At 49.3% G+C, this 288,358-nt stretch overlaps 1 protein-coding gene across 1 annotated transcript; it reads right to left on the bottom strand.

The window, feature by feature from the left end:
• Positions 1-121,419: 121,419 nt before the first annotated feature.
• LOC144766832 (uncharacterized) lies at positions 121,420-266,957 on the bottom strand. Its single transcript, XM_078650552.1, has 7 exons — positions 265,998-266,957; positions 203,028-203,475; positions 154,914-155,046; positions 153,830-154,012; positions 133,579-133,746; positions 133,369-133,455; positions 121,420-123,129 (listed from the first exon to the last, which is right to left on the bottom strand). Exons 1-7 carry the CDS (start codon positions 266,794-266,796, stop codon positions 122,989-122,991), a joined length of 1,959 nt encoding a protein of 652 aa, XP_078506678.1. The 5' UTR covers positions 266,797-266,957; the 3' UTR covers positions 121,420-122,988.
• Positions 266,958-288,358: the final 21,401 nt, after the last annotated feature.

Genomic DNA, 288,358 nt, shown 5'->3' with positions numbered 1-288,358 from the left:
CCAGAGTGGCATTTTGGTCATACCACCGTTTCATTTCTTCTTGGCTGGCTTCGAGGTTTGCCTCGGCCAGCTCTCGGAACTTCCTCGTCTGGTTCCGGAGGGCCAAAATGTATCGAAACGCATCGGGAGGGGGCTCTGGGGCCGCCGTCTCCCACCCTTCCTTGACCAGGGTGAGGGGTCCCCGGACGGGGTGCCCGTAGAGCAGCTCGAAGGGGCTGAACCCCAGGGATTTCTGGGGGACTTCGCGGTACGCGAAGAGGAGACAGGGAAGGAGGACGTCCCACTTACGCCTCAGGGGCGCTTCGAGTCCCATGATCATTCCCTTGAGGGTCCGGTTGAAGCGTTCCACCAGACCGTTACCCTGGGGGTGGTATGGGGTGGTGAACTTGGGCCAGGTTCAGGAGAAAGCCGCGGAAGCGTAGGGGGACCACCAGCACTCGGCCGGACCCTAGCTCGGCGGACTTTTGCTCGCTGTATAATAGGCCATTTTCCCAATAGATAAAGTGGGAGCCGGACTGGTCACCGGCGGCCTGGGCGGCGGCCTGCTGCCGCGGCCCCACCAGGGATGGACAGGATGTCTGCTCTAGGCAGAACTCTTCTAGGGACGGTCCCCCTTCCTGGCGCCATTGGGCCAGCTCAGGAAGGTCGTCCAAGCTCGGGGTCAGTCTGACGTCGGGGCCGCGGGGCCCTGCGTCGGGGGGAAGCTCTCCCCGGGGAAAAGCTCAGGGGTCTCAAAGGGTTCAGGGACCTCGGGGTCCTCGGGGGTCACCGGTGCTGCCTCTAAGGTTGCCTCTTCGTGGGTGGCCCTTCGGGCGGTCATCGACCGGGTATTCACACAGGCCCACTCGGGTAGGCCCACCATCTCTAAGTGGGTCCTTTTCTCAACCCGCTGCCATGGGGAGCTCTCTAGATCGTTGCCGAGCAGGCAGTCCACAGGCAGGTCGGAGCGGACCGCCACTCGTAACTCTCCAGAGATGCCCCCCCACTCGAACGGGACTTGAGCTATCCGGCAGGTGCGGACGGAGTTATCGGCTGCGATCACCCTGCAGGAGATGTGGGGAACAATCTGGGCTTCGGTGACGAGGTGCCGTTTGACGGCGGTGATACTGGCCCCAGTGTCTCGGAGCGCCCCTATGTGATGGCCATTGACAGTCACCTGCTGCCGGTACTTCTCTGTGTTGTCGGGTAGGGGAGCTCCGGGGACCATCTCCCTATCACCCAGGGTGATAGGGAGATGGTCCCCGGACCATCAAACACCATTTGGTGTTTAATCCCGTTGACGGGATATGGAGATCTTTGCAGAATTGCTTGAGCTCACGGTGTGAATAGTCTCCCAGAAGCTCCATCTGGAAGGTGGTCTTGTCGGTCGTGACGCTCATGGCTGCTCTTTTTTCGGGTAGTTTGTCAGTACTGTACGATCCCTAGACGTAGGTTCTTATCGCGACGCTGCCACCAATGTTAGAGGGGGCAATCTCCGAGGGCCAGGTTGTGCTCACCCAGACACCCCAAGATCCACCTCTCCCACAGAACTTGCCGAGTCTTGATTGTGAGGTCCTCACCGGGGAGGACTTTGGGTCAGGGATCGTACACACTGAGCTCACACCACACTACGAACAGACACTACACCGTTGGATTTTAGGAACAAGTTCTTTATATAAGCAAATAACGAAGGAAGCACTCTTATATACACAGTGGCCACAGGACCACAAAGTCTCTGAGGATTCGGGAAGAGGGAAGCGGGACAGTCTTTTAGTCTCTGGGTCAGTACGAGGCGTACCCTACGCACAGCTCTCAATCCTCGAGCCGGGGGGTACGGGATGGTGGTCGTACTGGTTGCCTCACCTTCGTCGAGTCGGCTCGGTCATGATGGTGGTCTCGATGGTCCAGCCGGACCAGAGTACTCCTCGAGCCACGACGAGGTCAGCAGGGCTCGATCGGGAGAGGTTCGTGAGAGCCGCGACAGCGTCAGCAGGGCTCGGATGGTCCTAGAGGTCGAGCCGCGACAGCGTCAGCAGGGCTCCGCTGGTCTTAGAGGTCGAGCCGCGACAGCGTCAGCAGGGCTCCGATGGTCTTAGAGGTCGAGCCGCGACAGCGTCAGCAGGGCTCCGGTGGTCCTAGAGATCGAGCCGCGACAGCGTCAGCAGGGCTCCGATGGTTCAGTTCCTTAAGGCGAAGAAGAAGCCGCGACAGCGTCAGCAGGGCTCAGAGGTTCCGGATGAGTCTTCTTAGGGTCAGCCGCGATCAGATCAGCAGGCTTCAGGTCCAAGATACAACTGCCCGCTAGTTGTCAGGTGGGCCCAGTTATAGTCCTTCTACTCTTTGATCTCCGGACCCTCGCAGGCAGAGGTCTGCGGCCCTGGGGGCTGGTCGTTGGCGAGGTCCGGCGGTTGGCTCTTTGATCCCTTTGAAAGATGGGTCCGGGAATTCCCAGACGCCCAGCGGGTCTGGAGCCAGCCCTCGGGGAGGCCAGAGGGGTGATTGAACCTGGCCCACAGGGGAGGGCCAAAGGTGTGACAGAAACCAGCCCCTCAGGGGAGGCCGGAGGTGCCATCGAAACTCCCTGGCTTATCTCACTCGGGAGCCCTTTACCCCCCAGCCGGGACTGGCGCGCCTTTGGAGTCTGGGTTTCGCTGGGGCCGGGGTCACGCTAGGCCTAGGGAGACAGGGATGTCAGGAAGGGAATATGGCGTCCGGGCCTTGTGGGGCATGTATGGTTAGGCGCTCGGAGCCGGGCGAGGAGCGGGAAAGGCAGGCCTGGTCAAGGTTCTCGGGGGATCTAGGCGTCACTGGGTAGGACGACCAGGCTCGGGTTGCAGGCTACACTAACGGGGTGGCCGCGCAGGGGACTCGGGGTACAGGCCTACGCTCACAGGGTGTGGAGGGACAGAGGTGAACCACGCCACGAGGCCGGGTCCAACACGAACGGTGTGGTGTCTGTTCGTAAGTGTGGTGTGAGCTCAGTGTGTACGATCCTAGACTCGAAGTCCTCCCCGGTGGGGACCTCACGATAAAGACTCAGCAAGATCTATGGGAGAGGTAGGTCGTGGGGTGGTCGGGTGCGCACAACCTGGCCCTCTGAGATCGCCCCTTCTAACAGCTTGCCCCCCTGGGCCCTGCCCAGCCCCTGGATCCCTGGATGCTGGAGGAATTGCCTGGATCGGAGCTACTGTGCTCCATCTTGATGCCCCAGGACTTCTTTAGACCCTTCTTGCTGTAGGGGTCGTTTTCTGCTCTGGGGCCTGCGGTTTTAGTTGTGCCCCCTGCGCCTCGTGGCGCTTTATTTGCCATGTGTGGGCAGAGCGCTGTTGCTTTCCCTCGGGGGAAGCGCTTCTGCCCTTGATTCACTTATTTAATTAATTACGGGTGCCACCCCGTTTATGGCGTCCTTAGTGGGTGCCCACCCCGCTTCTATGGTTGTTTTTCTCACCGAGGGTGCCCACCCCTCGGTGCTGCCCCCGAGATGCTGCCGCCACCGCCCGTGGCCTGCCTGACTGTGGGCGTGGCGGCAGGACGGAAGTGACGCGTGCTGCCCGGAAGTGCTTTTTCCAAGCAAGGAGGTCGGGAGCCCACCCCGCCTCCTCGACCCCGAGAGAAGGAGACTCCTCCCGCGGCCCAAGGCTCCCGTGAGCTGTGGAGAGCCTCGGGGCCGCCAGGAAGGAAGGAGCCGGCAGAGAAAACTGGCCGGATGCTACCCGGGGCTCCCGTGAGCTGTTGGGAGCCCCGGTGGTCCAGCGGAGAGCAGGAGTCCCCGAGAGGAGGAGAGGACCCCTCCGCTGGAACCGCCGCATCGAGAGGAGGCAGCGGGACACTGCTGCTCCGCCGAAGGCAGCCCAGACCAAGAGGAGGAGCCCCCACCCGAAGAAAGGAAGCCCGGTGAGTGAATAGGGCTGGGGGGTGCTCCGTAGGGGCCAATGCTGGTGCCGGAGGATGGCACAATGGCTGGGGTGCGTTTAGGGCGGCCCCGGATGGCAGCGGGCCGCCCCAACGAGCCGTTAACCCTTCATGGCCCCAACAGTGGCGCATGTTTTCAGTCAGAGCCCTGTGGGGTTACAACCCAGGCCATATTTGTTTAAGGAACCTGCGGGCTCCCACGAGGCCCCACTGATCCTTGGAGTCCCCACGAGGGACTTGGGACACGTCATGTTTAGAGCCTCGATGGCTCCCATGCCCCACAGATGTTTTTGTCCCAGGGCCCCCGTGGGCCCCACAGTGCTTGGGGTATGTCTCTTCCTAGAGCCTAGAGGGCTCCAACGTTTTGCGCCACAGGTGTTCAGAGCCTAGAGGGCTCCCCACTTGGCGCAGTCTTTGTCCTGAGGGGCTAGCGAGAACCCCTGTCGCAGTTTTGAGTTTCCAGCTGCCCAGCAAGTAGTGGACAGCTACACCGTTTAGGTTTTACTTTTTAGGGACATATACTCTGGACTTTAGGAGTGAGACGCACTCCTTCATCCCTACCCTGGCCTTCCCCAGCTGCGCAGCACTTAGTGCCAGCTGCAGCGTTTAGTCCCTATTCTGTCCCTGTCCCCAGCTGCCCAGCAAGTAGTGGGCAGCTGCTACATTTAGGTTTTCGCGCAGTGGCGCAACCTGGACTTTGATGTCAGTTCTGTGCTAATTTAATTACTGCGCAATGGTTCCTGCACCTCTGAATATGTTGTTTATGCGTCATGTGCTTTCCTTCCCTACACCTCTGAATGTTTATGCATCATGTGTGAGGTTCCTATGCTTATACCCCTAAATGTATGGTGATACGTAGGTGGTTGTTTTTCCCCTAGTACAGGTGTTGCTAGTGAGGTCCTGGTTCCCTGCATGACATTCTCCTAAGGAGGTTAGGGTTGAGTAGGTGGTACTTACCGGTTGCCAGTGATTACTGGTTGTGTACTTTGTGTTCTATTTTGTGCTAAAGTCATTATTATTCCTACAAGTGCTACTTCTAACAGTATTTCTAATTCTAAAAGTGCTGATTCCTGACAGTGGTCAAGGTGGCCCTGTCTTGTACATATCCCCTGTAAATTCTGCCCGTGCCTGTTGGCACATTGTAAAGTGTGTGTTATTATCTAATGTGTTTTGGTGTAATAAAAAGGCTATTTTTATATATAACCTTGTGTGGAGTTTCCTTTGTGGTGGGCCTTGGGTGTTGTTGCTGGGGGTACGTGCGCAAACACTTAACTCACATTGCCTCCGAGTTTAGCCTTACTGCTCGTGCTACGCTTCCAAGGGGGTGAGCAGGGGTTATCTTGACATGTAACTCCCTTGCCCTGACGTGGAAGTGGTGGTCTCTGACTGACTTTGGCGCAAGCCCTGGCCAGCCAGGGATCCCATTTCTAACATTGGCGGCAGCGAAAGGGATCCGGAATTGTGTTTGCGCTGTACCACAGTAGCAGCTAGCTGCACCACAAAACTCTGCATTTTAGATAAATCACGTTGTGGGGATTATTGTTTTAAGTTTGCTGAAAATTTAATTTCTGTGGAAGTGTGTTTCTTGTGCACTGTGAGTTAGGTGTCCCTAGCTCGGGAGGGTAGATCATCCCCCTAAGTCACAGCTTTCCAAACTTTCCACGTTGGTGACACACCTTTTTCGACAATCTTCATCTTGTGACACGGTAATCCGAGCGAGCGCAGCGAGCGAGCCGAACCTCCTACAGGGGTTCTCTCTCCTCTCTGTCTCCCTCTCACTCCTCTCCCTCTCACTCCTCTCCCTCTCCCTCCTCTCCCTCTCTCTCCTCTCCATCTCCCTCTCACTCCTCATCCCTCTCCCTCCTCTCCCTCTCTCACTCCTCTCCCTCTCTCCCTCCTCTTCCTCTCCCTCCTCTCCCTCTCTCACTCCTCTCCCTCTCCCTCCTCTCCATCTCCGTTTCCCTCTCACTCCTCTTCCTCTCCCTCCTCTCCCTCCTCTCCCTCCTCTTCCTCTCTCCCTCCTCTCCCTCCCTCTCCCTCTCCCTCTCCCTCCTCTCCCTCTCCCTCTCACTCCTCTTCCTCTCCCTCCTCTCCCTCTGTCTCCTCTCCCTCTCCCTCCTCTCCCTCTCTCTCCCTTCTCTCCCTCCTCTTCCTCTCCCTCTCTCCCTCCTCTTCCTCTCTCTCCCTCCTCTCCATCTCACCCCTCTCCCTCTCCCTCCTCTCCCTCGCTCTCCTCTCCATCTCCCTCTCACTCCTCTCCCTCCTCTCCCTCTCTCGCTCCTCTCCCTCGCTCCCTCCTCTTCCTCTCCCTCATCTCCGTCTCTCACTCCTCTCCCTCTCCCTCCGCTCCCTCTCCGTCTCCCTTTCACTCCTCTTCCTTTTCCACCTCTCCCTCTCCCTCTCTCCCTCCTCTCCCTCCTCTCGCCCCCTCTCGCTCTCCCTCCTCTCCCTCTCCCTCTCACTCCTCTTCCTCTCCCTCCTCTCCCTCTGTCTCCTCTCCCTCTCCCTCCTCTCCCTCTCTCTCCCTCCTCTCTGTCTCACTCCTCTCCCTCTCCCTCCTCTTCCTCTCCCTCTTCCTCCTCTCCCTCCTCTCCTTCTCTCTCCTCTCCGTCTCCCTCTCCCCTCCTCTACCTCTCTCTCCACTCCATCTCCCTCTCCCTCCTCTCTGTCTCCCTCCTCTCCCTCTCCCTCCTCTCCCTCTCTTGCTCCTCTCCCTCTCTCCCTCCTCTCCCTCTCTCCCTCCTCTCCCTCTCTCACTCCTCTCCCTCCTCTCCCTCTCTCTCCTCTCCATCTCCCTCTCACTCCTCTCCCTCCTCTCCCTCCTCTCCCTCTCTCCCTCCTCTACCCCTCTCCCTACTCTTCCTCTCCCTCCTCTCTCACTCCTCTCCCTCTCCATCTCCCTCTCACTCCCCTTCCTCTTCCTCTCCCTCCTCTCCCTCCCTCTCTCTTCCTCTCTCTCCCTCTTCTCCCTCCTCTCCCTCCTCTCCCTCCCTCTCCCTCCTCTCCCTCTCCCTCTCACTCCTCTCCCTCTCACACCTCTTCCTCTCCCTCCTCTCCCTCTGTCTCCTCTCCCTCTCCCTCCCCTCCCTCTCTCTCCCTTCTCTCCCTCCTCTTCCTCTCCCTCTCTCTCTCTCCCTCCTCTCCCTCTCACTCCTCTCCCTCCACTCCCTCTCCCTCCTCTCCCTCTCACTCCTCTCCCTCTTCCTCTCCCTCCTCTCCCTCTCTCTCCCTCCTCTCCGTCTCACTCCTCTCCCTCCCCCTCTTGTAGTACTTAAAATTCTGGACTCGTGTTATAAACTTTGTCGTAGCATGACGATTTTGGTATCAAAAGACCGAGAATGACAAGTACACTGTGTATGAGCATTTTCGTCATCTTCGAGTAACGATTTCACCCTGAAATCGTAGTTTTCGTCCTGAACCCTTGGGTTCCATTTTGTGTACGGCGGCCATTTTGTGAGTTGCCCTCACATAGGCCAATGATTAAGGCCAAACACGATTCTGAAGGACACGTACACCTTTGCTGACTTCTCTGCGACCTGGGCAAGCTGACTCCACTGCCCAAGGCTAAACCTGTTTGGTCAGTTCCCCTCCCAGTGGCCGAGCAAGATAGCATCAAGGCATAGCCTACCATAAACCTTTTCATCGCACACACACCCTGCCTAATCTTGTACACACCTGTCCCTGTTTCTTTCTTTACGACTTGCTTTACGAGGAGGAGGTGCCCGTTTTTATTGGGGGTCCGTCGATATCTGATGAGAAAACTGGGCCTTGCCGGATAATTTATTGTGGGCTGAACAAACTGAAATATGGACTTGTCATCATGACTCTGCTTTTCCTTTGTAATGAAAACATGTGAATGGTCAACTGAAATTTAAAGAATGTTTGCCTAAAGCATAATATTTTGTATAAAAAGAGAAGGCTGGCTTTGTAAGATTGAGCAGTCTCCTGAGACTATACACCGTGTTGTACTTCTAGGACGCCTGTTACTTGGTTGCAGCCAATAAATTCGATCTTTGACTTCACCTAGAAGACTCTGAGTTTCTGTGTCTGAATCAGGAAGTACCCGAAGTCTTAGGGTGTACCCTGACACCGCTGGGTTCCGAAAAAACCCAGTACTTCATCTGGCGCCCAACGTGGGGTGATACCAATGGTACCGGTCCAAGCCAGAGTTTCGTGAGGAGCTTCGTGTGAAAATTCTGGAGGAAGGCCGCCACTTCATCGACCCCTGTATGTCGACGTGGTCTGAAAGTCTTTGCTGCGAGGTTCCCCGCTTCCCGACGGCTACGAAGGACTGCTAACCCTGGCTATCGCCCTGATTTGGACCCTTGACGATTGGTAGAGCGAAACGATAGACGAGTCTTCTGGTGACGTCATCGATACTTCAGTTAAGTATAAGTGGAGCGTCTCCCAGTCCTTAGTTTGGTTCTTAGTTTGGGTATCCCCTTGGGATCTTTGATTTGGAACTTGCAAGTACCAAAGCCAAGGGACTCATGTATTCACGAGAATATCGTATTTGATAATCCTTTGAAGTTTGAAGCTAGGCTAGAGAGCGAAAATGCCTGGTCTTAGCAGACTTGGAAATTTGTTTTGTCTTGGTTGTAATAATAGGGATTCCCGATTGGAGGACTCGTGTCCGGTTGCTCCGATTGGAACTCCAACGTATGAACTGTACGTGAAACATGGAGTAGGCCCCATCACATACAATGAAGTATGGATCAAATACACCAGAAAGGATGGTGTTTTAAAATGGCCCCAATATGGTAGCTTTGACACGGAAGTTTTAGATAACCTCGAGGTCAAACTTTTAAAGAAGAAAGCCCGGCCGGCAATGTTTGACTCTTTCCGCCTATGGCGTAAGGAAGCCAAACAGAAGGAAATTAAATTAGCGAAGAAAAATAAGAGAGAAAGGGGTCTCTCGATAATGCAAGCTGCTATGCAGTTTAAAGATAACGAAGAAGAACAGATGAGTGAGCAGTTGCACAGGCAACGTAAAATGGTAATCGATAAATGTTATCCAGTTTTGCCGCCTCTTCAACAAGATGCAGCAAAAGACCTTGAAAAGGACCCCCTAATGTCACATTTGTTGAGTTCGCCACCCCCTTATGCACAGAATGCTACGGCACCTCCGCAACCTTTAGTTGCTCAACCTTTGGTTGTTTTGCCTCCTGCTCCTCCAGAGCCACCAACTGTTCTTCAGTTGGTTCCTATTCCTCCGGTGCAGCCTCCTAAAGGGCCACCGACTTTGACATCTGCTCTGCCTTTACTTCCTACGACTTTGACTGCTATATCGACTACCACTCCTGGTATTCCTTCTGACACAGCATCGGTGTCTGCCTTGCCTCACTCTGCTTTTCGCCTGTCCTTTCATCGACTTCTCCCTCTGTTCGCCAGAGAATGACTAGCACTGTTGCTAGCCTTCTATATCCTCTCTTTGGAGCGACGAGTCCGACTCCTTTTTCAGAACGTAAACAGTTACGTAGCCAACTGCCTGATTCTAGGGAGAAGGAAACGTTGAATTATTTGGCACATAAATGGGTTACCGACCCGACAAAATATGAGCTAAAATCTGTTATGGATGTCTTCCATCAGTGGGAAGCACCAAAGCAGAGATACGTTTTTGAGAAAATGTGTACTTTCCATTCTGAGGATTTAGAGGAAAATGATTTGTGCCATGTACGGTTCGAGTTTGGGAAAGGCGCAATTGTGGGTTCAGATGTTAAGAAAGCAGTTGCGACGTTGTTGTCCCTTAGGACTGAAGGTGTTTCTAGGTCGTTGTTTGAGTCTGATTCCTCTGTTAAGAAGAAGGGAAGACAATATCCCATGAGAGAAGTTCCTCCGGTATGTAAGGATGCCGTTGCGGCTGACGTAGGCAATAATATTGACGCTGTTACAGCACACTTTCAGCGTGTCTGGGTACATGTTCCATGGAAGCGAGCTGAAGTCTTGGCCCTTAAACAGACATTGCCTGATCCCCGTAAGAATCCTGCAGGGTATTACAAGGAGTTATCGCAGACTGCAGGTTCATGCATCATGAATTTAGCTGATATAGACATGTTGTTTGGGAATGTTGTTCCACAGCCTTTATGGGGAAAGATTCGTCATGCAGACCATGATCAGGAGTTGGGTGACACATGGGCTAATATTACTGCTGCAGATGGCCGACAAGTTGGTGGTGCTAAACCCGAGCCTTTAGTAGCAGAGCTCCCTGGTAGGATCATTAATTACATGAAAACTTTAATGCCTGCGATGTGTGTAAATTGGGATAAATTGTCTGCATGTAAGCAGAAGAAAGATGAAACGGTGTCAGATTTCTTCACCAGGTTTGAAGAGACGTTTGTCGACCACAGTGGTCAAGATATGAGTACAGAAGGTGGTCAACGGTTGTTCGTTGATAAGTTTGTTCACAATTTGTTACCCGAGTTGTGTAAGAAGTTAAAAGATTCGGGGCGTGGCCAAGATGGCGGCGGAGTAGGACGTGTTGTGTGTCCCCTCCGGCGCCCGGCCCTGCATAGCCTTGTTTAGCGACGGCACCTGGAGTCTCTCTGGGCGGGAAACTGCTTCTCAACTCCCCCGAAGTGGGGACCAGCGCTGGGGCGACTCTTGAGATCCCCGGTCCCGGGAGACGCGACCCCGAGGCGACAGTGCTGCCTGATACCCGGGGCCTGCACGGCGCTCCGGTCTGGGGCCTCGCCTGAGGCGAGAGACGGCTCGGCGCGGCTCGGTGGCCGGAGAGAGCAGTGAGAGCCTGCGCTGCCCGGCCGACGCCTTCCAATCCCCCGAGTCGCGGGCGGCCGCCTGCCTGGCGCCGGACTTGGAGCCTCGGGAGGAGGCGGGGCCTGTGGCCGCGGCGGCCTGAGTGAGGGCAGCCGGCGGACTAATCGAGGCCGGGGATCGAGGCCTAGTTCGGGAGGCGGTCGGCGCTGTTCCTGGGGCCCGGCCTTTGTTCTGTGGCTGATCCGTTGCAGCAGCAAGGGCGGACCTGCCGCCCCCGTGAGAGGAGGTGCTGCGGACGGCGGCGGAGTGGGGGACAGCCTTCCTTAGCGCCGGGTGTCTCCGTGCTCCGGCGGGAGCGGATTGGAAGGGGGAGCAACTGTGCGCGCAGCCCAGGGAGAGTTACGGTTGAGCTGCTTGCCCAGCGCCCGCAGCATTCCCGCAGTGGCCGCTCGGAATAGCGGAGTGTTCGTCTGGAGGTGGGCCTACCTGGCGGCCGGATCCCCGGAGGCGAAGCAGACCCGGTGAGCAGCTTGTGGAGGGCGGCCGGTCTTGGAGTCAGAGCGGGGTGCCATGGGGTGGGGACGCTGACTGTCCGGTGAGGTCGTGGGCCTAGCAGGCCTGCATTGCTGGGGGCCGGCTCCCCTGGCGCCACCTCCCGTCTCCCCCCTGTGGACACCCTTGGGGCGCTGGACATTGCGACTGCCTCTGGTTCTTGGAGCATTGAGAGGCAGCTGGTGAGCCTGTGGTTTCCTTTGCCTGCCCTCCATTCCTCTGCGGGACGCTCTTCCGACTCCTGGGGGCAAGGACCTGGAGCAGTGATGGCCAATAATCCCCGCAAGGTGAAGGCTGGGAAAGAGGGGACTACCAGGAGCTCTCAGTCCCCGGCCTCCCCGGGCCAGAGTTCGTCATCGGGGAGATCTGTTGATGAGGCCCCGGCAACTAAGGCCTTCATGAAGGAACTCTTTTCCTCCATCAAAGACGATATATCAGAGCTTCGCGCCCAGCTTACGTCGGATCTTCGCGAGGTGCGGCGGGATGTCGACGGCATCGGGGAAAGGGTGGCCACCCTGGAAGATCACGACCTCAGCACAGCCAATGATGTACACTTGCTGCAGCAGGACGTGCTCCGCCTGATGGAGCAGAATATGGACCTGCAGGCCCATGCTGAAGACCTGGAGAATCGCTCCCGCCGGAACAACATTCGCATTAGGGCGGTCCCCTGGGAAGGTGAGGCGGGAGATCTCCGAGGATATGTGCAAGCTCTCTTCCTTCAGATTCTGGATGAGGAGGACGTACAGGAGATCAGAATGGATCGGGTTCATAGAGTGGGCTTGCCCAGGCGGAATCGAGGTCCCCCCCCTGATATCCTGGTGTGTGTCCACGATTTCCAGGTCATGGAAAGGATTCTGTGGAAGGCGCGTGATATCCCCTCCCTGCAATTTAGAGATCATCGACCTCAGCTGTACCAGGACCTAGCCGCGACGACGCTCCAGAAGAGGCGCGAGTTCCGTCCCATCACTACCTACCTCCGAGAGCACAATGTCTCCTACTCCTGGGGCCACCCTTTCTGAATTATCTTCCGGTGGCAGAACAGGCTGGCACAGATTCGTTCCCTCCGGGAACCAAAGGAACTGTTGGGGATTGGGGAGGAGACCTCGACACCCGAACGTCGGAGCCCCTCACCGCGGAGAAGGCGCCGTTCCTCGTCCTGGCACAGGGCGGGCCCGGAGAATCGCAGGAGGCCCGACCGCACAACTAGCCTTCAAGAGCGGGGGAATGCAGTGGCCTCTGTGGCCTCCGCCACGCTTCCGCCGTCACAACAGAGCTCTGGGCGGCCTGATCTTCGTTCCGCATGCCTTGGTGCCGGAGGGGCACGCACTTGCAGGTAACGGGGCTATGAATGTACTTTCCGAGAAGACACCCCAGTCTTTGGCCCTGGGAGACTCGTTCTTGGGTCTCCAACTGCGCCCCTTGGGAGACTTTCTTCGGGGTCTGTCCGCCTTGGGACTCGCTTTGTTTGTGTTTTAGGTTGTTGGGGGGAAGATGGGGGGGCGGGATGGGGAGGGATGGGGTGCTGTTGGGTGGAGGGGGGCGGGGGGTTGGGGGGGGGGAGGGGTGGTGACGACGAGTGGTTGGTTGTGCGTGTGAGGACTGGTCTGCTGGCCCGCTACTATTGGTTGTGGAGGGCGCTTGTCCTTCTATGCTGGGCCTTGGGGGCTGGTTGTTGGTCTGAGAACATGAGCTGGGAGTGGTACGGGGGGAGCCAGTGCTGGGAGGAAAGGAGAGATTTCCCGGGCCTGGAGTTGTCTGGAGAGGGGGACTCCAGGGAGGGGGGGGCTGCTGGATTTAGCTGCTGGAGAGCTGGGGGGCCTGATCTACTCACATGCCTATTAGCTTGGGTACTTGGAATGTGAAGGGCCTTAACTCTCCACAGAAGCGCCTGAAGTTGTGGAAATACCTTTTGGATCACCACTTAGACGTGGTGGGGCTCCAGGAGACCCACCTGGCCCGTAGATATGAGCTCCGGCTCCGACATAAGCAGTTTCCCCTCATATACAGATCTTCCGCTTCTACCAAGCACAGAGGGGTGGCTCTTTTATTCAGGTCTTCCATTCAATTCCAGCCTCTGGGAGTGAATAGCGATAAGGAGGGCAGGTGGTTGATGGTTAAAGGGATGCTTCAGGGGCGCCTGTGTACGTTTGTGGTAGTGTATGTGCCGAATGCCCAGCAGAATAACTTTCTTCAGGGACTGTTGGATGCCGTGGGGGCCTTCGTCGAGGGTCACCTGGTGGTTATGGGGGACTTTAATATGGTGTGGGATCAGGCTGTGGACAGCTCCCGTGCCCAGAGGACGGACTCTGGTGTCTTTTCCACTGTCACTAAACGAAGGATGGAGGAGCTGGGCCTTCTAGATGGATGGCGTGAAGTGAACACACAGTCCAGGGACTATACGTTTTTTTCTCATGTGCACCACACCTACTCACGCATTGACTATGTTTTTGTGAGTCAGGCCCTCAGGGGAGATGTCCGGGCTTCTACGATTTTTCCTCTCTCTGTCTCAGATCATGGCCTCTTGACACTCCAGCTTCAGTGGTCAGTGAGGGGGGATGGGTATCGGAAGTGGTACTTTCCGGCAGCTCTGGTGCGTGATGATGCATCCTGTAAGGAACTTAGGAAAGCTATCAGGGAGTTCTTAACGCTTAACCCGAGCTCGGACACCTCGGTATTTAACACCTGGGATGCTTGTAAGGCCTCGCTGAGGGGCACCTGCATAGGGCTTAACGCGGCTCTTAATCGCCTGCGTAGGGTAGAGCGGGAGGCCTTGGAGGTTGAGCTTGAGAAACTTGAGCGGGCCCACAAACTAAACCCTTCTCGCATGACACTCCGACCTCTGTCGGCTATTAGGGGGAAGTTGAAGGCACATTACACCAACCGCTCTGAACTAACCCTCCTGCGTTTGCGCCGGGGGTCGTATGCTCAGGGGAACAAAGTGGGCCGCCATTTGGCACGCCAGCTCCGAGAAAAGAGGGAGAGGGAATATATAGGGGGGATCCGGGATTCAGGAGGCACGATTCATCATCGGGATGGGGACAAGGCGGATATTTTTGGACGATTCTACGAGACGCTTTATAAAGGTGATTCTCTAGACACGGAGGAGCAAGACACCTTTTTGTCTGGCCTCCCCCTCCCACAGGTCTCTGCCGTTAGCAATGACCAACTGACTGCCCCCTTTACTAGGGAGGAAGTCTTGGTGGCGATCAAGGCCCTGAAACCCAATAAAGCCCCTGGGCCTGATGGGTATACAGCTTATTTTTATCAATCGTTTGCCTCGGAACTTGTCGATTGCCTAGTCTCCCTTTTCAATAGCATGGCAACAGCCGGGGAGACCACGGGCACTATGGCTGAGGCCCTGATATCTGTGATCCCCAAACAGGGGAAGGATCCCTCCAGCTGTACCTCGTACCGCCCTATAGCCTTATTGAATGTGGATGCCAAACTGTACTCTCTCTCGTCGCCCGCCGGCTGCAAGATTTGATGCCGGCCATTATACACCCGGACCAGTCAGGCTTCATTAAAGGGCGGCAGACTCATGACAACTTACGGAGAGTGATTCACCTGATTGAGAAGGCCTCTAGGTTCCGGATTCCTGCTGTACTGGTGGGTTTAGATGCGGAAAAGGCCTTTGACCGGGTCGATTGGGGCTTTCTGTTCCGCACCCTGACTGCTTTTGGATTCTCCCCCAATTCCTTACGATGCTTCAGGTAAATTTCCATCGACCGACCTCGAGGGTATTGGTTAACGGACATAGGTCAGCTGCGTTCCCCCATACAAGAGGTACGAGACAGGGGTGTCCTCTCTCCCCTCTTCTCTTTGCCTTGAGTATTGAGCCTCTGGCGCTGGCGATTCGGGAGAATGACCACATCAAGGGCATACCCTTCACGGGGGAGCAACATAAAATATCTCTCTTTGCAGACGATGTCCTGCTGTCTTTAGGTGACCCCGCTCGATCCCTACCATCTGTCCACGAGGAGCTATCCCGGTTCGAAGCAGTGGCAGGATTCTGAGTTAACTTTGATAAGTCGCAGGTTCTGAATTTGACCCTCCCGTCAGCTGAGGTGGATCGGCTACGCGTGCTGACGACTCTGTCTTGGACCCCCTCATCCTTAATGTACCTGGGGGTACGCCTCACGCCAACTGTGGGCTCCCCCTTTGCGGCAAACTTCCCCCCCCTGTTGGCTTCGGTGCGCCATGACCTTGACCGGTGGAAGCCAAAATACCTTTCGTGGCTCGGCCGGATACATGCGCTTAAAATGGTCCTCCTCCCCAGGTTCCTTTACCTTTTCCAGGCCCTACCTATCCCTTTAGACACGGACTTCTTCCGCCGCCTGAAGACGATGATGCTGAAGTTTGTTTGGCAGGGGGGCCGGGCTCGGATACCCTTTACGACACTTCGTCGGCCGAGGGTGGAGGGGGGAGTCGGACTCCCGGACATGCTGCTGTACTACAAGGCCGCACAGTTGCGGGTGATAGTGGAGTGGACCCAACAGCTTTCGGAGAAGCACTGGCTACATATGGACCGGGCAGTGGCGGGTAGATCGATCTGGGACCTGGTCTGGAAGCCTAAGGTAGATCGGCCGAAGAATGCTTACATCAGCACTCCCACTAGCACGGTTCTAAAGGTGTGGGATACGATCACTGGTGACGATCGATGGACCACCTTCCCCTCTCCCTTCACCCCCATCCACTTTAATCCGGCCTTCCCGCCGGCTGCTCAGGAGGGTCCCTACCGCCAGTGGCGTGAGGGTGGATGTCGGGCACTTACGCACTTGTTTCATGGGAACGTGCCCCTCACCTTCCACAATTGTATGCGTGATTATGGTCTGTTACCTACAGAATGCTACCGCCATGCCCAGCTCCTTCACTGGGCGACCTCGGAGGGGGTTCGTGGGGCTGCTACTCGTCCACTCTCTCTCTTTGAATCCTTCTTGCTTCGCACTTCGACGATGAGGGGAGCGATTTCGTTTTTATACAGCCTGCTCCTGCGCACGGTGATTGCCCCTTGCCCTCGATATATGGGGCGGTGGGAGAGCATTCTGGAGCGGGACATTTCTGATACGGAATGGAAACACCTCTGGAGGGATGTGGCAGCGCACAACCATTCTGTGAGCCTTCGGGAAGCCCACCTGAAAACAATGTATGACTGGTACCTGTACCCCTCCAGGCTCCATCGCATTTTTCCTACGTCATCGGATCGATGTTGGAGAGGGTGTGGCCTGCTGGGCGACTTCCAACATATTTGGTGGGATTGCCCGATCATCCGCCCCTTCTGGTCGGAGATACTCTCCCACATCAAGGAGATATTGGGGTACCCGATCTCGGACTCGATGGCTCATGTCCTGCTGGGTCTTCGAGACCCATTGTTGGAACACCAGACTAAGGCTGATAAGCGTATTCAGTGGCTGTGCCTCGGGGCGGCTAAGCTCACCCTGGCAGCGGCGTGGAAAAAGCCGCAAGCACCGGCTGTATCACTGTGGCACTCGAGGTTGTGGGGCCTTCTGAGCATGGAGAGAATGTCGGACATCTTCCTGGGGGACTTTAAGAATTTCCACTTTCGATGGGGTCCACTAGTTCGCTTTTTGTCATCTGGCCTACCGTCGGCGGTATGCCCGCCCACGCTACGAGCCTTGCATTTGTTTCAAGTATGATTGGTTTGTGTGTCCTCCCTCCGGGATATGGTGGGAGCGTGGCTATGTCGTCACCACCGGGGAAGGGTGGGGGGTGGGGGGAGAACCAGTTGGGGTTTTGTTACTATTCATTGTTGCGGCTCTGCTTAGCTTGGGGCCTGGGAAATTCTATGGCTACGGGTACCTTTCTATTATTGCTCCTGGACAGTATTTCTGTGGACAATTGAGAAGACACGAGCGTTGTGTCTGACCTTCCCTGATGAAGCGTGTATTATTGTGGATTGCTTTCAGCTTTTTCATTTACAGCATATTACACTCCCCTGTTTGGGATTTGTGGCTGGGTTGTCGCCTATTCTTTTCCTTTTCCCCCTTTCCTCCCTTCCCTCTTTCCTTTGAACAAATACAATAAAAATATGTTTTACAAAAAAAATTCAAAGAGTTCTTGGGCCGTTTCCTCTTCAGCACAGATATTGGCTACTGCACAGTATTATGAAAATCGAGATATGGATGAGAATGATAGAGCAGAGAAGAAAACTAGAGAGGTAAAGACGAAGGTACTTTTACAGCAAGCGTATCCGCCAAGTTGTGGTCAAAATGGTGGTGGTCAGAATAACTATCAGCAACCTTAACAGTATCAGAGGAACTCGCAAAGAGTCGAGTATACTCAACCACGTGTTCCTGTAGGTCCCAATCAATGTTCGTACTGTAAAGAAGAGGGTCATTTCAAGTATAGTTGCCCTATTTTGATACAGCGCGCAAATGGTGTTTCTGGCACGAGAGGTCGAGGTGTTCAGCAAGCACCTAGACATAGAGGACGTGGAAACGTCCCCCAGAACGCACGTTCCCTTCTGCCTCAAAATTCAATGAATAGTTTTGATCAGCAGAATACCGCGTCTGGTAGGACGGCTCAGTACTATGCTGATGACTACTATGCAGAAGATGAGAATATGGAAGGTAATGGTTGCTAGGACAGCCGTAGACAAAGAGAGGGAGTTGTTTCAGTTCCAGTAGATCAGAGTGGACCTTATGTTGAGGTGATTACATCAGGTGTGTCAGAGCCTTTTCTGTTGGATACTGGTGCTACAAAGAGTTCTATTATGCACTCAAAACTCCCTGGCGCACCTTTGTCTGGCAAAATGAATGTTTCAGTAGGTTTTTCTGGCGCCCCGGTTAGGAACCCGATTTCTAGTCCTATGCCCCTTTCTGTTGGTCCTTGTGAATTAGAAGCACCCCTTATTCTAACGACAGGTTGTGGTGAAAACTTGCTGGGATTGGACCTGTTGAAAAGATTGTATGCGACTTTATATTGTTTTCCTTCAGGAGTACAACTTACACTAGGTAAGAAAGTGGTTTCCTCAATGTATTTGTCGAAGGACAAACTTCCGACTGAGTTGTCATTTCTTCCTGATATTCTTTGGGCTACTGGTCCTAATGATGTGGGTCTTTTGGAAATACCGCCATATGTTGTGACATTGAAAGCCAATGTTAAAATGCCACGCATTCCCCAATACAAGATTTCTAGTGAAGGTGAAAAAGCGTTGCTAGCAATCGTCTACGATTTAATTGAAAAAGACGTGATTGAAGAGACAAGAGGCAACGTTTGCAATAGTCCTGTTCTGCCTGTTTTGAAAACATACTGATCCTTCCCAGCCACCTGTTTACAGGTTGTGATTGATCTTAGAGAGGTCAATAAGATAGTTGTACCACAATTTCCAGTTGTTCCTGATATCACTGCATTATTGACCATGATTCCAGCTTCTGCCACATGGTTCTCGGTGATTGACTTTAAGAATGCTTTCTTCAGCATCCCGATTGCCGAGGAGAGTAGGGATATTTTCGGCTTCAGTTTAGGAGGACGAAGCTTCCGCTTCAAACGCGCTCCCCAGGGCTTCTGTGAAAGTCCATCGATATATAGTCAGGCTCTAAAAACACAGCTTGATACGATTGTTTTACCTGATGGTGCTACCCTTGTCCAGTACGTCGACGATTTACTTGTCGCTGCAGATACTGAGGAAATATGTAAAGAAGCCACGTTATCTTTGTTGCGTCATCTGTGTGATTTGCATCACAAAGTGTCCCTTTCCAAATTGCTATATTGTCGACAAGAAGTGACCTACCCAGGTCATCTCTTATCGAAGGAGGGAAGGAAACTGACCCCAGAAAGAATTCAGGCAAAAGCGAAAGTGAGTGTGCCAAGAACACAGAGAGAAGTGCGTGCTTTCTTGGGTATTACATCATATTGCAGACAATGGATACCAAATTTTTCGTTATTGGCCAAACCTTTGGTAGCGTTAACCTGTAAAGATACACCGAATCCCATTCCATGGTCTGAAGATTGTCAGAAAAGTTTTTCTGAATTACGCAATGCATTATGTTCGGCTCCTGTGTTGGGTACCCCCGACTACAGTAAGCCCTTTACATTGTATGTGCATGAGAAAGAAGGTTGTGCATTGTCAGTGTTGACACAGTTGTTCGGAGACAAGCAGCGTCCATGTGCATATTTTTCGTCGACTTTGGATCCGGTAGCTAAAGCATTGCCGAGTTGTTTAAGAGCAACAGCGGCAGCAGCTACTTCTATTCGACAGTCTGCTGGTTTGGTGATGAATAATACATTGATTGTGATGGTTCCGCATGCAGTAGACACGTTGTTAAACAGAACCAAGACACAGCACTTAACTAGTGCTCAGTTGTCAGGTTACGAGTTGACACTGTTAGCGAGTCATGTGCACATAAAAAGATGCAACACGCTTAACCCAGCTACGTTGTTGCCGATTGTAGCAGAGTTAGATGCTTCTGAACAGCATGGCTGTTTTCTCAGAACAGAAGAAGAAACGAAAGGGAGAATAGGCCTCCAAGATACTCCTCTTGTGAAGTGTGATGGTACATTATGGGTGGATGGTTCATGCTTCAAGCTTCTGAATGGTGACACGACTGCAGCATATGCTGTCACGACTTTGCATACGACTGTTGAAACTGCACGTATTCCACATAATTCAGCTCAAGCAGCAGAATTGATTGCACTTATGAGAGCATGTGTGTTGTAGAAAGGAATGAAAGTGACCATATATACCGACAGCCAGTATGCATTTGGAGTGGCTCACAGTTTTGGACGATTGTGGAAAGAACGTGGGTTCCTGACTTCGCATGGAGCTAAGATACAGCATGGTTAGTTGGTGAATGAGCTTCTTGAGTCACTTACTTTGCCGTTGCAAGTTGCGATTGTAAAATGTAGCGCACACAAGAAGGTGACGGATGATGTTGGTCGTGGAAATGTATTTTGCCGACGAAGTTGCAAAAGAAACAGCAAGGAATGTGATGAGTCGAATGTATGTTGCAGGCCCAGCAAGATGGGTTGGTGACGTTGGAATGTGTGAAGACACGATAGAGAGTGTGAAATCGATTCAAGCTGAAGCTACGGAAAAAGAATTGAGTGTGTGGAGAGAAAGTACGGGTAAAATGGATGCCAATGGTTGTTGGGTTGAATTGTCAGAGCATCAGAGATGGTTGTTACCCAATGTGTATGTGCTTGCAGTGGTTACGATGGCCCATGGAATGGCTCATATCAGTGTGAAAGGGATTTGTAAGTTGTTGGCTCCGGTATGGCAAAATGTTGGAATTCCTAAGTGTGCAGAGAATGTTGTCAAGAATTGCATGGTGTGTCTGAAGTACAATCCTGGTAGGGGAACCCCAACTCCAGCTGGTCATTTTGCACCTCCCACGTATCCGTTCGAGGTTTTGCAGCTAGATTTCATCCACATGGAGAGGTGCAACAATTTAAAATTCGTACTCGTTGTTGTTTGTGCCTTTTCAAGATGGATAGAAGCATATCCCCTAAAGGACAACACTGCCTTATCCACAGCTAAAGCCCTTGTGAAAGAGTTCTTCCCTAGATTTGGAATGCCGAGAATGGTCTGGAGCGACAATGGGAGTGAATTTGTGGGTCGAGTGATGAAGAAAGTATGCGAAGGGCTAGGCATCCAACAGAAGTTCCACGCTGCAAATCACCCCCAATCAGCTGGACTAGTAGAATGCTACAATGGCACGTTAAAACTTAAACTGGCCAAAATTCAAGCATGCTCTGGTCTTAGATGGCCTGACGCTCTGCCTTTAGCACTCCTATCAACCAGAATGACTGTGCATTCGCGAGTGGGACTTAGTCCATATGAGATAGTATTCGGCCGCCCGGCCAACATATGTGGAGTGCCAAGGCCGACAAAATTCGGTGAAATCGAACACCCTGTTTTGCTTGACTATTTGTACGAATTTACGGCTAAATTGTGTGCTTTACACCAACAGGTTCACGATACTCTGCCTCAGGCCTCTGAAGATCCAGGTCATCACATTGGTCCTGGATCCTGGGTGCTGGTGAAAAATTTTCAGCGAACAAAGAACGACCAGCCCGGTGGACCGGCCCACACCTCGTCCTTCTGTCAACGAGATCAGCTGTTCGAGTGGAAGGAAAGAAGCGCTGGATCCACGGTGTACACTGCAAGAGGGTCCCTTTGCCTCTACCGTACGACCAGTGGGTCCAGGAGGGTTTCTGCCTTTCAGCAATGCACCTATAAAAGGAACACTTACTGAAAAAGAGAGTGACAATATTTTGCAACAGACTGTACCACCATCAATTCGATTGGACACGACAGAACATGAACTCCTTTTCCGAAACCAGACAATACCGGGAAAGAAAAGATATAATCTGAGGCCGAGAATTATGAACTAATAAAAATTGCCTTTTCTATTGCTATTTTTTTTTAAAGTGCAGCTCTCTCATCTGAAAAACTTTTATATTTTTTGTTTTTCGAACAACCATCCGGGTTCCGCTGTAGGGTCGCGTTTGCCCAAAGTCTTTAGGGTGCAGCTGAAGACGTTAGGTCGACAGTTCTGGTTGGTCTAAGGGAGTTGCCCTGGACTGACAGAAGCATTCCTTAGCATAGAACACCCTACCATCGCGAGCAGCATTTTAGAGAGGATGGAGTTTTTCGAGATGGAGAGGCCTGCCAAACCCATGAACTTTAAAACCAGAATATGTAGAATGATGACCAAGAAAAGTTTTTTGATACTATGTATTGTTATGTTGTTCAGTGTAATGATGTTTTTTATAGGATATGTTTTATTCTCTTTTCAAGTGACATTTGCACCCACTACATCACCCATACCTCCTCCTACTGTTTCCTCACATTCTTTTCAACCCCTTCCTGAACATGAATCCGCTAGGAGATTAGAGTTTATTAATAACTCCTTCGCTTATGCTTTTGCACCAACACCAACTAGTAATGAACACGACTAACTGTTGGGTGTGTGGTCTTATGGCTCACACAACGGATAAAGGTATCCCTTATCTGGTCCTGCCTTTCAGCCATAATGGTTCTGTGTGGGCATACAGAACAATGTTCATCTATGCACATGAAGCCTACCCCTACGTTCTGTAACAGACAATCCTAAGAATAGCGCTCTAGTTAAGGGTATAGTAGACATGATTAAGGAAGATATTTCCTACGAAACTATCCCGAGAGATGAGACGCTAGTATATATAGGATGGAACGTAACCGGATATGGAGCTACTCTGAGTGAGAAACAGCAAGCTAAGAGATCTTCCCCAATTTGGATTGTACCCCATCAGGGTCACTTATGTCTGCAAGGTAATGGCAAGAATCCCAGAGCTCAGCTAGGGAAGAGTATCTGTACTGAAACGTATGTATTTGCGTCTCAGACTTCCCCTTCATTCTTGGCAGCTAAGGGTTCCTATTTCATCTGCCATGATATATACATGGTTGGCCCCTGATTTTTCGGGCACATGCTTTGTTTCATTCCTGGTGCCTCCCACCCACACAGCTGCGGCAGATTACCATAAGACAAGGATAGTTAGAGGTGTCTTCAGTAAAGAAGACACTGCAGGACAAGAATTTGGGGACTTCGTAAAGGGTTTTCTGCCGTTCTGGGGACCAATGGTTAACAGCAGGAACATAAGGCAATTGACAAGGGTGGTTGAATCCACCGTAATTGAAACTGCTGGTGCCCTTAGTAACTTGACTGCTGAGCTCCAGTCGGATCGTCTTATGACCCTTCAGAACAGGGTCGCGTTAGACGTCATACTTGCAGACCGAGGTGGGGTATGTAAATTGAAACAATCGAGTTGCTGTGTTTTCATTCCAGATAACGCTCCAACAGTGTACCAGGCCATTTCCAAACTGCATAAGATTTCCGAATCTATTCATGTGGATAAAGAAGATTGGTCGTTGATGGGATGGTTCTGGGAACTGATATCCGCCTGGGGATGGAAAATTCTGATGGTCATTGGGATGATCTTAGCCATTCTTTTCCTGTTCTGTCTGTGCATACAGTGTGCTCCTGCAATATGTGGCCTCTGTGCTACATCATGTGTAAGGAAACATGTATCAAGAGACGAGCTAAGTAATAGGATGATGCTACAGCAACATCTCAACGACTTTAGGAATATAGACCTGGACTCAGATTAGCGTGAGTATAGGTTAAATTGCCTATGTAAGGGCAAAAGGAGGGGCTGTAGTACTTAAAATTCTGGACTCGTGTTATAAACTTTGTCGTAGCATGACAATTTTGGTATCAAAAGACCGAGAATGACAAGTACACTGTGTACGAGCATTTTCGTCATCTTCGAGTAACGATTTCACCCTGAAATTGTAGTTTTCGTCCTGAACCCTTGGGTTCCATTTTGTGTACGGCAGCCATTTTGTGAGTTGCCCTCACATAGGCCAAGGATTAAGGCCAAACACGATTCTGAAGGACACGTACACCTTTGCTGACTTCTCTGCAACCTGGGCAAGCTGACTCCACTGCCCAAGGCTAAACCTGTTTGGTCAGTTCCCCTCCCAGTGGCCGAGCAAGATAGCATCAAGGCACAGCCTACCATAAACCTTTTCATCGCACACACACCCTGCCTAATCTTGTACACACCTGTCCCTGTTTCTTTCTTTACGACTTGCTTTACGAGGAGGAGGTGCCCGTTTTTATTGGGGGTCCGTCGATATCTGATGAGAAAACTGGGCCTTGCCGGATAATTTATTGTGGGCTGAACAAACTGAAATATGGGCTTGTCATCATGACTCTGCTTTTCCTTTGTAATGAAAACATGTGAATGGTCAACTGAAATTTAAAGAATGTTTGCCTAAAGCATAATATTTTGTATAAAAAGAGAAGGCTGGCTTTGTAAGATTGAGCAGTCTCCTGAGAATATACACCGTGTTGTACTTCTAGGACGCCTGTTACTTGGTTGCAGCCAATAAATTCGATCTTTGACTTCACCTAGAAGACTCTGAGTTTCTGTGTCTGAATCAGGAAGTATCCGAAGTATTAGGGTGTACCCTGACACCGCTGGGTTCCGAAAAAACCCAGTACTTCACTCTCCCTCCTCTCCCTCTTCCTCTCCCTCTTCCTCTCCCTCCTCTCCTTCTCTCTCCTCTCTGTCTCCCTCTCACTCCTCTCCCTCTCCCCTCCTCTCCCTCTCCCTCCTCTCCATCCCCCTCTCACTTCTCTCCCTCTCCCTTCTCTCCCTCTCTCCCTCCTCTCCCTCTCTCCCTCCTCTCTGCCACATCTCTCTCTCCTCTTCCTCTCTCACTTCTCTCCCTCTCTCCCTCCTCTCCCTCTCTCCCTCCTCTCCCTCTCCGTCTCCCTCTCACTCCTCTTCCTCTCCCTCCTCTCCTTCTCCCTCTCTCCCTCCTCTCCCTCCTCTCCTTCCTCTCCCTCCTCTCCCTCTCTGTATCCCTCTCACTCCTCTTCCTCTCCCTCCTCTCCCTCTCCCTCTGTCTCCTCTCTCTCCCTTCTCTCCCTCCTCTTCCTCTCCCTCTCTCCCTCTCTCCCTCCTCTTCTTCTCCCTCTCTCCTTCGTCTCACTCCTCTCCCTCTCCTTCCTCTCCCTCTCCCTTCTCTCCCTCTCCCTCCTCTCCCTCTTCCTCTCCCTCTCTCTCCCTCCTCTACGTCTCACTCCTCTCCCTCTCCCTCCTCTCCCTCTTCCTCTCCCTCCCCTCCTTCTCTCCTCTCCCTCTCACCCCTCTCCCCTCCTCTCCCTCTCTCCTCTCCCTCTCTATCTTCTCCCTCTCTCTCCTCTCCCTCTCACTCCTCTCCCTCTCCCTCCTCTCCCTCTCCCTCCTCTCCCTCTCCCTCTCCCTCCTTTCCCTCTCTCCCTCCTCTCCCTCTCTCCCTCCTCTTCCTCTCCCTCCCACTCCCTGCTCTCCGTCTCACTCTCACTCCTCTTCCTCTCCCTCTCCCCCTCTCTCCCTCCTCTCCCTCCTCTCCCTCTCCCTGCAGTCTCTCTCCCCCTCTCTTTCTCTCTCTCTCTCTCTATGGCTCTCTCCCTCAGTATCTCTCTCGCCCTCTCTCTCCATCCTTCAGTCTCTCTCCACCTCTCTATCCCCCTCTCTATCCCCCCTCTCTATCCCTCCTCTCTCTTTATCTCTCTTTATCTCTCTCTCTCCATCCTTCAGTCTCTCTCCCTCTCTCTCTGTGTTTCTCTCCATCGATATGACTCTCGCCCCCCTCTCCCTCCTTCAGTATCTCTCTCTCTCTGTCTCTCCCCGCTCCCCACTTTGACTAGTTAATGCGTGCTAGGCTAGGTAGAGCATAGACAGCCGGCGCTTCAGCTCTCAATTTTACTTTAGGGTGACAGTGTGATTGCCTTTTTAATAATTCTCGTTTTCCATTTTATTTAACTTAATTTGTTTTCCCCTGTTTTTAGATGTCTGACACCCACTTACTCGCATCTTAATCGTTTGCTCACCGCTTTTGGCGGGTCCTTTCCCTTGTGTTCTCCATACCTGCGGCCATCTTGGGGGTAACACGGGACGCCCGGCGGCGCCATCTTGGTCAGCGGGATAGTGGTCCCTGGACACGCTAGCCATCTACTTAAGGTGGGCAGTCCTGGTGGTCAGCCTTGACTAGTTAATGGGTGCTACGGCTAGGTAGAGCATAGACAGCCCGCGCTTCAGCTCTTAATTTTTGGGTGACAGTGTGATTGCCTTTTTAATAATTCTCGTTTTCCATTTTATTTAACTTAATTTGTTTTCCCCTGTTTTTAGATGTCCGACACCCACTTACTCGCATCTTAATCGTTTGCTCACCGCTTTTGGCGGGTCCTTTCCCTTGCGTTCTCCATACCTGCAGCCATCTTGGGGGTAACACGGGACGCCCGGCGGCGCCATCTTGGTCAGCGGGCTAGTGGTCCCTGGACACGCTAGCCATCAACTTAAGGTGGCCATGGAAACGCGCAGCGTTTACGCGCAGCGGGAGCGCCGGTCGCGCGCCAGAGTCACGCCAGAGTCACGCCAGAGTCCAGCCCGTCTGTGCCCGTCAGCGCTAAGGACGGGATAATGGATGGTATCCAGGGGGAGATATGCAGTCCGGAGGCAGATATGCGCGCAACCTTCAAATATTCCATCCAGGATATGCATGCCTATAAACCATCTCAGCTACCCTGTCACTTCTCTTGCTCTCTGGAGGCTCTACAAATCTCTCCGTGCTGTGGCTGCTTTGTCAGACGGGGCAAGTTGTTGATAGGTGACCCCCTTAGATCTCCCCTTCCCGCTCCCCAACCTTGTACCACCAGTCACACGAGGGTAAGTGGCTTCCTCATCAATGCAAGATCTTTGGTGAAAAATAATATCGCTTTTAATGATTTTGTTTTTGGTGAGAAGGCCCACATGGGTATTTATAACTGAAACATGGGCCTCAGACTCTTCAGGCCCTGATCTGGTGGCTTCGATTCCGGAGGGATATGCGCTGGCCAGGCTGGATAGAGTTGGGCGCAGAGGAGGTGGTCTAGGGATTCTTTATAAGATTTCCCATACGTGTCGTACCTTGGAACTGTCTGGTCCCTCTGATACTTTCCAAGCTCTTCATTTTTCAATTGGTCTTCCCAGGGCCGCCCCTTTTGTGGGCGTATTGATCTATAGACCTCCGGGTCCTAGAACTGACTTTAGCCAGTCCCTGCTCAACATCTTGGAACCCTATTTTGGCTGTGCCCAACTGACGGTCCTGGGCGACCTAAATTTCCATTTGGATAATGTTACTTCCAGAGATTCTTTTACTCTCGATGACTCCCTGTCCGCCTATGGTCTCCAGCAGTTGGTTAAATTTCCCACTCACCAGGCGGGTCACACCCTGGATGGGGTCTTCTCGAACTATGGTCTTCCTATTCCATTGAGCTGGTCCGACCATTTGGCTGTCCCATTGGAATATCAGGCTTTTTCTAGCAATCTTAGGTGGACTGGTTCTAGTAAACTGGAACCTAGAAGAGATTTCAGGAAGATTAGCAATGCCTCTCTCGCCCCTCTGATTCAGATATCTGCCATTAGCTCAGCTAAATATGTCAATATAGCGGCTTCTGAATTAATGAATGCTGTTATGACAGCAGTAAATGTTTTAGCCCCTGTAACCTTGCGTTACTCTGCCCGGAAGAGACCATCAGCCCCGTGGTTCTCTGAGCCCTTAAGACTTCTGAGGCAGGGGTGCAGGAGGCAGGAAAGGCTATGGCGGGCGAGCTGGAACCCCCTAGAGAGGGAGAAACACAAATCCCTCCTTAGGGAGTATAAGGCGGAGGTCATTAAGGTGAAACAAGAATATTTCGCCCACCTAACGACTACTCTCACCTCCCCGAGAGACCTCTTCAAGGTAGTTGATTCCCTTTGTACATTACAGATGCCTGATCCTATAGTATGTTCACAAGACCTCTGTGATAATATCGCAGGATATTTTCATACGAAAATAGCAGACATCTACTCGGCCCTTGATTTACAAAAGGCCTTAATGCCCCCTCTCTCTTCTGGTCCTGCTCTCCGCCCCTTCGAAGTTGATGTCCCTGCCATCACTGTGAGCCTATCTGTGTTTCCACCGCTTTCTCTGCAGGAACTTGACTTGCTTTTAAGCAAGATGAGGTCAGGGTCTCCTTTAGATCCCTGTCCTCTTAAAGTTCTTAAGGAGTGCAGAGATACCCTGCTGCCCCAGCTCTTGGACATCATGAATAGAGCAATGAGGGATGGTATTTTTCCCAACCAGTGGAAGAGTGCTGTAGTCAAGCCCCTCCTCAAGAAGCCCACACTTGACCCGGAGGTACTCAAGAACTTCCGCCCTATTTCCCTGCTCCCAGCCCCTGCCAAGATGCTGGAGACTCACCTAAACAAGCATCTGGCGGCGTTCTTGGATTCCTCGGGTCAGTTAGATCAGTCCCAACACGGTTTCAGGAGAGCACACAGCACGGAGACGGCCCTGACGATAGTGCTTGACAACATCCGTACTGAGGTCGATCAGGGCCATACTTCCCTACTGATCTTATTAGATCTGACAGCCGCCTTCGATACCCTGTCTCCCTCGGTTTTAACATCTCGTTTGAGGGAGATAGGGGTAGAGGGCGTGGCTTTGAGCTTGCTGGCCTCTTTCCTGAATCAGAGGGAGCAGAGGGTTAAGCTGGGAGACTTTTTATCTCCTCCCACACCTGTTCAATGTGGGGTCCCACAAGGGTCAGCATTAAGTCCGACCCTGTTCAACATCTATGTGGCCCCACTTGCCAGGTTGGTGAGATCGTATGGGATGGAGGTAGTCTCCTATGTCGATGATACACAGATCTTGGTGTCCCTCTCTCGCTCAGTGCACGCTCCCATTCATAATTTTAGAAGTTGTATGGAGGCGGTTGCTGAGTGGATGATTAACAATTCACTCAAACTGAATGGGGAGAAGACCGAAGTTCTGGTCTTTGGTGGAAACACTAACATCTGGACGGCCGAATGGTGGCCTCCTTCATTGGGAGTCTGCCCTACATCTACAGATTCTGCTAAGAATCTGGGAGTAATTATTGACCTTGATCTCTCATTGGTACAGCAGGTCAATAGAACAGTCGCTACCTGTTGGGGCATTATTAAAATTCTTCGCAAAATCAAGCATTACTTGTCCCCGCAGGCTCGCAAGCAGGTCGTCGTTGCACTGGTTGCTTCGCGACTTGACTATTGTAATGCTCTTTATGCTGGTGCTAATAAAGGCCTTATGCAGCGTCTACAGACAGTCCAGAACGCGGCGGCCAAATTTGTACTGGAGGTTCCTAGACTATCCTCCGCCACGGCGGCCAGGAAAACATTACACTGGCTCCCTATTAAGTCTAGGATTGTTTTTAAGACACTCTGTGTGACCTATGGGGCGCTTACCGGTAATGGGGCTGAGGGGGTGAGGAAATTGTTGCATCCATATGTACCGGAGAGAGCTCTCCGTTCCTCAACCAAGAGTCTGCTGGTGGTCCCTCGCGCCCGTAGAACCAAATGGGGTGGGAAGGCGTTCTCAACAGTAGCCCCCAAACTGTGGAACAGCCTTCCGCTTGAAATTAAATTCCAACCGTCAGTTCAGAACTTTTGGAAAGCCCTAGAAACGTGGCTATTCTCCAAGGCGTATCCGTAGTGCTGGTTAACTGGTTATTTTTGATTTCCTTTTAGGCGCCTTGATGCCTTCGGGCTTAGCAGCGCGATATAAGACCTTTTTCATTTCATTTCATTTTCTCTCTCCCTCTCTATCACTCCCTCTATCTCCGCCCCCGCCCATATCTTTGTGGCACCCTTTCGCCGTTCCCCTTCTCTCAGGAACTTCTCGTGTGAGCCGCCCCTGGAAAAGCATTGCCTCTGCTGTTTGTGCATTACAGGGAGCAGTTGGTGGTGATATTATTATTAAATGCAACTACTGAGAAATAAATTCAACAAAATAGACAAATACAATGGTTTAATGTTTATAAATAAATGTGGAGGTCATAAGATAAAAAGCCCATGGACCTGAGGCTGGACAGAGTCCCCACTTCTTTGCTAACGCCTGAGTTTTCTAAGTAATTGTTAGAAATGGGATCCCTGGCTGGCCAGGGCTTGCGCCAAAGTCAGTCAGAGACCACCACTCCCAAGTCAGGGCAAGGGAGTTACATGCCAAGATAACCCCTGCTCACCCTCTAGGTAACGTGGCGCGAGCAGCAAGGCTAAACTTGGAGGCGATGTGAGTTAAGTATTTGCGCACGCACCCCAGCAACAACACCGAGGCCCACCACAAAGGAAACTCCACACAAGGTTATATGTAAAAATATACTAACAACAAAGGAGTGACTGGGATTTAAATCGTATCAAAAATCATAAGTGTGACGTTTTTCGGCCTGGTGTCGCAGATGTGGTCAATGTTCACACATACATGCTCGCACCAAGCAGGAGAAAAAGTGAGCTGTCTCCCTGTGTACGCCCGATGGCTCCCACTATGTGGAAGGAACCAAAAGGCCTGCAAGTCACCCTGTGCTCAAAACGAGGGAAGAACCTATATTATTAGAAGGACCCTCACTCACCACTAGTTGGTGACATGCTTCATCATTGGGTCCCCGCTGGGGTGACCGAATGTCGCCCCAGCGTGCTACGACGCCTGGTTACAGCGGAGCAGGATGTGGTGAGTGCAACAGTGCCGAAATTAGGAGGTGACTAATGGTGAAAGGGTGGGTGTATTAAAAAATGCACGGTTGTGCCATGACAAAAATCTTTAATACTGGCCAACCTGCATTGATTAAAAACAAGGTGGGCGGACTCCTCAGGTTCTGAATTAAGGAACCGGGATCCTGGTCAATATCAAACAGTGGTCAACATGTTTCTGCTGTCAGTTGCTTTTTGCTCAGCATTTGTCAGGACCTTAACCACTTAACTTAACCTATTCACTCGGCTGCTGTCTTCCGGAAGACAGCAGCCGAGTGATTAGGTACTGTGCGGGGAGCCGCGGAGGTGAAAATTCCTACCGCGTGAAGATTTCCCGCGCTGTCTTTCCCGACGGGGCATGACCTTGCCTCGTATGAGGTTTTTTACGTTTCACTACTGAATCTGTAGTGACTAAATCAAGAAAGTTTTTCTTGATCTTTATCACTGTAAATATTTTTCACATTACGAGCCTCCTGGGAGGGTGCACCTTAGCGCGCGCACACCACCGGAGGACTTTGGTTAAGGTCCTGACGAATGCTGAGCATAAAGCAACTGACAGCAGAAACATGTTGACCACTGTTTGATATTGACCAGGATCCCGGTTCCTTAATTCAAAACCTGAGGAGTCCGCCCACCTTGTTTTTAATCAATGCAGGTTGGCCAGTATTAAAGATTTTTGTCATGGCACAACCGTGCATTTTTTAATACACCCACTCTTTCACCATTAGTCACCTCCTAATTTCGGCACTGTTGCACTCACCACATCCTGCTCCGCTGTAACCAGGCGTCGTAGCACGCTGGGGCGACATTCGGTCACCCCAGCGGGGACCCAATGATGAAGCATGTCACCAACTAGTGGTGAGTGAGGGTCCTTCTAATAATACAGGTTCTTCCCTCGTTTTGAGCACAGGGTGACTTGCAGGCCTTTTGGTTCCTTCCACATAGTGTGAGCCATCGGGCGTACACAGGGAGACAGCTCACTTTTTCTCCTGCTTGGTGCGAGCATGTATGTGTGAACATTGACCACATCTGCGACACCAAGCCGAAAAACGTCACACTTATTATTTTTGATACGATTTAAATCCCAGTCACTCCTTTGTTGTTAGTATATAATTACTTGGGGTATAGGAGTGTCTACTCGTGCCCTTCCTCTCTTGTTGTTATTGATTGATATATGTAAAAATAGCCTTTGTATTGCACCAAAACACATTAGATAAAAACACACACTTTACAATGTGCCCACAGGCACGGGCAGAATTTACAGGGGATATGTACAAGACAGGGCCACCTAGACCACTGTCTGGAATCAGCACTTTTAGAACTTAGCACTAGGTAGAATTAGCGCTCAGAACATGGAATATAAATCACTGTAGCACAAATTAGAACATAAAGTACACAACCAGTAATCACTGGTAACCAGGACCTCACTAGCAACATCTGCACTAGGAGAAAAACAACCACCTAAGTATAACAATACATTCAGAGGTGTAAGAACAAGGCACATGACGCATAAAAACACATTCAGAGGTGCAGAAAATGAACAATTGCGCCAAACTCACATAAGTCACCACCTGTGACTGTCCCTGTGAGAAGTTGGCCTGATATATACTGTTCACTATTCTAGTGAACACTTTGTATCAGTCCAAACAACCCTTATTGATGTTTGGTTGTAAGTCAACCTGATAGACCAGCTATCCTAGTAGCATGGACACGTGCAGTCTTTAGGCTAAACTCTAGAGGGCATGTTAAGCCAGCTGTTTTACCATCACATTTACCCCTTGAACACCAAGTGAAAGGACACCACACAAGTTGTTATGAAAAATAAAGTATATTTATTTATAACAAGACTACCCTGGCTCTTTATGAGACAGGAGGCTAAGCACACAACAAAACTCTTAAAGAAATACTTAAAGTCGCACAATTTACACAAATGCCCGAGGGGCACGAAAAACCATATACTACAAAAGTGGAATGCGAAATACTAGCAGGTAAGTAACTATTCTCATAGGCTTTAGGATCGCTAGGACTGGACTACTGAACCTTTAGATTACAAGCAGGAGGCCTAGGGACGTCGTGTGCAGAGTGGGAACTCTCACGCGTAAGGCGGGAAAAAGTCTATGGAGGCTAGTAAAAGCAAAGTTAGTGTTTTCGGGTGAACCCGACTAGGTAGGTCAAAAACGAAAGTGGATCTAGACACTTAAAGAGTTGGTCTACGCTGGAGCACCGGAGTACTCGGTTTACCTAGCCCAGGGGCTGCGGCTGCATAGGGTTCAAATGTCGTCGGGTTTCTTCGTTGATGAACCAGGAGCCTGAAGGAAGAAATTGCTGGCAGGCGACCAGTGAAGAAGTTTGTGGGGATCCAAGCCTGGATCGGGGAAGAGGAAGACCTGTAAGCAGAGGGGACCAAGTTCTGAATCACTAGCCAGTGATTTAGGTGGGCACCAGAGTGGCACCGGACGAAGTCACCTCGACCAGGTGAGTGGGCGCTGCTGGGCTCTGCAGTCTCTCGGACCAGGAGGCGTTGTCGGCGACCAGGATGGAGGTGCGAGCTGTCCCACGAAGATATCTGCTGTCGACGTCGCTGGACCCAGGATTGGGGCAACAAGTCTTGGCAAATGCAAGCCCATGCGGTGGACTTAAAATGGCGTCTGGAGTGGACCAGGAGGGTCCGGGGTGCTCCTCTGTTGGAGGGAAGCAAGGGCCAGTCTGGAGCAACCAGACCAGCGGTGTTTGTCGTCGAAGTTCGTCGTCAGAGGGCCACTAGCCGACGGGCAAGTGACCTGGACAACGCGGTGAGCAGCAAAGAGCAGAAGGGCCCCACGCAGATCTCGTGGATGCAAGGGGGCTGAACTTCGGTGCTGGAGCTGCTCAGGGTCGGGGCTTCTCTTACCCCAAAGCACTCAGTCGAGGGTCGCTCGGTGGTCGTGCTGGGCAAGCGTCGTGCAGTCTTGAAGATGGCCGGTCCCTCGAGGTCTCGTCACACCCACGGGTCTCAGCTGGGCTGAAGATGCAGGTAGAGGTCAGAGGTGCCAGGGAAGCCGGTTCTCGTCGAGCTGGGCAGTCTTGATCCGGAGGAGAGACTTACAGCAGACCGCGATGCTTGGATGGTGCCTGCTGCTGCAGGGTGACTACTCCTTAGTCACAAGGGAGAAATCTTGAGAAGAGTCTTGAGTTCCTTTCGTGGAAAGTCGGTTCAGGATTCAAAGATGATCTGATTTGGAAGGGGGCCTGCTCCTACCTTTATCCTGCAAAAGGGGGCTGGCACGCGACTAAGTCCTGCCCTATGGGTGGGACTAGGAAGGGGGGTGGTTACACCCCTCTCCCATGCCAGGCTTTCCCCAGCTCAGGGGCTGGTGTGCCCCTGGAACTGGTTCAAGCCGGCATATGCACAGTGAGCACCGGGGTGCCACTTGCAGTCACCTTCCTCTAAAGCCCTGCCTACCTAGGATACACAAAATCCTGTCTGGGACGGTGCTGGCACCGCCCCTGGCAGGAAACCCTTTGTCCTTGCCTCCCGCGCTGGGAGGACTCCCAGCAGCAGGAGGGCAGACTTGTGTCTCGGTGGCAGCATCCATCTTGTGGAGCTGAGGCTATGTCTGACTTTAACCGGGGTTACAGGTTACCAACATGTCGTGTCCCTCTAGAAGGGTGGAATGCTAACCCCGTCGCCAGAATTGGCGAGAGGTTAGTATTCCAATTCGTATGACACCTTACTCGACATGTTTTGATAATGTTAAACCAAAGTTAGCATATGACCACGAGGTACATAATGCACTTAAGAGTATATGGTATAGCGTTATCATTGAACAGCTATTAGGACTTGGTTCCGCAAGCTGAAAACGGGCTCAGCTCATGCCAGAGCACCATTTCACATTATTCCAAGCACTCTGCCTTCAGGATTGTTAAGGCCTGCCATAGGAGTGACTGATAGGAATATATGTGTCCATTTTAGGTTTAGATATAGGAATACTATATCTAAAGCAAAGGGTGATTACACCACCTTGCCCCAGCTGTCAAGCAGCCAGTTGTGTCTGGTTTAGTTAGTCAACCCAGGGGTGGCATAATACATGCTGCAGCCCCTGGGAGACTTCTGGGTACACCTCTGCCCTGGTTACAGGGACACAAGAGAGGGCCCAGTGCCAATTCAGTACCTGGGTACAATTTGGAGTAGAGAGAACAGCTAGGCTGTGGGTCTGATTAGCAGGCCCACAGCCAGGGAAAGTCGTAAACCAGTGAAGCAAAAAGCAAAAATCTGGGTGATCATAGGATTGCAGACCCTACTGTCCTACAGTCCCTAGGCCAACTGGCCTTGTTGGGGCTAGGACACCCTATGTCCCAGTGTCAGGGTCCTAAACGTAGCAACTGCCCACGAAGTGCTGGGCAGTTGAAGTAGACAAGATGGGGCCACGTGGGAGCCTCCCAGGCTCTGGGCTACTGACTGTCCCCTGAGCCCCTCTGGACCCTAGAAATGATTGAGGCCCTCAATAGCCTCTCGGGGCTTTAACCAACCAAAATGGCCCCCTGAGCCTCTCTGGGCTCGAGCACAGATATGACCCGCACATTGGAGTCCCCCCTTTGGGGACTCGGGAATACTGGTGGCCCCCAAGAGCCTCGGGGGCTCGAGAATGAAAACGCCACCTTGAGCCTCTCTGGGCTCACCAATAAATATGCTGCTGTGCGTCCGAATCCCCTCCTCAGGGGACTCACAGAACAATGGGCGGTTTGAGCCTCTCGGGGCTCGCACACCAAAATGCCCCCGGAGCGTCGGAGTCCCCTCCCTGGGGACTCGAAATACTCAGATACCACCAGGAGCCTTGCAGGCTCTAACACCAATATGCCCCCTTTAAATGAGGCCGACCATCGACATCGCACCGGCAGGAGATGGGGGGCGGGCACGGATGGTGTGCCCCGACGCCCCCTTCACCACCCGGAATACAGAGGCCCCACTCACCGGCTTCTCCTGGGGTAAGAGGAAGTCTCCGCTGGACTCCCTCGGGAGCTCCTCCGGTCTAGGGGCGGCTGGTGCTCCTCTTGCCGGTCCCGTTCCTGAGCACTTCTCGGCTGCACTCTGGGGCTCTCCCTTGCTGTTGGGAGCCCCGGAGGAGGGACGGCAGCCTGGCTCCTCTTTTAGGCAGCGCGGGGCTCTCCTCAGACACCGGAGCCCCGCCTGCCTCTGCAGCCGCCCTGCTCCTCTCGCAGCACTTCCTGGTACCGGAGCGCGGGGTGGGCTCCTGTCGACTTCCGGTTGTCCCGCCTGTTCCGCCTGACTTCCGGGTCGCGCTGCAGCCAATAGCAGCGCGGCGCTGGACGAATGGACTTGGGACTTCCGGGTCGCCGTAGGCAGCGCGGCGGCCCGGCAGGGTTCCTGGGCTGCGGCGGTGATTTCAACACGGGGTGAGCTCCCGATAATTTAAATAAATCACGCAAATATGCGGCGTGGGCAGCCGCTAGAGCAGCAAAATGCAGGGTGGGCACCTGCCTTACAAAAGCGCTCCCAGGCGCTGCTGGACAATAAAGCGCTCTCAAGCGCTTGTGGGCACAAACTACAGTGCTCCCAGCGCTAGGACGAAATAAAGTGCTCTCAAGCGCTAGAGGCCCCAAATAAAGCGCTCCCAGGCGCTAGGGGCCAGCAAGCCCAACAAAAGTCCTCCAGGGATGTAGAAAGGCAGGGGGGGGCAGGCTGGGCCAGGGGCCAGCTCACTGGCCCTCCAGGCAGGGAGGCAGTCCAAGTGGCGGTTCCTCCTGGCACCAGCAGCAGCAGCAGCAGCAGCAGCCCCCCTCAAGTAGGATCAGGAAAAGAACAGTTTGTGTGGGGACACAGCCCCATTTTTATACACCACATTCCTTTGTCTGTAGGTGCAGGGTGGGGGAGAAACCAGTCGCAGCTGGTTTTGGAGCACCCTTGATGTGCTCATCACCTCTCTCTATTCACTGGCAGGGCTAGGGTCGTTAGACGCACCACAGGGGGCGGAGCCAGCATTGTGTGGGGAAAGCCCAGCCCCATCAGGAACCAGGTGCACTCCTCCCCAGCCATCAGCATGCTAATCTCACACTCACCACCGGGCAGACCCATCCAGACTTCCTGGAGCCTGGCATCCCAGCCAGCTCCAGCCAATCACACACCAGCACCTTCACAGCACACACATAGCCATGTCTAGAAGTGGCACTTCCCTACTAGACACATTCATGCCGCATACATCATCTCGCAGCATTCAATCACACGAGTCCACACATACCAGACTCGAGCCTGTACATCCCACGCATCAGGAACTACCAGGGACACATACATTCCCCATGCATTCCTAGTTGAGGGCATGCCTATCTCACCACATGCACTCAAAGTGCGCACGCACTTTCCACTGGGACACAGTGAAAGTGCGCAGAACCCAAAAATCACCATCACCAGGTCACCATTAAAAAGCAAAAAGTCTAGGGGTGAACCTGCCAGAAGGGCCAAGTCCAACACAACCCCCTTCCAGCCAAAACGCAGGGTAGACCAATCACCGCCGTGATGGACTTCCCTGCTTGGGGCGATAGAACACGGACGCGGGCCCGCAACTGCAGGGACACCCTCCTGTTCTACGCCACGGTGAACCCATGGGATTCCTTCTAAAACCACTGTCTGGACCAACTGGGCTACCCCACTGGTACTCCCGAGCTGTCCGCGGCCAGGACCAGGCCCTGGGCCACCCAGGTGCCACCGGTCCTTGCCTATTCACAGAGTGGGGGGTAGTAACCCCTGGCACATAGTAGCCACTTTCCACTCTTCCTGTCTGTAAGACAGGGCTAGACTGCCACTGGTTCTCCAGCCTAGGGTCTACAACCTCAGGCGGACCAGGAGTCTCAGGGAAGGCTCTCCTCCCCCTACCTCTTCTCCTAGGGTTCCTCCTCCTCCAGCAAGGGTTACACCTAGAACGCCATTCCAACCCAGGGTTTAACCCCTCAGGTTGCACCAGGGTCAGAGGTGGGCTCTCCCACCCTCTGCACCCCCTTCCAGAGTCCTGCTCCCTACCAACTGGGGCGGTACCTCTGGAAGAAGAACCGGTCAGGACACTGGTTACAGTTGTCCTACCCTTCAGGTCAGGCTGATCCTGAACCTGGCCTCCCAACCTCTGGTCTAAAACCTTTGGTAGAATAATTGCCTGGCACTCCAGGACTTCTGGGGATTCACACGCCATCCCCCTGAGGCTGACACATGACCCATGTGTCATGTGACTGTCTGTCTGGTGCAGATCTCCCGTCACCTGACAGTGCGCGAAGATCCCCCAGAACAGAAGTGGTGTCACCATGGTCACTACACGAGATCCTAGCCCAACTGGGTAGTCCCTGACCCACTAGTTCTTCCACTGGGGAACTCATCCCCCACTCACTCCTCACGCTGGACTCCTGTACCCTCCCTACCGGAGTGGTACTGCCAGACTCTAGAACCAAAGGAGCTCTGTTTACAGATGCTCCAGGTCCTCTACTCACTAGGAGATCTTCCTCAAATGGACTAACAGGACAGCCTAGGTCCCCAACCTGGTGTTCCCTACAGAAACCATCCAAGTCCTGAGGCAGGGCTTCGTGCGTCTGGGGACCCTCGGTCGCCCACTTACTCCTGCTCCACTGAGCCAGGCAGTAAGCCCCTACACCCTCCTCGGTATCCTTGGACCTAGCTGGGCTACACTGAGCCTCCTCCACCACGCTGGGCTGGAAGATACCTGAACCACTACTTTTGGAATCACTCACTAATGCCTCTAAAGAACCCCTGGCCCTTTCCCAGCGGTCTGCTTCATCTGCAAGCTCACATGCGTCAGACAATCCACACCCCAACAGGTGTGTGCGCAACCCTGGTGAACAACAACTGAGCAGGTGCTCTTTGACAATCAGATCAAATAAGGAGATAAAATCATCTTTCGTGTGAACCTGTACCCAAGCCCACAGTGTATCACAACATTCATCCTCAAAATCTACCCAAGACTGGTGAGACAGTTTCTTACTGTCCCTGAACTTCAACCTTAACTCCTCCTTTTGGGAAACAGGTACCAGACTGGGGGAACTGGGACTGGGATTTCCTACACTGAAATCTAAATAGCTGCCACCACTGGACTCAACCCTCCCTGGGGAGCCCAGAAAATTAAAACTGCGTGCAGGGGATAGTCTACCCTCCAGAGCTACTTTGCGTCTGGTGGAGGCCCTCTCAGCCTCCTCTATCCTTTCCTGCGCTAACACCCTCTGAGTCTCTAGTTGTTGCTTTCTAATGCCCAGCTGTGCCATAGCCTGGGCATGCTCTAACCTGAGCTTCTCTAAAGCCAGCTGGTGCTCCCTTTCTCTCCTCCTATCTTCCAGCTCCTCTGGGGACAGGGAAAGGGATGAGGCGCTGCCTCCTACGCTGGACCCAGCAAGGGACTCCCTATCTATGGGGTCCTCACTATCTGTGCTATCATTTTCTTCCTCCTCCTCAGACTCTTCAGGGCTCCCCTCAGACCCACCACCCTCATGGTGTGAGACCCGGGCCCTCTGCTCACTGTGCTCATGCTCCCAGTCCTCCTTCTGCCATTGGATTAGGTTACCCCTAAGTTGGCACTGGGTGTCTGACTCATTCACTGCAATGTCTCTCTCTTCGCAAAACTCTCTCAGTTCATGCATAAACAGACCCCAGACATTAAAAGCAGACTCCATCTTGGCAGGATGCTCACAGACACGTGCAACACAGGGAACTTAACTGTCAGAGCTGAAGCAAGAGTCCAAATTTACAAAGGTATTCAGCAAGCTCTCTACCCGAGAGAACTCACACTCACTTGTCTAGTGCCACACACCATTCATCCACACACAACCCTCCCCTCGGACTGGTAAGGCAGTTTCTACCACCCCTGATTCCTCAACCTGACCACACGTGACACAGGTACCAAACTCTGGGCGCAGGGCGGGGGACAAATGTACTTGACACAATTACACAATGATACCTTCAGGAGAAGAAAATAATGGAACTTCAAAAAAAACAATCCCCTAAAATGTAGTCATCTAAAATGCAGAGTTATGTAGTGTGGCCAGTTGCCACTGTGGTACAACGCAAACACAAATCCTTATCCTCACCGCTTGCCGCCAATGTTAGAAATGGGATCACTGGCTGGCCAGGGCTTGCGCCAAAGTCAATCAGAGACCACCACTCCCAAGTCAGGGCAAGGGAGTTACACGCCAAGATAACCCCTGCTCACCCTCTAGGTAACGTGGCGCGAGCAGCAAGGCTAAACTTGGAGGCGATGTGAGTTAAGTTTTTGCGCACGCACCCCAGCAACAACACCCAGGCCCACTGTTGGACTTGGCCCTTATGGCAGGTTCACCCCTAAACTTTTTGCTTGTAATGGTGACCTGGTGATGGTGATTTTTGGGTTCTGCGCACTTTCACTGTGTCCCAGTGGAAAGAGCGTGCGCACTTTGAGTGCATGTGGTGAGATAGGCCTGCCCTCCCATAGGAATGCATGGGGAATGGATGTGTCCCTGGTAGTTCCTGATGCGTGGGGTGTACAGGCTCGAGTCTGGTATGTGTGGACTCGTGTGATTGAATGCTGCGAGATGGTGTATGAGGCATGTATGTGTCTAGTGGGGACGTGCCACTTCTAGACATGGCTATGTGTGTGCTGTGAAGGTGCTGGCGTGTGATTGGCTGGAGCTGGCTGGCATGCCAGGCTCCAGGAAGGCTGGATGGGTCTGCCCGGTGGTGAGTGGGAGATTAGCATGCTGATGGCTGGGGAGGAGTGTACCTGTGTCCTGAATGAGGCTGGGTTTTCCCCTGACAATGCTGGCTCCGCCCCCTTGTGGTGCGTCTAACGACCCTAGCCCTGCCAGTGAATAGAGAGGGTGGTTGAGCCCATCAACAGTGCTCTCAGACCAGCTGCGACTGGTTCTGTCCCCACCCTGCACCTACAGACAAAGGATTTACTGTATAAAAATGGGGCTGTGTCCCCACAGAGGTTGTTCTCTTCCAGGATCCTGAGGGGGCTGCTGCTGTTGCTGGGTCAGAGGACCGCCACTTGGATTGTCTCCCTGCCTGGAGACCCAGTGAGCTGGCTCCGGGCCCAGCCTTGCCCCCCTACCTTGCTGAAGGACTCTGCCTGGACTTTGGGGGCCTGAACCTTCCCCTAGCGCTTGGGAGCGCTTGATTTCGGCCCCCAGCGCTTAATAGCGCTTTATTTGCTACTTTTGCGCAGGAGGCGCTTTAAAAATTCATCTAGCGCTTGGGAGCGCTTTTTGGTCCTCAGCCGGTGCCCACCCGGCATTTGCGCCGTTCATTGCCGATTTTACAGTCCCCTGGCAGGTGCCCACCCTGCCAAGGATCTTGCGCTGTACTCTGCCACTAGCGCTGTGGGAGCGCTTTATTTATCTTTAAGGCCGGTGCCCACCCGGCATTGCTGCTGAGATTGTCCCCGTTGCCGCCCGGCCGTGACTAGGAAGTCAGGCAGGCCGGGGGCGGGACTGCGGGACATCCCGTGACCTCATTCCCCGGGCCGCGCTCTGATTGGCTGCCGGCCCGGGACAGGAAGGAGGAAGCCGGAAGCGGCCGGGAGCCGACCCCGGGATCCCGTGCACGAAGAGGGAGAGCGGCGCCTGCCTTCTCAGGGCTCCCGGGACCAAGGGAGAGCCCCGGAGCCCAAGAGCCTCCGCAGCACAACCGGGAGCAGAGTGGAGCTCCCCGGTGTGGAGAGAGCCCCCGAGGAGCGGGAGCTGCAGCACCTTCCTGCAGAGACCCGGTGAGTGGGAGGCGTGAGGGTTCGGGAGGAGGGGGAGGCGTAGGGGCACATTGCCGGAGCCCGCACCCCCCCCAGTGCGAGGTCCAGGGTGTTCAGAAGCCCGAGGGGCCCTCCCTCAACACAGTGTTCCCCAGAGCGGGGCCCCTAGATCGCGGGGGCATATCTCCAGAGCCTGAGAGGCTCCATCCGGGGGCAGTGTTGCGTGCACCCACGAGAGGTTCTGGAGGGCCGCATGTGTTCCGAGCCCAGCGAGGCTCCAACAACGGGGCATTTCTTTACTTAGAGCCCAGTGGGGCTCAGGGGGCAAAGTGGTGACGAGCCATGGGAGGCCCGCGAGGGCATTTTGTTTCCTGCCCACAAGAGGCTCAAGGCGCCCGATCTGTTGTCAGAGCCACGGAGGCTCCAAGGGGCACATTCTTTACAAGCCCTGAGAGGTTCCTGAGTGCCCCCATTGCTGTGTTCTTGAGCCCTGAGAGAAGCTCAGCAGCACCCCATGTGTTTTAAGAGCCCAGAGAGGCTCAGGCGACCTGTTGGGTGTAGAGCCACGAGGGCTCTAGGGGCATCAGTTATTTTGAGCCTGAGAGGCTCCTGAGGGGCCAGTCCTTGGTTTAGAGCCCAGAGGGGCTCAGGGGACAGTCAGTTGGCCAGAGCCTGCGAGGATCCAGTGTTGGCCCAAGCCTTGTCTCACACAGCTGCCCAGCACTTCGTGGGCAGCTGCCACGTTTAGGCCCCCTGACACTGGGACACAGGGCGTCCTAGCCCCAACAAGGCCAGTTGGCCTAGGGACAGTCACAGGTGGTGACTAATGTGAGTTTGGCGCAATTGTTCATTTTCTGCACCTCTGAATGTGTTTTTATGCGCCATGTGCCTTGTTCTTACACCTCTGAATGTATTGTTGAGGCATCATGTGTTTTCCTTCCTTACACCTCTGAATGAATGTTATGCATTGCATCATGTGTTATGTTCTTACACCCCTACAGGTATTGTGACACTTAGGTGGTTGTTTTTCTCCTAGTGCAGGTGGTGCTAGTGAGGTCCTGGTTACCAGTGTTTACTGGTTGTGTACTACAGTGATTTTACATTCTATGTGCTATTTCTAAAAGTGTTACTTCTAAAAGTGCTGATTCCTGACAGTGGTCCAGGTGGCCCTGTCTTGTACATATCCCCTGTAAATTCTGCCCGTGCCTCTGGCAAATTGTAAAGTGTGTGTTTTTATCTAATGTGTTTTGGTGTAATACAAAGGCTATTTTTATATAACCTTGGGTGGAGTTTCCTTTATGGTGGGTCCTGGGTGTTGTTGCTGGGGTGCGTGCGCAAATACTTAACTCACATCGCCTCCAAGTTTAGCCTTGCTGCTCGCGCCACGTTACCTAGAGGGTGAGCAGGGGTTATCTTGGAGTGTAACTCCCTTGCCCTGACTTAGGAGTGGTGGTCTCTGACTGACTTTGGCGCAAGCCCTGGCCAGCCAGGGACCCCATTTCTAACATTGGCGGCAATCGGTGAGGATAAGGATTTGTGTTTGCGTTGTACCACAGTGGCAACTGGCCACACTACAAAACTCTTGCATTTTAGATGACCACATTTTAGGGGATTGTTTTTTTTTAAAGTTCATTATTTTCTTCTCCTGAAGGTTTCATTGTGCAATTGTGTCCAGTACATTTGTTCCCCCACCCTGCGCCCAGAGTCGGTACCTGTGTCACGTGTGGTCAGGTTGAGGAATCAGGGGTGGTAGAAACTGCCTTACCAGTCCGAGGGGAGGGTTGTGTGTGGATGAATGGTTTGTGGCACTAAGCAAGTGAGTGTGAGTTCTCTAGGGTAGAGAGCTTACTGAATTACCTTTGTCATTTGTAGTCTTGCTTCAGCTCTGACAGTTAAGTCCCCTGTGTTGCACGTGTCTGAGAGCATCCTGCCAGGATGGAGTCTGCTTTTAATGTCTGGGGTCTGTTTATGCATGAACTGAGAGAGTTTTGCGAAGAGAGAGACATTGCAGTGAATGAGTCAGACACCCAGTCCCAACTTAGGGGTAACCTAATTCAATGGCAGAAGGAGGACTGGGAGCGTGGGCACAGTGAGGAGAGGGCCCGGGTCTCACACCATGAGGGTGGTGGTTCTGAGGGGAGCCCTGAAGAGTCTGAGGAGGAGGGAGCAAATGATAGCACAGTGACGCCAGCAGATAGTGAGGACCCCATAGATAGGGAGTCCCTTGCTGGGTCCAGCGTAGGAGGCAGCGCCTCATCCCTTTTCCTGTCCCCAGAGGAGCTGGAAGATAGGAGGAGAGAAAGGGAGCACCAGCTGTCTTTAGAAAAGCTCAGGTTAGAGCATGCCCAGGCTATGGCACAGCTGGGCATTAGAAAGCAACAGCTAGAGACTCAGAGGGTCTTAGCGCAGGAAAGGATAGAGGAGGCTGAGAGGGCCTCCACCAGAGGCAAAGTAGCTCTGGAGGGTAGACTATCCCCTGCGCGCAGTTTTAATTTTCTGGACTTCCCAGGGAGGGTTGAGTCCAGTGGTGGCAGCTATTTAGATTTCAGTGTAGGAAATCCCAGTCCCAGTTCCCCCAGTCTGGTACCTGTTTCCCCAGAGGAGGAGTTAAGGGTGAAGTTCAGGGACAGTAGGAAACTGTCTCAACAGTCTTGGGAAGATTTTGAGGAAGAATGTTGTGGGACACTGTTTGATTGGGTAAAGGTTCACACGGAAGATGATTTTGACGTCTTGTTTGAGCTGATTGTCAAAGAGCACCTGCTCAGTTGTTGTTCACCAGGGTTGCGCCAACACCTGTTGGGGTGTGGATTGTCTGAGGCATGTGAGCTTGCAGATGAAGCAGACCGCTGGGAAAGGGCCAGAGGCTCTTTAGAGTCATTAGTGAGTGAATCCAACAGTAGTGGTACAGGTATCTTCCAGCCCAGCGTGGTGGAAGAGGCGCAGTGTAGCCCACCTCTGTCCCAGTATAGTGAGAAGGGTGGAGAGGCTGACTACCTGGCTCAGTGGAGCAGGAGTCAGTGGGTAGCTGAGAGTCCCCAGAAGCCTGAAGCCCTGTCTCAGAACCTGGGTGGTTTCTTGAGGGAACACCAGGTTGGGGACCTAGGCTGTCCTGTTAGTACACTTGAGGAGGATCTCCTAGTGAGTAGAGGACCTGGAGCGTCTGTAACCAGAGCTCCTGTGGTTCTAGAGTCTGGCAGTACCGCTCCGGTAGGGAGGGTACAGGAGTCCAGCGTGAGGAGTGATTGGGGGTTGAGTTTCCCAGTGGATGCACCAGTGGACCAGGGACTAGCCAGTTGGGCTAGATCTTCTTGGGGGGACCCGGGTGGTGCCACTTCTGGTCTGGGGGATCTCCGCGCACTGTCAGGTGGACAGGGGACGGGGGATCTGCGCCAGACAGACAGTCACCCGACACATGGGTCATGTGTCAGCCTCAGGGGGATGGCGGGTGAATCCCCAGAAGTCCTGGAGTGCCAGGCAATTGTTCCACCAAAGGTTTTAGACCAGAGGTTGGAAGGCCAGGTTCAGGATCAGCCTGACCTGAAGGGTAGGACGACTGTAACCAGTGTCCTGACCGGTTCTTCTTCCAGAGGAACCTCTCCAGTTGGGAGAGGGCAGACCTCTGGAAGGGGGTGCAGAGGGTGGGAGAGCCCGCCTCTGACCCCGGTGCAACCTGAGTGGATAAGCCCTGGGTTGGAATGGCATTCTAGGTGTACCCCTCGTCGGAGGTGGAGGAACCCTAGAAGAAGAGGTAGGGGGAGGAGAGCCTTCCCGAGACTCCTGATCCGCCTGAGGTTGTAGGCCCTAGGCTGGAGAACCAGTGGCAGTCTAGTCCTGTCTGCAAGTGGTGATTGGTCTGCCCTGCGTTTTGCCTGGAAGGGGGTTGTGTTGGACTTGGCCCTTCTGGCAGGTTCACCCCTGAACTTTTTGCCTGGTAATATTAAATAATTATGGTGATTCTGGGTTTATGCGCGCTTTCACTGTGTCTCAGTGGAAAGTGCGTGGGCACTCTGAGTGCATGTGGTGAGATCGGCCTGCCCTCCCATAGGAATAAATGGGGAATGTATGTGTCTCTGGTAGTTCCTGATGCGTGGGGTGTGCCGGCTCGAGTCTGGTATGTGCGGACTCGTGTGATTGAATGCTGCGAAATGATGTATGCGGCGTGTATGTGTCTAGTGTGGAAGTGCGACTTCTAGACATGGCTGTGCATGTGCTGTAAAGGTGCTGACGTGTGATTGGCTGGAGCTGGCTGTGGTGCCAGGCTCCATGAGTCATGATGGGTCTGCCCGGTGGTGAGTGTTGAGATTAGCATGTGTGATGTGAGGGAGTGGTGTACCTGGGTCCTGAATAGGGGTGGGCTTTCCCCACACAAAGCTGGCTCCGCCCCCTGTGGTGCGTCTAACGACCCTAACCCTGCCAGTGAATAGAGTGAGGGGCTGAGCACATCAAGAGTGCTCCCAAACCAGCTCCACCTGGTTTTTCAACCACCCTGCACCTTTAGACAAAGGATTTCTCTGTATAAAAGGAGGCTGTGACCTCTTGTCAAATGTTCTTGTTCCCAACTCGAATCTACCAGGGGCATGCTGCTGCTGGGGCCCAGAGGAAGGCTTGCCTCCCTGGGCCCTGCCCAGCCCCTGGATCCCTGGATGCTGGAGGAATTGCCTGGCTGGGAGCTACTGTGTTCCATCTTGATGCCCCAGGACTTCTTTAGACCCTTCTTGCTGTAAGGGTCGTTTTCTGCTCTGGGGCCTGCAGTTTTAGCTGTGCCCCCTGCGCCTCGTGGCGCTTTATTTGCCATGTGTGGGCAGAGCGCTGTTGTTTTCCCTCGGGGGAAGCGCTCCTGCCCTTGATTCACTTATTTAAATAATTACGGGTGACACCCCGTTTATGACGTCCTTAGCGGGTGCCCACCCCGCTTCTATGGTTGTTTTTCGCAGCGAGGGTGCCCACCCCTCGGTGCTGCCCCCGAGATGCCGCCGCCGCAGCCCATGGCCAGCCTGACTGTGGGCGGGACCGCGGGACGGAAGTGACGCATGCGGCCCGGAAGCGCTTTTTCCAAGCAAGGAGGTCGGGAGCCCACCCCGCCTCCTCGACCCCCAAGAGAAGAAGGAGACTCCTCCCGCGGCCCGGGGCTCCCGTGAGCTGTGGAGAGCCCCGGGGTTGCCAGGAAGGAAGGAGCCGGCAGAGAAAAATGGCCGGATGCTGCCTGGGGCTCCCGTGAGCTGTTGGGAGTCCCGGTGGTCCAGCGGAGAGCAGGAGTCCCCGAGAGGAGGAGGAGACCCCCCCTGCTGGAAACGCCACATCAAGAGGAGGCAGCGGGACGCTGCTGCTCAGCCGAAGGCAGCCCAGACCAAGAGGAGGAGCCCCCGCCCGAAGAAAGGAAGCCCGGTGAGTGAATAGGGCTGGGGGGGTCTCCGTAGGGGCCAATGTTGGTGCTAGAGGATGGTACAATGGCTGGGGTGCATTTAGGGCAGCCCCGGATGGCAGCGGGCCGCCCCAACGAGCCGTTAACCCTTCATGACCCCAACAGTGGGGCATGTTTTCAGTCAGAGCCCTGTGGGGCTTCAACCCAGGCCATATTTGTTTAAGGAACCTTCGGGCTCCCACGAGGCCCCATTGATCCTTGGAGTCCAAACGAGGGACTTGGGACATGTCATGTTTAGAGCCACGATGGCTCCCATGCCCCACAGATGTTTTTGTCCCAGGGCCCCCGTGGGCCCCACAGTGCTTGGGGCATGTCTCTTCCTAGAGCCTCGAGGCCTCCAACGTTTTTGCGCCACAGGTGTTCAGAGCCTAGAGGGCTCCCCACTTGGCGCAGTCTTTGGCCTGAGGGGCTAGCGAGAGCCCTTGTCGCAGTTTTGAGTTTCCAGCTGCCCTGTGTTGGACTTGGCCCTTCTGGCAGGTTCACCCCTAAACTTTTTGCTTTTAATGGTGACCTGGTGATGGTGATTTTTGGGTTCTGCGCACTTTCACTGTGTCCCAGTGGAAAGTGCGTGCGCACTTTGAGTGCATGTGGTGAGATAGGCCGCCCTCCCATAGGAATGCATGGGGAATGTGTGTGTCCCTGGTAGTTCCTGATGAGTGGGGTGTACAGGCTCGAGTCTGGTATGTGCGAACTCGTGAGAGTGAATGCTTTGCAATGATGTATGTAGCATGATTGTGTCTTGTGCGGAAGTGCCGCTTCTAGACATGGCTATGTGTGTGCTGTGAAGGTGCTGGCGTGTGATTGGCTGGAGCTGGCTGGCATGCCAGGCTCCAGGAAGTCTGGATGGGTCTGCCCGGTGGTAAGTGTGAGATCAGCATGCTGATGGCTGGGGAGGAGTGTACCTGTGTCCTGGATGAGGCTGGGTTTTCCCCACACAATGCTGGCTCCGCCCCCTGTGGTGCGACTGATGACCCTAGCCCTGCCAGTGAATGAAAAGGGTGATTGAGCACATCAAGAGTGCTCACCAACCAGCTGCGACTGGTTTCTCCCCTCACCCTGTGCCAGAACAAAGGAATGTGGTGTATAAAAAATGGGGCTGTGTCCCCACAGAAGTTGTTCTTTCCTGATCCTACTTGAGGGGGGCTGCTGCTGCTGGTGCCAGGAGGAACCGCCAATTGGACTGCCTCCCTGCCTGGAGGGCCAGTGAGTTGGCCCCTGGCCCAGCCTTGCCCCCCCCCTGCCTTCCTGCACTCCTGGAGGACTTTTGCTGTACTTGTGGGCCTCTAAGCGCCTGGAAGCGCTTTATTTGCTATTATAGCACTTGGGAGCGCTGTATCTCTCTGCCGGAGATCGAGTGCCCACCTCGATTTATTGTCCTTTTAAAAGAGCCAGAGCCCACTCGGCATTTGCTGCTTATCCCCCGCCTACGAGTGCCTGGAACGGGCCGCCGCGCTGCCCGCGCCGACCCGGAAGTGGTTGGCCGGCCGGCCAATCAGAGAGCGGGTCGACCGGAAGTCCCGCCCCGCAGCCGGCGTCCCTCCCCCGGGGCTCCCGAGGACGAGGGAGAACCCCGGAGCAGAGCGAGAAGGCCGCGACTGAAGGAGAGTCCCGAAGAGCGGGAGCTCTCCTCCTACAGCTGCCGTCAGACCCGGTGAGTGGGGCCCTAGTGAGCGTGGGAAGGAAGGAGGGCGTCGGGCACATTGCCGGTGCCCACCCCTCCCCTCCAGTACGAGTGTGAGAGCCCCGAGAGGCTCAGGGCATTCCATGCCTATTTAGAGCCCACGAGGCTCCAGGACCCCGCATTGTGAGTTGAGCCCAGAGAGGCTCTGAGGGTGCCATTTGCTTTGCGAGTCCCAAGAGGCTCGAGTGCCAGTTGTTCGTTGAGCCCTGAGAGAGGCTCTCCGCCCGCATTTTGGTGATTGGAGCCCCGAGGCTCCTGGGGGGCAAGTTGTATTTACGAGCCTGAGAGAGGCTCAGGAGGGCCAGCCTGGTTCTCGAGCCCAGAGAGGCTCATCGCCCACATTTGTCCACGAGCCCAGAGAGGCTCAGCAGTGCCACAGTTGTGGTTCTAGAGCCCTGAGAGGCTCAGAGGGGGCATTTGGTTGCGTGAAGAGCCCAGAGAGGTTCAGGGGGACATTTGATTTCTTCAGAGCCTGCGAGGCTCCCACGTTGGCCCCATCCTTTTCTTCAGCTGCCCAGCACTTCGTGGGTAGCTGCCACGTTTAGGCCCCTGACATTGGGACACAGAGCGTCCTAGCCCTAGAGAGGCCAGTTGGCCTAGGGACTGCCACAGGTGGTGGCTAATGTGATTTTTGCGCTATTGTTATTGCTACACCTCTGAATGTATTGTTGATGCATCATGTGTTTTCCTCCCTTACACCTCTGAATGTATGTTATGCATCATGTGTTATGTGCTTACACCCCTACAGGTATTGTGATACTTAGGTGGTTGTTTTTCTCCTAGTGCAGTGGTGCTAGTGAGGTCCTGGTTACCAGTAGTTACTGGTTGTGTGCTACAGTGATTTTACATTCTATGTTTTATATTCTAAGTGCTATTTCTAAAAGTGTTACTTCTAAAAGTGCTGATTCCTGACAGTAGTCCAGGTGGCCCTGTCTTGTATATATACCCTGTAAATTCTGCCCGTGCCTGTTGGCACATTGTAAAGTGTGTGTTTTTATCTAATGTGTTTTGGTGTAATACAAAGGCTATTTTTACGTATAACCTTGTGTGGAGTTTCCTTTGTGGTGGGTCCTGGGTGTTGTGGCTGGGGATGCGCAAATACTTAACTCACATCGCCTCCAAGTTTAGCCTTGCTGCTCGCGCCACGTTACCTAGAGGGTGAGCAGGGGTTATCTTGGCGTGTAACTCCCTTGCCTTGATTTAGGAGTGGTGGTCTCTGACTGACTTTGGCGAAAGCCCTGGCCAGCCAGGGGTCCCATTTCTAACATTGGCGGCAAGCGGTGAGGATCCGGATTTGTGTTTGCGTTGTACCACAGTGGCAACTGGCCGCACTACAAAACTCTGCATTTTAGATGACCACATTTTAGGGGATTATTGTTTTTTGAAGTTCCATATTTTCTTCTCCTGAAGGTATCATTGTGCAATTGTGTCTAGTACATTTGTCCCCCGCCCTGCGCCCAGAGTCGGTACCTGTGTCACGTGTGGTCAGGTTGAGGAATCAGGGGTGGTAGAAACTGCCTTACCAGTCCGAGGGGAGGGTTGTGTGTGGATGAATGGTGTGTGGCACTAGACAAGTGAGTGTGAGTTCTCTGGGGTAGAGAGGTTGCTGAATACCTTTGTAATTTTGTAGTCTTGCTTCAGCTCTGACAGTTAAGTCCCCTGTGTTGCACGTGTCTGTGAGCATCCTGCCAAGATGGAGTCTGCTTTTAATGTCTGGGGTCTGTTTATGCATGAACTGAGAGAGTTTTGCGAAGAGAGAGACATTGCAGTGAATGAGTCAGATACCCAGTCCCAACTTAGGGGTAACCTAATCCAATGGCAGAAGGAGGACTGGGAACGTGAGCACAGTGAGGAGAGGGCCCGGGTCTCACACCATGAGGGTGGTGGGTCTGAGGGGAGCCCTGAAGAGTCTGAGGAGGAGGAAGAAAATGATAGCACAGGGACGCCAGCAGATAGTGAGGACCCCATAGATAGGGAGTCCCTTGCTGGGTCCAGCGTGGGAGGCAGCGCCTCATCCCTTTCCCTGTCTCCAGAGGAGCTGGAATATAGGAGGAGAGAAAGGGAGCACCAGCTGGCTTTAGAAAAGCTCAGGTTAGAGCATGCCCAGGCTATGGCACATCTGGGCGTTAGAAAGCAACAGCTAGAGTCTCAGAGGGTCTTAGCGCAGGAAAGGATAGAGGAGGCTGAAAGGGCCTCCACCAGAGGCAAAGTAGCTCTGGAGGGTAGACTATCCCCTGCGCGCAGTTTTAATTTTCTGGACTCCCCAGGGCAGGTTGAGTCCAGTGGTGGCAGCTGTATAGATTTCAATGTAGGAAATCCCAGTCCCAGTTCCCCCAGTCTGGTACCTGTTTCCCAAGAGGAGGAGTTAAGGTTGAAGTTCAGGGACAGTAAGAAACTGTCTCACCAGTCTTGGGTAGATTTTGAGGATGAATGTTGTAATACACTGTGGGCTTGGGTACAGGTTCACACAAAAGATGATTTTAACGCCTTGTTTGATCTGATTGTCAAAGAGCACCTGCTCAGTCATTGTTCACCAGGGTTGCGCACACACCTGTTGGGGTGTGGATTGTCTGACGCATGTGAGCTTGCAGATGAAGCAGACCGCTGGGAAAGGGCCAGAGGTTCTTTAGAGTCATTAGTGGGTGATTCCAAAAGTAGTGGTTCAGGTATCTTCCAGCCCAGCGTGGTGGAAGAGGCTCAGTGTAGCCCAGCTAGGTCCCAGGATAGCGAGGAGGGTGTAGGGGCTTACTGCCTGGCTCAGTGGAGCAGGAGTAAATGGGCGACCGAGGGTCCCCAGACGCACGAAGCCCTTCCTCAGGACTTGGGTGGTTTCTTTAGGGAATACCAGGTTGGGGACCTAGGCTGTCCTGTTAGTCCATTTGAGGAGGATCTCCTAGTGTCTAGGGAACCTGGAGCATCTGTAACTAGAGCTCCAGGGGTTCCAGTGTCCGGCAGTGCTACTCCAGGAGGGAGTGCACAGAAGTCCGAAGTGAGGAGTGATTGGGGGATGAGTTTCCCAGTGGAAGAACCAGTGGGTCAGGGACTACCCAGTTGGGCTAGGTTCCCGTGTAGTGACCATGGTGACACCACTTCTGTTATGGGGGATCTTCGCGCCCTGTCAGGTGGACAGGGGACGGGAGATCTGCACCAGACAGACAGTCACACGACACATGGGTCATGTGTCAGCCTCCGGGGGATGGCGTGTGAATCCACAGAAGTCCTGGAGTGCCAGGCAATTGTTCCACCAAAGGTTTTAGACCAGAGGTTGGGAGGCCAGGTTCAGGATAAGTCTGACCTGAAGGGTAGGGCGACTGTAACCAGTGTCCTGACCGGTTCTTCTTCCAGGGGAACCTCTCCAGTTGGGAGAGGGCAGACCTCTGGTGTAGTATAGTTCCTATTATCCCAATAGGCTCTGCGCATTGGAATAATATCTTCAATAGTATAGACGTAGGACAGAGGTTAACTAGGTCTTCTACTGACGATATTAGACATAAGTTTTGTGTGCCAGCTAGCTCAGAGTTCACTAGAAACTTTCTCGACTAGGCGAGGAGGAGTTTAACCTCCCTGGATAGACAAGAAGGGATTTAGTTTCTGACAACCATAGAACATGACAACTTTGCTCTCCCTGATCAAGAGTATATCTCTAGAGTCGTGTGAAAACAAAAGACAGCTATTTTACTCAGTCAATACGTGCATACTTAGTTTCACCAGATTGTAGAGAAAAGAAGAGACGGGTGTGTTCAATAAAAGGTGTTATTTATTGATCAGTCTCTTTTCTCATACAAGAGAAATGAATCGCTACAATTGTAATACTTATAGTTAAGTAAAATGCATACAGTAAAAGCAGGATTATAAAATAATACTGTAAAAGCATTGATATGGTTTCTTAGCCATATGTTACTTTAAAATGGATAAAAGATATACATACATATATACATTGACTAATCGTACTCAACTGGTGCTTCTAACTACGCCTACCCCGGTGTACCTGACCTAAGCCTAATACATGGGAGGGAGTAAGTAAGTAGCAGTTTAAGTTAAGTTTGTTTTGCCAAGAGTCTGACTCAAGAATTCTCTGTAAGTGGTTAGTCAGTTCAGTACCTGGGATTTAGAAGGCAGGAGGGCTGGTATCTCTTTCTCAGGACTCGGTATCCCAGTTACCCGCGAGGGCAAGCTGGAAATGCTGGAGGCTGGATTCCTCGGCAAGAGGAAAGGCAGCGTTTTCCTCAGCGCGTCAAAAAGGGAGGGGCAGCGTCCGTGGGCTCTCGCATCAGCTGGGCTCTCCGGCAAGTAGTTGCTGCTCCAAGCTCATCACCACAGTGTCTTTACTTAGGGCAGCGTCGGTATATTTATACCTGAGAGGTGCCGGGTTTGACGTAAGGATGGACATAAGACGTCACTAAGGATGTCATTAAGAACTGGTCGTTCTTACATTCTTTACAGGAGTTCTCGAACGAAATCAAAACAATAGCAGTGGGGATTTCCCAGGTTTGCTCGAGGCTTGGTTTGTTTAGAGAACTCGGTGTGCTTTCTAGGGGGCTGGAGGAATAGTGCTTGCTTAATGTGACAGCATGCGCTATGACTAATTTATGAAACGGGTTTCTGTGCCGTTGTATGGATATTAGTGATTTATAACTGGACAAGGGTCAGAAATTGGAGTATCGATACAGGTCCTTAGATAAACACACTACACCCACTCCACGAATTCATGTCCATATTTACTAACCTAATCAATAGTAAACATAACTAATAGTGCATGTGTATACCGAACCACCCCAAAATACATTTTTTTTTTGCATTTGAAATAGGCATATTCGAAATACACTTAAATGAGTATAGGTACTGTATGCATTCAAGCAGTGTAATCATTCAAAAAAGGATGCACAATTTATCTCAGCATGAATTATTAGCGAAAATAACACATGAAATGGCTCTTAATAGAGAAGAAAAAGTGCGAGACCACTCCATCACATATAAACACAGTTACTTGTGAATACGCTAGAGGCTGAGGTAATGTATTGTCTCTAGAGTTCCTAAAAATAGAAGCTCTGTTCTCTAAGAATAGTTCTACTTTAAGCAGAAGATAAGTGCCAAACAAGTAAATATTTTGGATTTTGGTAAAAAAGTTTTCGTTTTCAGTGGAAGAAGGAAAAAAAATTCTCAGTAGCTTTGTTTTTAAAACCGAAGGCCAAATTCAGAGTTCAGGGAACGCTGTGTGCACGTTTGCTTAAAGTCACTCTCTCTGTTCTGGTGAAAACATCATTTCAGACAGACTTTCAAAAAAACAGTTTACTGCCTCAGGTGAAAGTTCGACCAAGTTGGAAAATGTCGCTACCATTCAGTCATGCGCATGTTCGCTTTCAGTGATGTTTTGATCAGCATTGCTTAAAGAAGGCCGTACCTGGTTGATGCTGCTTTCATCCTGTACTTCACTACCCTTCAATCGTAGTGGTGAAGTCTCCATGAATGCCGTCATCAGGATAGATAGCCGCTGGGGACAGCACAATGCATGAGCCTTTACCGGACCCAACAAAGTATCTGCATCCAATGGTACTTCTGATTGTAGTGTAAGACATGTGTCCAACACGCATTCCTCGCCGCATAGCATGCATCTCAATACAGGTAAGACACAATTCTGCCATATGGGTCTGAACGAAAGAAACCAGGTCATATTCAGATCTCTTAGCCGGGCTAATCCAAGGACTTTAGTTATGCGGTCCCGATAGCGCATAGCTAGGATCGTTTCTTCCATTGTTGCTGGAGTCTTGTCTGTGACATGATTTGCCATAACGAAGCAGGAGTAGCAAAAATAGGATGCCTGCTACGAGTCCCACAGGAGTGGAAGTCCGCCAAAGACAGAATGGACGAAATCTGGAAATATTCCCAGGACTGCTTTGAATGGAGTTAACAGTCCCGAAAAAACGGTCTTAAATACACTCGCGATACCATTTGTATCAGAAATATTTAAGATTTTGCTTAGCATTTCTGCGAAGTGTAGGGGGCAATTTGTTGATAACAATGCATGTATCTCTCCCGTTGTCCTTGCAACTTGGAGATCATACGTTTCTTTTGATGACGTCAAGTGAACTGGCGTCTGTAGGAGCACAGTCTTCATTCTGCTTAAAGTATCAATTCGAATAGAAGAGATTTTCAAACTGGGCCAAATTTTTCCCTCCCTGTCTGGAGTGTCATTCGGGAACAATACTCGCTCACAGCAAGTGACCATGGAGCTCACGCTTACTAGATAAGGTTTTCCTGGCAGTAAGCCACAACATCTGTGATCTACAATTAGAATGTAACTCCCGTTAGAAAGTCTTCTAAAGAATGGTTCTATTTTCGTTGCAGGTGTGCCGAGCTGGTGACATGAAAGGTTATTTGAAGTCCCCTCACAGGCCCCATGTAAACTTATACCCCGACATAGAAGTATACCACTTAGTGATTTTTTACAATTATTGCCACTAAGAAATACACTCTGTCCTGTATTACTATAACATGTGTGTGTGTAAGATAAGTTCCATGTTGACTTAATGTATCCTTTACCCAACCTTTCATACTGGCCTGCCTGTATATATTTCTGGCAGTATCGAAATTGAAAAGTCGTTATCGGAATAGTTATGATTCCATGTATTATCCATTCAATGACAGGTCGTTCTGACATTGTCAATGGTAATCTCTCAAGTTTTTCAATGCTCAGAATTGTATACTCTGCACCCTTTTGTGCCAGGCTGATTTGTGTATCAGTAAGGTTAAAGATACTGAATAATTACGTTGTGTTGATTAAACGCCAAGGCACGTAGCCTGAACGCAGATTTTGTAACGTCCAGCCAAGCTGTACAATGGAACGCAATTGGGACTGACCGTGTTGTAACATCAGTAAGTCTTGCTCTATTATATCGATTGCAGATGATACAATACTGTCCAGTGAATATATTCTGGAAAACAGAGTCATTAACCCATTGTTCACAACAGAAAGTGATTTTCTCTGCTGTTTCAATTTGAGTTACTTTCCAAGCTTCGTTGTAAGCTGCATATATAGAGGCCGCTATGAAACGTTTTTGACGCTGTTTGCGTGGTCCCATAATGAAATCACGCAAGTCAGCACCTTCTTTAAGTAAAGTCAAGTGTTGCTTAATTTCTGCCAGTGTGGATGTTCGTAGCCATTCGAGGCAGAGTTTTCCTACACTGTATGTAGTTACAATGCCTGGATGTTGTCGCTGGGAGTATCTAGGGTCTGGCCTGGTTAATGTGAACCCCTGTATCTTGTTCAGGAATCTATCTTGACAGTTATTTGTGTCTGTGGGCCAGATCAACCATTTTTTCCAATCAGGATGTGTTCTGTTTTGGTTTAAAATATGGGATACGTCTATCTCAACATCTGTAGTGCTATTACTGTTAGGTGTTGGCTTTGGAATAGACGGTTTGTTCAAGTCTTTAATTTTGGCTAGGCCAAGACAGGTTGTCTGTTGAATTGTGTCATTCAAGAATATAATTTGTTCTGGGATCATGCAGGCTCTAAACAATGATTCTATACCTTTGACCTGCCAATCTCTTGTACCCCAGATTGTTTTCGTTTCAATGTTATTGTTCCAGAAATCAAAACCGAATGTATTCATTTTGTCAAAAAATGATTCTGAATAGATTAATCTTGTATTAGTAAGCATGGTTTTCATTCCTGTCTTATTTAACAATTTGAAGTAAAACGTTTCTGCATCACTTGTGTTAACCTGAAAAATATGGAAATTTATCATAAAATGTTTTTGAACTGCCTTTTGGTGGAGTTGCACAATGTTCCCATTGGTTATAATTAAAAACATTTCTAGGTTGAGCAGATTTATGCAGATAATGGTTACCATAGTGGTTGTAACAGTACATCTGGTCATAATTAGATGAACCCTGTAAATAATCATGTTCTGTAAATTTAGCTGACATCAGTAGATCTGACATCATATCATTAATACTTTCAAAGTCCCAATCATCAGCGAATGTGCTTGATTTTACAAAGTCACTTAATGAAATCTTGAATTGATGAGGATACTTCAGGAGCTCAACCGGGCCATAGATTTCGTAATCAGTTTTGTCCCATGCTACCCCACCGGGTATAGGATTGGCTGTGAAGTTTACTGAAGAAAGTTCTCTTTTCTCGATGTGTGAAGACTTGTGTGGTTTTAGGACCAAGTTGATTTTCTGACTTGCTGTGTCCATTGTAACATATTTTCCCTCAATAAAATGTCCCAAGTATAGTACCATGATAAGCCAAAGTATGAGGACAAATACACCTAGTGCCACCCAGAATTCAATCCATGGAGAAATCAGATAGGTTTCTTTTAGTTGATGAAAGAGTTCCTTTGCTTTGTCTTTAAAAGTCTTTAATGCTGTCGACTGTTCCTCAGGTTCGCTCGGATCCTTGGAAAAATCATCGAAGTTGATGAAGTAGCCTGATGCTGTTCTGTCAATTGTTTCAATTGCTTCTGGATTCCTTTTTGTTTTTGGAATTTGCTTTGTTTCATTAGCATAGTCTGTGGTTACATCATTGTAGACTGGTGTTTCTTGATGCCTTATTGTGATTTGGGTTTCAAGAGGTTTAAGTTCCATGGCTTTGTTGCATAGTCCTTGTTGATTCACTGTAGGTTTATCAAATGTGATTAGTCTCTCAGTTTGAACCTCTGTGTTTGTAGCAAACGTTGGTGTTCTGCTACTTCTTGGGAGTCCACTTGGCCTACTACTTGTTATCGGCCACATGATTGTGGTTTAACCAGGTCGATGGATACAACTCGGTTCTCCTTTTTACCAGCAAGGGGAGGTAGTACAACTGATCTTGTTCCGTTGATAGCTAAGACAGGTACTGCCTTTCTGTGAGAAGGCCCAAATTCCTTCTTCACCGTTATTTTCTCCCTGACCAGATCCCCGATTTTTGGAATCCAGACAGGCCTTGCTGGGACAGGTGGTTTCTCTTCAGTGGTTGTTGGCTGTTGTTTAAACTTTATGTTGCTCAGGTCTTTTCTTGTTTCATTTAAGTCCTGTAAAATAGCCAAACGATCTTTGATATCAAAGCATTTTTCTTTAACCACTGAAGTGTAACTATCGAGGTCCTCGATTAACATTCTAGTCCCAAACAATAGTTCGTACGGACTGAGACCTCTCAGAGAATTTCTTGGCAGATTATTAAGACTACGTTGGATACTTATTAAATGTTTGACCCACCCAGCTCCCGAACCTAATACCTTAGCCGTTATAGATTGCTTTATGTCACGGTTTTTTCTTTCCACAATTCCGTTTCCCTCAGGATGAAAGGGACAAGAGTACCGCAATGGAATGCCCATGCTGGTCATGGCCTCCTTATAAGCTTGAGAGCTAAAAGCAGGACCCTGGTCAGAATGTAGCATGCCAATTGCGTATGTGCCGATAAAGACTCGCAAATCTTTTATAACAGTTCTGGCGTCAGCCGAGCGCTGGGGTCTACATTTTAAGTGAAGCTAGTCTCTATATGTTAATATGACGCATTTATTTATACTGGGTACTTTTATTGCTTAATTTCAATTTTGATCGAAACGCCATGGCAATACACCGTCTTCGTCGCCACTGCGATCTCTGTTGCAGTCTGGGCAGTTTTTTGCAAAACTGTGATGTTGCAGGCTCATTCCTGGCCACCAGTATATTGATTGTAATTCTTCTAGAGAATCTTTAAGCTTGAGGTGTCTAAGACCCTCACCCATATGTGCGTCTGCTATTAACAAGACTCTCCTGTTCGTGTTTGGAATTACTCTATCCCCCACTCTAGGGATTTGAGCAAAAGGAACGGAGTTTGCATCGATTATGTATGTATAATTGAGTGGATAGGTGATGGGTAGCGCTGAGCAGTTGCCTTTTGATGACGTTTTCACCGCCAGCATTGTTTCCCCGTCAACGTATTTTCCTGAACGCTTTTTTGTAGCTACGGGAGCCGATTTAGTTGCTTCCGCTTTGGCTGTCTCAGCCAATGAATTCCCTGCAGCGTGAACGCCATCACGCTGATGACTCAGTGAGTGCATCACGTGAGTCTTTGGTAGTTCTTTCTGTAAAAGAACTACTTGTTCCCAAAGCGATTTTTGCTTGATTGTGGCACCTGTGTCATCTTTGTAACTGTTTTGAATCCATTTCTGTAAATCGTTATTGTATGTTTTGACGTAGTAATACGAATCGCACACTATTAGTGTCGGGAATTTGCGATCGGCATTATCTAGCGCCATTTTTAACGCTATTATTTCAGTTTGTTGTTCTGAATTATTTTCTACCGAGTGTGATTTTGTTACCAGAGGTCTCAATTTACCTCCGGGCCACACGTTTTTTACAATCTCGCATGTGGCGTTATAGGCTAGTTTTCCCCAAACTGAGGGTTGAGCATGTCCGTCTGTATATATTACACAGGCGTATTGTCGTATGAGCAGAATGTCGATTGGCAGAGGGTATTCTCTTTCGTATTCTAGATTTTTTAATTTTTTCATTTCCGGGTCAAAATAGTATTTCACTTTGTCTGTAGCAAGAGAATTTTCCCATTGTATCCATTTTGGATTTAGTGCCACAGTAGGTAAATTACATGAGCTTGTTAATGCCTCAAAAGCTGATTCTGCTGTTCTGACTGTAATCCGTCTGCCGTCAGCTTGGTATCTTTCTCTTGCTACAGCTGTTTGAACCGCATGAACAATGTTTTCCTTAATGCTGAATTTTTTTCAGCTTCTGTGGACAAATGTGATTTGTATGCTATTGGTACCGTTTCTCCCTCATTAGAGGTCAGGTATGTGAATCCGCATCTTCCTGGGATGACCCGGATTACAAGGTTGCGTGTGTTATCGCGTGTTTGCAATTTTGTTTTAGTTAACATTTCTGTTTGCAATGATCTCAAAATCTCTGTGTGTTTTTGAGTCCAATTGATTCCTTTAAAATCTGGTTTTATTAGGTCATAGAGAGGTTTAACTCTCTCTGCATAATTTAGAATGTAAGTTCTTCCGAAATTCAGGAAACCTAGAATTGATTGTAAGTTTTTCAGCGTTCTTGGTGCTTGGATTACAGCGCATTTCTTTAAGAAATTGTCAGCCAGGCTTTTGCCTTCACTTGATAATTCATATCCTAAAAACAGGACAGTCAGATGGGCAATTCTTGACTTCTTGAAGTTGAATTTGTAACCCTCTGCTGCGAACCCAAGTATTATGGTGTTCACTCTTTTCAAGTGAGTATCCAAGTCATCATCTGTTAGATAGATGTCATCGACATAAGATAATGCCTCATCATCATACATTTGTAGTAACTCTGTTACTCTCGCTGAGAATTATCCTGGGCTGTTCTTGAACCCCTGTGGCAAACGACAGAAATTCGCTGCGAGCCATTTATTGAGAAAGCGGTCAAATATCTCCTTTCAGGTGCTATATTTTGACAAAAGCATCCATTAGAGATGTCTAATGTTGTTTTGCATTTTTTGCGCACTATGCTATTCATTAGTGCTGCAATGTGTGAGTTTTGTACTGCAAAAGTTTTGCAACATGAGTTTAGGTGTCTGTAGTCCAAAACTAGACGATATGAATCATCTGGTTTGGAGACAGGAAACAAAGGATTGTTCATTTGTGAGGTGCAAGTTTCAATCACCCCCTCGTATTCAAGTTGATCTAAGATCTCCCTGACCTGTTTTTTAGCTTCTTGCTTAATTGGGCACTGCCTCTGTGCAGTTGGTTGAGATTTTAACTGGATTTTGTGAGGAAAAGAGTCCTCATCCCATCCCACATGGTTTTTATATAATGCAGGAGCTTGGGCTACAGCCCACTTTCTTGCAAGTGTATATTGTTTATGAATTGGAATGTGATTTGAGAAGGCAGGCATAATCATTTCTTCGCCATGAGGGCACTCCCTGACAAACTCCGGAGGCCAGTCTTTTTCAGCTAAAAGGATGTCATAGCCTTTGGAGAGATTATCCCAAAATAGACCCCTTATTTTCCTAGTCTTATCTCACTCTATACGTAATGTTATTTCGTATATTTTATGAGGTTTGCTAACTCTGGTGTCTGCAGTTTCCACCTGAATGTATTCATTCGTGTCCACTGTCTCCAGATGATTCATCAGGATCTTGCGAGCTATGCTTACTTCTGCTGCGCTGTCTAGCATTGTCTGAGCCCACTCTCCGTTTTTCAGCTGTGTCCTCAGGATCCTCTGCATGTTTGATTACTTTAATACTGGCTACCTTCTTTTTTGGAAATTGTAATTTTTTACTTTGATGAGCAGGTTCTTTGTCTTTGGACTTGAAGTGCTCTTCCCTTTGTTCTGACCGTCCTCTTCTTTCCGATTTCTGCGAGGAAGTCTGAAAAGATCGAGAGGGACGCGTATCAATATCTTGATATCTATCAGGTTTTTTCAAATTATCCCTATTTCTAAGGTTGTATTTTTTCTCAGAGGGCTCCCTCTGGGGAGACTTGTGTCCTTGGTCCGGAGATCTTTCTCTCCGCCGAGGAGACCATCCTCTGGACTGGAATCTTTTTTCTTCGGGAGTGGATTGTTTATTTCCATCCCAGCTCTTTTTTGGAGTGTTCACATTATTTTTAATAAATACCTTTTCAGGATATTCAGTTAGTTGGGGTTTCACTGGTTTCCCACCCAAACTATCTCTTCCTAGTTCTTCATAGGATTTTTCTATGATTCTGGCAAGTTCAAATGGTTGTTCTGCTATATCTGTTTCTTTCAACTTCTGGCGGATCGCCACAGATGCTGCTTCTCCTTTTATGTTGGATAACAATAAAGCTGAGACCTGCTTGAAGTCTTTCAGTAATTTCATACCCAGAGTTAAAGCAGGCTCTGGACCGTATTCATTTTGAATCTGTTTTAGCACCTCTGGTATTACCGCCACCATGTGTTTTTGTGTAAATGGAAACAAAGACTGTGCCCCAAGTGTCACAGTCCTCCACATGTGGTACGATCCCCATTGGAAGACAGATAGTCAGAATTCTGTGTTTCTCAACAGGGGTAGTATCCGGAAATACTGCCTCTATTTGAGTAATTGTTTGTGCTAACCAGAATGGAATTTGTTCCCGTTTAATGGGTACTTTGCCTAGACAGGACTGTATGTTCTGTGGTGTGATTTTATTTGTGTTCCCCTGATGAGGGGTCAGCTGTGGAATTTTAATAGCTGGTTGGACTGTTGAAGTCCGCATTACATATTGGACTACTTGTCTGTGTATTGTAATCAGTTGTTTTAGCTGTGCTAAAAGTTCTGGTATTGACATTTTTTCAATGTCTGGATGTGGTGTGTATCCGGCTAGAACCGGCCACGTTGCTCCTGGTCTACCTAGTGGACCGAGCCTGGTGATGTGATCATTATGTTTTAGGGCACCTTTAAACCAGAGCAGATGCTCTTGGTATTTTAGTGGTATTTCCACCTCCTCGAAAGGAGTGTACTCATCCGGAGGTTCCTCTATTTTGTAATAGTGGAATTCCTTTGTGACAGCGTTTGCTGCTGGAAAGTTTATCCATGAATAGAACACCTCTGTCTGCCAATATTCATGTGCCTCAATTACGAATATGACTGTACCACTTCTAGATGTCAGTCCATTTTCTATAAGTTTTAAAGTTATAGTTTTTCTTATGTTGACCGGGATGAGTATTGCGTCCGGGTCTTGTTGTAGGAGACTTGTGTCATCCTTTAGGAGTTGAGCTGCTATTCTAGCCGCCTCACTTTCTCCTTCGCTGTCTGACATTTTACTGACAGGAAGGTTTTTTGTTTTTGTTTTTCTTGTAGATCAGGTTTTCAAGGAAACAAAGATTAGGTGCACAATATTTTGGAACACTGTATCCTTCAACGTTGAATAAACCAAAAACCATACATAGGAGTCTCCTCCTACTAAGTTTGGCGGATTTTTAACCTTTTACCCACTCCAGACGTCTTTGGAGTATTTATGGGAGAAAGGGTCTGTGTGAAAAAGCACGACTGAGTTACTCTAATGCTTTGCGTTAGATTTATCGCCTTACCAAACGTTGGGCGCCATGTAGTGTAGTTCCTATTATGCCAATAGGCTCTGCGCATTGGAATAATATCTTCAATAGTATAGACGTAGGACAGAGGTTAACTAGGTCTTCTACTGACGATATTAGACTTAAGTTTTGTGTGCCAGCTAGCTCAGAGTTCACTAGAAACTTTCTCGACTAGGCGAGGAGGAGTTTAACCTCCCTGGATAGACAAGAAGGGATTTACTTTCTGACAACCATAGAACATGACAACTTTGCTCTCCCTGATCAAGAGTATATCTCTAGAGTCGTGTGAAAACAAAAGACAGCTATTTTACTCAGTCAATACGTGCATACTTAGTTTCACCAGATTGTAGAGAAAAGAAGAGACGGGCGTGTTCTATAAAAGGTGTTATTTATTGATCAGTCCCTTTTCTCATACAAGAGAAATGAATCGCTACAATTGTAATACTTATAGTTAAGTAAAATGCATACAGTAAAAGCAGGATTATAAAATAATACTGTAAAAGCATTGATATGGTTTCTTAGCTATATGTTACTTTAAAATGGATAAAAGATATACATACATATATACATTGACTAATCGTACTCAACTGGTGCTTCTAACTACGCCTACCCCGGTGTACCTGACCTAAGCCTAATACATGGGAGGGAGTAAGTAAGTAGCAGTTTAAGTTAAGTTTGTTTTGCCAAGAGTCTGACTCAAGAATTCTCTGTAAGGGGTTAGTCAGTTCAGTGCCTGGGATTTAGAAGGCAGGAGGGCTGGTATCACTTTCTCAGGACTCGGTATCCCAGTTACCCGCGAGGGCAAGCTGGAAATGCTGGAGGCTGGATTCCTCGGCAAGAGGAAAGGCAGCGTTTTCCTCAGCGCGTCAAAAAGGGAGGGGCAGCGTCCGTGGGCTCTCGCATCAGCTTGGCTCTCCGGCAAGTAGTCGCTGCTCCAAGCTCATCACCACCGTGTCTTTACTTAGGGCAGCGTCGGTATATTTATACCTGAGAGGTGCCGGGTTTGACGTAAGGATGGACATAAGACGTCACTAAGGATGTCATTAAGAACTGGTCGTTCTTACATTCTTTACAGGAGTTCTCGAACGAAATCAAAACAATAGCAGCGGGGATTTCCCAGGTTTGCTGGAGGCTTGGTTTGTTTAGAGAACTCGGTGTGCTTTCTAGAGGGCTGGAGGAATAGTGCTTGCTTAATGTGACAGCATGCGCTATGACTAATTTATGAAACGGGTTTCTGTGCCGTTGTATGGATATTAGTGATTTATAACTGGACATGGGTCAGAAATTGGAGTATCGATACAGGTCCTTAGATAAACACACTACACTGGAAGGGGGTGCAGAGGGTGGGAGAGCCCACCTCTGACCCCGGTGCAACCTGAGGGGTTAAACCCTGGGTTGGAATGGCGTTCTAGGTGTACCCCTCGCAGGAGGTGGAGGAACCCTAGAAGAAGAGGTAGGGGGAGGAGAGCCTTCCCTGAGACTCCTGGTCAGCCTGAGGTTGTAGACCCTAGGCTGGAGAACCAGTGGCAGTCTAGTCCTGTCTTGCAGACAGGAAGAGTGGAAAATGGCTACTATGTGCCAGGGGTTACTACCTCCTGCTCTGTGAATAGGCAAGGACCAGTGGCACCTGGTTGGCCCAGGTCCTGGTCCTGGCCGCGGACAGCTTGGGAGTACCAGTGGGGTAGCCAGTTGTTCCAGACAGTGGTTTTGGAAGGAATCCCATGGGTTCACCGTGGCGTAGAACAGGAGGGTTTCCCTGCAGTTGCGGGCCCGCGTCTGTGTTCTATCGCCCCAAGCAGGGAAGTCCATCACGGTGGTCATTGTTCTCCCCTGCGTTTTGGCTGGAAGGGGGTTGTGTTGGACATGGCCCTTCTGGCAGATTCACCCCTAAACTTTTTGCTTTTAATGGTGACCTGGTGATGGTGATTTTTGGGTTCTGCGCACTTTCACTGTGTCCCAGTGGAAAGTGCGTGCGCACTTTGAGTGCATGTGGTGAGATAGGCCGCCCTCCCATAGGAATGCATGGGGAATGTGTGTGTCCCTGGTAGTTCCTGATGAGTGGGTTGTACAGGCTCGAGTCTGGTATGTGCGAACTCGTGAGAGTGAATGCTTCGCGATGATGTATGTAGCATGATTGTGTCTTGTGCGGAAGTGCCACTTCTAGACATGGCTATGTGTGTGCTGTGAAGGTGCTGGCGTGTGATTGGCTGGAGCTGGCTGGCATGCCAGGCTCCAGGAAGTCTGGATGGGTCTGCCCGGTGGTGAGTGTGAGATCAGCATGCTGATGGCTGGGGAGGAGTGTACCTGTGTCCTGAATGAGGCTGGGTTTTCCCCACACAATGCTGGCTCCGCCCCCTGGGGTGCGACTGATGACCCTAGCCCTGCCAGTGAATGAAAAGGGTGATTGAGCACATCAAGAGTGCTCACCAACCAGCTGTGACTGGTTTCTCCCCTCACCCTGTGCCAGAACAAAGGAATGTGGTGTATAAAAATGGGGCTGTGTCCCCACAGAAGTTGTTCTTTCCTGATCCTACTTGAGGGGGGCTGCTGCTGCTGGTGCCAGGAGGAACCGCCACTTGGACTGCCTCCCTGCCTGGAGGGCCAGTGAGCTGGCCCCTGGCCCAGCCTTGCCCCCCTGCCTTCTTGCACTCCTGGAGGACTTTTGCTGTACTTGTGGGCCTCTAAGTGCCTGGAAGCGCTTTATTTGCTATTATAGCGCTTGGGAGCGCTGTATCTCTCTGCGGGTGCCCACCCGGCATTTGGCCGCTTAGTTGCCGCCCTCGAGGGATTCCCTGGCGTGGGGATCCCCCTTTTTGCACATTTGCTGCGCGGGAGCCCACCCCGCTTATTTGCCGCTTGTTGCCGATTTTGAAGTCCCCTGGCAGGTGCCCACCCTGCCAGGGACATTGTCGCCGTACGATCGAGTGCCCACCTCGATTTATTGTCCTTTTAAAAGCCCACCCGGCATTTGCTGCTTATCCCCCGCCTACGAGTGCCTGGAACGGGCCGCCGCGCTGCCCGCGACGACCCGGAAGTGGTTGGCCGGCCGGCAAATCAGAGAGCGGGCCGACCGGAAGTCCCGCCCCGCAGCCGCCGTCCCTCCCCCGGGGCTCCCGAGGACGAGGGAGAACCCCGGAGCAGAGCGAGAAGGCCGCGACTGAAGGAGAGTCCCGAGGAGCGGGAGCTCTCCTCCTCCAGCTGCCGTCAGACCCAGTGAGTGGGGCCCTAGTGAGCGTGGGAAGGGAGGAGGGCGTCGGGGCACATTGCCGGTGCCCACCCCTCCCCTCCAGTACGAGTGTGAGAGCCCCGAGAGGCTCAGGGCATTCCTTGCCTATTTAGAGCCCACGAGGCTCCAGGACCCCGCATTGTGTGTTGAGCCCAGAGAGGCTCTGAGGGTGCCATTTGCTTTGCGAGTCCCAAGAGGCTCGAGTGCCATTTGTTCGTTGAGCCCTGAGAGAGGCTCTCCGCCCGCATTTTGGTGATTGGAGCCCCGAGGCTCCTGGGTGGCAAGTTGTATTTACGAGCCTGAGAGAGGCTCAGGAGGGCCAGCCTGGTTCTCGAGCCCAGAGAGGCTCATCGCCCACATTTGTCCACGAGCCCAGAGAGGCTCAGCAGTGCCACAGTTGTGGTTCTAGAGCCCTGAGAGGCTCAGAGGGGGCATTTGGTTGCGTGAAGAGCCCGGAGAGGCTCAGGGGGACATTTGATTTCTTCAGAGCCTGCGAGGCTCCCACGTTGGCCCCATCCTTTTCTTCAGCGGCCCAGCACTTCGTGGGCAGCTGCCACGTTTAGGCCCCTGACATTGGGACACAGGGCGTCCTAGCCCTAGAGAGGCCAGTTGGCCTAGGGACTGCCACAGGTGGTGGCTAATGTGATTTTTGCGCTATTGTTATTGCTACACCTCTGAATGTATTGTTGATGCATCATGTGTTTTCCTCCCTTACACCTCTGAATGTATGTTATGCATCATGTGTTATGTGCTTACACCCCTACAGGTATTGTGATACTTAGGTGGTTGTTTTTCTCCTAGTGCAGGTAATAATAATAATAATAATAATAATCCACATTTGTAAAGCGCACAATCACCCGTAAGGGTCTCTAGGCGCTGGGGGCCGTCGGAAAGATTAAGCAAGCTATTGCCCAGAGTCACATGGTGCTGGGCTAATCTGCCGCCGGCCCTGGGGATCGAACCGTGATCCCCAGATTCCGGAGTCAGTCGCCCTAGCCGCGGCGCCACACCTCTTCCCAGGTAGTGCTAGTGAGGTCCTGGTTACCAGTAGTTACTGGTTGTGTGCTACAGTGATTTTACATTCTATGTTTTATATTCTAAGTGCTATTTCTAAAAGTGTTACTTCTAAAAGTGCTGATTCCTGACAGTGGTCCAGGTGGCCCTGTCTTGTACATATCCCCTGTAAATTCTGCCTGTGCCTGTTGGCACATTGTAAAGTGTGTGTTTTTATCTAATGTGTTTTGGTGTGATACAAAGGCTATTTTTACATATAACCTTGTGTGGAGTTTCCTTTGTGGTGGGTCCTGGGTGTTGTTGCTGGGGTGCATGCGCAAATACTTAACTCACATCACCTCCAAGTTTAGCCTTGCTGCTCGCGCCACGTTACCTAGAGGGTGAGCAGGGGTTATCTTGGCGTGTAACTCCCTTGCCCTGACTTAGGAGTGGTGGTCTCTGACTGACTTTGGCGAAAGCCCTGGCCAGCCAGGGGTCCCATTTCTAACACCCAGCAAGTAGTGGGCAGCTGCACCGTTAAGGTTTTACTTTTTAGGGACATGTACTCTAGACTTTAGGAGTGAGACGCACTCCTTCATCCTTACCCTGGCCTGCCCCAGCTGCGCAGCACTTAGTGCCAGCTGCAGCGTTTAGGCCCTGTTCTGTCCCAGTCTCCAGCTGCCCAGCTGTTGGACCTGGCTTCGTGGCGTGGTTCCCCCCTGTTCCTCAGCACCCCATTAGCGTAGCCCTGCACCCAGAGTCCCCTGGTCATCCTGCTCCCTGTATGCCCAAACCCCGTAATCAACGACCAGCCCCGCATGTCCCATCCCGCTCCCGGCTCCGAGCACCCAGAACCTGCATGCCCCACAAGGCCCGGCAGCCATTTTCCTTCCCCGAGACCCCTGAGTCCCTGGGCCTAGCATGACCCCGGCCCCAGCGAAACTTAGACTCCAAGGCGCGCCAGCCCCGGCTGGGGGGTAAAGGGCTCCCCGAGTGAGTTAAGCCAGGGAGTTTCGATGGCACCTCCGGCCTCCCCTGAGCGACTGGTTTCTGTCATACCTTTGGCCCTCCCCTGTGGGCCAGTTTCGATTGCACCTCTGGCCTCCCCGAGTGCTGGCTCCAGACCCTGCTGGGCGTCTGGGAATTCCCGGACGCATCTTCAAAGGATCAAAGAGCCAACCGCCGGACCTCTCCAACAGCCAGCCCCCAAGGCCTGAGACCTCCGCCTGCGAGGGTCCGGACATCAAAGGGCCACTGGACTATATCAAGGCCCGCCCAACAACTAGCGGGCAGTTGTATCCTGGACAAGAAAGCCCTGCTGATCTGATCGCGGCTGACCCTTCGGAGAACTGAACCTGTGAATCCTTGAGCCCTGCTGACGCTGTCGCGCCTCCTTCTCGTAACACGGAACTTGACCATCGGCGCCCTGCTGACGCTGTCGCGGCTCATCCTTGCAAAGACCAACCTAAGACCTCCGAACCCTGCTGACGCTGTCGCGGCTCATCCTTGCAAAGACCGAACTAAGACCTCCGAGCCCTGCTGACGCTGTTGCGGCTCACCCTTTCCAAGACCGAACTAAGACCTCCGAGCCCTACTGACGCTGTCGCGGCTCCTCAAGAACACCTCCGGAGCGAGCCCTGCTGACCTCGTCGCGGCTCGAGGATTAGTCTGGTCCGGCTGGACCATCGACGCTACCAACACGACCTGAGTCGACTCGAAGTGAGTGAAGCAGCCAGTATGACCATCATCTCCTGTATTCCCCGGCTCGAGGATTGAAAGCTGTGCGCAGGGTACGCTTCGTACTGGCTTAAAGACTGAGACTGTCACGCTTCCCTCTTCTCGAATTCACAAAGACTTTCCGATCCCTCGATTGCTTGTAAATAAGAGTGCTAATTTCTTCTTACTGTTTGATAAAGAACTTGTTACTGAAAACCTACGGTGTGGTGTCCGTTCGTAAGTGTGGTGTGAGCTCAGTGCATACGATCCTAGACTCGAAGGCCCCCTCCGGTGGGGACCTCACGATAAGACTCGGCAATATCTGTGGGAGAGGTGGGTCCAGGGGTGGTCGGGTGAGCATAACCTGGCCCTCTGAGATCGCCCCTTCTAACACCAGCAAGTAGTGGGCAGCTGCTACTTTTAGGTTTTGGCGCAGTGGCGCAACCTGGACTTTGATGTAAGTTCTGTGCTAATGTAATTTCTGCGAAATGGTTCCTGCACCTCTGAATGTGTTGTTTATGCGTCATGTGCTTTCCTTCCCTACACCTCTGAATGTTTATGCATCATGTGTAAGGTTCCTATGCTTATACCCCTAAATGTATGGTGATAATTAGGTGGTTGTTTTTCCCCTAGTACAGGTGTTGCTAGTGAGGTCCTGGTTCCCTGCGTGACATTCTCCTAAGGTGGTTAGGGTTGCGTAGGTGGTACTTACCGGTTGCCAGTGATTACTGGTTGTGTGCTTTTTGTTCTATTTTGTGCTAAAGTAATTATTATTCCTACAAGTGCTACTTCTAACAGTATTTCTAATTCTAAAAGTGCTGATTTCTGACAGTGGTTGGGGTGGATCTGTCTTGTACATATCCCCTGTAAATTCTGCCCGTGCCTGTTGGCACATTGTAAAGTGTGTGTTATTATCTAATGTGTTTTGGTGTAATACAAAGGCTATTTTTATATATAACCTTGTGTGGAGTTTCCTTTGTGGTGGGCCTTGGGTGTTGTTGCTGGGGGTGCGTGCGCAAACACTTTACTCACATTGCCTCCGAGTTTAGCCTTACTGCTCGTGCTACACTTCCAAGGGGGTGAGCAGGGGTTATCTTGGCGTGTAACTCCCTTGCCCTGACGTGAAAGTATTGGTCTCTGACTGACTTTGGCGCAAGCCCTGGCCAGCCAGGGATCCCATTTATAATAACTCTGCATGCACTCAACATCAACACTCTGCATGCACTCAACACTCTGCATGCACTCAACACTCAACACTCTGCATGCACTCAACACTCTGCACTCTGCACTCAACACTCTGCACTCAACACTCTGCACTCTGCATGCACTCAACACTCTGCACTCAACGCTCTGCACTCAACACTCAACACTCTGCATGCACTCAATACTCTGCACTCAGCACTCTGCACTCTGCACTCAACACTCTGCACTAAACACTCTGCACTTTGCACTCTGCACTCAACACTCTGCATTCAACACTCTGCATTCAACACTCTGCACTCAACACTCTGCACTCAACACTCAACACTCTGCATGCACTCAACACTCTGCACTCTGCACTCAACACTCTGCACTCTGCACTCAACACTCTGCACTCAACACTCTGCACTCTGCACTCAACACTGCACTCAACACTCTGCACTCAACACTCTGCACTCTGCACTCAACACTCTGCACTCAACATTCTGCACTCAACACTCAGCACTCTGCACTCAGCACTCTGCACTCTGCACTCAACACTCTGCACTCTGCACTCAACACTCTGCACTCAACACTCTGCACTCAACACTCTGCATGCACTCAACACTCTTCACTCAACACTCTGCACTGTGCATGCACTCAACACCCTGCACTCAACACTCTGCACTCTGCATTTAACACTCTACACTCAACACTCTGTAATCAACACTCTGCACTCAACACTCTGCACTCAACACTCTGCATGCACTCAATACTCTGCACTCGGCACTCTGCACTCTGCACTCAACACTCTGCACTCAACACTCTGCACTCTGCACTCTGCACTCAACACTCTGCACTCAACACTCTGCCCTCAACACTCAACACTCTGCATGCACTCAACACTCAACACTCTGCACTCTGCACTCAACACTCTGCACTCTGCACTCTGCACTCAACACTCTGCACTCAACATTCTGCACTCTGCACTCAACACTCTGCACCCTGCACTCTGCACCCTGCACTCAACACTCTGCACTCAACACTCTGCACCCTGCACTCTGCACCCTGCACTCAACACTCTGCACTCAACACTCTGCACTCAACACTCTGCACTCAACACTCTGCATGCACTCAACACTCAACACTCTGCATGCACTCAACACTCTGCACTCAACACTCTGCCCACAACACTCTGCATTCTGCATGCACTCAGCACTCTGCACTCTGAATGCACTCAACACTCTGCACTCTGCACTCAACACTCTGCATCTGCACTCAACACTCTGCACTCTGCACTCAACACTCTGCACTCAACACTCTGCACTCTGCACTCTGCACTCAGCACTCTGCACTCAACACTCTGCATGCACTCAACACTCAGCACTCAACACTCTGAATGCACTCAACATTCAACACTCTGCATGCACTCAACACTCTGCACTCAACACTCTACACTCTGCACTCTGCACTCAACACTCAACACTGCACTTAACACTCTACACTCAACACTCTGCACTCACTAATCTGCATGCACTCAACACTCTGCATGCACTCACCACTCTGCACTCAACACTCTACACTATGCATGCACTCAACACTCTGCACTCTGCATGCACTCAACACTCTGCACTCAACACTGCACTCTGCATGCACTCAACACTCTGCACTCAACACTCTGCACTCAACACTGCACTCAACACTCTTGTTAGAAGGGGCGATCCCAGAGGGCCAGGCTATGTTCTCCCGACCACTCCGTGACCCACCTCTCCCACCAATAATGCAGAGTCTTAATGTGAAGTCCTCACCGGGGAGGACGTCGAGTCTAGGATCCTACACATTGAGCTCACACCCTTCTTACGAACGGACACCACACCGTAAATTTCAATAAGCAAGTTCTTTATCAAACAGTAAAAAGGAAATAGGAAATTATTTACAAGCGATCGAGTGATCGTAAAGTCTCAGGAATTCGGGAAGAGGGAAGCGGGATAGTCTCAGTCTGTAGGCCAGTACGAAGCGTACCCTGCGCTCAGCTCTCAATCCTCGAGCCGGGGGATACGGAAGATGATGATGATCGTACTGGCTGCTGCACTCACTTAGGGTCGAACCAGATCATGTTGGTAGCGTCGATAGTCCAGCCGGATCAGAGTACTCCTCGAGCCGCGACGAGGTCAGTATGGCTCAATCCGGGGGTCAGTTCTTAAAGAGCCGTGACCACGTCTGCAGGGCTCAGGGTGTTTCCACGAAGGTCTTTAGTGTTCCAGATCGAGCCGCGACAAGGTCAGCAGGGCTCCGATGTTCTAGTTCCGTCTTTCCAAGGATGAGCTGCAACAGCGTCAGCAGGGCTCCGATGTTCCAGTTCCGTCGTTACGAGGATGAGCCACGACAGCGTCAGCAGGGCTCCGATGTTCCAGTTCCGTCGTTACGAGGATGAGCCGCGACAGCGTCAGCAGGGCTCGATGAGTTCGAGGGTTCAGTTTTCCCCAAGGTTAAGCCGCGATCAGATCAGTAGGGCTTCCTTGTCCAGGATACAACTGCCAGCTAGTTGTTGGGCGGGCATTGATATAGTCCAGTGGCCCTTTGATGTCCGGACCCTCGCAGGCGGAGGTCTTTGGCCTTGGGGGCTGGTCGTTGGGGAGATCCGTCGGTTGGCCCTTTGATCCTTGTGAAGATGCGTCCGGGAGGTCCAAGACGCCCAGCAGGGTCTGGAGCCCGCTCTAGGGGAGGCCTAAGGTGTGATCGAAACCAGCCCACAGGAGAAGGCCAGAGGTGTGAGAGAAACCAGTCTCCCAGGGAGGCCGGAGGTGCCATCGAAACTCCTTGGTCTTATCTCACTCAGGGAGCCCTTTACCCCCAGCCGGGCATGGCGCATCTGAAGCCTAAGTTTTGCTGGGGGCCGGGGTCAGGCAGGGCCCAGGGAGTCAGGGACCTCGGGAAGAGAAAATGTCATTGGGGGCCCTGTGGGGTGATTCAGGTTTGGGGTGCCCGGGGCCGGGAAGGAGGCCGGGGGAATGCGGGGCTGGTCGTCGGTTGGTGGGGTCGTGTAGGGAGTTTGGGCAGACAGGGAACGGGACGACCAGGGGCTTCTGGGTGCAGAGCTAGGCTAACGGGGTGCTGAGGAACGGGGGGGAAGCTACGCCATGAGGCCAGGTCAACACGTGCCCCCCCAGCTGAAAGGCAGAGAACTGCCCATCCCCTTGGGGGTTCTCTTCACTGAGGCAGAAGAACCGGGACAGGCCGTCCGCGTTGGCGTGGTCAGCACCAGGCCGGTGCTCCACAGTGAAATCCATCCCCTGGAGGGAGATGGACCATCGCAACAGTTTGGGGTTCTCCCCTCTCATTTGCATTAGCCACCGGAGGGGTCGGTGGTCGGTTTGGACCCGGAAGTGAGCACCGAACAGATAGGGCCTCAGCTTCTTCAGGGCCCAAACCACCGCAAAGGCCTCCCGCTCGATGGTGCTCCACCTTTGCTCTTGAGGGAGTAGCCTCCGGCTAATAAATGCCATGGGCAGGTCCAGGCCCTTCTCGTTCATCTGTGACAGGACTGCTTCGATGCCGTGCTCGGACGCAAACTCTCGGGAGTAGTCGGGGGTCTGTAGTACGGGGGCAGTACACATGGCTTCTTTCAATGCTTCGAATGCTCCTTGGCAGGCGGGGGTCCAACTAACTTTCTTCGGCTGGTTTTTGGAGGTCCATTCCGTGAGGGGGATTACGATGCTGCCGTACCCTTTTAGGAATCTCCGGTAGTACCCCGTGAGCCCTAGAAACGCCCGCACTTCCGTCTGGGTGTGGGGGCCTCCCAGGCCACGATCGCATCAATCTTGGGCTGGAGGGGTGCCACTAGGCCGCTCCCGACCTGGAGCCCCAGGTAGACCACGGACCCTTGTCCGATTTGACATTTGCTGGCTTTGATGGTGAGACCCGCCCGCTGCAGGGCCCTCAACACCTCCCAGAGGTGTTGGAGGTGCTCAGTACTGTGATATCGTCAAGATACGCGGCGCTGAAGCCCTCCAACCCAGCCAGTACCTGGTTAACCAGCCTCTGGAAGGTAGCGGGGGCGTTTTTCATTCCGAAGGGCATCACCCGGAAATGGTAGTGGCCATCCGGGGTAGAGAAGGCAGATCTCTCTCTGGCCCTCTCTGTGAGAGCGATCTGCCAGTATCCGCAGGTCAAGTCAAAAGTGCTGAGATAGCGAGCAGACCCTAGGTGGTCAATGAGCTTGTCTGCTCGTGGAATGGGGTGAGCATCGGTTCTGGTGACTGCGTTGAGCCCGCGGTAGTCCACGCAGATCCTTACGAACGGACACCACACCGTAGATTTCAATAAGCAAGTTCTTTATCAAACAGTAAAAAGGAATCAGCACTCTTATTTACAAGCGATCGAGGAATCGTATAGTCTCAGGAATACGGGAAGAGGGAAGCGGGACAGTCTCAGTCTGTAGGCCAGTACGAAGCGTACCCTGCGCTCAGCTCTCAATCCTCGAGCCAGGGGATACGGAAGATGATGATCGTACTGGCTGCTGCACTCACTTTGGGTCGAACCAGATCGTGTTGGTAGCATCGATACTCCAGCCGGACCAGAGTACTCCTCGAGCTGCGACGAGGTCAGCAGGGCTCAATCCGGGGGTCAGTTCTTAAAGAGCCGCGACCACGTCTGCAGGGCTCAGGGTGTTTCCACGAAGGTCTTTAGTGTTCCAGATCGAGCCGCGACGAGGTCAGCAGGGCTCCGATGTTCTAGTTCCGTCTTTCCGAGGATGAGCCGCGACCGCGTCAGCAGGGCTCCGATGTTCCAGTTCCGTCGTTACGAGGATGAGCCGCGACAGTGTCAGCAGGGCTCCGATGTTCCAGTTCCGTCATAACGAGGATGAGCCGCGACAGCGTCAGCAGGGCTTGATGAGTTCGAGGGTTCAGTTTTCCCCAAGGTTAAGCCGCGATCAGATCAGCAGGGCTTTCTTGTCCAGGATACAACTGCCCGCTAGTTGCTGGGCGGGCATTGATATAGTCCAGTGGCCCTTTGATGTCCGGACCCTCGCAGGCGGAGGTCTTTGGCCTTGGGGGCTGGTCGTTGGGGAGATCCGTCGGTTGGCCCTTTGATCCTTGTGAAGATGCGTCCGGGAAGTCCCAGACGCCCAGCAGGGTCTGGAGCCCGCGCTCGGGGAGGCCAAAGGTGTGATCAAAACCAGCCCACAGGAGAAGGCCAGAGGTGTGAGAGAAACCAGTCTCCCAGGGAGGCCGGAGGTGCCATCAAAACTCCTTGGTCTTATCTCACTCAGGGAGCCCTTTACCCCCCAGCCGGGCATGGCGCGTCTGAAGTCTAAGTTTCGCTGGGGGCCGGGGTCAGGCAGGGCCCTGGGAGTCAGGGACCTCGGGAAGGGAAAATGGTGGTCGGGCCCTGTGGGGTGATGCAGGTTCGGGGTGCCCGGGGCCGCGAAGGAGGACTGGGGAATGCGGGGCTGGTCATCGGTTGGTGGGGTCGTGTAGGGAGTTTGGGCGACCAGGGGCTTCTGGGTGCAGAGCTAGGCTAACGGGGTGCTGAGGAACAGGGGGAAACCACACCACGAGTCCAGGTCCAACAACTCTGCACTCAACACTGCACTCTGCATGCACTAAACACTCTGCACTCAACACTCTGCACTCAACACTCTGCACTCAACACTCTGCACTCAACACTCTGCACTCAGCACTCTGCACTCAGCACTCTGCACTCAACTCTCTGCACTCAACACTCTGCACTCAACATTCTGCACTCAACACTCTGCATGTACTCAACACTCTGCATGCACTCAACACTCTGCATGCACTCAACACTCTGCATGCACTCAACACTCTGCAGTCAACACTCAACACTCTGCACTCAACACTCTGAATGCACCCAACACTCAACACTCTGCATGCACTCAACACTCTGCACTCAGCACTCTACACTCTGCACTCAACACTCAACACTGCACTCAACACTCTGCACTCAACACTCTGCACTCAACACTCAACACTTGGCATGCACTCAACACTCTGCACTCAACACTCTACACTCTGCACTCAACACTCAACACTGCACTCAACACTCTGCACTCAACACTCTGCATGCACTCCACACTCTGCATGCACTCAACACTCTGCATGCACTCAACACTCTGCACTCAACACTCTGCATGCACTCAACACTCAGCACTCTGCATGTACTCAACACTCTGCATGCATTCAACACTCTGCACTCTGCATGCACTCAAGCAGTCCAGGTCCAACAACTCTGCACTCAACACTGCACTCTGCATGCACTCAACACTCTGCACTCAACACTCTGCACTCAACACTCTGCACTCTGCACTCAACACTCTGCACTCAACACTCTGCACTCAGCACTCAGCACTCTGCACTCAACTCTCTGCACTCAACACTCTGCACTCAACATTCTGCACTCAACACTCTGCATGTACTCATCACTCTGCATGCACTCAACACTCAACACTCTGCATGCACTCAACACTCTGCATGCACTCAACACTCTGCATGCACTCAACACTCTGCAGTCAACACTCAACACTCTGCACTCAACACTCTGCACTCAACACTCTGAATGCACCCAACACTCAACACTCTGCATGCACACAACACTCTGCACTCAACACTCTACACTCTGCACTCAACACTCAACACTGCACTCAACACTCTGCACTCAACACTCTGCATGCACTCAACACTCTGCATGCACTCAACACTCTGCACTTAACACTCTACATGCACTCAACACTCAACACTCTGCATGTACTCAACACTCTGCATGCATTCAACACTCTGCACTCTGCATGCACTCAACACTCTGCACTCAACACTCTGCACTCTGCATGCACTCAACACTCTGCACTCAACACTCTGCACTCTGCACTCAACACTCTGCACTCAGTTCAGTTCAGTTAGCTTTTATTTCGACAATTAAAAATCATCATAAAAATACATAATATCATACATTTTGACAATACCCCTAAAACATCATTAAACTACATTTCTGAACTTTACAATAGTATTTAAAAACCAGTTAGATAAAATTAGATAAAATTGAGCCCCAGCAGCGGGACATATGGATCAGAAATAGCGGTGGGCATTAGTTTCAAATTCACAGTTAGATCAGTTTCTTGTGTTTCTCAGTCTAACCGCTATTTTTAAAAAACTTGAAATGGCACACAAGGTATACATATCATTTGCTTTCTGTAGGAATAACAGGGCAGCTTTCGTGTGACGTAATTTTTGTTTTCTCAGAATATTGACCAAGAATCGGCGCCTAGGCAATTGATAAAATGAACATAAAAGTACAAAATGAAGGGTGTCCTGCGGAGACCTATTGTCGCAGCCGCAGGCACCCTTCTGCTCAATCGTTGTGGTAAAACCAGAAGGATAGGCTAAAATGTTAGGTAAAAGATTGAGCCTAAAACGACACATTAAAAATCTTGCATGTTGGTTGTGCATCAAGAACAAATAAGGTTCCATTCCTACCCCATTGGCTACTAGACCATATGCCATTACTGTCGTCTTGGCCTTTGCCGCATTAGCTCTGGATGTTTCAAACTTATCTAGAAGCAATTTCTTTATGGTAGATTTACAATTAATCGTAATTTGCGACAAGTCAAAAAACAAGTGTGGCTGGTCAATATTTATCAAAGTATTTTTAACGTATCTTAGCCAGGGGATTTGCATCGCATTGTCCCTTTGCGGACAGTCTTTGGTGATTTCCCTTGTTAATTCAGCCTCTGGGTTAGTCCATATTCTGATCTAGGCCGTGATTGGCCTAATCCTCACTTGATCCGAGATGTATTGGATCCCCAGTTCTGAATGGGCGATATCAGCGGCAGTGGAAGGAGGGGTTTTAAGAATTCTCCGAAGAAACTTATCTTCTTCGATTTGCAGTTTTTTCGCATCCCTGAATCCCCACACCTCTGCACCATATAGTGCCTTTGGCATTGTAACTGATCTATACAGGGTCATTATTTGTTCAGGGCACCACCGGCCCAGTCTATGGGCAAAACTTAGGATAGCCCCATTTGAAGACACCAATTTAGAACAATGTTCCTCCAGTAGTGGTTTAAAATGCATATCGCCATCCAACAAGAGGCCCAGGTAGGGAAAGGTGTTAACTATTTCCAACTTGTGTGTCCCAATTTTAAACACCGGCTTCTTGGTTGGCTTCTTGCCGGCCATCATAACAAATGATTTTTTTAGGTTTACAGACAAATCCAAGTCGGCCATAAACTTCACAAACCCATTCACCAGATGTTGTAGGCTGTTCGGGGTACGTGCCAGGAGGACCGCGTCGTCCGCATATAACAATACTGGAATCTGACGCGGTCCTACTCTCGGGCAGTCCAGGGCAAGAGAAGTGAGGTTGCTTTCCAGGTCATTGATATATAATGAAAAAAGAAAAGGTGCAAGGATACATCCTTGCCTTACGCCTTTTGAACAGGGGAATGGTTCAGTTCGCCCCCCCTCGGAGCTGTAACGCTCCCTAGCCGAGGTGTTCCAATGGAGCTCTTTTAAGATATTTATGAGCTCCACCTCCATTCCCATGTTATACATCATAGCCCATAGTTTATTTCTGTTGACATTGTCAAAAGCAGCAGCCAAGTCCATAAATCCCATATATATCGTGCCACTACTAGCTTTAGTGTATTTACAGAGATACAGGTTCAAACACTGATCACTAGTAGATCTGCCCATTCTGAAGCCGTACTGTGTCTCCGCTATGGTGTGATGTTCCTCCGTCCAGACCATTAGTCGATTTAAAATCACCCGCCCTAGTATTTTCGCAGAGACATCAATTAAAGAAATCGGTCTGTAACATTTTGGATCTTCTCTGCTCCCTTTCTTAAAAATGGGTACGATCAGTGCGGTGTACCAAGAACGTGGTAGGCCTGACCTAATAGCTGCGTTAAGGACCATTGTTAAAATTGGTGCCCAGAGATCTATATTACTTCTGTAAAGGTCTGGGGGTGTACCGTCAGGTCCTGGTGCTTTATTGGGGGTAAGACCTAGGATCGCCGTTTTTAGCTCTTCCACTGTGAGAGTTACATCTGTGCTCCTGTCTCCCTCCCAGTCTCCCTCCTGCCTACCCGTGTTAGTGTTGTTGTACAGGCCCTCAAAGTGCGTAACCCAATCGTCTGGGAGGATTGTATACATGATGGCTGGAGCTGTATTGTCCTGGAAACAAGGTCTATTCACAATTCTCCAGAATTCCGAATAATCCCTCTTTTCCCCTGCCTCTCTTAAATCTGCCCAGACTTGTGCCTGCAGTGCTGCTTTCCTTGCCCTAACACAAGACTTGTAAATTTGCCTACAGTTTGCTACTAATGCCGTGTTCCTGGTTTGGATTTGAGAGCTTTTTTTAAATTCCTCAATGCTTTAGAACAGGTGGTGTCAAACCAACGCGGATGGTTTATTTTTGGCTTGGCAGAATCTTTCACTTCCAGTAGTTTATCTGCTAATTTTGTTAGGGCTTCAAACGCTGCTACTACCTCTGTGGCTTCTATTTGGGGGTTCAGGCATTGTTCTACATATTTCCCCCCTTTTTGGACTAGGACTTTATAAAGTTCCTGTGGCTTTATTTTAGTCCATTTTAATCGCCTCCCCTGGTCTACCAGCTGCAGCCTGTCCTCCATTTTTTAAAACTTTTTCCTGCAACCCATGTACCTTAGTCCTAGCACTAGTGTGTTATGGTCGCTAAAGGGGCTCCACTTTGTAATAACCTTTGTAATGCGGGGTGTCGCAAAAGCTGATATAAATATATAATCAATTATTGATGAGCACCCTCTGCCCTTAAATGTAGGGACAAGCGTACCCCCCTTCTCCTGTCCTGCCATATCCATAGTGTAGACTAATGAATAAGTGTCTATTATTGTAGATAGTCTTGTACCTTCCTGGGTGTGCTCAAAGTGCGGCCCCTTTTGGAGTGGGCAGGCGTCCCAATCTGGTAGTATAGTGGGGAGGTTTGGGCAAAGGTGGGAGTTAAAATCACCCATAAGTAATGTTATTGGGCTCCCCCCCTCTTTTCTCTGGTCAACCTTTTCACTTAATCTATTGTTTAGCTCTGATATAGCAGCGTTCTCCCCTTGTAAGGTCCCTGGATTATAGATGTTAAAAAGTTCTCATTTCAGTCCTCTGCTTTGGAGTGTTACTAGCTGAAGGGTATGTGATGTCCATAAAGGCACTGACCATTTCCCTTCTATGGTTAGGTCAGCGTAAATAGATAAACCTCCTTTCGCTCTCCCTGCTCTACTTTCCTGTGCTGGGACAGCAAAGCACTTATAGCCCTCTAGCTGATACAATGCCGGGTTCAGTGCCCATGTCTCTTGAAAGGCAAGTATCTGATAGCCTCCAAGTTCCTTCCTCCAATCTGGATTTTCAAATTTAGCGGCGAGCCCTGCTACATTCCAGGATATAATGTTTATCTTTCCCTCCATCTCTTCTTCTTCAATGGGATCCTGGGGCAGTGACCTACCCTCAATCACTTGACTGTTCCTTTCCCTATTTTTTCCTCTATCCCTAGGTGGGGAACAATGTATCTCAAAAGGAAGGGAGCAATCTACTTCAATAGGTGGGGTGCAATCTCTCTCCCTAGTTTTGGGGGGATCTGGAGCTTGCATTCCTTGTTCCTTACTATGCTCACTCGCTGCCAGCTCCTTGCTCAGGGCCCTGCTCCTCTTAACCAGTTCAGTCCTGGGTGGTGATGCTAGTCATTCATTATTGTCTAGGGTCAGTAAGGGGCTAAATCTGTTGGTCCACTGAGGGTATAGCTGGTGTGAGTAGTACTGGGTCGTGAACTCCTTGTGCCTAACCCAATGATCATCCACTATTCCTCCTCTGGTACCCTGTTTGGAATTTGGGGGGTATGTATCAAGTGTTCTAGGGTAGAAATAGCCTACTGGCATTGTCCTGATTGTGCTTGTGGAGTTTCTATTTTGATTGTCAAGAATGTATTGCACTAGGTTTGAGTTTTTAAAGTTTGCGATAATGCAGTTACCTTCTCTATCTTTTCTTCTCCTTCCTACCCAACTTACCCTTCTTACATTTAGGATTTCCCCCTGTTCGCCCCCCTGCAATGGTCTATGAATATTTAGCCAATTGACAATCTTGCCTTTAAGTTCCATCTGCGATTCTCTCTGTCCTATTCTCAGTTCAGGAACCCCCGTGAATAGGACTGCAAAAGTACTAGCTTCTGGCGGGAGGTTTACATATGGCAAGTGAGCTTGATGTCTATCATACTGCTCAACACCCGGTTGCGGATCAAACTGTTTGGAGCTAGCAGATAATTCTCTATTTGGGTGTCCAGGGTCTCCCTGTCCCGGTCCTTTAGCATTTTCCCTGGTTCCCTGATATTTCATACTGCCTTCCTGCCCCCTGTTAGCTGTTGGCGTTGGCTCGGCATGCACCTCAATGATGCTGCATTTTTCATTTGTCACACAATTGTTGTTAGCTTGGCGAGTTAGTTGGGGCGGAGCAGCGGTTTCAGCGTTAACATTCCCTTGTTGATTGATGGTTTGTGCCTCCTTGATCTTACCCTGCTTTGATATTTCATGCGCTATTTTATCAAGTCTACTGGTCAATGGTTTAATTTGGCTTATAATAAAGGATTCTAGATGCTTTTGGAGATCTATGATGATCTCATTCACCCATCCCGGAGGTATACAACGGCCTCTCGTTTCTGTTGTATAACCATCTTCTCCCCTATCTCCTGGTTTTTCACTCCTTGTGGATTTCCTCGGGTTTTGTGTCTGTGGGAGTTTCCGCCCCCCTTTTCTGCTTCTTTTGTTAGGTCTTACAGTTTCCCTTGCCTTGCTCAGTGGTACATCCTCTATCGCTATCTGGGCACATGGGACGTCATTGATGGAATCATTCTGCGTATCATTTATAGACAGTAAACTACCGTTACCATCCTCAGTTAGCGTGGGCGAGAGCGGCACAGTAGATAATGTCATAGATATACGTCTTTCTGTCCGTTCTATCTCGCCCACCACCTTTTGTAGCATTAAATCTATTGCAGTTGGAGTATTTTTGTGTGGTGCCGTGATAGTACTCCCTGTCCCTGGCTTTTTTGATGTCTGCGGTGTGTCTGGTTTGCTCTTCGTGGAACGAGTTTTAGGTTTTGTAGCCATGATGTTTATATGGTTTTTTAACTAATCGTTCCTCTTTGTACCCAGTCACCTTAATCAACTTTTGTGTAGTGCTATTCCCCACACTTGTGGGCTTTTAGTAGGCACACTTGTGTATCGTCCAATATTTGATAACCCCAATGTATCAGAAGCCGGAATAATTGTACCTTATCGTGCAGCCAAGATTGGTGGCCCGTCCCGTCCCTGGTCGTCCCCGGACGGCCACAGACGGCCCGCCCTCTGTCCGGGCTCCGCCCGGCGTCGCCCGCGCGCGTCCCGCGACGCGGAGGGAGTATCCTGTTTTTGTAGCGCCTCCGGGCGCGCAGAGTCAGGCAGCAGGAAGTGAGCGGAAGTGGGCGCAAGGCTCGCTGGGAGCTGTAGTCTCCAGCCGCAGGCCGCGAGATGGAGCTTTGCGGCGTGGCGAGACCACAGCGTTTGGGGCCCAGGAGTCACGAGCGCCTGTCCAGCAGGTAGGAGATCTTTCCTCGAATGCCAGTAATAGCCCCCCACTCTGCACTCTGCACTCAACACTCTGCACTCAACACTCTGCACTCAATACTCTGCATGCACTCAACACTCTGCATGCACTCAACACTCTGCATGCACTCAACACTCTGCATGCACTCAACACTCTGCATGCACTCAACACTCTGCATGAACTCAGCACTCTGCATGCACTCAACACTCTGCAGTCAACACTCAACACTCTGCACTCAACACTCTGCATGAACTCAACACTCTGCATGCACTCAACACTCTGCACTCAACACTCAACACTCTGCATGCATTCAACACTCTGCACTCAACTGTTAGAAGAGGCGATCCCAGAGGGCCAGGATATGCTCGCCCGACAACTTCGTGACCCACCTCTCCCAAGAGTACTGCCGAGTCTTAACGTGAGGTCCTCACCGGGGAGGACTTCGAGTCTAGGATCGTACACACTGAGCTCACACCACACTCATGAATGGACACCACACCGTGGATTTCAGTAAGCAAGTTCTTTATCACACAGTAGAGATTTAGGCAAAATGAACACGTATTTACAAGTGATCGAGGGATCGTAAAGTCTCAGTGGTAAGGAGGAGGGAAACAAGACAGTCTCAGTCTTGGAGCGTACCCTGCGCACAGCTCTCAATCTTCGAGCCGAGGGATACGGAATATGGCGATCGTACTGGCTGCTCCACTCACTTCTTCTTGAGCCGGGTCGTGTTGGTAGCGTCGATGGTCCAGCCGGACCAGAGTACTCCTCGAGCCACGACGAGGTCAGCAGGGCTCGATCCGGAGTGAACAGAGTGTCTGTCAGTTCTTGCGGAGCCGCAACCATGTCAGGAGGGCTCAGGGTGTTCAACGAATGTCCTTAGAGTTCAAGGATGAGCCGCGAAGAGTTCAGTAGGGCTCCGAGGTTTCAGTTCCTTCTTCACGAGGATGAGCCACGACGGCGTCAGCAGGGCTTGATAACTTCCAAGTTTCAGTCTTTTCCCCAAGGGTTGAGCCGCGATCAGATCAGCAGGGCTCTCTTGTCCAGGATACAACTGCCCGCTAGTGCTTGGACGGGCCTTGATATAGCGCAGTGGCCCTTTGATGTCCGGACCCTCGCAGGCGGAGATCTCATGCCTCGGGGCTGGTCGTCGGAGTGTTCTGTCAGTTGGCCCTTTGATCCTTTAGGAGATGTGTCCGGGAATTCCCAGACGCCCAGCAGGGTCTGGAGCCAGCTCTTGGGGAGGCCGAGGTGTGATCGAAACCGGCCCACAGGGGAAGGCCAGAGGTGTGAGAGAAACCAGGCCCCCAGGGGAGGCTGGAGGTGCATTTGAAACTCCTGGCTCTTATCTCACTCAGGAAGCCCTTTACCCCCCAGCCGGTCATGGCGTGCCTGAACCTAAGTTTAGCTGGGGCCGGGGTCAGGCAAGGCCTAGGGAGTCAGGGACCTCGGGAGGGGTAATGGTGGCCGGGGGCCCTGTTGGGTGATGCAGGTTCTGGGTGCCCGGTACCGGGAAGAGGGATGGCGGAATGCGGGGATGGTCGTCTGTTGGTAGGGTCGTGTAGGGAGCGGAGCGGGCACGGGACGGGACGACCAGGGGTTTCTGGGTGCAGGGCTAGGCTAACAGGGTGCTGAGGAATGGGGGGAACCACGCCACGAGGCCAGGTCCAACACGCATCCCCCCCAGGCTGAAAGGCAGAGAGAACTACCCATCCCCTTTGGGGTTCTCTTCACTGAGGCGGAAGAACCGGGACAGGCCGTCCGCGTTGGCGTGGTCAGCACCAGGCTGGTGCTCAACAGTGAAATCCATCCCCTGGAGGGAGATGGACCAATGCAACAGTTTGGGGTTCTCCCCTCTCATTTGCATTAGCCACCGGAGGGGTCGGTGGTCGGTCTGGACCCGGAAGTGAGTACCGAACAGGTAGGGCCTCTGCTTCTTCAAGGCCCAAACGACCGCGAAGGCCTCCCGCTCGATGGTGCTTCACCTTTGCTCTCGAGGGAGTAACCTCCGGTTATTGAAGGCCACTGGCTGGTCTAGGCCCTTTTCATTCATCTGAGACAGGACTGCTCCGATGCCATGCTCGGACGCGTCCATTTGGACCACGAACTCTCTGGAGTAGTCGGGGGCCTGCAGTACGGGGGCTGTGCACATAGCGACTTTCAATGCTTCAAACGCCTCCTGGCAGGCGGGGGTCCAGATAACTCTCTTTGGCTGCTTTTTAGAGGTCAATTCTGTGAGAGGGACTACGATGCTGCCATACCCCTTTATGAACCGGCGGTAGTACCCAGTGAGCCCCAGGAAAGCCCGCAATTCCGTCTGGGTCGTGGGGGCCTCCCAGGCAATGATCGCATCGATCTTGGGTTGGAGGGGGGCCACTAGGCCCCTCCCGACCTGGTGCCCCAGGTAGACCACTGACCCATGTCTGATCTGACATTTACTGGCTTTGATGGTGAGACCCGCTCGCCGCAGGGCCATCAACACCTCCCAGAGGTGTTGGAGGTGTTCGATCCAGTGGGCGAGGAATACCGCGATATCATCTAGATACGCGGTGCTGAATCCCTCCAACCCAGCCAGTACCTGGTTAACCAGCCTCTGGAAGGTGGCGGGGTCATTTTTCATTCCGAAGGGCATTACCCGGAAGTGGTAGTGGCCATCCGGGGTGGAGAAAGTGGATCTCTCCCTGGCCCCCTCCATGAGTGCGATTTGCCAGTACCCACAGGTCAAGTCGAAGGTGCTGAGATAGTGAGCAGACCCTAGGCAGTCAATTAGCTTGTCTGCTCGTGGAATGGGGTGAGCGTCGGTCCTGGTGACTGCATTGAGCCCACGGTAGTCCACACAGAATCTCAGCTCGGGAACAGCGCCGGGGGCAGCTGCCTTCGGAACCAGGACCACGGGGCTGGCCCATCGGCTGTCAGTGGCCTCGACCACTCCCAGGGCTAGCATCTTGGAGACTTCGGCCTTGATGCAGGCCCGGACTCTGTCAGGGATACGGTAGGCTCTGTGCCGTATCGGACGGCTGTCCCCGGTGTCCACATCGTGGACGCACCAACCGGTGACGCCGGGGACGAGGGAGAAAAGGTCAGAGAACTGTCCCAGTAACTGGCGACAGTCTTCGCGTTGCTCGGGGGTGAGGGAGGAGAGACTCACTCCCTCTATGGAGCCATCTTTTTCCTTCGGACACAGGAGATCGGGGAGAAGCTCCGTGTCCTCTTCCGCTCCGTCGTCGGTGGCGAGGAGCAAGCTCAACTCGGACCGCACGAAGTGGGGTTTGAGGCGGTTTACATGGAGGACCCTCAAGGGGTTCCGGGGAGACTGCACATCGATGAGATAGGTGACTTGGCTCTTGCGTTCCACCACTTTGAAGGGCCCGGTCCACTTGTCCTGAAGGGCACAAGGTTCCACCGGGGCCATCACCCAAACCTGCTGGCCGGGCTGAAACTCGACCAGAGTGGCATTCTGGTCATACCAACGTTTCATTTCTTCTTGGCTTGTCTCGAGGTTTGCCTCGGCAAGCTCCCGGAACCTCCGAGTCTGGTTCCGGAGGGCCAGAATGTATCGAAACACATCTGGGGGTGGATCCTGGGGTGCCGCTTCCCAACCCTCCTTGACCAGGCTGAGGGGTCCCCGGACGGGGTGCCCGTAGAGCAGCTCGAATGGGCTAAACCCCAAGGATTTCTGGGGGACTTCCTGGTAGGCGAACAGGAGGCAGGGTAGGAGGATGTCCCACTTGCGCCTCAGGGGCTCCTCAAGACCCATGATAATTCCCTTGAGGGTACGGTTTAATCGCTCAACCAGGCCGTTACCTTGGGGGTGCTATGGGGTGGTGAACTTGTACGTCACCCCACACTGTTGCCACAGGAACTTCATGTATTTGGAGATAAAGTTCGTTCCTCGGTCGCTCACCACTTCTCGCGGGAATCCCACCCGGGAGAAGATCCCAATGAGGGCCCGCCCCTCTACGGGGGCCGTCACCGTTCGGAGGGGAATGGCCTCGGGGTACCGGGTGGCATGATCCACCAGGACGAGGATGAACCGGTGGCCTAAGGAGGTCCAGGGGTCCAGGGGCCCACGATGTCTATTCCCACCCGTTCAAAGGGGGTACTGACAATGGGGAAGGGTTGGAGAGGAGCCTTGCGCTTCTCTCCGCTCTTCCCGCTGGCCTGGCACATGTGGCAGGACTTGCAGTGGGTCTCCACATCAGCGCGCATCCGGGGCCAATAAAAATGAGTGACCAGACGGTGATAGGTTTTGTCTTGTCCCAGGTGTCCCGCCAGGGGCACATCATGGGCTAGGTTTAGGAGGAAGCCGTGGAAATGTAGGGGTACCACCAGTACCCGGGCTGACCCTAGTTCGGCGGACTTCTGTTCACTATACAAGAGGCCATTTTCCAAGTAGACAAAGTGGGAGCCGGACTAGTCACCGGCAGCTTGGGCGGCGGCCTGCTGCCGCGGACCAACTAAAGAAGGACAGGAGGTCTGCTCTTGGCAGAATTCCCCTCGGGAATGTCCCCCTTCCTGGCGCCACTGGGCTAACTCCGGAAGGTCGTCCGAGTTCGGGGTCTCTTCGATGGGAGGGCCGAGGGGACCTGCGTCTGGGTCAATTTCTTCCCTGAGGGGTAGTTCGAGGACCTTGAGTCGCTCGCTGCCCTCTGGGTCGTCAGAGACCGGGTGGGGGGTCTCTGGTTCCACCCCACCGGGGGCGGACACTCTGGCGGTCATGGCTCGTGTGCTCACGCAGGCCCATTCGGGCAGGCCCACCATCTCTAGGTGAGTCCTGCGATCTAGCCCCTTCCACGGGAAGCTCTCCAGGTCGTTGCCCAGTAGACAGTCCACGGGCATGTTGGTGACGACAGCTACTCGCAAGTCCCCGGAGACTCCTCCCCACTCAAACGGGACCTGCGCTATTCGGCAGGTGCGGACGGAATTGTCGGCTGAGATCACCCTGCAGGAGGCGTGGGGTATTATTTGGTCTTCTGTGACGAGGTGACAGCGCACGGCGGTGATGCTGGCTCCTGTGTCCCGGAGGGCCCTTATGCGGTGTCCGTTGACTGTCACCTGTTGTCGGTACTTCTCAGTGTTGTCGGGCAGGGGGGCTCCTGGGACCATTTCTCTATCCCCAAGGTAGACTAATGACATGGCAGCTGGTTCCCACCCCTCTGTGTCCTCTATCTCTTCCTCTTCTAGGGCCACTGTGGCTAGCTGGCGCGCGAGTGGACTCGCAGCCACGGGTTTCTTGTTCAGGGGGCAATGGGCATCACTGGCATAATGCCCGGGTTGCTGACATCTGAAGCAGGCTATGCTGGCTCGGGGTCCCTGTCTGCCTGAGGGGGCCCTGCTCTAGTCACGGGAGGAGAGCTTCCTGACTGGTTTCGGGGGGCTATGCGGGGGCCCAGACTGGGACCCCCGCTGCCAACCTTGACCTCCCCCTCCTCTCTGGCGGGAAGATCCGTGTTCGTTTCGGCCATAGTCTCCCACGGGCCCCCTCGGGACTCGGGTGTTCACCCAACGATCTGCCACGACAGCAAGCTTCCGTGCGTCTGTTAATTTGCTGTCCAGAAGGTGCTGTCTCAGTTCCACAAAGCAGTTTGTGGATAGGTGTTCATAGGCGATGAGGTCGAAGAGTCCTTCAAAGGTGGTCACCTGGCTGCCCTTGATCCACCCTTCCAAGGCCCGGCTGTAGAAATTCACGTATTCCACCCATGGGGTGCCGGGGATCTCTTTGCAGTCTCAGAACCGCTGCCAATACATCTCCGGAGTGAGTCCATATCGGGACAGCAGAGCGTCCTTCATATGTGTGTAAGAGGTCATGACGGTGGAGGGCAGGTCCAGCATGGTGTCTCTTCCTTCACTGAGGAAGCGCCCCCACAACCCGGCCCCCCAATCCTTCTCGGGCACCCGGTGGGAGGTCATGGCGACCTCGTACGCCTTGAACCACTGCTGGATCTCGCCCCCCTTGTAGTACTCTTTTACTACATCCTTGGGGATGTGTACTTTGGCCTCCACCGGGGGAAGGGTTTCTCGGTTCCCCGGGGGTTGGGTGTCTTCACTTCTGGCTTTCAGTTCAAGTTCCTTCAAGCTGCGCTCATGCTCGAGCTGGAGTTTCTTCCCCTCATGCTCCCTCTGGAGCTTCTTTTCTTCTAGTTCCCCTTGTAACCGTAATTGTTCGATGGACAGCTTTTTCTTGGCCAGCTTAAGCTCTCCTTCTATCTTAAGGCGCGCTAGCTCTAGCTCGTGGGTTCGGGTTCGCTCTCGGTCTGTCATCTCCTCTGGTGACAGACCCCTTTCCGTGCTGGGACTCCGTGACAGGGAGTCTGTTCTCTCATCTTCCTGGGCGCTGGTTTCGGTCTGTGGCCCTCCCTCTCTGCCGTCTCCTTCTGGTGGGGGAGGGGGGCCCCGGACTCTACCCAGGCTGTCAGGGCTTTCTGGAAGTCTTCTTTGGTGCTTAAACCAGTGGTAGCGATGTTAAGGTCCTTGCAGAATTGTTTCAGTTCTCTACGGGTATAATCCTCCAAAAGGTCCTTTTGAAATGTGGGCTTCTCGCTTGTTCCGGTGGAACTCATGATTGTTTCTTTTCTTTCTGTTGTTCTTGTGTTCTTCATTCGGGTAGTGTGTCTGTCGTTTTACTGTACGATCTCTAGACGTAGGCTCTGATCCCATCGCTTGCCACCAATGTTAGAAGGAGCGATCCCAGAAGGCCAGGATATGCTCTCCCGACCACTCCGTGACCCACCTCTCCCAAGAGTACTGCCGAGTCTTTACGTGAGGTCCTCACCGGGGAGGACTTCAAGTCTAGGATCGTACACACTGAGCTCACACCACACTTATGAACGGACACCACACCGTGGATTTCAGTAAGCAAGTTCTTTATCACACAGTAGAGATTTAGGCAAAATGAACACGTATTTACAAGCGATCGAGGGATCGTAAAGTCTCAGTGGTAAGGAGGAGGGAAGCAGGACAGTCTCAGTCTTAGGCCAGTATGGAGTGTACCCTGCGCACAGCTCTCAATCCTCGAGCCGGGGGATACGGAAGATGGTGATTGTACTGGCTGCTCCACTCACTTTTTCTCGAGACGGGTCGTGTTGGCAGCGTCGATGGTCCAGCCGGACCAGAGTACTCCTCGAGCCGCGACGAGGTCAGCAGGGCTCGATCCAGAGTGAACAGATTGTCAGTCAGTTCTTGAGGAGCTGCGACCACGTCAGCAGGGCTCAGGGTGTTCAACGAATGTCCTTAGAGTTCAAGGATGAGCCGCGACGAGGTCAGCAGGGCTCCGAGGTTCCAGTTCCTTCTTCACGAGGATGAGCCGCGACGGCGTCAGCAGGGCTAGATAAGTTCTAAGTTTCAGTCTTTTCCCCAAGGGTTGAGCCGCGATCAGATCAGCAGGGCTCTCTTGTCCAGGATACAACTGCCCGCTAGTTCTTGGACGGGCCTTGATATAGCGCAGTGGCCCATTGATGTTCGGACCCTCGCAGGCGGAGATCTCATGCCTCGGGGCTGGTCGTCGGAGTGTTCTGTCGGTTGGCCCTTTGATCCTTTAGGAGATGTGTCCGGGAATTCCCAGACGCTCAGCAGGGTCTGGAGCCAGCTCTCTGGGAGGCCAGAGGTGTGATCGAAACCGGCGCACAGGGGAAGGCCAGAGGTGTGAGAGAAACCAGGCCCCCAGGGGAGTCCGGAGGTGCAATCGAAACTCCTGGCTCTTATCTCACTCAGGAAGCCCTTTACCCCCCAGCCGGTCATGGCGCGCCTGAACCTAAGTTTCGCTGGGGCCGGGGTCAGGCAAGGCCTAGGGAGTCAGGGACCTCGGGAGGGGTAATGGCGGCCGGGGGAGGGGTGGTGGAATGCGGGGATGGTCGTCTGTTGGTAGGGTTGTGTAGGGAGTGGGGCGGACAGGGGACGGGACCACCAGGGGTTTCTGGGTGCAGGGTTAGGCTAACGGGGTGCTGAGGGACGGGGGAACCACGCCACGAGGCCAGGTCCAACATCAACACTCTACACTCTCTGCATGCACTCAACACTCTGCACTCAACACTCTACACTCTGCACTCTGCACTCAACACTCTGCACTCAACACTCTACACTCTGCACTCAACACTCTGCACTCAACACTCTGCACTCAACACTCTGCACTCAACACTCTGCATGCACTCAACACTCTGCATGCTCTCACCTCTCTGCATGCACTCAACACTCTGCACTCTGCATGCACTCAACACTCTGCACTCAACACTCTGCACTCTGCACGCACTGAACACTCTGCACTCAACACTCTGCACTCTGCACTTAACACTCTGCACTCAACACTGCACTCAACACTCTGCACTCAACACTCTGCACTCTGCATGCACTCAACACTCTGCACTCAACACTATGCACTCAACACTCTGCACTCAGCACTCTGCACTCTGCACTCAACACTCTGCACTCAACACTCTGCACTCAACACTCTGCATGCACTCAACACTCTGCATGCACTCAACACTCTGCACTCAACACTCTGCATGCACTCAACACTCAAAACTCTGCATTCAACACTCTGCACTCAACACTCTGCACTCAGCACTCTGCACTCAACACTCTGCACTCAGCACTCTGCACTCTGCACTCAACACTCTGCACTCAACACTCTGCATGCACTCAACACTCAAAACTCTGCATTCAACACTCTGCACTCAACACTCTGCACTCAACACTCTGCACTCTGCACTCTATACTCTGCACTCTGCACTCTATACTCTGCACTCTGCACTCAACACTCTGCACTCAGCACTCTGCACTCTGCATGCACTCAACACTCTGCACTCAACACTCAGCATGCACTCAACACTCTGCACTCAACACTCTGCACTCAACACTCTGCACTCTGCACTCTATACTCTGCACTCTGCACTCTATACTCTGCACTCTGCACTCAACACTCTGCACTCAGCACTCTGCACTCTGCATGCACTCAACACTCTGCACTCAACACTCTGCTCTCTGCAGTCAACACTCTGCACTCAACACTCTGCACTCAACACGCTGCACTCAACACTCTGCACTCAACACTCTGCATGCACTCAACACTCTGCATGCTCTCACCTCTCTGCATGCACTCAACACTCTGCACTCTGCATGCACTCAACACTCTGCACTCAACACTCTGCACTCTGCACGCACTGAACACTCTGCACTCAACACTCTGCACTCTGCACTTAACACTCTGCACTCAACACTGCACTCAACACTCTGCACTCAACACTCTGCACTCTGCATGCACTCAACACTCTGCACTCAACACTATGCACTCAACACTCTGCACTCAACACTCTACACTCTGCACTCAACACTCTACACTCTGCATGCACTCTGCACGTAACACTCTGCACTCAACACTCTGCACTCAACACTCTGCACTCAACACTCTGCACTCAACACTCTGCACTCAACACTCTGCACTCTGCACTCAACACTCTGCACTCTGCATGAACTCAACACTCTGCACTCAACACTCTGCACTCAACACTCTGCACTCAACACTCTGCACTCAACACTCTGCACTCAACACTCTGCACTCAACACTCTGCACTCTGCACTCAACACTCTGCACTCTGCATGAACTCAACACTCTGCACTCAACACTCTGCACTCAACACTCTGCACTCAACACTCTGCACTCAACACTCTGCACTCAACACTCTGCACTCAACACTCTGCACTCTGCACTCAACACTCTGCACTCTGCATGAACTCAACACTCTGCACTCAACACTCTGCACTCAACACTCTGCACTCAACACTCTGCACTCAACACTCTGCACTCAACACTCTGCACTCAACACTCTGCACTCAACACTCTGCACTCAACACTCTGCACTCAACACTCTGCACTCAACACTCTGCACTCAACACTCTGCACTCAACACTCTGCACTCAAAACTCTGCACTCAAAACTCTGCACTCAAAACTCTGCACTCTGTACTCAACACTCTGCACTCAACACGCTGCACTCAACACTCTGCACTCAACACTCAGCATGCACTCAACACTCTGCACTCAACACTCTGCATGCACTCAACACTCAACACTCTGCATGCACTCAACACTCTACACTCTGCACTTAACACACTGCACTTAACACTCTGCACTCAACACTGCACTCAACACTCTGCACTCAACACGCTGCACTCAACACGCTGCATGCACTCAACACTCTGAATGCACTCAACACTCTGCACTCAACACTCTGCATGCACTCAACACTCTGCACTCAATACTCTACACTCTGCATGCACTCAACACTCTGCATGCACTCAACACTCTGCACTCTGCATGCACTCAACACTCTGCACTCAACACTCTGCACGCAACACTCTGCACGCAACACTCTGCACGCAACACTCAACACTCTGCACCCTGCACTCAACACTCTGCACTCACACTCTGCACTCTGCACTCAACACTCTGCACTCAACACTCTGCATGCACTCAACACTCTGCACTCTGCACTCAACACTCTGCACTCTGACTCAGCACTCTGCTCTCAGCACTCAATACTCTGCACTCAACACTCAACACTCTGCATGCACTCAACACTCTGCACTCTGCACTCAACATTCAACACTGCACTCAACACTCTGCACTCAACACTCTGCACTCTGCACTCAACACTCTGCATGCACTCAACACTCTGCACTCAACACTCTGCACTCAACATTCTGCACTCAACACTCTGCACTCAACTCTCTCAAAGCCGATAAGTGAAGTAATAGGGTTATCAAACATATCGGATTTATATCTGGTGCAGGTAATGCTTGTAATTTACAGCGGTCATCTCGGGGAGGTGGGGAATGGGCAGCATGTGAAAGGCAGAGGGAGGTAAAGAGAACAGGTCACACACTGGTCTCCAGGGCTTCCTCGAGGCTTTAACCATGCTCGAGGCTCGCCGTGCAAGCAGCGTAGAGGCTGCATTTCTCCTCCCAAGTATGGTTTCCAAAGCACCTTTCAGAGTGGATTTAGGTTTGTATAAAAAAAAAAAAAACGCCGGCGAGTGGTGCGCGCGGCGCACCACTGCCAGCATATGTCTTCAATCATCTCTGCCGTCACAGCCGAGATAATTGAAGATATATGGCCTTCTGGTGCGCGTAACAGACACCAATGGGCCATAGGCGGAGCTACTCGACCGCCTATGGCCTATTGCGTGTTCTCTTTCTAAACCACACGCACTCGAACACCAATGGCAATACACAAAAAAGCACGAGCAGCCTGGAATTCGTTGGTACATTTGTCGAAGCCCTGAGAATAGGACTCTGGGCCACGCCCACTGCTGACGCAGTGGGACGATAGGCCCGAGCTCTAATAACAAGTATAGTGAGACTCTCTTCCTGGTAGTTCTTACTCGCTTCGATCTCCGTAGTGCCTGGTAAATTCCCCATGACTAATCAGCAGGCTGGTCTTAAACAGATGTTGGCAGCTGGTATGATTTCCACACAACTGACAGTGAAGCATACCTCCTCGAATCAGGGTCTCCCAAAGGCTAGGCAGCGAGGCCCGACACTTGACCCAGGAGCTCAAACTCAAGCTCAAAGGAGCCTCAGATTTAGACACTTGTTACTTTTTGGCATTTAATAAAGTAGAATTATTGGTGGGGGCCTCAAAACCTGTAATTGGACCAGGGTCTCTTTGGATCCTGACAGGGCCTAGTCTGATAATGTCAGGTTTGTCCCACAAGATTCCTCAGCAGAGCATTACAGGACATGAGAATGCCAAAATATAAGGAGACTGAGATATACAAAAAACATTCCCTATTTTGATCTGTCAGAAGCTGCAGAGCTGATAGACCCCTCTAAAACACTTCCCCTCTCCTGTGCCCCAATAAAATCCCCTAAACAACTATAGTCAGGAAAGCTTCTGGAACCCTCCCAATGATGGTTCTGGAAATAGTAGCACCTCTTTTTGTGTATCTGAATAACTTTTAGGCCACACACGTCCTCTATAGCTAGGCTTTCCTGTTTTCAGTTTCTATTTTTGGTAAATTATGGTGTTTTTTTCCCATGTTTTCAAGTGATTTCAATACCTTAAAAAAACAGTGGTTATCAGTGGTTACACATTTTCGCGCCATTAAAAACAACAGAATCAGTCTTTATGGAACTTTTTGCTTATATTATTTCTTGCTTTCTGCACTGACAGGGCATAGTATATAGACAGTGTACGTACAGTGTATATGAGGTCCAAATACATTTTTACAAATCAAACTTATCGTAGTACACCAGACAATACTTCTTGAGTCAGTCTTTGGTCAGGCACGCTCACTCTTTCCTTCCCATGTAAACTTTTATCTGTGAAAAGGCCCTCTCAACATTGGCACTTGAGACAGGCAACACCAAAATAGCTAGTACAAAATGGGATAACTCTGACCACTGGCATAGCTTTCTATGCCAATACTGGTGCACCTGAAGATTGTGATTCTCTGCGACAGGTTCTGCAACATATGCGTTGAAATGGGCTCATATGCCCTCAGAGTTACTGAAGCGGTCAAAAATAAGGCAGCACTTTTGAAACTCCAGAGAAAATTTCCCTTTACAGAAAGGATCTATAACTTTTGCAGAGTACCACAGTGAGGCTTCATGGACTTCAAATGCCATGGTTGGTGAAGGGCTATTTCTCATGTATTATAAAATAAAAGTTCCTGAATTGCTCCTCAACATTTCTTTGCTTACCAAGTGGCAAACATTCTAACATGGAACATGTTGCAGTGCCAAAGTCACTAAAAGTATCGCCCAGCTTACTCTCAAGGAGATGTTTTACATCTACACGAATTATGGTGAACACTTGGTAGACAAGGGTGTTTTCAGACTCTAGTTTTTTTTATTATGTCCACTACAGTCATGCTTTCCTGTAAAAATCTAAAATTGCAGTAGAGTGTACTTTTTTCAAATCATCATCAACATGTGACCAAAGAACCTCACATTTCTTGCAGTTTGCATCATCACTAAGCAAAAGTTCTGTAAACGGTTGCCACATGGATAATATAGCATTCATGGCCTTTAGGACTGAGAACCACCAGCTAAGTGACACAGTTGGGGTGACTCTTTCTTTTGATGCTTCTTTCCGCGCATAACAAAACAATGCACCAGAATGGACTAAAAAGTCAATAGAATTCTTAATTAACTCTGAAGATTGTAAAGATGCTTTCAGCATAGCATCTAACAAGTGGCAAGGATCTCTTACAGGGAAGCATTTCAGCTCTGGTATCGATTTTGACAGGTCATCACACAACTTTTTCATATACGTAGCTGAATCACAGCAAAAACAAACAATATCACTCCAATCTTTGTTGAACTTGGTAAGAACTTTTTTGCAGCAGCATTCCAAGTGACACTGCATTCCATGTTTTCCAAAAGTCTGGTGTCATGTTTTTACCAGTATCCCAGATGCTTTGTGACTGCACTCACATATACCTGTCACTATACCTAGCACTGAATGTTTAAAGCCTAGAGTGTTTGGCAATTCACCTACTATCAATACTGACTCACTAGAAAAGGGGGCTGATGTATGAAGGGTTTTTACCCATTCTCTGTGGGTAAATGTGATTGTACATATTGGAATAGATTCTTATGAAACCTTCAGTGAAAGACTCAAACGTAGCCAAAAAATCAAATATGATTTAGATATTTCCTGATTCTCTACAGTTTATAAAATAAATGACCAACACCTAAAACATGCTTCTAACCCCTGTATCTTTAGACCAAAGACCACAAAACTGAAAAAGGAGGAAGAAACAATATTTTAGTGACATCCCTAAACAACAAAACTCAAGCAGAATAATGTTAGCCCAGTCTTTCTTACTGCTACCTTATATAACAAAGTTACATTGTATTGGCCAATTTAGGAAAAACATTAAATTACTCTTTCACTCTCCTTTTCCTTTCTTTGAATGGCATTTAGTTTGTAGTTGTGCAGGGTTCTTTTCAGTGGTTATATGTTTATACTGGTAAGGGCTATTTCACTTCCGGTGGGGTTTTATAAGTTATTATAGGTTTAAACCTAAAACCGGACAGACTAGCTATACCTAATCAGGGACACCCTTAAGCCTGTCTTATCTCTACTTGGTCTAACCGACTAGACCTGCAAGAAGCCTCAGGGCCGCTCTTGAAACGGGGGATGAAAAGCGGGTACTCATAGCTTTGCTTGCGCTCTCCCTGCTTCTAGGGACCTTCAGGGGCATCATTTATGCTTCCCTCAATCCACCTCTGAGGTATGGAAGGGATACAGGACCCTATTTACCCTACCACAAGCACAGGGGAAGGAGCAAGGGGCAGCAGTGCCCAGCGGAGGGAGGAATTAAGGACAGCATCGGTGAGGCCTCCCACATCGCAGGTAGTTTCGCCCTTTTTAGGTACGACGAAGATTGGACTTACTGCCTTAATCAGGATGCAACCGGCATACAGAAGTAAAGTCTAGCTGCAATTTAAGTAAACCAAGTAAAGTCTAGCTGCAATTTAAGTAAACCCCACACCCCCACTTCTAGGGGTAACCACAACATATCTAAATAGTCAATGGGATCCGAACTACAGAAACAGCAAAGTCTATTCAGAGCTTGGCCAACATAACATTTAATGTGAAGTCCTGAAACAGTAGTCTCTGTATAGGATTTGGGAACAGGAGGTGTTTGTAGGGAGTTTGGAAACAGGAAGTCTCCTGAGGTAAGTTTTGAACGGAGGTTGATGTTTGAGGCTTGGGAAAAGCTAGTCATTGTTGGGGCACGGTACAGGGAGTATATCTGAGGACTGGGGAATGAAAAATCTCTTTGTGGGCTTGGTTTGGGAGTAGGTTGTGGGTGGCACCGCCACAGGGCATGGGGAAGGGAAGTCATTGAAGAGTTTCGTCTATGCTTCTTCAAAATGGACTGCGTTCAATATCAATTCCTGATTCTGTGTATCTTCTGTATGTTGTATTTGAACAAAGGTCTGTATTGATCGGCCTGAAACAGAAAATGTTAGAAATAAACAAAATCGTGATTTATTTGTGTTGTACTTTTTTGGTTGAAGCCTACCAGACAGCACAATTGCTTGGTTGTGAAAAACTTTGTGCGAACATGTTGAAAGCTGTCCAAGGAGAGTTTTCCTCCCATTGCTTACCATCTGCTTTGCCTTTTCTCTTTCACTTTGCCTTGCTTCCTATTGGCTGATTTTATTTGTATTAGCATGTACAGCTTGTTTGCCCTTCTCATGGAGCCTAGCCTCTCATTCGTTACTTCTAATCTTTCAGGCCTACTGGCTTTCTGGGAACTATTTTTCATGAAGCCCTTCGTGATAGTGCATGTTTCCAGCTGTCTCTCGTGTGCTTCTCTCCCCCACCCATGCTTATCTTGTTAGCTCTCAGCAGTGCTCTTCTCTACCTTCCCACTCTCTGTGTTGCTCTGTCTTGCATATGTGCTTCTTCTTTTTCCTTTGTGTTGTTCAGCATTACCAAAAACCCTTGGCAAAGTCAACAGGTCACAAAGGAGAAAGCTAATGGCTTTGCCAATGCTTGTTTATAAGAAACTGGCAGCTTAGTTTGACCACCAGATATACTTTAACAGTAGATTAACATTGCAGTCATTCTCCCTGCCAAGTAACAGCTCTGTGTGACGGAACTGGTGTGTGTCGTTCCAGTTATGAATGTCACTTTCTGACTTTGTATTTATGTGATGATTCCGCAGAATCTGGGCAGCTGATTCAGGTGCCTGTAGCCATTTGGGTTAAGAACCAATATTCACTCCAAAGGGTTCATTCACTGGTGGCAGAACTCCAGAATTGGGCTGATCCTTCCATTACTCCTGAATGAGGAGCCGGCCATTGCGCTCCCCATGGGTGTCTGCCACCATGATTCTCATTGTTAATCCTGGCAAGCTGCACTAATGCTGAGTTAGCGCACCCTGGGTCATAGGGAAACTCAGAGGACCTCTACCCTAACCTCAATTTAAAGGTCTAAAACTCTGATGATGCCGTATTTGGACAACCAGAAAATTCCACACCTGGTGAAGTCCTTTAACATATGCGCAAGAACCACCCAGGATTCAGCAGCTGTTCGAACGAGCCCTCAGCATCCCCCCTCCCTTCCTGTGCTCCACTGCTGGAGATGCGCCATCTTCGGCATCCTACTCATGGGAGCTTGCACCATCTTCTTTGCTGCCAAAGTTAGAAGAGGATAATGAATAGTCACTCTGGATATAATTCTGATCATCTGGGACTTAGGAAACAGTAGGAAAACTTGGCTTTTACATTTGGTGATGAAGGACTTATTTATGGTTAGACGAAGCCCGTAAACCTGCAGCGGTCCTCTTACCCGGCCACAACCTCAGTTCCCCCTTTCTGTTTAGAGTCGGGGAAACTGTTGGCAAGGCCTTCCTGCTGGCTCTGCCTGAAAACAGAATCTGTACCTCTTTGAATTTTTGCTGAATTTTTATGTTCTTCATCGCTGTATTGCATATTCTCTCTTTATGCCCTTCCTAGATGAGTGTACGACCATGATAGTGCGTAAAGGTGGCTTTCAGTCCCTCAGGTCCACCCTGTTGTCCAAAATGACTGGGATCCTCAGGCCTCACTGTCACAGTTCTGATTACAAACCCAACTCCCTCCCACCCAGCCAGACCAGATATTAACCCACGACCTACGTCCTACAATTCCTTTCTCCTCTCCTCACTTACAGCCTGAGGTGAATCCACCACCTGCAGATACTTACCATACCTGCTCTCCCTCTTAAAAAAAAACAGATATTGTTTTCTCCACCCACTCACCTCCACCTTTGGCCGCCTGAGCGCCTTAACCCACTGACCAGCATGACCAGCCAAAACAATGTACAGCCAAAACAATGTACGATGGGATTCAAGAAACTGGAGTAAAGAAGATTTCTGGCAAGGAATGCGGCCATTGTGAACTTGAACTTGCCCCACCACACATACATCCTCTGACAGTGATGTCATTATTGCTAAAACTTTATTATATATATAATTTCAGTCATTCAAGTAGAGTGGCAGGTGGTGATCGATAGAAATGCCTTGGGGGCCTCGCTGGTCATTAAAAGGCTCAAGGTATCTAAAGGGAAAGCCAGAAAGGGTCCTCTCTATTGCTTCTGCCTTCAGTGGTCAACGCCTGGAGAAAAGATAATGAGAATATTGCGGGTTGGGGTAGGGTGTGAGGGGGACATCAGTCAGGCTCAGAGGGAAAAAAGAATCCTTTGTACTGCACTGTCTTTCCTTTCACTCTGTTTATCCTTCTGCAGCCTCAGTTCCATCTTTTCCTCGTGTCCAATTGCTCTTTACTGTTCTCACTTTTCCATTACTTTGTGCTGCTGTGCTTTTCTATAATTCTCTTCTTGTTCCTTTGTAGTTGTTTTCTAGATTTTTGATTTCTCTGACTGGTTATTTAATCGTTCTCTCCCTCTTACTTGGATCCTCCACCCTTTTTAATGATCTTTTTCTCAAGACAGTTATTCCTTTTGTTACTCTCATTTATATCTTTGTTTTCTTTCTTCTTTCTGTTCAATTGCTTTCATCTGTGTACACCCCACACTCTTAGTTTTTTTCTTTCCTCCATTCCTTTCATTGATTGTGTATTGCACCTCACTTTTAGTTTTTCTTCTTTTTTCTATTATATCTGCTTTTTAATTTCTATCAAAGAAACAGTGTTCCCTGGGTAGTGCCTTTTCTATTCAAATTCTTACAACCAATCACATCATTCAGTTCTGGTTTATTTCTATACCACAGTCAGTCTTACTCCCCCTGTATCGCCCTTATATACGTTAGTAGCCTCGCTGAGGTTTCCTGCATTAATGTTTGCAGATGATACTCTGCTTCTCTCAAAATCCCCTATGGGTATGCAGAGGGTTTTAAACCAGTTCATTAAATTCTGCAAACATAGACATTTAGTAGTCAACATTGACAAGACTAAGTATATGGTATTTAATGCCAATACTACCAATTGCCCTCACCCAATGATGGAAGGTAGACCGTTAGAAAGAGTCCCAACATTTGACTACTTAGGGTTGACTCTAACTGACAAAATGGGGTGGGGAGCACAAATGGCCAAGGCAAACTTAAAATTAGTACAGACAACCGGGGGAATTTTAAAAGTCCAAACAAATTGTGCGAATAAAACCAAAAGTGCCCCACTGGAAATCTTCAAAGTTCAAGCAAGATCTTCCTCCCTTTACGGGGCGGAACTTTGGAGACATGTTCCTTCCACCGACCTAACTATTACAGAAAACAACTTAATTAGGCAAATTCTAACCTTGCCCAGAAGCACCCCCCTAGTCCCACTCAGGCTAGACCTGAATATTAGGCCTATAGCCGAAGCTATTGCCTCACGCCCCCTTCTTTATTGGAGGAGGCTGTGGAGCACCCCGAGCTGAAAAGCTACAGAAGGGAATTGAAGGTGGTTCTAGCCTCACGAGGAGCGGGTAGAATTCCATGGTTAAGTTACGTAAGACAGTCTCTAGTCCAAATTGGTTATGAAAATCTCTGGCTAAATCCTGAGGTCACTTCTCTATCTATTTCAAAGAAAACACTTTCTGGTGCTGTGAAGGACTTTAGTCTCGGAAGGACCATTAGCTCAGTATCATCAACGAGTCTGACTGGTGCCTTCCTGAGCCATAAGTCCACATACAGCTTTGAACAAGAAATAGATGTAATTCAACCCACTTTGGCGAAGAAGCTGTACTTATAGTTTAGATTTGGAACACTGACCCTTTATTCTATGACAGGTAGGTGGACGGGGGGCCCAGTTCATCTATGCCCCGGCTGTAGAACTGAAAATGAAACCACTTTGCATGTTACTCTCTTCTGTCCAGCCTACTTACATATACGAAAAAAGTGGATAAAACAATTATGTAATAATATGGGTATAAGGGACTACCAAGTCTTCTTTAGGATCTTGAAGTCTGACACGAACCCTTTGATAGTGTCTGCTATAACTAAATTTCTGTTTTCTATGTGGTCTATTCGAAGGAAATTACTCAATTAATAGGGCACTTTATGTTTTTATCCGATGAGACGTGTGAACTATTTGGGATCAACAAATGCTGTCTTAATCTTTTTAAACAATATAATTTTAAAAATATTTAAATTTTTTAACGGTTTTAACAATTTGCCTTCTCCCCTCTGACTGCATATGATGTATGTTAATCTTTATATTCAAAAATGAACTGTGGAATAATGATAATGTATATTTTACGTACTTTTATGGTTAAAACTAACCGAAATAAAGTTTATTGAATGAATGAATATACGTTAGTTATCCACAATGTTTATTAAAAAGATATTTTAAAAAATGAAGGAGGATTTAAAGTGGTGTGTTCTTGAAAAAACTCTTATGTCTAGAAGAGGAGGTAACAAAGAACAAAAAAGGAAAACCCGAGAACAATTCTTCATGTGTAAATTTAAAAGTTATATTAATGGTCTGAACAATCGTGAGGAATGGGAGAGACTTTATAGATAAAACATCTAAAAAATGAAATAAAGGAACTTAAATGCTAAATAAAGTGAAAAGTAAAAACTGAAAGAAGGGTAGGCATTAAGGCACTAACTGGCGGCAGAAGCGATTGAAATCTTTATTCCCGCTATCGAACTTAGAGAGAACTGAAGGACCTTCGTTTAACCACAGATGCCATCTGCATTGTGTGGCAAAATTGCACCAATTATGTATAAGAGCATGAGCGGTAGAAATAGTTCGCGCAAGATAAGGTAATTAGGTGGAACAATAACTGGCTAAATACTTAACTTTGTAGCACATGATCAATGTAAATAGGAATAAGGTTATGTAATATGTGGTTTTTAACATTCAAAGATGGCGCCCATAGAAGACTGGGCTAGTAAAGTTCTCAGTTTAAAAGAAAAAAAATCACAGGCCCACAAATGGGTCACATGGTTACTCGGAAACATTTAAAAATACGGAAAAGAGATGAGGTATACTTCATCCTACACGAGAGGAAAGGCACAGCGGTTACGTGCGACACGGAAGTACTCCAGGTAAGCGATGGAGGGCAGAGTGGAACTTTGAATGGCATAACGTTAATTCCAAACTAAGTGTAAATAGGTCCACAACGCCTAAAAATGCAAATGTTTGACTAAGTAAGTTTTAAGGCATAGCAGGAAGATAGCGCGCTAATTAAAATAATATAATAAAGATACAGGGGCTCCGATGCAGCCATAGGTGAGCCGCACAGGTGTTTTGTTGATCACTAATGGGTGTTAAATGGAAAGGCAATGTGAGGCAAAACAGGATGAGGTAATTGTATTTTTCTCTTAAATAATTTGTTCTACCTGAAAAAAGAGCGTGGGGAATGACGAGACAGGAGGGCTTAATGGCCGATGTAATGACACCTAATGGACCGCTAATACGAAATAGACTAACTTGGTGGCTCCATGACTGCTCATAAAACTGAAATATAGAGAAAACGATAAAAAAACAAGAGGGAAATTAACCCATCATGTTTTAATAAGCACATCGGTACGGCAATGAGACGCCCAGGAAATCAGATGTAGGACATTTAATGGTGCTGCAACTGTTGTCTGTGGGCTAATAATAATAAAAATACAAACAAAGTTAAAACTGAAGGGTTGAATATATTAATTGTATTCATCCATTAATGAGGAATGGCCATTCTGTGTATGAATCACGATAGGGTAAATGTGTCCCAAGAGCGTCTTGTTTCCAGGAGTGAGGACTTTGTCCAATTTACCTGCCGTTTGGGAGTGCCTTGTGGATTGCTGCTAGCGGCGCCCGCTTCGTGGGTGCCGCGTCACTGCTTTGGCCGGGAGGAGATCCCTGTCCAGGTCTCGGTTGCTGCCTGTCACCTGGGGCTGAGAGGAGGCGGAGCGCGCTGTGGATGCTAGCAGGGACTCGTTGTTCCAGGAGTCCCTGCGAAGATTGTTAACACCTGCTCCAGCGCTCTGCACCCAGCCCCGCCCACCAGCACCTACACGCATCAAAAAGCTCTGACCTGCCCTTTTGCACTTGGGCGTCTTGTTTCCAGGAGTGAGGACTTTGTCCAATTTACCTGCCGTTTGGAAGAACCTTGTGGATTGCTGCTAGCCGCACCCGCTTCGCGGGTGCCCGTCGCTGCTTCGGCCGGGAGGAGATCCCTTTCCTGGGCTCGGTTGCTGCCTGTCACCTGGGGCTGAGAGGAGGCGGAGCGCGCTGTGGATGCTAGCAGGGACTCATTGTTCCAGGAGTCCCTGCACAGATTGTTAACACCTGCTTCAGCGCTCTGCACCCAGCCCCGCCCACCGGCACCTACACGCATCAAAAAGCTCTGACCTGCCCTTTTGCACTTGGGCGTCTTGTTTCCAGGAGTGAGGACTTTGTCCAATTTACCTGCCGTTTGGGAGAGCCTTGACGATTGCTGCTAGCCGCACCCAGCCCGCCCACCCGGCACCTACACGTGGTATATAGCAAGCCCAATCACCCTCTGTGCGGGAGCGTCCCGGGACAAGGGTGGGACCGTCCAAGGCCATCACAGGCCGGAGGCGGCCGGGCTGGGCCACCCCCCTTAAGCCACGGACCATAGTAAGGAGGGTTTGGTGATGTACATTCCACGTAGTGGTCTATAGTTCCCATTGTTTTAAGTACCATACTGTTTTGGTTACATCCTCTGTTTGTTGTGACCGGCATATCCGTGTTTTAACTGCTAGGATGTTACCTGCTGGGAAAGGGAAAAAAAGTGCGACGAGCTGCACAGGTGGGTCTATAACTAGGACTATGGTCGAATTTATAATTAGGGCTACTAATGTATTGGAACGCGAGATAGCCTACACTGAGAAGAGATTGTCATCCGATCCCTCTTTCTTTAAGCGCTCCTCGCTTGGAACCATCAGGGATGTAGTCACACCCGAACAGCCACGTCCTAATACCCTTCTGGTAGAAAATAGGATGAACTCTAGTAGATCAGCGGAGGCCATAGACCTATCTGACGATTGTTCAACAGTGGCAACCCCTACCACGAGTCCTGTACTTGGAATGGAAAACACATTTGTATAGCGCAGCAATCACTCCAAGGAGCATCTTGGAGCTTGGTGCCAACCTAGGTGGAGCATGTTGGCTGACTGATGTCGTTCGGAGGGTCCTGTACACTTTATACTAGGGTTTTATAGGCGGTGTCTGTAAGGGAGAAAACCCAGGTCTTCAGGGCTTTCCTGAAGGGCCTTTCTGTTGCAATTTGCCGAAGCTGTGGTGGCAGTTTGTTCCATGCCCTGAAACCAATGACAGCCAGGGATTTCCCACCCTTATTGGTGAGCCTGAATTTAGGTGTCACTAGTAGGTTTTGATTGGAGGACCTTAGGCTACCCGCGGGCAGATAGCGTCTGAAGCCATTTGACAAATACCTGGGCCCCTGTAAGTGAAAGGCTCTAAAAGTGATAACCAGGATTTTGAATAAAATACGCTTATGTATTGGTAACCAATGGAGGGCATTGAGTGCAGCCGAAGCAGATAACTTCCTAGGCCAGCCAAGGACCATCTGCAGTCTGTGGAGCACGAATTTATTTGCTCCTGCGTACAGGCTATTGCAGTAGTCCAGTCTAGATGTTATGAGTGCAACCACTACTGTTTTTCTTGCTGGGAGGGGGAGGAGGTCAAAAAACTTTCTGAGGGTTCTGATGATGTGAAAACAGGTGCCGGCCACGACCACTGCTTGTTGCTTAAATGACACAGCGTCATCGAACTTAATGCCTAAGTTACGGGCAGAGGAAATGGTGTTTGGGGGAGCTTCGGCATCTTCAGGCCACCACTGTTTTGGCGAGAAAAGATTTTGAGGACCGAAAGGCAGGATTTCGGTTTTCCCCGAGTTACATTTGAGGTGGTTGCACTTCATCCACTCGAAAGTAGCAGTGAGGCAGTTTTTGAGGTTTTCTTCAGCTCCAGGCAGCTCTCTGTCCAGCACCAGGATGAGCTGTGTATCGTCAGCGTATGATATTGTGCTGATCTGATAGGAGGAAATGAGCTCAATCAGGGGGACCATGTAGAGATTGAAAAGTATAGGGCTCAGACTGGATCCGTGAGGGACCCCTGCACTGATATATTTTTCCTCAGAGCTGAATTCCCCTAGTACAGTGATTTGTTGTCTTTGGCCAAGAACATTTTTGAACCATGTCAACACTACCTCTCTTATCCCTAAGTTAAATAGACGGTCAATCAGGATAGTGTGCGAGACCGTGTCGAAGGCCGCCGACAGATCAAGTAAGATCAGGACGGCCTTCTTCCCATGGTCCATGGCCTTTCGCAGGGTTTCTGCCGTGAATAGAAGGGCGGATTCGGTTGAGTGTTTGGCCCTGAAGCCAGATTGGTTGGCATGCAGGTTATTTTCTTCGAAAAATTTTGTGAGTTGTTTGTTGACAAATGCTTCAGTCAGTTTAAACAACAGAGGGAGCAGCGAGATGGGATGTAGGTTGGAGAGGATAGTCAGATCAGGCAGGGGTTTCTTTTGGAGGGGCTTGACGGCTGCTAGTTTCCATTCACTAGGGATTTCAGCCGAGGAGAGTGAGGAATTAATAATGCTGTTAATGATGGGGTTCACCTCGTTAACCAAGGCTTGTAAGAACGGAGGGGGGCAGGGGTCGAAAGGAGATCCGGATTTACTCGATAGAATGGCCTGATGAGACTCCTCTAAGGAGATGGGGTCAAATGCATTAAAGCAGGCCATATTGGTGTTTTACTTGATTGACTCCCTCCTTTCAGTTTCTGAGGCGGTCAGTATCGGTTTTGGAAAATCCTTGACGATGTCTATGATTTTCTTTTCAAAGTAGTTGGCAATGGAGTTACAGAGGGGCAAGGATGGTGGAATTTCCTGTGAGATGGCTCTGGGGTTGGTGAAGCTATTTACGATCTTAAAGATTTCTTTCTGTCCATTATCAAAAGAGGAAATCTTCAAGGAAATAGGCTTTTTTTGCCCACTTAATTGAAGCATGGTACTGCCTCCGGGCTGCTTTATAGATGTTACAATCGTTGGCCTCATAGTTTCTACGCCACCTTCGTTCCGGCGTTCTAACTTCGCCTAATTCCACTTTTAGTGCTTGTGAGAACCATGGAGCACTCTTTTTATTTTTCATGCCGCGTGAAGTGTTTTTTGAGCTCGTTGGATCTGATGGCTTGCTAAGTGACATGATCCATTCACAGAACAGCTGGTTGTCTGTGGAGGTGTGGCCAGCTAGTGTGGGTTTGCTCTCTGTTGCTTTCCCTAAGAGATCTGGCTGGGTAAGTAATTTTTTCCAGTCAGGTTTGAAGCTCCTGGTTATTTTCCTAGTGGTTTTCCTTGGAGCATTGTTTCCCAGTGACAGGTCAAATGGTACAAACTTATGATCTGACCAGGTTTGAATGCTAGGGGGTTTGATCGTTAGTGCGTCTGAGTTGGAGCAAATACAATCTAGTATGTGGCCTGCAGTATGAGTCGGTTCCTGCGTCATCAGTTTAAGGCCGAGGACGCTGATTAGGTCCTTCCGGGGAGTCTAGATGGAGATTGAGATCTCCAAGCAGCGTGAAGTGAGCAAATCTGAGCGTGAGCTCGCTCAGAACATAACCAATGCTTTCCAGGAAATCTTTGGGTTGGCCCGGGGGACGGTACACCAGGGCACCGGAGAACGTAAAGGAATCATGGATATTTAAACAGAAGGCCATGGCCTCTGCACCCCTGATATCAGGTAGCTCATAAGTGGTACATTTCATGGTGTCACGGTAGATGATGGCCAGCCCTCCTCCCCGTTTCTTCTGCCTATCTAGATGTTGAATTAAGAAGCCTTGAGGGAGGGCCACTGCTATATCCGGGGATTTGCCGTCCTTGACTGAGGGGTGTTGCTGCCCTTGAATTGCGGGTGTGCTCTGTTTGCCGAATTTGCTCCCAGGACCTTGCCTGCTACTCGCGGCCCCCGCTCTGCGGAGGCCGCTCGTGAGGGGGTGACTTTGCTGCTGATCGCAGGGGAGGCGGAGGAGACTTGACACCGGATCCCAGCGGGACTGCGAGGACCAGCGGGCAGTGCTTTGCTAATCTGCCGCAGCTGGTCCTCTTCCCGCCCCCACCTCCCGGCTCAACAAATCAGCTGTGGGCCCTCATTTCTTCGGATTTGCCATCCTTGACTGAGGGGTGTTGCTGCCCTTGAATTGCGGGTGTGCTCTGTTTGCTGAATTTGCGCCCAGGACCTTGCCTGCTTCTCGCGGCCCCCGCTCAGCGGGAGCCGCTCGTGAGGGGGTGACTTTGCTGCTGATCGCAGGGGAGGCGGAGGAGACTTGACACCGGATCCCAGCGGGACTGCGAGGACCAGCGGGCAGTGCGTTGCTAATCTGCCGCAGCTGGTCCTCTTCCCGCCCCCACCTCCCGGCTCAACAAATCAGCTGTGGGCCCTCATTTCTTCGGATTTGCCGTCCTTGACTGAAGGGTGTTGCTGCCCTTGAATTGCGGGTGTGCTCTGTTTACCGAATTTGCTCCCAGGACCTTGCCTGCTTCTCGCGGCCCCCGCTCAGCGGGAGCCGCTCGTGAGGGGTGACTTTGTTGCTGATCGCAGGGGAGGAGGAGGAGACTTGACACCGGATCCCAGCGGGACTGCGAGGACCAGCGGGCAGTGCGTTGCTAATCTGCCGCAGCTGGTCCTCTTCCCGCCCCCACCTCCCGGCTCAACAAATCAGCTGTGGGCCCTCATTTCTTCGGATTTGCCGTCCTTGACTGAGGGGTGTTGCTGCCCTTGAATTGCGGGTGTGCTCTGTTTGCCGAATTTGCTCCCAGGACCTTGCCTGCTTCTCGCGGCCCCCGCTCAGCGGGAGCCGCTTGTGTGGGGGTGACTTTGCTGCTGATCGCAGGGGAGGCGGAGGAGACTTGACACCGGATCTCAGCGGAACTGCGAGGACCAGCGGGCAGTGCGTTGGTAATCTGCAGCAGCTGGTCTTCTTCCCGCCCCCACCTCCCGGCTCAACAAATCAGCTGTGGGCCCTCATTTCTTCGGATTTGTCGTCCTTGACTGAGGGGTGTTGCTGCCCTTAAATTGCGGGTGTGCTCTGTTTGCCGAATGTGCTCCCAGGACCTTGACTGCTTCTCGCGGCCCCCGCTCCGCGGGAGCCGCTCGTGAGGGGGTGACTTTGCTGCTGATCGCAGGGGAGGCGGAGGAGACTTGACACCGGATCCCAGCGGGACTGCGAGGACCAGCGGGCAGTGCGTTGCTAATCTGCCGCAGCTGTTCCTCTTCCCGCCCCCATCTCCCGGCTCAACAAATCAGCTGTGGGCCCTCATTTCTTCGGATTTGCCATCCTTGACTGAGGGGTGTTGCTGCCCTTGAATTGCGGGTGTGCTCTGTTTGCCGAATTTGCTCCCAGGCCCTTGCCTGCTTCTCGTGGCCCCCGGTCCGTGGGAGCCGCTCGTGAGGGGGTGACTTTGCTGCTGATCGCAGGGAAGGCGGAGGAGACTTGACACCGGATCCCAGCGGGACTGCGAGGACCAGCGGGCAGTGCGTTGCTAATCTGCCGCGGCCGGTCCTCTTCCCTCCCCCACCTCCCGGCTCAACAAATCAGCTGTGGGCCCTCATTGCTTCAGATTTGCCGTCCTTGACTGAGGGGTGTTGCTGCCCTTGAATTTACGGGTGTGCTCTGTTTGTCGAATTTGCGCCCAGGACCTTGCCTGCTTCTCGCGGCTCCCGCTCCGCGGGAGCCGCTCGTGAGGGGGTGACTTTGCTGCTAAACGCAGGGGAGGCAGAGGAGACTTGACACCGGATCCCTGCGGGACTGCGAGGACCAGCGGGCAGTGCGTTGGTAATCTGCCGCAGCTGGTCCTCTTCCCGCCCCCACCTCCTGGCTCAACAAATCAGCTATGGGCCCTCATTTCTTCGGATTTGCCGTCCTTGACTGAGGGGTGTTGCTGCCCTTGAATTGCGGGTGTGCTCTGTTTGCCGAATTTTTTGCCCAGGACCTTGCCTGCTTCTCGCGGCCCCCGCTCAGCGGGTGCCGCTCGTGAGGGGGTGACTTTGCTGCTGATCGCAGGGGAGGCGGAGGAGACTTGACACCGGATCCCAGCGGGACTGCGAGGACCAGCGGGCAGTGCATTGCTAATCTGCCGCAGCTGGTCCTCTTCCCGCCCCCACCTCCCGGCTCAACAAATCAGCTGTGGGCCCTCATTTCTTCGGATTTGCTGTCCTTGACTGAGGGGTGTTGCTGCCCTTAAATTGCGGGTGTGCTCTGTTTGCCGAATGTGCTCCCAGGACCTTGCCTGCTTCTCGCGGCCCCCGCTCCGCAGGAGCCGCTCGTGAGGGGGTGACTTTTCTACTGATCGCAGGGGAGGCGGAGGAGACTTGACACCGGATCCCAGCGGGACTGCTAGGACCAGCAGGCAGTGCGTTGCTAATCTGCCGCAGGTGGTCCTCTTCCCGACCCCACTTCCCGGCTCAACAAATGAGCTGTGGGCCCTCATTTCTTCGGATTTGCCGTCCTTGACTGAGGGGTGTTGCTGCCCTTGAATTGCGGGTGTGCTCTGTTTGCCGAATTTGCGCCCAGGACCTTGCCTGCTTCTGGCGGCCCCTGCTTTGCGGGGGCCGCTCGTGAGGGTTTGACTTTGCTGCTGATCGCAGGGGAGGCGGAGGAGACTTGACACCGGATCCCAGCGGGACTGCGAGGACCAGCGGGCAGTGCGTTGCTAATCTGCCGCAGCTGGTCCTCTTCCCGACCCCACTTCCCGGCTCAACAAATGAGCTGTGGGCCCTCATTTCTTCGGATTTACCATCCTTGACTGAGGGGTGTTGCTGCCCTTGAATTGCGGGTGTGCTCTGTTTGCCGAATTTGCTCCCAGGACCTTGCATGCTTCTCACGGCCCCCGCTCAGCGGGGGCCACTCGTGACAGGGTGACTTTGCTGCTGATCGCAGGGGAGGCGGAGAAGACTTGACACCGGATCCCAGCGGGACTGCGAGGACCAGCGGGCAGTGCGTTGCTAATCTGCCGCAGCTGGTCCTCTTTCTGCCCCCACCTCCCGGCTCAACAAATCAGCTGTGGGCCCTCATTTCTTTGAATTTGCCGTCCTTGACTGAGGGGTGTTCCTGCCCTTGAATTGCGGGTGTGCTCTGTTTGCCGAAATTGCTCCCAGGACCTTGCCTGCTTCTCGCGGCCCCCGCTCAGCGGGAGCCGCTCGTGAGGGGGTGACTTTGCTGCTGATCACAGGGGAGGCGGAGGAGACTTGACACCGGATCCCAGCGGGACTGCGAGGACCAGCGGGCAGTGCGTTGCTAATCTGCCGCAGCTGGTCCTCTTCCCGCCCCCACCTCCCGGCTCAACAAATCAGCTGTGGGCCCTCATTTTTTCGGATTTGCCGTCATTGACTGAGGGGTGTTGCTGCCCTTGAATTGCGGGTGTGCTCTGTTTGCCGAATTTGCTCCCAGGACCTTGCCTGCTTCTCGCTGCCCCCGCTCAGCGGGAGCTGCTCGTGAGGGGGTGACTTTGCTGCTGATCGCAGGGGAGGCGGAGGAGACTTGACACCGGATCCCAGCGGGACTGCGAGGACCAGCGGGCAGTGCGTTGCTAATCTGCCGCAGCTGGTCCTCTTCCCGCCCCCACTTCCCGGCTCAACAAATCAGCTGTGGGCCCTCATTTCTTCGGATTTGCCATCCTTGACTGAGGGGTGTTGCTGCCCTTGAATTGCGGGTGTGCTCTGTTTGCCGAATTTGCTCCCAGGACCTTGCCTGCTTCTCGCGGCCCCCGCTCCGTGGGGGCCGCTCGTGAGGGGGTGACTTTGCTGCTGATCGCACGGGAGGCGGAGGAGACTTGACACCGGATCCCAGCGGGACTGCGAGGACCAGTGGGCCGTGCTTTGCTAATCTGCCGCAGCTGGTCCTCTTCCCGCCTCCACCTCCCGGCTCAAAAAATCAGCTGTGGGCCCTCATTTCTTCGGATTTGCCGTCCTTGACTGAGGGGTGTTGCTGCCCTTGAATTGCGGGTGTGCTCTGTTTGCCGAATTTGCTCCCAGGACCTTGCCTGCTTCTCGCGGCTCCCGCTCCGCGGGAGCAGCTCGTGAGGGGGTGACCTTGCTGCTGATCGCAGGGGAGGCGGAGGAGAATTGACACCGGATCCCAGCGGGACTGCGAGGACCAGCGGGCAGTTTGTTGGTAATCTGCCGCAGCTGGTCCTCTTCCCGCTCCCACCTCCCGGCTCAACAAATCAGCTGTGGGCCCTCATTTCTTCGGATTTGCCGTCCTTGACTGAGGGGTGTTGCTGCCCTTAAATTGCGGGTGTGCTCTGTTTGCCGAATGTGCTCCCAGGACCTTGCCTGCTTCTCGCGGCCCCCACTCCACGGGAGCCACTCGTGAGGGGGTGACTTTGCTCCTGATCGCAGGGGAGGCGGAGGAGACTTGACACCGGATCCCAGCGGGACTGCGAGGACCAGCGGGCAGTTTGTTGGTAATCTGCCGCAGCTGGTCCTCTTCCCGCTCCCACCTCCCGGCTCAACAAATCAGCTGTGGGCCCTCATTTCTTCGGATTTGCCGTCCTTGACTGAGGGGTGTTGCTGCCCTTAAATTGCGGGTGTGCTCTGTTTGCCGAATGTGCTCCCAGGACCTTGCCTGCTTCTCGCGGCCCCCACTCCACGGGAGCCACTCGTGAGGGGGTGACTTTGCTGCTGATCGCAGGGGAGGCGGAGGAGACTTGACCCAGGATCCCAGCGGGACTGCGAGAACCAGCGGCAGTGCGTTGCTAATCTGCCGCAGCTGGTCCTCTTCCCGCCCCCACCTCTCGGCTCAACAAATCAGCTGTGGGCCCTCATTTCTTTGGATTTGCCATCCTTGACTGAGGGGTGTTGCTGCCCTTGAATTGCGGGTGTGGTCTGTTTGCCGAATTTGCTCCCAGGACCTTGCCTGCTTCTCGCGGCTCCCGGTCCCCGGGAGCCGATCGTGAGGGGTGACTTTGCTGCTGATCACAGGGGAGGCGGAGGAGACTTGACACCGGATCCCAGCGGGACTGCGAGGAACAGCGGGCAGTGCATTGCTAATCTGCCGCAGCCGGACCTCTTCCCTCCCCCACCTCCGGCTCAACAAATCAGCTGTGGGCCCTCATGTCTTTGGATTTGCCGTCCTTGACTGAGGGGTGTTGCTGCCCTTGGATTGCGGGTGTGCTCTGTTTGCCGAATTTGCGCCCAGGACCTTGCCTGCTTCTCGCGGCCCCCGCTCCGCGGGAGCAGCTCGTGAGGGGGTGACCTTGCTGCTGATCGCAGGGGAGGCGGAGGAGAATTGACACCGGATCCCAGCGGGACTGCGAGGACCAGCGGGCAGTGCGTTGCTAATCTGCCGCAGCTGATCCTCTTCCCGCCCCCACTTCCCGGCTCAACAAATCAGCTGTGGGCCCTCATTTCTTCGGATTTGCCATCCTTGACTGAGGGGTGTTGCTGACCTTGAATTGCGGGTGTGCTCTGTTTGCCGAATTTGCTCCCAAGACCTTGCCTGCTTCTCGCGGCCCCCGCTCCGCGGGGGGCGCTCGTGAGGGGGTGACTTTGCTGCTGATCGCAGGGGAGGCAGAGGAGACTTGACACCGGATCCCAGCGGGACAGCGAGGACCAGTGGACAGTGCTTTGCTAATCTGCCGCAGCTGGTCCTCTTCCCGCCTCCACCTCCCGGCTCAACAAATCAGCTGTGGGCCCTCATTTCTTCGGATTTGCCATCCTTGACTGAGGGGTGTTGCTGCCCTTGAATTGCGGGTGTGCTCTGTTTGCCGAATTTGCTCCCAGGACCTTGCCTGCTTCTCGCGGTTTCCGCTCGGAGGGAGCCGCTAGTGAGGGGGTGACTTTGCTGCTGATCGCAGGGGAGGCGGAGGAGACATGACACCGGATCCCAGCGGGACTGCGAGGACCAGCGGGCAGTGCGTTGCTAACCTGCCGCAGCTGGTCCTCTTCCCGCCCCCACCTCCCGGCTCAACAAATCAGCTGTGGGCCCTCATTTTTTCGGATTTGCCGTCATTGACTGAGGGGTGTTGCTGCCCTTGAATTGCGGGTGTGCTCTGTTTGCCGAATTTGCTCCCAGGACCTTGCCTGCTTCTCGCTGCCCCCGCTCAGCGGGAGCTGCTCGTGAGGGGGTGACTTTGCTGCTGATCGCAGGGGAGGCGGAGGAGACTTGACACCGGATCCCAGCGGGACTGCGAGGACCAGCGGGCAGTGCGTTGCTAATCTGCCGCAGCTGGTCCTCTTCCCGCCCCCACTTCCCGGCTCAACAAATCAGCTGTGGGCCCTCATTTCTTCGGATTTGCCATCCTTGACTGAGGGGTGTTGCTGCCCTTGAATTGCGGGTGTGCTCTGTTTGCCGAATTTGCTCCCAGGACCTTGCCTGCTTCTCGCGGCCCCCGCTCCGTGGGGGCCGCTCGTGAGGGGGTGACTTTGCTGCTGATCGCATGGGAGGCGGAGGAGACTTGACACCGGATCCCAGCGGGACTGCGAGGACCAGTGGGCCGTGCTTTGCTAATCTGCCGCAGCTGGTCCTCTTCCCGCCTCCACCTCCCGGCTCAAAAAATCAGCTGTGGGCCCTCATTTCTTCGGATTTGCCGTCCTTGACTGAGGGGTGTTGCTGCCCTTGAATTGCGGGTGTGCTCTGTTTGCCGAATTTGCTCCCAGGACCTTGCCTGCTTCTCGCGGCTCCCGCTCCGCGGGAGCTACTCGTGAGGGGGTGACTTTGCTCCTGATCGCAGGGGAGGCGGAGGAGACTTGACACCGGATCCCAGCGGGACTGCGAGGACCAGCGGGCAGTTTGTTGGTAATCTGCCGCAGCTGGTCCTCTTCCCGCTCCCACCTCCCGGCTCAACAAATCAGCTGTGGGCCATCATTTCTTCGGATTTGCCGTCCTTGACTGAGGGGTGTTGCTGCCCTTAAATTGCGGGTGTGCTCTGTTTGCCGAATGTGCTCCCAGGACCTTGCCTGCTTCTCGCGGCCCCCACTCCACGGGAGCCACTCGTGAGGGGGTGACTTTGCTGCTGATCGCAGGGGAGGCGGAGGAGACTTGACCCAGGATCCCAGCGGGACTGCGAGAACCAGCGGCAGTGCGTTGCTAATCTGCCGCAGCTGGTCCTCTTCCCGCCCCCACCTCTCGGCTCAACAAATCAGCTGTGGGCCCTCATTTCTTTGGATTTGCCATCCTTGACTGAGGGGTGTTGCTGCCCTTGAATTGCGGGTGTGGTCTGTTTGCCGAATTTGCTCCCAGGACCTTGCCTGCTTCTCGCGGCTCCCGGTCCGCGGGAGCCGATCGTGAGGGGTGACTTTGCTGCTGATCACAGGGGAGGCGGAGGAGACTTGACACCGGATCCCAGCGGGACTGCGAGGAACAGCGGGCAGTGCATTGCTAATCTGCCGCAGCCGGACCTCTTCCCTCCCCCACCTCCGGCTCAACAAATCAGCTGTGGGCCCTCATGTCTTTGGATTTGCCGTCCTTGACTGAGGGGTGTTGCTGCCCTTGAATTGCGGGTGTGCTCTGTTTGCCGAATTTGCGCCCAGGACCTTGCCTGCTTCTCGCGGCCCCCGCTCCGCGGGAGCAGCTCGTGAGGGGGTGACCTTGCTGCTGATCGCAGGGGAGGCGGAGGAGAATTGACACCGGATCCCAGCGGGACTGCGAGGACCAGCGGGCAGTGCGTTGCTAATCTGCCGCAGCTGATCCTCTTCCCGCCCCCACTTCCCGGCTCAACAAATCAGCTGTGGGCCCTCATTTCTTCGGATTTGCCATCCTTGACTGAGGGGTGTTGCTGACCTTGAATTGCGGGTGTGCTCTGTTTGCCGAATTTGCTCCCAAGACCTTGCCTGCTTCTCGCGGCCCCCGCTCCGCGGGGGGCGCTCGTGAGGGGGTGACTTTGCTGCTGATCGCAGGGGAGGCAGAGGAGACTTGACACCGGATCCCAGCGGGACAGCGAGGACCAGTGGACAGTGCTTTGCTAATCTGCCGCAGCTGGTCCTCTTCCCGCCTCCACCTCCCGGCTCAACAAATCAGCTGTGGGCCCTCATTTCTTCGGATTTGCCATCCTTGACTGAGGGGTGTTGCTGCCCTTGAATTGCGGGTGTGCTCTGTTTGCCGAATTTGCTCCCAGGACCTTGCCTGCTTCTCGCGGTTTCCGCTCGGAGGGAGCCGCTAGTGAGGGGGTGACTTTGCTGCTGATCGCAGGGGAGGCGGAGGAGACATGACACCGGATCCCAGCGGGACTGCGAGGACCAGCGGGCAGTGCGTTGCTAACCTGCCGCAGCTGGTCCTCTTCCCGCCCCCACTTCCCGGCTCAACAAAACAGCTGTGGGCCCTAATTTCTTCGGATTTGCCATCCTTGACTGAGGGGTGTTGCTGCCCTTGAATTGCGGGTGTGCTCTGTTTGCCGAATTTGGTCCCAGGACCTTGCCTGCTCCTGGCGGCCCCCGCTCAGCGGGTGCCGCTCGTGAGGGGGTGACTTTGCTGCTGATCGCAGGGGAGGCGGAGGAGACGACACCGGATCCCAGCGGGACTGCGAGGACCAGCGGGCAGTGCGTTGCTATTCCGCCGCAGCTGGTCCGCTTCCCGCCCCCACCTCCCGGCTCAACAAATCAGCTGTGGGCCCTCATTTCTTTGGATTTGCCGTCCTTGACTGAGGGGTGTTGCTGCCCTTAAATTGCGGGTGTGCTCTGTTTGCCGAATTTGCTCCCAGGACCTTGCCTGCTTCTCGCGGCTTCCGCTCCGCGGGAGCTGCTCGTGAGGGGGTGACTTTGCTGCTGATCGCAGGGGAGGCGGAGGAGACTTGACACCAGATCCCAGCGGGACTGCTAGGACCAGCGGGCAGTGCGTTGCTAATCTGCCACAGCTGGTCCTCTTCCCGCCCCCACCTCCCGGCTCAACAAATCAGCTGTGGACCCTAATTTCTTCGGATTTGCCGTCCTTGACTGAGGGGTGTTGCTGCCCTTGAATTGCAGGTGTGCTCTGTTTGCCGAATTTGCGCCCAGGACCTTGCCTGCTTCTGGCGGCCCCTGCTCTGCGGGGGCCGCTCGTGTGGGGGTGACTTTGCTGCTGATCGCAGGGGAGGCGGAGGAGACTTGACATCGGATCCCAGCGGGACTGCGAGGACCGGCGGGCAGTGCGTTGCTAATCTGCCGCAGCTGGTCCTCTTCCCGCCCCCACTTCCCGGCTCAACAAATGAGCTGTGGGCCCTCATTTCTTCGGATTTGCCGTCCTTGACTGAGTGGTGTTGCTGCCCTTAAATTGCGGGTGTGCTGTGTTTGCCGAATGTGCTCCCAGGACCTTGCCTGCTTCTCGCGGCCCCCGCTCCGCGGGAGCCGCTCGTGAGGGGGTGACTTTGCTGCTGATCGCAGGGGAGGCGGAGGAGACTTGACACCAGATCCCAGCGGGACTGCTAGGACCAAAGGGCAGTGCGTTGCTAATCTGCCACAGCTGGTCCTCTTCCCGTCCCCACCTCCCGGCTCAACAAATCAGCTGTGGGATTCATTTCTTCGGATTTGCCGTCCTTGACTGAGGGGTGTTGCTGCCCTTGAATTGCGGGTGTGCTCTGTTTGCCGAATTTGCTCCCAGGACCTTGCCTGCTTCTCGCGGCCCCCGCTCCGCGGGAGCCGCTCGTGAGGGGGTGACTTTGCTGCTGATCGCAGGGGAGGCGGAGGAGACTTGACACCGGATCCCAGCGGGACTGCGAGGACCGGCGGGCAGTGCGTTGCTAATCTGCCGCAGCTGGTCCTCTTCCCGCCCCCACTTCCCGGCTCAACAAATGAGCTGTGGGCCCTCATTTCTTCGGATTTGCCGTCCTTGACTGAGGGGTGTTGCTGCCCTTAAATTGCGGGTGTGCTGTGTTTGCCGAATGTGCTCCCAGGACCTTGCCTGCTTCTCGCGGCCCCCGCTCCGCGGGAGCCGCTCGTGAGGGGGTGACTTTGCTGCTGATCGCAGGGGAGGCGGAGGAGACTTGACACCAGATCCCAGCGGGAATGCTAGGACCAAAGGGCAGTGCGTTGCTAATCTGCCACAGCTGGTCCTCTTCCCGTCCCCACCTCCCGGCTCAACAAATCAGCTGTGGGCCCTCATTTCTTCGGATTTGCCGTCCTTGACTGAGGGGTGTTGCTGCCCTTGAATTGCGGGTGTGCTCTGTTTGCCGAATTTGCTCCCAGGACCTTGCCTGCTTCTCGCGGCCCCCGCTCCGCGGGAGCCGCTCGTGAGGGGGTGACTTTGCTGCTGATCGCAGGGGAGGCGGAGGAGACTTGACACCGGATCCCAGCCGGACTGCGAGGACCAGCGGGCAGTGCGTTGCTAATCTGCCGCAGCTGGTCCTCTTCCCTCCCCCACCTCCAGGCTCAACAAATCAGCTGTGGGCCCTCATTTCTTTGGATTTGCCGTCCTTGACTGAGGGGTGTTGCTGCCCTTGAAATGCAGGTGTGCTCTGTTTGCCGAATTTGCGCCCAGGACCTTGCCTGCTTCTGGCGGCCCCTGCTCTGCGGGGGCCGCTCGTGTGGGGGTGACTTTGCTGCTGATCGCAGGGGAGGCGGAGGAGACTTGACACCGGATCCCAGCGGGACTGCGAGGACCAGCGGGCAGTGCATTGCTAATCTGCCACAGCTGGTCCTCTTCCCGCCCCCACCTCCCGGCTCAACAAATCAGCTGTGGGCCCTCATTTCTTCGGATTTGCCGTCCTTGACTGAGGGGTGTTGCTGCCCTTAAATTGCGGGTGTGCTCTGTTTGCCGAATTTGCTCCCAGGACCTTGCCTGCTTCTCGCGGCCCCCGCTCAGCGGGTGCCGCTCGTGAGGGGGTGACTTTGCTGCTGATCGCAGGGGAGGCGGAGGAGACTTGACACCGGATCCCAGCGGGACTGCGAGGACCAGCGGGCAGTGCATTGCTAATCTGCCGCAGCTGGTCCTCTTCCCGCCCCCACCTCCCGGCTCAACAAATCAGCTGTGGGCCCTCATTTCTTTGGATTTGCTGTCCTTGACTGAGGGGTGTTGCTGCCCTTGAATTGCGGGTGTGCTCTGTTTGCCGAATTTGCTCCCAGGACCTTGCCTGCTTCTCGCGGCTCCCGCTCCGCGGGAGCTGCTCGTGAGGGGGTGACTTTGCTGCTGATCGCAGGAGAGGCGGAGGAGACTTGACACCGGATCCCAGCGGGACTGCGAGGACCAGCGGGCAGTTCGTTGGCAATCTGCCGCAGCTGGTCCTCTTTCCGCCCCCACCTCCCGGCTCAACAAATCAGCTGTGGGCCCTCATTTCTTCGGATTTGCCGTCCTTGACTGAGGGGTGTTGCTGCCCTTAAATTGCGGGTGTGCTCTGTTTGCCGAATGTGCTCCCAGGACCTTGCCTGATTCTCGCGGCCCCCGCTCTGCGGGAGCCGCTCGTGAGGGGGTGACTTTGCTGCTGATCGCAGGGGAGGCGGAGGAGACTTGACACCGGATCCCAGCGGGACTGCTAGGACCAGCGGGCAGTGCGTTGCTAATCTGCCACAGCTGGTCCTCTTCCCACCCCCACCTCCCGGCTCAACAAATCAGCTGTGGGCCCTCATTTCTTCGGATTTGCCGTCCTTGACTGAGGGGTGTTCCTGCCCTTGAAGTGCGGGTGTGCTCTGTTTGCCGAATTTGCTCCCAGGACCTTGCCTGCTTCTCGCGGCCCCCGCTCAGCGGGAGCCGCTCGTGAGGGGGTGACTTTGCTGCTGATCACAGGGGAGGCGGAGGAGACTTGACACCGGATCCCAACGGGACTGCGAGGACCAGCGGGCAGTGCGTTGCTAATCTGCCGCAGCTGGTCCTCTTCCCGCCCCCACCTGCCGGCTCAACAAATCAGCTGTGGGCCCTCATTTCTTCGGATTTGCCGTCCTTGACTGAGGGGTGTTGCTGCCCTTGAATTGCGGGTGTGCTCTGTTTGCCGAATTTGCTCCCAGGACCTTGCCTGCTTCTCGCTGCCCCCGCTCAGCGGGAGCTGCTCGTGAGGGGATGACTTTGGGGAGGCGGAGGAGACTTGACACCGGATCCCAGTGGGACTGCGAGGACCAGCGGGCGGTGCGTTGGTAATCTGCCGCAGCTGGTCCTCTTCCCGCTCCCACCTCCCGGCTCAACAAATGAGCTGTGGGCCCTCATTTCTTCGGATTTGCCGTCCTTGACTTAGGGGTGTTGCTGCCCTTGAATTGCGGGTGTGCTCTGTTGGCCGAATTTGCTCCCAGGACCTTGCCTGCTTCTCGCGGCCCCCGCTCCGCGGGAGCCGCTCGTGAGGGGGTGACTTTGCTGCTGATCGCAGGGGAGGCGGAGGAGACTTGACACCGGATCCCAGCGGGACTGCGAGGACCGGCGGGCAGTGCGTTGCTAATCTGCCGCAGCTGGTCCTCTTCCCGCTCCCACTTCCCGGCTCAACAAATGAGCTGTGGGCCCTCATTTCTTCGGATTTACCATCCTTGACTGAGGGGTGTTGCTGCCCTTGAATTGCGGGTGTGCTCTGTTCGCCGAATTTGCTCCCAGGACCTTGCCTGCTTCTCGCGGCCCCCGCTCAGCGGGTGCCGCTCGTGAGGGGGTGACTTTGCTGCTGATCGCAGGGGAGGCGGAGGAGACTTGACACCGGATCCCAGCGGGACTGCGAGGACCAGTGGGCAGTGCTTTGCTAATCTGCCGCAGCTGGTCCTCTTCCCGCCTCCACCTCCCGGCTCAACAAATCAGCTGTGGGCCCTCATTTCTTCGGATTTGCCGTCCTTGACTGAGGGGTGTTGCTGCCCTTGAATTGCGGGTGTGCTCTGTTTGCCGAAGTTGCTCCCAGGACCTTGCCTGCTTCTCGCGGCCCCCGCTCAGCGGGAGCCGCTCGTGAGGGGGTGACTTTGCTGCTGATCACAGGGGAGGCGGAGGAGACTTGACACCGGATCCCAACGGGACTGCGAGGACCAGCGGGCAGTGCGTTGCTAATCTGCCGCAGCTGGTCCTCTTCCCGCCCCCACCTCCCGGCTCAACAAATCAGCTGTGGGCCCTCATTTCTTCGGATTTGCCGTCCTTGACTGAGGGGTGTTGCTGCCCTTGAATTGCGGGTGTGCTCTGTTTGCCGAATTTGCTCCCAGGACCTTGCCTGCTTCTCGCTGCCCCCGCTCAGCCAGAGCTGCTCGTGAGGGGATGACTTTGCTGCTGATCGCAGGGGAGGCAGAGGAGACTTGACACCGGATCCCAGCGGGACTTTGAGGACCAGCGGGCAGTGCGTTGCTAATCTGCCGCAGCTGGTCCTCTTCCCGCCCCCTCTTCCCGGCTCAACAAATCAGCTGTGGGCCCTCATTTCTTCAGATTTGCCATCCTTGACTGAGGGGTGTTGCTGCCCTTGAATTGCTGGTGTGCTCTGTTTGCCGAATTTGCTCCCAGGACCTTGCCTGCTTCCCGCTCGTGAGGGGGTGACTTTGCTGCTGATCGCAGGGGAGGCGGAGGAGACTTGACACCGGATCCCAGCGGGACTGCGAGGACCAGTGGGCAGTGCATTGGTAATCTGCCGCAGCTGGTCCTCTTCCCGCCCCCACCTCCCGGCTCAACAAATCAGCTGTGGGCCCTCACTTCTTCGCATTTGCCGTCCTTGACTGAGGGGTGTTGCTGCCCTTGAATTGCGGGTGTGCTCTGTTTGCCGAATTTTTCGCCCAGGACCTTGCCTGCTTCTCGCGGCCCCCGCTCCGCGGGGGCCGCTCATGAGGGGGTGACTTTGCTGCTGATCGCAGGGGAGGCGGAGGAGACTTGACACCGTTCCCAGCGGGACAGCGAGGACCAGCGGGCAGTGCGTTGGTAATCTGCCGCAGCTGGTCCTCTTCCCGCTCCCACCTCCCGGCTCAACAAATCAGCTGTGGGCCCTCATTTCTTCGGATTTGCCGTCCTTGACTTAGGGGTGTTGCTGCCCTTGAATTGCGGGTGTGCTCTGTTTGCCGAATTTGCTCCCAGGACCTTGCCTGCTTCTCGCGGCCCCCGCTCCGCGGGAGCCGCTCGTGAGGGGGTGACTTTGCTGCTGATCGCAGGGGAGGTGGAGGAGACTTGACACCGGATCCCATCGGGACTGCGAGGACCAGCGGGCAGTGTGTTGCTAATCTGCCACAGCTGGTTCTCTTCCCGCCCCCACCTCCCGGCTCAACAAATTAGCTGTGGGCCCTCATTTCTTCGGATTTGCCGTCCTTGACTGAGGGGTGTTGCTGACCTTAAATTGCGGGTGTGCTCTGTTTGCCGAATTTCCCCCCAGGACCTTGCCTGCTTCTCGCGGCCTCCGCTCCGCGGGGGCCACTCGTGAGGGGGTGACTTTGCTGCTGATCGCAGGGGAGGCGGAGGAGACTTGACACCGGATCCCAGCGGGACTGCGAGGACCAGCGGGCAGTGCTTTGCTAATCTGCCGCAGCTGGTCCTCTTCCCGCCCCCACCTCCCGGCTCAACAAATCAGCTGTGGGTCCTCATTTCTTCGGATTTGCCGTCCTTGACTGAGGGGTGTTGCTGCCCTTAAATTGCGGGTGTGCTCTGTTTGCCGAATTTGCTCCCAGGACCTTGCCTGCTTCTCGCGGCCCCCGCTCCGCGGGAGCCGCTCGTGAAGGGGTGACTTTGCTGCTGAACGCAGGGGAGGCGGAGGAGACTTGACACCGTATCCCAGCGGGACTGCGAGGACCAGCGGGCAGTGCTTTGCTAATCTGCCGCAGCTGGTACTCTTCCCGCCCCCACCTCCCGGCTCAACAAATCAGCTGTGGGCCCTCATTTCTTCGGATTTGCTGTGCTTGACTTAGGGGTGTTGCTGCCCTTGAATTGCGGGTGTGCTCTGTTTTCCGAATTTGCTCCCAGGACCTTGCCTGCTTCTCGCGGCCCCCGATCTGCGGGAGCCGCTCGTGAGGGGGTTACTTTGCTGCTGATTGCAGGGGAGGCGGAGGAGACTTGACACCGGATCCCTGCGGGACTGCGAGGTCTCTCCCGCTTTCGCTGATGGGGCGAGCCGTCCTATTTAAAGTGATGGCCCTCCCTCGCTTGCTTTATGCTCTACAATGTGCTCCCTTCCTGGTCCCGGACCCGATTTTTAGGGCGATTGAATCTGAACGACGTTCCTATAAGGGCGATTCAGGGGGAGGTAGACTGACTGTGGTTTGCATTGCATTTTACCCAGTTCCCAGTTCTCTTCTTAAATCTATTGCTTTTTAATTTCTCCGTTTGTTTTTGACCTGATTCTTCCTCTATCATATTTTTTCTCCTCTCTCCCTTTCTCGTTCTTACATGCTTTCTCCCTATTTTTCCTTCTCTACTTGAATTCATTCTTTTTCCTCTAGTATAAATGAAATATTTTTTGTTTTTTTTGTCTTTGTCTACTTTTTTTTCCCATTTCCCTTCTTTCCCCCCTCCCTCCATTCTTTTTTGCATTACTCTTTTTTAAAATGTTTCTGCATCATTGTTTGCTCTATCCCTCTGCAGAGCTTTTAAACTTATGTGTCGGTGAAAAACCTTGACTTGTTCATAGCCTCCGTCAACCATCTTGTTTTTGACCTGATTCTTCCTCTATCATATTTTTTCTCCTCTCTCCCTTTCTCGTTCTTACATGCTTTCTCCCTATTTTTCCTTCTCTACTTGAATTCATTCTTTTTCCTCTAGTATAAATGAAATATTTTTTGTTTTTTTTGTCTTTGTCTACTTTTTTTTCCCATTTCCCTTCTTTCCCCCCTCCCTCCATTCTTTTTTGCATTACTCTTTTTTAAAATGTTTCTGCATCATTGTTTGCTCTATCCCTCTGCAGAGCTTTTAAACTTATGTGTCGGTGAAAAACCTTGACTTGTTCATAGCCTCCGTCAACCATCTTGTTTTTGACCTGATTCTTCCTCTATCATATTTTTTCTCCTCTCTCCCTTTCTCGTTCTTACATGCTTTCTCCCTATTTTTCCTTCTCTACTTGAATTCATTCTTTTTCCTCTAGTATAAATGAAATATTTTTTGTTTTTTTTGTCTTTGTCTACTTTTTTTCCCATTTCCCTTCTTTCCCCCCTCCCTCCATTCTTTTTTGCATTACTCTTTTTTAAAATGTTTCTGCATCATTGTTTGCTCTATCCCTCTGCAGAGCTTTTAAACTTATGTGTCGGTGAAAAACCTTGACTTGTTCATAGCCTCCGTCAACCATCTTGTTTTTGACCTGATTCTTCCTCTATCATATTTTTTCTCCTCTCTCCCTTTCTCGTTCTTACATGCTTTCTCCCTATTTTTCCTTCTCTACTTGAATTCATTCTTTTTCCTCTAGTATAAATGAAATATTTTTTGTTTTTTTTGTCTTTGTCTACTTTTTTTTCCCCATTTCCCTTCTTTCCCCCCTCCCTCCATTCTTTTTTGCATTACTCTTTTTTAAAATGTTTCTGCATCATTGTTTGCTCTATCCCTCTGCAGAGCTTTTAAACTTATGTGTCGGTGAAAAACCTTGACTTGTTCATAGCCTCCGTCAACCATCTTGTATTCTTTGTCCTTCATGCATCCAACACGGTACACCTGCACGAGAAAGGGCGACATTGAAACCTCATTTCATTTTACCTGCAAATTTCCTAACTCATTTCTCATTGCTTCCTTTCTTAATGATAAACCTGTGTTACTGACTCATTCTATCCAGTGCTCTCTGCTGTGCTCAGTCAGTGCCTAATTTGTAAAAATAATAATAATAATAAGTGCCAGGGCTCTTGTCAGGAGGCCACTGCATCTTGCACCTCACATTGCCCCTGCAATGGAGCCAATGACAGTAACAACGCAACTCCTAACCATGACACTCCTACAAGTGTGACTATTTGGATGATTCCAGGCCCCCGAATCTTTAAGAGTGGCTTGGGCGGAAGGGAATAGTCATTCTGAACGTATATTGAATTAATAATTAACTGTTGTGATCATCTCTAAATTAGTCAGACAGGGCCACCTTGTGACAGACTGTCACAAGTAACCCTGGGCGAAGGACTTTGCTACGCCCACAAAGTGGGCGTAGTGTTGCCTACTTCGCCCTTTGCAAAGTAGGTGTAGCAGGCAACACTACGCCCACTCTGAGGGCGCAGTGAAGTTGCCCGCCACCCGCCTCCCTCCCGCCCTCCCGAACATAGCTAATTTAAGTTCTTGAGTGCATAAAAATAAATAAAAGGCACTTACCTTATCCGCGGCGTCCCGGGGCTCCCTCTGCTCGTTCACGCCGCCGTCTTGCTAACCAATGCGCATTTCCGGCCGCGCATGCGCATTGGTTAGCAAGACGGCGGCGTGAACGAGCAGAGGGAGCCCCGGGACGCCGCGGATAAGTTAAGTGCCTTTTATTTATTTTTATGTGCGCATATACTTAAATTAGCTATGTAGGGGAGGGGGGCATGCGCCGCATAGTGGGGCTACGCGAAGTGCGAAGGTGGGCGTAGTTTCTCGCCCACTTTGCGTAGCCCCACTATGAATACTACGCCCAGGGTTAGTCACAAGCGCTGTGTTGACAATTAAGTGCCGGTGCTGAGCCCTGAAAAACGCCGGCTCAAATTAAGCATTGTGTGCTCTACTTAGTTGACAGTTATTATCCCAACTTTCTTGTTTATGTCCACTAATCTATCTGCCTAATTTCCTCACCGTCCGAACCATACAGAAGTTCCATGGTTGGATACCTGAAACCAGGTGAGACCTTGTTCAAACACCTTGGACCCCTTTCACAGAGCTATTTACAAATTTAAGTTTTGCTTACACACACATATTGACAACTTATATATTTATGGCTATTTGAAAATCCCTTTCACACCGATTTCCTCCCTGGAAAAAATCTCATAAATGTATTCCTAACAAGAGCCCCTTTCCAAGTTGGAAAGGGAACACCCCATAAACTGGTCAGGCTGTACAGGAACGATTTCCTTTATAAGGAAATATTTCTTCCTGGAGAAAAACATAAAAAAGTCAGAAGGTATATTTGCACTTTCTGACTGCCACTCTATTCTAGGTGTAACCTGACAAACCTTTGTGCATTCCAGAAATTTGCAAACCGACACCCAGCAAGTATATACACATACGAGTATGAATAAGTTTGTCTTTTTGTTTTAATCGGGACCCTCAAGTCTGACTTGCTCTGAATGAGTGTCACTCCTTTTCTCTTTCACACCCCCTTCATCCTTTAGAGGAGCAACACCCAAAATAAATCCTACCTTTGGTTAAAAAAATATAATACACAAAGTCCTGAAATCTTACACTGGGGCACGTAGGGTCTTTGCTAGAAGTTATTTTTTGATTTATACTTCTGTAGACAACGATTGGTGGTTAGATGTAGCATGTTTACAGGGGGCCTAAAAACTCTACTCTACTCTTCCACACACACTCACGAGCTTCCCCTTCCATATGTTAAAGGTCAGAGTATGACAGTCTGTGCCATATCATATGGACATACATGCAGGCTTTACTTTATTTTGGTCGCTGGCCAGCAAGTACTGCTGTATGTTTAACTTGAAATCCTGGTATTTCATTTTCACCCAACCACTAGTTGGCGGAATAATGCACAGCATAGTGAATCCAGAAAAGATTCACGCTGCAAAATGAATAGTTTGTTACCAGTCAGTATTGTTTTGCAGTTTGAAGAATTTTCTGGGTACACTAGCGGACCCACCCTCCTCTGCTAAGGAAGAGAACTATAAGGAGGAGGAGAAAAAAAAAGAATCCGAAGATGGTTACCAAAGGTGGGAGCTTCCGGATGAAGCCTGTTGAAGTCACAGAAGGGCACCAAATGGTACTACATCGACGCCCACCAACAGAAAGAAAAAAAGAGAAGAAATACTACAATTCCGGACCCAACCACTAGATGGCGGAATAATGCACAGCATAGTAAATCCAGAAATTCTTCAAGCTACAAAACTACATCGACAGGTAAGAAACTATTCGTTTCGAGCAGGTCACGAGTGCTACTGTTCAATCAGGCAATATCTAAGGTGTACCTTCCAAAGCACATTTCACAGAAGCTTCTCCTATTCGACCTATACCCTACATAGTAACTTCCTACTTAATGCTCAACTGGGTTTAGAATGCCAAGGACATCTATACATCCTTGCTTTGGCCATGTCTGAAGCCATTTGCAAGAAAAGATTTTGTTAAACTCAGAGGACCCTAGTCACAAAAAATTACCTGCTACTTTCTTTTAGCGACTCCTGGCTTATTTAGAGGCAGTGATAGAGCCCAAGTTTTAAAGTAAAAAATGGCTTTATTGTAGCATTCACCCACATTAAATTGCTTTAACTTCAATGCAAGTCAACCTTGAAATTATCTTCCACTTAAAACTTTGCCAAAATCTCTGTTTTCCTGTTCCCAAATGTTGCATGAATTCAGTTGTGAGTTAGTTGTGCTACAAGAGGAACTTACACATACTTGTAATAGAACCTTTGTGGATCTGGCCCTGAGTTTAAAACATTCACAGTAGTTGAACTTTTTGAACACTACAACCTTGCCATCTGATCCTGAAATGGGCATACGTTGACTGACATACCACAGGTAAACTCATCCGAATTTACATACCACCCATACAGTTTCCATTCAACCCTGGTAGATGCTGAGCCAGGGAATAGGTGCTATACAAAAATAAGCCAAATTCAATTTATTTAAAGTAATGTCTGCTCTAGGAATTCCTTTTCCCCATACCCTATCTGAAATTGTGTAGCCACTTGAACACAACATTGCCATATTAGTTCCTGGAGAGAATTGCAGCCTGTGTACAAAGCTCTACTTGGGGCAAATTGAAGGTGGAAATTTGTATATTTGTTTCTTTGTCCAGTCGACACTGGAACGCTTTATGTTGGCTAAGTGGGAATTTTTGATCAGCTGGTATTTTAAAATGAGGAATATGAAAGGACGAGGAGGTGGTGGGGTAGGAAAGTGATCTGCATAGTAATGCAATGGTACATCAGGTCAGGAGCTGATCTTCAACTCGCCTTTGAACAAATTATCCCATGTCAGTTGATCACACTTTATAACTGTAACCTGTTCCAAATATTCATGTGCCATGTTACGTCACAGTGCCTTTTTCCACAATTATTTCCTTTTTAGGCCTGGCCTAGAAACTATTTAGACTTTAGCTGCATTTCTAGCCGCACGTTTTCCAAAAATTGAAATACATAATAAACACACCGCACACTTTCAGTAGGCCCTCTTCATTTATTGGCCTGTTCGACTGTCATTCATATTATGCTTGCACCGACCACATCATGGGTCATTGAGAACGCTCCTGTCAGCCATGGCGCACGTGCACATCTGCCTACTAAGAAGTCGTTTCTCCTCTTTTAAAAAAAATTTATTCACTGGGCCAATTGTACTTATTTTCTTCAAACATTATCACGCCAACTTTAGAGGTAGCGGTTTTGTTTATTTCTTTTCAACGTTTTTCATATTTTTGTAAAACTATATATGAAAAGAAAACATTGTAGACTTGCCATGGCAGCCATATTGGTTTTACCACTGTGTGTTACCACTGGACCTTCCTCCGGCAGGGTATTGCACACAGTTGGTAGAGTCACACATTTGGTGTAAGATAAACGAGCCTTGTGTTTCGCAGTTCAGGGACGAATCCCAGGGCGACTCCTTTTTTCATCATAGTCGCCCACAAGCTTTTAGTTAATTTGATTTACTTCTCTATCTAGCAGAATACAAGTGTCCTGCCTAGTGACAGTCAGGAGAAGATGGCCCAGCAAGCACTGCTCCTCGTATTGGCCTTCATCAGGACTAGCCTAGCTTGTATCTGCATGGAACTAACTTGGCTGTTCAGAGATGCTTTCCATCCCCGGGTTATCCACCATCAGAGGTTCTATAAACAGTCGCCAAGTGCAGCTGATCATTGTTTCATTTTCGTTCAATGTTTTTAAATGTTTCATTGTTGAACCTAGACGCTTATGCTATTTTGCCACTATAACATTGCTATGATTGTATCCGATGGTAATCTTCCAATAGGCGGACATTTTGGACATTGATTCATTTGACCTTTTATGTGTGCAGCTAACACGATTTAAAAAAGAGAGGCTTTCCACCCCGACGCACACAGCAAGCAAGTTACGTTTGGGAGAAGAGACCTGAGAGGGCCAAGTAGCGCTCAGTTTAGTAGCTATGGAGATCTGAGGGACTGACCCAGATGCTCTGGAGCACATTCATCTCAACTCAATGGTATTGTGCAGGAAGTTAGTATCAATGAGAGGACATTGCCTTCTCTGCACTGTGGTCAAGAGGAAGTACCTTAAGACTGCAGGCCCTGAGTGGGAGGATGGCCTACTTTATGATGAGCTCTTGCATTCTGAGCCAGGATGTATCAAGAGGTTAGTGGTTTCATTAGTGCACAGGAATTTCCTGCCAATGGTCCACAAAGTGCCCATGGCACGATACTTGGGCATTAGAAAAACCTTGGGTAGGTTGGACCCACTGTTCTAGTGGCCAGGGGTGCACAGAAACACAGAGAGGTTCTATGGAACATGCTCAGCTTGCCAGATGAGTGGTAAGTCAGGAGGGAGGACAACAAAGGCACCATTAGGGTTGATGGCTAGGAATGGGAGAGAATCCCAAGTTATTGAGATGGTTAATTTCTCAGTAAGGGTTATAGTTTATAATGGAGCACAGTGCCAGATTGAGCCACGAGAATGCTGATGGATTTTCCTGTTGGTTTTACCGATCTGGTCACCCATCATTTCCAGGTTAGGAACTTATCTGAGACAGTCTGATCAGGGCGTCTGTTGACAGACATGTCCCCTGCCCTGAGAGCTTCAGCTGCAACGATATCTGGATCCCTGGTGCTAATTTATTTAGTCATAGGCGAACATGGATCATGCGTGTGCATCATGGCATAGGACTGTCTCACAAAGTGTTGTCTTATTGGACAGAAAGAGGCACCCAAAGTGCTACCCTCACAGTGGTGAAAGGCATTTACTAGGAGTCAAGTAGCATGAGCGACGTGGTGATCAGTAGGAGTAAACAGGCCTTTGTACCTATGTCACTGTAGTGAGGCCTACAGGCCCACTCATGTAAAGTGCCGCTGCTGAATGCTTAACTTACCCTTGGTCTACATCAAGTTTGTGCAGCGCATGTGTGGTGCATGTATGTGCATATGTGCCTGTGAGTCGTAAGATACATGGAAGACTCTGGGGTGCCCTTTTGGGAGACCCATGGCAGACCTGTCGGAGCATAAAGAGATAGAGGACTCAGTCCAGACAGATCTGTGGATTGCTGCATTCCTGTGAGTTGGATGGGACACACACTGGAGGAAGGAAGAGCCAGGCTCTTCAGTACACTTCAAAGGGTGCTCTTTGATTCTAAGCAAGGCCATTGGAAAGGGGCATGGGCACATCTTAGGAGGAGATGGCGCTGATAAGGGAAAGATTAAGACTATGGTCCTGGGATAATTTTTCGATGCACATATCACTGTGGCTGACATCCAGGTATCAACCTCTAGTCACTCAAATGATCCCAATTGTGAGGCTGTCAGATTCAGAGTTGCTTCTGCTGTGACAGGCTGCTTTCTACAGGTAGGGCAACACAGAGGATTTGGCACCTCAAAAGGAATGAAACCCCAGGACAAACTTCTAAGACTCAGGCCCTGAATCAAATTTGGTGTATGGAAATGGACTATAAGATGGGGAGCTCGAGGCTCCTAAAATTGTCCATTGTCAAGCAGGCAGTTGGGCTGTATGTTGAGGAGGAGAAGCTCTGCAAGCCTTCTATCCATGACCAGGACTAGGGGCTGCGGGGCTAGGGTCTGCCAGTCTCCCAGCTGGGTGAGGAGACATCACACAAGGCAATCCAAGACCACCTGCCCTAGAACCTGCAGCACCAGTGCCTGCCTGTTTGCTAAGACCAGTGTGCCCTGTGAGGAAGAAGAGAGTGCTTGAAGGGAGCAAGGTCCAGTGGGGAATCCTCGTGGGAGGATCCCCATTGCAAGGTGTGAAAGCATCTGCTGCACAGATCGGGCCGTTGCCAGTGTGTAGTTTCCAGTCTGCATCCCTGTATACCAGAGGGGGCTGCCATGATGTTACCTGAGGCTGCACCGATTGGGCCTTCGTCCACGTACAGATTCAAGTCAGTGACCCCTTAGGCCACAGGGGGCTGGGGTTAAATTAGCAGCTTGTGAACCCATTGAGTGCTGTAGCCTGTTTGCAGAGTAAAGTCAGCGACCCTGTATGCCAACGGGGGCCGCTGTGAAGAAAGCCGGACAGGCTGGCAGTAAGAGCCACCTCAACTAAATCAGAAAAAGGAGCAGTGGAACTGTCGCGGTTCGGGAAGTGGGGAAAACTGGCCCAGCGAATGTGTGGTAGCTCTGCTATCTTTAAAACGCTTTAAAGCAGAATCAACTTTGTCCTCAACCAGGTGAGTCCCATCGAAGAGCATGTCCATCAGGGAGGGCACAACATCACTTAAGAATCCAGTCAATCACGGCCACACTTGGCAGCAAATGGCAACACTGGCGCCAATGTCCTGCCTAATGGAATCGGTGATGTCCAAGCCACAACAAGTCAGGGAATTGGCCGCATCATGAACTTCTTGAATCACCCGAGCAAGAACAGGTTGGAGATCTTCGGGCACACCAGGGAGGACTTGTGCCACGGAGTCCCAAAGTTAGCAGGAATACCATCCCAATGAGCAGCTGGCATTAGCTGATCAAAGTTACAAACTAGCAGAGGATACAAATGTTTTCCACTAGTGTACATCCCTGCTAGTGGTGGTTATGAAGGTGTTGAGGTTAGACGCACTCGTGGAGGCTTGCACTGCCAGACTCTCGGGAGAAAGATGCTGCGAGAGAAAAGCAGGGTCACCTGGAGGAGGGACTGGGCGCCTAGCAATTTGTCTGTTGATTGGGGGCCCAGAAGAAGATTTGTCTCAACCCCCAAAAAAGCTCAGAAGATGTTTGCCCCAGCTGGAGGACTTCCGTTAAGACATTGGTCTTAACCTCTAAGGTGGGGAGCTGGAGGTCATGTACTTTGGCTGTCCTACGCATTACCATGGCTGGCCCAGGGGGCTCTTTCACTGCCCTTTTGACGGTGGGGGCAGAGGAGAAACAGAAGAAGAGGGAAGAGGAAGGAAGAGAGAAGAGAAAGGAAGAGGGAAGAGGAAGGTTGAGAGAAAAGGGAAGAAGAAGGAAGAGGAGAGAAGGAGGAGGAGGAAGAGGGAAGTAAAAGGAGGCGGAAGGGTGAGGAAAGATGAGTAAAAGGAGGGAAGAGGGGGAGGGAAAAAGTTAGGAATAGAAGGAGAGAGAAGAAGAGGAGCAGGAGGAGAAAGAGTAGTAATAGTAGCAATAGTAGTAGCAGTAGTAGTAATAGTAGTAGTAACAGTAGTAGTAGTAGCAGCAGTAGTGTAGCAGTAGTATTAGCAGCAGTAGTAGGAGTAGTAGTAGTAGCAGTAGCAGCTATAGTATACTAGTAGTAGTAGTATTATTAGCAGTAGTAGTTCAGGGATCTAAAGGTTTTCTTATGAGACTACTGCTGGTGCTGCAGAATGCCAGGATTGCCAGATACCATGGCGGCCCAGCTTGATTCCACGTCGTGCATCTCCTTCCGCCTTACTAAACTTCCTGCCACTTTATCTCAATCTTACAGCTTCCTCTTTATCCCTAATTTCTCTTACTGCCACTGTTATCCTACCGTTCTCCTCCTCCTCTCATTTCTTCCTTTTTGTCTTTAGCCCTGGGCTCAACTCTGATGATGAAAAATAAGCCCCGGTCCTTAAAATTGCAAGCACCAGCACAAAGTAAGCACTGCAACCTCTCAGCCAGGATTGTAACGTACTTCAGTATCCAGTCCTTAATAGGGAAACCATTGACTGTGTGTGTCCTTCCTCACAAACCTCTGCATACGTCAAACCACTGTAAGTGTCCACAACTGGTGTGAAATAGGGTATCATCTTAACACATTTTGACTGGCAGTAGACACTTTTCGATAGGACCACATGTCCTGATGCACTGTCACATGTCCAACAGGTGAAATTGACAAACAGCCCCTCTCTGGTAACTGTCTGAGCTAGAATAACCCCTAATGTTCCATTTGATGGACAACACTGATGTAAGTATATAGTCTTGCTGGACATGTATGCGGTGTCTTGCCTTTAGTTAGCAATGATTCAAATGTTAATCTGACTCGTAGGGACAGCACCCCTTTACTTTAAAGACACTACACACTCCTTAAATGTGCTGACTCAACCCTTTTCCCGTTTTGTTTACCCAAGTTGTAGGTAGAACCCTATAACAACATCACAAATCGAGTCAATGAACTTAGTGACGAACATAGGTGAGTGATTTAAAGTTACCTACAATACAGCTGCCTAATTCCACTCCGCTCCTTCCTCGGTCCTGATGAAAGTCCGCCCATCATGCGGTCATAAGGACTGAAATATGTCGACCACCGATAACAATAATATATAGGTGCAGTAGACCACTTACACATTGACTACAGCACCTGGCACTGTTTTTAACATTACCCCTTCCTGATCAATAAAATGCTCTTTACAGGATACATGGTATTTTTAACTCTACACTTTTTTCGCTAATTTCCACACATTATTTGCAACAGTCAAAGAACCAGATGGTCTCCCTCCAGGTGGAGGAAAGTTTACTGCCTTGAGAACGGGAAACTCAGGTGGAAAAGGACCCTATGATCAAAGGGCTCACATAACTTTGTCAAGCGGAGAATCAAGATATACCGCTATGTATATAGTTAGAGTGTATAAGGGCCATTGGGGAAACAGCCCTTCCAACAAGGTTATTACTTCGTTGTGCCTTTTTCACACCTTTTTTAGCACGCATATTTTTATCGCGAATATGCATTTACAATGCATGCCAATACCATGGAATTAAGGGTAAGTTGGGAGGGGTGCGTGGTCTCCCCCCACAGATACATTGTTTTTAAATCTAAAACCAATGTGTGGTATTTTCATGCGTTGTAAATGCATATTCGCAGTAAAAACATGCATGCTAAAAATTGCGTGGCAAAGGCATGCAATGTTTTTGCCTGCGTTGTACGGTCGTACAACCAGGCCTTTGTACAGCACTTATAGACCCTGGCATTCCAAGAAACGTGGTTCATTCCCCTTTTGATTAAATACTACTATACATGGAAACTGAATGAATCACTGATTCTTTCTCCCCATTCTGATTTTTGGATTCTCCTTCATGGGTTCACACCGCCAATGCCTACCATGTCTGTCCAACGTCCTCCAGATGATTCTCACTCTGTGACACTCTTTTCATCTGATGTCACAATGAGTTTGTCTGCCTCTCCTAGTGGGAACAGTCACCACCCTGATCACCATTAGGCACAAATTAAATCCTTCAATGGGACAAGTCCACCCTTGCAGTGCTTCATTTCTGCAAGTGATTGCAGGTGGTAGGCACTGTCATTCTTTTTTGGGGACTAGAACTTATTTTTCGCCATCTGACTTTGACCCAGAGCTAGAAAAAGAAAAGGAAGGGAAAAGGTGGAAGCAGAATTTGGAAAACAATGTAGAGTAGGTGTTCTTCCAGCAGGGTATCTGCCCAAACATAAGCTCTCTAGCGCCAGGCAAAAGCTTTGCATCATCTAGGCACTGGTGTATGCCTGAGGCTCCACCTCTTTGAGCAGGGCCTCTATCTCCATATAAAGTCCCTCCACGAAGCACAAGGTCTCTGGACCCCACCCAGGATCCTGTGCTCCATCCCAGGTTTCCATCTTCTACAAAGCTTTTCTATCTACCACACTATCCTCTGTCTCCCATAAACAGTCGGTCACCACCCGCACCCTCTCTAACCTTGGTGTCATGGAATTTGCGCTGATGGCACTGGTGGTACTTAAACAAGCAGTAGCTTTGGTGCTGATTGTGCTCTGAGTCGCAGACCTGTGGACATAAACAGTGACAGAAAAGATTCAGAATTCTAGGTAGAAAATGAGGAGAAAGATAGAAGGGGTACAGGAAAGGTAAGGTGTAGGTATTTCTTGAATGGCAGTCAGCAACACAAACCTTGTCTGGGTAGTCGCCTTCCTGGAAGTAGGCGTATTCCTTTTTCAGCCACTTGTTGACGTGGGGCCCAAAGCAACCATGATATTGCAGCTCGCTGCACCAAAAGTCGGGCCCCATCTCAGCGTACAACTTCAGTCCATAGAATCTTCCCTTCTTGAGGACCTTAACCTATGAACAAAGCAATGGAGGATCAGAATGTGTAGAAAACAGGTGCTTGCTCGCAGTCACTGTGCTCCATCAGCCTAGAGCATCTCTTCTGTTATTACCACATGCGACCTGCTGGTAGAACAAACTGATGCATAGCAATGTTAGGAAAAAGAGGTGGACAGGGAAGACTTGCTGCCCGATTCACAAAGGTAAACTTTGACCTAAAGTCTAAGTTTAGACCTAAGGTCTAACTTTAGGCTTGAAGTCTAACTTTAGACCTGAAGTCTAACTTTAGCGCTAAAGTCTAAAGTCAGACGTCAGGTCCAAACTTAGACTTCAGGTCTATGCTTAGACTTCAGGTCCAAACTTAAGACTTCAGACTTTACTTTAGAGAGTCAGGCCCACAGTGTTTGACATCCTGAAGCAACAATTGCATCACAAAGTAACAAAAGTGGAAGCCATCTGGAAGCATAGCTTAGGGGTCTAGCTGAGCTTAAGGTCAGGCTAGGGACCTGGCAGTGTCTACGAAGCAATACATGTCTTTAAGTTAGGAGTAAGTAACCTTTATTTGTACTTATAGCAGGGCCCACAGTAATAGCCAACAATGCAAACTCTGACAGGCTAAAATGTACATCAGCTCTTGAGTTAGTAATGATAATAGGAGGGTTTGAACATGATCCAAGTGGTGCCTTATATAAATGAGAAAATGTAGCATGTTTTGGAAGGTCAAGGAAGCTACCCGGAACCATGAAAGAGAGATGTTCCGCTTGATATGGAATAGTGAAACAGCCTGAGAGTGCACTCTACAATAAAGGGCAGGCAATGGTGGTGTCAGTGAGAGCTCTGTTGGCTCGGAAGGAGGACAGCCTGTAGCTCTCCAAGATTCCCAGCAGGGCGGGTTATACTTGGCATGAAATAGCAACAGATGTTTGGCCTCAACTCCACAAAGAGTATGTGAAACAAGGGAAGAGGCTTCTAGTTCAGCTGAGCTCCTCAAGGAGTGACACAGGTAGGATCTGGGAGATTGGCACTGACGTTGTACCACCAAAGAGCTCAGCACTCTGTAACCACTATGAGATTCAGAAATCCTGGCTAAGACCTCCAGACCCCTAAGTCCAGACCTTCAGACTCACAACTCCAGAGTCAGGCCCCCAAACTCCAACCCCCATATTGAGTATTGAGAACGTTAGACTTCCAGAGTTTGACTTTCGAGACCCAGACATTTGGCTTCAGAACTCAAGACTCAGACATAGGGATCTCCAACTTCCGTACAACCTTCTCCAGGTATCCAGAATTCAGGCCTCCAGATCCAGACCTTCAGCATTTGACTTCCATGTCTCCAGAGGGATGTATGACATTACAACGCATGCTTTTACCACGCATGCCTTTACAACGCGGTTTTTACAACGCATCCCTTTACAACGCATAGTGCTTTGGGGCGCTGGATAGTGAATTGTTTAATTTACTATTCCAACTCCAGTTCCTGTGGATAGTATGGAAGGTGTTGGATAGTAAATTAAACCTATTCCCTATCCTAGAGTGCCCCCCAGCGCAATGCGTTGTAATGGTTTGCGTTGTAAAAGTTGCGTCGTAAAGGCACTATGTGGTAAAAGTTGCGTTGTAAAGGATGTTTCCCCTCCAGAGTCAAACTTCAAGACCTCCAGTCACAGACATACAGAGTCAAACCTATAAACGTAGAATGCTGCATCACCTGGCCTTCATACTCTGCAAGGGATTGTCCATGTATCTAGCTGGATATCGGCTACAGTGTTTGTATTGTCCTCTGTAGATGAGGAAAAAATGAATAGCCTTTGGATGCTTCTGAGCTGGTGTTGCTTGTGTCCTAGCCTCAGAAACCTCTTTGAATCTGGTGCTGTAATTCACAGGCAAATGACTCAATGGGGTAAGTACCAACAGGAGAAATTGCGCCAGCAAACACAAATAAAGAGCCATATGTATCATTCAAAATTGCGATAGCAATTTAGCTAAGTGGGATGTATGAAAGGAAAACAGCCTTGCAAAATAAGGAATCGCAAAATTGGTGATTCCCTATTTTGCAATTGCATTTAAGAAAACGCAAATTGAGATTCCTTAAATGCAATGTAAGAGGCCCAGAAAAAGTGCAATTTGGCCTTAAGGAATCGCAAATTACAACCAACTTCAAGTTGGTGGTAATCTGCGATTTCATTGAAAAATTCACTTTTTTGCATTTTTCAAAGTGCCATGTGGCACACATACATGCCCTTAGGGCATGTATGTGTGCCACATGTGCACACATGTCCATTTCAGAGGTGCAACAGGGTGTCCTTTAGACACCCTGGCACCCTTGAAATTTATTCTCAATTTGCGATTCTCTAATTGAGAATCGCAAATTGAGCATGTCTTCCCATTCATTCCTAGGGGCCTCTAGGCCCATAGGAATGAATGGGCAGGTATTCCTTAATTGCGAATTGCAATTTGCGATTCGCAAATAAGGATTATGTAGGATTTGCAAAATTATTTGCAAATGCTACATACATAGCATTTTGCGATTCTCAAATAGTGATTCTCTAAAAATCGCTATTTGAAAATCGCAAAACCAAAGTTTCATACATATGACCCATAATGCATGACAAAACTTTCACTAAATGCCTGAGACTTGCTGATGGCTGAGATGCTCAAACAGGTTGGTTGTATGAGGGCAGAAACATGACTGAAAATGCTGGTCTTAGGGAACTTTGTTATTTGATTTTATTATGATAGGTTTCTTGTGATCATGATGCTGATACATTTGTATTACTTGGACTCGGCCTTTTGAGGTGTGGAAATTTGAAAGCCTGTCACAAAAGCATGACAGAATTAAAGTAGTCAGCACCAGAAGAAAAGGTGGGCAAACATAGGCTAAAGTTACCTTCACAATCAATTTGGATCACATGATTTTGGCACCTAATTTCAAACTTGGTTGACCCTGGAAAACTCCAGTCCTGATAATTATCATAGGTCTTCCCACAGTAGCTAGGCCAAAATGGGTCACACTCCACCAAGAATTGCCCACAGCTAGTATGTATGTTAGGAGCTTTAGTGCAATTTGTTGAATCATAGTATCCTGATTCTTAAAGCACATGTTACTTTCCTTCGGTAATGATATATCCATAAGAAACATTAGTTAGTGTTAGATTCTTTACCTTAGAATATCCCCAGGCGTCAGACTCGATCCGGAAAGTTTTCGTCAGCAGTACCCCTGCGCGTCGGTAGGCGTCGTCTGCGGCTCCGCGTCCATCGTCGGTGTCGTGATCGCCGGGATGACGTCATCCCAGTACTTAGACGCCGCCCTCGTGCGTTGACGTCAGTTCTGTACATAGCTTTCTGCGGCAGGAACGCAGAGCCATGCAAGAAACCAACAATGGTGCCATGAAACTAGGGCCCTCAAAGGGAGATACTTTAACCCTAGATATCAGTTCGCAGTATGGGGAGGATGGGTGGGGCGATAAGGAATCTAACACTAACTAATGTTTCTTACAGATATATCATTACCGAAGATAAGTAACTTGTGCATCTGAAAGAAACACGTTGGTGTTTGATTCCTTACCTTAGAATAGATACCCCAGCAATACCAACCCTGGTAGTGGGTCTGCGAACCAAGATCACACTAGGAAGTCCTGGAGAACGGAACGGCCAAAGAAGCCATCTCTCCGGACTTGGCTGTCCAGGCAGTAGTGCTTGGCAAACGTGTGCAGCTAGGCCCACGTAGCTGCCTGACAAATGTCCTGCAGAGGGACTCCCCGTCCCAAGGCAGTAGTAGCCTATTGTGGCCCAAGTGGAATGGGCGCGCAGCCTCACAGTAGGATCCTTTTAAGCCAAGGAATAACAGACCTTGATGCACAAAATGACCCACGAGAGATGATCCGCTTGTGCACCGCCGTCCCATCTTAGTGCCCACATAGCCAACAAAGAGTTGGTCATCCACCCAGAACTGTCGTGTCCGATCTAGGTAAAAGGAGAGCGCACGTTTTGGATCCAGACGGCGGAGCCTCACTTCCTCTTTCGAGGAATGCGGAGGCGAAAAGAAGGTGGGCAAGGTGATGGACTGCCCGATGTGAAAGGCAGTAACCACCTTGGGCAGGTAAGAGGGAACGAGTCCTCAGAACAACCTTGTCCGGATGGACAGAAAGGAAAGGAGGCTTAGAGGAAAGAGCCTGGAGCTCACTCACTCTTCTGGCAGAGCTGATAGCAACCAGGAAAGCAGTTTTGAGTGTCAGAAGACAAAGAGGACAATTATGAAGTGGCTCAAAGGGAGCACACATCTTATAAGTGAGAACAAGGTTCAAGTCCCACTGAGGCATCACGAAAGGAACAGGGGGGAACATGTGTGTGAGGCCTTTCAAGAACCTATTTACAACAGGGGACTTGAAAAGAAAAGGCTGATCAGGAAGCCTCAAGAAGGCTGAAATGGCCGAGAGATAGCCCTTGATAGTGCCCAGAGCAGAGCCCTGCTGGGCAAGAGAAAGAAGAAAGTGGAGAACCTCTGAAAAGGGGGGCAGAGAGTGGATCCACAGCCTTTGCTGTGCACCATGCCACAAATTTGTTCCTGTAGACGTATACTGTTTTTGTGGAGGGATGCCTGGCTGCCAGAATGACAACACCGACTTCAGGAGGCAAGTCAAATGGCCTCAGCTGTCGCCACTCAATCTCCACGCATGTAGGTGGAGACTGGACAGGTTCGGGTGGAGGACCGTCCCCTGCTGTTGCGACATAAGGTCCTCCTGAAGAGGCAGATGAATCGGGGTATCGACTGACATGCTGTGTAGCTCGGGATACCAGTACCTTCATGCCCAATCCAGGAGCCACAAGGATGACTTGGGCCCGGTCGCGTCTGATCTTCTTGAGTACTATGGGCAGAAGTGGTATAGGTGGAAAGGCGTACAACAGACCTCAGCTCCACTCGTGACGAAAAGCATCTCCGAGCGAGTGCCGCCTTGGAAATTCCAACACGCAGAAGTGATGACATTAGGCATTCTCTTCGGTGGCGAATAGATCTAACCAAGGTTCTCCCCACTGCTGAAAGAGACCTTGCGCCATGTCTCAGTTCAGACGCCATTCGTGATGCATCGTGTATCGGCGGCTGAGTTGGTCCGCCCTGGCGGTCAGGGAACCTGCCAGTTGTTGAACCACCAGAGTGATACCCTGGTGTTCCAGCCATGTCCAGAGGCACAGAGCCTCCTGACAAAAGGTCCACAACCCCACCCGCCCTGTTTGTTGCAGTACCACATGCCGGTGGTGTTGTCCGTGAACACCTGCACTACACTTTCCCGGACAGAGGGAAGGAATGCCTTCAATGCAAGCCGGATCGCCCGCAGCTCCAAAAGGTTGATATATAGCCGGGACTCCGCCGGAGACCAGAGGCCTCTGATCTCCACCTCTGCCATGTGGACCCCCCATCCCAGAAGGGACACATCCATCACCACTGTGTGCTCCTGTTGGGGAAGGGAAAGGGATCTGTCACTGACCCAATCGTGGTCCGTGAGCCACCACTGCAACTAACTTGCAGTGCCCTTCGAGATCAGGACGTGGTCGGACAGGTTGCCCTGATGCTGTGCCCACTGTAATTTCAGGTCCCACTGCAGAGCCCGCATCCGCCACCTGGCGTGATGTATCAGCAGGATGCAGGAGGCCATCAGCCCCAGATGCCGCAGCGTCACCTTGACCGAAACTCGGGATAACGGCTGAAAGATCAGAATCAGAGCCTGAATATCCCAAACCCGCTGCTCGCGAGGATAAACCTGAAACTGCTCCAAGTCCTGAACCGCTCCGATGAAGAGGAGCCTTTGGGAGGGACTCAGGTGTGACTTCGGGACGTTGATGGAGAACCCCAGCGAGTGCAGGAGATCGGCCAGAGTTTAGAGGTGGGAGACGACTGCCTGGGGTGAGCCCGCCTTCACCAATCAGTCGTCGAGATAGGGGAAGACTGGAACACCTGACCTGCGCAGATGAGCTGTGACCACCGCCATCACTTTCGTGAACACCCGAGGGGCGCTGGTGAGGCCGAAGGGGAGCACGGTAAACTGAAAGTGCTTGTGGCAATGGATTAAACCCAGATCTGTTGACTGTGTGTGAGTGTTTAATTGGTTCAGATGCTCCGTCCATCACCACCCCCTTTTGAGCCGCTTTGTTCGCCATAAGTTGGCAGGGTATGCTCAGACGTGAGTCCCTTGCTCACTTTGCAACTGGATTCAAGCAAGCCTGGCTGAAGACGGCTGGAATGCCAGAAACCGCTCCTAGGAAGCTTGTTTCTGGTCCAGGGAAGGCATGTCTTGGCAGTTCGGGCTGGACTGTTCCCATGAGGCACAGGGTCAGACTGATTTGCATATGGCCATGTCTGAACTGGGGTGGCAGAGTGGGCTAAAGAACGGTGATGGATTAAACCCAGATCTGTTGACTGGGTGTGAGTGTTTGATTGGTTCAGATGCTCCGTCCATCACCACCCCCTTTTGTACTCCTCCGGACACTGAGGCAGCACGTCCGCCACCGTATCCCGCAGAGTGGGTGTAACGGCCCAAAAGGCATGCGGTATTGAGGAACGCAACCCCAAGCTGACTGAGGAGAACAGTTTCTTCCCAAACTGATCAAGTCTTTAGGATTCCCGATCCGGGCAAGTGGACGGGAATGCGGTCTGGGACGTAGAGGCCTGGATAACCAGACTCTCGGGGTGGTGTGGGTGGACAGGAAGCTGGGGTCACCCGGAGCCGGGCGGTGCCGTCGGGCCACGCTCCGATCCACAGGGGGCACTGTGGAGGACATGGACTAAGTGCCCATCAGAAGGTCTGTGAGGGCCTCATTGAACCCAGCATAGCGTCCAAAGACCTTACTGGCGGTTGAAGCACCTCTGTGAGGAGATTAGTCCTTACGGCCACTGCAGGGAGCTCAAGAGCCAAGGCCTTGGCTGCCCTGCGCAACACCACACCATAGGTAGCACTCTCCTCCGTAGCCACGGAGGGAGGAGAGATGAAGCCAGTGTCAGGCGATGTATCAAGACCACTGGCCTCGCCCAGCTCGTCTGCCCAGTCCTGACTTAACTGGCACTGCTGTGCCAGAGGGTCTTCAGGTCCTCCCAGTTCTCCCCTTCATCCGAGTCCTGATAAACAGGCATAAAGGATGGAGCAAGGTCATAGATGAATTGCTCACCCATCAACACCGGAGACGGCGCCGGGAGTGGCACCGTAGGGGTCGGCGCCAGCGGAGGAGTCGTGAGGTCGACTGGTGTCGACTGGGATCCAGGCCTAGATCCCAGAGGATCCTGCGGCACTAGGCCCGAAGTCGCCGACGACGCCGGCACGCTAGGACCCCCAGGGCCCGAAGGCTCACCAGCAGGCCTCGACAGCGGAAAGAGAGTCCTCATGGCCATGAGGATATCTCAAATCTGGTCCGGAGTCACATTAAGCCCAGGGACCGGAGGATGTGGGGCCGGACGTGACTCCTGCGGCTCGGGCGGAGCCGCGTGGGTGGTGCCACCGAACCCTCGCCCGAGTCGCGCAACCGGCGAGGGGAGTCAGAAGAGCGATGTCGCCTCTTCGACTTCTTCTTCCCATGCCTCGACTTACCGGAGGATTTGGAGCCCGACGAGTGGTGATGACTCAACGAGCGGCGATGGCTGCAGCTCTGCGACCGGTCCCTCGACTTCCTCCTTGACTGGGACCTTGAGCAGCGTGGAGCCGACTGCCAGAGGTCGAGAAGCTTACGGGACCGCTCCCGCCTAGCTTTCGAGGTCAAGGCCCGGCAGTCGTGGCACAACTTGTCGTCGTGGTCGGCCCCTAGACAGTAGAGACACCGGCGGTGGGGGTCGGTCACCGACATCAGTCAGTGACAGGCGTCGCAGGGTTTAAATCCAGGCATCCCTACCGGCACCAGGAGTCGAATCGACTCGAAAAAGATAGTCAAAATAGACCAAAAAGTTAGTCAAAAAGTGACTAAGGGTACTAGCTCTTCCCGGATCTGCGCTTGCTGGAGCGTAGAAAAGAACTGACGTCAGCGCGCGAGGGCGGAGTCTAAGTACTCCAATGACATCATCCCAGCGATCACGACGCCGACGACATATGCGGAGCCGCAGACGACGCCTACCGACGCGCAGGGGTACTGCTGACGAAAACTTTCCGGATTCAGTCTGACGCCTGGGAATATTCTAAGGTAAGGAATCTAACACTAACTAATGTTTCTTTCAGATATATCTTTACCGAAGGTAAGTAACTTGCACTTTAAGAATCAGGATACTATGATTCAACAAATTGCACTAAAGCTCCTAACATACATACTAGCTGTGGGTAATTCTTGGTGGACTGTGACCCATTTTGGACTGGCTACTGTGGGAAAACCTATGATAATTATCAGGACTGGAGTTTTCCAGGGTCAACCAAGCTGGAAATTAGGTGCTATAATCATGTGATCCATGTTGATTGTGAAGGTAACTTTAGCCTATTTTTGCCCACCTTTTCTTCTGGTGCTGACTACTTTCATTCTGTCTTGCTTTTTTGACAGGCTTTCAAATTTCCACACCTCAAAAGGGCTAAGAAGGGACAGGCGTGCACCAGCGGACCATCTCTCGTGGGTCGTTTTGTGCATCAAGGTCTGTTATTCCTAGGCCAAAAAGGATCCTCCTGGGGAGCTGCGCTCCCATTCCACTCGGGCCACAGCAACTACTACTGCCTTGGGACGGGGAGTCCCTCTGCAAGACATTTGTCAGGCAGCTACGTGGGCCTCGCTGCACACGTTTGCCAGGCGGTACAAAAGAGGATGGTGATGGACGGAGCATCTGAACCAATCAAACACTCACACCCAGTCAACAGATCTGGGTTTAATCCACCACCGTTCTTTAGAACTATTGCCTGGACAGCCAAGTTCGGAGAGATGGCTTCTTTGGCCATTCCGTTCTCCAGGACTTCCTGGTGTGATCTTGGTTCACAGACCCACCACTGGGGTTGGTATTGCTGGGTATCTATCCTAAGGTGAGGAATCTAACACTAACGTGTTTCTTTCAGATGCACAAGTTACTTACCTTCGGTAATGATATATATGTAAGAAACATTAGTTAGTGTTAGATTCCTTACTGCCCCACCCATCCTCCCCGTACTGCAAACCGATATCTAGGGTTAAGGTATCTCCCTATGAGGGCCCTAGTTTCATGGCGCCAGTGTCTTGCATGGCTCTGAGTTCCTGGCGCGGAAAGCTATGTACAGAATTGACGTCTGTGCGCGAGGGCGGCGTCTAAGTACTCCGACGATTTCATCCTGGCGATCACGACGCTGACGATGGACGCGGAGCCGCAGCCGACGCCTACCGACGCGCAGGGGTACTGCTGATGAAAACTTTCTGGATTCAGTTTGACGCCTGGGAATTTTCTAAGGTAAGGAACCTAACACTAACGTGTTTCTTTCAGATTGACAAATCTCATTTATGTCGTCCAGCACTTTTGACCAATGGAAATGTACATGTTTTGAGGTTTTGTTTTTAGTAGGAAGAAAAGGGTGAGTAATTTCGACCCATGAGGTGTCCGTTTTATATCCATTACCTCCTTAATGCCAGTTTTTCCCCATCTTCACTCTTTTTTTCCCATATTGGCCTCTCTCTTTGCTTGCATACTTGCATGTGAAGTATACAAAAAAAAGTGATGGGTGAGATGCTTTAACCTATCTCAGTCACTGGTAATTACTCGTGCCACATTCCAGTCTATCACTTTTTTGACCACAATGCCATCTCAGATTAGATCCAGCCACATGTATTCAGCCGTGACCCTTCTCTAATAGGAACAGTCCAACCCGAACTGTTGTTCCTGTTCAGGGATGACTTGCCCTGGGAGTTCGGGCTGGACTATTCGGATTGGAGCAGGGTCAAGACTGATTTGTATATGGCTGGGTTCAAACTGAGGTGGCATGATGTGCAAAATAATGATGGATTAGGATGCAGCCCAGACTAATTACCAGTGGTTGGGATTAGTTCAAGCTCCATCCACCACTTGCATGTGACACTCACTCCCTTGACTTCAAACTTAGAGTCCTTATGTAAATCCCCTATGGCTACTGTCACAGTAACAAATTAAATTAAGTATACAAAAGATTCTGTGAACCCATGTAGGTACCTAACAGAAGTTGATGGATCAGTGAACCTGGCCACTGGCAGTCTGATGTGAAAATCAATTACACCGACTCATTGGCGGTGGATTATATCTGCCTGCTCGCCAGCCAATGGCCACACCAACATACTTACCTAGAACCGTAAAGCTCATGTGAGTAGGGGTGCTCAGGGATGGGTGGTAACACGTGGATGCTAACTCTTCCCTCCCTGTTAACATGATATCCCTCCATCAAGAAACTGAAAAAAAGACTACCGTTCTGTTCCAGTAGAACGTAAAAATAGTTTTAACAAAGGTTGAACTGGGTTGGGACCAAGATGTTTAGGGATGAAAGAGCCTTAGTTCACCAAAGGAGATGCTGACCCTGGTGTCAAGTGAGACAATTACACAGAAAATTCAAAGTCGCCATCACTCAGGTGGTCTTGACTAGCAATGGAGGGATTCCCAGATGAATGTGTTCTTCGCTACGTTGAAGAATGCACCCTTTGAGGCTTCTTTGTTTCTCCCAGCTTCAATCATGGTACCTTCTTTTTTACTCATCTTCCTATTGCTCTCAATTTGTTGGGAGTTTATCATTTTGGGTTTTGGATGGTGAGGGCTTCGTAAGCCAGTTGTCAGTATGACGTAAGCTAGTCTTTGACCTATGAACACAGCAATACAGAAGCACCTGGTTGTGGACGAAAGGGCATTTTAAAATGTCTTAAAAAATGCATAAATCACTCTTTCAATGAAGACTTTGTAGTCCTCCGCTAGTTGCATAACCTTGTTGAGTGTCTTTAGGAAGCATTTCACCTCTCCATTAGGGTGGGATTGTGGGATGATCTTGATATATTTTTGGTTCATGACAGCAATGTACTCTTTAACCACATCGCTGCGGCGGCTATTCGGCCACATCGCTAAGGGGGCGGGGGGCCGCGCGGCGGGTCCATGCTGGTGACGTATCCGCTTGGTCACCACCCGCGGTTGAGCTGTGCTCATGACGGAGCGGTTCCGTCATGGCCCCGCCCGCTTAAAAGAACGCGCCGCGCAGGCGCGAAATCAGCGCCGCGCAGGCAGCACAGCGCTACCGCGGCTGATGACGGAGCGGTTCCGTCATCAGCACGAAAAGGGTTAATGAATTGTTGGTGGGAATCTTTTTCTTATTCAGGACATTTCGTGAGAGTCGATAACCCATAGTAAGCAATGGTCAAAGTTGTTCATGTGTTCAAACAAGGCCCAAAATGTTCAGTAGGTGGCCTTTGTGCAAGCCCCCTCTGGTGCAAGGCCACAGCGACAGGTGCTGCAAACCACTGCACTGTAAGCTCTCAGCACTATCTTGGTCTGCAAATGGTCCAGTTTGGTGGAGTGGAGTGGAATGCTTTGTGCGCCAATGTTTATCCCAAGAGACATATCCCTGAGCTCTAACAACAGATGGCTCAAGAGCTGTGCTTCTTGTAGTCTTTGAGACTTAATTTGCTGTGGCTACTTTGTTCTAGGGATCAAGTCTTAGCTCCTATGGCAGCTTGCTTTGATCTCTTGCCAGTGCCGTCTCTTGATCTACACTCCCCAGTGTTTCCTCTGGGACCTGCTTATGTCAGAGGGTATCCTAATGGATTTGCAAAAGTTGGAAAAAAGTAGCAAAAAATAACTGAATGGGACAAACACTGTGATGATTGAGTATGGTTTTTAGGTGTAAAATAGTTTCTTATGCATTCCAATGAAAGCACTTTGTGTAGGGTTAATGATACTTGAAATAGCTTATAACATGAAGTGAGTGGGTAATATTCGCTTGGTGGAGCTAAAGCCCACTCTATGTATGTTTCATACAATAGGAAACAATATGTCTCCAGACAGCTGTGCTGGTAAGCCATACATTAAAAGAGGTTTTCAGAGAGGTTAATAATGGGCTCTCTTTGTGCCCTCTATGTCCCTCTCGCTCGCCAGCATAAAACCCAAAGCTATTACTAAAATAGAATTATGTGACAGGCTTGTAGGGGTTAAATTACGGAAACAATGGCCCAAGGAAACACTCCTGGGCCCCTTTTTCATATAGTTAACCTTGGTATGAAGGAACACCCTGGGACTATTTCCTCTCTCTTCTTGTGTTTTCTCAAGCTTGGGGGTGGCACTTGGCTGACCATGGGAAGGGGAGTTGGCTTATTAGTTTAGGAGCAGGACCAGCAGAACACCATGATCACCAACAAGTCCAGGACCACCACCAGACCCAGGTGCACCAGGACCAGGAAGATCAAGAAGAACATTGGCATGAAGGATAGGGCAATGATGCCCAGGACGAACCAGAGGAACCAGGGCCTGGAGGAACAGTATCAAGACTAGCAAGACCAGGACAAAGAACAGGGCATGTGCCATGAGTACCAAGATAGGAAAACCAGGACAAGGAATACCAAGTCCACCAGGGCGGTGAGGAACAGATCAGAAGCAACAAAAAATAAAAAAAATCAGGATTAACAGGGCCAAAGGGACAAGAAGATTACAGCCAGATGGATAGAGAACAGGAGAACCAGGGGACCTACGACAAGGAAGACTAGGCAAATGGGCCCAAGATCAAGACAAAGAAGACTAGGAGGAGGAAAAGATGGCCAGGAAATGAAGTGGGCCTGGAGGAATGAGATTTAGAGCAGGACGTGGAGGACCAAGACCAGACCAAGACCAGAAGGACCAAAGGGGCCAAGTGGACTATGGCTCAGTGGGAAATGACCAGGTGGCGAACCAGGGCTAGGGTAACCAGAACAAAGAGGGTTAGTGTAGGAGAACGAGGGCTATAGGACCAAGGGAACCAGAACAAAGAGGGTTAGTGTAGGAGAACAACGGCTATAGGACCTGGGGAACCAGAACAAAGAGGGTTAGTGTAGGAGAAAGAGGGCTATAGGACCACGATCAAGAGGACCAAAACCAGGAAGGCCAACAGGACAAGGTTGAGGACCAGAATCAGGAGGACAAGAAGGGCTAGGAGCACCAGGAACAGTATGATCAAGAGGGCATGAGAGCCGGGGGGCATGGCCAAGCCAGCCAAGATGGCTGACGTGCCCGAGTAGAGCTTTGTACTCCGGCCTGCATAATCAACAATCATATTGGTCTGTGGGGCCCAACAGAGACATGTAACTGCTTCTGACAGATACCGGATGCCCAACACACAACTAGATAGTGTCAAGGGGCTACACCACAAGATTCGAAGGGCCTCGACCTTGTGGCTGCTCTCCCAAAATGGCGACCATCATGGACAGAAGACAGAGGGTCGTCGAGAAAAGCTGTGAAATGCTGGCTCAGAACAGAGTGTGACTCCGTCCCAGGCCCAGCACTGTGCCCCAGGCACAGCCAGCAGGAAGAACGAGGTGAGGAGCGGGCGGGGGGGCTTAGCAGCGGAGAGGACGGGAGGCCATAACCGCCACAGGACACCCTTTGGCAGTTGGTGAACACCTAGGGCCAGCAGAGAGACCTACATGACGGTTCTCCGGCTGAGGGCCGACGGGGCCACCCAGGATTCCCCAAAGCCTCCCAGAATCTGACCCAGGCCGGGCTCCAGGAACAACTACAGACGGTGAAGGAGACGCAGTGTGAGGTGGACTGGAGAGCCAAGAGTCACATAGTGCTGGGGCTGGAGACGCACCTGTGTGCGGCCCAGGAAGCCTGGATAGCGTGACACTCGGCCAATACCAGGAGAAAGGAAAGAGATTAGGCCCGTCCCCCATCCACCACCTGCTGCCCAGCTGGAGGGCACCCCCACCGCCTGAGGCTTGCCGGTCGATAAGAGTCCCAGAACTTCCCTTGGTAAATGTTCGGGGCTTAAATGCTACTAAGAGGTAGGGGCTGTCCATCCAGGAGCCCTTCTACGAGGGCATACCGCCTTTCTTTGTCCACCACCCTGCGGGTTTCTTTTAACGGGATCCCCGGCCTGAGCCAAATCAGCGAACCACGTGCAAAAGCAGAGTATGTAGCAACACAGAAAGTGCTGCACCGTTGCTTTTGTACTCGTTCCAATTCGGCCTTTGTGAGGCGCGTCTCCTGTAAAGAATTATCTGTGTTTTCTGGCATTTGGTATAGGAATTAATCACATACCTATTTGGCTGTACGCATTCCCCGAAAATTTAGAGAGAAGATTCAAGTGTCTGCTGACGTTGGTATATCAGAGTGTGCGTTCTGGGGTTGGGGGAATGGGTAGAGGGTATCTTGCACTGATCCTGCCCCGGTCCTCTGTCCTGTGATGCCGTCAGATGAAGATGCTCGCCCTGGGTGGAATTACATTTGTGGGGATGGTGAATAACTGAGGAGAAATTCAAAATTTCGAGGGGAACCAGGTCCAAACATTGCGGACCTATCACAACTGGCGATACTTCCAAACTATGCAAGGAGCTAAAGTTCTAGTGTATTGTGTGTGTGTGGGGGGGGGGCTGGGTTCTCGGAGTGCTGGTCCGTTGTCCATAGTGGCCCATGTTCCCGAGTGTAGTGTTGGCGGGGTCTGTTGTACTTAGGAAGAGAGCTACGAAGCGACTAGTGGTAGTACGGTCTCAACCTGTTTTTCCGGGCATGGGCAGGGTGGGGATCCCGTTGGGAGAGGGTGAGGAAGAAAGGAGGGGATTGTGAACCTAGATATCATGTTCCCTCAAATTAGTCCATCTGCTGTCAGGGGGGTCACGGGGCGAGGGGTCACTGAGTGCGCTCAGGAGATGCTTGTGTCCAAGGAATCTTCTTTGGATGACAAGACGTGTGGGCCATCTTCCCTGTCTGAGCTTTCCAAGGCTGGATCCAAATTTGCGGCTGCTTGGAGAGCTCTTCTTCGCTCAGCTATCTTTTCTTCGAGGTTGGGGTGGGGTAGCTACTGGGCTCTGGTGTTTTGGTCCCTGTCGCTGGGAGGTTCCTTTTCCCCTTTGGCGCCTGCATCGTGGTTCCCTTATGTTAGGGACTACGTCCCAGGGAGGATTGTCCAGAGCATGGAGGTCGATCTATTCAAACACTGCCCTCAGGTCCACAAATAATGTAGTGTCTCCATCATGTATGATCCTGAGGCGGGTCGGAAAAAGAAGCGAGTATTAGACCCCATTCTGGCGGAGCTTCCGTTTTGCCTCCAGGAAGGAGTCCCGCTGTCGCAGCACCACCCTAGAATAGTCCGGGAAGTCCATGACTCGTTTGTCTTCCACCTGAAGTGGCCCATGTTGTCTGGCCGCTCTCAGCACCGGGTCCCTGTGTCAAAAGTTTAAGCAACTTCAGGAGCACTGGTCGTGGGGACATCCCTGGGGGAGGTCATCAAGAAGGAACCCTGTGGGCTCCCTCCACTGAAAAGGGCGTGAGTTCGGAATCTGGGGTGAATTATTTGAGCCATGTCTAAATGAACTTCACTGGGTTGGATCCTTCAGCCCCTTCCAGCAGGTAGATCACTCGGATATTGCTTCGTCGAGACCACCCTTCTAAGTCGTCTGCTCTCTCCTTCAGCCTGCTGATACGGCTTCCTGCTGTGACTTAGCTAACAGCTGAAGGGTGGCTAGGGCCTTCTCAACATCCGCTACTTTATCAGCTAGCTTACACTGGTCATCTCGCAACTGGCCGATGTCCGAGGGCAGGGCCCAAACTTATCCTCCATTGTGGCCCGTGAGTCTTCAATTGCTGCTAGTACTTTATCCAGCTTGTTGGACATAGTCTGTGAAGCAGTGGTCTCGGCTTCTGGGGGCTGACTGGAGACCATCGGGAGCAGGCGCCGTTCCGGGGCTGAATGTCCGCGATACTGCTGTAGGACGTAGGCGCCCCATGATGTATCCAGTGGTGTGGTGGGATCACTCCCTTACGTGTCACCTGGAGTGATCTGGTGATGTTGATCGTTTGTGACAGAAGACGGGTTACTGCTGTTAGCTCCTGGTGAATCTTTTCGGCTTTCGGTGTCCACCGTTGTGGCAGGCGCGAGCTCCGTCGAGGCAGCATCTCGTAGGAGATGAGAGTGGTTGGGAGTGTTAGGGTCTTTAGCTTTAAGGAGGGTCAGTAGTCCTTCACTACCGGCCTTCCATCATGCATGCTTGGCCCCGTGTTCAACAGCATTTGGGCGAGATGAGATTATGTCCTGGTTGGAGATTCAGCTCTCCGGAGTTGAGCAGTGCACTGACCGGAGGCTCCCCGTCGCTGTCTGCTCCAGGAGTGGTTTGGTGACCTCTCACACCCCAGTCAGTGTCCCGCTGGATGCTGATCATGGGCACAGCATTGGTCTTTAACAGAAGTATGGCAGAACGGAAACCCAATCTCTAGGCGGTATTCCTTCCACTCGATACTCCATAATCTACGGGTACGCCTCGACCGGTTTCTATGCTCTCCGACAACACTCCCCATGTCCCAGCAAGTAGATAACCTGGGACGTGTGTTCTCTGATCACGACTCGCATCTTTTAACCTTCCAAAGGTGACGACCCCACCCACCAGTCCCTACCTGGAAACTGCAGCGAGAATGCGTGGAAGACCCAGTGTTCCGCCATGACCAAGCAAACAGTATTGAAGAATATTTAGCAAATAATTCCAATATGGCATCCACCAGGACGCTGGAGTGGGATGCCCAGACGTGGCTAGGTGATCTAAAGAATGGTGATGGATTAAACCCAGATCAGTTGACGGGGGGTGAGTGTTTGATTTGCTTAAACGCTTTGTCCATCATCCCCTTTTGTATTGCTTTGTTCGCCCTAAGTTGGCAGGGTATGCTCAGACGTGAGTCCCTTGCTCACTTTGCCACTGGATTCAGACTAGCCTGGCTGATAAGGGCTATTAGTCCGAAACCGGTCCCAGGATGCTTATTTCCGGTCCAGGGAAGACATGGCTTGGCAGTTCGGGCTGGACTGTTCCCATGAGGCACAGGGTCAAGACTGATTTGCATATAGCTGTGTCTGAACTGGGGTGGCGAAATGAGATAAACAACGATGATAGATTCAATCCAGATCTGTGACTGGGGGTGAGTGTCTGAAAAATTTCAGCACTCCGCCCATCAGCTCCTTGTGTTTGCTGCCTTCATGATAGTCATCAGAGAGGCCTACATCAGGCAGACAGCGGGAGTCTGCAGCACACTTGACCGAAGCTTGCAGAAAGCTGAACAAGAGCTAGCTGCCATGGCCAAAGCAGCAGCTGCGGGCTCGATGACCCTAGCCCGAGTCGCGGAAGCCAATACAGCGTATGTGGAAGGATTAGCAGAACTACGAATATACAGCATAGGGAGAGGGACAGATCAGCGGCACTTCTTGCCTGGCTTGCCAGCCACAACCAGGACACACAACCAATTACTGAGAACACGGCCCTGCTGAAAGGGTTGCCATTTCCCAGGCAGATAACCTATGGCTCATACAGGGCCACTACACAACAATATACAAAAGCCCTCACCAGGGCTGTCAGAAAGAGGTCAACCATTTCCTAGCACCCCAAAACATACCCCAAATTCCGAGGGAGGATGGGTCTCTCCTTGAGGCAGTGATCACAAACTCGGATGTAAAGCAAGCAATTCAGGCACTAGCCCAGAACAAAGCTCCCTGGCAAGACGGCCTACCTATAGAATACTATAGCACCTACGCCACGTTGTTGGCGCCAAAATTGTAAGGCATGTACGAGGCAGCGCTAGAGAAGGGGGAATCTGGCTCGTTGCGGGAAAAAATATAAACCAATAACATTACTATTCGCTGATTGTAATTTCTAGGCAAGATTTTGGGGGACCGAATGGGCCCAATGCTCCCGCTGTTAATACACCTGGACCAGAACGGGTTTGTGTTGAGTAGGAATACATCCCAAAACATCAGTAGGCTCTTTCATGTTCAGGATCGGGCTCCGGGCCGCAACCCCAGGGCGGCTTGACTGGTCCTGGACTCGGAAAAGGCATTTCACACCCTGACCTGACCATACCTCTTCGAGAGACTAAAACGGATGGGGCTGGGACCGACCTTCAGAGCACAAGTGAAACTATTATACACAAATCTCACATCGAGGACACGACTGGGTAAATACATCTCGCTGCCCTTCCAGATAGGGAGAGGCACCTGCAAGGGTGCCCTCTCCCCCCTGCTAGTCGCCACGGCAATGGAGCCTCTCACGATACGGTTGCACCGGGAGGGAGCCTTAGAATACCCGAAGAAAGTGTCCTGCAATGCTCGGTTTAAAAACATACACTTCTCCATACCACATCGGGCCTACCTCAGCCCGCCGCAGCTCCAACGGTTTTACCCAGACACATGAATTCTGTGCCCAAGATGTCAAACCCCAGATGCAACATTTAAACACATGCTTTGGCTATGCCCCATGATACAGACCTATTGGAGTACAATACACAAGACACTTCGGGAATTAACAGGGCTCACTGATTTTCACACCTGGGAAGCCTGCGGGATTGGGTATTCCGCAGACTAAAGACCCTTAAGTTCAGATGTGCTTTGCCTCCCTAGCCCTTCTACTGATGAAGAGAGGGATCACAATGTATTACAGAGCACCAGAAGGACTCCCACTGGCAGCCTGGAGATGGGCAGTTAGTAAATGGGACTCAGCAGAGTAGGACACAATCAGGCGGGAGGAGGTACAAGTGGCGCGTAAGAAACATATTTCCACAGACTAGGCACACTACTGTACCAATTCCGCCACCAGGCAGTAAGCACGCAGCAAACGCCACCCTAGATAACAACAACTGAAGCCCCAAGTCAAGATATACTAGCCCAGTCCACCTCAAATACTGGTAATACCACAGTTACCTCCAGACACCACGATAGAACATGACCTGGCAGTACCCACACGGGACAAAGAGACCCATACACAGTGCCTACACTCGCCTGAGACATACTTTGGGAAAGCCCTACTCCCCCACCCCCTAAAAAAAATGCAACAACCTAATCCTCCCCTCAACTGATGCCCATGGATGAAGATGTTCTAATTTACCTAGCCCCAATCATCCTAGGTTCTCATCCACTGTTCATTGTCCATGCCGGTAGTTTCACGGACTGGATACAATTCAAGTTATATAGCTCCTATTATGGCTATATTAAGGCACACCACGACACTGTATGGCCAGAGAAGGGAGACCAATAGCCAATCCTGTTACACACATATACTGTCACACCCTAGGTTGACATGCAAAAATGTAAGATGCAATTATGATAATCGTGCCAATTGCTAGAACTACAACTATGTAAACTGTCGTGAAGAATTAAATAAAAATTGTTTAAAAAAAAAATGAGAACAAGGGCCAGGAGGACCAGGCTCAGGAGGAACACAAGTACCAGTTCTAGCATGACAAGGGCCAGTTCTAGTTGGAACCGAGCCTGGAAGAACAGGGTGAGGTGGTCCTGGACAAGCACCAAGATGAGGGTCAACAGAACCGGAGGACTAGGTGGACCAGGGCTGGGAGGACAGGGACCAGGAGGACCCAAACCGTTAAGGTAAAAAGGTCTAGTACCAGGTGGACAATGACCCGGGGAACAGGAAGGCCTGAGGATGTACAGGAACCAGAGCCGGGGGTGGGAGGGTGGTGGTGCAGGCAGGAACAGGACTAGAAAACCCAGAAACGATCAGAACCTGGAGGATGTCCAATACCAACTAAAACCATATCAGGAAGACCCACAGATCAGAAGAAACAGAACAAGGAGGATAAATAATAGAAGGAATAGGAGGACCAGGAGAACCAGAAGCAGCAGGACCAGAAGGTTGAAGAGAATGACCAGGAGGAGGACCAGAAGGAAGAAGAGGGCCAATGCTAGGTGGAGCTTGGTCACAAGTACCAGGATGGCCTGAAGCCCCATGAGGATGAGAATAAAAAAGAAGTATTGAGGAGGAGAAGGGTCAGAAGAGGAAGGACGACCATGAGGAGAATGTTAAAGAAGGACAGAAGGACCAGGAGAAAGAGGACAAGAAGCAGGAGACTGTGTGATTCTAGGCCACATGAGTAAGGACTTTGATGAGGGACAGAATGAAGAGATTACTGAGGATAAGGATGCATGTTGCTCTAAGGGGAGCCTCAAATATTATCAGTAGAAGCTTTCTGCCAGAAGCCCAATGCCCGTTAGTTCTTTACCTTGTTTTCAGATTTCATGTTCTGAGACTTAATTGTAGGGTTGATGAACTTCTCGAAAGACACATTGGTGCCACAGCGTACCCTCTTCAGGTTGGTTTTTGTCTTGCACTGCTCCATCTTCAGAGAGCAGAAAGCGCACATCGGGCAGATCTCCTGATGCTGGCGACCTTCACTGTCACAGACCTGGAAAAGGAACACATTAGTAATCTGGAACTAAATGTCAACGTTTTCAAGAAGGACTCTAGAAAGTACCCTGGTCTGGATTTCACTTGGGAGCAGCTCCTTCACCGCCCCTTGAATGCACAAAAAGAGCAGAGCATAGTAGAGAGGGTAGATTTCCGCTTGATGTAGATGAGATTTTGGGGCAGCCCACAGACAGAAAAAAGAGACTAGTCTTTTGCCCATCCTTCAATAGACACACCGGACTGTAGCCTGGTGGATACCCTAGAAAGCAGGAGGAGAGAAAGGACTGGATTTCTTTGTCTGCCCTCTGAATGGACTGGGTATGTCGTGGAAGCAGGGGAATACTGGACTGAATTTCAGAATCTTGAGGAAAAGACTCTAATACAGCAATTTAGAGAACAAATACAATGAATTTCAGTACACCCTCAGAAACACTATACGGGTAGTGAACCCCAACCCTCTCAGATTGGACTCTAGAGTACTCATCCAATGACTGGAACAGAACAGAAATTGAATCAGGACTCATCAAATAAAACTTTTCTGAGGGTGGATGAAAGGATACCCGGACGTCCTAGCTTAGAGAAAATCTAGGACATCCAGAAAGAGGTATATGAGATATTAGGCCCTCCTCCAGAGCCAGATAGGAGTTGAGAATGTTCACCACCTTGAAGAAAAATCACTATATGGCCAAAGACCTAAGGTACGACCAAAAGTTCAAAGGGTTAAATTTGTGCACAGACATGTTTACAAAAGCCATGTCTTACACAAAGTGAAAAGAGCAGATTTTTTCAAAGAGAGATGATAGACTGGAGGCAAGTGGGAGTGCAGATACCTCAGCACTTCCGCTTTCTGCAGATGATTGGCAGGAGTAAACCCCCCCCCTCCTCCCAGCACACTTTACCATATCTCCATATCCCAGTGCTCTTTCCTCAAACAGTTTCCAAGCCTTCACAGCCAAGTCGGTGGTGCAGGACCCCTGTAGCACCTTGGTGCACATCATCGCCGAACTGTCATCCTTTTCCAGCGAGAAGAGGCTGCGGGGATGGTAAAGAGACAGTAGTTACCATTCATGGACAGCAACAGTGACAGCATGTCGAAAACCTAAGGCACCAGTTAGTATTTCTGTGTCATTCAAAACTTTCTAACAGTCCTGCAACAATGCACTATAAGGGCTTGGCCTGCCTCACTGATTGAAGATAAGGGGAACGGGTGTCAATGCTGGCCCCTAAGTGCCTGTTACACTTGAAGTTGAAGAAGATTGACCAAGCCTCTCTGAACATGAGAAATTGCCTGTGATTGGCATGGCAGCTCCCTGAACCCAAACCACCTTAACCCGTTCACTGCTGCCGTCGGCCGTTGGACGTCGCGCGAGCTACCTCCCTGGTGCTGCGGCCGCACCCGTTTCTTCGAACGTTCAGCACTGGCGCTGAACGTTCGAAGCAGCAAACGGGTTAATATGGATACGTTAAACCACGTATCTCTGCAGAGGATGACATTATCCAAAATTCTTCGTTCAGCTTGAACAGACATATATTTACTAAGATCACCAGATGACTGCATGCCACAAGCCACAGATTTTCCTGGTGCAGGCTTTGCTTTTAAAACTCATTGCTTTCAGGTGTATTACTCCCATTTATTACAATGACCTGAACCATGCCCCTAATTCCGGGAGTACAGTCCTAAATGAGGTAAGTGGAAGGCCAAGATTAGAAACACAGGGGCAGATTTAGGAAATGTCATGCAACTCAGGCCAGCAAGCAAAGATGTTGCACTGTGTTGCGTGAACAGGAGAGAGCTGAAAAGCACGATATCTACTAAGATATGGCAGCCTTCAGCTCTCCCCCCTTGTGCTGGTACACTTGTAGCTGCCTAGCGACAACACAGGCACCTTTACGTCATGCTGCAAGGGTGGCTGCATTACAAGCATGATTGTTGTTTGTGCAGGAAGGTATACCTTGCTACACAAAAACAATCCAAAGAGACAATTTCCTCTTTCTTTTTTTTTTTAAAGTGTTTATTGTTCAGGTCATAGCGTTAATACAAAAAATGTCACAACTTGCATAAATAACAACATATTCATCATGCTGTAGGGAAAATAAAGCAAGAGAATGACAGTACTAAAAAATGAATAGGCTAAACAAAGAAACGCAAGATGTAGTTATTGATCCTCCATATGCTGTATCACAGGCTGCCAAATCTGATTCCCTAGTTTTTTTTCTTCAATGTCTTGAGACGATAAAGATTAAATTCTGTATAGAAAGCATTATAAAACTTCGCTCGCCACATTTCATAAGAAGGTGCCTCCGATTTTAACCACATTGAAGCGATACATAAACGAGCTACTGCCATAGCCATAAAAACAAAATAATCTGTATGGGTAGTGCAATTGACATGAATCAACATTTCTACATAGCCCAAGCATCAACATCTCTTTAGATATCATAACTTTTACATTAGTGAGATGCGACAGAAACTGTTCAATTGATAAAAAAAAGGTGCTAACATATTACAGTCATAGAATATATGAACTATATCGGCCTGCGGTATATGACACTTAAAACAATTCCCTGCTTGGGCATTTCCCCACTTCATCATATGGGCAGGTGTATAATACAGATAAAATAAAGTTTTATAGTGCTGGGATCGGAAATTCGCCGTCAAAATGACTGTGGAATCCAAATCAATAGATTCTTGAACAAACGAGCCAGCACTATTAAACCTGGTACTCCATTTCGCATCGTGTGCTGCTATGCCATCATGTTGTGTTGCAAGCAAGATGTTATATAGTATCCCAATCATAGCATGTTTGGACATAGAGTCAAATAAATTATTAACGGCTATGGGAGTTATTTCAGGGTGTTTGGAAAAAAAATCCCTTAATTGCAAATATTTAAAAAAATCATTCTGCAGTATTGCATATTTATCCCTTAACTCCATGAATGTCAACATAATACCCTGATCGAAAACATCCCCAACCCGTTGAATCCCTTTCTCATACCATATTTTCATCTTAGCATCCCAAAATATAATTGGAAGTAGTTCTGTAGAATCAAGTGGAGTATAGTAATTAATTCTATTAAGAGACATAACCTTGTGCACCCATCTCAATCCTTTAAATGCAGCGAGTACGGTCTTGAATCTGTTTTTTTATAATATCCTTGCTCGAGAAATTAAAGCAATAAGTGTCGCGAATGATCCCCTAGTAACATCAAATATATATTGAGGGTTTCGACCGTCCTTATCTCGCCCCCAGTGACCAAACTATCAATATTTTTTAGGAGACAAGCTAAATAATAGAAAGCAAAATTAGGCACCCCCCATCCCCCTCTAGAAAGTTGTAGCGTCATATATTTTGAGGCCCGCCGGGCTTTCTTCCATCCCCAGATAAACCTATCGGTAATGGATTGTAGTGTCAATAATTGCTTGTGTGACAGCTCTAGTGGTACTGTCCGAAAGAAATAAAGTACCCGGGGTAGTATGCACATCTTCAATACATTCCGTCGCCCGACCAAGGATAAGTGTAAACATTCCACCTTTTCGAGCTGCCTTTTAACCGAGCCTACTATATCCGCCCAGTTAACGGCGACAATTTCTTGAAGGGACAGCCTAATCTTAATCCCCAAATATCGGGCCTCTTGAGTCACTCGCGTCTCACTGGGGCATAGTCCTGGGGTGCAAACGGCCTGGGTCTTTAAAAGATTTAGCTTATACCCAGATGATTTTCCAAACTCAGTGGTCACATGCTCGATTTCCAATAGCGCTTGCTCCGGGTCAGATGTAACTATTGCTATGTCGTCAGCATAGGCTAAGACACGCACGCTATGATTCCCTACCACCATTGATTGTATATTCTGCGAAGTTTCCAGAATATGCAGCAGGGGCTCAATATACATCGCAAACAGTAGCGGTGAGCATGGGCATCCTTGCCTTGTGCCACGCGTAATGTATACATGTGCGGATTCCGCCAAACACAGAGTGCACGAAATTTGGAAACATTCCAAGGACTGCTTCAAATGGTGCTAACAGTCCCGAAAAAATGGGGAACATCCTTTACAACGCGGATGTTACCCCGCAGTACTGTTACGGCGCGTCTTTTACAACGCAAGTCGTAACCACGACTTGCGCTGGAGGGCGCTCTAAGATAAGGAATAGTAGATTTACTATTCCAACACCTTCCCTACTGTACGTAGGCTGGTGTTGGAATAGTAAATTAAACTATTCCTAAGTCCGCACCCCAACAGCGCAAGTCGTGGTAACGACTTGCGTTGTAAAAGGCACGTTGTAATGGTACGCGTGGTAATACCACGCGTTGTACCGTTGTACATCCCGAAAAAATCATCTTAAATACATGTGCGATGCCGTTGGTATCAGACATGTTTAAGATTTGGCTTAACATTTCTGCGAAATGCACTGGGCAGTTCGTTGCTAATAATGCATGTATCTCTGCAGAAGACCTTGCTACTTGCAGATCATACAAAGATGGTACTACTCCGCAACCCTAATGGAGTAAAGATACCAGCAGGAAAACATGGCAGCCAGCTAGAAAGTCGGTCGTGGGTGCCTGAGGGAGAGGTGGCGTGTTAGGGTAGAAGTGCGGAGCCTCTATACGTGAAAAAGTGCGTGCAGAGAAGCGATAATATCAAGGCAGGTCTTACCTTTCGTAAAGTAGTTTTGGAGCCGAAATCGTTGCGGAGAGCTGCGGTGGCAGCAGTGGTGCATGGTGGCGTGGGATACGATACGATCACCCGACCAGGAGGGGGACGAGGCGGGGTCGCCTACGGAGCTTCCAGCGGGGAGCAAGCTGTGCAGTAGAGCAGCAATTGAGGTAGGGAGGGGAAGGAAAGCGGCGGCAAGAATGCCAGTCTCGTGCTGTGGGGGCCTCGAGCAGGTCCGAAGGTAGCCCCAAGGAAGGAGAAGGAGGAAAAGGGGAAAAAACCCTTGCTAAGCATTTTGCAGCAAATAGTCAGGGAGGTAAGGAGGCTGAGGAAGGAGGGTTAGCTCAATTGATTGTACGGGACAAGAACACTTGAATAGCTGCAGCAAAGAAGGAAGACGCCGCCAGGTACATTTTGAGAAGTGCTGGGAGGGGGTCAGGAGAGGTGAAGAAAGGAACTACACAAAAAAAAGAAGTTGGAGACTGGAGCACTAGGGTGCAGAGTGAGGGTAATAAAGGAAATATAGGGATAAAACCAAAGACCACAGCGAAAAAATATACTAGGCAAGGGAGCAAGGTAGATATACCGGATAGGAAAATAAAAATTACCCCCTCGCTAAATTATTTTTTTTAAACGCTACCCAAAACATTGATACTACAGAGGGGCCCCGCCAGCTACCCCAGAAACATACAAGGGCGATAGTGCTAGCCGGAGTTTATTAGATTGGTCAGACCACTTGACCCCAAACAGATATCAATTGTTGGAGACAGATATGGAGGAAGAAAAGCAGGACGTGGTTAAAGAGATAGATGCGCGGGAGGGACCATTTATTTTCAAGTGAAACTTCCCCTTCCCACGAAAAACTGAGCACTAGGGGGGAGCTAAATGGTGGCGAGCTAAATGGTGGCGAGTTGCTACTCATGAACCCTCCAACGTTTGGAGATTTAGATCTCTCAGTCATTGCTCTTCTAAAGAAGCTGGATTTGGATGTTCATAAGGGCTTCGAGGAGTCAAAGGCGAATCAGGAAGGGATTAGAGAGATATGTGGCAGTCTGGAAGCTAAATTTGATGAGTTGAACTTGCGTTCAACAGCTCTTGAATTAGAGGTGAAGGAGATCAGAGAGAAAGTTGAGGAGAACCATAAGGAGCTGGAGAATGTTAGATTCAGGGAAAGAGAGTACAAGGAGCGGTTAGAAAGATTGGAAAACATGCAATGTAGAAATAATTTAAAAATTTTGAAACTTCCAGAGGGGAAAGAAGGCTCTGATATAAAAGGGTATGTGGTTAGGTTGTTACAGACAGAATTACAGTTAGATGAAACTGAGGAGCAGATTGCTAGGGATATTCAAAGGGTGCATCGTGATTCCTTCAGACTGAACCCAAACTGTGCGAAGCCCAGAAGAATATTGATAAATTTCTTAACATATAGTTTAAAGGAAATTTTTTTGGCAGTGGCCCTGAAAAAAGTTGCCATAATATTGGAGGGAGGTAGAGTGGAGGTCAGGTTAGATCTGTCTACAGTAACTGCGAACGGGCAGTGGGAGCTAGGTAAGAGGATTGAGCCGTTAAGGAGTTTGGGAGCAACGGTGCAATTGAAATTCCCGGCTTTTCTGAAAGTTATGTGGAAAAATAAAATACACACCTTTCGGTTTGTTGAAGATGTGGACAGCTTCCTGGAGCAGTGTCAAAGCGGAGAGATCTAACACTGGCAGTCAAAGGAGGCTAATGAGATATACAGAAGAGAAGCAAGCAGTGTAGAGGTTTACGACTTTTTGCCGTAGATAGTTATGAGTGTAGGTAAAAAATAGCCCACCGCAGGCAGCAGGCACCCGAAGGGCCAGGGACGGCCCAGAGGAAAGTTGGTTGGGTTTTCCAGGGAGGGGGGTAAGGAGCAGGGGGTAAGGAGCAGTGGGGTAGGGGCTGGGGGGGGGGGGGAGGGGGGGGGCAGGGGGGAGGGGGGTGGGCATGGGAAAAATATTTGAAAAAGTCCTCAGGAGCTATCTTCTCACTAGGAGAAGAAAGAATGTATATTGGGCATGTTATGAAAGGGGGTAGTCTGACTGAATTAAAATGTTTGTCGTGGAATGTAAACGGTCTTTGAGTCAAGTCAAGGAGGGAGTTAATTTTGAAGTATTTGAGAGATCTTTCAGTTCATATTATGATTTTGCAAGAGACCCACTTAACTGGGGAAGAAAGTAAGCAATTGTTGGCGTCACAACGCTGGTTAAGTCATGTTTTTTATACACCCCAAGTCGCTGTCACAAAAGCTATTGCGTTGCTGGATAGGCAAGGGGTAGACTGTGCAGTGGAGGGCGTGGTGGCAGATGTTAAGGGCAGATGGCTGATTGTGAGCCTCAAGAGAAAAGCCCAGCTATATGATATTATAGGTTATTACGGTCCAAACCAAGATGACGTGGGGCCCTTAGATGAACTGGCGAGGGAATTAATAGGCCTCTCGGGAAAAAATATTTTTGCAGGTGATTTCAATACAGTGTTGGATCACAAGTTAGATCGATCCTTTAATAGCAGGGCGATAGTAAATGTGAAAATGTCGAATAGGGTGAAGGATTTGATGGCCCAACTAGGGCTCTGTGATGTCTAGAGAAAAAGGTCCGGTCAGCTACTAGGGTACACCTATTATAATAAAAAGTATAGTCATAGATCACGGATTGATTATATTTTGATAGATCTCGGGTTGGCGGACAATGTGACCCAGATAGCCCATGTAGGGGTTCATTTATCGGATCATTCAGCAGTTACTGTGGCTTTAAAGATACAAAGCGGTAATGTGGGGTCAGTCTGGAGATTGGATCGTACAGTTTTATACGACCATGAAGCTTTGGAGAACTTAAGCAAGGAATTGGATTTTTTTTTTAGAGAAGAATGTGGGGTCATCCAAAATCGATATAGTCTGGGAGACATGTAAGGCTTTTCTTCGGGGAAGACTAGGAGCATTGGGAGCAGTTAAAAGGAAAGCCTATTTCAATAGAATAGATGTTTTGGAGAAAGAAATCCACCAGCACGAGGCAGATATAGTGAGCTTAGGGGGCCTCGAGCCAGAGGGAAGGTTGGTTCAGGAGTTGATTGAGCTAAAAGGAGAATTGACAAGGGTGTTAAGCCTTAGAGTTAAGGAGAAATGGGAGGCCAGCCAATTGGCACATTTTGAGTATGGAGAAGGGACAGGTAAACTGCTGGCCTGGAAAGCGAGGAAAGATCGGGTTCGAAATTTGATCAAGGAAGTGAAAGTGGGGGAGCAATTGGTCACCGATACTAAGGATATTATGGGAGCCTTTCACAGGTATTTTGAGGAAGTCTATAAAGAAGACTTTAAACCAGACACCCAGGCAGTAGACAAGTGGGTTAAGGTGTTGAAACAAGTATCAGAAGAATTTCGGGATGTTTTAAATTGCGAGATCCCGCAGGGAGAAGTGGAATCGGTAATTAAGCAAGTAAATAAAGGGAAGGCTCCGGGTCCAGATGGGCTTCCTGCCGAGGTTTATAAGGCTTTGTTAGTGAGTTTAGCGCCTATACTGGCCCAAGTGTTTAACGATGTTTTTTTGGGAAGGGCTGCTCTCCCACAATCATGGAATGAGGCGAACATTATAGTACTGCCGAAACCTGGGAAGCCGCCGAAGTATTTGGACTCATACAGACCGATTTCACTTTTAAATTGTGATTATAAGCTCTTTGCGAAGATTATGGCGGACAGGCTTGGGAAAGTTGTCTCTCACAAAATACATGAAGATCAGAAGGGCTTTATTAAGGGCAGGTATTTGAAGGAGTTAACTTTCTCTCTTATAGGGAGTTTAGTTGTTGCCTCCACCCATAATCTTCCCTTGGCGGTCATCGCGCTGGATGCCGCCAAGGCGTTTGATCGGGTAAATTGGACATACCTAAAGGCTTTGATAAAGCATCTCAACCTGGGTACAAATTTTAGCACGGCTCTGGCGCTAATATATCAAGCTCCTACATCTAAGGTACTAGTGAATGGAACATTAACTCAGTCAATAAAAATAATGAGAGGTACGAGACAAGGGTGCCCCCTTTCCCCTCTTTTATTCTATCTCTACATTGAACCCCTAGCCTGCAGAATCAGAGAGGCAGAGAGGATCCCTACTTTTAAATTTCAGGGATGGGCAAGGAAGATCGGGCTATATGCCGACAATATAGTCATCCTCACCTCGAATCTGCAGCAGTCGATGGGTTGTTTCGAAGAAATAACTAAAGAGTTTGGGAAAGTTTCTGGGTATCGTATAAACGCTGAGAAGACAGAGGTTATGTCGTGGAATTTAGCATCTGAGGTTATCGACTGCAAATATGAGATACGCTACTTGGGGGTGAGAATAAGACAGCTTACTAAAGTTAACTTTGTCAAGGTTAGGAAAGAGATTTCCTCTGCTTTGCGGGGGCGGGCACACCTCCCGCTAACAATATATGGTCGAGTTAGCCTGGTGAAAATGATGATTTTACCCAAGATAACTTTTTTGTTTTATTCACTACCTCTTTTATTTGATAAGGACTGGTTTGTTAGGCTACAGAGTGAGTTAGGATCTTTTATCTGGGCGTCAAAAGGATCCCGCTTATCATGGAAAAAATCAGGAGAAAATTGTCGAAGGGTGGTTTGGCGGCCCCTGATTTCCAGATCTACTCATGGGCCTTCTTGCTGAAGAACTGTAGGATGCTGTTGGCTACCCCAGGGAGCTCGGACATTGGGAAAATGCTGAGTGCTTGGTTAAGGATGGAGAATCTGAAGCAACAGGGGTACATGTATAAATTTGACGATCCAAAATGTTTCAAAAAAATTAGATTGAAAGTGTTGAAGGATCTAGCGACGGTTTGGTTCAAAATTAGGAGGGCAACAAAAACACCATACTTTAGTTTTAGGGCATCAATTTGGGACATGCCAGGTGCTCCCCCTTGGACTAAAGATGCGTTGGTATTGGCACTAAAAACCGATGGACCTCAGAGGTGGGGAGAGTTGTTTATAGAGGGGGACCTGGTACCCTGGGGTTATTGCGAACAAGAGTGGGGGCACACATTTTCAAGGTTTAAATACTTACAGATTCAAAGCTGGGTGGCCGGTAAGGCAAATTTAATTGGCCAGTATAATATCTTTGAAGAGAAGCTGGGGATGGAGAGGCCAATAAAAAAAAGAAGTTGCACTGTGGTACTGGTCAATAGTAGAACTTGAGGATGGACCATTCACCTTGCCGGAGACCCTGTGGGGAGAGTGCTTGCCGAAGATTGCATCAGAAGATCAATGGCAAGTAACTATGTTTACTTTATATAAAGTGGTAAAACCTGCAAACCTAAGAAGAAATCACTTGTTCACCCTCCACAGGGCATATTGGTCTCCCAGAAAACTCTCTAAGTTTAAGGCTGGCGGAATGGTGGTGTGTTCCAAATGCAACAGCTTCAATGAAGATGACTTACATATGTTTGTCACATGCCCGGCGATAAAGACTTTCTGGGACGCCGTAAGTACATGTTTGTCAGCGGTACTCGCCCAGCAGATTGAGGTAAGCCCTGAACTAGTTATGTCAGGAATGTTGGATCTACAAGGTAAGGGCATGGACGATAAAGCAAAATTTGTCTTTAATGCTATATTGCTGGCCCAGAGAGAGATATGCAGAAATTGGGTGTCGGCAGATCCTCCGACAGAATTGAGTTGGTTAAGAGCACTGAGTGCCATTGCCAGGTTGGACATTGTGGATCGGCAAAAGAAGAGATATAGATTTTGGACTCCTTTCCTGTTATATTTTGGGTGAAGGGTTGGGTAGTTAGGGTAAAGGTTTTTGAAGTTCTATGATTAAGCCTTCTCAGATCTCGGCGGGTATAAGTCTCGAGGAAGACCGGTTAAGGTGGTATACTTCCTCCTAAGAGCTAAGAAACCCCTTATATGAGATAAATTGCCCTAGGGCGGTACCACGAAAGCAGGGGCGAGGAGTTGGCAAATGAGGACATAAAAAAAAAAAAGAAACCAGGTTGTGTTCAGAGCTCTTAAACGAGCCAAGCCAAAAATCAGTGAAATCCTTTCACGATATCTCATTGCAAGGAGGCATTGTTCCATGGTAGTTTCGGTGTTGCTGGTGACCGGACTTGCCATATCGGAGCAGAAGGAATAAAATAATTCCTGCTACTAGTCCCAAGATGAGAGGCAGGCCGCCAAACACAGAGTGCACGAAATTTGGAAAAATGCCAAGGACTGCTTCAAATGGTGCTAACAGTCCTGAAAAAATGGGGAACATCCTTTACAACGCGGATGTTACCCCGCAGTACTGTTACGATGCGTCTTTTACAACGCAAGTCGTAACCACGACTTGCGCTGGAGGGCGCTCTAAGATAAGGAATAGTAGATTTACTATTCCAACACCTTCCCTACTGTACATAGGCTGGTGTTGGAATAGTAAATTAAACTATTCCTAAGTCCGCACCCCTACAGCGCAAGTCGTGTTAACGACTTGCGTTGTAAAAGACGCGTTGTAACGGTACACGTGGTAATACCACACGTTGTACCGTCTTACATCCCGAAAAAATCATCTTAAATACATGTGCGATGCCGTTGGTATCAGACATGTTTAAGATTTGGCTTAACATTTCTGCGAAATTCACTGGGCAGTTCGTTGCTAATAATGCATGTATCTCTGCAGAAGACCTTGCTACTTGCAGATCATACGTTTCTCTAGACGAGGTCAGTGACACATTTTTTTGTAAAAGAATGGCTTTCATTCTGCTTAAAGTATCAATCCGTATAGAAGAGATATTCAATGAAGGCCATATAGCCGTCTCCCTTTCTGTCTCTGTTTTTGGATACAATACTTGCATACAACAAGTGACCGTGGACGACACAGTTACGAGATAACTTTTTCATGGCAACATGCCACAACAGCTGTGATCATTCAGCATAACGTAACTGCCATTGGATAGCTGCCTGAAAACCGGTATAATCGTAGGAGAGGGTGAAGCGTGCAGGTGGCATGAAAGGTTATTTGCAGAACCGTCACACTTAGTGATTTTTTGCAATTATTGCCACTAAGGAAAACTTCATGTCCCCTATTCCAACACATGTGTGTATATGGTAAAACCCAGGTCGACTTAATGTATTCTTTACCCAACCTTTCATACAGGCCCGCTGGTATATGCTCTAGACAATACTGAAACTGGAATATCATGACTGGAATTGAAATGGAGCCATGAATTATCCACTCAATCACAGGCTTCTCGGAAACTGTCAATTGTAATCTATCCAGTTTTTCAATGCTCAGCACCGTATAGTCTGCTCCTTTTTGTGCCAAAGAGATTTGTTTATCTGTAAGGTTAAATACAGCAAACAATGACGTTGTATTGATTAGATGCCATGGCACATAGCCAGAACGCAGATTTTGCAACGTCCAGCCTAACAGCATGATAGAACGCAATTCAGTCTGACCATGTTGTAACTTTAGTAAGTCTTGTTCTATGATGTCTATAGCAGATGACATGATGCTGTCCATGGAATATATTCTGGAAGACAGAGTCGTTAACCCATTGTCCACTACAGAAAGTGCTTTCTCCAAATTAATACGATCAATTTCTCGTATTTTTTCTGCAGTTTCTATTTGCGTCGTTGTAAGCAGCATATATACCGGCGTATATGAAACGTTTTTGCCTTGGCCTGCGCGGTTCCATTAAGAAATCTCGCAAATAATTGCTTTCTTTAAGTAAAGATAAGTGTTGTTTTATGTCTGGAAGTGTAGATTTCTGAAGCCATTCAAGGCAAAGCTTCCCTACACTGTAAGTAGTTACCATCCCTGGATGTTGTCTCTGGGAATATCTTGGATCTGGCCTATTCCATCTGAATCCTTGTGATTTGTTCAGGAAACTTTCATGACAGTTATTAGTGTCTGTTTGCCAGATTAACCATTTTTTCCAGTTAGAATCTGTTCTGTTTTAATATATATGTTATGTCTACCTCCTCATCTGAAGCGTTATTACTGTCCGGTGCAGGTTTTGGTAAAGATGGTTTATTCAAATCTTTTATCTTTGCTAAGCCAAGACAAGTAGTCTGTTGAACAGTGTCATTTAAAAACAAAATTTGTTCTGGTATAATGCAGGCTCTGAGTAGTGCTTCTAAACCTTGTACCTGCCAATCTTTCGTGCCCCAGACAGTTTTTGTCTCAATGTTGTCTTTCCAGTCGTCAAACCCTAAAGTAGGCAGTTGAGCATAAACGTTTGCAGAATAAATTTGTTTAGTATTGGTCAACATTGTTTTCATTCCTGTGTTATTTATATTTTTAAAATAAAACATTTCTGGATTTGTAATATTAAACTCTGTAAAGTATGGAAATTACTCAAAGAATTTTCTCGAACTTCCTTTTGGCGGTGTTGGACAATGTTCCCATTGATTGTAATAAAACATTTTTCTAGGGCTTGCAGATTTATACAAATAATGGTGACCATAATGATTAAAACAATACATTTGTTCATAATCTGATGACCCTTCTAAGTAGTCATGTTCTGTAAATTTAGCTGATATTTCTAAATCTTTCATCATGTTGTTAATAGTCTCAAAGTCCCAATCATCAGAAAATTCACTGGGTGCGACAAAATCACTCAAAGAACCTTAAATTAGTGTGGAAGCTTCAGAAGCTCAACCGGACCATAGATGTCATAATCAGTTCTGTCCCATGCTCTACCCCCAAGTATAGGAACGGCTGTGATGTTCACTGCTGACAGTCCTCTTTTTTCACGATGAGATGACTTGTAAGGTTTCAGGACCAAGTTGATTTTGTTACTTGCTGTGTCCATAGTACTGTATTTTCCATCAATCATCCTTCCCAAGCTCAATACTAGCACGAGCCAGAGCAGGAGGAAAAGTACACCCAATCCAATCCAAAATTCCACCCATGGTGAAACCAGATATGTTTTTTCTAGTAGATGAAGGAGTTTTGATACTTTTTTCTTGAAGTTTGTCTTTGCTGGCTCATCCTCAGGTTCACTGGGATCCTCAGAAAAGTTATCGAAGTTGATTGTGTAGCCAGAAGCAGTTCTGTCAATTGTTGGGATCGCATCAGGATTACTCGAAATCACTGGAGCTGTCTCTTTCCTTGTCATATTTGTATACTGAGACGTTACATCATTGTAGACAGGTGTTTCTTGACAAACTGTTATTTGGGTCTCAAGAGGCACAAGTTCCATGGCTTTGTTACATAGTCCTTCTTTTCTTACTGCAGGTTTATCAAAGGTGATAAGTCTTTCAGTTTGAACCTCTTGGATTGTAGCAAGATTTGGTTGTCTGCTACTTCTCGGGAGTCCACTGGGCCTACTACTTATTATTGGCCACATGATTGTGGTTTGACCAGGTTGATAGATACAACTCTGTTCTCCCTTTTACCAGCAAGGGGCGGTAGTACTACTGATCTTGTTCCTTGGATGGCCAAGACAGGTATTGCTTTTTTGTAAGAAGGCCCAAATTCTTTCTTCACCGCGATCTTCTCCCTGACCAGATCCCCAATCTTTGGAATCCAGACAGGTCTTGCTGGAACAGGTGGTTTCTCTTCAGTGGGCGTTTGCTTCTGTATAGTATTACTCAGACTTCTTCTTGTTTCATTTAAGTCCTGTAAAACAGCCAAATGATCTTTGACATCAAAGGGTTTTTGTTCCACCACTGAAGTCTGACTATCGACGTCTTCGATTATCATTCTAGTACCAAACATTAATTCATACGGAGTGACTCCACCCAGAGAATTTCTTGGCAGATTGTTAAGACTACATTGGACCCGAACCTAATACCTTAGCTGTTATGGATTGCTTTATGTCACGTTTTTTTTCTTTCCACTACCGCATTTCCCTCAGGATGGAAGGGACTAAAGTACCGCAATGCAATGCCCAAGCTAGCCATGGCCTCATTGTAAGCTCGTGAGATAAACGCAGGACCCTGGTCAGAATGTAGCGTGCCAATTGCGTATGTGCCGATAAAGACTCGCAAATCCTTTATAACAGTTCTGGCGTCAGCCGAGCGCTGTGTCCACATCCAAATAAATCTTGTCCTAGTAGTTGTGGGACTGCATTCGTCCATTATGACGTTTGCAGGTAGATAGTCTAATGCTATCTAATAATGGTATCTGAACTGGGCTGGCTACACTGTAGTCAGGTATCTGGTGGCTTTCGCTGCTGCGATATCTGTTGCCGTTAGGGCAATAAATTGTGAAATTGTACACATCAACTCCCAGTCCCGGCCACCAGTACATCTTTTCTAATTCTATTAGAGATTTCAAGATCCCTTGATGTCTCAGATCCTCTCCCATATGTGCTTCGTGTACCAAAGCAGCTCTCCGATTCCTGTTTGGTATTACTCTGTCCCAAACTCCAGGGATTTGAGCAAAAGGAACGGAGTTTGCATCAGTTATGTATGTATTTGTGAGTGGATAGTTTATGCTGCATAGCTGCCGTCTATTGAGGCTTTTACTGCTAGTAACGTTTCACCATCTATTACTCTTTTCGAACGAGTGATTGTAGCTACGGAAGCCGCCATTGCGGCTTCATCAGCCAATGAATTCCCTGCAACGTGAACGCCATCACGCTGATGACTCAGTGTAAGAATCACGTGAGTCTTTTGTAGTTCTTTCTGGAAAAGAACTACTTGTTCCCAAAGCGTTTTATGCTTAATTGTGCCACCTTTTGCGTCTTTGAAACCATTTTGGACCCAGTTCTGTAGATACTCATTATAAGATTGAACGCAGTAATACGAATCGCACACTATTAGTGAGGGGAATTCGCGATCAGTATTTTCAAGCGCCATCTTGAAAGCCTGTAGTACAGCTCGCTGAGCTGTACAGTCTGCGAGTGATTGAGTTTTAGTGACCATAGGTCTGAATTTACCTTTGCGCCAACGACCTTTAACGATCGCGCACGCAGCACGATAGGCTTGTTTACCCCCAATTGCGGGCTGTGCTGATCCGTCTGTATAGATTATACATCCGTAATGTTCTAGAGGCAGAATTTCGGTCAGCATTGGACATTCGTATTCGTATTGTAGGAATTCTTGTGTCTTTAAATTAGGGCCAAAGACATATTCAACGTCTGTCGCAGCAAGAGAATTAACCTATTGTATCCATCTTGGATGTAAAGCCTTAGCATTAGGAATGCTTGCCTTTGTTACTGCCTCTAAGGCAGGTACAGGTGTAACGATCAACATGCTTTTACTCTGCACCAGAGTTCTTTCTTTTGCTACTGCAGTTTGAACCGCTGTCAGAATTTTTTCTGTTGAAGTAAATTTCATTTCTGCTTGTGTGTACAAGTGTGATTTGAATGCAATTGGTAACTTTTTTCTTTCATTAAAGGTCAGGTATGTGAATCCGCATTTCCCTGGGATGACACGGATCACGAGATTGCGCACATTCTTGCGTGTATCTAATTTTGTTTTAGTCAACATGTCTGTTTGTACTGAACGTAAAATTTCTGTATGTGTTTGAGTCCAATTAGTTGGTTTGAAATCATGTTTGATTAATTCGTACAGAGGTTTAACCCTTTCTGCGTAGTTTAGAACATAAGTTCTTCCAAAATTCAGGAAACCTAGAATTGACTGTAAGTTCTTCAGCGTTTTTGGAGGTTGGAGCAGCGCACATTTCTCTAGAAAGTTTGCTGCCAGGCTTTTGCCTTCACTTGATAACTCATACCCTAAGAATAGGACGTTGAGGTGGGCAATTCGTGATTTCTTAAAATTGAATTTGCACCCTTCAGATGCAAACCCAAGTATTATGGTGTTCACTCTTTTCAAGTGAACGTCCAAATCATCATCTGTAAGATAGATGTCATCGACATAAGATAATGCCTCATCATCGTACATTTGTAGTATTTCTGCTACTCTGGCTGAAAATAACCCCTGAATATTCTTAAATCCATGGGGGAGACGGCAAAATTGCCGCTGTGACCCCAAGATTGAGAAAGCCGTCAAATGCATGCTTTCTGGTGCAATGCTTTGACAGAAAAACCCATTTGAAATGTCTAATGTGGTTTTATATTTTTTTGCGCACAATGTTATTCATCAGTGCTGCACTTTGTGAATTTTGTACTGCAAAAGTTTTGCAACAAGAGTTCAGGTGTCTGTAATCCAAAACTAGAAGATATGTATTGTCTGGCTTGGAGACAGGAAGCAAAGGATTGTTCATAGATGAGGTGCATGTTTCAATCACCCCTTGATATTCAAGTTGATGTAAGATCTCCCTGACTTGTTTTTTAGCTTCTTGCTTTACTGGATACTGCCTCTGAGCAGTAAGTTGATTTTTTAGCTGGATTTTGTGGTGAGGAGAATCCTCATACCATCCTACGTGATTTCTATATAATGTTGGAGCTTAAGCTATTGCCCATTTCCTGGCACATGTATATTTTTTATGAATTGGAATGTGGTTTGAGAAGGCTGGCAAAATTATCTCTTCGCCGTGTGGGCACTCCCTAACAACTGCAGGTGGCCAGTCCTTTTTAGCTAGAAGTATGTCATAACCCTTGGAAAGCTTTTCCCAGAAGAGAGCTTTTATTTGTCTAGTTATGACCCCCTCCATCCGGAGTGTTACTTCATATAACTTGTGGGGTACGCTAACCCTGGTGTCTGCAGTTTCAACCTGAATGTTTTCATTCAAGTCCACTGTCTCCTGATGATCCTTCAGGATCTTGCGAACTATGGTTACTTCTGCTGCGCTGTCTAGCATTGTCTGAGCCCATTCCCCATTCTTGAGTTGTGTATTCAGAATCCTCGGCATGTCTGATCTTTATGCTTGCTACCTTCTTTTTGGAAAATGTAGATTTTTTACTTTGGTGAATGGGTTCTTTGTCTTTGGACTTGACGCGTTCTTCTTTGTATTCTGACCGTCCTCTTCTTTCCGATTTCTGCGAGGAAGTCTGAAAGGTACGAGAGGAACGTGTACCATTATCTTGATATCTATCAGGTTTTCTTAAAGTATCCCTATTTCTCAGGTTGTATCTTTTTTCAGAGGGTTCCCGCTGGGGAGACCTGCCTCCTCGTTGAGGAGATCTTCCTCTGGACTGAGAGTGCTTCTCTTTAGGAGGTGTCTGTTTAGTGTTCTCCCACTTCTTTTTAGGAGTAGTGAGATTATTTTTAATAAAAAGAAATTCTGGATTCTCTGTTAGTTGTGGTTTCCCACCCTAACTATCTCTACCTAGTTCTTCATAGGATTTTTCAATAATTGTGGCAAGCTCATAAGGTTGCTCAGTAATGTCTGTTTCTTTTAATTTCTGGCTGATTGCTACTGATGCTGCTTCTCCTATAATGTTGGCTAATAGTATAGCCGAGACCTGTTTGAAATCTTTCAGTAATTTCATACCTAGATTTAAGGCCGGTTCTGGACCGTATTCATTTTGAATCTGTCTTAGAACGTCTGGTATCACCGCCATGGACGGAACACCATGTGTTTTAGTGTAGATTGAAGCAAAGACTGTACCCCAAGTGTCACAGTCCTCTATGTGTGGTGCAATCCCCATAGGTAAACAGATTGTCAGAATCCTGTGTTTCTCATGAGGTGTGCTATCAGGAAATACTGCCTCTATTTGAGTAAATTTTTGTGCTAACCAGAACGGGATATGTTCTCGTTTTGCTGGTAGTTTACCAATGACTGACTGTATAGTCTGTGGTGTGATTTTGTTTGTGTTCCCCTGGTGAGGGGTGTCCTGTGGAATTCTTACAGCTGGTTGGACTGTTAATGTCCACATGACATATTGAACCAATTGTCTATGTATTTTAATTAATTGTTTTAGCTGAGCTAACAATTCTACAACTGACATCCTTTCAATGTCTTGATGTGGTGTATAGCTGGCTAGTACCGGCCATGTTGCTCCTGGTCTACCTAGTGGACCGAGCCTAGTAATGTGATTTTCATGTTTTAGGGTGCCTTTGAACCAGAGCTGATGCTCCTGGTAAGTTAATGGAATTTCAATGTCCTCGAAAGAAACGTATTCCGCTGGAGGTTCCTCTGCTTTGTAGTAGTGGAACTCTTGTGTTCCTGCATTTGCTGCTGGACACTGAATCCATGAATAGAATACCTCTGTCTGCCGATATTCATGTGCCTCTATGACAAAGATTACTCTGCCACCTCTTGCTGATACTCCATTATTTATCAGTTTGTAAGTTATACTTTTCCTCACATTTACTGGGAGCAGTATAGCATCCGTATCATTTTCTAGGATAGCAGCGTCATCTAAGTTCGTTTTGAGGTGCAGCTGCAGCTCTATCCAATTCGGTATCATTATCTGGCATTTTAGTCGGCTGAGAGTTTGCAGAACAAGTTTCAAGGAAACAAAAATTAGGTGCACAATATTTTGGAACACTGTATCCTTCAACGTTGTATATTACGAAAACTAATACATAGGTTTTTCGTCCTACTCAGTTTTGGTGGATATTATACTTTCACCCACTCCAGACGTCCTTTGGAGTTTTTACGGGAAAAGGGGTCTGTGTGAAAAGCACGACTGAGTTACTCTAGAATCTAGCGTTAATATATCGCCTTACCAAACGTTGGGCGCCATGTAGTGTAGTTCCTATATTCCCAATAGGCTCTGCGCATTGGAATAATATATCCTGCAGCTTAGACGTAGGACTTATGTCGACTAGGTCTCTGCCGAATATATTAGACTTAATTGTGGGTGCCAGCTAGCTCAGAGGTCACTAGAAACTTTCTCGAATAAACAAGAAGGGATTAGTTTCTGACAACCATATAACATGACAACTTTGTTTCCCCAGAATGAAACGTATCTCTAGACTCGCGGAAACAACAGACAGCTATTTCACTCAGTCAGATGTGCATGCTTCGTTTCAACAGAGTTGCTTAGAAATAGAGAGACGGGCGTTTTCAATAAAAGTATTTATTGAACAGTCTTATTTCTTAAGCATTAGAAATGCACTGCTACAATTGAAATGCTAGTTAAGAAGTACACTGTATATAATACGAATATGCGTAGTGCAGCATCACTGGTAATTATGGGACATGTAGTCCGTGGCGGAAAATATCATCTTCTTTAAGTAAGTTCGAGTCCTCATTTCAATTAATGCTCATTCAATACCTTTAGTAGGCAGTGTTACAATCCAGCAGGCTTGTTTGGCAGGGAGTGCTGTCCCGGATTCAGTCCCAAACAGTTTGTGACTTCCAGCTCAAACCGGCTGGAAAAGCATTTTTCTCTCCACCCGGTCATGGTGCCTTCCTCACGGCCGGGCCGCCGTCGGCAAAGATGAATCACCAATATGCCCTGAAGCATTTAGGAAGCACACGACAGCGCTCTGCACTCCTGCGTAATACTGCAACATGCCATCATGCTTCACCTTTTAAAATTTGCCGACGCGTTTCAGGGTATTTCGACCCCTTCTTCTTGGGCTGCAAAAATGAGTCTCGAGGCATGCATCACTGTGTTTAACTGGCTTTTTATTCATTACAGGCCCCCCAGTGGGCGTATGCGTAGTGCAGCATCACTGGTAACTATGGGACATGTAGTCCGTGGCGCAAAATATCATCTTCTTTAAGTAAGTTTGAGTCCTCATTTTAATTTATGCTCATTCAATACCTTCAGTAGGCAGTGTTACAATCCAGCAGGCTTGTTTGGCAGGGAGCGCTGTCCCGGATTCAGTCCCAAACAGTTTGTGACCTCCAGCTCAAACCGGCTTGAAAAGCATTTTTCTCTCCACCCGGTGATTTTGCCTTCCTCACGGCCGGGCCGCCGTGCGTAAAGATGAATCACCAATATGCCCTGAAGCATTTAGGAAGCACACGACAGCGCTCTGCACTCCGGCGTAATACTGCAACATGCCATCATGCTTCACCTTTTAAAATTTGCCGACGCGTTTCGGGGTATTTCGACCCCTTCTTATTGGGCTGCAAAAACGAGTCTCGAGGCATGCATCGCTGTGTTTAACTGGCTTTTTATTCATTACAGGCCCCCAGTGGGCGTATGCGTAGTGCAGCATCACTGGTAATTATGGGACATGTATTCCGTGGCGCAAAATACCATCTTCTTTAAGTAAGTACGAGTCCTCATTTTAATTGATGCTCATTCAATACCTTCAGTAGGCAGTGTTACTATCCAGCAGGCTTGTTTGGCACGGAGCGCTGTCCCGGATTCAGTCCCAAACAGTTTGTGACTTCCAGCTCAAACTGGCTGGAAAAGCATTTTCTCTCCACCCGGTGATGGAGCCTTCCTCACGGCCGGGCCGCCGTGCACAAAGATGAATCACCAATATGCCCTGAAGCATTTAGGAAGCACACAATAGCGCTCTGCACTCCGGCGTGATACTGCAACATGCCATCATGCTTCACCTTTTAAAATTTGCTGACGCGTTTCAGGGTATTTCGACCCCTTCTTCTTGGGCTGCAAAAATGAGTCTCGAGGCATGCATCACTGTGTTTAACTGGCTTTTTATTCATTACAGGCCCCCAAGTGGGCGTATGCATAGTGCAGCATCACTGGTAATTATGGGACATGTAGTCCGTGGCGCAAAATATCATCTTCTTTAAGTAAGTTCGAGTCCTCATTTTAATTTATGCTCATTCAATACCTTCAGTAAGGCAGTGTTACAATCCAGCAGGCTTGTTTGGCAGGAAGCGCTGTCCCGGATTCAGTCCCAAACAGTTTGTGACTTCCAGCCCAAACCGGCTGGAAAAGCATTTTTCTCTCCACCCGGTGATGGTGCCTTCCTCACGGCCGGGCCGTCGTGCGCAAAGATGAATCACCAATATGCCCTGAAGCATTTAGGAAGCACACGACAGCGCTCTGCACTCCGGTGTAATACTGCAACATGCCATCATGCTTCACCTTTTAAAATTTGCCGACGCGTTTTAGGGTATTTCGACCCCTTCTTCTTGGGCTGCAAAAACAAGTCTCAAGGCATGCATCACTGTGTTTAACTAGCTTTTTATTCATTACAGACCCCCCAGTGGGCGTATGCGTAGTGCAGCATCACTGGTAATTATGGGACATGTAGTCCGTGGCGCAAAATATAATCTTCTTTAAGTAAGTTTGAGTCCTCATTTTAATTTATGCTCATTCAATACCTTCAGTAGGCAGTGTTACAATCCAGCAGGCTTGTTTGGCAGGGAGCGCTGTCCCGGATTCAGTCCCAAACATTTTGTGACTTCCAGCCCAAACCGGCTGGAAAAGCATTTTTTTCTCCACCCGGTGATGGTGCCTTCCTCACAGCCGGGCCGCCGTGCGCAAAGATGAATCACCAATATGCCCTGAAGCATTTAGGAAGCACACAACAGCGCTCTGCACTCCGGCGTGTACTGCAACATGCCATCATGCTTCACCTTTTAAAATTTGCCGACGCGTTTCAGGGTATTTCGACCCCTTCTTCTTGGTCTGCAAAAACGAGTCTCGAGGCATGCATCACTGTGTTCAACTGGCTTTTTATTCATTACAGGTCCCCAAGTGGGCGTATGCGTAGTGCAGCATCACTGGTAATTATGGGACATGTAGTCCGTGGCGCAAAATATCATCTTCTTTAAGTAAGTTTGAGTCCTCATTTTAATTTATGCTCATTCAATACCTTCAGTAGGCAGTATTAGAATCCAGCAGGCTTGTTTGGCAGGGAGCGCTGTCCCGGATTCAGTCCCAAACAGATTGTGACTTCCAGCTCAAACCGGCTGGAAAAGCATTTTTCTCTCCACCCGGTGATGGTGCCTTCCTCACGGCCGGGCCGCCGTGCGCAAAGATGAATTACCAATATGCCCTGAAGCATTTAGGAAGCACACGACAGCGCTCTGCACTCTGGTGTAATACTGCAACATGCCATCATGCTTCACCTTTTAAAATTTGCCGACGCGTTTCAGGGTATTTCGACCCCTTCTTCTTGGGCTGCAAAAACGAGTCTCGAGGTATGCATCGCTGTGTTTAACTGGCTTTTTATTCATTACAGGCCCCCCAGTGGGTGTATGCGTAGTGCAGCATCACTGGTAATTATGGGACATGTAGTCTGTGGCGCAAAATATCATCTTCTTTAAGTAAGTTCGAGTCCTCATTTTAATTTATGCTCATTCAATACCTTCAGTAGGCAGTATTAGAATCCAGCAGGCGGTGGATCATGACATCTTGCTGACCCGTGTCGAAGCGGCGGGCATTGGGGGCACGGCCTATGCCTGGCTCCGTTCGTTCTTGACGGACAGGGAACAGGCTGTCCATCTTGCCAACTTCACCGCTCCTTTTAAGAGGGTGACATGTGGAGTCCCCCAAGGCTCTTCCCTGTCTCCCTTGCTTTTTAATTTATACATTTCACCCCTCATTTTTTCTTTGCAGCAGATGGAGGTCTCGGTGTTTAATTACGCCGATGACCTCCAACTTGTTTTCAACCTCTCCTCTTCCCCATCCTCGGCTTCTAACTTTCAGAAGGTTATGCTCTTTATCCAAGGGTGGATGAACTGCAACCACCTCAAGTTAAACCCGGACAAGACCGAATTGGTCCTGACGGGGGGTGGTTGCAGTCCTTGGTCTCCTTCCTTCTGGCCCTCTGCCCTTGCCCCCCCCCCCCTCTTCCTGTTTCTAAGGTCAAAACCCTGGGCATTTTCATCAATCCCATGCTCACCCTTCACACGCAGACCAATGCAGTTGTGTCTGCATGTTTTTTTTCCCTTCGGATCATCCGGAGGGTCTCTCGTTTTTTTTCAGCCGCTGCACTTAAACTCATCCTCATGGCCATGGTGCTCTCGCGCCTCGACTACGGGAATGTTATTTATAACGGTGCCCCGGCTTACCTGTTTGGTCGGCTCCAATTGATTCAAAATCAGGCGGCTCGCCTGATTTATGGACTCCCCAGGTTCAACCACACGACCCCCTTGCTGCAGTCCCTCCATTGGCTCCCAGTGAGGGAGAGGGCCCTTTTCAAGCTTGGATGTATTACCTACCAGGCTAAATCAGGAACCGCCCCCACTTTTCTATGCGAAGCCATTTCCCCCTATCTTCCTTTACGAGAACTTCGTTCCACTCATTTGGCTCTTCTGTCCGTCCCTCGCTTCAGAAAACAGAAGTCCGGTGGGGCCAGATTTGCAATACTGGCTCCGTCCTTTTGGAATTCACTCCCGCTTACTCTTAGGACGTCTCCTTCCTACCTGGAATTCCGCAAGCATCTTAAGACCTTTTTGTTTTCCAGATCTGCAGCTGCTTAGCCTTCTTCCCTGTTTCCCCTGGCCTTCTGCTGCTTAGCGCCATGAAACCGATTCTGGTAAAAGAGCGCTCTATAAATATTTTAAAATTCAAAAATTCAAATTGTTTGACAGGGAGCGCTGTCCCGGATTCAGTCCCAAACAGTTTGTGACTTACAGCTCAAAGCGGCTGGAAAAGCATTTTTCTCTCCACCCGGTAATGGTGCCTTCCTCACGGCTGGGCCGCCGTGCACAAAGATGAATCACCAATATGCCCTGAAGCATTTAGGAAGCACACGACAGCGCTGTGCACGCCGGAGTTATACTGCAACATGCCATCATACTTCACCTTTTAAAATTTGCCGACGCGTTTCAGGGTATTTCGACCCCTTCTTCTTGGGCTGCAAAAACGAGTCTCGAGGCATGCATCACTGTGTTTAACTGGCTTTTTATTCATTACAGGCCCCCCAGTGGGCGTATGCGTAGTGCAGCATCACTGGTAATTATGGGACATGTAGTCCCTGGCACAAAATATCATCTTCTTTAAATAAGTTTGAGTCCTTATTTTAATTTATGCTCATTCAATACCTTCAGTAGGCAGTGTTACAATCCAGCAGGCTTGTTTGGCAGGGAGCGCTGTCCCGGATTCAGTCCCAAACAGATTGTGACTTCCAGCTCAAACCGGCTGGAAAAGCATTTTTCTCTCCACCCGGTGATGGTGCCTTCCTCACGGCCGGGCCGCCGTGCGCAAAGATGAATTACCAATATGCCCTGAAGCATTTAGGAAGCACATGACAGCGCTCTGCACTCTGGCGTAATACTGCAACATGCCATCATGCTTCACCTTTTAAAATTTGCCGACGCATTTTAGGGTATTTCGACCCCTTCTTCTTAGACTGCTAAAACAAGTCTCAAGGCATGCATTACTGTGTTTAACTGGCTTTTTATTCATTACAGGCCCCCCAGTGGGTGTATGCGTAGTGCAGCATCACTGGTAATTATGGGACATGTAGTCCGTGGCGCAAAATATCATCTTCTTTAAGTAAGTTTGAGTCCTCATTTTAATTTATGCTCATTCAATACCTTCAGTAGGCAGTGTTACAATCCAGCAGGCTTGTTTGGTAGGGAGCGCTGTCCCGGATTCAATCCCAAACAGTTTGTGACTTCCAGCCCAAACCGGCTGGAAAAGCATTTTTCTCTCCACCCGGTGATGGTGCCTTCCTCACAGCCGGGCCGCCGTGCGCAAAGATGAATCACCAATATGCCCTGAAGCATTTAGGAAGCACACAACAGCGCTCTGCACTCCGGCGTGATACTGCAACATGCCATCATGCTTCACCTTTTAAAATTTGCCGACGCGTTTCAGGGTATTTCGACCCCTTCTTCTTGGGCTGCAAAAACGAGTCTCGAGGCATGCATCACTGTGTTTAACTGGCTTTTATTCATTACAGGCCCCCAAGTGGGCGTATGCGTAGTGCAGCATCACTGGTAATTATGGGACATGTAGTCTGTGGCGCAAAATATCATCCTCTTTAGGTAAGTTCGAGTCCTCATTTTAATTTATGCTCATTCAATACCTTCAGTAGGCAGTATTAGAATCCAGCAGGCTTGTTTGGCAGGGAGCGCTGTCCCGGATTCAGTCCCAAACAGATTGTGACTTCCAGCTCAAACCGGCTGGGAAAGCATTTTTCTCTCCCCCCGGTGATGCTGCCTTCCTCACGGCCGGGCCGCCGTGCGCAAAGATGAATCACCAATATGCCCTGAAGCATTTAGGAAGCACACGACAGCGCTCTGCACTCCGGCGTAATACTGCAACATGCCATCATGCTTCACCTTTTAAAATTTGCCGACGCGTTTCAGGGTATTTCGACCCCTTCTTCTTGTGCTGCAAAAACGAGTCTCAAGGCATGCATCGCTGTGTTTAACTGGCTTTTTATTCATTACAGGCCCCCCAGTGGGTGTATGCATAGTGCAGCATCACTGGTAATTATGGGACATATAGTCCGTGGCGCAAAATATCATCTTCTTTAAGTAAGTTCGAGTCCTCATTTTAATTTATGCTCATTCAATGCAACGCGAAACGCGTAAGGTCACAAGTAAAAATGAATTTACAAGTGAAGTGTGGCGTGGTCTTGTCCTTGGAGAACACCGATGGGGATACTTGTGGCAGGTGGAACCGGCTGGTGGAAGCTGCTGTGAGTGCGCCCCCACATGCTTGGGCATTTGGTGGATAATATGACTGCACGGTAATCCTTCCGTGGGGGGCTGCAACATCCGTCAATCAGGAGGATGCGGTTGCGGTACAGCAATTTTGGACTTATAAGAGCACGGACACGACTCTGAAGTCCACTTAGGACTACAATAATAACTCTCACTAAGAACGGCATAGGACCTACTTAAGGCGAAATATGCTCCCGCCATGACTACATGTTCCATGATGCAAAGCGTGCACGATGCACGTTCTACGGAAGGCGGAGTTTGCAGGGCGGGAGCTCCCTATGGCCGACCAGAGACACTCAGACCTCTGATGAAGAAGCGAGTGCTTTGAAACGCGTAATGTCACAAGTAAAAATAAATTTACAAGAGAAGTGTGGCGTGGTCTTGTCCTTGGAGAACACCCATGGTGATACTTTTGGCAGGTGGAACCGGCTGGTGGAAGCTGCTGTGAGTGTGCCCCTGCATGCTTGGGCATTTTGTGGATAATATGACTGCACGGTAATCCTGCCGTGGGGGGCTGCAACATCCGCCAATCAGGAGGCCGCGGTTGGAACGATTCCAAACCAGTACGCGGTAAGGCAACTTCGGACTTATAAGAGCATGGACACGACTCTGAAGTCCACTTAGGACTACAATAATAACTCTCACCAAGAACGGCATAGGACCTACTTAAGGCGAAATATGCTCCCGCCATGACTATATGTTCCATGATGCAAAGCTTGCACGATGCACGTTCTACTGAAGGCGGAGTTTGCAGGGCGGGAGCTCCCTATGGCCGTCCAGAGACACTCAGACCTCTGATGAAGAAGCGAGTGCTTTGAAACGCGTAAGGTCACAAGTAAAAATAAATTTACAAGAGAAGTGTGGCGTGGTCTTGTCCTTGGAGAACACCGATGGGGATACTTGTGGCAGGTGGAACCGGCTGGTGGAAGCTGCTGTGAGTGCGCCCCCGCATGCTTGGGCATTTGGTGGATAATATGACTGCACGGTAATCCTGCCGTAGGGGGCTGCAACATCCGTCAATCAGGAGGCCGCGGTTGGAACGATTCCAAACCAGTACGCGGTACGGCAACTTCAGACTTATAAGAGCACGGACACGACTCTGAAGTCCACTTAGGACTACAATAATAACTCTCACTAAGAACGGCATAGGACCTACTTAAGGCGAAATATGCTCCCTCCATGACTAAATGTTCCATGATGCAAAGCATGCACGATGCACATTCTACTGAAGGCGGAGTTTGCAGGGCGTTAGCTCCCTATGGCCGTCCAGAGACACTCAGACCTCTGATGAAGAAACGAGTGCTTTGAAACGCGTAAGGTCACAAGTAAAAATACATTTACAAGAGAAGTGTGGCGTGGTCTTGTCCTTGGAGAACACCGATGGGGATACTTGTGGCAGGTGGAACCGGCTGGTGGAAGCTGCTGTGAGTGCGCCCCCGCATACTTGGGCATTTGATGGATAATATGACTGCACGGTAATCCTGCCGTGGGGGGCTGCAACATCCGTCAATCAGGAGGCCGCGGTTGGAACGATTCCAAACCAGTACGCGGTACGGCAACTTCGGTCTTATAAGAGCACGGACACGACTCTGAAATCCACTTAGGACTACAATAATAACTCTCACTAAGAACGGCATAGGACCTACTTAAGGCGAAATATGCTCCCGCCATGACTACATGTTCCATGATGCAAAGTGTGCACGATGCACGTTCTACTGAAGGCGGAGTCTGCAGGGCGGGAGCTCCCTATGGCCGTCCAGAGACACTCAGACCTCTGATGAAGAAGCGAGTGCTTTGAAACGCATAAGGTCACAAGTAAAAATAAATTTACAAGAGAAGTGTGGCGTGGTCTTGTCCTTGGAGAACACCGATGGGGATACTTTTGGCAGGTGGAACCGGCTGGTGGAAGCTGCTGTGAGTGTGCCCCTGCATGCTTGGGCATTTGGTGGATAATATATATATATATATATATATATATATATATATATATATATATATATATATATATGCTGTCAACCTTTGTTGGACAGAAGATCCTCTGAAAGAGGCAGTCGGATCAGAGATTGATACTCATGCTCAACAGTTCGGGATACCAGACTCTCCGTGCCCAATCTGGAGCCACAAGAATAACTTGGGCCCGGTCATTCCTGATCTTCAAGAGAACTTTGGGCAGGAGTGGTATTGGTGGACAGGCGTACAGGAGGCCGGAGCTCCTCTCGAGATGAAAAACGCCCACAAGAGAGGGGCACCTTAGGAACTCCAGTGTGCAAAACTGCTGAGATTGGGCATTCCCTGTACTGGGGCTCGTCATGCAGTAGCCTCCCAGCACGCTCATGACGAGCCCAGCTCGTCATGAATAATGGGTTTTTGCATATTCCAGCACAGGGCTGGAACTCATCGAGCATCGATGTGGTTAAACCACCAGGAACATGCCCTGGGTTTCCAGCCATGTCCAGAGATGCAGAGCCACTTGACAAAAGGCCCATGATACCACCCAGTCCTGTTTGCTGCAGTACCACACAACTATGGTGTTGTCAATGAACACCTGCATCAGCCTTCCCTTGATCGAAGGAAGAAAGGCTTTCAATACCAAGTAGATTGCCTGAAGCTCAAACAGGTTTATGTGGAGCTTTGACTTCGCCAGAGACCAGAGTTCTCTGATCTCCACCACTCCCAGATGGCTGCCTCATCCGAGAAGTGTCACTGCAGCCAGCTCTTGTTGGGGAAGAGGGATGGGTTTGCTACTGACCCAATTGCAGTTCATAGCCACTACTGCAGGTCTTCCGTCGTTCCCTCAGAGATCTGGACCATGTCAGAGAGATTTGCCTGAAACTCTGTCCACTGGCACTTCAGGCCCCACTGCAGAGCCTGCATTTGCCAACAGGCACAGGTTACATGCAGGATGCAGAGACCGTGTGGCCCAACAACCTCAGAGTCATTCTCACCGAAATCCAGGATAGAGGCTGTAACATCTGTATCATCATAGCCTGAATATCCTGGACATGCCACGCAGAAGAATAGGCCCAAAACTGCACTTTGCCCAGAACATTGATGAAAGGGAGTGTCTAAGAGGGAGTAAAGTGTTACTTCGACAGGTTGCTAGTGAACTCCTACACATGTTGAAAGTTTGCTGTAGTCTGCAGGTGATAACCCCACCTTCAACAGCCAATTTTCAAGGTAGGAAAAGACTGGAACCCGTAACATCCACAGATGTGCTGAAACCACTGCCATCAGCTAAGTGAACACCAGAGGGGCGCTGGTAAAGCCAAAGGGAAGCACGGTAAACTGAAAGTGCTTTTGGGCAACGGTGAAATGCAGGTAATGTCTGAGAGCAGGCAGGAAGGGAATGTGGCAATATGCATCCTGCAAGTCCAATGCTACCATCTAGTCTCCCGGGTCCAGGGCAGACAGGACTTGGGTGAGCATTCTGAATTTCTCCTTTTTCATGAAGAAATTGAGAAGGCACAGTTCTTGTATAGGACAAAAGTCTCCATAATTTTTGCGCACCAGAAAGTAATGGGAACAGTAACCACAACCTACTTCTGATGCAAGCACCCTCTTGATGGCTCCTTTAGCCAAGAGAGCCAGCACTTCCTGACGGAGCAAAGAGAGGTGGTTCTCTACCAGCCGGTCGCATGTATGCGGCATGGGTGAAGGGGTGGTAGAAAGGGGATAGAGTAGCCCCTTTGGATCATCTGCAAAACCCAATAATCTGATGTTACTGACCTCCAGTGGCATACCTGATGGCATTTCCAGCCACACACTGGGTGCTCTCGACTTTGGGTGGGCAAATGGGAGGGGTTTGGAGGCTGCAGGGGGGAAGTGGGGGGACTGGCCTGACCTCTGGCTACCTGTCCAATGTGGTCTATGGGACCCATGTCTTCAGCCGAAAAAAAAGGCTTGGAAGCCTGTTGGCTAAGTTGGCTGAGAGTGTATGGATGTAATAGGAAACCCCTTCCAGGGCCACGAAAGGGGCAGACAGAGGACTTGGGTTGACGAGGGGCCATACATAGACCCAAGGACCTGGCCAGAGCTCTGCTGTCATTAAGGCACTCCAGATCTGAGACTGCCTTCTCTCCAAAAAGACAAGAGCCATCAAAGGTCATGTTCATAAGCGAGGCTTGGATTGCCCCTGAAAACCTAGTGGTTCTCAGCAAGGTGTGGAGCCAAAAGACCACCGATGTTGAAATCATTTCACCTAGTGAATCAGACGTGTATACAGTACACATCGTATGGTGAACTTTGTTTCGTCTCTCCTGTCAGCAATAACGTAAGAGAGCATGGCTTGGGCCTCCTACAAGATCACTTGTACAGCCAAATCCCAGTTTATATAGGAATATTGGCTCAAAAGTCAAAATGCATGCATTGTTCATCAACTGCAGGGCAAGGCTGTCAGAAAAGAACATGTTCTTGCCATAGGTATCCAGCCTCCTAAATTTCCTATCCAGTGGAGTGGTAAGGAACGTGCCAGGGTTGATGCTAAAGGTGGAGGCTTGGAAAACCTTGTTCTCCAAGGAAACTGGGGTCTCCAGGAGTGGGGTGATGGCGACGGGCAATTATTTTCCTAAGCACATGAGCCCCTGCGCCGGTCTTGGACCAGGCCAGAGTAGGACGTCGGGAAGGGCATAATTAAACGGGAGTAAGGGTTCAGAAAGGACGACTCCCAGAGGAAACACCTCTGTCAAGCCATTCATCTTGACTGCCGCCAAGGATAAATGAAGGTCCAAAACCTCAGTTGCCCTACGTACCACCAGTGCGAATAAGGCTCCCTCCTCCATAAACATGGTAGGAGAGACCAGGCCAGTTTCCAGTGAGGTGTCTAACCCACTGGCTTCTGCCAGTTCCTCATACCTTTTGTCTTCTGTATCATCTAGGAGATGGTGGTATCTATAAGGGTCCTCAGACCCTTCTTATTCGTCTCCTTCTCCAGACCTGTCAAAGGCAAGAGACACCATTTATGCTCTGAAGCATTTCTCATCATGCTTTTTTTGCCATTTTGTTTGCTTCTGTAATCATATATTTTCAAGGTTAGCTTAGTAGGCCTTGCAAGCATCATCTTGTAGAGTGTTTGTATGGGTACTGTTGTGTTTTAATCCCTCTGGGTTCTCTTGTCATACCCACTAGGGATCACATGTCCACAGACTGGTGTCATAGTTTCCCAGCAAAAATTGTAAAGAGCAAGATTTTATTAGGATTAGAATAATGAGCATCTAGGAGTACCATGCGACTTTATGCCTACTGGTCGCAAAACTAAAGAATTCTAAGTAATTTGGGACACAGAGAAATACATCATAGAAACATTATATTGCCACAAATCAGTTAGAAATGTGAGCCTTGTAGAGGCTATCTCCGATGTTTCAGAAACTATGTAGGCAAAAAGATACTCCTATTTGTAAACATAAACAAACATAATGGACTGTGCAAGGTCTAAATGCCCCACCCTATCACTCTCTGAAAGGGAGGCTCAGTGAATCAGTGGCCTTGAAATCACATCTCCTTGAAGGAGCTGAACTCAATTGAAAGGTGGCATTCATTTGAACTAAAATAATAACTTATGTGTTCTGCTTTGCCTAATGATTACTTGTTTTTTATTAGAATTACGTGGTGCCCTTTAATTTTACTTTATACTGATTGGATCTATGTGATAGTTTAAGAACTGTTCCAGTACTGCACAAATGCAACCCTCAGTTTGCTGGAATGTGTGTCACCCGTACAACCAGCTGACATTTCAAGTGCCCCTCCGTCCCACATTGGACCACCTGTAGTCCAGAGGTGGTACCCCTATCTGTGTGGTGTCTTTTCAAACACTTGTAACATTTTTCCCCACACTTTTATTCTGCAGGAAACGTCATAGCCCTAACACGGAGCTAGCTGTACATCTGGGCATGCGCATTCCTCTGAATGAATGTATAAAAACTCATGCACTTACCACACATGACTTGGCTTGGTCATGCAGCCTCTGGCATGCAGGTGCCTTTACCATGAATGGTAAGTAAATGTAAGGTACAAGTGTTTGTGTGTGTGTGTGTGTGTATATATATATATATATACACACACACACACACACAGACACACACACACATATAAACTCCAGTTCCAATGTGAAAGAACAGGAAAGCAACTCTACGTAGTGTGCAAAAAGATTTATTGCAGGCAGAAAACAAAGCATTAACGCGTTTTGGCTTCTATAGCTTTTGTCACGATGCCGATATAATTCCTCCACTCCAAATAAAAAAAAAATAACTATATCAAACAGAAATGATGGACTCATAGCAGTCTCAAAGTTTAAGAGTCATCTTAGACTGTGCAACAATGCTTATAGATTTCATGTTGGAATAGCAAAATATGTACAAAATAAACATATTCACAAGGCCCCAGTGGGGGAACAATAAACTCACCATTGAGACATGGTTCATTGAATCACTTGCATAAGCATGATTAAATCCCAATCAAGAAAAGGCTCCGTGCCATATACAAAATGAAGAGCCTTCTTGGAGCAAAGTTTAACAACCCTGGCTCTATATGGCAGAATATCCAAGTATATTTCATCAGAGATATCAGCGCATAGGAAGTCTCTGTAAATAGATGATTGCATGTTGTGCCCAAGTGGGCTAACTTTTATACCTTCTTACTTATTTGAATAATTATAGGCACAGAGCCACAAAATACTTCCAAAAATAAAGAGAATACTTGAAAACAGTTCATTCTGCTGAACGACATGGTGCCCCAGTGGACAAATTTCCTCATTAATTGATTTTTCTTTCTTTTTCAAGACGTACTTTATTAGTTTTCTGCACAAAACATCCATACACAATCATATATCAATTTCCCTATCATCCCTGTGGAATCCATCAGGACCCCTCCCTACCATGGATCTTACGCGTTATGTTGATATAGTAACACTTTACAACCAGTGGTACAGTTTGAACAATAACTGCAAAATATAGCCCGTCTCTTCCCCCCTAACAAATCTACTATCCCTCCCTCCCTCCTCCCTACCTCCCCATCACTGACGCGCACAACCCTGTCCATTCTTCCTATCTCACATGCACAGGAGTAGTCATATTGATCCATATGTGTACCTATCTTGCCTCAGGGCTACCCTCGATCAGTGGCCCATCCCGCTCATCATCCTGCGGCTCGTATTCGTGCAGCGCCTGCACTAAGACTTCCCATGCCGTTGCTCCTTCTAATGCCGTCTCATCATTTCGTCTGCGTGCCAGCTGATACCTTAGTGCACCCTCACTGTTAGCCCATTTAATGAACTCTCCCCTCCACCTCGTACTGCTAGGTCCCACAGTAGCCTTCCAGTGCTTCGTAATTTCGCGCTTTGCCAATATAAGCCCCATGTCCACAAATTTACTTGTGATCTTATTCTTGGACGTGTGGGGGAACCAATGGAGGATGCTGGTGGCCATATCAAATACCAGTTGTCTCTCTGTGATCGCATTCAGGGTCTCACCCACTTCTTCCCAATAGCAGCCTATCTCTGGGCAGGACCATAGCATGTGATCTAGGTCTACCCCACCCCTCGTGCATCTGGAACATGCCGCGTCAGCTACTTTAAAATATTGCCGGAGTTTCCCTGGCGTCAAGTACGCTCTATGGCAGGTGTCTCCAACCTTTTTTGCAGTGAGAGCTACTTCTGATCAATGAAAATCATCTTGAGCTACTAAAGGCCAAGCAACGTATGCATTTTTCCCAAATTGCCCCGCCCAGTTTCGTTGACTTTAAGCCTAATTTTCATGGAGCCAGTTACTATGTTTGATCCAAATACTTAGAGTTCCCTAGCTAGAAACAATTATGATTTTCACCAGATTTGTTGTCACCGTGCTTCAAGAGCTTTCAATTATCAATGATCACCAAAATATTAATTAAAATGCAGCTCAAATGAAAAAACAAATAGGAAAATCAACCTCAACATGGTATTGCATGATTTTCTCAAATGCAGTGTAATCTAGTAGCTTTAGGAAGCAATTCTGAAGAAGCCGCCCACATATTATCAGTTTACTGAGCTGTTTACCAACAATCCTAAGCTTTATATCTGAAGCGACACATTACAGAATTTAATGAGAATAAAGGACCTGGCAGAGGTCATATTCTGGAATAGAAAGTCTATGATTGTCTTTCCTGATTGAAAGCAGTTTTAAAATTGTCTTACATCATGAAAATGTTCTAATTTGTTGTAAGTATTTTAAGTACCTTGAGCATAATAATGGTGACTCCCTGTCCTGATTTAGTCTTCTCTAAATTGTTTTTCATATGGGTAACAAAACAAAAGGCCTTCCAGGTCTTACATTAATACCCATTCACATTGCAAATGCTTATCACTCAAACGAGATGGGACTGTTCATCAACACAACAGTAAAACGATGTTGTGACCTTCATTTGCTCTGAAAGCATTACAATAGAGAAGTGGAATGCTATGTGTTATTACACTTAGTGCACTAGTTAGGGAAAAATAATAAGCATTCTTTATTTTGATATGATTCATAGGATCGTAGCTGAAAGCCTAAAATAGAAAAGTGTAATGCTGTTCGGTGTTCTAATAACAGTTAGTGCCCTTGCTATGAAAAGATAATAAGCATTATTTTTTTGCCGTGATTCATAGGAAAAAAATAATGCTTGTTATCTTTGTATAGCAAGTGCACTAACTTATTAGAATAACACACAATGACATTACACTTTTCTATTTTAGACTTTCAGATAATATTCTATGAAACACAACAACATAAATAATGCTTATTATCTTTACTTAACAAATTCACTAACTAATAAAACTGAACAACATTACACTTTTGTATTTTTCAAGACTAATTATGGCATGACTATTACAGAGACCGATATGAAAATCAGCATGCCTCGCCCTGCCTGCTCCACTCATAAATAAAGCTCAAGGGAAATCCAGCTTTTTAAAACAACATTCGCTGAAAAAGCGACTGCAGTCGCAATAATGTACCTTGGAATCGCTCGAGGGAAGGCCTATCCTCTTCTCTGGAGTTTGATGGCAGGACTTTGCCAGGAGTCAGGCTGTGTCCTGGGCGTTGCTATCAGACATAGCACAAGTCCCACAGCCACTGCCTCAGGCCAAGACTCCGGTGCTCGGCTACTGCGAGGGAAGGCTTCTTCTTGAGTCACAGAGGCCCTAGAAAAACGGCAAGCCGAAGCAAGTTTGTTCCTACACGGAACAACAGTATCTCCGAGCACGTATCCGTGCAGCGTAGGACAGATGGCGCTGCTGGGCTAAAATAAATAATGAAGAGGCCTGTTAACAAAACTAAATGATTTCCACAATGGAGAATATAAACATCGAACTACGTTTTTTCTCAAAATAATGCTGCGAGCTACTCAAAGGGGGCCGACGAGCTACCAGTAGCTCACGATCGACTGGTTGGAGACACCTGCTCTATGGAGTATGTAAAAGTGTATTAACTGGAACCTTGCGTTCCTCGTGCTCTTCCAGGCCCTCTGCATTATCTGCACCCAGGCCGCGTCAGGAATGTCCTTCCCCAGAACCACTTCCCATTTTCTTTTCAGTGTCGTCAGGGGTGCCAGCCCTTCATTGGTCATTCTGGAGTATAGACATGTGACCGCCTTAAACGTCCCAGCCGCCATCATGGCATACTGGCATGCCATCAACGTCTTGGGCTCTGTTAGTCCCTCCCACCAATGCGCCTGCATTGCTCTTGTTAACGCTGCATGAAGTAGGAAGCCCACCCTCGGTAAATCGAATCTCTCCTGGAGTGTCTGGTAGGGCAGCATAGCCCCATCCTCATAGAGGTCCCCCACCATGTGGAGTCCCGCCTCCTCCCAAATCTGTAGGTGCGACCACTCCCCGCCGTGCGGCAATGCCGTCAACATGCCCAGTGGAATTTCAGGCGCGTATGGGTGTAGCACTCCCACTCTACGCTGCGATCGGTTCCAACAGAGTCTGAGCGTTTTTTCCTCTGTGAGTAAGTCCCTGAGGTCTAGTCTCTGCTGGAGCACTATAAATGAGAGAACGTGGCGCGGTATTCCATGACCTCTTATATGTTTCGGTCCCCGGAATTCTCTCGCTACCTCCTGTGTAAAAATCTGCAGCTGGGCCGCTAGATAATACAGCTCAAAGTCTGGGAGCGCCAGACCACCCTCAACCTTAGGCCGCACCAGCATTGCTTGCGCTACTCTGAATCTGCCTGCGCCCCAAAGGAAGGACACTATAAGCGACTTCAACAGTTTAAAAGTGGAGCTCGGTATCCACACGGGCAGTGTTCTAAAATAATATAAGAACCGAGGAAGCGCTACCATTTTTAAAAGGGCTATACGGCCCATAACTGACAATGGGAGGGTGGCCCAAAAGGCCATGCTGCTTCTCAGTGCCCGCAGGGCGTGACCCACATTATCCTCTAGCATGTCCGCCGCAGTGTGATAGATGTTCACCCCTAAGTATGTGAAGCAGGTAGGTTCCCATCGCACCGCTCAAACCGTGTCTTGGAGAGCCTCCCCCTTCCTGACCGGGAACATGCATGTCTTGGACCAGTTCACTCTCAGACCCGAAATTCCTCCTAAGTCCGAGAGCAAGCGCTCAGCCCCCAGCAGCGCACTGTCAGCATCTTCAAGGAAGAGTAACAGGTCATCCGCGTAGAGTGATATGTACTTCCGACCCTCTCTACTCTCCAGTCCCTCATAGTGTTGCCCCCCCCCCCCCCCGAGCCGTAATCCCAAGGGGTTCCACCGCCAGGGGGAACAACAATGGGGACAACGAACATCCCTGCCTCGTCCTTCGTTCCACCGGGTATTGCGAGGATATCAGCGTGCCAACCCTCACTCTGGCCACCGCAGATGAGTACAGGACCTTCGTCCATTGTGTATAGTGCTCGCCTAATCCAAACATCTCATCGCCTTGCACAAATACTCCCACTCGAAGCTATCAAAAGCTTTTTCAATATCTACCGAGAGCACCACTAGCTGCCTCACCCCCGGGTGGTTGTCTTCTAATTGCCGCACCAACCGTCTGATGTTCGCGGTCGTGTTGCGCGTCGGTATGAAACCAGCCTGGTCCTGGTGGACCAGGGTGGTCATATGCTTCAGCAGCCGGGTCGCCAAAATACTGCTCAGTATTTTATAGTTGGTGGTCAACATCGATAATGGCCTGTAGGAGGCCGTATTCGTACTGTCCCTTCCTGTTTTCAGCAGCGGGATTACCAGTGCTTCTCGCATAGAGCTGGGCAGTTGCCCCATCTCCTTTGCTTCCTTATAAACTTCCTGGAGTCTTGGAGCCAATAGGTCTTCAAATTTCCCATAGAATTCTATAGGCAACCCATCCAACCCAGGCGTTTTGTTGCGAGCCATGTGTTTAATGGCGCCTCGGATCTCTCCCAGCTCTATATCCCTGCCTAAATCATCCACCTGTTCCCGATCAAGGCCCAGCAGGCACAGTCCTTCCAAATAACTATCTAGTGCAGGGTTCCCATCCATCAGTGTACTTTTGTAAAGCTCCTCATAGTACCGCGCGAAGCACTGCAGGATCTCGCTTTGAGTGTGAACCATCTCTCCACCCTCAGTATCTAACGCCAGTATGGGGGAACTACGTTTAGTGGGGTTCGCCAGCCAGGCCAGTAATGTCCCAGCCCCGTCCCCCTCTGCATGGGTCCTTACCATATAAGCCTTGTGATCAAAGCTGCGCAAGCGTTCCACCTCCGTTGCCACCGCCTCCTTCGCTACACTAACCTCCTCTTACAATTCAGGGTGGCCAGGCCGTGCCGCCTCTGCCTGGCGAAGTACTTTGTTCAGGCCGGCCAGTGGAACTTTCCGCACTCCCGCATACTTTCCTATACAAAGGCCCCTCACAACCACCTTGAAGGCATCCCATTCGGTAGACCTCGTCGCGGTCGAGCCGGCATTCTCCACAAAATAGTTGGTTATCCCCTCTTCCAGCGCAGCATTGAAAAGCAGGTCATCTAGGGTCTCAGGGTGCAACCTCCACGTGGGGACGCACGAGGTCTCAGTCATCCATTGCATGGTGACCAGCAGTGGGTTATGATCAGATAGTGTCCTATTTAGGTATTCCGTTCGGACAATAGTCTGCATAATTGTCGGGGAGCACAGTACTGCATCCAATCTCACATGCAGTTCATGTATACCAGAAAAATATGAGTAATTCCGTTCTCTAGGTTGCTGCGCATGCCAAGCATCAACTAACTCCCAACGCGTCTGCCAATCAAGCCTACCCTTGGTCAATCGATGGATCGGGGAGTCTGCCAGGGGGGGTGCGACCTATCCAGGGACACGTCCGTAACTGAATTGAAGCCCCTCCCATTATCAGGGGACCCGCGAGGTATTTCGCCAGCGACGCCAGAAAGCTCAGCTGATCCACGTTAGGTGCATAAATGCTACAGAAGGCGATGTCTCTACCTCTCAGTTTCCCTGCAATGGCCACAAATCTGCCCTTTGGGTCTATTGCCTGGCTATTCACCTGAAAAGGGACCCCCCGCCTAATCCAAATCAGTGCTCCCCTCGCAAAAGCAGAGTATGTGGTGTTATACACTTGACCCCTTCATCTACGCTGTAGCGCTATACCCTCCGCCTTCGTTAAGTGAGTTTCCTGGAGCAGCGCTATATGTACCCCCCTACGAACTAGGTATGCGTGAATTTTAAGGCGTCTCATCATGGTGTGTAGCCCCCTCACATTCCAAGTTACACATTTCAAATTAGTGGTATCACCCATTCTCCCATAGGTGCTTGCTCATTGAGAATCGTCCCTCCGTGCCAGCGTCTGTGATTGCCCCCCAACTTTCCCCCAAACTCCCAACACCCCACATCCCCCCAAGAACAGGTCCTAGCTTCCCCCATCTTGTTCCCATCCAAACCAATATATCCATTCAACACCCACAAACCCCAACAGCAGACACTGCAGATATGCCTTAAGGGCAGAGAGGGGGACCTGTGTACCAACGGGTAGCCGCCCTGCTGGACCAGCGCCCCTCGTGCAACCAAGCCCATTATAAACATGGCATCTCAGGGCCTCCCCCCTCCCGAAACATCATAGCTCTAAACCCTCTAAATAAGTCGCACCCAAGAGTCCACCTCAGTCCCAGCTCTGCACTTTCAGCCATCTCCTCTGGGTCGATCACCCCTCGTTGAGCATTCCCTCCGCCGTCTTCGAGGTCACCTCCAGCAAGTGCTCACTGTCCACCTCAGACTGCTTGGTGTCCGACTGACCATCTTCCTTTTCTGAGCCTGTACTCGCCAGAGATGGAGCCTCTTGCGTTCCTGACAACGTAGACACCACCGCCAAGACATCGCGCCGTCCCTTCTCTGCCTGCGACAAGAAAGGTGTCCTCAAACCCCGCCGGTTGTTACGAATCCATCGCGACTGTTGCTGTGGTAACCCCACTGGCGCAGGCAGTGTGCTTCGCCATCAGTATCTTTCCCCACCTTGTAAAGTTCCAGCCAGGCAGAGGCATCATCCGGAGTTTCAAAGAACCACGTTTTGCCATCTATCGCAACCATCAGCTTGGCCGGGAACAAGAGAGAATATTGGAGGCCCTCGTTTCGCAACTCCCTCTTGACGGCCAGAAAAGAGGTGTGCCGGTGCTGGGTTTCATAGGTGTAGTCTGGGAAGATATTGACTCTTCTGTTCTCCACTTGGTATGTACCATCTGCTCGAGCTTTCTGCAAGATTAAGTCCCGGTCTCGGAAGTGCAACAGTCTAGCAACAACCGGTCGCGGAGGCCTCCCCTGTTGAGGTGGGCGACTGGAACCCGATGGGCTAGTTCCAAAGTATAGAAGGCAGATAGACCCTCTGGTGCCACCACTGTCTTTAGCCAATCTTCCAGGTATCGTACCATGTCTGACCCCTCGACTTTCTCCGGCAGACCCACCACGCGGATGTTGTTTCGTCGGTTACGGCCTTCAGCATCCTCCGCTTTTCGTTCCAGAGCCTCGACACGCTCAGCCATGTGCGCCACAGTTGCTTTAATGTCATTATGCTCTGGCTTAATGGTATGAAGCTCGTCTTCCACCAATTTGACCTTGTCCGCCAGTTTCCCATGATCGGCTCTCAGCAGCCCTAATCCTGTGGCCACGTGGGAAATGTCCTGCTGTGAGCGCCGTGCGCGATTCAGATATGGCCGTTAGGATTTTATCCAGCTGTTGCTGCAACTGGGGGTCCTGCACTAGTCCGGGCTCCGTCTGATCTCCCTGTTCGGGGGGGTTCTCCCTCCGCAGAAGAATGGGCACCGCCTCTGCCCCCTCTCGGCTTCCCCATCGTCTAAGGTGCTCAAGCCAACCCACACGTACTCCAACCTGGTAGGTGGGTCGCGGGTGTCCCACGTGGGCCAGCCAATAGTGATTGTGAATTCCCTCTCCATGCACGCCAAACCTTCGAGGGATTGTGCCCTAGTTGTGGTAGCGCACGAGTGGGCTCAGCAGCGCCTCACGCGGGATGCGGGTATGAGTCAAGGACAACGATCTCCGCCACAGTCGGCTGGGGACGAGTCAGTGGGTTGCACTCCACAACCCTCCTCAGATGTACCAGGAACGTACCTGGCAGGGCTCATCATGGCCGCCATTACCGGGCCCCATCGCGGGGCAACCACCAAATTCGCCCCCCACTGGCCGCTCTCTTTCCGGTGCTAGGCCCCAAGTCTTATGCCCCCAGTTGCAGTGGGAGCACAGTCGATCAGTCGGCCATCCGCAGTCCGCAGTCTCGATCAGGCCGCTCCACAGAGCCCCTCCTCCAGCAATCCTGCAGCGCCCCCCTCAGCGACAGGGCAGAGCGCAAGGGGCATTCCCCATTTCCCCGGCAGGGAGAGGGTCGCGCCGCTGCCAGGCGAGATCTCGGTGCTCCATCCGATGTGTCCGTCCAGCTCTCGTCGAACATTAGTATACCCTCGCGGGTCGACCAGCTCTCAGTATTAATTGGCCCTCCTGCTTGGTCGAGGGTCAACGCCGCATCAACCCCTGGTCATCACCCACAGTCGGCTAGCCACCCACGGCTTCCCACTCCCTGCTCGCTGTCCTCCGCTATGGTGAGACGCGCCCCCCGGGGGGGGGGGGTGATAGTCCGGTCCCCTGCTCGTCCTGGCAGGCGTCTCGGTGTTCAGTATGGCCACGGGTCGTGCCCGCCTCACTATGTGGGCCGGGGGAACCTCCTCAAATGCTCCCACAGGTGGCTCCTGCTCTCAGGGAGGGCGCAGTAGCCCACCGCCACACGATCCGGCTCGGCTCTTCTGTGATTTCACCAAAGTGCCGCGGGCGCCATCTTGGGCGCGGCTCCCGCGGTACACCGGCAGTCCGCGGCCGGGCTACAGCTAATCCCCGGGCTGCTCGTTCTGGCCGATTTCGAGCTCCGGGCGGGGGCCGCTGCTTCCCCTACCGCTGTGCAGGAGGTGGGGGCCCGTCTGCCGTTTCACCAGGATAATCGAGGGCTTGGCTGTGGAGCTCCTCGTTCAGGCGGCCGCCATTGCCTGCATCAAGCCACGCCCCCATCTCCTCATTAATTGATGCCACTTCTCATCACAGTATAGTGCTGCCTGACAGCTACTCCAATTGCTTTCCTAGAATTAAAATTAAAAAATATATGCGAAGATTGATAGAATGAAGTAAACCAAATTTAAAAGTATCAAAAGTCAGCATTACAATTGAGTTTACATTTCTTTGTTGATGTTTAGTCCATTAGGCTCCTTTGTATCTATTCTCAAGATGAACCTTGATTCTAACTTCCTGGGTGATTTCTCTCTGTCTCCTCCCTGGTTGTCTTAGGTATAAGTCTATAGCATTATATGTGAGTAAGCTAGGATCTCTGTTATGGACCTTCTTACAGTGTTGTGCCATTGGATAGCTTTCATCCTGATTTTTAATGTATTCTTGATTTTGATTATGTCCATTGTAGAGTGGATTTAATCATGTTTTTACGCACATTGAAATTGTGGAATTGTTTTAACCTCTATTATGCTCATGACGAGCCTCATCATGAGTCACAGTGGCGCTGTGCTCATGATGAGCTGGGCTCGTCATAACTCCCATGCACGATTGATTCCCTGCCTGTGCGGGTAAATTAATCAGTGGGCGGAGTCGTGATGAGCCCAACTCTTCATGAGCACATCTCTACTGTGACTCATGCCGAGCTGGGCTCGTCACGAGCACCGCGGCGCCGCGCCCAGCCCCCCGCACCGTGGGGGAATTTCCCCTGCAGCGGTTATAACACAGAATGATACAGGGAAACCAGGCAAGGACAGTTGTAAACACCCTGATGGTAATCTCAAGGTGTCCGGCCTTGCTGTGACAAGAGAAATAAAACAATTGGAGAATGAAAGTATAACAGAGGCATTGAAATTGAGAAATCTTGAATTACTGAGAGAAATGCGAGTGAGAGGGAAAGAAGGTGGTGACACTGCATTTAAACCAAAATCCAAGTTTATACCCCAAACACCGCATGATAGCATCAACTTGTTTTCAGAAACAGTAGTGAATGAGTTGCAAAGAATAAGGTTGAGAATTAACCGTAAGAAACAGGCCGTATCTCCAAAAGAAGATAAGTTTAGAAGAGTGATGGATAAATGTATTCAGAATGATGAATGTATCATAAGAGGCTCCGACAAAGGAAGAAACGTGCTGTGTCACCAAAGGTCATGTATTTTGAGAAAGCTTATTCCCAACTGAACAATACTACATGTTATATGAGAATCACAAGAGGAGTTTATGCGGCTACTAATGATTAATTCTTCAAAGAATTGCATGATTGGCGTGAAGCAGAGCTACTGAATGCAGATAAATAAAATTTTGTAAAGGTGAGCTATGCAAAGTAACTGATTTTTTATTTAACTCCGGAGATCCACAAGAACTGGGCAAGCCTCCAGATAGGCCTATTATGGCTGCCATAGACAGCTTATTTAAGAATGTATCTAAATATGTTGACCATTTCTTGCAATCTTTGGTGATGAACCTCCGCTCCAATATCAAGGAAAGCCTTTGGTTTTTTTAAACGTATATTTGATGTACAGCGGAAGATGACTCATCAATGATGGGTTTGGGTGTGACTTCGTTATGCACTAGCATTTGTTACAATGATGGTATCAGGGCAGTGAAACATTTTCTGAGGTCTAGACCTATCAAATTCTGTGCCCATTATGAAACACTATTAAGCATGATTAACTGGTGTCTGACATGTAACATCTTCATTTTCAATAATGAGCTGTTCCAACATGTAAGAGGTACCGTGATGGGCACCTGCTTGGCCCCCAGCTATGCTAATTTGCGTATGGGCTGGTGGGTGGAGAAGGTGCTCAATGGTGCTGCTATGCAAGAATGGTCCCACCACATTACTATGTGAGTTATAAATATTGATGATTTGTTCATATTGTTCAAGGGGGACATAAAGTCAGCCAACAAATGTGTTGATTTTATTAATAGCAATGATTTGAACTTTCCGTTTACCAGTGCAATCAGTAACACTACACTAGGCTTCCTGGAAGTTAAATTGGAAATTATTGATTCCAAATTACCCACAAAAGTATGTAGACAAGGCACAGCTGGTAACACCACACTCCATGCTACAAGTTCCAACCCTCTCCCACTGAAGAACAGTATACCCTACGGGGAGCTTATGCACCCTAAATGCATATGCAGCACCAAAGAAGCGCTCAATACAACACAGGCAGAAATGATGAGCAGATTGAGAGCTAGGGGATATTTCTAAAACCATATTGTTATCAGCTACGAACAAAATATCCACCTACAACAGAGAATCAGTACTATTCCACCATTGAGCTGCAAAGAACAATGAGGGACGAGTGTGCAGATTTATAACCACATACAATAGTCAACATTATTGCAAAAAAAAACATACAGAAACATTGGCACCTCATACGTGATGACCCTACCATTGGGAGAGAAGAAGGGGGGAAACATCTTATCAAACATAGAGAAAGGCATGTTTACTGATAGACTAACTAGTCAAAAATGTGTTCAAATCCAAACAAAGTCATTGGTTTTAACCCCATTGAGGCTTTGCTAAATGCAGTCAATGCATCGCCTGTGAACATGGCATTAACACTATGAATGTAATTATGAATTCGAAAGAAGAGATAACTATCCAATATGCACTAAAGTGCAACACAGATAGGCCCTCCACTGACTATGCCCAAAAACATAAATAGGCAGCACTATATTGCCAGTGCACAAGCATATTTTACAGCACTTAAGGGCTCCAGATGAAAGCTATTCCACAGCGCAACACTTTAAGAAGGTCCATAATGGAGACCCTAGCCTAATAACATATATTGCTATAGACTGTATACCCAAAACAGCCAGGGGAGGAGGCAGAAAGTAATCACTCAGGAAGTTAGAATCAAGGTACATGTTGAGAATAGATACAACCTAATGGACTGAACATAGACAAGGAATTGCACACTCCCCTATAATGCTGCCTTTTGATACTTGTAATGTTTTAAAATTTGATTCACTTCACTCTAGCAAACTTCAAAATATATGCTTTCAATTTTAATTCTAGGAAAGCAGACAGCACTATAAGTGGCATCAATTAATGAGAAGATTTGTCCACTGGGACAGCATGTCATTCAGTACAATGAACTGTTTTTCAAGTATTCCCCTGTTCCCCGGCCAGCACACGCTCACTTGCTTTTGAATATATATATGAGGGGAAGTGATAAAGGGGGCAATGTGGTCCTCATGTCCAAAACCAATTATGACCAAGAAGCTTATGTCCAACTCAATGACCGAACATGTTATAAACGTATCCAGATGCAGATATTAACATCGGTTAAAACTGATTACCATCAAAAACTGGCCAAGTGGAAAACATCTAAACTCATCAGTGAAGCAGAATATAAATACCTAAGAACTGATCACCCAATCACACCCATATTGTACTTTTTGCCTAACGTGCATAAAGACCCCCTGCATCCACCGGGCAGACCCATAATATCTGCTAGAGGTAGCCTCCTGGAACACACCTCTGTTTATATTGATTATTTTTTACAGGGTTATGTGCGGAACCTGGACTCCTACATTAAGGATACGGGGGACTTGTTGACCAAAATCATGGATATTGACTGGGTAGTGGGTGATTGGCTGATCTCGCTGGATGTAAAAGCACTATATACCAGTATATCACATCTTGATGGTCTTGCAGCAGTAAAACACTATCTTCTGAGAAGAGGTCCTGAATTTGAAGAGCATAACAGGATGTTGTTGAGCATGCTTCGGTTTTGTCTGACAAACAATTTGTTTTTGTTTAATCATCAACTATATCGCCAACTTCAGGGGGTAGCAATGGGGGCCAGCTTCTCCCCGAGCTTTGCATGTCTGCATATGGGGGCTTGGGAGGAGTTGGTCCTCAGGCCAGACTACCATAAAATTGTTAATAACAACCTGATTAAATGTTATCGTTTTATCGACGATTTGATGATTATTTGTAGAGGTAGCAAGGAGGAAGCTTTGAGTTTTATTGAGAACTTAAACTGCAATAATCTCAACCTCAAATTCACTGCCACCCTTAGCCAGGAATCTATCACCTTCTTGGATACTGAATTGTATATTCACAATGGACGTCTTGAGAGTAGAATTTTTCGGAAACTGACTGCAGGAAATAGCATACTCCATGCGGCTAGTGCTCACCCGGCGCATCTAATCTCAAGCATCCCCTATGGGGAGATGCTTCGTTTACGCAGAGTGTGCAGTAATCCCACTGACCTTAAATTAGCTCAGGAAGTCAGCAAGAAACGTTTTTTGGAACGGGGGTACTCTGAACAGGTGATCCATAAAGCTATAGAAAAATCTATGATGTCAACTAGAGAGGAGCTCCTAACCAAGACTGTGAAACAGTCAGCAATGGAAACTGGGGAAACTGAGAGGAAAAAAATGAATGCGGAGGAGAAAAAGTTCCGTATTATAACAGGGTACAGTAGGCAACACAATGAGTTATATAAAATCATGAACAAACATTGGCCTTTAGTCACCCGTGACCCGATCATTGGAACTGCCCTCCCCAAAAAAGTCTCCCTTACTTTTAGCAGGGCACCCTCCCTTCGGGACAAAATAGTTGACACCAGTCCAGAGCCATTTAATAAAACGTCTTGATGGCAACAGAACAAAGGATTTTACCGCTGTAAGACCTGCAAGGCTTGTGTTCATGGGGAAAACACCAAAACATACTTGAATGGTTTCACAAGTCAACCTCACCCTATAACACAGGTTTTAAACTGTAAAACCGAATTTGCGGTTTATGTGCTCCAATGCCCCTGCCAACTAAGATATGGGGGCAGCACGTAGCATGCTGTACATAAGCACATTCTGCAGCACTTACGTGCGATCACCAACGGTGATAATACATACCCAGTGGCCCGGCATTTCAGGGAAACACACCAGAGCAATAACAGCTTGCTGAAATACTGGGTAATTGATTCTATACTAGCTAGCAGAAGGGGTGGAGACAGAGAAAGTAAGTTGAGGAGACTTGAAACTAAATATATCCTCCTACTTAATACTAAAAGCCCGGGAGGATTGAATGTAACGGAGGACCTGTATACGTGTTTACCTTGAACTACCTTATGCTAACAGAATGTTAATATGTCAGCTAATGTACTGATTTAATTTTTAGCCCGGCTGGGAGACATATAGTATAGCATGTGGAACTCAAGGTCTTGATTATGAATCTGACATTAATCTGTATTTGCTGCTTTTTGATTATAAATCTGATTTTACATATGATGGGTATGGCTGGATGCATGTGGACTTGACAGGTCCTTACTCCCTGACAGTCACATACATCCAGTCGACTATGCACTTAATTCACGGTGATTATTAATTTTTTACCATAGTGACATAGGATAGAGAAAACTTAAGAAACAGTGGGTTCTCAACAATCCAACGCTTTTGTACGATTTCTCTCATCGACTGTATCTACATGGGACTGAAAATTAGATTTTTTGTAAATATTTTAACCATATTTTATATTACTGTGGTTATTGATATATATGAATTTTAATGTACAATATACAGTATTTTCAATAAGATGATCCCTAAGTAAATTGGTTCCATCTTTAGCTGACAGCAGCAAATATTTGCACTATTAAGCGATATTTTGCACATTGCAAGTGTTTGCACTTTTGCGAGTCTTTGCACATCTATATTTGCACAATTGCAGGTTTTGCACAGCTGAAAATAATATGCATTTGCACTTTATTGTATAGGAATTTACTGTATATACTGTATTTTGAATTTGGGTATTTTACCAATATCAAATACCTCTAGTCCCATTGGTTCAGAGAAAGTAAACGATAAGATTTTCATATATATTGTTTGATTACCGCTGTTTATATAAAAGGTGATTTTAAGGTAGCAAATTGGTATTTTACCGTAATTTTGCACCCCAAACCTTGGTCTTTTAATGTGTTTCTATTATGCACTTTAAAGACAGGCTAGTATTTCCTCTATGTTCACTATGACACAACATTACCCTCTCATGTGACGAAATTCATCCAATCACTGGCAGCATAAAATGGTGTGTTTGTAAATGGAACATTGTCATGTGAACAAGGCTCTAGCGAGCCGAAACGTCATGAGACTTCTACTGCACCTGAAATAAAAATTTGGAGCACTACAATTGGTCCGTGTCCGTTGGCTCTCTTCCTGGCTGGAGTGTGTCCAGAGCGCGAGAAAAGTGACAGGGTGGTTGATATATATATATATATATATATATATATATATATATATATATATAAACTCACACACATACATACATACACACATATATACACACATACATTCACACACACACACACAGACACACACACATACATATATATACACAAACACACTTCTTCAAAACCTGCCCCTACCGAGGAAACAGGACCGGAACAGCATGGATACCCATCACAGCTCTTTAATCAAGTGACATGAGTTGCAGGCAACACGTTTCAGCCGCGGGATCTGCCTCGTTCATATGGATATTATACACACATATATATATTTATAAAACCACATGCACATTCATTCACCTATCATAGCCTACAGCACCTGTCCAGCACCTTCTTCTCTCTTTTCCCCATACCTCTGGCCTACCTTTGACCCCCTCCCTCCCCTCCCTGTACAACCCCCTCTCCTCTCTTCTCCCTGTACCTTTGGCCTTCATTTGACCCCATCCTTCCCCTCCCTGTACAGCCCCTTCTCCTCGCTTCTTCACAGTACCTTTGGCCTTCATTTGACCCCCCTCCTTCCCCCCCACCTCCCGCCCTCCCGCTCTACTCCTCAACCGTCTCCTCCTATTTACAATCTCTACTCTTCCCTTCTGTTCAACACCAGTAATAATATCTCTCTTGCTACCACTATATCACCTTCCACTCCTTTCGACCACCATCTTTCCCCACCTTCTACCCTTGCTCCCCAATTCCCCTGCTCCCCCACCCCTCCCCGTTCTCCCTCACCCGCTGCACTCCCTCCCTTATCCATCGAGCCACCCAACACTCCGTGCTCAGCCCTCCTCTCCCTGGAAAATAAACTTGATTCTCTCGTCTCTTCCATTTCCCAGCTTGTAGCGTCCATCTCACTTTCAAGCACCAAGATATCCCCCTACCCTAACAACCTCCTGAGGAGTTCCTTGCTCCAGCGCCCCAATAAAGCCAACCACAGTCTGTCCTCTGCAAACATCACCAATCACCTGCAGTCCTCCGCATCCCATCACTATGGGCTTGTGTCATTGAGTATTGATAGTTACAGCAAGCTGGGTCCTTCCTTTGTCATCACTGTAAAATGTCCAATTTGTGTTGCTGGATAAGTATATGTGCCCTAGTGAATGTGCACTATTTCAGTGAAAATAAACAACTTTGTACTGATATGTATTCCAACCCAGGTTAATTCTTGTGTCGTTGTGTTGCTTTTAATAGAAAGGTTTGTGTAAATTTGCCCTGATGTGGCACCCAATAGGGATGAGTCTTTCTAAAGAGAATTGATTATGTCAAAGTGCAACACTGTGAATACCACAGCAGGTGTTCTTTTCCGAAGGTACGCTAGTTAACAGTGACTCACCTTTCAGGGTCTGCTCCCATAGGCACCATGTGCTTGATGGTTGGTTCAGTTGGCTTGTCAACCTTACCAGAAGGCGGAACCATGTCAAACATCCTGGTCTTCTTGGACTTTGTGATCATCCTCAACTTACTGGCAGGTTTGGTTTTCTGTACACCCTTTGCAAGAATCATTGTCCTCACCGTGACTGATACGGCCATTGGGGTTGCCGCTATTCTCTTGGGTGCGGTAAAGGATATGGAGGACTTGAGCAGCTCATAAACCTCCTTCCGGATCTTCTCTTTTAGAGCCTTGCTGTTGATGATATCTGATACCACAGCATGAGACTTAATGTTGGTATCTGACTTGGACTTTGGCTTTTGTTTGGCTTTGCCTGGCTTGAGAGCACTGGCTTTCTTCTCTGGCTCCTGTACGATGGCCAGATCTTTGGAAGCTGACTCCTGACCTGAAACTAAGAGGGAATATTAGCATAAGTCCTTGACATCAGGCACTGGGGACCGTGCTCTAAAGATATTTCATTTCAGGTGTGAGTAATTTATTCAGTTCTTAGTTTTTGCATTTTGTTCTTATCGTTTTGAGTTTTGCATTACAAGTCCTGGACCAGAATGCTAAGAAGAAGGCTTGGCTGAATGATTAACTCACACCTGACCTGATGCAACTTGAGATCTGGAGGCAAAATAGAATTAGATTGGCAACTCAAGCCTCATATGGTGTAACCTGTAGAAATCAGAATTGAATAGACTTCTCCCAAATTACACTGAGATACAGAAACAAAAGAGTTTGCTACTCACACATGATATGAGAAGATCTGACAGCTCTAATGGGCACATACAGAAAGTGATCATGCAGAAAGGATAGAACATGTGTAGGTACTCGAGTCAAGCACAGAGGCACATGAGCAAGAAGAATATGACAAAGAAAGAAACATGCTCACAAGTAAGCTAAGGCCGGGGAAAATAGGGCCACAAGCAACTACTTAGTCATGTAAAACACAGGCTCACAAGCATAAATTCAAATGCACAAAAAGAAATTTCAGCCCCTGTGGGAACATAGGTGAGCAGAAATAGAGCATGCATCGATCAAGTACAAGAGTCACATAAATCACATGTTCATTCCAAGATGAGAAGCATACAAATAACATCTCAATCATGCATGAATCTGCACCCAAAAAACTATTCAGCCATGAACAAACAAAGATACACAAGTGGAAACCGAGAAAGGCAGAAAAAATACACTTGTACAGAAAGACAAAGACACTACAACAAGGAGCATAATGTGCAGTTCCAGTGTAAGACACATGCAGGAACGCTGGCATGTAGAAGTTGTCTTCTACAATGACAAAAGCCGTAAGCATAATAGAGAGTATGGGCGACTTTCGTCAATCTCAAACCAAAGGGACAGATGGTTGCGCCCACTTCCTGTTTAAGCGCTTTTCTGGCCTTACTCTTTCTAAACTAAAATTAGCCAAGTGTCTAACGGGGGTAACTTGGTTATTCAAGTGGGATGTGCCAGAAGTTTCAGAATCCCTGGCACACTACTGGTAAATATAGGTGCACGTCATTGGATACTGCCCAGTCAACACTGGTTGCCCCAGGACTGAAGGAAAGGACATTCACTGTGCAGTACTGTCAATAAATCTACTAAGGAGGCGTGTAAAAAATGAACAGGATTTCCTTACCAGTTATTACAAGAAAGTTAGGACAAATTATGTGAAATTAGGTGTAATTAGGTGAAATACAAATATTTAATTTTTATGTGTCAGCGCAAAAATACAAGTGAAGTGAAAAACGCCCGCTCAGGTTCTGCTTGTTTGCGTTGTTGCTGTGCTACAATTATGCTGACTTGGTAATATGGCATATAGCGTAATGTGAAGCTCCTACAAAATTCTGACTTATACAGCAACGTCATTTAAATGTTGTCCACGCTTACCTCTTGCGGACATTTGTGTAGCAAACATGATCACTGGAGAACCAGTGAGGAACGCTGGTACTTTTTGACGTTCAGCCACCATCAACAAGGTGGCACACATTGACCTGTGGGTGAGCACCCTCTTCACTGTTACATGACTTGTCCAGTATGTTTGAAGTTTGCCTTCAAGAGTACCTCGTTGATAGAACATTGGTTCTTCTTTGGTAATGAACAGCCCTCACCTTCCCAACCTCCCATCCAAATGATAATGATCAATGCATCCTCCAACCTGTGAAACAACACATTCTGAAAGTCTTCACTCACCTGGACCTTTTCTGACATGTTCCAGCGAGGCACATCCTCCTAGGACACAGCGCAGCATCTTTCCACCAAGATGTCACAGAACATACATCTCACTAGGTTAACAACATGTAAAAGTCCTTATTTGAAGCCCTTCACCCAGAGTTTAGGATTTAGGCGTGGTGGACTCAGTCATGTTTGTTCTTATCTATCGAACTAAACCTCAGAAGGCTACCATATGCAGTTTGGTGACATCCCAACTCGCAATCTACAATCTGTTTAAAATCAAGACATGAGCAATTCCAGGGAGATATCTGGCTCTGTAGTAATTAAATAATCCTCTACCGTGTAAGTTAGGTCCTAATAGTTCCTTACCTATTGCATGCTCTGTGAATTGCTCTCCACAAAGCTTGAGCAGCAATGGCCACACGTTTTTATATCCTGGCCTTCTGTGTGTGCCTCAGGGACTATCGGGCCCTTGGGAAGCAGATGACTTGATGGTTTATGCATTTCAACACACTGATTCAGGAGGTACACCGTCTAAACTAAGTACCCCCAAGAAGCAGCGAATTGTGCCTCTCATTCATTGTAATATTACTCACAGAATCCTCCAAATAGGGATGAGAAGGTACTTTGACCTGATGGCTCTGGGGCAGTGGTAGAAGTGGGCGGGATCGGAACGGCACGGCGTGCCCCTACTTTTCAAAATTATATCAGTCCGTTCCCCTACTTCTTTCTTTCAAAAAAGCATCCCGGGACGGCAAGAATAGTCCAACTTAAAAACAACTTTTTCTTTCAGCTTTCAGGGGCGGCTGCACTTCTCTGTTGAACTCCAGAGGCTACAGCAGCCCCTCCCTGATCTCTCACAGACTGAGGGCAGGCCCGTTGTCATTCCGATTGAGGCTGATTATCCCCTTTCTAATGACAATGCGCTGCCTTCAGCCTTTAGCATATCATGCTGAGTTAGTGATTACAGAGGAGCTTTCCCCAGACAGAGTACTGTGGGGAACTTGTCACCATGTGAAATTTGTCAATGTTATACACAGAGTGAACTGGGCAGGAGCAATGAAGGGACAGAAGAGGAGACAGGAAAGGAGAGGTGATGGGGCGGGAGAGGTGACCGGGCAGGAGAAGTAATGGGCAGGAGAAGTAATGGGCAGGAGAAGTGACGGGCAGGAGAAGTGACTGGGCAGGAGAAGTGACAGGGCAGGAGAAGTGAAGGAGCAGGTAGAACTGACAGGGAAGCAGAGGCAACAGGTCAGGAGAGGTGACGGGCAGGAGAGGTGACGGGCAGGAGAAGTGATGGGGCAGGAAGATGACGAGTCAGGAGCAGTGACGGGACAGGTGAGGCGACAGGAAAGGAGAGGTGACGGGGCAGGAGAAGTGATGGGGCAGGAGAAGTGACGGGCTGGAGAGGTGACCGGCAGGAGAGGTGACGGGCAGGAGAGGTGACGGGCAGGAGAAGTGACGGGGCAGGAGAAGTGACGGGGCAGGAGAAGTGATGGGGCAGGAGAAGTGACGGGGCAGGAAAAGTGACGAGTCAGGAGAAGTTAAGGAGCAGGTAGAAGTGACAGGGAAGGAGAGGCAACAGGTCAGGAGAGGTGACGGGGCAGGAGAGGTGATGGCAGGAGAAGTGACGTGCAGGAGAGGTGACGGGCAGGAGAGGTGACGGGGCAGGAGAAGTGACGGGGCAGGAGAAGTGACGGGGCAGGAGAAGTGATGGGGCAGGAGAAGTGACGGGGCAGGAAAAGTGACGAGTCAGGAGCAGTTACGGACAGGAGAGGCGACAGGAAAGGAGAGGTGACGGGGCAGGAGAAGTGATGGGGAAGGAGAAGTGACGGGGCAGGAGCGGTGATTTTTCTTTCAGCTTTCAGGGGCGGCTGCACTTCTTTGTTGAACTCCAGAGGCTACAGCAGCCCCTCCCTGATCTCTCACAGACTGAGGGCAGGCCCGTTGTCATTCCGATTGAGGCTGATTATCCCCTTTCTAATGACAATGCGCTGCCTTCAGCCTTTAGCATATCATGCTGAGTTAGTGATTACAGAGGAGCTTTCCCCAGACAGAGTACTGTGGGGAACTTGTCACCATGTGAAATTTGTCAATGTTATACACAGAGTGAACTGGGCAGGAGCAATGAAGGGACAGAAGAGGAGACAGGAAAGGAGAAGTGACGGGACAGGAGAGGTGACGGGCAGGAGAGGTGACGGGCAGGGAGGTGACGGAGCAGGAGAAGTGACGGGCAGGAGAAGTGACTGGGCAGGAGAAGTGACAGGGCAGGAGAAGTGACAGGGCAGGAGAAGTGAAGGAGCAGGTAGAACTGACAGGGAAGGAGAGGCAACAGGTCAGGAGAGGTGACGGGCAGGAGAGGTGACGGGCAGGAGAAGTGATGGGGCAGGAAGGTGACGAGTCAGGAGCAGTGACGGGACAGGAGAGGCGACAGGAAAGGAGAGGCGACGGGGCAGGAGAAGTGACGGGGCAGGAGAAGTGATGGGGCAGGAGAAGTGACGGGGCAGGAGAAGTGATGGGGCAGGAGAAGTGACGGGGCAGGAAAAGTGACGAGTCAGGAGAAGTTAAGGAGCAGGTAGAAGTGACAGGGAAGGAGAGGCAACAGGTCAGGAGAGGTGACGGGGCAGGAGAGGTGATGGCAGGAGAGGTGACGGGCAGGAGAGGTGACGGGCAGGAGAGGTGACGGGCAGGAGAGGTGACGGGGCAGGAGAAGTGACGGGGCAGGAGAAGTGATGGGGCAGGAGAAGTGACGGGGCAGGAAAAGTGACGAGTCAGGAGCAGTGACGGGACAGGAGAGGCGACAGGAAAGGAGAGGTGACGGGGCAGGAGAAGTGATGGGGAAGGAGAAGTGACGGGCAGGAGCGGTGATTAGGCATGCGCAGGAGCAGTGAATGGATAGAGGCAGTGAACGGATAGGGGCAGTGAACGGATAGGGGTAGTGAACGGATAGGGGCAGTGAACGGATATGGGCAGTGAATGGATAGGGACAGTGAAAGGATAGGGGCAGTGAACGGGGCAGGAGAAGTGATGGGACAGGAGAAGTGATGGGACAGGAGAAGTGATGGGGCAGGAGCGGTGATCGGGCAGGAGTGCTGACCGGACAAGAGCGGTGACCGTGCAGGAGCGGTGACGGGGTAGGAGCGGTGATGGGGCAGGAGTGGTGACAGGGCAGGAGTGGGACGGGGCAGGAGTGGTGACGGGGCAGGAGAGGTGACGGGGCAGGAGAGGTAATGGGGCAGGAGTGGTGATTAGGCATGAGCAGGAGCGGTAACTGGGCCTGAGCAATGAAAGGACAGGAGCGGTGAACGGGGCAGGAGCTGTGAACGGGGCAGGAGCGGTGAACGAGGCAGGAGAAGTAACGGGGCAGGAGAAGTGACGGGGCAGGAGAAGTGACAGGGCAGGAGAGGTGATGGGGCAGGAGCAGTGACGGGGCAGGAGAAGCAACATGAAAGGAGAGGTGACCGGGCAGGAGCGGTGACCAGGCAGGAGCGGTGACCGGGCAGGAGCAGTGACGGGGCAGGAGTGCTGACGGGGCAGGAGAGGTGACAGGGCAGGAGAGGTAATGGGGCAGGCGTGGTGATTAGGCATGAGCAGGAGTGGTAACCGGGCCTGAGCATTGAAAGGACAGGAGCGGGAAGGTGCGGTGACCGGGCAGGAGCGGTGACTGGGCAGGAGCGGTAACTGGGCAGGAGTGGTGATTAGGCAGGAGCGGTAACCGGGCGGGAGCTATGAAAGGACAGGAGCAGTGAACGGGGCAGGAGCAGTGAATGGGGCAGGAGCAGTGAACGGGCAGGAGCAGTGAACGGGGCAGGAGCAGTGAACGGGGCAGGAGCAGTGGACGGGGCAGGAGCAGTGGACGGGGCAGGAGTAGTGGACGGGCCAGGAGTAGTGGACGGGGCAGGAGCAGTGAACGGGGCAGGAGCAGTGGATGGGGCAGGAGCAGTGATGGGGCAGGAGAAGTGACAGGGCAGGAGAAATGACGGGGCAGGAGAAGTGACTGGGGCAGGAGAAGTGACGGGGCAGGAGAAGTGACGGGGCAGGAGATGTGACGGGGCAGGAGAAGTGACGGGGCTGGAGAAGTGACGGGGCAGGAGAAGTGACGGGGCAGGAGAAGTGACTGGGGCAGGAGAAGTGACTGGGGCAGGAGAAGTGACTGGGGCAGGAGAAGTGACTGGGGCAGGAGCAGTGATTTGGCATGAGCAGGAGTGGTAAATAGGTAGGAGCAGTGAATGGGCAGGAGCGGTGAATGAGCAGGAGCGGTGAATGGGCAGGAGCGGTGACGGGGCAGGGGAAATGACAGGGAAGGAGCAGTGACAGGGTAGGAGAAGTGACTTGTACTTATGTTCCTTGCCTATTTATTTATATACTATTGCATGACATCCACTAAGGTGTCTGCAAAGCATACCTGTTGCCCTGAATTTTTGTCCTGAATTTTGACCTCCTGTCCTGAATTATTGTCCTGAATTTTGACCCCTTGTCCTCAATTTTACACTCACCATCCTGAATTTGCGCACATGCCATTGTTCCTGCTTATATTTCGCACGCTTTACATAAACCTGTATTCCCTATGAGTATTTGCTTTTTCCTGAATTAAACCTCAAATAAACATGTTTATCCATTGTTTGAATTAAATAACGTTATAAGCTGTAACTGGTCAGTGAAATGCTAAACGTACAAAAAATTGGTATGTTTTGCGATTTCTAGCCACACCCCTGACTCCGCCCACTGATTCAATCTTAGGATATTCCCGCCCCCTGATTCCCCACCCCTAGTTCCCCTACTTTTTATTACCCACTTCGACCACTGCAGTCTGGGGCAACATTAATGAATGAGTGCACACCATATATAAACAAGTGTAATCCTGTGACCAGGACACGCAAGGTGGCCGCAGTGGCGTACCTAAGAGACAAGTCGGTTGTCTCTTCAGGGGAGCGGGACGTCGACCACGTGACCGCCGCTTCGTCAGAAACGCCGCGGACACGGAAAACGCAGAGAGGTGGATACTCGGCGCGAGGAGAGAAGGAGACGCTGGGAAAGAACAACGACGCGGAGGCTGAGAGTGAGGAGCCCGAGAGGAGGATCCAGGAGAGGAAGGCAGGAGCAGACTACGGGGAACAGCCTAGAGGCAACACCTGACAGTCCAACAGTCCTGAGAAAAAAGAGGACGTCTGGACTTCTTCTGCCATGACCCAAGAGGGCCGTGGTTTTAGGCAAGTACTACTCCTCCATTATTTCGCCGTGGGGAGGTGGTGGGGGCTGTAGACTTGCACCAGAGCATTGCATGTACTGAAGCAAGCACCACAACCACCAGGGTGTTTTGGTGGGGGTCTACACATGAGTCCGAGTCCCTAAGCATTTCTTCTGATGTTCTATTGTTCTTTTTTTTTTTAGGGCAAAATATACCTCCATCCCCCTGTGGCTGCTCGTTGTGTGAAGGAGAAGAAAAGCAAGCCCCGCTACATTCTGGGGGGAAAAAGAAGCAAACAGAGGAAGACTACTTCCCATATTTGTGGACTGTCCTATAGCACCTCAGTTTACTTTTGTTTTGACTGTTTGGTGAAACATACCACTGAATAAAATCCCTACTAGTACAACAGAATTTCTTTATCTTTGTGTGCGTACCCCTTCTTAACCCACTGAGTGATTACAATGGGGTCAGAAGTGGGATTGCATCATTTCCTCATCATGACCCAACCCATCACTATGGAGGCCTTAATCACTCAGTTAGCTGAGGGACAGCGTCACCTCCAGTTAGTATTGGAACTGCAATACCAGGCAGCCCAAAAAGAAAGGGAGGCTTTCCAAACGGCACTGAGAGAACAAGCTGCATTAATGGCCTCTAACCAACAAACACAAGATACTGCCATACTACATCTGACGGATGCTATCTCGGCCGCAAGGGTACGCCGAAACGTTCCTAGCTCTGTCCTGCAGAAATTTCGAGAGGACGATGACCCAGACTATTTTTGGGTTAATTGTGAGAGGGTGGCGAAATTTGCTGTGTTTCCTCTATGGGGGTTCGGGACAGACCTCCCTCCTCCCAGCCACGTCGGTGACGCTGTATGCGTGGAGGAGGGCTAACCGCCGTATGGGATGGGACAAAAAACCAACTAGACATACGCCGCTATGGCACTGCCAATGGTTAACGGAACTCCACAAACTGAAAGGCTTCCAGAGATGGGATGACATTGGAATCTCCACTATTGGGGATGTCATTGCCAAGGGGGAATTCAAATCGTTTCAGACCCTTAAGTCGGAATTCGGGCTACACAACACACAACAGTTTAAATATTTGCAACTACGGCACGCGTGGCAGGCCCAAAAAATCATGCTCGTAGACATCCCAGAATATGCTCCTCTGGAGGGGAGACTGCTACAGGAACAGATGCAGGGGAAGGCAGTATCCCTGACATATAAGACTTTGACTAACCATATGCTGGGGGATTTGGCAAAACTCAGGGCCACTTGGGAAGCGGACTTGGACTGGGACACAGCGCTGATGCATCCCCGGGAGGTAGCTATCAAGTCTAGATTACGATTGATTCAGCTGAATATACTACACAGAACCTACTATGACAGACAACGGCTTTGTAGAATGGGGAAAATTGAGGACCCGAGCTGTCTTAGATCCACTCTTAAGAGTGGGGTTTTTTACCACACGCTCTGGTCATGCAGTGTCATACAAACATACTGGACCCAGGTGTTCAAAGAATTGGAGGAGGTCCTAGAAGTCTCTATCACACAAGAACCCAAATTGGAGCTATTAGGTATGACCAATGAGGTAGACCTGACACGTCCCCTTCTGATATTCCTGGTCTTGGCACTGGTGGTGGCGAAACGTGACATTGCTAAACACTGGGGAGCACCAGAGCCCCCCGACATGGGGGAATGGGGAAGGGGGCTTGACATGTACATGGCAGCCGAAAGGGTGACATATAAGGCTAGGGGCTGCCCTAAAAAATTCCGTAGAATTTGGGCGAAATGGAGACTGTACCGAGGACTCGATGGAGGGCTGTGAGTGGGGTTATGCTGGTTGAGGGTGGGGGGGAGTGCCGGGTGTGAGGATTGGTGGCAGGGAGTAGCTGCTGAAGGACTAATGCTCCTGACAATTGGGGTGCGGTGTGTGGGAGCTGTGATGCGACTATAAAAGCGATATGCGGATGTGGGCGGAGGGGGGGGTGGGTAGGAGGAGGTTGCGGCTGCTGGTTTTCTTTCTGCATTTAGTTTGAAGGAGGCATTTATCTAAGTTCTCCACAGTTACAGGGGGGGGGGAGTTTTTTCAGAGACGAAAAAAGAAAAAGGAAATTCCGCAGAGGTTGAGATTGGCCTTGTACTGCTTTGAAAATACACTGATCAACATGGAAGCGCTTGATTGACAATTGCCGCCCGACCTCCGGGTTGTGGGCTTAATGGCCCTGTATCCTCCTGTGGGGTATGAGGGGCGATCTCCGTGACAATTGAGGGCGCCTGAGTATTTGTTATTTGTATAACTGTGACTCTGCAAATAAAAAAATAAAAAATTTAAAAAAAACATGCACTCGATTGGGTGCAAGTAAAAGATAGGCAATATATGATGTCCATACTCCTCTCGGTCTATCAATGGTTCCCACACCTCCACCATATGCCATTTCAAGACAATATATGGGTCTAAAGGCAAAATGCTCAATTTTCTACCCAGTGGCATTCGTTTATCCTTTTGTGAATCTATGGGATGCGGACCTTCTCGCGGCTTCACTGGCCATTCAGAGAACGAACCAGTTTTCTAACTGCTGCTTGTCCCAAGACCACACATTGTCCCGCCTTGGCCATCATGAACTCACTTTGTGTGCTTTGCATGCTGCAGGGGGCACTCTGCACAGATCGTCTTTGGTCCCTCTGGAGATAGTCCTAAGGTCCAAGAATGTATAGTATATATATATAGTTTATTAGTCAATTAAAACCATAAACACGACCAAACACACAAATCAACAAGGGTAAAAAGATGCATACAAGAAAAACAAAAAAAATATCATTACTCTACTTTACCCATTGGGCATCCTATTGCCTGTCCTGTATTATTTTTTTTGTCTTTCCTTACTAAATATATATAAAAAACAAAAGATGCCAAATACAGATGTCAAGTGGATCAAAATGGCCCAAGGATGAATTTTGTTAGGCCTGGATTCGCCAGACATTTCCAAATGAAATAAATACTTATTTTTTCAAGATTCTAAAAAAAATAAAATAAAAAAAATAATAAAAAAAAGAATTGTGAGAGGGTGGCAACAACTGCCGCTCGGCCCCCAGAGAGGTGGGGCCAGTACATAGCGCCCCTACTTTCTGGGGAATTACAGGTGGCCTATCAAGCCGCCAACCCTGATGGTATTATGCCCGTTCCAGATATCAAAAAGGCAATCCGTAAAAGGTTAGGCTACGACCAGGAATACTACCGAACTAGGTTCCGTAAAGAGTGGTGGGCAGCAGGGGATAATCCTAGAGCCCTATATTATAGGATCAGAGACCTTGGGAATAGGTGGCTGCAACCGGACGCTACAACAGTTGAGGAGGTCACCGAAAAAAAAATACCTCGGACAATATTTAGAAACCCTACCACCAAATACCAGGACATGGTTAAAAAAACATCCTGCCATGACGGTACAAACCGCTGAGGAGCTAGCATGTGCCTACCATAGACCTCCAGAGTTTGAAGCCCAACAAATGAAAAGTCCTTTTTCTACCCAAAAACCTGCTGTACCAATCGGAGGGGATGCTAGAATACCCAGAGTGTCCAAATCCCTACTCAAGGTTCCGGCACCAACCCCACCGCCACAAGCAGAACCCCAGTGCTTCTGATGTGCGGAGTGGGCCCATGTTGCCCGGAACTGCCCACTAAAATCTGATGGAATAGAACCTATGAATATAGGAGTATCACAGAGTCGGGTTCTGACCACAGGAGGAACTCAAGGGCGGTATCAAATGCCCATACGCCTGAACGAAAGGCCAGTGGAGGCCTTGTTAGATACTGGTTGTCATCATAGTATTATCTGTAGGGAGCTGATCCCTCTTAATCAGATTCTGGGCGAAGAAGAGATACAGGTTTCTTGTATCCATGGGGACGTATGTTCATACCGCCTAGCGGAAGTCATTATAGAAATGAATGGAGACCCTCAGGTAAGGAAGGTAGGAGTAGTTCCTGTATTAGTGAAAAAAGTTCTACTAGGCACTGACCTCCCGAACTTTGATGAGTATTTGGCCAAACTACCAACGGAAGCTTCTGACCTGGACTGCTTGAGAGAGGCCCCTTTCTGTACATCGGACATACAAAGTACCCAAATAAATTTTTTAAAAACCAGGGCTGAGAAAAGGAAAGAAAGAGAACTGTGTAGACGATCTTCCCAACCCCCTGTCACACGTTTTCTTTCCTCCACAGAGAGCGAACATATGTCAACCCGGAGTTTCAGGGCAGACCAGAGAGAAGACAGCACATTAGTGTACGCCTGGAAACAAGCTGAAGAAAACGAAGACCACAAAAAGGTAGGCTCTCTATTTCTGTATTGTTGGACCTGGCCCTTTTTGGCAGGTTCACCCCGAAACTTTTTGCTTTTTCCTAGCCTGTTTCTGGAACCTAGTGTTGATGATTTTAGGCCTTTGCGCACTTTTTCACTGTAGTACAGTGTAAAGTGCGTGAGCTCGGGGCGTGGCTACGCAGGCGATCGCAATGGCCGCCTGATTGTAGAGCTCCGCCGGACGGGCTGGAAAAAGGCGACATTCACATGTGATCCGACTATGCCTGGGGTCAAAAATTGCCTGCTTCTGACCCCGGAGGCCGTGGTGTGCTGATGGCTGCTGCCTGAGACCGGGGGACGGCGTGGACGCTGAGGATCGCGGAGGGGCGGTGGGGCCTGTCGGGTCCCACCGGACGTGAGCCCTATCGCGCCGGAGCGCCTGGTGAGTCTCCCTCGGGTTCCCACGTCCCCCCCCCTTGGCATTCGGGCCGCTGTTGTGCCCTCCCCGGTCCGTTACTGGTCCCGGGTGGGCTCCTTTGGTGGGGGTTTTTGGCCCCCGGTGCTGATCCAGTCCTTCGGGCCTGGTCCGGCCTCGGGAGCCGGGGCCTCGATTTTTTGGGCCTGCCTGGGCTGGGTGGTGACGGGGGGGGGACGGCGGGCGGCTGGCCCGGGGTGCGGTTGGGGGGTGGCGGGGGTGCGCGGGGGGGGTCTCTCGGGGGTCTCTCAGGCGGCCCCGCGTATCTCCGTCTAGTGGGGGCTCTGCATTCTCGCCCCCACCGCTGTGTTTCACCATCAACACGCGCCTGTCCCCAGCGCTGCCCACACCTTTGCTCCTGCTGTCGATCCCTCATCCTCACGAGCGGCTGGAGGCGGGATGGGCCCACCGGCTACAACGCGACGGAAGGACCCCACGCAGAAGAAGCTCAGCTTCGATAAACCCCCCCATCTGCTCGGCCGACAACCAGCCTGCCCGACCTGCTGCTTCGGCTAGCCCTGCGCCATCGGCGGACATGGCGGATATGGTGGCTGAGATGCTTGGCGAGATGCGTGCGGGGTTCAAAGCCATTGACTCCCGCTTTGATGCCCTTGATCAGAAGATGGCCGAGATGGGCGCGAAAATCCAGTCTCACGATAGGCGTCTGGATGTGGCTGAATCCCGAGTCTCTGACCTGGAGGATGGCGCTGCTTCCACGCTGAAAAGACTGGAGCGGGTGGAGAAGATCCTTAAGGATATGGCCATTAAGAACGAAGATTTGGAAGCGCGTAGCAGGCGCAATAACATTCGCATTATTGGTGTGGCGGAGACGACGGCCACTGGCCGCTTTGACACTTTTGTGGAACAGCTCCTGATTGAATTGTTCGGCAGAGACACTTTCACAGCTGGCTTCGTGGTGGAACGGGCACATAGATCCTTGGGTCCTCGGCCCGCCCCAGGGCTGCCACCTCGCCCCATCATTGCCAGACTCATGAACTTTAGGGACAGGGATGCCGCCCTGAAAGCCGCTCGTGAGGCGGGCGAAGTGAAATGGCAGGGTGGGGTGCTTTCTTTCTTTCCAGATTTCACGATGATGGTACAGGATGCCCGTCGCAAATACACTGGCGTCAAGGCCTCGCTGCGTAAACTGGGACTGCGCTATGGCATGCTGTACCCTGCCAGACTGAGGGTGGACGTTGATGGCAGGTTCCGCATATTTGACTCTCCCACTGAGGCACAGGAGTTCTGCCTAGCCTATAAAAATAGAGGGTCGCCACGGTCCTCGGACAATGCGCAGCAATCCCCACCGAACATGAACTCGCGGGCTAGCGCCGACCTTTTTGCTGAGAGCGGACAGGGCTGACTCCTGTCTCCCCTTCTCTAGACCACTCACTAATGCACTGCACTGCTAACTATTTGAATCTCCTGGCAGGGCTCTTACACGCTGATACGATTTGAATGTCGACCTGAATGTTACGTCTGCCCGGCGGAGCGTTGCCTCCCCCCATGGCGCGAGCCGCTTGGTGCTCTTGTCTGAGAGTGTTTCTTTTTTGCGAGACTTACATTGGACTCCTGCTTCTTTATACTGCTGTTGGTATTGTTTTTTGGGCTGGGTGGTGCCTCCGGGGGGTTCACGTGAGGCTGGGTGTTGGGTGGGTGGGGGGGGTTGTTTCATGCGTTAGTTGGAATGTTCCTGTGCATGTTTTGTTTTTCGTTCTGAGAGATGCCTATTTTGCGGGGGGCGGCGGTGGATACACACAAGATTGTTTACTGATGTCCTGTACGGTTTTGCATGGCTAGAGTAGGTCAGCAAAAAAAAAAAAAAAAGTGCGCGAGCTCTCTGTGTATGTGTGGTGAGTGACCTGCCCTCCCATAGGAATGAATGGGGAATATGTATGCCCATGGTAGTTCCTGATGTGTGGGGAGTGCAGGGTCGAGTTTGATATGTGCGAACTCGTGAGATTGAATGCTGCATAATGGTGTATGCGGCATGATTGTGTCTAGTCTAGAAGTGCCACTTTCAGAAGTTGGCATATTTGTGTAGTCTGTGGCTGGCGTGTGATTAGCTGGTGAGCCTGGCCCAGGAGTGCCTGGGCCTGCTTGTGGATTGACTGTCTGGTTTGAGGATGACAGGGGCTGGGGAGCCCCCAGGAGGTTGTCTGAGTCAGCCCGTGGATGAAAGGCTGCATCTGCTGCCAGGAAAGCGGGAGGAGATAGCACCTGGGAGTGAATGAGGCTGTGCCTGCCTGCCACAATGCTGGCTCCACCTCCCCGCTGGGCGACTGTCACCTCTGTCCCTGATACTGAAAGAAAGAAGGAAGCCAGGAAGCCCAAGGGCTCCAGCAACACCCAAGAACTGGTTTAGACAGGGTTCAGGGCCCACTTGCACAAAGACTTCAAAGACTTTTCTCTGTATAAGAAGGGGCTGTGTCCCCTTCCAAAATGTTCTTGTTTCTAACTTGAATCTGCCAGGGGCATGCTGCTGCTTGGGCCCAGGGGAATCCCTGGGCCCTGCCCAGCCCCTGGACTCCTGAAGGACTTTGCTGGACTTGTGGACCTTTACCTTGTGCCCTTCTAGCGCCTGGGAGCGCTGGGTTGCCTACTAAGCGCTTGGGAGCGCTTTATTTCCAGCCCTAGCGCTGGGAGCGCTTTACTTTCCCCTCTGTTATGTTATGTTATGTTATGTTATGTGTTTTTATTTGGCGCACAGATGCTCCAGCCAAGGAGCGTCCTGGCGCCCGACAAGGCAGCTGCACAACACAACTAAACTAAAACAAACAAGTGTTACGGACTAAGGGAATAAAAAGGTTTTCACCGCGCGACGAAAAGAAAGTAAGTCTCTCATAGCGCGAATTGCCGGGGGCAAGGAGTTCCATAGAACCGCTGCACGCACTCGGAAAGAGCGTCCTCCGGCTCTAGCTCGCTTAAAGCGCGGCACAACAGCCAGTTCTAGGTCCGCCGATCTTAAGGGTCTCGCTGGGGTATAATTGGCAAGAAGGGCCACAAGAATCGTTGCTGGAAACCCCTTCAGAATTTTATAGGCGATGCAAAGGACCTTGAACTGGATCCGCTGGGCCACCGGAAGCCAGTGCAATGACCGCAGGGAGCTGGAGGTAGGACAGAATCTTGGAAGACCTACCACCGCTCTAGCTGCGGCGTTCTGAATCCTTTGCAAGCGCCCGATCTCTGCCTGATTCAGACCAACCAGCAAGGAACTCGCATAGTCCAGCCTGGAGATGACAGTGGCTTGGACCATGAGTTGCCTGGTGGGGGCATCAAAGAACTTAAGCACAGGACGGAGTCCGCGCAGGATGCCAAAGCAGCATGCGGCCGTGCGTTTAGTATGGCACACAAACGTGAGGGCAGGGTCCAGCCAGACCCCGAGGTTCTTAAGCTCGGCGACTGGGATGGGAGCAGGACCCAGATCCCCTGGCCACCACCTCTCTCCCCACAGCTCCGGCTGTCTACCAAAAACCATGACCTCGGTCTTACTAGCGTTCAACTGGAGACAGTTGGACGTCATCCAGTTGGCGACCGCCCGCAGTCCTTGTTGAAACCTGGGGGCATCGACTTCGGCATCCCCGCTGATCGTGACCGCTAGCTGGGTGTCATCGGCATATGACACCATCGTCATGCCCCATTGCCTGACAACCTCAGCTAGCGGCCCCACGTACAGATTGAACAGCGTAGGGCTCAGCGAGGAGCCTTGGGGAACTCCCAGGTTCAACGGATGGAATTTGGACTGGTAAGGAGGGACGGTCACGCTAAAGGCCCGGTTGGTTAAAAACGACCGGAACCACTGGAGCGCGGTACCCGTGACCCCAGCCTCCTCTAGGCGCTGCAGAAGGATTGGGTGCGAGACGGTGTCAAAGGCAGCGCTCAGATCTAATAGCACAAGCGCTGCCGTTTGTCCCGCGTCAAGCACGGAGCGAAGATGCTCCACCATATAAAGCAGAGCCGTCTCCGTGCTATGACCAGCCCTAAATCCATTCTGCGTTGCGTCGAGGATATCTGCGCGGCAAAGATGTTCCGAGAGGACAGCATTTACATGCGCCTCCATAACCTTGGCCGGCCACGGCAAGAGAGAAATCGGTCGATAGCTCTCTGGCTTGCTACCGTCCAGGCTGGGTTTCTTCAGGATAGGCCGAACCATGGCTCGCTTCCACTTCAGTGGAACCTCGCCAGATGTTAACGACGAGTTGATCAAGGAACATAGCGGTGAGATATCATGTACCGCTACGTCCCTGAACACCTCTGGGCAGAGTGGATCCTCTGGGGACCCAGACTTCACTCGGCGGACCAGAGTGCCTAGGCTATCAGGTGTTAACATAGGTAAACAGTGCAATCCCACAGATGGTAATGGCTTAGGAGATGGATTAGCCAAGGGAATGACCGAAGGAAAGGCCCGGTAGATGGCATTCACCTTTTCCAGAAAGAACTCTGCCAATTCTTCACAGTGCTCAACAGAGCTCTGGTACGTAGTTGTTACTTTTTTGGCAGTAAGGTCTTTCAATACCTTAAAAATAGCTTTAGACGGGTTCGAACTAGCCCTAAATTGTGCAGCATAAAAAGCGGCACGAGCTCTACATACCGCCCGATGATACACTTTCACCGTCGACAGGTAGAGAGCTTTCTTCATGGTGCAATAGGCTTTTCGCCAGGCCCGCTCTGCACGTCTGCAAGTGACCTTCAGTGCCCGCAATGAGTCGTCGTACCAGGGACTGGCTTTGCCAGCTCCAGTTTTGCAGCCCACCAAGGGAATGAGGGTGTCCAAAGCCTTGGATACCCAATTACAAAACCTGTCATAAACCTGATCAGGTGGTCCCGAGTTGTCAAATGGGTCAACCGATAGGAGATGGAAAAACTCGTCCAGCTTGAGTTTGTTCCAGCGTCGTCTTGGAACCGTACACACCACTGGCTTAGATTGAATCGCCGAGATAGGGCAATGGATCTGTATCAAATAATGATCGGTCCATGCTAGAGGTGTGTAGCTGGAAATGCAGGCTTCCGTGAGATTCGTAAAAAACGGATCAAGGGTATGACCCCCTGTGTGGGTGGGCTGTGCCACCAGCTGTTCCAGCTGGAGCGCCTCAAGGTCGGCTACAAAACTGGACACCGAGGGACAGATAGAATTGTCAAAGTGCAGATTTAAGTCTCCAATAACGGAGAAGTTGGAGCACCCTGTGGCCAGTTCACTAATGGCGTCAGGTAGCGCCGCTCTAAAAGCCACCTCGCTCCCCGGGGGCCGATAAATCAATAGGCCCGACAGGGTGAAGTTAGATGTAATAGCTACCTTGAACAATGCACTTTCGCAGCCCGGGATTTTTTGCCCCTGCCACGTACACGAATAGCAAGATTTAACCGCAAGTGCTATTCCTCCGCCTCTTGAAGCTCGGTTTAAAGTAAATACCGAGTATTCCGGCGGGAAGGCCAGATTAACAATGGCCGTGTCGGCATCCTGCAGCCAGGTGGGAGCGCTGTATTTGACTTTATAGCGCTTGGGAGCGCTTTGGTTGTTGAGGCCGGTGCCCACCCGGCATATTCCCTTTTCGCGGCTGCCATGCCATTTTTTTATGGCCGATTTTAAAGCTCCCTGGCAGGTGCCCACCCTGTCAGGGACCTTGGGCTTTATTTTCTTCACTAGCGCTTTCGGAGCGCTTTATTGATCTCTACAGCCGGTGCCCACCCGGCATTGCCCCGCAAAAATGGTCCCTGTCGCCGCCCGGCCAAACCGGAAGTCAGGCAGGCCGGGGCGGGACCTTGGGACACCAGGAAGCAACTCACTGGCCAATCCTGGCGCGGCCTGCGGGAAGAGCTCCGGCGCGAGGAGAAAACCGTCCGGCCCCCCCAGAGAAGTGAGGGAGGCGTGCGCAGGGCTCTCAGAAGTCCGACGAGAGCCCCGTGGCCCTGGAGAGCGAGGAGAGAAGCGGCGGAAGGTGCAGGCGGGGCTCCGTGTGCGAAGGAGAGCCCCGCCGCCCGTGAAGAGCCGAGCAGAGTCCCAAACCGCCCAGTGAGTAAGGAGGGCTGGTGGGGGCTCCACGAGTGCCGCAGTGTAGCCGGTCCCAACCCGGCTCCAGTTCGGACCGGTCCCGCCATTGCGGGCCGCTCCAGCAGAGGGGCCATTGTTTGCAGAGTCCCCAGTGGGGGACTCCAACGATCGGGAGCAGTTGTGTCAGACACTCGAGGGTTCCGGGGGGGCATTTGATTCTCGAGCCCAGAAGGCTCCACCGAGGGCCCGTATTTGTTTTTAAAGTCCCTGTGAGGGGCTTGGGGGGGCCATGGTTGTTTGAAAGGCCCCCGAGGGGCCTATGCGGAGCCCCGTGGCTCCGACCTTTTTATGTTTGGACAATTCTGTTCTTCCAGTGCCTAGAGGGCTCCAAAAGTGCGCAATGGGTATTTCTAGAGTCGGTGGGCTCCCAACAAGTTGGCGCAGTTTGGTCAAAGGGCCAGTGAGGGCCCTGGTCGCAGTTTTGATTCCCAGCTGCCCAGCAATTAGTGGGCAGCTGCACCGTTTAGGCGCTTGAGATTGTCCTCAGGTGCCCAGCAAGTAGTGGGCCCCTGCAACGTTTAGGTTTTGCGCCGGTGGTGCACCCTTGACTGGCCCTGCATTGGCAGTGCGCCCTGACATTCTGGACACAGGGCTCTTTTAGTCCCTTTATTAGATGGGGGCTGGTATGTGACTTTATTTAGGCGCAATGTGGTTATCTATGTGATGGTAATTGCCTAATGTGAGTTTTGTGCAATGTGATATGGTGCTAGGAAATAATATGATTACGCACCTTGATCTTACACCTCTGAATGTTTTTAGGCATCATGTGTTTTTGCGCTATTGAGTTATGGTCTGGCACCTCTGAATGTTTTTATGCATCATGTGTCTTCCTTGATTTTACACCTCTGAATGTGTTGGTTTATGCATCATGTGTTTTTCCTACCCTGCACCTCTGAATGTGCTTTTGATGCATCATGTGCCTTGTTCTTACACCTCTGAATGTGGTGATGCATCATGTGTAATGTGTTCTTACCTATAATTGTTCTTTTGTACTACAGTGATTTTATATCCTTTTATTCTAATTTCTGACAGTATTTCTATTTCTAAAAGTGTTGATTCTGACAGTTGCCCATGTGGCCCTGTCTTGTACATAATCCCTTGTGAATATTGCCCATGCCAGTTGGCACAATGTACATGTGTGATTTCTATCTGCTGTGTTTTGACAATACAAAAGTTATTTTTATGTAACCTTGTGTGGAGTTCCTTTTGTGGTGTGCCTAGGATGTTGTTGCTGTTGTGTGCTGGCGCAAATGCTTTACACATTGCCTCCGAGTTTAGCCTTACTGCTCGTGCCAAGCTACCAAGGGGGTGAGCAGGGGTTATCTTGGCGTGTGATTCCCTCGCCCTGACTAGAATCGTGGTTTCTGCTTGGCTTTGGCATCAGCCTTAGCCTACCAGAAATAGCCAGTTCTAACATGTATCAAAAAGGGTCTTCTCTACAGGATTTGCAGGACTCCCAACAAGCACAAAGAACAATTAGTTGTCCCCATAGCCTTTAGGGTGTGGTATATAAATAAATAATACCGGATCTATTTTTGTCTAGGCATAGCAATAACAGATAGCTCAATAAATAAGAGTCAAGATTCGAGGTAGTAGGAGTTTTGCAGGTTTATTACAGCATAAAGGACAGGAACAGGACAACCTGCATAGGAATAGGATGGCAGGGCCCGGCAGGGGGGCCGGATTGGACTAGCGTGGCCCGGCAGCTGCCGGGGCTGGATCTGGGATGAGCGCGCTAATATTTAATAACAATACACGATCATATATAGTAAAACAGTTGCATTACAATACATACGATAGGCGGAGCAGTGGGTGGAGCAAAGGGTGTGACGCGTAGCAGTCGCGAAAGATAAGGGTGAAAGTAGGTGTAACAGGGCGTATACATAGACATGTGATGCAAACGTAACAGAATATGTCATGAATGGGGCGGAAAACATGGAGGGGGCTACCTAAGGAGCCGGGACCTCTAACCTGATGGTGCGCGCAAACTGGCAATGACGTGTTACTAGGAGAAGCTGGGGGCTACGAACTCTGTGCTAGGAGCAGAGACTGAAGTCTGGAGAGTCAGGGCGACATGTACCTAAGCAGTATCTAGTATCTGATGTTTAGAGAACATGTTGATATAAACTAGAAGTCAGGAGGGGAAAGGCTAACTTGATTCTAAGACTGGAGCATACATTATTCTACATGTAGTGCGTGATGAAGAATATTAAATGACCATTAATACAGTATTTCTCTTACATGGAGACGTAAAGGCTAGACAATGACGGAAACTATTGATGCGGTTCAGTAGCTTAGGAATGCAGAGAAGGAGGGCTGGACTGATAACTAGAATCATAACATACTCTTGGCAGACTCAGAGGCAGAGCCAGGCTGAACCGGGCACTGTGAGGCAGGAAGTAAGTGAAGGGTCAGGAACACAGGTGGGGGGGCTGTATCGCTCCTCAGCGAGGCTTCAGGAGACAGGAGCTGAATCTGGTGTCCAGGCCCTTTTGAGGCCTAGAAACGGGGACTTTATAATGAAATAACGTGCACACTGGGAAACGTGGCAACGTAACTTTACATAGGCCTGATATTCGTAGTATTCACGAGAACTGGAAACTGGCATACTAGAGATGGACACAACTATAATTGCGTCTTTTAATCGAACATGGGGAATACATATGCATATTAATCATGCACAGATAACATATGATGGAGGACGCGTAGGGACACAGAACATGGCAAAATTTACTTTTCCACATTCCCTCCTTGTCACTACGTTTCCATCAGGAAACATCAATATTCATGATACCATCTATCATTTCATACAGTATCATTTGCTCGTCTCGAATTTTCTGGGAACGGGTTTTAGAACGGGACTTGGGACTAGGAATACAAGAGGTAGCACAAATGCCGCAAATCGCAGGGCCACATTGTATACAGAGGCAGCAACTGAATATGATCGCTACTGCGATACCTAGAAAGGACAATACTTTCCATCCCCAGGCGGAAATTATATTCCTGAACCAACCGGACCATGTCCAGGTGCCTGGATCTTGGTGTAACAGATGGGCAATTTTATGGAGTCTGGTTATAGATGAATAAACAGACGGCGCGTTATTTGGAATGAAAATGCAGCAACTAGATCCGATGACTCTACAGGCCCCGCCCCTATCGGCCAGTATGACGTCAAGGACGAGACGATTTTGCAAAACGACAAATCTCATAGCAGATTGCTCTTCAGTTAAGTTACCTAGAGCAGAGGCAGTCTCATTTACTACAGCTTCAAGGGTTCTGGTTAACCTACGAATTAGCTTACTATTCTGGATAGGTCCTATAAAGAAGAAGAAACCTCTATTGAAATCTGTATACTGTTCTAGAGCAGTTTCAGTATAATCGACAATTGGGGACTCGATCTCCCTTCTATGTCTAATGTGTACTAGATGTGTGTTTCTGTGATAATCAGATGGGGCTAGGAAAACAGGTGGCAGTAGAAAGGCAATGTAACAGGTTCCCTCCCAATCGAGGGGCAGACGAACATATGCGGTTTGACCACAAATAAAATAAGAATGACGTGAAGCTTTGAAAATAGATTTCCCACTGTCACTATATTTGACAATAGTAGTACAATCACTATGTCCTACATGTACGGAACCATAATTTCTAACACATAATTCGCCTTTGACTGGTAGTACTGAAATAGCAGGTAAGTCTGGAGTGGAATCAGACTGAACATTCAGGACCATAACATTCGAAGAATAATTACCTAAATTGTAAACTTCGTTTTCTAGATCTAACCCTGTTCTGTGGGGAAGACCTTGCTTGTCTGGGAAACATGTACTGTTAAGGAAAGACATATCTGTTGAGGATGACGTTAACGTGGACCATGCTCCACACGAACCATTATGAGAAAATGGATAAGGAAAGAGTGGCAGAACTCCCTTCGGTGTCTGGAAAGGGGGGAGTCGACCACACACCCAACAATTAGTGGCATTGCTGGTCTGGTGTGAGTAATGTAACATGCGGATAAAATAATTGTTACGCATAGCGAGGCGGCAAGAGAGTTCATGAGGAGGCAGATCACTAAACGTGTGCTCTACTGTAGCATTAGAAGACTTATTTACATGAGAAACTGGAAAATACAAGTAAAATGCATAACTGGTGCAGGAAATCATAATGCTGAGAAATAATATGAAACATAGAAAAACGATACATCGGATTGAGTTTTGACTAACTCTCTCACTATGGGGGTCTATTTTATACATGTCAGAAACCGGTCTAACCGTTTCACCTAGGGGAGGACTTAGACAATCAAACTGGCTGACTTATTTTACTAGACCTTAGCTTTTTCTTATACTCCTGTTGCGGAGTTGTCTCTAACAGGGAGGGTTCAGTAACAGTGTCTTTTGCGGGACAGTCCTTAAGAATAGTACTTTGGCAGTCCTTTAAATCCTCGGAAATGTTCTTTGAAACTGGTTTCAATCCATAAAACTTTTTGATATGCGAAAGATGCACCCAGCCTTTGCGTCCCTCCAACTTCACGGCTGTACGGGTGGCGAGGAGGACCTGTCGGGGCTCCTTCCAGCGAGGCTCCAGCGGACTTGAACGATCGAAATTTCGCACTAGGACCATGGATCCGGGGACGATTTCATGCGGTGCCACCTCGGTATTGTCTGGAAATGCGGCGGCAACCTGTGAACGACAAGAGTTGAGGGCAGACATCAAGGAAGCTAGGTAATCTGTCAGCATATTACTTGAAACATCTGTAATACTTCGGGGTCTAGGTGTACCCCACATGTTAGGGGGGCGGCCAAAAACGACCTCGTACGGGGACAGACCTGATCTGGAATGTGCGACCATGCGCATATAAAATAGGGCAACTGGCAGAGCTACTAGCCAGTCCACACCTTTCTCTTGACATACTTTTGCAATGCGGATTTTCAGGGTCTGATTATGTCTCTCTACGAGACCGGCTGCTTCTGGATGGCGTACACAATGGAACTTCCACTGGTACCCTAACAACAGGGAAACATGTTTCATCAACTCGGATGAGAATGGCTGGCCGTTATCAGAATACACGACTCTAGGGAGTCCATAACGGGGGAAGAACTCACGAACCAACTGCTTGGCAGTAGTCGCGGCTGTGTAATCTGGGACTGGATATGCTTCTGTCCACCTGGACAAAGCGCATACAACTACAAGGACATACTTGAAACCTCGACATCGCTCCATCTGAATGTAATCCATCTGGAGGACTTCAAAAGGGTGGTCAGGAGGCTGGAATCCACCTTGTTCCACCGGGACACTTTTACCTGGATTAAACTGACAACATATCATACAGGTACGGACTTTCTGCTTGGCTGCAGCTCGCAAATGTTTGTTGAACCAAATGTTCTGGATACTGTCTAACATAGCTTTTTCTCCTAAATGTGCTGGACTATGTGCGGTATTAACAATGACTTGAACCATGGAGTCGGGGAGAAACCATGTGGCTCTACCCTTCGTTAACCATCCCTGATCTGTCTGGACCCCTCCTTGTTCGGACCATTTCTTGATTTCATCGGGGGTAGCATGCAACTGGATATCTATGACATCTTGAGTAGGGTCCTTAACTGTCATACATGTAGTCAGATCTGGAGTGTATGTCGGTGTCTTATTAACTGGAATGTCTGGTGTCTGTGCTGTAAGCTTGGCTGTGCGATCTGCTAGATCATTACCCTGGGAAATAGTGTCAGTAACTTTCGTATGTGCTTTGCACTTCATGATAGCAATGGATGTCGGTAAGTGTATGGCATCTAACAGAGCTTGAATAAGGAGACCATGCTGAATCTTGGTTCCATGAGAAGTCATGAAACCTCTCTCCTGCCAGAGCACTCCGAAGTCGTGTACGACTCCAAATGCGTAACGTGAATCTGTGTAAACATTAACTTTCAGGTTCTTGGCGTGTATGCAGGCTTGTGTCAGAGCAACTAGCTCTGCTGCTTGAGCAGACAGGGTGTCAATACGGTGTGTTTCAATGATTTCAGTGTCAGTAGTCACTGCATACGCGGCGACTAGTTCTCCTGTACTAGTTCTCATACATGAACCATCCACATAAAGTGTCAGGTCGGGATCTGGTAATGGAATATCTGTCAGATCTTGTCTTGGCTTGGTCGTAATGTTGACTACTTCCACACAGTCGTGTGTGGCAGGATTTGGATTAACTGACGGTAACAGTGTGGCAGGATTTAGGACGTTGCAGCGTCTGATTTCTATGTGTGGCTGGAACAGTGTCAATTCATAACCTGTTAAACGTGCAATTGTCAAGTGCTGAGTCTGTGTTCGGTTTAAAAGAACTTCCACGGAGTGTGGAACTTGTACTGTCAGGGAGTGTCCTAAGACTATGGAATCACTTTGTCTGATAGCTAGTGCTGTGGCTGCAACTGACTTGAGGCACGCAGGCAGAGCCTGGGCTACAGGATCTAATGTGCTCGAAAAATAAGCACAAGGCTTGTATTGTCCTGCTTGATCTTGTGTGAGAACAGATAATGCTGTACCTTCGCGTTCAGTGACGAAAAGTGTAAAAAGCTTACTGTAGTTTGGTGTAGCTAGAACTGGAGCTTGGCATAGGGCTTTCTTTAATTCATTAAAACTAAGTGTATGTTCAGATGTCCAAGGGAGAACAGTCGATACGGCTGCCTCCTGTGTCGTTAACTGTATCAGTGGCTTGGCTAAGAATGCATACTGAGGAATCCATTGTCTGCAGTAAGAAGTAAGGCCGATAAAAGCACGTACCTCCTTCTGGGTCTTTGGCTGAGGAAGACTCGCTATTAACTGGATACGATCTGGTGTCAACTGCCTACCCCTCTTGGACAGTAAGTGTCCTAAGTAGACCACTTGCTGGACACAGAATTGAAGCTTCGAAGGGGACACCTTGTGCCCCATCTCGGCAAGGAAATACAAGACTGTAAGTGATGCTCGCTCGCAATCACGTTCAGAACGGGCTGTGATCAGTAGATCATCGACATACTGGAGCAGGGCAGTGTCAGTTGGCATGTGAATGTTGTCTAGTTGTCTCTTGAGTGCTTGACTATAAATACTAGGACTTTCTGTGAAACCTTGAGGAGCGCGTGTGAACATATAGCTCCTTCCATTTAAACAAAATCCGAAAAGAAACTGGCTGTCTGGATGAATGGGGACACTGAAGAATGCGTTCTTGAGGTCTATGACAGTGAAAAATGTGGCTTCGGAATCAATGGCTGTCAATAGGGAAGAGATATCTGTGACAACTGGGTACTGGGGAATAATACATTTATTAAGTTCTCGAAGGTCAATCACTAATCGATATACTGGAGGTGCATTTGGATCAGTACGTTTCATGACTGGAATGATCGGAGAATTACATATATTGGAGTCAGTTTCTACCACTACTCCTTGAGCCATGAGCTCGTCAATAATTTTGGATAAGGCTGCTACAGCCTCAGGTGGCAATCTGTACTGTCTGATTCGTGGCAGGACTACACCTGGCTTGAGAGTCACACGATGGGGTGTGATTTGCATATAACCAACATCAGTTGGACCTTGCGCCCATAGATGCTGCGGAACATTAGACAATCTTGGATCAAAATCTCGTAACACATAGTGACCCTTGAAGTCACGTAGGAACAATCGTATTCCCTCTGGGGAACAGCATATAACTGCACCTAACTCTTTCAGTGTTTTAATGCCTAATAGATTTTCTGGACATGACTTCGTAAGTAACAGATCAGTAGTGCGGGACAATGGACCTACTTCTAGAGTAACTGGCTTTGAAATTTCATTTACGATAGGTTTTCCTGAAAATCCAAGGGAAACATTTCTAGAGCCTGAGAGCGGAGCCCCTGGAACTTCGGCGTGACTTATAGTGGTCCTACTTGCCCCTGTATCAATCAGAAACTTTCTGTCTTTCCCTAGTAATTGACTGTGAACATAGGGACCTTCTTGATCTACAGGTATCTCGATGAGAGGCAAGCCTACCTCCCTCTCTAGGCTGTTTCATGAATATGGTTGATACTCTGGATACTCTGACTGAGCATACTGGTACATCTGCTGTGTAACATGCTGTGTTGCAGCGATGGGCTGCGGTACAGTAACTGTCTGTTGTGCATTCTGTGGCTGAGAAGTCTGTGAAACTTGCTCTTGTCTAGGCGGACGTGGTCTTTCTTTAGTCTTACCGGTAGCTATGTTGTGTTTCAGAACTGCACACTCGTTTATAAAATGACCTGGCTGTTTACAATAATTGCAGTTCCCTTTAACGGGAGCTGCAGGGTGACTGGCTTGATTCGGACCCCTCTTCTGACTGTCTTGAGGAACAGATTGTGCAACTAGTACTTTCATTTTCGTGTCTTTCATACGTTTTCTCTCATGGTCTTGCTCTTCTCTGATTCTATTCTGGTGATATTGAAGCATCTGTAACATCTGGGACGGGGTATTAGCTTGCCAGGTACTTTCGACTTTCAAAACTCGATTCTTAACTTGTGGACTTGAATTCTCGACTAGTTTAGTAACAAAAAGATGAGGGTATGATTCACTACTTGTCTTGAGGCCACTGTTTATGGTAAAACATTTCTCAAATCTAGAGTAAAAATCGCTAGTGTCTTCATCTTGTTTCTGTTTATAGGCTGAGATTGCATCCCAGTCTTCCTTTTTAGTTGCTAATAGTCTGGGCAAAACTTGTATTAACAGTTCAGGTAATTCTTTACATTTGTCTCCAAGACCGGTACCTGGTACTCGTGCCTTGTCTTCAGCTTCTAGGACTGTCCAATCGATCTTTTTCTCTCCCACCTCCCATTCTTTTTCCTTGAGTTTCTCATATACCCCTGCGGGCAACAGGACCTTCAACATTTTAATAATATCTGGATACGTGTATTCTCCCATACGGAGCATGTCTTTTAATTCTCGGTGGAACCCTGCTGGATCTTTATCATGACAGGGAATTAACTTTTTCATCTCTAAGAGTTCCATCTTTGTAATCGGGGTGTAAACAAACACTCGTTGCATCTCACCACCCTCTGTCTTAACTGGATGCACTTCTCGTAACGGATTTTGTCGGTCTATGTAAAAGGGTTTACTTTCTGGGGGTGAGACATGAACAAAATGCGGGTTCAAAAACATACTATATTTGTGGCGCTGTTCTAGAATGACACTGATTAAATCGGTACCTAAACCTTTCCATTTATACTGGAGTAACTCGTTCAGGACATCGTGTAACGGACCTGGATCAGAATGTTGACCCTCATACAAAGTAATGAGGTGCTGGATCATATACATACCCACCAGTCGCTGCTCGGCTGGGGGCAATTTCAGAAACATTTGTGCCACGATTTCGTCTGGAAAAGTGGTAGAATCAGTAATCCATCGGACCGCTGATCGGACTAGTTCTTGTTCATGTATGGTACTTAACTCGCTATAACCGATTCGTGATTTCAGAATGTGATCGGTAGCTTGAAATACTTGTTCCAGAGAACCTTGTTCTGGTGCTGGATGATGTAAAACTGACTTGTGTTCTAGGCCTAAATTGCGATCTGGAAATCTAGATTTTCCTACATACGCTATTCTAGTGGGATTCTCGTCCTCTACCTCTTCTGTAGAAGAGTCATTTTCTTTCTCGCTTACTTGAGCTGCTTTACGTTGTTCGTGTAACCTTATTATTTCCTTACGAATTTTCTTGTACATACTCTCTATACTACCGATAGTCTTATGCTTACCCTCGGCTATATTATCACTCCACTTTGTCAGGACTTTCATTTCGGCTTGATCTTTGGTCGGATAATCTTGTTCTCGTATTAAACAATTAATCAGAAACTTTAATAGCATGAGCTGGACTTCAACTTTTCTTTGGCACATGACGTCACTAATACTTTCTGGATCATTCCCTGTACGGATGAAACGATATATTCTGTCTAGATCTTCTTTCATATCTGGTAGGGTGACTAGATACTCGGTCACCTTTCTCACGCGTAATGAATATAAAACCATATTATCCTCGCCTGGGACTGGATCATAGCCACATTCGTTAAGGGCTTTTCTTATTTCTGCAACAGACTGATATCTGGGCGTACGCTGTGACGCTTGTGAATGTAATTCGGCTAACGTTAAACGTTTGTGTGGCGGCGGGGTTCCTAGAGGACCTCCTCCTGCGGCCCCTAAACTAGAGTCGTCTACTGATGCTCTTCGTCCTGGCAGAGTGGGAAATGGAAATGCAGGCTGGACTTGTATGGCGGGCTGGATCGGGGGTACCGTAACAGGTGCTCCCGTGTCTGGAGGAGCGGGAAGTGCCTGATTTACAGGGACTGGCGGAGCGGGATTTGCATATTCCGGGACTGTGTCGTCCAAATAGGACGAAATGAATATATCAGCTGCGGTCGGTTTGTGACGTAGCTTGGTCGGAACTAATGGTGGCGGAAAATTACTGGATGCCTCCGGGGTCGCTTTTGGCAAGCCCTCGGCAAGAAGAGGGTACATACCCTTAATAAGGGCATGCCTCTGTCTGTCTGACTGTTCGGTTTTAACTCGTTCACCTATCTCGATTAATTCCCTTTCTTGGGCTCGTTCTAAGGATTCTCGACTTAGTTCTGACTTTCTGATTTCTTTTTCGGTTCTTTTATGAGATTCTTTGCGCCATAACTCGATGGCATCTTTCTGTGACTGTCTGGCTTTCTTTTTCCATAATGCTTCTTCTACTCTCATGATGCACTCGGCATCCCACGTACCTGATACGGGCCATCTATACTTTTCCTCTAACTCTTTGGTATACTCTACCCATAAATCTAGATATAATATGGCGCTTATGCCATGCTTCTGATACATAAAATGACCTGGACTGTCCCTAGGCGGGACAGGAACTGCTTCTTCTAGCAGACCCTTTCTAGTTTTTAACTGACGTAATCTCGAAAAGAGGGACATTGCAAACTTGAATCTGAACACAATACAATACACGAGGAACAATAACAATTGACAAAACAATTCAGGCATACCACGACATTGAAAATACATTGAATAACATTATGAAGCAACAGTTCGGACAGAATAATACCTGGAACACTGAGAACAGAAACACATGAATTTCTCGAGAACGGAACAGACTAGAATTACTGGATGCGCTGCTAAAACAGCACGGAACATACCGGTCCCATAAAGGGACGCATCAAGACCCGTATCCACCTAGGTGAACACTTCGTTTCAGATCTGCGTACCCAGACCCATCGGACCAGAGACAATTTAGATTGACCCTGTCTAGATACTACCCCAGCAACGGTACTCACCGGGCAGCAAGAACGGAAGGCCTCGGACTGGACTGGACTGCTTCGACGCCGGACGGACGAACTTCGGACTTCTGTTACGGGTGGGCCTCCGGATACCTCGGACCTTGTACTCTCGGCTTGGGCTCTGGTCGGGACTCGCCGCGTTCCTCCACCGCCTCGTCTGGATGCTGGACCGCCACCTCAGTCTCCTCCGTGGGCCTGAGGGATACTTGAAGCAGAAATATCTGCACGTGCACGGTATGGTTCCGTCACGGCTGCAGAGGGTCAGGGGGCCGGCGTGGCTTCACCGGCGCGTGGGGAAAGGGCAAGTCCCTATTCGGGCGCCATTATGTGGTATATAAATAAATAATACCGGATCTATTTTTGTCTAGGCATAGCAATAACAGATAGCTCAATAAATAAGAGTCAAGATTCGAGGTAGTAGGAGTTTTGCAGGTTTATTACAGCATAAAGGACAGGAACAGGACAACCTGCATAGGAATAGGATGGCAGGGCCCGGCAGGGGGGCCGGATTGGACTAGCGTGGCCCGGCAGCTGCCGGGGCTGGATCTGGGATGAGCGCGCTAATATTTAATAACAATACACGATCATATATAGTAAAACAGTTGCATTACAATACATACGATAGGCGGAGCAGTGGGTGGCGCAAAGGGTGTGACGCGTAGCAGTCGCGAAAGATAAGGGTGAAAGTAGGTGTAACAGGGCGTATACATAGACATGTGATGCAAACGTAACAGAATATGTCATGAATGGGGCGGGTTACATGGAGGGGGCTACCTAAGGAGCCGGGACCTCTAACCTGATGGTGCGCGCAAACTGGCAATGACGTGTTACTAGGAGAAGCTGGGGGCTACGAACTCTGTGCTAGGAGCAGAGACTGAAGTCTGGAGAGTCAGGGCGACATGTACCTAAGCAGTATCTAGTATCTGATGTTTAGAGAACATGTTGATATAAACTAGAAGTCAGGAGGGGAAAGGCTAACTTGATTCTAAGACTGGAGCATACATTATTCTACATGTAGTGCGTGATGAAGAATATTAAATGACCATTAATACAGTATTTCTCTTACATGGAGACGTAAAGGCTAGACAATGACGGAAACTATTGATGCGGTTCAGTAGCTTAGGAATGCAGAGAAGGAGGGCTGGACTGATAACTAGAATCATAACATACTCTTGGCAGACTCAGAGGCAGAGCCAGGCTGAACCGGGCACTGTGAGGCAGGAAGTAAGTGAAGGGTCAGGAACACAGGTGGGGGCTGTATCGCTCCTCAGCGAGGCTTCAGGAGACAGGAGCTGAATCTGGTGTCCAGGCCCTTTTGAGGCCTAGAAACGGGGACTTTATAATGAAATAACGTGCACACTGGGAAACGTGGCAACGTAACTTTACATAGGCCTGATATTCGTAGTATTCACGAGAACTGGAAACTGGCATACTAGAGATGGACACAACTATAATTGCGTCTTTTAATCGAACATGGGGAATACATATGCATATTAATCATGCACAGATAACATATGATGGAGGACGCGTAGGGACACAGAACATGGCAAAATTTACTTTTCCACAAGGGAACAGGTCATGCACCTCGACCATAGTCAGGCCGGTGTTGGGCACTATGGTCAAGAACACACTCTCAAATACTTGTTAGAGAGGTTTTACTGGCCAGGGGTTTATAAGGAGGTGGCAAGGTTCTTTGCCTCCTCTCCCAGATGCCAATAGGTAAATCCTTCAACCGAAAAGAAAGCCCCTCTTTACCTTTCAAAAGAGTTGGTATGGACGTGGTAGGCCCCCTTCCACTCTCTGCATGAGGCCACCAATATATCTTAGTCCTAGTGGACTACATCACCAGGTACCCCTGAGGCTATTCCCCTCTCCAGTATCACTACCCTTTCAGTAGCCCAAGCTGTGGTATGCTTCTTTTCTCGGGTGGGTTTTCCCTGCGAACTGCTGACCGATCAAAGAACACCATTTATGTCCCGTCTCAAGAAGGAAGTATGTAAGTTACTGGGTGTCCGTCAGATTAGTACCGCTGTATACCATCCAAAAACGATAAAATAGGACCATAAAAACTATTCTAAAAAAAGTATCAGTGAGACCGGGAAGGACTGGGACCGCAAACTTCCCCTTGTCCTTTTTGCTAATAGAACCCATGAACAGTTGTCAACCGGTTTTAGTCCTTTTGAACTTGTGTTTGGCTGAAAACCCCGCACACTCCTAGAGATGGCTGTTTGGCCGAAAACCCTGCACACTCCCAGAGATGGCTACTAAACAATGGGCCGAGGAAGAGGACAAGAGTAAGCCTCTTCTTGGGTACACTGCATCATTAAAAGAAACTCTTTCCACCCTCTGGGAAAAGGTATACCTTAACATGGAGCGGGCTCAGCAGAAACAAAAGACATATTACAAAGGGACCAAGACAAGACACCTAAATGTTGGAGACAAGGTATTGATTCTCCAATAATACTGTGAGAAAAAACTGTTATCAACCTGGCAAGGACCCTATGTAATAAAATAGAGAGTTACCCCTGTCACATATAGGGTATCCATGCCCCATAAAGGGAGTAATGACCAAATCTACCAGATTAACCTACTAAAGAAATGGGAAGACCCTACTTCGCAGGTTGGAGTTGCGATCAAACAAGTCACCCTTACAAAACCCCTAGAAATCACGTTTCCAACTGTTTTGAAGACCACACCAGAGAGGCCCTGTGTTGGCGAGAACCTAACCTCCTAACAGCGGCATCAGCTTTACAACAGGGCGTGGCATAAAGCTGAGGTGAACGGATGCAAGCTGCAGAGCACCTACGGCCCTATCCCCTAATTACACCCATCCTGAGCCCCGGACATGGATATTTACCCCAAACTGGGAGCCGGGGGTCCCTGGCTCTCCGGGACAGCATCTGGCAGACATGAACTGCCCTGGAAAAGGGGGCACTACCGAAAAAGGACTGACGGGTGTGACGCAACCAACATGGCACCCAAGAACTGCTGCGCTGGACGGAGCTGAGCTGCTGCACAGAACACAATCAGCAAGCAGACCCTGAAGTATTCCTGAGGTGTGGAGAGACTCACGATGGGCCCGATTCGAGCACAGCCCCCCTGCCTTACTTGGATTATCGGGGCGCATGAGAAGTGATTGCACATCTAAATATGGGGAAAATATCGAGGAAGAAGGGAAGTGTTGCCCAGGGTGCAGGGGGCACAGGGCAAAGGGAATCAGACAGACAAGGAAGAGGAGCAGAATGAGACAGGAGGAGGCCTGACTCCCTCGAAGCCTATGATAGTGGACATAATGCAAGCTATTACGTCCTCCAGGGAAAGTGTTGGAGGGGAAAATAGATGCCACTGGCATGGCCTTAGGCCTGTTAAAAGACAACCATTGTAAATTAAAGAAACAAGTCAGTGCCTCTGAGAAGATATTGGTCGACCTCCTGGTAACAGTGTCTGTGTTACAGAAGTGACTCACAGAGCTGGAGGCCAAGGTTAAAACACTAGAAGTCAGGGCCAAGGATAGTGAAGGAAGGTAAAGCAGAAATAATATAATGGTCGTTGGAGTGACGGGAGGAAGGAGGGAACATAGTGGCTTTTCTGGAGGACTGGCTCCGGGCGCAAGTGGCCCCGGAGGGACTATCATCCTTTTACGCTCTGGAGAGAGCTCGCAGAGTCCCGGCCCTACCGCCCAGACCAGGGGTGCCCCCCCCGGCCGATAGTAGCATAACTGTTGCACTTCAGAGATAGAGACCATATTCTGCAACGGGCCGGTAAGAATCAAACTCTACAGATTGACAATAGCAAAGTTCTGATATTCCCAAACTTTACCAGGGAAGTCCAACGCAACAGGGCGTCGTTCCTGGGTGTAAAAAAAAAGACTTCGCCAATTGCAACTCTCGTACGGCATGCTCTTCCCGGCGCTGCTCTGAGTGGCTGATCCAAAAGGGGCAAAGTTTTTCAACACACCACATGAGGCTTGGGACTGGTTAGATACTAGACAGCCCGCAAACGACGGAACTCAATGACAGAGAATTCCCAACAGGACATACAGCAACAGCAATAATAAAGTCGGGTCCAGAGCCCACTCCCCAAGAGAGTTCAGCTTGGAGCGACGCAGAGCACTGCAGGCTGTGGTGGGACATAGTCAAAATGTTCGCAGCACTGAATCAAGCAAAAATGGAACAGAGACAGGAAGAGCAGAATAATCATCAATACATAGTGGTAATGATGACTTAGACACGGAATTGCCGATAGTTACGCCACAAACAGCGGAACACATTGTCTGAGAAAAAATGTGGTGGAATGAAGACCTGAAGAGTGTACCTGCTTTACGAATCAGCAGCCTGGGTTGAGGAACTATGGAAGCTGCCAAGGGCAAGGACGTTAGTTATTTGCGGATAACAAGTTTGGGGCTCAGTATCCAGGCTGAATGTCAGGGGGCGGGTAGACGGGGCTCCGGACTTCGAAGGTTGAGCCGTGCACCCAGAACATACATTAGGATTCTAAAGGTTTAGATTAAGTTTGGACTGGGACTAGTTTTAGAGTGCCTATCCTGGGGAGGGGAGTTGGGGAGTTTCAATGGTTAAAGGGTTGTTAGTGGGAACCAGGCGTGTCACAATGGAGGACTTAGCAGAGAAAGAGAACCATAACATGCAATGGTTACCCCCTAGAGTTAAAATTTATATCCTGGAATATTCAGGGAATGCATTCGATGCTGAGACGTCACAAAATTCATGCATACTTAGTTCGGAGTGGGGTTCAAATTGCACTTCTCCAGGAGACTCACATAATGGAGAAGGAAGGGATGGCGCTGCAGCATCGCTGGAGAGGGCAAGTATTTTACACTAATTATTCAGCATTTGCCCAGGGAGTATTGATTTGGGTGAGAGCGGGTGTGCCGTCTCAATGTAGGGGCCAGGTCACAGACCCGGAAGGGAGGTATGTAGTGGTGTCTGGGCAGTTAGATGGTAGAGACATAGTGATCGGGAGTCTGTACGCTCCCAACTTGGAGCAAAAGACCTTCCTGATGCAGCTATCTGGGAAATTAGTACCATATTGACGGGTTCAGTGATATTAGGGGGTGGGGATTTTAATTCTATCACTGATGTAGATCTTGATCGCTCACATCCACCACTTCCTGATGCGCTGATACACAAGATAGCAGAAGCGAGGTGACATTGGCAGCAGAGGTGGGAGTTGGTGGACACATGGAGGACTCAGCAGCTAGCCACTAGAGATTACTCCATTTCTTCGCTTTGCACGACTTGCATGTCCGACTGTTCACTATCCTGTATTCCCCGGTACACACCAGTGAATACCTCACTAGAACAATCTCTGACCACAATCCAATATTGCTCGGAAGTAAGTGGTCACGGGCAAGGTCCAAAATACCCACATAGCACTTGAAACCCGACGTGCTGGACAATCAGGTTTTCCGCGAGGCGGTGGGCAATGCTATCGAACAGTATTTTCAGATCAATGCTAATGCAGCAACAAACTTGCTAGGTGAATGGGATGCGTTTAAGGCGGTCATTCGGGGGCAGTGCATATCGGAGACGATGGGAGTGCGTTGGGACATACAAAGGGTGGATAAAAAAATTCAGAGACTTAGAGCCTGAAAGACCTGAGAGACCGGACAAGCAAGAGAAACTCTCAGCGGCCAGGGAAGCAGTTGCAGCAGAAGTTGAGCGGCTATGCTACTTTGATTACAAGCAATACATCACTAGAGTTCACACTGACAGAGATAAGTCTGGGGCCTGGTTGGCTTGGCTGTCTAAGCCAGCTAGATGAGGATCGGTGATTCTCGAATTAAGGGAACAGAATGGGGAAGTATGTTATGGGCAACAAGGAATTAACAACCTGTTCCATGATTTTTACAGCAAACTATATAGAAGTGGGATAGAGTCAGAGGATGAAGCCCTAGATGCATTCCTGGGGAGTGCAGAATTGCCAGCATTGGAGGAGGACATAGCGGGTCTCCTGGGCCGCGAAGTGGAGATGGGCGAGCTGAGAGTAGCTATTAAAAGCATGGCCAGAAATAAAACACCAGGAACGGATGGGCTGCCATCAGAATTCTACTTAGCATTCAGCAAGCTTTTAGCCTCAAGGCTCGTGGAGCTCTATAATGAAGCAAAACTAGTGGGGCATCTCCCGGCGACAACGCAGGAAGCGATAATATTTCCACTCCTTTAACCTGGGAAATCGGCCTGGGACATCTCGGCCTACCGGCCCCTATCCATGCTTAACTTGGACTGCAAGATTTTAAGTCGCACTTTGGCCACTCGGCTCCTCCCCTAAGTGACAACCTTAATCCACAGCGATCAGGCAGGGTTGATCCCCACTAGTAACACAGCTCTACATTTTCGGCGGCTCCTCCGGGTGCTGGAAGTAGACTCTTACCAGAAAGTGGATGCGGTTGTCTTCTCGGTGGACATCGAAAAAGCATTTGATAGCCTTGAATGGCCCTATCTGTTCCGAGTGATGCGAAATTCGGAATAGGGGAGGAGTTTGTGAAATGGACGGCTCTTTTGTACACTGACTCTACAGCCAGGGAGAGAACTGGGGGGCTCATTTCAGATGCTTGCAGAGTTGGGCGAGGGACGAGACAGGGGTGCCCGCTTTAACCCTATTGTTTGCCCTGGCCATGGACCCGCTTGCAGCGCGAGGCAGAACGGGACAGCATTATCAAGGCATAAACATAGATGGGCGAATTTATTACATCGCACTCTATTCAGATGATTTACTAATGTTCCTGGAGGACCCGCGAGAAGCACTATCGGGAGCAAAGGAGTTGCTGCGAGTGCTAGGTGACATGGCGGGGCTCAAAGTAAACTGGGCTAAGTCCTGCCTTTTCCCTACAATAGGGAATAGAGTTGGCTTGCAGGAAACAGATGGGGTGAGATGAGAAAACCGTTACTTGATGTACCTTGGTACACAAATTCATCACACCCCAGAAGACCTATTGGAGGGTAACATCGGGAGAGCCATAAGAGGAGTGAAAAGCAGCTATGACGTTTGGGGAACTCTCCCACTCTCGGTGATTGGCCGAGTTGCTCTTCTCAAAATCATTACACTACCGAGATTGCTGTATTACTTTGGGGTGTTGCCGATCTGGATCCCAGCAACATTTTTTGCTCAGCTCATCACTGATCTCGGGCTTTTTGTGGGGGGGGGGACTGGAAGGCGCAGGGTAGCTCTGGGAGTGCTCATGAGGCCAAGGTCGCATGTGGGACTGTCTGTCCATGATTTTTCAGCCTATTATCTAGCGGCACAGTTGCAATGGTTCACCAGATGGATAGCAGGCAGACTCATGGGGATAGAAGAGCCGCACAACGATCTCCAGCCACTCAGACAGCTATCCCAAATCATGCTAAAGCACCCCATGCGACTTAACATTTTGCCCATGGAAGTACAAACTGTGCATATGTGCTGGAATCGGAGTTTGAGGCGTGCACGGATTAAGCGTCCATACGCCCCAGAAATCTTGTTGCTGCTTTGTGAGGCATTGCCTCATGGAGGAACCTGGCGGGTCGGAAACATGGGGAGACCTAGGGCCTCAAACACTAGGGGACTTATTTGAGGAAGGCACCATGCTACCAATCCAGGACCTTCAGACGAGATATGGATTACCCGCGGGTGACTTCTTCCTACACTCAGCGCTCACTGCAGTCGTACGAAAGCACTAGAGGGAGGGGCTGTCTGATCTCCAATGCTTTCCTCCTGAGATAATGTTTCTAAAATTCATTTGTGATAAGTGGATATGTTTGTAAAACCCAATAAAGTTTGCTTACAAAAATACTGGGGGGCATGCCTGACTGCTCGGAGCAGTTGCGCCATCGGGAAGTGGCACGCCTGGAGGGAGGGGACAGGTAGAATGGGGTAATATAGGGTATTAAGTTTATGAGCTAAGCAGTTCCAGGCATGGAAGTTTAGACCTGTGTGTCATGGGGTAAATGCAGGAGCTGGAGGAATGGGGGGTCCTGGCTAGCGGGGCTCTTTTTAGTTAATCAATCAATCAGTCAACTTTATTCAGTTTCAGCATATAAAACCATAAAAGTTATAAAAACGTTAACATTTCCATAAAAGTAATAACACAATTCATCACAAACAAGTTACAATCCACATTAGTACAAATTGATTCAGAGCAAAAAATACAAGATTAGGTGCATGACCCCTTTACCCTCAGATAAAAGTTTTTTAAATGGTTAAAAGAATGAATCTCAAAACCTTCTCTGGAATACGTATATTATAAGTGTAAACATGGACCCGGGCCATTGCTAACATTTAATCTAGGCAATCCCTGGCCTTCACAGCAGATTTCAGATAGCTTAGAACAAAGAAAATACATTCTTCATGCAACATTTGTAAGTAAACAAGGGCAGAACGAGCCTGAGTAAAAGTTTTTCGTGGGACTTCATAAAATTTACAAAATAGTATAAAATATAGCAGATCCTGTGAAGACTCCCCGTCGCAGCCACAGGGTGCTAACTGTAGGAGAGTAGGGTCTGCTTCCTATGGTTTTTTTTTTGATAATCAACTTTATTGGATATTTAAAACAGCAAAGGAAATTCATTGGTTGCAGCTCATTAATCAACACATACAGCGCTGTATAGTCAGTAGTTTGTACAGAACGGGTCAGACTTCTCCAGTCCATTTATACATCTTGTGACAATTGATATAGAGGCATAACACAAGCAGTACATCGCGAATCATGGTGGAACTAGATTAAACAATTTCCCCCAAACTCTATGGAACAGTTCTGTTGCTTCCCGAGCTTCAAACAGGGCCTCCTCCTGGATACCGCACCAATCAACCCCCCTCCTCCATGCCTTCACAGTAGGTGGCGCGGCACGGGACCAGTATCTCGCTATGTTCCTTTTGGCCACTGCTACCGCCGTCCCCAGCAGGCGCTTGTCCATCCTGGAGCCATCTAGGCCATCAAAGACCCCCAGCAACATCCGCAGTGGCTCATGGGGGACTAACCAACCCAGGGCCTGCGTGAGCTCATGCTCAACTCCCCTCCAGAACCTCGCCAATTCGGGGCACAGCCACACCATGTGGTAGAAATCCGCGGGGGCCGGGGAGGGTCGCAGGCGGGTGCGAAAGAGTCGTTCTGGGGAGAGATAGACCGCATGCAGGTAGTAAATTTGCACCAGGCGTAGCTTGGCAGATGTGGTTAGGGTTCTGGGCGCCATAAGGGCATCTCTCCAGTCCGCCTCCTCCAGGGGACCCACCCAGTCCTCCCAGCGAGCGCGCAGCGTGTCTAGGGACGCAGGGCTATTGTTTACTAGGGAGCGGTAGATGCGGGACACTCCTCCCCTACCCAGGTTCCCCATCATCACCTGGGCTTCCAGTGGACTGAATTCTGGGAGGGGGACCGGCAATGGGAGATGTGTTTGGATAGCGTGGAGTAACTGCAGATACCTACAGTGCTGGGCATGGGAAAGGGCATGGTTCGGCCGTAGGTCTGCGAAGGTTCGGATATGGTCTCCAACCCAGACATCCCCTAGAACCGAGATGCCAACCAGATCCCACCGGTGGAATCCATTCAAGGCCGCTACCTCCAGGAGCCAGGTGCCGTGCCAGAGCGGTGTTTGTCTAGTGAGTTTACGGTTCCAACCCGTGTGGCGCAGAGCTGCCCGCCAAGCCAAGAGGACCGTTCTAGTAATAGGTGCCATAGTTTGCGGCACAGGGAAGCCATATAAGAACGCTTGGATCCGTGAGAAATCCGTCGCCTCTAGTTCCACCCGGTATGCTGGGTCGGACCAGCCACCCGCATACCAGTCGTGGACGACGATCAGCTTGGTGGCAAGATAGTAGAGAAAGAGGTGAGTCACCCCAATCCCCCATCATAGGGGGGGATACGGGTGTGCGCCAGGGATATATGCAGGCGACCACCCCTCCAGAGGAAACGAGTCAGAAGTCCATCCAGTTCGTGGAACCAGGTGCGGGAGAGGGGGATGGAAGTGTTTTGCAAGACGTAGAGAAAGCGCGGGAGGACCATCATTTTAAAGAGGGCGCTTCTCCCTAGGGGGTTGAGGGGAAGGGTTTGCCATTTTTTAAGATCGGCCTTCGTTCGGGCAATCAAGGGGGCGATATTCAGCGCCCATTCGAGCTCCGGCAGAAGGGTCACCCGTATCCCTAGGTATTTAACCGATTGGTGTCTTAGAGGGATGGTCGACTGCCAGTCATAGCAGTCCCTCGAGGGGTGTAGTGGAACCAATGTGAACTTGGCCGCGTTGAGCCGGAGTCCGGAGACTCTTTCGAAGGCCGCGATAGATTGCAAGCTCCTGGGGCCCGAGGTCGCTGGATCCGCTAGATATAGGACCACATCGTCAGCGTGGAGGGCTATTTTATCTACGTGACTCTCGTTCCAGGCCCACCCTTGGACAAGGGGGTCCTGCCGAATAACCGCTGCCAGGGGGGGATCTCTCAGCCGCCTTTGACACGGTTGACCACACCATCTTACTGTCCCGTGTCAAGGCGGCTGGAATTGAGGGTTCAGCCCTGATTTGGCTTTCCTCCTTCCTGAGGGACCGCACTCAGGCGGTCCGGCTAGGAGACTTTACGACCACTCCACTTCCTGTCACTTGTGGTGTTCCCCAGGGCTCCTCTCTTTCTCCTTTATTATTTAACCTCTATATCTCTCCCCTTATTTTCGCTCTTCAGCAGCTGGAGGTCACCGTGTACAATTATGCCGACGACCTCCAGCTCATCTTTGACCTGTCCTCCTCTCCTCTCTCTGTCTCTAACTTTCAGTCTACCATGACTTTCATCAGGGACTGGATGAACCACAACCATCTTAAATTGAACCCGGACAAAACCGAGTTGGTTCTCACCGGTGGTTCGTCCAGTCCCTGGAATTCCCGCTTCTGGCCCTCCTCTCTCGGTCCCTCCCCCACCCCCTCAACCGCAGTTAAAACACTGGGGGTTAAAATCAACAACCAGCTCACCCTTCATTCACAAATCAGCACTGTTGTCTCCTCCTGTTTCCTCACCCTCCGAACTATCCGCACTGTTTCCCGTTTCTTTTCCCCACAGGCACTCAAGTTGATCATGGCCGATATCGCGGCTAGATTATGCCAATGCCATCTACAACGGCATTCCAGCATACAGCCTGCGGAGACTCCAGATGGTCCAGAACCAGGCGGCCCGGCTGGTCTATGGTCTTCCACGTTATCATCATTCCACACCCCTCCTCAGGGAGCTTCATTGGCTCCCTGTCAAGGAACGTTCCTTGTTCAAGACCGGCTGCATGGTCTTCCAGGCCCGTCAAGGCACTGCCCCCGCTTTCATCTCCTCGCTAATAAATGAATACGTCCCTACCAGAGAGCTTCGCTCTTCTTCCAAATCCCTCCTCCAAATCCCACGTTTCAAACGTAAAAAGTGGGGTGGAACTAACTTCGCTACCCTTGCCCCCACGTTCTGGAACTCCCTCCCTGATCACCTCCGCTCTGCCACTCACTATCTTTCTTTCCGTAAAGATCTAAAAACGTTTCTCTTCAAACAGGCCTTTCCCGTGTAATTTCCCCTCTTGTCCACGACAGGTTTTATCTTGCCTCAGCTGTCGAACTCTCCACTAGCGCCAAGAAACCGTACGGTGCACGCTGCGCTTTATAAATGTTTTAAATTAGAAATTAGAAATTAGGGGCTCCATCGCTAGTGCGAAGAGGAGTGGTGAAAGGGGACACCCCTGTCGCGTACCTCTACGGATCGGAAAGGCCTCAGAGAGCACCCCGTTAATTAGCACCCGGGCCCTAGGATTGGCATAGAGGACCCTGATGAGACGGCGGAACAGGGGGCCAAAACCCATCATATCCAGCAGATCCTGCAGGTAATCCCAGTTCACCGTGTCGAAGGCCTTCTCAAAGTCAAGGAAGAGGAGGGCCAGATAATGGGATAGGCAAGCACTGTGGGCCAAGGCCAAATGGAGGCGCTGGATGCAATGGCGAGTGCCCCTGGCAGGCATGAACCCGCATTGGTCCGGGTGAACCAGATGCTGCAGGAGGGGCTTAAGCCTCTGGGCCAGTATGGTGGCATAGAGCTTGATCTCAGTATTAATAAGCGAAATCGGGCGGTAATCCTCACAGTTTGTGGAGGGTGGATGGGTCACGGGGATGACCACAATCGTGGCCAAATCGGATTCGGGGGGGAAGGAGCCGGTGTCAGCCACATGGTGGAAAAGAGCCAATAGCCGGGGAGCCAGGCTATCTCGGAAGGCGGCATGGTATTCTTGCGGGAACCCGTCGAGGCCAGGCGTCTTGCCGGGGTGCAGGAGGGGGACGGCCTCCAGCACTTCATCCAAGGTGAAGGGGCGGTCTAAGGCCTCCATGGAGTTCCGTGGCAGAGAGGGGAGTCGGGCACGCGTCTCGTCCAGCAGGGTGGTTAGGGAGTTTTCCGCGGGTCGTGCCGCGTAGAGGTTTGCGTAGAAGCCTGCAAAAACTCTGGCTATGGCCTCAGAGGTCACGTGGAGGGTACCGTCATGGGCCCGGACCTCTGGAATAATACGATGAACTTCGGGATACGAGACTAGGTTGTGAAGAAGTTTGCCATTTTTGTCGCCTCATTCGTACACCCGTGCTACCGATGAGCGCCACAGCATCTGGGCCGAGTTCAGCGAAATCTGCCGGATTTCCTCTAGAACCAATGCTAACTGCCAGGTGTGGTCCGCGCGTCCAGTGAGTGTTTGCTCCGCCTCCGGTCGCGCCGCTCGGGACTCCAGCTCCACGAGTCGGGCCAGTTGATCCGCCCGTTTGGCGTGCACCAGCCCCCGTGCCACCCCATCACAGCTTTACCGGCTTCCCACAAGGTCCCACGAGACCGAGCCCTCGTTGGCAGAGTAATAGTGAGCCAGTTCATGCTCCAGCGAGTCCATCAGTTTGGGGTCCTGGAGGAACTAGGCGTTAAGGCACCACACCACCCTCGGACCCACCGCGGACGAACCGAGTCGGAGGGAGACGGGGGAGTGGTCCGACAGCCCCTGAGGCAGAATAGCCACTCCGGAGACCAAGTGACAGTCAGTGGCCGAAAGCAAAAGAAGGTCGATGCGGGAGTGGGTGTGATGGGAGGCCGATGTGTGGGTGAATTGCGTCTTGCGAGGGTTCCAAACTCGCCATGCGTCGCAGAGCCCCAGAGTGGAGGCCCATCCCGACAGGGCAGCAGCTGAGGCAGTCCGGGCCACGGATGGGGTTCCGGTCGTGTCGTACTGGGGATGCATAACGGCCTTAAAGTCACCTCCCACCACCGTGAGGCCCCGTGGGAGGGAGGAGAGGATCCCTGTGAGGCAGCGGAGTGTCGGAGGGAGAAGGGCAGGCGGGATGTAGAGACTCAGGATGTTCAGAGGACACCCTTCCAGCGTGCACGAGATCACCACATAGCGTCCTTGTGGGTCGGTGTCGGCCCTAGTGAGGGTGAAAGGAAGGCTTCTTCTAATCAGGATTGCTACCCCTCGAGACCCACGTGTAAACCCAGAGTGCCAAACCATTGCGAACCCACAGCGGGCCAGGAAGTTACATTGTGTGCCCAGGAGATGGGTCTCCTGGAGGAGAGGGACATCTGCCGCATGACGGTGGGCCGCCCGGAGGATGGCCGCACGCTTGATACGGTCCAGGAGACCATTGACGTTCCAAGAAAGAATGTGGAGGGGTTTAGTCAGTGTGTATGTCATTGGGGGAGGAAGATGTGGGGAGACAGAGGGTCACCGGGGGGGACTGCCGGGGAGAGAGGACCAGCAGCGCCACGCGGGGCTAGGGGGAGCCAAGCAGGGTCACCCAGTGGACCAGAAGCATCAGGGTCCCAAGAGGAAAGTACGGGAAGGGGGGGGCAGCTGCCCGCGGCTGCCTCCCCTGGCGGCCCGTAGGCGGCCGAAAATAACAAACCATTGGGTTGTGGGGACTGGGAGTCAGGCGTGGACCCATCCACTGCATTGTGTGTAAGAGGAGAGCTGCAACCAGCCACTCGCAAGTGGCCACAACATTGGCCGAGGAGCGGCTGAACAGAGTTAAGGCAAAGGGCGGCAAGTAGGCCGCCAAAAACAACCAACCACTAGAAGCAAATGGACTCCCTACCCACCCACAGCCCCCAACTCCCCCCACCCTACACTTCAAAACAGGAAGCATCTGTCGCCCCAAATTCAGTCCCACAAACAAAACCATCCCCTACTAGGGGAAGGGTGCTAAGCTAAAACGGTTAGCCAAGAGCAAAAACAGTCATCAAGAAATCATTAGGGAGGACCTCCCTCCATATTACAGGATGAGTACCAACAGTGACAAGCGAAGAGTGGTCGGAATAAGTATTACAGGGTAGAAGAAGGGTTACACTCAGAGTTAGGCCTGTGTCCATGGGGTAACGTGGAGGAAACCATTAGCCCTGAGTTTCAGTAATGTAAGAGTCCCAGCAGGTCAGGACAATAGGCCCCGACTGAGCCCGATCACAGCGCCATGGACGTGGGCGCGGGCATTGGGCCCTGGGCCGGAGCACTCAGCCTCGATGGCGCCGCTGGTCACGGTCCAGAGTCTCCCTCCGAGCCACGAATCACGGGCTCCCGGACAGGTCAGAGTCTGACATGGTGCGCCGTAAGGTTTCCGCAGGCCCAGCGGCACTGCCCAGGTCAATCAGGGAAGAAGCCGACGGTGGAGGGTCAGGGTTGCGCTCCCGTGTCTGGGGCGAGGTTCGCCAGACCCCCGACTCCGGTGAGCGGGACCCCCCCCGACGCGTGACTCTCCTTCGGGACCCAGTCCTGCGGCGCTGGGGGTTGGGTGCAACATGGTCCTTTCGCTCGGGGGCCCTCTGGGGCGGGGACCGGGTCGCTTGCAGTCGAAGGGACCTCTCCTCCGTGAGCCAGTTCCACGCCGCCTGTGGCGAATCGAAGAAAAGGGTCCTTCCTTGGAAGAACACTTTGAGCCGGGCCAGGAAAAGGAGCCCATAGCGAAGGTCCATCACTCTGAGCTTCTGTTTCACCTCGTCATAGGAGCGACGCTGGGACTGGACCTCCCTCGAGTAGTCTGGGAACACCATTATCCTGGATTCTTGATGGTGTAGCGGCTCCAACTCCCTGGCCGCTCTCAGGATGGCGTCCCTGTCACGAAAGTTGAGGACACGGAGGATAAAGGGACGGGCCGGGGCTCCCGGTGGTGGCCTGGGGCCAAAGATCGCTGGGCGCGCTCTATCGCAAACCACGGGGAGAGCCTCTCCTTAGGCATCCAGGTGTGGATCCAGTCTTCCAAGAAGGTAGCTACGTCGGTCTTCTCCACTCCCTCCGGGAAGCCCAGGAGGCGCAGATTGTTCTGGCGCGCCCTGTTCTCGGCATCTTCGGCCCGGCGATGAAGCTCTGAGATCTGCGACTGGAGACGAGCCATCTAAGACTTAAGGGTGGAGACATCGTCTTCCACAGTAGAGATCCAGGACACAGCTTCTGTAATTCGCTCTTTGGCCTTGCAGAGGTCCTGGCGAATGAGAGCCACATCGACACGTACTTCTCCTATCGTATTCTCGACAGACGTTTGGGACGTTGAGATCGCTTGCAGGATAGTCGCTAGGTCCCCTCCGGCTGGGCCAGGGCCAGGTGTCGCTCCTACGCTAGACCCCCGTTCCACCTTGGCATACTGGTCCATTGTCGTTTGGGATGTGGGGCCAGGGGCCGGGAGCGTGCGGGGTTTGCCCATGGGTGCGGGGGGCCACACAGCCCGGGATGGAGAGGACAGTCGCAGGAAAGGTCACCTCTGTCACTCGATATTCCAAGTGGGTGGTCTTTAGGCCTCTAGCCCACTCATTCCAGGGCTCCGCAGGGGAGGGGCAGCAAGGGCGACGTGCTGTCCAGAGTAGATACTTATGTCTGGTCTGGGTCTCCAAAGGTCGAGCCAGGCGCTGCGGCACCCCAGGGGGGGAGGCTTGTGCCCGCCGGTCTCTTAGCGTGATCAGAGAGTGAGATGACTGTACACCCACGGTTGAGGCCAGGGTGCACTTCAGGACAAGGGGGGCCCACTTGCCATCCGGCGGACCCCCACCCAGTCAACACAGCGGTCCAGATGCCCCGTCGATCAGGGGGGCTCAGGGGGGGGGGCAGGACAGCACCACTCCGCACGCCACCCGAAAAGATGGCCGAACCCCCAGTTATCCCGCAGCCTCCCAGGTTGTCAAACTCCGATTCACCAGCTCGCCGTCGAAGGGTCAGTCCCGGAGGTGGTCCCACGCCGCCTCCCACAGCCGGTCGATGGGCAGGGTGGAGCCCGCTGCAGTATCAGAAGGTCAGGGGGGTCAGCGGTCCCCTATAGCGCATCCCTTGCAGGCCAGCCGCCAGTCGTCAGCTCCCCCACGCGCACAAGATGGCAGTGTGCGCGGGGAGATCCGATGCACCAAAGCAGAGCCGGGTCAAAGTGCGACTCCCCCAGTATGGCAGGGCGGGAGGAGCAGGTGCTGGGGGAACCTCGGTGCCAGAAGTCAGATCCTCGGGGAGGTCCGGTCACCCCCTCCTCCACCGGCCCACGCTCAGGCCTAAGCAGCGGCATCAGATCGGGCAGTGCCCCGGACAACCAGGCCCGCACCAGGCACCAGCAGCAGGTCAACCAGGGGGCCAGTCACACACGCCGTCACTCACCAGCGTTGGCTGCCGGGCCGCAGCTCTCCTCGGGGGGCAGCTCCTCCGGCGGGGCACCTCGGCTCGGGCGCCTCCTCGCCCTCAGGTCGTATCGGCCTCCCACGGCCTCCCCAGAGCTCCCGTCAGACTAGGAGCAGCCGGGTATTCCCTCGCAGCGCCCGGTGCCCCCTGGGGACCGGCACGGCTCCTTCTCCGTCCTCACAGCCGCCGGTCCCCGGCGTCCGCAGAGGCCCGCAAGGTCGTTCCCAGCCAGGTCAGGGCAGCAGGGGGAGTGAATGCTGGGCCGCCCGCGAGGCAGATCGACGCTCAGGCAGAAGTGCTCCGGGGGGCCGCCATCTTACAGGAGTGCACGGCTGCTGATCTGGAGGGAGCAGCAGGGGCACAGGAGGCACCAGTCCGCCTCAGGAAAGGATCGGCGGACAGCCTGGAGGGCGTCGATTTCTGTCGGCCAGGTAAGGGACGTCGATGGTCACTGTGGCAGGTAGGAGTCAGGCGGATGACGGAAGGGGGTCCAGAGCACTGTTAGAGTGCGACCGCCATCTTGACGCCCAGGCCACGCCCCCCCCTGCTTCCTATGGTTACCCCCACTTTTTGCTGTGATTCTCTGGTTTTTCGACTTTAGTTTGGCTCTGGGCCTGCCAATCAGACCCACAGCCCAGCTGTTCTCTCTCTAAATTGATACCATGTAATTTAGGTACATACCAGATTGGTTACTGGGTCACCCCTGTGAGCCCCTGTATAGTGTACCATAGGTACCCAGGGCATAGGTGCACCTTAGGCCTACCAGGGGCTGCAGCATGTATTGTGCCACCCCTGGTTTGCCTTCCAAACTGACACCACAGGTCTGTTCACACAGCCTGGGTAAGGTGGTGTAATCACCCCTTACTTAGATATAGTACACCTATATCTATATCCATATATAGACACATATACACCTATAAGCCACTCATATGGTAGGCCTCGACAATCCTGGAGGCAGAGTGATTGGTTTTATGTGAGAGGGGGCCCTAGCATGAGCTGAGCCCCTCTGCAGCTTTCGGAACCATCTCCTTATAGCTGTTCTATGATATAGCCATACCATATACTCTTAAGTGCATTATAATCCTCACAGTTAATGCTAACTTTGGTTTGGCTTTATCAAAACATGTTGTGTAAGGTGTCAAACACTTTGGAATACTACCCCCCCACCCCCACCAGTTCTGGTGGCGAGGGTAGCATTCCACCCTTCTAGAGGGAGAAGACATGTAGTTACTGGTTTACCCGGTTAAAGTTAAACAGAGCCTCAGCATCACAAAATGGATGCTGCTGCCACAGACACCTTCTGCTGCTGGACAAAACTCCGGCAGGGGAGGCCTGGACAATAGGTTTCCTGTCCAGGGAGGTGCTGGCACCTCCCCAAACAGGCTTTTAGTGTATTGGGGCAGGGAGGGCTGCATTCAGTGAATGCTTTCCAGACACTGCCTGGGGCACACAAGGTGCTCCATGCATAGCCCAGTTCAGACTGGTGCTGGGGCACACAGCCCCAGCTCAGGCGTGAAACTGGACAAAGGGAAAGGGGTGTAACCACCCCCTTCTCAAGTCCACCCATAGGAGGGACCTAGCAAGGCAGTCCAGCCCACAACTTCAGTATAAGTATAGGAGCTGGGTCCCTAGGACTTTAGATTACCCTGGATGAATCTTTGAAAGACATATCCTGGACCTTCGACGTTCTATTCTGACTGGAAGACAGAAGATATCTCCTTTGTGGTCAAGGAGTGACCACCCTGTGCAAACAGGCACCAACAGCAACTTTGCTGGTCTGCATTTTCAAGGCTCCTGTCGGATACCGAAGAATCTGTGACACAGGACAAGGACTTCCAGACCTCTCTGACCCCGACCCACATCCGCAGCAAAGCTGAGACACGTGGCGGAAATGAGAGACGTGGGAACAGAACTCCTGGCCATCCTGCATTTTGCTACCTGCACTCCTTTCCTGAAGCCTCAGTAAATTGTGCATTGGGGTACGAGAAGCCCCAGCCCCGAGCACCATTTGTACCGAAGCCCAGTGTTCCGTGGGCCCTGCTTTTGCATTTCAGCTTGATGGGTCTTCCCAGTTCCTTGCCTGTTGGCTAGTGAGCCCCCTGAATACTTTTCCTTACAACAAACTTGCTTTCCTGGTTGCTCCAGGCTTGCTTCAGCTTCCTTGCAAAGGAGAAGTGCCACAGACCTTGCTGGTCTGCAACAGAGCCAATCTCAACATCCTGCGTGGGTTGCAGTTGCCTTGGCTTGTTGGGTCCAATCCGGATACCGACACTGCAGTCAACTAGATCCATCATGGGACAGCTCGAATCCCGCGCCTGGTCATCGTTGATGCCTCCTGGACCTCGTGGCTGAAGAGACAAGTTCAACTTCTTCACCTGAAATCACCCGATATCACCTGGTTCCGTCCTGGATTCCTTCCTGGTCACTGGCTAGTGACACAGACTCTGTCCCTTCTGCTTTCAGGTTCTTCAGATCTTCGATCCACCCTTGGATCCACCCGGACACTTTTCCTCTGGTCGCCTGCAGCACTTCTTTGCAGCTCTCCACAGAAAACGACGACGAAACCCGACAAGAAAAGACACCTATGCACCCAGCTTTCCTGGGTGAGGTAACACGAGTAATCCGGTGCTCCCGTGGGTCTTGACTCTCGAAGTGTCCTAGTTTAAAAGGGTTCCATCGTAGTCCATCCAGAAGTTTCCTTAAATTGTATATTTTTTACTTCTACGTTTCCCATAGAAAGTCAATGGTAACCCGCGGCTGTGTTTAGACACTGCAAGCGTTTCCTGTGGGCCTCCTACTTCCTAACCTTTGGTTGTTTAGAGTAGCCCCAGCGATTCCACAGGCCCCAGGCCTGCTTTCTAATTCTCTTGTGGTTCTTATACCACTATTTTAGTATATGGTTTGTGAGGCCCCTAGGGCATAACGTATACTGTGCAACTTATCGTATATTAATTGTGTGACTTGTATTGTATTTTTACCTCTGACCTCATAAAGAGTGCAGAGGGGTTGTGTTTAGATTAAATACATATATATTTGATATATACCTTGTGTGGTGTCCTTTAATTTGGTACTCAAGGGATTATAATTGGTAAAACAACTTGCTTAACTCGCCTACTGAAGTCTTAGCCTGATGACTGCTGGTTCATGCTACCACTAGGATAGCTTTCTATAAGGTTGACTTTACAACCACCATCAATAAGGGTCGATTAGACTGGTGCAAGGTGCCCACTAGAACTAGTGGACATGATATGCCATGCTAACTTCTCACACTAACAACTGCCCTCTCCTACAACCCCTCGGTATAGCCAACGAAAAATGAAAGGGGATAAGGCGAAACCTGGTTAATAGGAACCATTTGTAAATGCTTAAAGACCCCAAGAGATAAGGCTCAGTTGATGGGGTTTGGTTTTCAGCATTAAGAATTTACAGACTGGATTGATATGTGGACGAACAGGGGCAAGATGGAGTCAGCGTAAGCCTGTGTTCACGGCCGCCACGCCAGCCACCGGACCTCGAGGGATCGGCTACCTGCCCTGCGCATGCATCTGTGATGCAGGGATCACAGGTGCGGAGAACTTCGAACCAGCGGAGGACACAGCGGGTCCTGCTCGGAGTTGCCGGGTCATCTGGGGCACTTTTCGAGGCAGTGGAGAGGTGCTTGGGGAAGGAGGATTGCCTGGCGGACTGGCCGGTGTTTTCGACAGCTTGTTTGGAGATTTTACTATTACACGCGGTTTGCGTGCATTATGGACTTTGGAGACGGACGTCCAGCGAACGCTTGAGCAAGCAGGCAGGGAGGCGCTGCGCTGAGCGGCAGGCTGTGTCCCTTCAAGATTTGAGCCTTCTGCCCTTGGCAGATGCGGTGCTGACGGCGCTGTGTGAGCTTTGGGGGCAGCTCCGAACACTGGAGAGATCTGGATTTAACGAGGGTAGCAGTGCTAAGAGCATGAGTCACCGTGGAATAAAAAAGGGTCTAAAAGCAAAGACACCTATTGCGGGGAAGGATCCCTCTGCAGGAGATGACACCGGCAAGATCAAGATTAAGCCTAAACAGGTCAGTGGGGTCAGTGGGGAGAAAAAAAACACCGGCCAGACAGGGGCAGGGGCTCACCACAAAGAAGTTAAAGACAGTAAAGACGATGGCCTAACACACCCCCTTCCTGCTAAGATTTTTTTAGTGGCTAAGAACCAGGCTGCTATTGCTAAAAACAGCACAAGAGAAACGCAAAGACTAAATATAGCTGATGCCTCTTCTCAGCAGGATAGTGCTAGCGGTAACACCAGCCAAACCCCAGTTGGTGGTCTAGACGCCAGTAAAGCCCCCCCCAGTTTGGATGCCCCCCACAGCCTACCAGCTAACCAACTCAGTTCAATCGAGCCCTCTCCCTTACCTTGCACCTCAGCCGAGGAACATGATCTTACACTTGGCGCTTCTGAGTTCCCTAATCCTCCCCCCAATCCTCTCTTAACTCCACTTCCTACCGAGAGTGAACACCCGGAAGCAGATGAAGGAAATACTGGAAACATCCTAAACACACCTTCTGAGAACCTTAACTCCAGGGATCGCCTCACAGGGACGGAAGCAGTCATCCAAGGCCTGGAAGTCCCTCCTGGCACCATTGCCCCTTGGACTCCAGAGATTGGACAGGAGGATTTTTGCTCGGTCTCAGACAGTACCCCGAGTTCATCAGGGGAGGGGGAAATGGAAGAAGATGAGGACAATACTAACAGTGCTAGTGAAGTGGAAAAGCGAGGCCTCCCGTGAAGCACGGGAGGTGTGGGCAGGGTCACAGGAGGCACACACAGGTACTAATTTTGCACACACACACACACACAAATCTTTACGGCTAGACTTTCTTCATTTTTCTCTTGTTTCATGGAGTTTAAACGGGCATTGGTGCACTCTTTAGATGGCTAGATCAGAACCATTACGAATTGTCTCACTCAACGTTTGCGGTTTGAATGACGCGTCAAAGAGACAAAAGGTGGCCATGGGCTTGCGGGCACTTGGGGGGAACATTATATGCTTACAGGAAACCCATGTAGAACAGTCCCAAAGACATCTATTAGACACATTAGGGTTTAAACTAGTGGGTGCTACCACACAAGGAGTTAAAACAAAGGGAGTAGGAATTTTAACTGATAGAAGACTCACCATTAGCTGTCCACGTACCAAATCAGATTCACTAGGGAGGTGGGTCATCACTCAGATTCAACTCCCTAACAAATCTTCTTTCACCCTTTGCTCATTATATGGGAGTAATACTGACGACCCTGGGGTCATTAATCAAGTTTCTAGCGAATTAGCACATTGGCCCACCCCGATAGTGCTATGTGGGGATTTTAATATAAACCTACCTGGCGACTGGGCCACCAACACAACATGGAGATACAAAGGAAGGAAGCCCCAAGTTTTTCAAGCCCTTACCAATCTTATCCAGACTCATGGATTAATAGATAGTTGGGCGAGTAAAAACCCTTTACAACCCGGGTATACTTTTTACTTGGCCCCGCATCAAGTATTGGTAAGACTGGACTACTTCTTTGTCTCTGCATCATTGGCCACCAGCTGAACTATAGACACTGCACCCCGCTTTATGTCCGACCATAACCCTCTTATTTTCACCATAAAGGAGTTTGGGCAACCTAGAGAGGCCTCCAGGTGGAGCTTTGAGAAAGCTTTATTGTACGACTCGAGCTATGTTAATCACATGCGAGGATGGATCCAGGAGTTTTGGAGATAAATATTGGTTCTGCTTCCCAAATGACAGTCTGGGACACCTTAAAGGCTGGGGTTAGAGGCGAGACCCTCAGGTTCTCTGTCCAGAAAAAACAGAGCGGAAAAAAACCAAGTCAAAGATCTCCAAGAAAAGTTAAGAAACATAGAAATAAAGCTAACTCAAGCAATCCATGCAGGATTAGATTGCCAGCTAGTCCAGCAAGAAGCAGTTTTGGCCAGGGCAGAAATAGGGGCGGTGTTTTGGGAAAAAATCGCGGCAAAGTGGACAGCGGCTAGGGAGAAGATCTATGAGTGTAGTGACAGCATTGGGCACCATTTAGCTGTCAGGACGAGACAACAAACCACCTCCAGTAAAATCCACACAATCAGACTCTCTTCAGGTACAGAGGTTTCTGATCCTAGTCTTATTCTGCATGGGTTCCAGGAGTTCTATGCCAAATTATATAAGGAAGAAAGCTGCTCCTCGGCCGACGTCCTAGATAGAGAGATCCTTGGCTATCTCAGTGAGATCGAACTAAGTCAACTTAGTTCAGAGGATAGCCAGCTTCTGGACCTTACCCCCACATGGGAAGAAATACTGGATGCCCTTAATAGTCTCCCCGACGGGAAGGCTTCTGGCCCCGACGGCATTCCCGTTGAATTTTTTAAAATCTTTTCCGACCAAATCAAGGCCATACTCACAGAGGTAATTTCATCTATCTTCTGCGGAGCCTCTCTCCCTGCCTCCTGGTCCAGTGCTAGAATCTCCATCTTCCCAAAAAAGGATAAATCTCCACTAGACATGAGCTCTTATAGACCTCTTATCAACTGTGACTCCAAAATATTTTCTAAAGTATTAGCCTCCAGAATATCCCGAATAGTGGAACCCCTTGTCTCAGAATGGCAACACGGTTTTATACCCAAGAAGGGGACCACCGAACACGTCAGGAGAGTTATTACTCTGTTTGACGCTGCCCAAGTAGCCGGAGAGGGGTGGGCAGGGTCACAGGAGGCACACACAGGTACTAATTTTGCACACAGCCGGAGACCCGATGTCACTCATATTACTTGACGCCGAAAAGGCATTTGACCGGGTCTCATGGCGATTTCTTTGGAGGGTAATGGACAGTATGGGGTTCGGGGGCAGGTTCATGCAGGCGACACAGGCCCTTTATTACAACCCAACTGCTAGTGTCACCATAAATGGACAACTAACGGAGCCCTTTAAAATCTCACGCGGCACAAGGCAGGGCTGCCCCTGTTCCCCGTTACTGTTCGCTCTTTACCTAGACCCCCTCATTAAGCAAATCGAGAAAAATCATAACATCTCTCCAGTAGTATATTTTCAAAACAGCTGTAAAATCCTGGCCTATGCTGACGATCTCGCTATTACCACTCCAGACCCTGCCAACTCCACACGGCACTGGAAAGCGAGGCCCACAATTTTGGGAGATTATCCGGGTATGCTCTAAATAAGAACAAAACGCAGATTCTAGTAAACAATAGAATCACCTGGACTGATGCTAGAGTGGTGCCAAAGGCCAAATATCTGGGCGTATTGGTTACACCCAGGCTAGAGGAAATAGTCACAGCTAATTTGACTCCCCTTGCTGTCCAGACAAAAAAGGCATTAAAACAAATTGATAATTTACATCTAACGCTGGTCGGCAGGTGTAACGTCATCAAAATGACTTATTTCCCTAAACTACTTTATTTTTTTCGTTGTATACCCCTTGAGTTTAGTAAAAAAGACCTTCTTAAATTTCAACAAATTTTTATCCAATTCATTTGGGCATACGCTCAGCCTAGGCGTGAATTAAAATACCTCACGTTACCGAAAGAAAGAGGGGGATGGGCTTTTCCTAACATCACCACATACTATTGGGCGGCAGTTCTACAATACAGCTCCGTCCTACTAAGGGAATCCACCTGTGGAGCTGAATCGTCTCTACCTTCACCTTTTCAGTCTTTGTTAGGGGAACAACATTGGAGTTGCTTAATCCGCGAAACAACTTATGGATATTACAATCGCGTTAAATTTAAGACGTTAATGAACTCTTATAAAGTTTTTCGCCATGTCAAGAAAATCCTTGGAATCGGTAGACTTAATTTTTACTCCCCTATAATCAACAATAACAACTTACCCGCTATATTTAGCTCATCCTACCTGTCTAAATGGTACAGAGTAGGGATAATTAAACTAGGGGACCTCATAACAGCTAGGGGGATTGAACCCTTTTCGACTTTACAGACTAGATATAAAGTAAAAAGTCAAGATTCATTTAAATACATGGCTATTTACGACTACCTCTATAGGAAAGTGGGAGGAACCAGCGGATTCGCTGAGGTTGAGCTTATGAATACTCTCCGGAATAACACTACTGTTCGTATTGGAAGTATTTATCAACTATTACATAAGGAATCCCCAGACAACCTAGAATCTATTGCTACTAAATGGCATACCAAACTTGACTCCCCTCAAAGTGTTTTTTTCAACTCTTTGCGACTATCTCAACAAATTCTAATTTCTGCCAAACTACAGGCACAACATTTTAAAACTATATTTTTCCTTTATATGACCCCTAGCAAAATCATCAAGTGGGGCTCTGGGAAAGGAACACTATGTCCACGCTGTTCCGAGGTAGGGGCGGACTCTATACATATATTTGCAACTTGTCCAATCATTGATTCCACCCTACTTAAAATACAGAACCTACTTGGTGAAATTACAAACCAACCAATCCTCTTAAATCCTACGATTATTCTTCTGGGCACACAATATGACACTTTAAGAGTAAAAGAGGAAGGACTGATTTTTATTGCAATGGCAGTTTGGAGGATCTGTGTGTCCTCCGGATGGCTAGACTCTGAGTCTCCTTCCTACGCACAATGGTTGGCTAGATTAGTTGCTACATATCATCTAGAAAGAGCCGTATATGCCAAGAAAGGAAGAAGGAAAAGGAGGACTGGGCTTGAAGTCTGGGGGGCATTCTCCAAGTGGATTGATCAACAAGGGCAGGGGGATCAAGAGATATAGGAAGGGAATCAGAAGCTATGACACCCTTTTTTTTTTAGGCACACTGCTTTGTTACTATATATTTTTTTTTTTCTTGGTTTCTCTTTGTTGTATCCTTGTACCTGTTCCACCGGCTTTTATTGGCTGTGAGGGGTGGGGGGGGGGGGTCTTGAATTTTTCTTTCTTCACTCCTATGCTAAGAAACTGTTTTTTGTGTAAAAGCCAATAAAAAAAAATAAAAAAAATTTACAGACTGTAGGTTTCCTCAACTTCAGCTCTTCCCTCTTGATTTTCCTTAAACTACTAACGGACTGCCTCACATCCTTTCTATTTACAGACTCAGGGTTGGAGTACAAATCAGCTCTACCCAACTTTTCAAAGCTGGTTTTGATATATCTGAGCCATGGTACGTGGAGCGCACGGGCGAGAGTCATACACTCTTTTAAAATCAGTTTACAACTGGGGCTCCCACACTCAACAAGGTTGTCATCCAAAAAATGAAGGGGCGGAGGGCCAATGTATCACTTAAGTAAGGTACCCCCAGTTCTTCATGTACCACTATGTTCGACATGCCCCGAGGAACGCCCAATAAGCTTTTCAAGAATGCGTTCTCTTCAGTTTGAAGATCATCTGTGATAACATGCCCCCATATTTCACTGCCATTAGAAACCGTTGCAATGCTCCTAGCCTGGTAAATCTTTAAGAGGGCTGCGATAGGTTTCTTTCCTAACTTCGAGGCAAAATTAAAGATAACTGACTTTACCCGCACCAGGTTTCCCCTCCTTCTTTGTTTTAAAAGGCCCGATTTCAACTTCTCGTCCATTACGACCCCCAAATATGAGAAGGCATCAGTGCGGGGTACTTGAAAGGATTTTTTCGGGCGAATGCCCACCAGCATGACATAGGATTTAGACTCATTATTAGAAAGATCATGGGCCGACATAAAGGCTGAAAATGCGTCAAGCATGGTTTGTAGCCCCCTAGCGGTTTTTGAAATAAGGACCGCATCGTCCGCGTATAGAAGGACTGGGAGACCATGATGGACGACAAACGGAAAATCTACCCCATTGACAATAGGGCTTTATCTAAACTGTTGATATATAAATTGAACAAAAAGGGTGCTAGAATGCACCCCTAGCGCACGCCCCGCTTTATGTCGAAATTAGGTGATACTCTTAGATCCTGCAAAAATCGAACATGGGCCTTTGTAGCACTGTGGGGATATTCCAAAAAAGAAACAATATTCCTGTCTACCCTGATGTCTATCATGGACTGCCATAACTTGGTCCTGTTCCCGCGGTCGAGCGCGGAAGACAGATCCATGATTGCTCGAAAAATGGTTCCAGAACGGGAGACCGTGTATTTGTTGAGAATCATGGTTAGATTAAGGCACTGGGCCACAGTCGATGGGCCTGGGCAAAACCATACTGAACGTCTGATAACGAGGAGAGTTTCACTGCCCAGCTATTCAAATTTTCTAGGAGCACTCGGCCCACCACCTTAACCACTGAGTCCAACAGCGAGATTGGCCTATAGCAATGTGTGCTATCATGGTCACCCTTTTTAAAAACGGGCACTATGGTTGAGGTACCCCAGGACCTCTATCTTGCATTCCACAGCTAAGGAGATCTAGATTGCAAGACAACCTTTGGCCTGCCTGCAGTGGAGAAGTGTGGCTCAATGGTTAGAGCGGCAGACCCTGATGCAGAGTTCTAGCCCGGGACCAGGGTTCAATTCCCCGCCTCGGTGGGTCTTTAGCTCAAAGATTCCACGGACCTGATAATTCTCGCCTCGGTGCCTATTCCAATCATGGAGTCCCACTCTGCAACTCTGGGCAATAGCTTGCTTAATCTCCACAACGGCCCCCACAACGCTAAGGATGCCTGGCCTCCACCCTTGGGGGTGCCCAGGAGTGGACACCTCACAGGGAAAGCCAGGATGGGTTCCAAAGCGGTATTCGTACAAGCGCCTTGAGACCCTTGCGGGTGAGTAGTGCGCTATACAAGTATCAATTCACAGATACTGGAACAAAGAAGGACTTATATCCCTCTAAAAATAAACTAAAGCCCGTCAACCATGGTTCCTGCAAACAAATTACACAGAATTCTTGACAAATGGGACCCACAACGGGTCCGTAAACTTATTCGCTAGACCTGCAACGTTCCAGGATATCAAGTTGTTAACATGTTCACCCAAAGATCCCTGACTTTGCCGTGGGAAAACCTGATGAACATTAGGGTTCTCTATATCCAATGCAGAGGAGCCACCAAGTCAGTCACAAGCATTCGTCGCGGCCAAGGGGGTAAATCGATTTGACAATTCCAGAGAGGGTGGACCAAAATCATGTTGTCTTAAAGGCATCTTTTCATTCAATTGAAGCATGCAGAGAATAGCGGGCGGTACCTCCTGAGATAATATTTCTGATGTTGAAATGTGATACATAATTATGTATGCAAAATCAAATAACGTTTGTTTAAAAAAAAAGAAAATCAGCTGTACAACCTCTTAGACCGCTATCCCGGATTGTGTTCTAGCATGCCTGGCCATACCTACCTAGTAAAACATGATATCAAAACAGAAAGTAGGAAGATAATAAAACTAAGACCCTATAGAATTCCTGCGGCCCGGCGACAAGCCGTAGAGCAAGAGGTAGAAACATTGCTACAAGCCGGTATTATTGAACCTTCTCAGAGTGAATGGTAAATGTAAAATTTAAATGTAAATGACTGTACTTGTAGAGCACACTGCTGCCCCAGCAAAGGGGCGTCCTGGCGCTGTACTCATACCACTGTGGAACCCTTCCTGGTTTTTCCCTGTGAAATGTCCACTCCTGGGCACCCCCAGGGTGAAGTCAGGCATCCCAGCGCTGTTGGGGCCGTTGTGGAGATTAAGCAAGCTATTGCCCAGAGTTGCAGAATGGGACCCATGATTAGAATAGGCACCGAGGCGAGAATTATCAGGTCTGAGGAAATTGAGCCCAAGACCCGCCGAGGCGGGAATTGAACCCTGGGCCCTGCCCAGACCTCTGCATCAGGGTCTAACCATTGAGCCACACTTCTCTATGGTGCTCCTGGTAGTACTTGTACCCAAACCCAAGACAGCAGTCTTCCCTTCTGAATAGACTTTTGTCAACTAAACTCCCACTCCAAGTTCGATAGTTACCCCATGCCCTAGGTAGACAAGCTAGTAGAACGACTAGGGGGAGCAAGGGTAATGTCTACTATTGATTTAACTAAAGGGTACTGGCAGATACCTCTCAGCCCCGCTGCCAAAGAAAAAACTGCCTTCTCATCACCTTCCGGGATATATAATTTTAATGTCATGCCCTTTGGTCTTCACAGTGCCCCCGGCACCTTTCAAAGGATAATGGACGTCCTTTTAAAGGACCATCAGCCACATGATGTGGCATACCTCGATGACATAGTTGTTTACAATCCAGATTGGGCCACCCATATGTGTCATTTGAACCAGGTTCTCTCCACTTTGTACCAAGCAGGACTTACACTGAACCCCAATGAAACCACATTAGCAACTGATCAAATCGAATACCTAGGATATACTATCCAAGCAGGCAAGATACGTCCACAGCACAACAAGCTAGAAGCGGTGCCAAACATACCATGCCCTAAAACCAAGATAGAGATACGGGGATTCCTTGGGTTGGTAGGATATTACTGACGGTTTATACCCAGACTTGCAGACATTGCTAGACCTCTAACTGACTTGTTGGCTCAGCGACACCCAGACAACAATTTAGAATGGACAGAACCACAAGAAAGCAGTTTCCAATCACTGAAATTCCTTTTCTGTACCACACCGATTTTAATGTGTCCAGATTTCAAAAAGCCTTTTATTCTACAAACCGATGCGTCAAATCGGGCAATAAGGGCCATATTATCCCAGTCAGACAGCCATGGGTATCTCAAACCCATTCTGTACTTAAGTAGAAAACTATTTCCCTGGGTGAGACATTACGCAACTGTAGAAAAAGAATGCTTAGCCATCAAGTGGGCCATGAAGGCACTCCAGTATAATCTTTTGGGTGGTACCTTCTTTCTGGTGACAGATCACACCCCCTTAACTTAGCTATTTTAAGAAAAAATTGGTTCTGTCGGGGTTTCAATTACTTTGAGCAAGTAGCAACAGCTTACTTATAACAAATATGAATGATATAACACCCACCAAAATGTTTTAAAAAAGAATGTATTAAGAGAATATTCAATATTAAAGGCTGTCGCAATTTACAATTTCAATTGCAATATGCAGTACGTGACTGTGGTGAAACAGTGACATGTGGTGATTAGTGCTAAAGATAGTCCACCATATACAGAAACAAATTGTGCAGGGAAAAGGGGGGGGGGGGAGAGAAATCATAGATGTCCTTATTATTGGCACACAAGCTTAATGATCCAATGGCGAATGGGGCTGTGATCATAAGCGTTGTGTAGACATTTGCAATACGCCGACGTTTCGACCCTGTGTATAGCACAAAAGTGGAATTGCGTCCAGGCGGGTCTTCCTCAGGGTAGGAGGGGGGAGATGGCAGCCTAAGGGTTAATTTAAATGGCAGCGTCAGGTGTGTGTTATGGAACAAGAGTGTGATTTTACTGTATGGCTTTCAAGGGATGAAGCTTACCCAAAAGCAGAATTCTGGGTACCCCTGCGAATGATAATTTCTGGTCAGGTAAGGAGAGTAGATCATAAGGATATTTGTTATAAGTACTGAACCAAGCACCACAACCACCAGGGTGTTTCGGTGGGGGTATACACAGGAGTCCCTAAGCATTTCTTCTGATGTTCTATTGTTCTTTTTGCTCGATGTGTGAAGGAGAAGAAAAGCAAGCCCCGCTACATTCTGAGGCGAAATAGAAGCACACAGAGGAAGACTACTTCCCATGTCTGTGGACTGTCCTATAGAACCTCAGTTTACTTTTGTTTTGACTGTTTAGTGAAACATACCACTGAATAAAATCCCTACTAGTACGACAGAATGTATTTCTCTTTGTATGTGTAATCTTTCTTAACCCACTGAGTGATTACAATAAGAAAACAAAGGAACAAGTTAATAGTGGTGCCAAAACACAGTGGGAAACATTTACAAGGGGATTACGCCACTGGAACATCACTTTTACCGACGTTCCAGAGGCACAATGCCCTGCACCATTGACAGAAAAAAAACAATAGTTGTAGTTTTTATTTAGCTTATCTAAGTCATTTGAAGACTCATTAGATCCCATGATCATCAACTATGTCTTCTGGAACTCCATACAATTAGTTCTGAGCTGTTCATCTTTTGAGGGCCTTCTTGTGATCATTCACATTTATCGAGTACCGTTTTACATTACCTTAAACTGAGCAAGGTGGGTCGATTTGAATAACTTACAGCATAATTTGCATGCAACCTGTGCACTCCATTTTCCTAGAAGCAGGTTATGTTTTGCATGTGTTAGACCTGCTAACTTTGGAATCATTTCCACTATGGGATGTTAAAGTCGAGGTGGATTGTGTGTCTTGCAAGGTATAGGTACCTGGAAAGGAAGCCGTGGTTTTGGAGCACTGCTACTGTATGAGAAGCCACACTAATCCTCCCCAGCAGCACAGGCAATGGCATCTGAAGCCACGTCTTGGGAGATTGCAAAACCTGCAATGAACTACAACAGGGCAATGCCTGCACACTCAAGCTGGAAACGTACCCGGTGCAAGGGTTTCCAGCTCAGGCTAGTGTTATGTTGCTATGGTAAAGTCTTTTCACTAGAGCACAATGTAAGTTGATAAGTTCGGGAATAGGTGCTGGTCCTGTTTTACAGTGAATGCTATTTTGTGCAGATGGATCTAAACAATTGTGTCCAAAATGCCACTACCTTAATCAGCCAATCTATTATAATTGCAAGGACACATGCAACAGTAATAACAGTGATGCAGTCCTCTGTCCATGAGCATCAGGCGCTTGTCCTCACATCAAGCAACACATACTGAGCACTGTGAAGGCAGTTTGAGCGTCACCCAAACAAATTGTGAGTTTCTAGGTGACTGGCTAATGGTTTGGTAAAAAGATTCAATGGCCGTATCCAGCAATGGATCAATCCAATCCGGTTTAAACATTTGGGAACAGAAATGTGATCAATTGATTAATTAATTTGCTTTGCAAGTATTCTGGCAAGGGATTGAGCACTTCCCTTACTGAATGATGCTGGGGAGCTCCTGGGCTTTGAGTGTTTTCTTCTGTGATCCTACCCACTTTCTAAGGAGTAACCTCTAAAAACCACATTTCAGATGGGCCAACTAACTTGCACGCGATTGAAGGCCTGCCAGATTTCTGACTCTGAATCCATTTGCCACTGGATTCAAGCAAGCCTGGCTGAAGACGGCTGAAATGCCAGAAACCAGTCCTAGGAAGCTTGTTTCCGGTCCAGTGAAGGCATGGCTTGGCAGTTCGGGCTGGACTGTTCCCATGAGGCACAGGGTCAGACTGATTTGCATATGGCCATGTCTGAACTGGGGTGGCAGAGTGGGCTAAAGAACGGTGATGGATTAAACCCAGATCTGTTGACTGGGTGTGAGTGCTTGATTGGTTCAGATGCTCCGTCCATCACCATCCCCTTTTGTACCGCTTTGTTCGCCATAAGTTGGCAGGGCATGCTCAGACGTGAGTCCCTTGCTCACTTGGCCACTGGATTCAAGCAAGCCTGGCTGAAGACGAATGAAATGCCAGAAACCAGTCCTAGGAAGCTTGTTTCCGGTCCAGGGAAGGCATGGCTTGGCAGTTCGGGCTGGACTGTTCCCATGAGGCACAGGGTCAGACTGATTTGCATATGGCCATGTCTGAACGGGGGAGGCAGAGTGGGCTAAAGAACGTGATGGAATAAACCCAGATCTGTTGACTGGGTGTGAGTGTTTGATTGGTTCAGATGCTCCGTCCATCACCACCCCCTTTTGTACAGATTTCTGACTCTCTCTGCGATAAGACTCTGGCTCATTGCTAATCTAATTAGCACATGAAGTCTTTCAGGATGGTCATCTGATACTCATAACCATGTTTACACAAAACACTTTTATATTATTTGGGTTTGGAATGGAAGCAGTAATTTGATTAGCCTCTTTAAGTATTTTGACGAGTTCTTCTGACTAGGTTCTACACAGTCGTTTTGTTGTGACCTTAATGTATTCCTTATTAGTATTTACACTTGTCAGCCATCTTATTTTCAGGATTCTGTCTTCTGCCATTTTATAGTGGTTGTTCTGAGCATACCTTTCACAGTACGTTCAGAGCATGGCACGAGTTATGGCATGCGTTGTGCTCTCTGTTAACCACCATTGGTGAATTTAAATTGTTTGTTGTGTTTAGATTGTTTTTTCCAGTGAATTTCATGGCTCTTTTAGGATGCATTTATTTCCCAACCCTGTGACTTTCAGCCAAGCACTACGTCCAATCCCCTGCCAGCAGGGCCAGAACTTCTCGTAGTCTATCAGCATTAGCGTAGATAAACATTAGCTGGTACATTTCTTTGGTTTTATGTGTTTGAGCCAGAACCATAACACCGTTTTTTTCAGAGCAATTCTTTTTTTTCTCATTTTTGTTTACATTTCTTTTATTCGTTTTTGTAGGCTAACAAAGGACATATCTTGTGCAGTTACAATTGTCATATGCAATCTGGGTTACATTATTGTTTCAATAGTATTGCAGTCCGTAATTAATGTGCATCTATAGTTGTGACGTGCCCCGGTTTGGTGTAATGACAGCATTACAGCCATTGTTTAGGACCTCTGCGCATACAATGGTTGAGTGTGATTGCATGTTATGGCGATCTTAGTATTCATTTACTGAGCATGTTAGACGGATGGGATTAAGAAATTCATTTTTTAAAAGGATGCACTTAATTATTCATATGAGCAGTGCATGCCCTTTGCTTCCCAAACTCGCAAATTAGTGAGAAACGATAATTAGACAGGTAAGAAACTTGACACGAAGACAAAGCCCTACAATGTAGAAACCAGAGAACATAAGGCAGTCACACAGACACAACTCACCCATCCAAACAACCACTTCAGATGTTCTATGCTTTTAAACTTGAGTTCCTCCATCCACTTCATTCTCATTCAGCTGGCCATGCTACAACATACCACATGAAATGAATCACTCACCGGCCTTCTTTATGGTCTTGCTGGGATCATGAGATTCTTTCTGTTCTGTTTCTATTGTCACTTCCTTCTCAGTGTCTATTGGCACTTTCGCTGGCATTACTGCCTTCTCTTTATTCTTCTTTGTATCCAGAGAAGACTCCTGCTCTGCTCCTTCCTTAATTTTTCTTTTCAAGTGTTGCCATCTCCTCTCTCCACTCTCGTTTGTTGGCCCTAATCTAGGTGCCACTGCCGGGTACTTTTCACGTTTCATCTTTTGTCCAAGCTCCTTCATTAATTCTTTCTCCTGAGAGGTTTTGTATTTGGCCTTTTGCACCAGACCCTTCGCTTTCTCCAGTTTGTCTGTGACTACCACCTTACTGGCCTTTTTCATAGCCTTTAGCCTTCGAACACGCCCCGCTTTCTTATTTGTCTCTGGCTCAGCATCTTCTGTTTTATGATTTAGTTCTGATATCTGGGAAAGCTGCTCCTCCATCTCGGGACTGTCTCCTAGCAACGCCCCCATCTTGTTCTCTGCCACCTGTTGCATTACTTCATTGGCGGCCTCTTGCACTATCACCTCTGCCATGAATGGGTCTCCCAGGCGGCCTGGTACACTGTCCATTTCCTTTGCCACCTCCTCTGCCCACTCCAGTCCTTTTCCATGGCCCGCCGTGAACTGATTCAACATAATGTCTTGTATCACCCTCATGTTTAGTGAGGCTCCACTTTGAGAGATTGCCTCAGTCGCCTCCATCTCTTCTTCCTCAATTAATTTTTCAGCAGTCACCGGTGCGACAGTATTGGCCAATGCCCTTGACATCTTTAGGATGCCCCGTAAGGATCCCTCTCTTATTGCATCTTGCTGTGCTGTTACGACTATCTCTACTCCTCCATAGTAATGTCTGTGAGCCTTCGTCCTAGGGACAGCCCCTTTCACATTCACCGTATATTTCACCCCATTTCCAAAGATGCTTTTAGCCTTTATACTTTCACCAGGGGTCCTGTGTGCCAGCACATGCCTCCTTCGAGGTCCAGAAGTTGCTAACCCCTCTTGACCTTTTCTTCGCAGTGGCAGCTCTACAGTCTCTTGCCGTCTCTTATGTGCAAGCCAAGATTCGTCCTTGCGGGTGACCTTGCGTGTGACCTTGCGTGTCACCCTCTTTGGTGGCACTTCCAAGGGGTCCATTCGCACTAAGTGGGCCGGCCTCTTAGGAGGGTCCCCTGATTGGACCGCGGGCAGCCACATTGCCTTCTGCCCAACTGTGTTTGCTGGTGGCGGCTCTTTCTTTGGTGCGGCGTGGGCCACAGGTAAGTCTGATGTCTTCCTAGCTTGCCTAGGCGTGGGCTGCATTTTTATCCTGTGCCCTGGTTTTATTGCAGCCATTTGCTCCTCCTTTGGGGTGGGCAGTGCAAGCATCACGTGTATGGTGTTCACGGCTAGGAGCGGCGTTGTTGTTGTCTTTGGTGTGGCGTGTGAAGCAGGTGTCTTGTGCTTCACCACCCGACCTGGAACCAAATCCGCTTTGCTCCTAGACTGTATTGGTAGGCCGGGTTTCGCTTTCTCGGTTGGTGTCATTTGTCTGGCCCATATCCCCGCCACCATATCTTTAACCTGGGGTACCGGCAACCCTGTCTCATGTGATGTCTCCGGCCAGATCTCTGGGGTCGCCTCAGGAGGGTCCCCTGATTGAACCGCAGGCAGCCACATTGCCTTCTGCCCAACTGTGTTTGCTGGTGGCGGCTCTTTCTTTGGTGCGGCGTGGGCCACAGGTAAGTCTGATGTCTTCCTAGCTTGCTTAGGCGTGGGCTGCATTTTTATCCTGTGCCCTGGTTTTATGTCAGCCATTTGCTCCTCCTTTGGGGTGGGCAGTGCAAGCTTCACGTGTATGGTGTTCACGGCTAGGAGCGGCGTTGTTGTTGTCTTTGGTGTGGCGTGTGAAGCAGGTGTCTTGTGCTTCACCACCCGACCTGGAACCAAATCAGCTTTGCTCCTAGACTGTATTGGTAGGGCGGGTTTCGCTTTCTCGGTTGGTGTCATTTGTCTGGCCCATATCCCCGCCACCATATCTTTAACCTGGGGTACCGGCAACCCTGTCTCATGTGATGTTTCCGGCCAGATCTCTGGGGTCGCCTCAGGATCCTTTGATAACTGGTCTACCACCAGGTGTGCCGCCAGTTCGAGATTCCTTTTGCCAGTGTCCACGTTTGCGGCTTGGACAAGCTCATCGGCCAGGTCTTGGGCCGATGGCGAGGGTCCAGGGGGTCTCTCCCTCTCAAAAGGTGGCATTCGGATGATGTCAGGCTCCAACGCCTCTTCCGCCACCTTTTGAACAAGATCCTCAAGATCCCTGTCCTGGTCGGCGGGGCAGGCAACCCTCTAGGAAAAAAAAAGAAAAACAGGAAACATCTGAAGGTGGTCAGCCAGGATGAAGGAAGACAGAACAGTGGTAGGAAGGGATGACAGGAAGTGGGAGCGACAGTAAGGGCACCGGAAATGGGTCTTTGTCACAGAGGAGAGGAAGGAAATTGAGGCAGGCAATGGTGGCTTAGAGAAGAGATAAAGAGAAGGAAAAGAGAAAGAAAGGTGAGTCAGAAGGTCAGGGAGTCAAAGGAAGGCCAGACATAGATGTGGTATAATGTACCATGACAGAGGTAATGAGAGTCACTGCTGCTGCTTTTACAGGGGGCCTATATTGCAGCACAGTTGAAAAAAGGAATGCAGGGTGGGTGTAGTGTTGTAATTTGTGCGCAGTAAGTAGACGTACTGGGCCACATTGCTGGCATATTGGTGGATCACATGCAGTTAGAGGTGGGTGGTACCCATGGGGTGGTCCTAAGGGGCTTACCTTGATATAAAATTGCCCACTTGAACACCGGAACTGCGCGAACTTACAGAAGTTCTCGAACCATGGAGGAGACTTAATCTCGCTGCAGATTCGGCCTGGAGCACGAAGCAAGCCAATGGGAATACGCCAAAAACAGAGCAGAAATTATTAATGACCAGTACAGCTGAATGAGACGAAGAAGAACAAAAGGTACATGGACTTCATGATGCCACAGAGAAAAGATCAACATGTAAAACAGTAAGTCCATTCTGGAGTTATTAGCAGGTGCCACTGGCCAATCAAGTATACAGCCAACATTTTGCACTTTCAATGTACAGCCTTAATAGAAAATGCAAAATTCACAATTCACATATGATAGAATAACCACACTCAGAAATAAAGGAACAGGTCAGCATTTAAAATTATTCACACATTGACCGAGTCAGCTGTAATTTGTTCAGAAGTAGAGCGGTCAAAATAAAGCACTTATAATCCTGATTGGAGATGATGAATTTGAAGCAGAAACATCCTGCAGGAATAGAAGTGATTGAATTATATTATTTGAACAAAGAAAGGATCAATAGAAATACAACAAACCAAGCTCTCCCAAGGGAAAAGGGCATTACAATTCGCAAGGGTGACTGCAAATGCTTACTCTTTGGAGAAAGGTTTATTAAAACACTAGGAAAGTACTATGGACCAGAATAATGAACGCCTCTCTTATGCAAGGCACCATGCCAGACTGTCTAAAAAGTGGACAAGTCACACCTATACTAAAAAAGCCAGATGCAAACCTCTCTGAACCCCAAAATGTTTTGCCCCATTTCAAGCACCCCAACCTTAGCCAAGCTCCTGTAAAAATGTGTTCATCAGCAACTCTGCAATCACATTGACCAGCACCAACTCCTCGACCACTACCAAACTGGTTTCAGACCAGTTCACAGAACTGAAACCGTCATGGTCCCCATTATCGACTATGCTTTACGCTTTCTCGATCATAATGAATCCTGTCTTTTAATCCTTCTTGACCTATCACCAGGGTTTGACAAAGTCAACCATGAAACCCTCCTGAACCTCTTAGGACTGAGGATGGGTCTCTATGGTACTGTCTTAAAATGGTTCTGCTCATTCCTACAAAATAGATCTCAACGAGTCCTACTCAATCATGACTTATCCGGTCAGACACTGGTCACTATCGGCGTTTCCCAAAGGTTCTTCACTTTCGCCAACCCTTTTTAATATTTACATGGAACCCCTGACTGAAATCCTCAAACACTCCAACATGTCCTACCATATGTACGCTGATGATAAGCAAATGTACATGAAGATTACCACTCCTAACGACATCAGCACTCTCAATAACATCTTGAACAAAATTCAATACTGGTTAACACTTAACCACCTCAAACTTAATGTCCTCAAAATGAAATTCCTATTAATCTTGCCTCCCAAACCTATCTCTAACATCAAAGACTGGCTCCCACTACTCACCGCCTTGAACTGTACCCCACATATTGTTGATTCAGCAAAATCCCTAGGAATAACACTAGGCAACAACCTCTCCATGATGAATCACATCAGCTGCACAACCAGAGGGGCCAATTTCCATCTCCACATCTTAAGAAAACTAAAGCCTTTCCTGCCCAATGCAAATCTAAAGATGGCGGTTCATGTTCTTGTGATCTCCAAACTTGACTATGGGAATGCTGCCCTTGTTTGCCTACGGAAAATAATACTAGTACTGTTGAGGGCTACCCTCCATGCTGCTGCAAGGCGTAAAGAAAAATGATCACATCACCCCAGCCCTCCACTCTCTGAGCTGGCCACCTTATGAATCTAGGATCCACCTAAAAATAGCATGCATGACTTACAAAGCCATCCACCACAACACTCCTCGCTACCTGGCTCAGTAACTGGTGCTATCCGGAAGGAATTGAGCTTCTCGTAGTACATGCTCCCTACTGCTGAAACCCCCCAAATTTCACCAAAGAAAACATATAAGAGAACTTTTTCTGGACTTGCCCCAAGAATTTGGAACTCTCTTCCCCCAGAGGTCAGGACCATCCCTTCATTTGTTGTTTTGAATAACAAAGTAAAAATTAGACTACTGAATAATCTCCTTCTTATCTGAGGCGACTATCCATGCCAATTTGATTTCTTTGCTGGTGTTTTCACTATGTCTCTTTGTATTATCTTTTCATGCTGTATATTCTATATTTTGCTCCTTGTATATTTGTTGCTAATAATTAGGTTCTACAGCGCTTTGACATCAACATTTTGGTCATGTTCTCGCTTTACAAACTTTATAAATAAATAAAAAAATATATATATTTCAATTTTTTCAGCCTTCAGCAGGGCTCAATCCAACATGAGGCGCATGTTTGGTTGTAGAGTTTTCACTCGGGGTGGCCGGATGGGACTGGCTGCCAGCCGTGGACAACAGAGGTCCCAATACCTTCTTCCCATAAAGAGGCCAAAGTACATGTTCACGTGGCAGCAGAGGTAGATTCCAGACAGGTGGAAACCAAGGTAAGTGTTCCTATTCCTCTTGTTTCTTCCACTGTAAAGGTCGGGGAAGATTACAGCTTTTCAACCAAAACTGGCGTTTTATCACAAACGACCCATGGATACTCAATACCGTAAGTGGCATCAAGATAGATATTACCCTCACACCTTATCAAACACACCCACCCAGAGAGTAGATCCTAAATCAAGAACAATCAGAATTAGTAGAACTGGAGGTGATCCAAATGTTACAGAAAGGTGCCATTCACCAAGTCAGAAACACAAGGTACGGTTTCACGAGTACAATCTTTTTAGTAAAGAAAAAGGACAAGGGGTGGAGACAAGTCATAAACCTAAGACAGCTGAAAGCTTTTTAAGTATATAGACACTTCAATATGGAGGGTTATCCATCTTTTGAGAGACACCCTACAAGAGAAAGATGTGCTTGTGAAATTGGATCTCTCAAGGATGCTTATTTCACAATACCAATGCACTACAACTCAGAAATATTTAAGGTTCTCATGGAAGGGCACAACTTACCAGTTCTGCTATCACCCCCTTGGCCTATCATCAGCTCCTTGGTGCTTCACCAAAGTTCTAAGACCTGTAGTAGCCTTTCTAAGTAAAAGGGGTGTCCGGATTATAATCTACCTAGACGATATGCTGATAATGTCACAGAGTCAGGAAAAATTACTAATACACATGAAATGGACAGTAGACCTCTTAGACGAACTATGTTTCATTGTCAGCACAGAAATGTCTGTAACAACTCCTACTCAGAATCTAGAGTTCCTAGGTTTTAAGGTGAATATCATTGCCAGCCAATTACAATTACCCTTAAAAAAAAATCAAAAATAAAGAAGGAAGTAGCCTATGTCCTTTCAAAGGCTACTCTGAAACTAAGATCCTTAGCAAGAGTGGTTGGCCTTCTGCCCTCTTCTATCCAAGCTGTTTCACCAGGTCCTGTACACTACAGGGCCCTGCAGAGATTAAAATCCTTGGGTTTAAGGTAGGGGCTATGGTACTCAGACAAGATCCCATTGTCTCAAGAAGCACAAGAGGATCTTCTGTGGTGGTGGAACAGTCTGGACAGTTGGAATGGCAAGGCAATCTTCGGGAATGTCCCAGATTTCATAGTAGAATCAGACGCAAGCAACCTAGGTTGGGGTGGGAGAATAGGTTTGACAGAGACAGGAGGGAAATGGTCTCAGGAGGAATGTCTACTTCACATAAATTGTCTAGAGATGATGGCTGATTTAAACGCACTGATGAGCTTCAAGTCATCCCTAAAGAACAGCGTAGTTCTCTTGAGACCAGACAACTTCACAGCTGTGTCCTATATCAATCGCCTAGGGGGCGCAAGGTCCAGAACACTAGCCAATATGGCTAAGGAAATTTGGTATTTTTCCTGGACTCAGAACATTTTACTAAAAGCAGAGTTCATTCCTGGTCACCAGAATATAAGAGCAGATTAGAACTTAAGGTTTCTAAGGGACTCGAGCAACTGGAAACTGAATCCGAAGGTTTTTCAAAAAATTCAGAACCTATGGGGCCCCATCCAAGTGGATCTGTTCGCTTACAGATTGACATATCAAGTAGAAGACTACTTCAGTTGGAGACCAGACCCCAAAGCGATGGGGGTAGATGCTCTACTTCAAACATCGGACATGGGGAACTGTTATGTTTTTCCCCCTTTCCCTCTAATTCACAGGGTATTATTGAAAACACGGAGAGAGAATTACAAGATAATTTTTGTAACTCCCTTTTGGGATACATAGGTATGGTTTCCCGGGGCTCTGGAACTAGCAATATATTTCCCAGGTTTAATCCAGCTAATTTAGACCTTCTCCTAGGACAAGAAGGGGAGCAACATCTTCTCTTACCAGTGACGTAACGAAACTTGAGGGGGCCCACCTGCACAGTACATGAAGGTGGCCCCCTCCGACAATACTCAGGAGCTCTTCTGACAGGGTACTGGGCTGAAGGTCCCACTGGAGCTCAGGGCCCCCCATACCGCGGGGGCCTTTGTTATGCCCCTGTCTCTTTCTAGACGGAAACATGAACCTTCTGTTTGGAGTTTTTCAGGCGATCAAGCAGATACTCAGGCCTTTCAGGAGAGACTAAAAGCCTACTGGATGAGTCATGGGCACCAGGAACAAGAAAAAGATATACTGGTGTATGGAAAAAATGGTCTAGTTGGTGCATGTAACAATATTTTGGTCCCGTGGATGCCCCTATAATTTATAGTGGTACAAAAGGGGGGGTGATGGACGGAGCATCTGAACCAATAAAACACTCACACCGAGTCAACAGATCTGGGTTTAATCCATCACTGTTCTTTAGCCCACTCTGCCACCCCAGTTCAGACATATTTATTTTATTTATTTATACAATTTATATAGCGCTCAAATACCCTGAGGTGTCTCGGCGCTGCTCAAATCATGTGCTGAGGGGGAGCTCTGAGTTATTACTTATTAAAAAGCAATGTTTTCAATTGTTTCCGAAAAATAATTAAGGAAGGACTGATTTTTATATGGTGGGGAAGGAAGTTCCACAATCTGGACACAGCCACTATGAATCGTCTGTCTCTCCAATTCAGTTTTTTTGTACGCGGAATTGGGAGCAAATGGGCTGAGGATGAGCGTAAGGTTCTTTTGGGAGTGTATGCACACAGAGCTTTCTTTAAAAATTCTGGCCCTACGTTATTCATGGCTTTGTAAGTGATACACAACGCCTTAAATTTAGTGCGACTCCTAACCGGGAGCCAGCGAAGTTGGCGAACAATGGGGGTGATGGAGGAGAATTTTGGTTTGCAGGTAATAATTCTCGCAGACGCGTTCTGGATTAGTTGTAACTTGTTAAAGACTTGTTCTTGGGCATTTAGTAACAGACCATTACAGTAATCGACCTTGGACAATACCAAGGTACACATAAGGGTCTTACCTGCATTAGGGGGGAGGAAAGGTAGTATTTTCTTAACCATCCAAGAGTGTAAAAGGAAGCAGAAACCACTGCGTTAGCATGGCTCAGAAATGATAACTTATTATCAAATAGTACCCCTAAATTCCTGACTTTGGTAACCGGTGTTGGGGGGGCGCCTAGGTCCGGAGGCCACCATGCTGGGGACCAAGACGGGGTCAAGCTACCGAAGATCAGGACCTCCGTCTTACCTGAATTTAATTTTAAACAGTTGTGATCCATCCAGGAGCAGATGGCCATCATGCCTTTCTGAAAGTTGGCCGCAACTACTCCTCCGTTGTTGTGGATGGCTAGTACTAACTGAGTGTCGTCGGCGTATGATGTCAACCCAATTCCATATGATTTTATGACCCTCGCCAAGTCCGACACATAGATGTTAAATAGTGTCGGACTTAGCGAGGATCCTTGGGGAACGCCGCAAGGTAAGGTGAAAACAGAAGAGTAGAAGCCACCCAGTTTGACAGACTGTACGCGGCCAGACAGAAAGGAAGTCAGAAGAGATTTGGCTTTACCCTGAATGCCAATATGGGCTACACGGTGGATCAAGATGTTGTGATCGACCGTGTCGAAGGCTGCAGACAAGTCCAATAATATAAGGACTGCTGCGCCCCCTTGACCCATAATCAATCTGACTTCATCTGCTGCTTTTATTAGCGCTGTTTCTGTTCCATGCCCTTTTCTAAACCCAAATTGGGTATCATCAAGGAGGTTGTTCTGATCAATATAATTGGCCAGCTGACAGTTCATGATTTTCTCGAATATTTTGGACGGAAAGGGGAGGGATGAAATCGGTCGATAGCTTTTGGGTTCTGAGGGATCCAGATTTGTTTTTTTCAGTAAAGGTTTAATGATTACTTTCTTCCAGATCGACGGGTAAGAACCAGAAAGAAACATGGAATTGCAAATATTTGTAAGGGTTGGGGCTATCAAATTAGTCACAGGCTTAAGAATCAGAGATGGACATGGATCAAGTGGTGATCCTGATTTAATAATTGTCATAAGTTCATCTATCTGCTTTGGAGAAATTTGATTGAATTCACAAAAAACAGGGGAGGTTTCGCTCTTATTGGGGCTAACAGGTTCAGTGGTCACTTTGGCAGTAAAATTAGAAAAAAATGTCATTGACCTTAAGTTCAAAAAAGTCCGCCAGATCATTACACAGATCTTGGAACGGTTCTATGGTGGTACATGTTGGTGGAATAGACAATTTTGTGACAACTTGATAGAGTTTTTTAGTAGAGTTTTTAGCTGACTCTATTTGTTCAAGATAAAATTTTCGTTTCTCTGTGGATAATAGTTTTTTATATATGCCCAATGCTTTTTTATATCGATCTCGGTCGTTATTATCATAATCTTTACGCCAACGCCTTTCTAAATTTCTGCACCGTTGCCTTTCTAGTCTAAGGGATTCGGAAAACCAAGGGGCAGACGGTGTGTTACGGTTGGACAGCATTTTTTTGAGAGGTACTAACGTGGTAAAGGCTTTATTAAGCCAAACATTGTAATTCTCAGAGGCTATGTGTGGATCTGTTATGTCCTTTGGTTGAGTGGAGGCCAAGGTGGACTGTAGGATTAAGCCATCCATGTTCTTCCAATCTCGAAATTGGACATGAGAGCGATTTGTAATATGTAGATTTTTATAGTTTCTAGTTACAATAGTAAACATTACTGCACCGTGGTCTGTCCATGTTAAAGGTTTCACTGAGGATGAAATAATATGGGGGTTATTAGTGAATAGGCCGTCTAGGGTATGTCCAGCTTGGTGGGTGGGAGCAGAGGTCATTAGTTTAAGACCCGCTGATGAGAAGTCCGAAATTAAAACTGAGGAATCTCTGTCACTAGTAGCTTCTAAATGAAAATTAAAATCACCTAGTATCGTGTAATCAGAATTTGCTGCCATGGGTTCTACTAAAGTATTAATAGATGCCAGGAAGGGGGATCGGAGGGTAGGTGGACGATAGAGAAGAGTTCCTTTAAAGGATTGCACAGGAGAAAGCATAATAGAAAAAGTAAAAGCTTCGGCCGACTAAATATCAATGGGTTCTATCCTCGTTACAAGGTTTTGTCTGTGTATGATGGCTATTCCACCGCCTCTTTTCCCAGGGGATCTATCCTGCCTGACTTCATGGTATCCATCCGGGGTGGCCATACAGAAATCTGGGCCAGATGCTTGGTCCACCCAGGTTTCAGTGATAAAGAGGAGATCTATGTTATGGGTGGTTATAAAATCATAGATTTCCTCTTTATGTTTTATAAGAGAGCGAGCATTGATAAGTGCACAATACATGTGCTTGCCATTTAATCTCCTAGGGATGGGTTATGCGTTTGTTGATAAAAAGATAGAGTCAGTTTATACAAACAGTTTGAGCACTGAGAGGATTGTAGGTTAAAAAGAGAGTCTGAGTTAAAATTAGGACAACAGGAGCCTCCCAAGGTATTCCTTATATCCCTGTGTTGAATACTAGTATAAGTAATTACCTCGTCTTCATGATGAAGCTTGGGGGGGGCTAGGAGACATTGCGCTAAGCGCGATCTTAGCGCGGACGGGCGCAGACGGGCACCCCTTTGGCGCAGCTTAGGTGCACGCGCGCGTCCGGAAGATCATGTGCAAGATATAGTCTAGCCCCTCCTCCAGCTAGACCGCAACCTCTGGTCCTGCCCGGCTCCGGGACTGACTCAAGATGGCGCCCTGCCCTCCACGCAAACGGCAATGCAGCCGCGGTGGACCGGGGCAGGGGGAGCACAATTCACAACAGGTAGGTAAGGAAAATGACAATTGATGTTGCAGCAGCAATTAGATTAATAAAAAAGTGATTTTTAAAATGCGAATGGGAAATGATAAAAATGAGCAATTTTGCGATCAGTAAGCAGAAGAGTACACAGTAATATTATTCATTACATGAGCGTGCCTCGCAGTCTGCCCCTCAGCGTTTTAGCAGAGCGGTAGGAGCTGCCACCAACTACCACTACCGCTTCGAGCTTCAGTATGTCTGCCAAGATATAGTCTAGCCCCTCCTCCAGCTAGACCGCAACCTCTGGTCCTGCCGGGCTCCGGGACTGACTCAGGATGGCGCCCTGCCCTCCACGCAAACGGCAATGCAGCCACGGTGGACCGGGGCAGGGGGAGCACAATTCACAACAGGTAGGTAAGTTAAATGACAATTGATGTTTCAGCAGCAATTAGATTAATAAAACAGTGATTTTTAAAATGCGAATGGGAAATGATAAAAACGAGCAATTTGGCAATCAGTAAGCACAAGAGTACACAGTAATATTATTCATTACATGAGCGTGCCTCGCAGTCTGCCCCTCAGCGTTTTAGCAGACCCGTAGGAGCTGCCACCACCTACCACTACCGCTTCAGTATGTCTGACAAGATATAGTCTAGCCCCTCCTCCAGCTAGACCGCAACCTCTGGTCCTGCCGGGCTCCGGGACTGACTCAAGATGGCGCCCTGCCCTCCACGCAAACGGCAATGCAGCCGCGGTGGACCAGGGCAGGGAGAGCACAATTCACAACAGGTAGGTAAGGAAAATGACAATTGATGTTTCAGCATCAATTAGATTAATAAAACAGTGATTTTTAAAATGCAAATGGGAAATGATAAAAACAAGCAATTTGGCGATCAGTAAGCAGAAGAGTACACAGTAATATTATTCATTACATGAGCGTGCCTCGATGTCTGCCCCTCAGCGTTTTAGCAGAGCCGTAGGAGCTGCCACCACCTACCACTACCACATGGCCATATGCAAATCAGTCTGACCCTGTGCCTCATGGGAACAGTCCAGCCCGAACTGCCAAGCCATGCCTTTCCTGGACCGGAAACAAGCTTTCGAGGACCGGTTTCTGGCATTTCAGCTGTCTTCAGCCCGGCTTGCTTGAATCCAGTGGCAACGTGAGCAAGGGACTCATGTCTGAGCATACCCTGCCAACCTATGGTGAATAAAGTGGCACAAAAGGGGGGGTGATGGAGGAAGCATCTGAACCAATCAAACACTCACACCCAGTCAACAGATCTGGGTTTAATCCATCACCGTTCTTTAGCCCACTCTGCCACCCCAGTTCAGACATGGCCATATGCAAATCAGTCTGACCCTGTGCCTCATGGGAACAGTCCAGCCCGAACTGCCAAGCCATGCCTTCCCTGGACCGGAAACAAGCTTCCGAGGACCGGTTTCTGGCATTTCAGCCGTCTTCAGCCCGGCTTGCTTGAATCCAGTGGCAAAGTGAGCAAGGGACTCACATCTGAGCATACCCTGCCAACTTATGGCGAACAAAGTGGTACAAAAGGGGGTGGTGATGGACGGAGCATCTGAACCAATCAAACACTCACACCCAGTCAACAGATCTGGGTTTAATCCATCACCGTTCTTTAGCACACTCTGCCACCCCAGTTCAGACATGGCCATAAGCAAATCAGTCTGACCCTTTTTAAAAGACCCAACTGTGCTTGGTAAAGAACGCTACAATTTGAGACCAAGAAAGACTGTTCTCATGGACAAATAAAATCTGAATTTTTTTATATAGTGAATTACACCTTGTCAGATCAAGAGACTTTTTTCCTTTTTCCTTTTTCGAGTCACCATCCGGACTCCGCTGCAGAATCGCGGTACAGCCTTAAGGGGTGAGCCGCGTATTGACATAAGGTCTGTGGTTCAGGGTCGTTAGTGCGATCTTGGCGCACACTTAAGTGAAGAAGGTAATAACCGTGAGCAGCAAGTTAGAGGATGGAGTCTTTTGGGTCTGATGAGGGTGTTAAGAGAGTTGATCCTAAAATGAAAGTGTGTATATTGATTCGTAGCAGATGTGTTTTGATATTGTGTTTTCTAATGCTTTTGAATATTTCGTTAGCTTGTGTGGGTTGGATTGTCTATGTTACGCAACAGACGCTTGCATCTACATCCCAACCTACTCTTTCTTTTTCTACTGTTTCCCCACATGAGTTTCATAAGTTGCCTGAACATGAACAGACACGAAGATCAGAATTTGTGAACAATTCGTTCATACAGATGTTGCATCAGCATCAGCTAGTCGTAAATACCTCCTCCACGGATAGCGATCCTGGCCAAAGAACACGGAAAGGACAACCCACAAGAACACCACAGACAGAACCTCCAACTGTGGAACCAACCACCAGTTCAACACGTGACAAGAGTCCTTTTTTAGACCAGGGCCAAGCACAAAAAGGAGACCCAGGAGAGGGCAAAGAAAAGGAAAAAGAAAGAGACCCTCCGAGCACTCGGAGTACAACATCCATAACCAAGGAGAAAGAAAAGAAACCCAAGAAGAATTGACCACAGAACAGCTAGTGATCAACATCAGTGACTATGAATTCAGCAAACATGAATTGCAACTACTTGAAAAGGGCACCTCATTTGTCCCTACCACCTCCACAAACCACCTGGAACACGAAGTTAGCTTCTTCAAGCTTATGAGGAAGCTTAAACTCAGACATTTCTTCGACAATGTAATACCGGAGCGACCACCACAAGAAACCAAGGACCAGCTATTGGGATTACGTCCAGCAAGTTCATTTCAAGCGCCAACAAGCCACAAGACACTAGATTTGTTCGAGAACCTAGTCAAACAGGACCTTAAAAAAATCAAACACATCAAACCAAAAACCAGAAACATCACACAAAAAGATCTGGATACCCTCAACAAAATAGCAGAGAATGACCTCATAACCGTTACTAAAGCGGATAAAGGAGGAGCTATCGTGATCATGAACACACAGATGTACCAGAACAAGGTGAGGGATCATGTTAGTGACCAGAGAACTTACCTTAGATTGGAAGCAAACCCCACCCAAGAATATCTGAAGGTGTTAAAACTCATCATTGATAAAGCATATCAACAGGGAATCATTACAGAAAGAACCAAAAACTTTCTGTCAACTACCAATCCTAGGAGCCCAACCTTGAGAATGGTACCCAAAATACACAAAAATTTGAGAGATCCCCCTATGAGGCCCATAGTGTCTACTAGAGGAAGTATACACCAACCAATTGGACAACTGATTGACAAATATCTTCAATCATCAGTACAATCCACGACAACGTACATTAAAGACACATCGCAATTCTTGCTGAAATTACAACAAATCACATTCAATGAAACAGAGAAAGTGATCTTATGCACTGCAGACGTCTGTAGCCTATACACCAGCATACCCCATGATATGGGGATTGAAGCGATGGAAGCAGCTCTACTGAACACGACCTTGGACCAAGATTTCCAGCTGTTCCTTATGGAACTCATGTATTACACGCTGTATCACAGTTATTTTAAAGTTGATGACAAGTGGTACCAACAACTCACCGGGATGGCAATGGGCAATTCGGCGGCACCTGTGTATGCCAACATCTTTATGCATTGGTATGAAACCCAACACATCTTGAAAGACCCCGGATGGACCAACCATTTGAGAATGATACTACGCTACATAGATGACTTTTTCATCATATGGACGGACACGGAAGAGACACTGACTATGGCACTCACGAAATTCAATTCTATAGATCAAAGAATCCAACTTACATGGAATATGTCGGACACCACAGTTAATTTTTTGGATGTTAAAATAACAACAACACCAAACGGATTCGTCACAGACCTGTACGTTAAACCCACAGACAGGAATAACATGTTGTTACACTCCAGCTTTCATGAACCTAATCTGATCAACAACTTACCATATTCCCAGATGGCAAGAGTAAAGAGAATCGCGTCAGATGAAACCACTCTTGAAACTAGACTCGATGAAATGTCTGATAAATTTAGGAAAAGAGGCTATCCGACATCCCTGGTACAAGCAACCAAAAAAAGAATACAGGAGTCAGACAGAAGGAAACTGCTAACACCGACTAGTAAACCTGAACAAACACGGATAGTAGTGGTCTCAAAATATTCGACCAGCAGTAGACAGTTCAAACGAACCATAATGAAACATTGGGCGATCCTCAACCTTGAACCGGACTTTGGAGGCTCTTTTGGTCAACCACCTTTGTTTGCATATACGAGAGCGAAAAACTTGGGAGAAATACTGCAAAGTAAACCCAAAGAAAACATAACGTATGCAGGTACTAAGCCTTGCTTAAATTGCGGACATTGCAATAACATCATTAAGGGCAATACGGTGAATCATCCAAGTCAAGGTAATCCTATCAAGCTTAGAGTGAATGCAACATGCGACACCAATAATTTGATATATGGGATAAAGTGCCCTTGCGGCAAGATGTATGTAGGCAAAACTGAGCGCCGCATCAAGACACGCCTCACAGAACATAAGTCTAATATCAGACTTAAGAACATGAAGTCAGCGTTGTCCGCCCATTTCACTGAAAAGCAACACAACGTTTCTCAAATGAAATACATAGTACTTGAGACAATACAAAAACAAGAAGGGAGAGACAATAATAAATTTCTTCTTCAACGTGAGAATTACTGGATCCACAGACTGTCTACCCAAAATCCCACCGGGATTAATGAAAGGATTGAGTTTTCATGCTATTTATGAATAATTTGCTCTCTGTATTGACCTTGGTGTTATTGTGCATATCCCCACTTTGACACTATGTACCCTTAAGTAATCGTTTTAACACTAGGTCCACAACAGTAAACTTAGTAGCATCAGCAATACACTAAGCAACACATACCCGGTTCAATCCCCACAATGTCCAACTTTTACGATATTCCCAAACTCATTACTCTCGTTTTTACATTTATTTCCTTACACCCATTTTAAAGTCCACCACGGAACCATTTAATTCCCAGCTTCATTAGTTAACCTTTAGAACACTTGGCTTTGTCAAGTATTCTTCCACATGGAAGTCAGTCCTAATCCCAATCGGTATAGTCTGTTTTCTACCTCCGTCCATGGGCCAAACCACGTGACACCTAACATATTGAACGGCAGAAACGCGGGAAACCATCGCGTAGCCGGCGTTTCACAGAGCAGATCCCCGGATAGCTTTCATCTAATCGTCTTGAAACAGGTCAGTGTTCCCTGTCGTTTAAGTCCACACCAACCTCACGCACCACCACATCACCCACAGGCATTGACGAACCCTCCCTTGTTTTCCCTATTTCATTGCAGATTCCAAAAACACCGCACTACGAAGGGCATGTAAGAGAACCTATGAATCTTTAAACTTATACTGTGATTTGAATCATTGTGCATTTACGCATGTAAACAGTATGAACGAAACATATTCCCGCATCAGGTCTTTTACAACGGTTAAATATGTTTGTTTAGTGTGACTATTTTTGTGGAAATGCTGCATTGCCTAATTTCTTAACATGATGCAAACAGTTAATTCGATTACTATTAATTACCGTTTGTATATATTATTATTTTTAGTGTCTATTTCCCTGATGAAGAGCATATCAAATGCTCGAAATGCATTGGAAATGTGGAATATAAACAAGCCCGAGCCTGAGTTTTCTGAAAGTTAAGAAAATAATGGAACATGTTTAAAAAAGGAACACTAAAATAAATTCAAAGAAATGAATACGAACATTGTATAGAAGTAGCCTTTCTTCCATGAAAGTAACTTCGTGAATGTGTGTGCCATACAAGGGATGGGACTAGAATCCTTCTAGTCTCACATTCAGTTATCTTATGCCACATACGACAGATAAGGGAATGCCATATTTGGTTTTGCCTTTTTCGCCTAATGGGTCAGCATGGGCACTCCAAGCTATGTTTATCTATGAGAATGAAGCATCTCCTGTACGTTCCGTCAAAGATAATGAGAGTAATAATGCCTTGATACAGGGAATAGTAGATGTGATCAGAGATATTGATGCGTATAATGCTATCCCTAAAGATGAGGTACGAGCATAAGTTGGTTGGAACAAGATGAGATATAGCATTAGTCTGACAGAAAAGGAGAGACAGAAAAGGTCTCCTCCTATTTGGATTGTACCCCACCGAGGTCATTTTTGTCTGCAAGGTAATGGTCAGAATCCGAGAGCTCAGCTTGGTAAGAGTGTGTGCGTTCACACCTATGTCTATACCTCCCAGAAATCTCCACCGTTCGTGCCAGCTAAAGGCACGTATTTTGTTTGTCACGACAGAGCATATACATGGTTGCCTCCTGATTTTTCAGGCACATGTTATGTGGCATTTTTGCTTCCCCCTACGTATACAGCTGCTTTCAATTACCATAAGACAAGATATGGTAGAGGTGTTATCGATGCGAAAGATACTGTCGCACAAGAAGTTAGGGACTTCTTTAAGGGTTTTCTGCCCTTTTGGGGTCCTCTGGCTAATAGTAGGAATATTCGTCAGCTTACGAGAGTGGTCGAGGCCACTATAAATGAGACTGCAGGTGCCCTTAGCAATATTACAGCTGAGCTTCAAGCGGATTGCCTTATGACATTACAGAACCGCTTTGTTTTAGATATTATACTTGCAGATAGAGGTGGGGTATGTAAATTGATCGGGTCTAATTGCTGTGTTTTCATACCAGATAACGCCCGACAGTGTACCAAGCCATCTTGAGGTTACATAAGTTCGCTGAATCTATACATGTAGACGAAGGGAACTGGTCATTGATAGAATGGTTTTGGGAACTGCTGTCCAAATGGGGATGGAAGATTCTGATGTTTCTTGGTATGGCTTTAGCAATCCTTTTCTCGTGTTGCTTATGCATCCAGTGTGGTCCCGCCATTTGTAGTCTTTGTGCTACGATCTGTGTGAGAAGACCAGTCCAGAGAGAAGTGAAGGAAAATAAGATGATGTTACAGCAACACCTTGACGACCTGATGAGAATAGATATAGACCTGGATTCAGATTGACGTGAGTTTAGGTTATTGCCTACGTAATGGCAAAAGGGGGGCTGAGGTTCCGTGATTTCGAACCAGACTCCATTTTGTTTGAGTTGTTCAAGACGCCATTTTTGTGTTGCCCTCACGTAGGCCGTGGAGGTAACCGAACGAACAAAGTTGCATGGGCCTCATTGTTCATGTATGCATTAACAGGCCCTTTTCTGACTTGTGAGTGAATTGCAGAGAAACTGACCTCTTCACCTGAAACTGACCCTTCGCGAGGCCAATTTCCCTTGGTTTGATTCTTGTCTAAAATTGCCAATCAATGTTCAGGATATCGTTAACTTTTAGTTTCTTGCACATATCTTATCCTACTCAACATCTGAATTGTTTCTTTCCTTACGACTTTTCATTACATGGGTAGTGCTTTCAATTATGGGTTTGTCCGGCTTGTGGAAATTGAATTTGGGACAGTCCTAATAATTAACTTTTGGGTTGGGTTACTGTAAATTGGGTTTTTGTTAATGTGATACTCAGTTAGAAAATGTGTCCTATTGGTCAGAATTTTGCGCAGTGGGTGTACATTTGTAATGAGAATATGGTGTATAAAAAGAGATGTCTTGCTCTACGAAAATTGAGCAGTTTCCTGAGTTGTACACCGTGTTGTATTGCTTGGTTTACTGTTACTAGCTGCAGCTAATAAATTTGATCTTTGACGCCATCCAGAAGTATTCCGTGTCTCTGTATTCCAAGACAGGAGAATCCGAAGACTTCGGGTGTGTCCCTGGCACCGCTGGGTTCTAAAAAACCCGGTTCTTCATTTCAGAGACACCATTTTCCAGCATCTGGAACTCCACAAAATTGCAGGGTTTCTCTGATTATTTATTATTATTTTTTCGCACTTTTTGCAGTAGTGTTTCAATATTGGTCCTGAAGAAAGCCACTGGGCTACCTACCGTCCGTGATTGGCTGCAACATGTCGACCTATTTAAAACATCACAGGATAGTTACCGTCTATTTATACTATCCCAACACTATCTTTTAACCTTGACATTATGATGACCCCTTAATACATTTGTTCTTTGGCATCATCATAGTTAATTTTAGCTTCACATTCATTTTCTCACTAATTCTACACTGCAATTTATTTCTCAGCAACACCGTTTTTCCATCTTTGGCCGTTTTACATCACTGGTGGATCCTTCCTAAGATGTCTCACGATAACAACTAGTGAGACACCTGGATGAGATGCCAGTTTTCTTTTACGAAATCCCAGATGATGATGCTCCGCCATTGGGTGGGCTGATGGGTTTTCTGTACACTGTGGTGTCACATACACAAGACATAGCCTATGCCACTTTTGTTTCTCTCTTAGCCACATATCATTTGACCACTAGGGTCCCATTTTGTTGTTAGCCCATAGAACAGTTGCCTACATCCCCCACTTGAGGAATCAGGGTGTTCTGGTATTCTGAGACGCCACAATACTGCACATTCCATGGCAAACATCTGCAATTCTGCAATATAGGCAGCTTTCTTTAACATAAAACGTTCCACTTTGCCATTTGACTACAGTCACAATGGTGTAGCCTTGCGATAACCCTAGAAATCTCTTTCTTGGAAAAATGGCCTATTATCCATTTGATCCATTTCTGGAAACCAACACATGGGCAGGATCTTTGTGAGTTTTGGAAGAATAGCAATAGCCATTATTTGAGTGTATGAAGTTCACCTTGAAAAGCGGGAAACTTAATTAACCATGACCAGGAGCTGTCTAGACCAAAGCACTTCCATGGTTAGATGCTTTTTTAAATTCTGTGACGGTTGGTGCTGGCTAATCCCTTATCGGGTATCCTAACACGCAAGTCACCTGGTCACTACTATATCATGGCACCCACTTCAGGGAATCAGATTTTATCTTGGATTATTAAATTCGTTTTTACTTTCCCTTCGTAACTGACGTACTCTGTGTTAGCAATCCTCCGCCTTGTGACTGCCTCCGAGGAGTTCCTCTTCAGAAACTGAAAGTTCCTCTGTGATGTTCACAGGAGCCTCTTGTTCTTCATGGCCTCAGTCGGTCAATGGTAATTTTCCAGGTTCAGTGAGTGAGAGGCCATCCCTTGCTGGATACACTCTTCCTCGATGGTTGCTGGACTCGCCTGGTCTAGCCAGATTGATTTAACAACATCAAAAGAACCTGATACCATTATGTTCCTTGCTCGCTGTGCCATTGGATTAAAGCTAGCCTGGCTGATATGGGGCGATACCTCGAAACCAGTCACAGGATGCGTGTTTCTGGTCCAAGGAGGACCTGGCCTGGCAGTTCAGGCTGGACTATTCCCATTGGGAGCAAGGGTCAAGACTGATTTGCATATGACTGGGTCCAAACTGGAATGGCATGGTGAGCAAAAGAACAACGGATTTAACCAAGATCTCTTGAATTGGGGGTGAGTGTTTGACAAGTTATAGCACTCCAGTTTCATCGTGTTGTGTTTACTATTATGACAGTCTCTGCCCTCAACTGATCCTATTCAAAACTTAACAGGTAGCTCATATTTTTCACTCATTTGAAACAGTTTATCATCACTGCTAACAAAGAACATCATTGGTGAAGGTGCCACAACTCTGTTCAAAATCATCAATACGTCCCTTACCAAAGGTGTCCTCTCAGACTCTCTCAAGACTTGACACATTTTGTCCCCCTTGGAGTAGTCCAACATGGGCTCTGAGGACCTATGTTACTGTCCACTAAACCTTTACAACTCTCAGGGAAAGTTGTGATAGTCCCTGCGAATCAGCAATTAGTCTTGGCTCAGGCTCCAAGGCAGCATAGGTGAAAGCCATACAAGTAGTTGACGATGTACTTCAGATCATCAGTAACAGCCAGCTCTGTCTTATCTGAATCGACCGCTGTGCAACCCCCAACAACGTTGATCATTGAATGCTACTCAGTACTCTCGCCTTCAGAAGGGGTTTCAAGTGTGCTGTCCTGCAATGGTGTACGCCCTGCATGAAGAAAGAGTTCACTTCACCCAGATGTGTTCCTTGAGATCCAAATCCAACACTATATCATGTTGAGTTCCTTCAAGGATACAACCTCTTGCCAGTGGTCTTTATCTTGTTCACTGACCACTTGGTGTTTTTTTGACTGATAAGGGCAGTGACATTTATAAGGATGCTTAAAGCATGGCGTGCAGCCGTTTGTTCAGGGCTTATAGGGACATTACATAGTTCAACTAAAATTAAATCTTGCCATAATCCAAGAGTAGATGTCAAAGACATAACTCAAGCTTAACCACACAAAGAAAGAATTAGTGTTCATCCTCAACAAAAGCCAGCAACAAGTGCAACACTGGTTGTCAGCAATTAAGTTGTACTGCTTCACTCTGTGACTTCCCAACAGCACTAACAGCCCCATTTATTATTTTTTTTAAGTAATTAAGTAATAGTTTATTAGCATAGTTAGTTAAAACCATTGCAATTCATCCTTAAAAACATCCTTAAAAACATTACTTGAGTAAAATTACATTCACATAACATGTATATTTATAATTCCTATCAAAAATTCATGAGATTTAATATATGTTACGGAAGATTACAATAGTAAACATATTGTTCTAAATGTCCTCTGTAAGTTGTGGCAAGGGGACATGTTCCAGTATTCTCTTTTCTTCCACCTTCCGTATTTGATACTGTGTGGAATACCGGTAAGGGATTCTGCTTTGTTTGATAACCTCTAAAAACATGACGGTCAGTCAGTTTTCTGCATCTTTATTTCTACCTCTTTCAAGAACTTCACAAAGCTGCAGTTCAACTGCGGGTCACAGGGGGCAAAGCAGGCAAGAACTGCCTGTCTTCGTGTACGTATTCCACGCTGGTTGAAATGGTATTTCAATAGCCGTTTCCTTTCCACCAACAGCTTCTCACAGGAGCACAGAAAATTTACCATTTCTTCTAGCGCCGTGCCACAAAGACGACAGAGGGAACCCTCATTAACCCTCATCCACTGCGGGAAATGGCGTGTGCAAGGTAACACGCCCAATCTATATTTGAGGAACTTCAGTTTTATATGGCGTGAGTACCCGAGGTCAAGATAACTCTGTTGGCCTTGTTTAGAGTAAGAGTTTAGAATTATCCACCCATGTGACCTCATTGCAACACTCGCTTTATCGTCAATCCATGAGAGGTGTTTTATTGTTTTTTTTACTAATCTTTTGATCGTAATATGATTAGTAGGGGTGTTCCACAGCTCCTGTAGCCCTAGATTCACTAGGCTGTTTTTCAAGTATCTAGCGGCTG

Source organism: Lissotriton helveticus, chromosome 7, assembly GCF_964261635.1.
Source record: "Lissotriton helveticus chromosome 7, aLisHel1.1, whole genome shotgun sequence".
Taxonomy (NCBI): domain Eukaryota; kingdom Metazoa; phylum Chordata; class Amphibia; order Caudata; family Salamandridae; genus Lissotriton; species Lissotriton helveticus.
The sequence above is the reverse complement of the archived record's forward strand: the minus strand, read 5'-3'. Positions and strand labels throughout refer to the sequence as shown.

Excerpts from the sequence above, each read along its gene's own strand:
- LOC144766832 (XM_078650552.1), bottom strand. The coding sequence starts at position 266,796 with ATGTCAAGGGCATTGGCCAATACTGTCGCACCGGTGACTGCTGAAAAA. Across the intron at positions 154,013-154,913 it reads CACTGGGATATGGAGATATG|GTCTGTGACAGTGAAGGTCG; the intron begins GTAAAGTGTGCT and ends TTCCTTTTCCAG. Across the intron at positions 123,130-133,368 it reads GCAAATTCCATGACACCAAG|GTGTACCGTGTTGGATGCAT; the intron begins GTTAGAGAGGGT and ends TTTCTCGTGCAG.